The sequence below is a fragment of the Euwallacea similis genome, chromosome 14 (assembly GCF_039881205.1).
Source record: "Euwallacea similis isolate ESF13 chromosome 14, ESF131.1, whole genome shotgun sequence".
Taxonomy (NCBI): domain Eukaryota; kingdom Metazoa; phylum Arthropoda; class Insecta; order Coleoptera; family Curculionidae; genus Euwallacea; species Euwallacea similis.
This window is the reverse complement of record NC_089622.1, coordinates 13,808-257,600: the sequence shown is the minus strand read 5'-3', so window position 1 is coordinate 257,600 and position 243,793 is coordinate 13,808. Positions and strand designations below refer to the sequence as shown.

The 243,793-nt window shown below is 35.1% G+C and overlaps 12 protein-coding genes across 32 annotated transcripts; 6 read left to right on the top strand and 6 right to left on the bottom strand.

The window, feature by feature from the left end:
• Positions 1 to 554: 554 nt before the first annotated feature.
• LOC136413468 (5-hydroxytryptamine receptor 1-like) lies at positions 555 to 98,068 on the top strand. Of its 5 annotated transcripts, none has more exons than XM_066397044.1 (8): positions 555 to 956; positions 60,433 to 60,524; positions 70,936 to 71,219; positions 74,258 to 74,436; positions 77,511 to 78,032; positions 97,131 to 97,452; positions 97,504 to 97,826; positions 97,880 to 98,068. In XM_066397044.1, the coding sequence occupies exons 3-7, from the start codon at positions 71,075 to 71,077 to the stop codon at positions 97,794 to 97,796; spliced, it is 1,461 nt and encodes a 486-aa protein (XP_066253141.1). In that variant the 5' UTR covers positions 555 to 956; positions 60,433 to 60,524; positions 70,936 to 71,074; the 3' UTR covers positions 97,797 to 97,826; positions 97,880 to 98,068. The 5 variants fall into 5 exon arrangements, with proteins under 5 accessions (XP_066253141.1, XP_066253144.1, XP_066253142.1 ...); XM_066397045.1 differs by lacking the exon at positions 555 to 956 and adding an exon at positions 1,651 to 1,669; XM_066397047.1 differs by lacking the exon at positions 60,433 to 60,524.
• A 61-nt stretch (positions 98,069 to 98,129) lies between these two features.
• LOC136413473 (vesicular integral-membrane protein VIP36) lies at positions 98,130 to 100,571 on the bottom strand. The gene is made up of 6 exons (XM_066397054.1): positions 100,205 to 100,571; positions 99,721 to 99,836; positions 99,463 to 99,660; positions 99,248 to 99,410; positions 99,024 to 99,190; positions 98,130 to 98,514 (listed from the first exon to the last, which is right to left on the bottom strand). The coding sequence occupies exons 1-6, from the start codon at positions 100,326 to 100,328 to the stop codon at positions 98,302 to 98,304; spliced, it is 981 nt and encodes a 326-aa protein (XP_066253151.1). The 5' UTR covers positions 100,329 to 100,571; the 3' UTR covers positions 98,130 to 98,301.
• Positions 100,572 to 101,546: 975 nt separating this feature from the next.
• On the top strand, positions 101,547 to 106,166 carry Gprk2 (G protein-coupled receptor kinase 2). The gene is made up of 10 exons (XM_066397042.1): positions 101,547 to 101,945; positions 103,487 to 103,582; positions 103,644 to 103,819; positions 103,949 to 104,239; positions 104,589 to 104,894; positions 104,947 to 105,088; positions 105,215 to 105,377; positions 105,434 to 105,623; positions 105,679 to 105,942; positions 105,994 to 106,166. Exons 1-10 carry the CDS (start codon positions 101,894 to 101,896, stop codon positions 106,057 to 106,059), a joined length of 1,746 nt encoding a protein of 581 aa, XP_066253139.1. The 5' UTR covers positions 101,547 to 101,893; the 3' UTR covers positions 106,060 to 106,166.
• A 477-nt stretch (positions 106,167 to 106,643) lies between these two features.
• Mlc2 (myosin light chain 2) lies at positions 106,644 to 129,711 on the bottom strand. Its single transcript, XM_066396847.1, has 5 exons — positions 129,702 to 129,711; positions 108,945 to 109,053; positions 107,421 to 107,579; positions 107,076 to 107,359; positions 106,644 to 107,015 (listed from the first exon to the last, which is right to left on the bottom strand). Exons 2-5 carry the CDS (start codon positions 108,945 to 108,947, stop codon positions 106,850 to 106,852), a joined length of 612 nt encoding a protein of 203 aa, XP_066252944.1. The 5' UTR covers positions 108,948 to 109,053; positions 129,702 to 129,711; the 3' UTR covers positions 106,644 to 106,849.
• On the top strand, positions 110,306 to 112,805 carry Loxl2 (Lysyl oxidase-like 2). The gene is made up of 7 exons (XM_066396846.1): positions 110,306 to 110,550; positions 111,153 to 111,302; positions 111,363 to 111,537; positions 111,588 to 111,745; positions 111,797 to 111,991; positions 112,039 to 112,276; positions 112,342 to 112,805. Exons 1-7 carry the CDS (start codon positions 110,367 to 110,369, stop codon positions 112,715 to 112,717), a joined length of 1,476 nt encoding a protein of 491 aa, XP_066252943.1. The 5' UTR covers positions 110,306 to 110,366; the 3' UTR covers positions 112,718 to 112,805.
• On the bottom strand, positions 113,614 to 120,958 carry 5PtaseI (inositol polyphosphate-5-phosphatase A). Of its 5 annotated transcripts, none has more exons than XM_066396967.1 (9): positions 120,797 to 120,958; positions 120,530 to 120,669; positions 119,876 to 120,106; positions 119,647 to 119,814; positions 119,336 to 119,593; positions 118,900 to 119,061; positions 118,602 to 118,844; positions 117,829 to 118,171; positions 113,614 to 115,301 (listed from the first exon to the last, which is right to left on the bottom strand). In XM_066396967.1, exons 2-9 carry the CDS (start codon positions 120,584 to 120,586, stop codon positions 115,168 to 115,170), a joined length of 1,596 nt encoding a protein of 531 aa, XP_066253064.1. In that variant the 5' UTR covers positions 120,587 to 120,669; positions 120,797 to 120,958; the 3' UTR covers positions 113,614 to 115,167. The 5 variants fall into 5 exon arrangements, with proteins under 5 accessions (XP_066253064.1, XP_066253065.1, XP_066253066.1 ...); XM_066396968.1 differs by having other exon boundaries at positions 118,135 to 118,171; XM_066396969.1 differs by lacking the exon at positions 117,829 to 118,171.
• On the bottom strand, positions 121,425 to 125,765 carry LOC136413490 (TWiK family of potassium channels protein 18-like). Its single transcript, XM_066397075.1, has 4 exons — positions 124,896 to 125,765; positions 122,529 to 122,795; positions 122,272 to 122,474; positions 121,425 to 122,212 (listed from the first exon to the last, which is right to left on the bottom strand). The coding sequence occupies exons 1-4, from the start codon at positions 125,236 to 125,238 to the stop codon at positions 121,529 to 121,531; spliced, it is 1,497 nt and encodes a 498-aa protein (XP_066253172.1). The 5' UTR covers positions 125,239 to 125,765; the 3' UTR covers positions 121,425 to 121,528.
• Positions 129,712 to 164,324: 34,613 nt separating the features above from the next.
• On the bottom strand, positions 164,325 to 192,738 carry LOC136413515 (homeotic protein empty spiracles-like). Its single transcript, XM_066397108.1, has 3 exons — positions 191,971 to 192,738; positions 174,820 to 174,992; positions 164,325 to 165,188 (listed from the first exon to the last, which is right to left on the bottom strand). The coding sequence occupies exons 1-3, from the start codon at positions 192,509 to 192,511 to the stop codon at positions 164,973 to 164,975; spliced, it is 930 nt and encodes a 309-aa protein (XP_066253205.1). The 5' UTR covers positions 192,512 to 192,738; the 3' UTR covers positions 164,325 to 164,972.
• A 9,405-nt stretch (positions 192,739 to 202,143) lies between these two features.
• On the top strand, positions 202,144 to 202,776 carry EMC6 (ER membrane protein complex subunit 6). Its single transcript, XM_066397068.1, has 2 exons — positions 202,144 to 202,412; positions 202,545 to 202,776. Exons 1-2 carry the CDS (start codon positions 202,292 to 202,294, stop codon positions 202,754 to 202,756), a joined length of 333 nt encoding a protein of 110 aa, XP_066253165.1. The 5' UTR covers positions 202,144 to 202,291; the 3' UTR covers positions 202,757 to 202,776.
• Positions 202,777 to 203,013: 237 nt separating this feature from the next.
• On the bottom strand, positions 203,014 to 204,310 carry TBC1d7 (TBC1 domain family member 7). 2 transcript variants are annotated; one of them, XM_066397067.1, is made up of 5 exons: positions 203,980 to 204,310; positions 203,892 to 203,908; positions 203,434 to 203,822; positions 203,247 to 203,376; positions 203,014 to 203,187 (listed from the first exon to the last, which is right to left on the bottom strand). In XM_066397067.1, exons 1-5 carry the CDS (start codon positions 204,173 to 204,175, stop codon positions 203,086 to 203,088), a joined length of 834 nt encoding a protein of 277 aa, XP_066253164.1. In that variant the 5' UTR covers positions 204,176 to 204,310; the 3' UTR covers positions 203,014 to 203,085. The 2 variants fall into 2 exon arrangements, with proteins under 2 accessions (XP_066253164.1, XP_066253163.1); XM_066397066.1 differs by having other exon boundaries at positions 203,015 to 203,187; positions 203,434 to 203,908; positions 203,980 to 204,296.
• Positions 204,311 to 206,063: 1,753 nt separating this feature from the next.
• Positions 206,064 to 214,366, top strand: LOC136413494 (putative leucine-rich repeat-containing protein DDB_G0290503). Of its 2 annotated transcripts, none has more exons than XM_066397079.1 (17): positions 206,064 to 206,201; positions 206,256 to 206,376; positions 206,639 to 206,791; positions 206,843 to 206,997; positions 207,065 to 207,230; positions 207,560 to 207,728; positions 207,791 to 207,985; positions 208,042 to 208,123; positions 208,354 to 208,481; positions 208,597 to 208,776; positions 209,736 to 209,979; positions 210,372 to 211,989; positions 212,076 to 212,205; positions 212,327 to 212,409; positions 212,742 to 212,924; positions 213,090 to 213,299; positions 213,774 to 214,365. In XM_066397079.1, exons 1-17 carry the CDS (start codon positions 206,117 to 206,119, stop codon positions 213,943 to 213,945), a joined length of 4,074 nt encoding a protein of 1,357 aa, XP_066253176.1. In that variant the 5' UTR covers positions 206,064 to 206,116; the 3' UTR covers positions 213,946 to 214,365. The 2 variants fall into 2 exon arrangements, with proteins under 2 accessions (XP_066253176.1, XP_066253175.1); XM_066397078.1 differs by having other exon boundaries at positions 206,159 to 206,201; positions 208,042 to 208,252; positions 213,774 to 214,366.
• A 2,610-nt stretch (positions 214,367 to 216,976) lies between these two features.
• LOC136413475 (uncharacterized) lies at positions 216,977 to 240,961 on the top strand. Of its 11 annotated transcripts, XR_010752475.1 has the most exons (7): positions 216,977 to 217,110; positions 217,445 to 217,553; positions 219,143 to 219,269; positions 221,021 to 221,157; positions 227,429 to 227,563; positions 233,803 to 233,936; positions 240,095 to 240,961. XR_010752475.1 is itself a non-coding variant. In XM_066397057.1 (5 exons), exons 3-5 carry the CDS (start codon positions 230,342 to 230,344, stop codon positions 240,106 to 240,108), a joined length of 342 nt encoding a protein of 113 aa, XP_066253154.1. In that variant the 5' UTR covers positions 228,932 to 230,056; positions 230,109 to 230,279; positions 230,332 to 230,341; the 3' UTR covers positions 240,109 to 240,961. The 11 variants fall into 11 exon arrangements, 2 of the variants coding, with proteins under 2 accessions (XP_066253154.1, XP_066253155.1); XR_010752474.1 differs by lacking the exons at positions 216,977 to 217,110; positions 217,445 to 217,553 and adding an exon at positions 218,665 to 218,815; XR_010752480.1 differs by lacking the exons at positions 216,977 to 217,110; positions 217,445 to 217,553; positions 219,143 to 219,269; ... (1 more) ...; positions 233,803 to 233,936; positions 240,095 to 240,961 and adding exons at positions 220,513 to 220,702; positions 223,456 to 223,621; positions 223,675 to 223,845; positions 223,898 to 224,083.
• Positions 240,962 to 243,793: the final 2,832 nt, after the last annotated feature.

Here is a 243,793-nt window from a genome sequence, read left to right as displayed (position 1 = left end):
ATACTCGGTAATTCTCTTGACATGATCCTTCTCAAAGTTATGATGTAAACAAGGTTTGCACTATGCAAAGCCTCTTCAGCCTATCCGCCCACCCCATGACGAATTTCAACCCATTTCCCGGTTTCGAGCCCTTGCTATGGAATGCAAATGCCCTCCATCAACGTACTCGCCGTGTCTTCGGGTGCGGGAGCGCCCGGAACAGGAGCAAATCATTATATGGCCTGCTAAAAAATTCCGGGCAGGTGCCTGCCCCCACTTCTTGCGACCTAGAACAACTCTGTCCGCCCCTACAATATCTTTCGCCCTTATTCACACCGACTTCCTTAACAATTCACGGCAGAAAAATTCCGTTATCTCCACTAACTCGGTCTCTAACCTCCCCCGGTGCTCGAGTAGCGTGAAAAAAAGAATGAAATCGTTCCTCAATGCATATTTATATTTTCCAGACCCGAAAACCCGAAATTTTCATCCCTTAGCGCTTTATATCGAATAAGTATACACATACATTTTGATTCGGCAATAGAGTGCGCAAGGCGCGGAACCCGCTATCCGGTAGTCGAAACAGTTGACGGTCGGAGCTCGGATAGCGAAGGTTATTCTCGATTCGAGTAATATCTACACAGTTATCGAATTTTTCTGGTCTCATTTGGGTCTAGTGAATCGAACTCGGCCCAAAAAATCGCAAACCGCGGGCTCGCTCTAAATTAATCGCTGACAAAAAATTTGTTCAATAATTTTTCTTCTTTATTGTTGAGCGATTGTTGTGGTCGGAACATTGATTTTTATCGTCATCACATTAATTGCCACCCTTTCAAAAAAATACATAAATAAAAGTTTAAATAGACAATTTTCAGTTTTTTAAATTTTAACTCAGCTAAGAGCACAGACTTCTACGAGTTTTTGAGTGGCACGGATTAAACAGCCTTTTTGGAGTTACAACTGCTTAAGCTTTCAAAGTAAGTTTAGAAGACTTTTGTTTTATCCTGTGTCCTGTCAGCGAATATCTACAGTTATCGAATTTTTCTAGACTCATTTAGATACTGCGAATCGAACTCAACCTGAAAAATCGCAAACCGCGGGCTCGCTCTTAATTAACCCCGAACTAAAAATTTTATCAATAATTTTTCTCGTCCATTGTTGGGCGATTATTGTGGTCGGGGCATTCATTTCTATCGTCACCACACTAATTACCACCCTTTCAAAAAATAAAATGGACAATCATCAGTATTTTTAATTTTAATCCAGCGAGGAGTCCAGACTTTTACGAGCTTTTGAGCGGCACGGACTAAACAGCCCTTCTCGGGTTTCGACTTCTCGAGACTTCAGGGTAAATTTAAGAGAATTTTGTTTAATTTTTTTGCCCTGTCCACAAATTTCAATATCTACATAATTACCGAATTCGAGCCGAAAAATCGCAAACCGCGGGCTCGCTCTGAATTAACTCCGAACTGAAATTTTATCAATAATTTTTATCCTCCATTTTTGAGCTATTGTTGTGGTCGGGACATTGATTTTTATCGTCATCCCACTAATTGCCACCTTTTCGACAAAAAAAGTCGATCATTAGTATTTTTAATTTTAACCCAGAGAAGAGCGCAGACATCTACAAGTTTTTGAGTGGCACGGATTAAACAGCCCTTTTGGAGTTACAATTGCTCAAGCATTCAAAGTAAGTTTAGAAGACTTTTGTTTCGTCTTTTGTTCCGTTCGCGAGCAGTCTTTTGAAGTGCTTTAAGTGTTTATACTTTCCTTCCCTGACGCTTTTCCGTTCATGATAATTGTCTTTCAATAGGTGGATGTTTAGATACTTGATACACTGTGATTAGTGTTAGAAAATAAATATTTAATACGGGTGTTGCAACTGTTTATTCAAGGTTCAGTTGAACTTTCTGTTAAATAACAATTAGATTAAATTTAATGAAATGCTCCTGCTCCTAGTTATCATATCACCCTTTCATCTTCTATGTCTTAAGGGATTGTTCATTCACCTGAAAGTTTTGCCTGTAGGAGAAATTATTAAATCAGCGACTAGCTTTAAGCAACGTAAAATTACTTATTCAAGTCGAAAATTATTAGCTCATTCATTTAACTGTGTCAATTGATCTATAAGGGTGTAATTTAATTAATAGGAAGAATCGCCCTCCATCATCATAATATTATAATAAACGCCATTAATTGGAACCACCACTGCCAACGCACTGCTTCAAACCAACTTTTAGGTTAGTCTATCCAACGAAATTTTTACTAAACTGAGGCCCAATCCATGAAACTTATGAAAGTCTGGTAACTTTATCAAGCGGATATTTTCCATAGAAATGGCAGAATTGGCCATTGTCCTGCTTCAAAATAGCTAGTTCGTAAACTTACCAGAGTTTGATATATTGGCCCTGAAGAAGTTGTTAACTTCTAACTAAAGAAGTTCTTTATTTTCCAAAATAAAAATGTCAAGGAAGTATACTCCACTATATTGACGGGACATGAAGACGTGACTTCATTGGATTTCACGGCCATATTTTAATAATATGATAAAGGATGTGCTATAAATGCAAGAAGACTTCTGCCAAGCGTTTTGGGGACTTTCCAGGGGATAGGAGAGAAGTATTAAAAAACCACGGCATGTTCAGTTTTGAGATAGTGTAAAGATCGGAAACATCTCTGACGAACGAAAATGCATATTCAAAAAGGAGCGTTCATTATTCTTCTTATGATGCTACTGTTAATTCTTACCAGTCTGGTTTTACTTTTGGCCTGGTAAGTTATCTCAATGTTTCACATATTTATCCACACGTTACCTTGAACTGCCCATTGACGAATTGAGAATTTTTCTTACCTAGAGATTAACAATAACAGCCCTTTTGCCATTCAATTGAAAAATCAGGACTAAACAATATTTCGGAGCTGAGCATCGACTATGCATACATAAACAACTTTTTTGGATTCGAGTTTTGGTCAGTTATCGAGTTTTCACATTTTTCAGTCAATTTTTCCATCAATCTTTTAGCCATTTGTTCAAAAAAGGGAGTTTCTGAAAGTTTTGTTATGAAGGCAATCTGAAAAACCAACAACCCTAAATCACGATGCATGGACTGCTTTCGACATCCTTATCTTAGATACTCTGTATATGTTTTATTTACACATCAAAAATTTTATGGGTCGCTAAAAGTAATCTCAGAGTCAGATGGGACATGTATGAACGAGGTCCATATAAAAACAAAAACAAAGAAAAGCATCGCCATCCAAGAAAATTCACCTGGGAATATCACGTAATTTTATTCTTTTTCTCAAGACATTTCCTCTCTTCTGTTAGTTACTTAGGACCGGCTCTAAAAGTTGCAGCCAAGTAAAATATACATTTAAACTCGAATTTGAACCACACTGTTTGAACTGAAAACAACAATATATTCGATTACTACAGGAACAGATATAGATCTCTTGCTTCGAAAATGAGCAAAAATATCCCTCAATAACTTGAAACGTACCTGAAATATCCGAAAAAATGAAATTTCTTTCAGGAAAAAGGAAAATTTTGTTTGGGTGTTCATTCTAAGTAAACTTAATTATAAAGCTGGATACACAAATATTAGATTCAGAGAGTTTCGAATAGCGAAAATTCGGCATAAGGCACGTGCCAGCTAGTGTGGACGGATGAGTGAATCAACAAATATTCGTTATTCGTGGTATTACTCGACATTCTCGCTTGAAATAAAATATGCATATTGAATGAAAGAGTCTAAAATATGTAGACAGGGTGGGCCAACGAAAACGAAACGGTGTCCATGTTTAGGGTTCTTAATGAGGTTTTAAAAAAAATCGCTCGAACACGTCAATTGATTTGTCGAGGGGGAAACCTTTTAGACTTATTTTTAAACCCCTATCTTTAATCCCTCGAGCAGGGTGCTATTCACCCATAAAATCTTAAATGGAGAGTGGGGTTGAGTGACACCTTGTTTGAAAAGTCTTTCAATTCTCTTTTCAATAATGCCTACTTTTTGACATGAGATATCATTTTGACATTTTAAATTTGAAATTTTTCCATCTTATTTACAAAGACACTTGCAATTAAAATTAGTTTAATAAATGTTCAAACTGTTGTCCATACAGTGATACAAGTTCTCCTCAAATCGATTTCTCACATTATTGAGCATTTCTGGTGTTATAAGATTACACTCGTTAATAATCCACTGTCGTAAATCTTGTAGGGAAGTTGGTTGGGTAGCATAAATCTTAGATTTTAAGTATCCCCACAAAAAGAAATCTAACGGAGACAAATCTGGAGATCTTGGTGGCCATTTAATAGCACCCCTTCTGCCAATCCACCTTTCTGGAAATGCTTGGTCTAAGTACACTCGCACCTGCTGTGCATAATGCGGAGGAGCGCCGTCCTGTTGGAAGATTATTCGGTTTGGTAAATAACGCTCATCGTTTTCCATTATTTGAATAATGGTAGGTTCGATTGCATTTTGCAACAGATCCAAATACATTTCTCCATTTAGGGTGCCGGGTAGGAAAAAGGGTCCAACGAGATGGTCTCCGAAAATACCAGTCCACACGTTCAATTTTTGAGGATGTTGCGTGTATGTCTAGTGAAAAATTTTTAGGTTTACATCACTCCAGTAACGACAGTTGTGATGGTTTACAGTTCCATTGACAAAAAAATAGCACTCGTCGGAAAAGCAAATGTTAAATAGTAAATGTGGGTCTTGATTTGCTCAGTGGCTAATAACTTCACAGAATTGCAGTCGCCTGTCGAAGTCATCCTCGTTCAGCTCTTGCACCAATTGAATTTTATAAGGATGTCATTTATGTTTTTTTAATATTCTTCTTACGCTAGTTCGCGGAACACCTGATACTGACCTTCCTCGTACTTAAAGTTTGGTCTTGAGTCATGCGACCTATAACAGTTACTTCCACTGCTTCATTGACTACTGGATTTACAATATCGCGCTTTTTGTTAAGTACCGAACCAGTTTGGGTAAATTTTTGCACTAATTCGAGGACATACCTTCGATTGACATGTTTGTATGGATGCCATTGGTTAAAAATCTCAGCTGATCCGTACCCAGACTCATTATTTGAATAGAATATTGCAAGAATTTCAACTCTTTCAGCTGTAGTGTAAACCATTTTTGCACAATCACGAAAACACAGTACAAACCACTGCCTTACTATCCTCTAAAGTAGTACTGCCCAATTCTACCATTGTAAATTTTTTTCTTGTTTATGTACATTTTAAATTTAGAGATAAGACAAACATTCTACTTTTGATAAAAATGTATTGCTTTGCAAATGTTCCGCCAATTCAGTCTATTGCTTTAAGGTTACAATTTTCAGTTTGTCTTAATGTAATTTTAAAAGCGTTTAAGTTTCAACGGAGTAGACATTACGCAATTCATGGTTATCAGTTAGGTAGTTTGAACATTTAATTAAGTGATACTAAAGTCTAAGTATTAAATTATTTTTCTGATTTTGCAAGCGTCTTTGTAAATAAAACGGAAAAATTTCTAATTTAAAATGTCAAAATGATATCTCATGTCAAAAAGTAAGTATCATTGAAAAGAGAATTGAAAGACCTTTCAAACAAGGTGTCACTCAGCCCCACTTTCCATTTAAGATTTTAGGGGTGAATAGCACCCTCCTCGAGGGGTTAAAGATAGGGGTTTGAAAATAAGTCTAAAAGGTTTCCCCCTCGACAAATCAATTGACGTGTTCGAACGATTTTTTTTTAAACCACATTAAGAACCCTAAACATGGACCGTTTCGTTTTCGTTGGCCCACCCTGTATGTATATTGTTAAATGAGCACATGTGCGTTTTAAGAACTCACCGATTTGGCAATCATAATACAAATAGTTTGGCAAATAGTTCGCCAAATAGTGTTTATTTTAGATTCGCCGAATGCATGAATCCTCTTTAATAAAATAAGCTAGTGATCTTTCATACAGTCATGAACAATTGGCAGCTCCGAGTGTCTAATTATAAGAAATTCTCTACTCTACCCTTAATAATTTCAACTTAAAGAATCTATTTAAGATTCCAATACACGTGCCAATAACAGTTTATTGGGAATACAAATTAAATTTCATGGGTTCGCTATAGTAAACCCTTCAGTAAGCCCAGCTCTGAAAATAAAAGAAATCTCGGGTTGAAAGGTCCTGGAAATTGGATGGCCAATTTTCACGTCAAGTTATTGGACTCTTTGTTGGGTACTTGAGGAAATATTACTTTTATATTTCGGAAAAATGGGATAGCAAAATAACTGAAAGTGTTCAAATGCGGAAGGAAAAAAAACGGTCGGAGCGAAAGAAGGGTTAATAAAGAATTGATTTAGTTTCGCTACTAAAAGAAAATTTTTGAGCATTTAGAAACGTGTTTATATGTGAATTACATATTTTACAATCCTCGTAAGTGCAAAAAACTCATTTTCTTTATTCTCATTCCAATGGTAAATGAATCCTCCAAATTATACATGGGGCAAGTAAAATTCTGACATATATTCGACTGATTTTTAATATCGTTTCTTCTCTACCGTTCAATTAGACTTACTTTTTCAAACAAAAAGTAAACCCAGTTTACCGTACGCTGAAAAGAAAAAAAAACAAATTAAGTTGTGAATAGGATAATTACCGACGTTTATATTTTTCCTCCTTAATTGAGGTAATGTTCACAACCGTATTGTACTAATTACAGCATTACGTTGTAAAATTATGTATAAAGTAAAATCCTTCTTGGAACAAGTTAAAAAAAGTTTGACTGATGGCAGTAAAATTACAACCTCTAGTTCTACTTTTCTTGTCATGTTACGTACAAACAGGATAAAACCGAAAAACATTAGTCAAGCAATTATTAAAATTAGTCATAGCCAGACATGAAATGGTAAATTCGCATTTTTTCTACAGGAAGAAATGGATGATTATCCGGCCGAAAACGCATTTTTTACTTCAGGAATAATTCTAAATTTTTGATGAATCTCGCGTTAAATATTAAAAGAAAAAATGCGATGATTATTATCAGTAGCGAAAATACAAAGAGAATAAAAATCAATTGAATTCATAAAATTCGAAGACAAATTGGGTAAACCGTTTTCTTCGCTCAGCAGTAACCGAAATATGTATGTTTAAAATTAAAAAAATTAACACTCTGTATATTTTTAAGTATTAGACAATTGCAATAAAACTATGCTGGTCAATGAAGTTCGATGCAAACAACCTGGATTGTGGGTCGGAATTAATAATAAACATTATTACCTTTGTTGCCTTCCCATATTTAAATGTTATGCATTGAACATAGATAGTGTGCAGTTGCAGAAGGAGTGTGTTATATACAAAAAATATTTAGAATTCAACGCAGAAAAAAACCTGAATTAAAAAGTAGGTTACTTCGTGCTAAAAATAGACTTGATCTACATTTTTTTAAGTAACATCATCGGCCACCCTGTATAATCCAAAGAAGAAAAAATTACTTTGTCTATATAACTTTTATATATGAACCTTTTTTCTCGGTCGTTTGTTGAAAATTTGCTCGGGGTAGCCGCCTTAATGGATCGTATTTCGTCACTGCCAATTCGCTTAAAGAAAGTGATTTTTCTCCGTGTTTCCTGATCGATATTTCCAATTTCTAAAAATAAAATTTTCATTTGTCACGGCGTTAAAACCGCTTTCGTCCTTGAAGAACGAAAATGGCAAACATTCACATAAAGCGAATTCGAATTCATCTTCTTATTAAATTTGATTCCTTCAACCTTCTGACGATAAGAATATGTCGTCAGGATATAGGGGGAGCAAGAGCAAGAGTGGAATAATAAGTTGTAATCGGGGGTGGTTTTGCCTTCACCGTAAATTAGGGACGTTTCCTTTAATTTTCTCTCGGGTCTTTAGGTTTGAGGTTTTCTTCATGTTTAAGATAAATGTTAGTAACGAATCAGTCTTTCATTGCGTTGTTGAGCTTAGTTAGATACAAGCGGGTTTCGAAATTGACGGAATTAATCTCGAAATAATAGGCAAACTAATTTAAATTCGTATACAGAAATGTCAATCTCAAAGATATTATATTTTATTAATGCCGATTGTTCCAATCAGGTGAGATGCGAGCTGCATCTGACTTCATTGTACGGTATCCCTGACAAACTTGAATGAATCACCCTGAAGGCATGTGTATTTGCAAATAACTTATTTGCCTAAACGACAAGTAATGCCTGGCACACAAATCAAATTAATGTTAAGATTCCTAAACAAATATATATCTACCTACAAACTCTCAAGGTAAATAACTAATATTTGGACTGTTAAATTAGCGTGTCTTATAAATTCATATACGTATAGGCAAGGGTAAGAAGGGTCTTCAAACAAATAACCTTTTGCTTTAATTATTAATTATGATTCTATAATGAAGTATCCATTGCACGCTAGGAGGTGCACATGTATCTAGGGATAATGTAATATTTAAAAATATCCTTAGACTTTCATCTATTTAGGGAACTGTAATTTGATTTGCCGAACCTCTTTTGCGATGATAATTTAAATTCTTCGGTCATCGAAAATGTTTTCTATGTTATATTGAAAGTTTCTGATGAGTTCTCTCCGAGTGGTTTCCATGAATAATCCTTGATTTCAGTTTGTAATTTTTAGCGTTTACGTAAAAGTTGGTGCAATGAATTGCACTAAGTAAATGGAAATTTGCAAGCAAATCTGTTTTCTGGTTATTTCATTGACTGCAGCTGGTTGATCATTACAGATAGATAGAAAATGAAATTAGGCACAAATGGCCCCTAAAATAAAGCAGATAATTGAAGAAATTAAGTAAAATATGAAATTTAGGTTTTCAATGTGAGTCAATGCTCACATATGAATTAAATGGGTAATAAATTTACTAATTCTTAGCATAAGGGGTTGTAAAATCACTTTCTTCACGGGGGAGCGTAATTGCGCCCGCTTCATCAGCCCCTTTTCTCTCACTAAATTTACATAATAACATTTTAAGTCAACAATAATTTAGAATAATTCTTGATCTCGGCAAAGTTATATCAAGGATTTCAATGACATTTTGATTACCAACTTAATCAATATTTACTTGTTTATTTTATATGGTAGATTCTACGTCCAGGTAGAAACATAACATTTGAAAAATTGTAGGAGTTATAAGGAAAAAATAGTTGAAATTAAACTTTAAGGCCTTGAATATTTTTAATTTGTGAGAAATGGAAATCCAATCTGATACTCTTAGCCTTCTTTATGCTCAACGAATCCTTGATACGCGGGCTGGCTTTCTTTTCGCAACACCCTCTATATCATTTTGCGGATGTATAAAGCTAAGTAACCACAACGAACTTGATATATTAATAATTAATCAAGTTCTTACTTCAACAGTTTACTTAAAACATTTCCGAGCTCCCTTAAATGATTTATCGCTATTTAAACAGTGGCTTACGTAGATTATAAAATCCTACATTTTGCACTTACGAAATTTCCCATCTACTTAAAATACAAGGGTTTCGAGATTCTTCAAGTCTTCTCCTGCCGCTCAGCAAGTCGCCGCGGAGAGGGAAATAAGGAACTAATTTTAAATTAAACCGAAATAAGGGTTCCCTTATTCCTTATAAGAATGAACCTTCCCCTAAACCCTAAGGGCTTTAGATGATGACGAATTAGCTTGTTGATCAGTCATGTATGCTTGCCTTTAGCGGATCGTTGTTAAAATTCGGGATCAGACAAACACGATATAGCCCTTTATTGGGCATGTGGGTGGAATGGGGTCAATATTACTTCAAGTGCCAAGATTCCTCGCTTATAATGGGCTCTTTAGAGCAAATTGTCCATGAATTCTTAGAGCCAGGTAACCCAGCGTGAAATGGATTATAAAATCAGACGACGGGCTAATTTGCCTCTCTATTTAATTACCGTTTTAAATTAAATCTTTTATAGTCTCGCTTGTTCTTCAAATTTAATTAAAGGAAATCTGAGACCATGTTGGAATGTTTTCGGGAGTGGGCCATTAATTATTAAAGTAATTCGGGAAGGTGCAAATATACAGTGTTAGGGACATAACTTTTGTAAATTTAACCAATGGTTAAGAACATTTTAAACAAAAAAGTTCCTTACAACAGGGGTCGAAAACCTAAGTTTTAAAAAAAATGTCAAAGCTGGTAACCGAAAATCTATAATAAGATTTAAAATTTGAATAAAATGTGGAAAAACTTACTTGACAGATGTTGATTGTTTGACAAAACACCTTAAAATGATTCACCAATAACATTGCTGAAGGCAATTGAAAACTTAATAACTTAAGCAGTAAAAATAAACGTAAGCGGTAACGCCGTTCTGAACGTGACGAAGAAGAGGAATTTGTTTTTGTTATTATTGTTTTTTATAGCCCTTCATAGGATCGCTCGCCTACTTTGCGGATGAAGCGATAAGGCACACTTGCGGGTGAAGGAATGCGCAGTGAACAGGTAGACATAGTACCTCAATAGTACATAAATTATGTAGCCTGAGAGAAGAGTTTATTTTTGATATGATTATTTTTTTGCCATTCCTTAATAATTGATAGCTGATAAAACCTGACCCTGCCAAAGGTTGTATCAGGCCCAAAAAAACCGTGTAAACAAGCATACCTAGGGGTTTATATAGCTTCTCATCAGATAGGTATCGAAATGAAATAAACGTGATGTGACGTTTTCAATTTTCAAAATGGTTTTTTTTTCCAGGGAAATGGTTGTATTTACAACCCCTTTTGTAAGGAACATTTTTATTCCCGATATGATGTTCTTAATCAGATTAGTTAAATTTACGAAAGTTATTTCCCTATCTCTCTGTATATTTACACTTGCCTTTCACTAAAAATCTTTAGAAAGAAATCCAGTTGAAATGTCCAGAAAACGTTTTGCTTTAACCGAGAACTCTGCAGCAGTCCTTTCCTTTATTTCAGAAGGTAGTTACCAGCCAATTTCCGAAGTAGACTGTAAAAAAAATGATATAAAATCTGTCTAATTAAATCAAGGGAGAAACGAAGCAACTTAGCTCAGTTTTATAAGCAATTTCATGTCGAGGTTAGCTGATAAGTTACAGGCATTCTTGGACATTTTTCTTTGATGTTTTTTTTTTTGGCTTTGAGATGCGTGAATTAATTAAACTGCTTATAAATGAAAAATATAATTTTTGTTAAAGACTCAAAATGTTGAAATCGTCGGATCAAAGTGCCTGATTTGTAGTGCTAGTTCGAGGTTCAGTAGTTTTGTTCCTCCTCTAGCATGTTCTTGAGTGTTAGAATTCCTGTTCACTCTATACAAAATTTTCAGATGTTTCTATGTGCTTTCAAAGAAAACTTCTCTTTTCTTTGAACAAATAAAAAACAGGGCATTTTAAATAAAAACGGCAGAAGGATCATGTGGAAAAGGCCAGATAAATTAGAATTTGCGGAAAAAACATTAACATTAATCTGTTTTTGAGTGTACAGGGTCATTTTTTAAATGATGGAAGACATTTACTTGAACTCAGTTCAAAGTAGCAAAATATATTTATTTGCGGCTTAGGAGGGGGCTTATTTTTATGACTTTTATTCCGATTCCCTCACATATCGAGAGGTTAAAATCCCCTCAAAACATTTAAATAAAATGGGATACTTTTTTGTCGGTATTCTGATAATAAAACCATATCAGCATTTTCATTATATTCTTTTATTTTATTTGTTTAATAACAATTTTGCCAATATTAGCTGTCTGTATGCGACAAATTTGTGCCGAGTTTAGATATAACTATCTAAAATAATAAATTCCGAAATGAAGGCCACAAATCACGAGAAATCCGGGCGCTAGGCTAATTCGGTTTAAACCATTTTGAGTAAATTGAACCTAAATTAACCCGAACTAACCTAAAAAAAAAAAGCTTAAATGAGATTTGCTACTTTAAATCGAAAGCTTTCAAAGTTGCAAATCCCATTAAATCCTTAACAGCATCTGTTATAATTGATTTTTCTCGGATCTGCTGATGTAGACTTGGTGGCCAACTTGGAAGGAAAACCAATTCCGAATCATCAGAGTCAGAAATATTACGTGCAAGGAATCCCAACCGGCATATTACGTATATTTCTGACTAATCCGCCTGTTTCTGAAGGCCCAGAATCGGTTTAATTTTGTGTTGGAACAGACCTATTAACCTCCGGCCATGACATATGTATGTGCATACGCTCATTTAAAATCTGGATTATAGATTTACGAAACATCGTTAACGCATTGTTAAGAAGTTATGTTAACTTTTTGAGCTCAGTTTCTAGAAGTGCTGTCAAAATAGAAAAGACCTTTTGCCATTTTAGTAGTTCATTCATTGTTTCATTTTATTGTCGAGTTTTCAGTGAGTAGCTTTGTTGTTAGCTTTAAACGCTGTGAGAACCGGCTTTCTCAATTCACGATTTTCTTTCGCTCTACGTAGGCATGTTACGTGTGCTGCATGTAAAAATAAAAAACGCGCAATTTTCTTCACGATATAGTTTTTATGAACTGCATCATGAAAGTGTTCAACTTCTTAACGATGCGTTAACGATACGGTACGCGAATTTACACCTACTTTAAATCTTCATTTGATATAATTCAACTTCAAAGCTTATCCGTCAACGACTTTAAGAAAATGTAATAGCAGCAGGAATAATTGCGATAAATGTCGACAAAATTCGTTTAAATAGGTAAAGTTTATTTTTAAATCAAATCAAACTGTCATTTTGCGCCGCAAGCTGTAACTTTTTAAAATACGTGACCTGGAAAGTTAACGTTTTTAAATTGTACACATCGGTTTCCAGCGATTGAGTTTTCCATATTTTCCCTCGAAATAGATTTGTGTTTTATAGAAACGATTTTAATTCTCACCACCCCATGGCCTGTAACGACCAAAACGAACTTGTTTGAGTGTTTTTATATCGGCCATTGTAAAACCATTTGTAACGAGGTCAATTACCAAATGCGAATCCTCACAGACGCCATTGTTGGTTTATTAGTGATAATATATTATATGTAGTAAACGTACGGTTGTAAACAATATACAAATTTTTATTAGGCGCAAAGTGCATTTGCATGAATATAAAATTAGGAATTATCAGGCTTTGATCTCTATTTCGGATTAAGTTGAAAGTCTGAAAAATGAATTCTTCGAAGTACCAACAGTATTTCTAATTTCTAGTCTACCCCAGAAGCTGTTCTCTATGCCCTAGGGCAGCAGGAAATAAGGAATTCGCTCTGAATTAAACACCGATAAGAACTTCAATTTTATCCTTCAATGCGAATCTACCAGTTTGCTTAAAGGCTCTAGTCGAGGTTGATTTACATTCTTGAATATTGCAGTCACGTATGTTGCTTAGGGCCAAATTATTAATGTGCTATTAATAGTGATAGACTGTTTTGCTTGAAAACACTATAGAGACACATCAGAAGCTGCCTAGCAAATCTGACTTTGAGGCTGTGATTCTGCCGTTTGAAATATCGGAAAACATCCTGTTCCATAAAGATATGTTGGCTTTTCTCTTTTGGTTGTCTCATCACATTTTCTAGAAAATACCTAAAAATGGCCTTAAACTCCAGCTGAAAAAAAAACGGAAGTTTTTACGTTTCTTCAATCCGAAGAGCTTTCAGAAATCGGAGGATTTTTTTATTTATGTTTTTTTTTGTATTAACTCAACTTTGCCATGCGGTCTGACGAAAATACGACCTAGAAACGAAAAAAGCTTGAATGCATATGGATGTTGTGTTTTTAGCAAGAAATTTCAAATACTAAAGGCCCGATTTGTTGAAGAGCAGCGGCAAAACTTTCGCCTTTTGCCTACTTGAAAAAATGGGGAAAACTGAGAAGGTACCTGAGTCCTCTGTTGCCAGTTCGGTATGTTTGGAACGAATCTGAAGAAGGAATTGTCCAATCTAAAACCTTCAAAACTCAACACGTAAATTTAACAGGAATGCGTTTCAGAAAAGGATAATATTGGATGACTGCATGTTATTTAAGCGTATTATAATAGCCATCCAGTGTTTTGAACTATTTTGGTAGATTAAATTATGAGACTCAATTCTATGGTAAATTTTTCAGTCTAGTTCCAATTGCGAATTTTTCAAAAATTTTAAAAAGATTGAAGAGAATGCAGTGTCCCAAATTCGAGCTTTATTATTATGATCTTCGAAACTGTAAAAAATAAAATTTGGTTTAAATAGGGTCAAAGTTAAGTCTTTAGGCGTTCATCAATTTTCAGATAAGTACAAAAATTTCGATATTCCTAGTATATTCGGGGAAATATCCTAAAAAAGCAGGAAATTTATTTATGTATCTACTTTTTCCTGCTGCATTTTTAAAGCTAGCTGAGCATTGAGATAACCTTCTTGGGGCACCTTTGGGAGGGCCTTAACAGGCCAATACGATTTTTCAGATCCGACACTTCATTTCTATCGCATCTGGAATAATCTGACTCAGGGCCGGATTTAGAGCAATAAGGATACCTCCATCCTACCTACATTATCCGCTTTACAACATTGACGTCTTACGTCGCCCGTTAGTAAAATGTAATAATTTTTATTTTAAACATTGCTCTTTCTAGAAACACGGTATTGCAATATGGTGTAGCTGCATAATTTCTGTTTTGTCTGGTGCACTTGGCGGTGGCGGGTTTGCTCACTTTCTCACTTCCTAAATGCAGCTCTGATCCGACTCCAAAATGAAATCAATATGCTAAGCATGTCCAGAATATTTCAAGTTTCTTCGACATCAACGCTATGAAATTTACTATCTTCGAGCACTTAGATGAAACTTGGAATATTTTTATTAGAAGACATATACAGACTTTATTGATATGCATCTTTTTCGCCACCAAAAGAAATAAAACATATCATGCCTTTATGATCCTCATAAATTTATTATTGAACGGAAAACTTGGAACAACCCTAACGAGGAAGCATCCCGATTGCAAATATTTTTATTTTCATGTCGCTCATGACCTGGATCAAAATGGAAATGTTGCTGAAATCATTATAGTTCACGGTCAAGAAGACAGGCGGAAAACAGACAGACGATGAAGGTCAGATTTACGATTCACAATTTGTTATCTCCATTTTTATATCATAGAAGCGTCTAGTCTATTATCAATGGCATCGATAAAAGAATATGTACATTATTCAAGCATTTTATAAACACGTCTCTAAGTTGAGCATGCCACCACTTTTAACGTTATACCTAGGACCAAAGTACCTAGACGACACACGTAAGACCCATTTTCGTCGACAAGCATCGAATATAAAACTCAACTTTAAATTCTCGATCGTTGAAATTTCTGCTGTTAATTAAAGTTTTCCTTCCCATTCCACAAGAAATTCTTGCGTCCCTCGGTGCCACCTTGGCTCTTGACGAATGAAACCGTTAAATGTGACACTCATCGCCGAAAATACCACGTCCCATTTCAAACTTTCATCCAGTTCAAATATGAGGTTTTCACCTTATTCGTTGTAAAGGATTTTTTATGGCCGCTTTAATGTATTCTGTGCAATACGGAGGTGAAGGCGTAGTAAGAATTCTTAATAAATTAGAAAGTTGAGGACTCTTGTTTTGCTCAGTTGACGTTTTATATTACGCTTATATGTTTTACTAGTCATATTATAGGAGTTTTATTTCTAGGTTATTGGCCAGTAAGTCTGGAGCACCACGATAACACAATCAAAATACAACGAATTACATTCTCCCCTAACAAACAATATGTAAATACCAGTAGCCATGGCAATAAATCAGGGTTATAGGTTTGGAAAAATCATATCTGCTGATAATGGTATTTTCGCATGTTTGGCATAATGATATCTAATGAAATAGAGTATTTCTGGCTGCCTATTTTTCATAAAACTGATTATTGTAAATTATGGCTTCGATATTGGAAAGGTAAAGTTTAGGCATTAACAAACGGCTGGAAAAGTTCGAATACAATTTACGGAAACGATAGTTCTATTGACCATTAAAACAGCCTCCTCCATATTTAATAATACTCTTATTACTGAGAACCAATGATAAGACCTATTAATGCCTACTCTCTCCTCCAAAGCTATGAAAATTTGAAATAATTCAGTAGATAAACACAGTAACGACCACACTTGCCTGAAACAAGGTGTCTTAATTCACCTCTCCACATCGTAATCTCGAAAATCGTCAGAGATTTAGAGTCAGTTAAATAGAGGCAAAGTTGTCCCTTATAACAGAAATATTTTTACATGCTCACAGGGATAATCGAAAAAAAAAAACGAAAATTGCTATTTTCTTGTAATTATTCTGGCTTAAATTAACAAGACAAATAAAACTTGAAATCACTTTTTTAAGGATCATTTTCTCAGGCAACAACATGAAAACAGTTTTTCGGAGATAAGAGTTTCTGACAGTCAGATCACAAATCATGAAATATTACTCATACATTGGCAGTGGCAAAGGGAGCATTCAAACACTCGAGACGCTTCGAAGCGGCTATCCAATGTAAATCCGGAAAACTACTAAACCCAATACTGTCCATTATGTAACAGGTGGCTAGCAGTTGTCAGTAGGTTGTTGTTGACCTGCAATTACGTTTAGGATAGTCTAGGTTTCTATTATTTTATGGCATTTTTTTTGGAAAAGAGCATTCACAACAGGACCCGTGACTAATATACTTCAATGCTTCCAGGGTCAGTTTTCCTCATCTGCGGAACGATCGCTCATATATAAATAAATAAACCTCACACACACTTGAATAAGCAAGCTCTGAATTATTGCTTCATTTAGCTGGCAAAAATATATAAAAAAATTCCATTGCCTTAAATTATATTATACTTAGTCATCACGTCAACTGAATAGATATCAAGACGACCTTACACGTGGTGCATAATGCTATTTCATTCGTCACCGTCTCATCTGTAAAATGGAGATAATTCATCACAACGGTTGACAGGCTCACAGGAAGCAGCTAAGTCAAAAATTTTCCAGTAACATCCCAAAAGGCCGCCCACGGATGCATTCATCCAGACAAACATGACATTGTCGAAGTTGGATGGACCAATCCAGACATCAATATTTGTTTATGATTTTATGCCTTTTTTGTAACTTTGCAAATGGAATTTTTTACTTCTTTGAGCTGTGCCATACGCCAGGAAGCCTCTTATCATCGTCAAGCCGAAAAACTTTCCGATTTTTAACGCACGTTATCCCAAATGAATATTAACTTGACATTGAACGACTAATGAGATAAGCGGCTGGGTCACAGCCTGACTGAATGGTACCTACTGCTGTGTCATTAGTCATTAGGTGAGCATCCCAAAGGCCGACATTTTACCATTTCCGATGCGAACGCTTATGTTCGGTCCTTATTAAATTTATTAGCGATTTAAATTGGCTTTCATTGCTTTCAGAGCCATATTTTATGAGAAAATTTAAAATTTAATCTACCAGGTAAGTCTTATTGGAGTAAGAATGCTCCGGAATTCTTATTAGATTTTTCGTTCCAGACAAAATTCCGAAGCAGAGATTTGTTTGTAATCTTGGTTACGATCTCTGTGGTTGCCGCCAAATCGGGTTACAGTAATCGGTTGGGAAATCCTACGATTTGTCTCCGATAACCCTGGAAAACATATTTATCACTATTTAACCCCAAAATCTAAGATCAATACCTATTTAGGTTAAGAAATTATTTTGAAGAGCCGCTCATCAGAGATGGCGAAGTTAATGCCATATTAGATATGATAAAGCACATTTCCTGCAAGGTAAAATTGACCGAGATATATTGTGTAATTTGATTGCTATAGTTCACCGTTAGAATGGGTCTCACGGAATGAATAAAATTTCGCCATTAATTTAATTTTTATTTACTTTGAAAAAACCGTTGCGACAGTTTCCGACTTTTGCATAAGGAAATTTGGCAACATCGTTTTTGAATCTTGAACCTCCCTGTATCCTGTTCCAACTTATTAAAAATGGTTCTTAATTTTTATGCAAGGAAAAATATCTACATTCCCTAGGAATGCCGAGATTTTTAATAAGTTGTAACAGCATATAGTATGACAGAGGTACTGCATGGTATTGAACCAACCTTGTAGCTCAAATAGCCCTTAATTGCAATTGTTTAAGAATCATTCAAAGTCAGTTCAAAGGCTGTCTGATGATTCAAAGTTAAGATTTGTAATATGATTTTAATTTAGAAAAATGCCACATGTGGCTCAAAATTTTGACGGCGAGATAAGACATTAAACATTAACAAAAATTGGCTAATGATTATGAAATAGAAAAAAATGTTTGATCTTCGTAAAAAAATTTGACTAAATTTAATCGATGTTAAATAATTTTTCCCACATCCAATAGGTCAACTTTCAGAAAATATCACATTGTAGTGCTAATCAGTATATAGGTTTTGGTCAAAATGCTACAAAGGCGGTTCGACGATAATATAGAGTAAAAAATTACTCTTACCAACTTTGGACCTCCGCACCTCAAAAAGGGGGATATTTTTGCACATGGATAAATTGAGCTAAATCGGCCTATTTTTACCCTGAGAAAATTCAGGTATTCTTTTGTCCAGGTTTTTCTGGGATACCCTGTTTGACACAAATCCCTTTATCCTATCTCAAGGTACCGCCATACACACAACAACATTTAAAAAAATCACCTCACATCACAACCAATGTCAAGATGACCTGCATACTGAACTAATTAATTATTGCTTAACTACTTATTCTTGAATACAATTCCCCATTATCAGGTTATTTCCGTCTCAAATTTAGTTACCATGTACCGAAACTTTTAAATATTCGGATCTGGTGATTATTGTCTACAAAAATTGTTAATCCTATTGTCCTTATCAGTATATCGACTTGCTGTACAACTTGTTTCTGATAAAGAAACTATGTTTTGACGTTGCACAATAACGCTCCCGGCTCCACTTATTTATGTTTATAATGGGTAATTAGTCGGCCTGAATTTTTCTGCTCTGTGAACAACATGACAATTAACCAACAAAAATAGAATTATTAAAGTGGATCCAGATTGGAAAACTTTTAAATAGTGAAATGGAAATGGAAATTTTGAAGTGCGACATTGGTCTCAATTAGTGAATTTCATCAGTGCGACAATGTGTCATTGTAGCCCAGCGTCATTGGTTAGAGTATACGTCCAGTTTTACTTCCTTTTTCACTGGGAGGAAAATGGAAGTAATTCGATTGGTTTGCTTTACCTCAATTAATGGAATTCGCCACCAGTTTTTCTTTAGAAGTCTGCAGCTTATTGATTTTTAAACTGACGCACTTGTTCGAAATTGAAGGAGGTCCTGGACACTCAGGGAAGTTTGGTGTCTTTTGCTGATCTTGGGTTATTTTTTTGCATATAACAAGTTGAAACACTTGCCTACCCTAAATAGATCATCAGGACTTCAAAAAACTCCAGCATCTACAAATTTCTATAGGTGTTTCTTTCCCGAAACATAACAACCACTTTTTATCAATGCAAATTGTGTCCCATCACTGAAAACCCGGAAGCACTCAAATATCATTTGGGTCTGAAAACATCAAAAGTTTCTTACGAAGGACTCTTGTCACCGGCGTGTCGCTTAGAAATGAAAAACCTTTTAATCCATCACCCTCAGAAATTTCTCGCTAAGATACTCCGGACAATTTAAAATTGATAAAACTTCACAGAGTTCATCGGGGAAATAGAAACGAGTAACTTTCATCCCATTTTCCAATAACTCCTTTGCTCCCTCAGGAATCGTGGAACGACGAAAAATGCACGCGCACTCTCGTTTTGTAACGGTTTGTACATTAGAAATGTAAGTCTGGATGCGGGGGCTACGTTTACATTTCTTTGATTTGTACAGCTGGAAAAGTGAGCGAGATTGGATATGTACCGCTACACCGAGAAGTTGTGAAGTTGACTTCGACTTCAGTTATTTCGAAGTTGTTGAATAGGTGTCACACTTCCGAACCGGGAAGCTTTTACTTAAATTTCAGCCTGTATAGAGGCTAATGATCAAAATTTATGAAATGGAAAATACTGTAAGGACTCAAATTATGAAAGAAGAAGGTTAATTCCGTGTGATATACTCTCCTTCAAATTTGTTTCGAAACGATAACAATTTTAAAGAACGGAGGCAAGTTAAATGAGAATTTTCGTGCAGGCACCTTCATTTATATTTAAAAGGTTTCCGCACTATCCCCTTGGAATTTTTGATCATACCTTAGAGGTTCTTACTAGGGTCAAAATACACTACATATCTCAAAAAATGTAGAAGTTACTAAGACGAAGGTCTAGACCGTGTGATTCTGAGAAATGTACATTTCGCGATTGTAAATATTGGGCGAAATTGCACATGTGGGTCGCCCTGTATAAACCGGCCCAGTGACATTCATCTAATTAACAATCCCTTATATTCGCAATTGCTTTGCTGATGTGCACTAATCCAACAATTGTCGTTCGTCCTTTATTACCCAACATAACATATCTCCATCAGAGTATATCCGAAATTAAAAGCAAATTGGCATACGTTAAACTTCCATTGTGCTCCTTTAGATCAGCCAGGGCGTTCCTTTTATGACGCGCCCCATAGAACGTGCAAAGCTACCGTTTCCATCATGGTTTCCATTAAATGGAATATTGCACGGGAATTTGGAGCATATTCGGTGAATCATCGGGCAAATTTCATTACAGGTAATTTGTGACGAGAAACGTTGGCACTCTGGAAATGTCGACGATTAGTCATGGGTCAGATAATGAGAGAATAAGTTGTGATGGCGTGAGATGAATGAGCTTATATAGGATGTCCGGGTTTTCTTGCAGCAGAACTCGAACCACGTATTCTACATCCAAAAATAGTGCCAGTTTTTGAGAGTCTATGAAGCAGCTCTTTTCACATGTTGCTCACGTGAAGCACGTGAGTCCTTGACCCAAGCTTTACTCAAGACGCTTAATCAGCCAATCAATCTTTCAGGTTTGGCGTCGAGTAGCCTGCCGATATTACAGTTCCTCCAATAACACTCCCTCCATCATTGAAAACCTTTTTACTTTTGCTTGTTTTGTGCTCTTTCCATCATCCTCCATTAACGATTGCGGTAATTTGATAGAGTTCTGATTTTCTTATGTTTACCCTTTGGGATGACGAATCGATTTCACAAACTCCCTAAAATCGTTTTATCATTTTGTTGTTTTCTATTTCTTTCTCCGGCTGCGATTGCGTTTCGCCTTTTTCCACGGGGAGATGAGGAATATATGCTTTAAAAATTACTGCTTCGGAACTGTTCTATTTGACAAACGAGGCTAACTTCCGATTAGATGATGGATGATGTATTTTTTCCTTCCAGTCCATAGTTCATGGCAGATAATTAAACTTCCTTCTTCCCAGGATAATTTTGGGTTGACATAACTTCAATTGCTTTATAGTTTGCTTCGTGTCAAACTCAGCGGCATTAAGATTGACACTGCAATCAATCACCTAATTGGAAACCCTTGGATCGAAATCGAACGCCCACAATTCGAATCTCAAAGACTGCAACTTGCCAAATTAAAACCAGCCCCGGTTTGGGAACTAATGGAGACCAATAACAAGATTTATCTACGTCACTCCATAACTCTATTCGGAAATTAGAGAGCTCGGCTATTATTGATCCACACCGAATAGGTAAATATAACATGGGAGCCTGACAAATTATCCGAAACTCCTGTAATGGAAAATGATGGAAAACTTGGCAACAACAACGAAAAGCCAAAAGGCTTTCTGGAACCGAGACAAGAACTTGGGTGAAATGGGGTAATAATAGTAATAAGTTGTGAATTAGGTGTTTACAAGCATAGAGAGGAGGAAGCCTCGTGTGGCCGAGATAAATGGGGTATCATTAGGATACCCATTTAATTAATATGTGGGAAGGTCTCCGATTCTCTCCCTGATCAAAATTATCACACAACTGAAAATATGGTACAACTTTGATGCTAAATTATTTTTAACGATATCGTCCAATTTTAGTGACCTTTCATGTAATCGTAGGCCTGTGTTCTTTAGGAATCTTATCATATCCTTAGCTTGAATGTATGTACTTCAAAAAGACCTTCCATATGGTTTTCTCAGAGTAACCATCCTGCATGAAGTCTTGTCTTCTTTAGTCTTCATGGCATCGTTCTCTACGTGTGGTTGTGGCAAGCACATAAGTGCTAAATTCAATGCAACATACGACCGATATTCAACGTCGAAGATACATTAAAAAACATACTCTTCAAAATAAAACTGGCGAATCTCCAACCATCAAAAAATTGTATCGAGGGTGTATCGATAAATTCCACTCAAAAAGCCATGTTTGAAGTAGTGAGAGCATTGAGAGGTAATGAGAGAAGGAACGCCAATCAAACGCTCAACAATCGTTCACATTATCCTCAACATTCTCACTATTTCAAACATGGCCCTTCGAGCCTGAAATTGTAATCAGCAGTTAATTCGAGAAATTTTGAAAACATGTAATGCCTACAGTACGTATAAACTACCACACATAGTGTGTGTAAATTGTGAAGTGCGCGTTCCAGTAAAAGTGGAATGCATTCACTACTTATAGCATCATGGAGGGAATTAATCAGCTTGAAAAAAGGCCCTGGGAACTGGAAAAGAGCAAAATACTATGAGTAAGGAATAAAAAGTATAAAGGAACTGAATGAGAGATAGAAAAATTAACTTGAATAATTAGGGAATGCCAATGACTGGTAAATCTGAAGCCACCCGAAACTCAGTATACTACGCTTTTCGCCATCAAATATTTGGATCCCATTTAAGGACTTTATTATATCATGCAACAGTTGGTAAATCTGAAAGAAAAGAACAGAAGAAGAGAAAGTTCAGAGGCAAATAAACTTTGACCAAATATCATATAACTCAATAGAAACCGTAAAATCCGCAAAAGTTTCGTTCCTGAGGTGATAATCATTATTTTTTTGCCTGGGGTCGTGGGAAAAAACCCAAGGGAGATTTTTTCCAGAATTGTAGAAAAAAATTATAACATTTTCTTCCTCTTTGGAAATAAAACAGTGGCGTGTGGCTACTGACAGAAGTAAAAAAAAATCTTGTTTCTTGAAAAATCTCAATGATTTTGACCTACGAATATCATAGAACCACCGAGTATTTTGCCCTTCTTATGCCTTAACGTTTAAGTAGTAAAGATTATAGGGGTGAAGTCGAATCAATCAAAAGTAATTAACAAACTTCCTACTTTGTATTGGAGGGGAACTTTCTCCCATAATACATTTTGGTGTTTTACCAACTTAACTGGTGAAATAAACATCAACAGTTGAATTTCATATTTATTCAGGAATACAATTAAAGTTCTTTCATTGAATTTGATAAATGAAATATGGGACATTATACACTAATAAAATGATAATTAAATCTATGAACAAGGCTGGTAGGCAAACAATTTCGCAGGATGCGATGTATTAAAATTGCAACAGGAGCTTTCGGTATGTGAATGTGAAAATTTAAAATTGAAATTAATGAGCGTTTTGCATGGTTTCAAACTCTGCCCTAGATTTATTCCCCAACCCGGCTAAAAACCGAGAATTGTACCGACTTAATTATACTTTTATTTATTTAACGTTAAACGCATTTCAATGTCACGAAATTGTCAATTCGGCCACTGCAAGCTGGTACAAAAAAACAATCGTGATAAGTTTTTAATTGAGTTTAAAAGCTTTGACCAATGAATAAAAACAAGAAAAGTGCTATTGGAGTAGTTTAAAACCTAAAATCTAGTTAATTGGATCTATAGAATTTAGGATAAAATCCAGTTTATTCGCTTTTATTCCAGAGTATCGGCAAACAACCGGAACAATCGAGCCGGGTTTCTTGTGTTCGTTGTGAATAGAACAATGATAGAATTTCTGCACGGGATAATTGAAATCTTTAGTCTTGTTTTCGAATCCAGGCAACTGTAAACGTTGTTGTGTTTTCCTCCGGCCAATCGTTTATTCTATACATGCGGGTGGAATTTCATTAATCAACGACAAAATTGAATGTGTTTATCATTTTAGAAAAGAAAATGTTGTCCTAACAAGAAATATATGGATGAAATTATACATATATAAGCGAACCTACGAGTAAACATACTCTGCAACATAGAAAAGAGGACACCCCGTAAAATTAGTTTAATTTAAATAATTTTTGGTGTGCATGTTTGTTTATATGAATACTAAAAACGATCAGTTTTTCAATTAAATTCTTGCATTCGATATTGCGTTATCAGAAATTTTAGGTATTTTTTTGACCGTAAAAAGTGCAACAACAAATCAACCTTGAAATAGGTCGAATAGTGGGCTTACGAGAGGCTGATTTATTACTTAGGAAAATCGCCATTAGTTGCGCCAAAGTCTAAATACCGTAGTGTGTTATCGGGCATGGTTCCAAGGAGGCCATTCACAACATTTCAGACCAATTCACACACAGAAGAGGTTCAGAAAAGCGTCGAAAAATTACTGAACCCCAAGACCGCCGCCGTAGATTTTTAACGTTACGAAACAGATTCGTCTAGTTGAGAACGCTGAACGTGGATCGCGTATTATGGATGTGAACTATCTACCTTATTTTGTACTACCTCTTACCATTCTTCAGTGACAAAATCGATTGCAGTGGTGCAGAGAACGGGTGTAATGGGACCTGGAATGGGACTCTGTAGTCTTCAACGCCGAATCCAGATTTTATCGGGATATGTATGTATGTATGTAGGTTTTTTAAACGTTGTCTAGGGTTTGATATAATTTAATTAGTATTAACGGATACACTATTTAGATTTCTGCTCGCGGACACTAAGTTCGGATGAGCCACTTGAAAAAAAGAGGACCCTTTAGATTCGGGACGCTCTTAAATACTAAATCTAAGGGTAATAAAACAGTGTTGTACCCTGGCTAGAGAGCAATTATTGATTTATGACACCACCTGCGATGTTACAGTAATACTGGTAACACTTGGTCGGTACTTTCTCATAAATGCCGACAAAGCGCGGCCGCACTTTTCATCAGCGCCGACAAAGGGCGGCTATATTTTCCCACAAGTACCGACAAAGGGTGGTTAGACGTCAATCACCAAATATCAAATTCACATGAAAATAACGATTGCAAAACCCTCTTAATTGACGAGAATATTTCTAACTAGGTTGCGACTTACATAGGCGTCCTATAGGGACACATCAACTTCCCCACAGCTCTTTTCATCTTAGATCTAACAAGATTAACTTAATTAACAATATTAACACTATCACTATGTACAACTCAGCGATTTCTTGACTTTGTTATAAATTATATATATATATAATATAAATGTTATAAAAATAGAGAAGTTTCTACATATATACAAAAGGGTTAAAGCTATCTGACTTATGAATCTCACATGTATGATGGTTGTGGAAAAGTGAGAAGGCGATAAGGCACACCGACTGCTCAACAGTACATCCAAGTAATCCTACAGTAGCATCTTCTGTCCTATCTCAGAACACTCCGTAATCCAATTTTTCAACAAAATAATATACGACCACATACGTCTTGGGTTACTATGGATTTCTTCCTACAAAATGAAATCAATTTGTTACCTTAGCCACCTCGATCACCAAACCTATCACCGATCGAACGTGTCTGGGATATTGTGGGTAGAAGGTAACGAGATTTACCCCATCGACCACAAACCCTAACGGCGCTCTGTATTGCCTCTCTGTAATCGATGTTTGGACGCATCCAAGAGTGCATAAGACAACGGGGAGGATCGACATATTATTAAGTTTTTTTCAGGTTTTTTATGTCCAATTTGTTTAATTTTTTAACGATGTACTAATGTTCGTATAAGAAACATGCACACCAAAAAATTATTTAAATCAAACCATTTTTACGAGGTGTTCTCTCTTCTATGTCACGAAATATATTAATGTTTAGCGTCGAGGGAATCGGGGAATAAACGGGTTAGTAAGATTGTTATTTTCTCCCGTCTGCATTGCACACAATGAAAGAGGCAGTATTCATTGCATATACATATGTATCTATTATTCTATATATACATATAGAATAATAAATCAGTATGCTTACCTACTCTATAGAGATGGATTTTTGAATCTAAAAATACCTTGTGCAGGTCAAATTGCTCTCATTATTATACGGCAGTTGAAAGTACAAAAGGAATCGTTAATAATAAGAATTATTCGTGAAATGTTGCCGTATAGAGTAAGCTCATGAATATTTAGGCGACCATTTACCTATGTATCTATTTAACAATGAACAATCGTTTATAATTTGAAATTTACAAATTATTGTATTTGCGTTGTTATGGTGAGGTCCATTATTACTAGTGTTTATTTGAGGGCATGGTGGTCGCTTCGCAAATTCAAGGTATGTGATACGCACGACTCATCAGACCGAATAAACTATGAACTAATACGTATTCGGTACAGTTTTTGACTAAAATATAGATTCAGCGATAATGCCGGGAAAGATTTTCAAAGCCTTGAATAATAAATAATACATATATAATGTGAAATGTAAAATAGAAACAAATTAATCATTCAATAATAGTTTAATGATATGAGAACATTACTGAAATTATTGCATACAAGGTGGTGGCCGTGACGATAATAATTTTGTATTATTGATTACCCATAAATACCAAATGTAAACAAATATCTGAAACTAATGGGCTGCAGTCAGATCAAATGTTTTTATTTTTCTTTGTGCCCATATAAACATTTAAAGTGTATATTTGTGGTAATAATTAAACGTTCATATTTGAACAACTCAATTAATAGGAAGACAGCTGAAACGCCGCATTATCAGTTTATAAAATTAAAAAGTATTAATGCCATCCAATATTGAGAACAATTTATTAATTCTTAAAATTCTTAGAGCGAAGGGGTAGTAAGTGCAACGAAAATTATCGTCAATCTTTGGGAAGTTTGCACGAATGGAATTGCACTAGTTAAGTTTAATTTGCATAAATGTAAAGTTATTAACATTTTTTCAATGCTTGAATGGTATTTGAGAAGAGAATTTCATGAATCACATCCTCGAAGGATACCGCTGCCTCATATACTCCAGTTTATTACAACATTGCTAGGGAAATTATGGCGATAATTGCACTAGTGGAAATTACCACTGTAATTCCCCAGTGATTGGTTCAGCTTAACAATGAGAAACCAGAATTACAATGTGGAAATCTGAAATGTGACAGATGAATGAAGTTCTCAGTCGATTAAAATTATTGTATTAAATTGTTATCCTCGGCATTCGGCAATTTCCATTATACTTATTTTTACCATAATATAATTTAATGGATCAACCCCCAAACATGACAAAAATTATTCCAATTTTTTACTAATTTTTCGGTCAATGATTAATTTTTAACGGTTTTTGTTTTAACTAATTCAAAATCATTAAGGAACCCCGTTAATGTACGATTTTTCCATTAATGCATCGTTGTACAAATTTATGACACCAGACGCGCGTGTTTGAATTTAATTTAGGCTTAATTTAGCTAAATTTTCTGCAATTTCATTAAGTTTAGTAGTGGAAAAGATCCCATAAACACCGCGGTTGTAAAGTACGTATGTATATGTACGATCCTCGCGTTTTGGAACCCTCAGCGATTTGGGATTTAAGCTTGACCTGCGGGTCATAATGACATAGTTTATATTATAAATTTGATGTACAATACACTGCTAAGCCCAAAAACTGTAATAATTACAAAGAAATTTATTTGCCTAGTTTTTAATAACTGATTCATATCTACGTGGGGTTATTGAGGTATTAATATTTCAACTACGTTGATGCTCAAACTGACGTAATAACGCAACTGTTCAAGTTTTACCAAGTTTCACACCGTCTGCTCTTACCACGGAAATAAACAATAATCGATCAGGAAAGAAACTTTTGCGTTTTAGCAACAACACACGAGAGTCCATAGTGATTGATTAAAGCTATCGCTCCCTTAATCGATGACAATCTACATCATCTTTCTTTTTTTATAAACAACTATTAAAGCGCAATTTAAAAACCGGAAACTGGAAGCCTTCGTTTATTCTAACAAACATCAACCTCTATTCCCTTGAAAATATAAGCCATATTTCCATAAAGAAGTCATTATAAACTATGTTCAAACGAGACCAGCATGTTTATCCGGCAAAGATAATTTCGTCCCCTTTATAATTTGTTTATATTAATTTCGAATCGCCATTTATTCTGGATTTGAATCTAGCCCCCATGATTAAATTGATCAGAATAACATACTGGATAGAATAACACGATTTCGATCAATTTGCCGATATTGCTTTATCGGATCTGGCAAATTGCAGCAAACAGATAGTTCTGATAATCCAATGGCAATGTGAGCATTCGCAATTAGTACAAACTCGCCAAATGATCAAATTCTCTTTCACGGATACAGCGGTTAGAATTACTTGTGGATGGATACCTTCGAAATTAGCAACATACTGACCATTATTTACCTTACAAAGAACAAATAAATCATAATTGTTTCGCTATGGATCGAGTTGTTAGCACGTGCTAAATTGAAGACTTGGTTGGCGAAATATATGAAAAGCGTGAGAAATAAATGTAATATCATAAAGGGCGTAATTACATGAAAACAGGATTTTGTGTGCCTAGTAGGAAAAGTAACATGTATGCTCAGCTGACGATCTAAATTGATGGACGAGGCAGAGCCGAGGCTAGAAAGCAACACAGCTCCAGAAAACAGAAGAGGCAGAATATTCTAACCAAACAGATCAGTAAAAGTCATCATTCGGCATTATCAGCAATTTTTCCTCGTGAATGGAGGAAAAACATCATTGAAACGATGTAAATGGCAAACTAAGCCGGAGGCTATATTTAGTTTTGAAAAAAACCATTACGTGCCACGGAAATGGCAATTTTTCTGCTTTGTTTCGTCAATTAAGAGACTGACTGATACGAATTCGTAAATCATGTTACGAGCCCGTGTAAAGGGCCCACTAAACGCCGACGTTCATTTAAGCGCAGATATTTTCCCGGTCGCTTCGATTATTCATTGAAAATTATGCTGCCTGAAAAAAGTTAATTACTTTTTTCAAGGGAAAACCTTCGGAGGGACAATCGAATATCCGTGTTGAAAAATGGTTCATGGAATTGATATATTTATTGAGAAAGTGAATGCGGTTTCCAAAAGTTTTTGACACCTTTGAATTATGTTAATGGGTGGCCATTAGCGTATTTCAAAGAAAACAGTTCAAGAAAGTTATTGATCGAGAATGTTTCTGAGGCTAAAACAAATGAAATTAATTGTTAAGGATCAACAAGCGAAAAGTTCAAGCAAACGGTAATCCATCTATTGCCACAAAAACAATACAGAACATTATTTTTCCCTTACAATATTTGTCTTCACATATGATCGCCTAGATCGCTGCTCCGTGCATGGGGATTCATTTCATAATGGACACCAAAGTCAACAATTTTAATGTCGCAATTTGTCTTTAATCACACGTTAAGCGCACCCAAGAGAAGTGATCCTGTTTCAATAATGAAGCGAATCGTTCAGCTTACAATAATTATTATGGTACCTATTAAATTGATCGAAGAAAGTAAAACAACCATATCTAATGGCTATGTAAACAATCTTCTACATAAATCAGTTAACCGCTAGTTATTTACGTTGTATCTCATGAGGGTTCTAATTATTTTTGTAAGATATAAATTAGCAATGTTTATACATCGAATTCAAGTTAAAAAGCGGTACTTATATATGAGATTTGATCATAGTTCTTGGGATGGGCGCATATAACTATATCGCACACTAAAATCTAAAATTTCCATCGTTCCGTACCAATATTTACGAGCCCCGATTAAAATCTTAACAACCCTCTTAACGTTTTATGGGAAATGCAAGATTAGTATAGAATGTATGAAAGCAGTAATATATGATTTGGAGGCTCCGCTTCAAGATTTAAACAGGAAACGAAAGTCCCTGAGGGATTAGAGTTATAAAGATCTGAACCAGGCCTTACCTTCTTTACTTTTCTTTTATTATTTAGACTATATTTGAGGAGGGTTTTCACGGGCGAAAGGAAAAAATCCACGAAAGGGCAGCAAAAATATAGCATCATCTCGACAATCAGTTCTGATCAATGGTTTAAGTTGGTTATGGAATATGTGATCCCATAATGCGTTCCAAAACTTAAACAGTTTTGATAAAATAATTGAGAAAACAGAGAACGCAGGCAGTCTGCCACAGAACTCTGGCTGCACTGCTTCAATTTCCTCAGTATTTCCCACAATTTCAGAAAGGTCCCTAGATGTCTTAAGATTCGAGGAAAAGGCGGAATTTTGTATAAGTCTCGCAGGATATCCTGGAATGGAATTACTTTATTAACTCAATGTATGAAGGAGGTTCTACAGAATTCTGGAGCCTTTTAAATTCCTTAGGGTTTCTCAAAGTTTCAGGACTCTCCATAAATTTGTTAATTTCTAGAGAATACGATCAGCATTGAATTGCGAACATGTTGTATGAGCTGAGAACCTGAAGGACTTTCTCCGAGTGCCTTAGAAATTCTGGATTATTTCAAAATGTTTCACGCACTATAAGGCTCTTAAAATTACAGAATTTTCGACAAATTATCAGGATTTCCAAAAATAAAAGAATGTAATATTAAGTCTAACGTCTTCGAAGGTTTCTCTACCAGTTTCTATCTTATAATTTCCCAAGCTTTCAGCATATTCCATGGATTTTGTAAGTTTTTCAGAAATAGATCTCTATGAATTTTCCGGGACTGGATAATTAGGAAACTTTTTTGAATGTCTTAAAGATTTTCTAAGAGCTTTTAAGAAATTCTGCATTATCTCAAAATTGCAGAATTTGTTATGCATTTTTTGAAAAAAAAGAAAACGGACAAAGCCATTTATAAATTTTATAAGTGTGCAATTCTGGTCTGACTTAACCAGATAGCGAGTTACGAAAGATTAATTTCTTGACTGAGATAATACGAGTTCCAGTCGAATTCTATTAAACAAGAATAACATGACTAAGAGTATTAAGTACATTTGAATAACCTCATCCGTGTTAGCTCAGTCGCCAGAGCTAGGACGTATCCGAAGTATAAAGAAATACACACTCGTTGGAGACAAAGTAATCTGGAACAATCCAGAGGAGCTTTTCATTTAAACTGTCCTGACACACAATAAAAGCACGACGTCCGATATGAGAAAAGCGACTGGAAATTCGGGACAGGGAGAAATCCAGGGAGTCTGTTTAGAAATCCTTTGTAAATCCCCGACGAACGGTAAGAGGAGAATGTGAGGGCGGCGCCATATTGATGTCCGTGATAAATCACTCTTTCATTGAAAGGTATCGGCAATGCTTTCCTTTGGACAAAACAAATGTAAGAAAAACCCCTTTGTTTGCTTAAAGACTGACGAGAGTCCTTTTGTGCCACGTCTCTGATTTAGCAGTTCATCCGAATTCATATAAGATCGCTGCCAATGTCTTTTGTCTCGAAGGTACATCGTGTTATGTAATAGCAACCTTCATTTACCATTATTCGAACAGTTTTAGCCACATTTTTGCTGCCATTTTTTGTCTCTTTATTGCCAGATACAAATTAGTAGGTATTATTTAAACCACCAGTCACGCATTTTTAATGTTAATATATTTTATTTATTGAGCTATTAACTGATTTTATTCAAAAGTTGCACTTTTCTGGATCATGCAGTTGAATACTTTGCTCCAAGGACTCCACAGTAGCTACACCATTAATTATACTTTCAAACTTTTGAAGGCAATAGGTTGGGAGCCGTTTATTTAGGCCAACTTAAATTAGTGTAACAGATTTTACGGGGTAAAGCTAAAAGTATGGCAAAAAGTCTCGGTTAGTTAATGAAATACTATAGTTGTTTATGTAATAAGTACGTAACGTAAGTTTTATGATACGATTCAGTGCACGGTTCAGGGAGGTTGCGAGCGAGCCCATAAATGGCTGAGTGGCCGTTTGGACCACTGGCCGTTCATTTCGAGAAATGAACGACCAGCCGTAGAACAGTAAAGTGTGGGAAGGCGAAATAGAGCCGACCCTGTATAAAAAAGCATCCACCTGTAGAATAATGGAACCATTATACAAGTCCATCCCAGTATGTTATGATGTGTAATTAAGCTTCAGTGCAGGACTCCATACAATTTTTTTTTGGACAGAAATCGATGTTTATCACCCCGTGAGTACAAAAACTGACCATTTAGATTAACAAAGTAAAATACTAGAGTAACAATGCAGGTAATTAAAATATCTCAACGGCCAAACATGCAATGTGTTACCCTTTATTATCTGGTAATACATTGCGCTCAATGGTGAATAAAATTAAAATAGTTATGAATTTTGAGCAACAGCAATAATTGTCTAGATAAAGCGTTCATTGTTTCAAACTCAATTTTAAATGCAAATATAAATCAAATTTACTAGTTTGATACAGAGAGAATGCTTTGAGTTCGCTGTAGAGTCAGGTGCAGCTTTAAATCGATTACCTTAAAAATTGTCAAAGCGTATCGCTCCACCACCAACAAATAAAACTAAACAATTTGTTAAGCGCCTGAAATTTATTTTTTGCGAGCGCTCTCATTTTATAGGTTTCCAATCGAGTAACCCTCATGTATGTACACAGGTTTTTTTTGCATCAATCCTCAAATTCGATCGAAATTGGGAATTTTTTTATACACATTTACTTATCGCCGTAATGGCTACATGACAATTTTTTTTTTTATTTTATTGATTTTGAGTTACTTATCTACATTTAATCATTCCCATGAAGTCCGCCGGTTGAAGCTTTAAAGAAAGTCAATGTTGCGAAGAATGCAATAAACCCCCTAGGGGACGACAAGCTAGAATTCTGCGAGAACGGTCGACTGCTGAGCAAACAAACCACTCGAGGAGCTTGGGAATTATTCGGGAATCGAACTACTTTTGAGCATAGAGGCTAAAAGAATAGCTGCTGTTAACTAGGTATTTACGAAAGTTCTGAAATAAAACTGAGGCTATCAAGTTAAATAAAAATGGATTAGCGAAGCACCCGTATGATGAAACACTCACGTAGACTTAACGGTTCTTTCCAAAAATTTCAGCGTACATGTACAGCTCTGTTTGGGTAACATTTGTGCTCCATCATTAGGGGGATTAACTAAATTGTGGCGAATTGACATTAATTTAATTGAATTAATTAATTAACTAACTAAATTTAATGTAAACACTTTATGTATTAATAGATGATTGAAGCATTTCGAAGTCATTTTAATGTTGATTTAAAGTCAAATTATTAGGAAATTAACGTGAAATCGGACATGGAACGTTGTATGAAAACTCATACGTAATGAGGTCATATTCGATTCAATCATTTACGGACCCGCTCGCAAGCTCGCTCGATCGAAAACTGATTCGCCTCATAAATCTGACATTACGTTACATAAATAACTATTTTAGACCCTGTACAAGATAAAAATACAAGCCAGGTTGGTAGAAACAAATCGAAACGTAAATTTCCATTTCTATACTTTATTTACCAGGATTTTCCAGCTCCCTCAAATGTGTTTTAAATTTCCTTCTGTCTCCTCATACTTACGTCGCCTTCGAAGGTAGGTGTATTAAGCTCTGGAAAGTAATCATTGGAAATACGTTAATGGGAAGTATATTATTTTGTGTGCCCCAAACGTTAACAGATATTAAAAACTAACAACCCGCTCATTTACATTATTCCTAACGAAGCATCATCCGACCTCAAAAATGTTTACTCTGCTTTCATTCTCGTTTATTAATTACCGTCTTAAACGGCTGTTTAATTTATTTCTACTTCATTATCACATCATCAAAATTCTTGAAAATTATTCCGACGTCCAAGTTGAGATTTTAATATCGACCGCTTACAAATGCAGCTACATTAATAAGAAATTGTTCTGCCAGAAAATTCAATTTGAAACGTTTTGCTTCAGCTCTGGATGCTGGCTGGAAATGGGAAATTACTTGTTGCAGATCGTATCTGTAATAAGTATTTTGAGGCCGCAGAGAGTAACGAAGAAGGCTGAACTGCCAACTGGAGATACAGGGTGGGAATTTACTTTTTTTGTCCCATTGATTATATTATTGGAACCTTCGAATCGGCAATAGGGCATGCTTTAAAATACGACAATATTTAAAGCTAGAGATTGTGAAGGTTCTGGAAATTGAAATGTCAGGAAATGCATTTCTTCTCTTCGCGTGCAGGAAGGCACACTTTCCCGCACGCATTTAAGTGTTGAAAGACGTACTTATAAAGAGGATCAGGTGCTATTTTCCCGCAAAAGTGACATAAGCAATTACTTTCCCGCACTGATTATTAATTCACAGTGACTGTAACTTTTGTTAATCAACCAGAGCAGCTATGGCCACAATATGCGCGTAGAAATAATATCATATTACACAACAATATGTATTAATATGACGATATTTTTGGTTCACACTCTATATCCGATAGTAAATTAGAATGATTGGAAAACTAAAATTTGAAAGAATGGCGCATTTGCCAAGAAAATGGTCTGTTGAGGTGCAAAGTTTATAGCTAAATATTGAAATTAAAATTAGTTTTTATTATCTAATTCCAAATCGCTAGTTTGTGACTAATGCATACAAGTCACATTTCAATAATATAATTGTCGAATTGAACTGGTGGGCTCACAAAATTTGACAATTATGGTTGCATTTCAATGTTTGAGCTTAAACATGGAACATATATTCGAACACGATTATATTTTACTAATTATCCTAAAGCTCGCAATTAAAATTTTAGCCAATTTAAATTACCCAATATTAATTTAACAGGACTGTAGTGTGCTGAGGCCGTTAATAATTCCTGCGGTTAATTTAAATTATTCGTTAAAACGCAATAGAGAGAGACTACTTCCTGCCATGGTGGCATGTAAAGCTTTTACCATTACTATTGGCAGTTAATAAATGTTTTGTGAAATATTATACAAAAGGAAGGCATGTTCCTTCATTACATACGACGAAAATATCCTCCAAAAAAAGAAAAAAAAAGTCTAAAAAAATTTTGAACAAAAAGTAAAATAAATAGCATAAACTGATCCATTTACGACAGAATGCAAGTATCCTATTAAAAGCCCACAAAGAAAGTATTTATCCCTCTAGAGGAAAATAAATAAAAAGTAGGCTTTTATATCACTCCTTGGAGTATCAAAGCATCAGCAAAACATCCTTAACACGATCCTAATAACGAGTTACCTGATTTATAGAGACGTAGAACGTTTAATCTGCCACGATATCCTGCTGCTAACTTATAACGAAATCCTTTCACAGGGTTTGGAAAGCAATTGCTTCCTGAGCAAAGCAATCGTTTTCTGAGCCTAACCTGAGCGATGGGGGTCAGCATGAACACCGTTAATATAAAATATACAATGCATCCTACATAAATATGAACTGTATAGGACTCTTGAAAACGATAAGGCTTGCGAAGTTATAATGTTGTTTTAGAGTTTAAAAAAATCGACTGGGTGTTCAGAAATAATCGTAAAAAAACCGAACATTTTGAAAAATTTCATAATTTCTTGACCATTAAGGACACATTTCAAAACAATTGGCAATTGACTATTGCCTTCAAATTGAAAATCCGACGTTTCGTTTTCCTGCAACCACCATCATCACTTGACTTTTTGAATAAATGATATATAACTCTGCAGAATTTTGTTCATTTTTAGATTAAATTTTAATGTGTAATTTAGAATATAAATAGGAAGGAAATTTTAAAAATCCAGGATAGTATTTAGCACCCTATTAACCATCTTATTAAAGCAGTCGGCTTTTAATAGATTGGCAAAGTAATGAAGTAAAGAATGAGCTTTTACTCATTACTGATTATTAAAAGCATTAATTGGTATAATGATACTAGTTCAAAAGTTGTTTTCTTTCTTCTAACAATGCTACATAAATCCAGGGTTTAATAATGATCCATTATCCTTTCTAAAGAATTTCTTAAAATGTCTATTTATCCAAGAACGAGAGACATTATCGTTTATTACTACCTCAGGAAATATCTCGTACTCCAATACTGATTTGTAGACTAGCGAACCATAATATGGATTATGAAATCTGCCCAGTAACCGATCACCATCCTTTTCTCTAAATTGTTGGGATTATTCCAGCACAATAACGGAATGAAACGTAATATCAGAAAGCGCCTTAAAATTCACAGGAGCGAGCGGTGTTAAATCTCAGGTCTGTTTGGGGATCGTTTATAAATCCACGAAGAAAACGTGGGAGATAACTGAAGTCATATTGATTTCCTAGGTAAATTACACTTTCATCTCACAGACAAGGTTGGTATTCACGATATACTTCACATAAATCTTGATTTTTAGCTAGGATGGACACCCACGTGCAGAATTCCCTTCCCACTTTCTTAAGCCATATGTTCCTAGGAAATTCGTTAGAGTGCTGAAATAACACAGGTTTTTTGCTACCAAAAATATAATATAAATGGTAAGAGGTAAGAATTTGGTTGAATTTGAGGAAAGTTTCGAAAGAACTTTTCCTTAAGTAAAAGACAATTTTATGAGTCTGCGAGTTTGGGATATGGAAAAAAATATAAAATTGTTATAAAGAAGAAAGACCAGCTGGTTGATAGCCTTTTTCTCTAGAAATAAAGGTTTTAGATATCATTTTTTGAAGATCTTTTATTAATTTTTATTTCTAAAACAAGTTTAATAAAAAAATGTTCAATATCGGGCATTCTAAACTCGTTCCGTTCTACAAGAAGAATATACCCCTTTTTCAAAAAAGTGACTAACGCTCGAAATACCGGTACTGCCACACTTTTTTCAAATACGGACTTGGCATTTTTCCCTTTAAAATTGAGTCCATTTAATTTGCAATCCAATCATGTGTCACAGGTGTGTGATTTCCGACGTTTCAAGAGCGAAAAATCCATCAGGATTTTTCAACTCAATTTTCTACGGTCTTGTTGAGTGTGGTCTAGAGTCTACAAACATCGCTGAGATTACTCGATTTTTTGTTTCTGCTACATCCAATAAAAAAAAGATGTTTAATTTCTATTGTATAAGGGAAAGAATTGAAAATGTTTTGTATCAAGAGTTTTTTTTATTAAACTTATAAGGTTAGAAAAAATTAAATTAAATTTATAATAAAGGCTAATTATACATTTTCCTCAACATCTCAAAAACTAAATCTACTTGGCGACGCTGTGTATGGCAAATTAAAAGGCTCATAAAATGGCAACTTTTCTCCTTTCCACGTAGCATTTGAGACACTCTGTATGCAGTTTTACTCCCTCCGTATTTTTTTTTATTACGTAAATAGCTATTGCTATAATAATGCACTTGTTTTAACTAAAATGCATGCAACAATTGCCTATACTGATGTTCTCCCTTAATTATCAAACACAAAATACATTGATTCCCGAACAATGTCTAAACTTCTCGAGCTGTTCGTTGGGTCAGAGTCAGTGTGCAAACGGCCCCATACCGACTGACCGATATCTCCGTTTCTAGCATGTTCAAAATGCCTCTAGGGATTTACGGTTCCCAACAATAATAATATGGACAAAACCACAGAATTTTAAGGCATCAGGTGAAATTATTGAACAGATGGTTATAAGCAAGAAGATTTTTATAACGATATAAAACAGTTTCAAGCAGGGTTCGGGGAGTATAATGAGGACGACGTAAAAGACCACGTTTTGAATTTCAACTTTATTTCTTTAGCCCTATAAATATTTTATAGTTCAAAATCGTCAAACGCAGGTTGTACTTTATTAATACTAAAAGCATCTCTCAGGCACCGATTTCACGAGAATGAGAGTCATTCGCCAAGAGGGATCGATATGGGGGCAATCGTAAAACTTCCAACCAGATGTGTAGCATAGTTTTTTAATCTGTTAAAACCTCAATACCGAAAATGGAAGACGAGTTTTATACTGGGTCTTATCAACTACGGTTAAAATTTTAGGACAAATTGCATTCAAATGCAATCTAGACTAACCTCAACTAGTTTAAAAGTTTCAGATAAACCTAACTCAACTTCAGATCTCCGCGAAATGGCTCCATGTCAGACCGCATATGGAAGTCCTAAATTAAATTTATACCCCCACTTAAAAGGGAACTTTAAATAATTAACAAACTCATATGCCGAGAAACACAAGCTAAACACGTTGATAAAGTTGGCAACTGTTTCAGAGATGAACAAACAACCCAATGATTATGATTTATTGAAAATGCGAATAGATAGTGAGAGAATTATTATTTCATGAGCTTTATTATTTGCCTGGAATGGGAAATTTGATCTACATAGTTTAGTGCGGAAGATCTTGAATAATTTAGTTTCGGTTCCGACTTCTGTAATATTGCTTGAACGAGTGCATTTTCCAATTGTCTTCCTTTATTATACTAGAATATGTAATTACTATTAATAAAAAGCGTTTCTACTAGCAGATTCCTAATGGCAAGAAACTTTATAATTTACTTCTCATATTTCGATCAAACCTTCAATTTTCCTACTGGAAATTGCAAGTTTTCTAATGCATAACTACTGCTAGTGCAAAGTTGCACGGCGAACTCTTCGTTCTGGATGCAAATTTCGATAAATTGCACGGCCGTTAGTACCATTACGGAATGCTCGCGCATAGGTCAACCGCAGATCTATCTTTTCTTCATTAGAAATCTCCATTCGTTTCATGTAGGAATAAGTAAATCGACTTACACAGTGGTTGAAAAGTGGGAAAAATTCTGGGATAAATATTTTTATATGGCAAGTTTAGAAGTTAAGGATCCACACACATGATTTTTTAAGATATCCTGTAAGGGTGGTATTATTCATTCAAAGTTAAAGTAACTTCATTTTAAAAAATTTATCGAATCACGTAAATTAAACACCATTTTTTTTATCAGACTGCCACAAATCCTGCGGATCAACATAACAAGCCAACTTGCCAAAAAGTCTACAGATAAGATAGTAGAAAATTCATTATGCTTTAGTAATTATATTTCATATGTTCTGAAGAACGGTAACTCTCAAATACGAAATTGTTTCCTATAGCATTTTCTGTTGGTAAATTTAGTGTAAAACTATGGTGTTATCAAATTATACTGCTCTATTGACAGTCGTTGAACAGAGATATGAACTCATTACTTATGCATTAATTTTCCCAATAGAAAACGTTACTTGAATGAGAATGAAATAAACGTTTAAACGGTAAAAGAATGAATGAAATAGGACCAGTGTTCTCGGAGAAACTGTAGGATAAAAAAAAAACAAAAAAGTGTTAAATTGAAAAACTTACTGAACTCGAAAAAAACTAACTGCAGTACGACCTTATTGGATTTTTTTTACAAGCAGTTATTTTTATAAATTGCTCGTTAACTAATTTTATTTCTACGGCAATACTTATTATCGAACATGTGCGCTAAAGTTACACACACAGCTCGCAAATGCGTGTGGTAAAACTATCTTATCACACGCTTATAGGAAAAATAAAAAATCTTTTCTTTGGCCTTCAGCAATTATTTCTATCTAAAATTTAATTTTTTATTAATTTTTTATGCAAGTAGAGAATATCTACTACATTTCAAACTCTTTGCTTTGTTTTTTTCCGACACTGAATAAGCGAGACTCTCAGGACAAAGGATGATTTAAGCACTGGCTACTCAGCTTACTTTTAAGTAAACATGAAAATTACATTTCCGTAAGTACACCTAATAAGAGGCTAATCCTTGAAGTGCTAGAAAATTTATTGGGTGATAACTTCCCAGTAAGATGCATTCCCCTCTTCCCATCTTCCTATTAAAACCGGCATTTCAACATAAAAATAACTAAAACACATAAATATTTTTAGTTTTGACTAAATATATTATTTTAAACTAATTTTTTCTATTAAAACTTGGCTACTACCATCACTAGAGATATTCGTGCTCTGGACATTCACGTGAACTTAATAAATTGCGATCGTCGTATTTACTTGTAATTGCTACAAATACTCTCGCAATCGCGTTGGAGGCCTAAAAATTAATATGCGGTTTCATTTAGCTGTTATCTGCAAATTCTATCTACAAAATCCAAACAAAAACGTTATCACGCAACTAAATGGGAAATCTAGTACTTGAACCCACCCCAATACAACGCACTATTTTTCCATTGTTAAGGGCGCCTTCGACGGGCTAAAAATAGTTTGAACAGGCCATAAACATAACATCAATTTTAATAACCACCTTCATGGTTTCCACGTATTTCTCACAATTTTAAGACAATAAAGGACGTCTCATGTAGGCGTATGGTAATATGGTTAACCTCTGCCAAGCAAACTTTGCTTCCTGTCTAACCTATCCTAATGGGCAGTTTACAGCAACTGGTCATTACACACACATTGTTTGATGTAAAATCAACTTTCCATGTTGTAAAGGCAAATTACAGTTGAGTGTATTGTTTGATTAATTCGCCGTCTGATGGAAAATCTATGGAAATATTAAATTAGCGTGGCGTTAAAATATAGGCACCTACCAGCAAACATGCCCGTATTGTGTGAAAACCCCTGAAGGAATAGTCGTTGTTGTTTCGTTTTAACCCTTTTCAGCGGATCACAATGAATCACTGAAACCCCCTTAATCTCACCTACATTCCCTCTAAATTGCATTACCCATTCTCCTCTATAGAATAAGGAGACGAGCTTCCTCAGTATGCCACACCAGGCCCCGAGCTTAAAATCTGGGCTGTCTTTTGGGGATGGTTTTTGGGGGTAGAGCCGATCTGACTGACAAGACAACGCCGCCGAGGTGGTGGAATATCGATTTTCTCACGGAATTCGGGTCTAATGGGCTCTTGCTAAACTTATGGGTGAATTAATGGGTTGGGATGACTGGCAACGATATCGTTTGGAAACGTTGCTAAATGTTCATTAAAATTAAGTTGAGGCATTGTACTGGCTGACTGGCATATTCGGTGCCAGGCTAATTATTTTAGTATTCATAAATGTAGCGTGTTTCGCTAATTTTTAATTTTTTAGTGTGTGTAAATGTTAATGCCTCTTTAAAAAAGTATTTTTGGCTGCACCATTACATCAGAAGAAAATTAATTTTTCTATTATTCTACTTGGGATTAAGTTCCTGCACACAAGTAGGGGTTGTTGAAGCGGTGAAATTGCACATTATTCTCAGTTAACTCTAAGTGAGCATAAGGTTCACCCCTTAGTAAGGGCTCTGACAAAAACCCTTGTTAACGTTTCGGTGACAAATCTGCAAACGCGTTCAGAACCTAGGAGAAGCTGTTAGAAAAACGGGAATTAACCAGAATGCATAGAACGTCAACATCTATAATGTGCAAACATTTTGAAATTCCTTTTCAGAATTGATATTTTTTGTGTCTTCAATTCTCCTTCGTTTCGTTTTTCTGTTAAAAACTGTTTTCACATAAAAATGTTTTATAAACGTTTTCTCGACATGGAAATTTTCTTCATTATAGTATGCAAATTCGCTCTATTTATAATTTGTATTAAATTTAACTTTTTTATTGCTCGCTGAGGGTCTCTTTAGAATTGTCATTAAAACGAAATTTCCACGATTATTTTAACGCATTGAATGGAGATGTTGCTCGCGCTATTCATTCATGCAACATGCACTATGCATTGTCTAGAAATAGAAAGGAAAAGTTGAAATATTCATTCAGTGAGATTTATCGAATAATTCTGAAATCTGTACACAAACTGGCACGAAGCTTGGAGTTTTGATTATGCGAGAGACACGCTCTATTTCTTCACCATGCTGACAACTTTTGTCCGTTCCACATCTCATTATAGAATTGCACCCTCTGGAACATCGTGCCAAATGCAAAAGGAAGGAAAATAAAAATTATTGAGAAAGAATGTGCTACTGTTAGTACTGCTTGATAGATAAAGCTTCTATCAGTAGAGAATCTGCACAGATGCTTCACTTGTGGCAAAATATATTGTGTCCCCGGACAGCCGAAACGATCAATAAAATAGACAAACAAATCTTGTCTTAAACATACCTGTTTTGGGGCTCAGCCCTGCTTGGATGAGGACTAATTTGTATCGCAATTGTGAGTGTTTAAAAATTAAGTTCGTGTGGGAGACGTGGAAGAAAGCTGTTTTTCTGTAGACGAAGTGCGCTTTATGAGACAAATACGAGAAAAGTTATTAAGATAACTTGTTTAGAATCAACATCTAAGCTCGTATATCAAATTTCGAAATCCTCGACAAAAATATTATATAGTGTTGCAAAAATTATCACAGTTAGCATTATGAATGTAGGTTCACAAATGGTTCATTATCGAGATATATGGCGTTGAAATTTGAATTGGTTCGCAGATGTTTACTTCATATTTGGCGGGATTACTCGGCTCAGTTAGTGCTGAAAATCTGGGGGTAATAGGGGTATTGAGGGTTAGGCCTCCCTCTATTCTTCCGAACTGCTATGCCCTATGACATCTATGACCCTATAGATTTTCATCATTCAAGACTCGTAGTCACAACAAAAAACATGCCATTCCATATTCGAAAGATATATTAAACTATCTCCTTTGTTTATATTAGACTTTCCTCGGACTTACCACATTTTCAACGAATCTTTGTTTTTAAGCTTTCAGCGATGAGTCATCTAATTTTAATCATTGTTGAGTGTATTTGTTTAAAACAGAAATATGCTGGAAAGTTTTCTATGAAGGCAACTCAGAAAATTAAAAACCTTAAAAACGATGTAATGTGGACTAGTGTGATGTAACATTTTGTACTCAAATTAATGACGCAACGTGTTATTTTCCGGACAGTATGAAATGAACTTAGTAATTTCACTAGGTACTAAGTAGTAATCGATCAAGTTAGTAACAACTGATAATCAAATTGATAATGACCGTTTGGTAATTGGTGAATATCTGTTTTATCACCTCTCTGCGGTGTAATATCATATTTCAAAGTCTCACAACATAAACACCGTAGTTTATAATTCACTCGATTAAGCTCTTAAAACAAGGTCTGAAGCTGTTACCAAATTAATTCGACGTTGGTTATTGACTATTAAATTAATCCGGTCCGGTGCGACGTCTCTCGCATGGTGATGTGCCACTTTGATGATAAATAGACATCCTGATAGCCCATTATGTAAAAAAAATTACGAGTAAATTAATTTGTATGATAACAGGGATAACTCGCTTAAATTTGAGCTGGCGTTGTTTACTGGAAGAATTTCGAATTTCATTAAAGGCGGCTTTATGCAAATCGATCAGTCATATCAGGAATAGTTAAGAGTTTTTCTTACTCCTCGCGACGAGAGATTGGTAAGATTAACCGTTCTGCTGAACGGAGTGTTTATTTTCGAGCACTAGATCGAGCAATATAATAATAAACCCGCTGAAAAAAGTGTTAATTGTTTGTTAATTTTCTCAAGATACATAGTCAACAAGTTACGGTGCAGGTAAACAAACACCACTCCTGATTAATAAACAGGTGGAGAGTTATTGGCCTGTGGATGAGTGAAAAAATGTTTTTGAGCTGTATACTGCCTGGCTGTTAATAACTTTATGACAGTTTTGATATTATAAATCAATCGAGGAAACATCTTCAATCAAAAAGCAAACAATAACATTGCATTCTCTACTATCCTGTAATGTTATATAATAAGTGTGGTAAATATGTTATTACTGCACGCGCGTGAAATTTGCAAACCGAGTCGTTGAGGCGAGATTTGCGAGCACTCGACGACGATGGAAATGAATATCAAATTAAACGTCATCGTCGATGTTATGATTCCATACTCCTGTGTATTCCTGTGTATGTTTCGAATTTAATTTATGATTAATTTGGATAAGCTCATGCAATGTGAATTCCAGTACAATCTAGAAGTGGAAATAATCACCGCGAATATGAAGTTTTTATAGGCCGATGTCTGATGGTTTCGATTTAAATATGTTAAATATGTTGAATAATAATTTGACCATGGAGCCATAATAAAATTGTTCACAACCTTGGTGCCTAATCTGTTTACTAATATATGTATATATGTAATTGTAAACAATGAAGAAATCTGCGAAACTAAAAAATTTCTGGATACTTATAAACTTGGCAGCAGAGATTTAACGTTGCTTTTTAGTAGAAATAAGCGATGTTTCTTGTAAGTCTATAAAGTCTCTACTTTGATCCTAAACACCTCATTTTTTACTCTATCTTATAAATCCTATTTGGAAGGAACATCTTATTGCCTCGGGAACGAAAAATTATTATTATTATTTTTTAGTAGTATTGCTGCTGTACATTATTTTAGTCTCTTGGTGGTGTTTCCACCAAAGCGAATGAAGTTTCGGTTATTTTATATATTGTAATTTATTTACTATCTATTTGTGTTGTACCCGAACAAGGAGTTAAAACGTAAGTGAACAAGATTTTAACGAATATTCTACATCAAAAAATGGTGGTGAAAAATTAAAATTAAACTTCTATATATAAAATTAGATCTTTATAAACTTCGTTACTGAGATGTAAGATGTTAAAGGCCCCTTCTTTTAAAGTTTCTTCGTGGTAGCAACTGCATGCAGCTTCTCACGTATGTGATTCAAATGTACACATTACAGTATACATTTCACATTATGTTCGACATACGCAGATGATTCAGTAAATCTACGGGGCCTTTTACGTTGCTAAATTTGTCTTCGCTGCGACATTCACCATTCATTGCTCGAGATTCAAATTATCTTCTTTATTAATTTAACATTTGCATGCAAACTGAAAACATTTTGAAAACGATTCCAATATTGAAATTTATGGGGGTTTCCATGCTATGCTCCGTTCCTTACATTTCACATGCTTCCACATTTCGTCCCTCACATTTCACTAATGCTAATATTTTGTAATTTGCAAATAGAAAAAAAAACTTTTTTAGCTATTTAAAGCCCGGCAGGATCCCGAAAATTGGAGAATCGAGCTTAAAGCAAAACGAGATTGAAACCAAATTAAAAAACGTGGTTTACATGGCAAAATGAACTCGAATCGTTTCGGAACCTTTATAATTTGTATCGGAACGTAGTAATTGTCTGCTTAGGGGTTACTCCAGTAGTATTACAACCTATTGGATTCCACCGTGCCACATTGAGATCAAAAAGGCAGATAATATATCAGGGATGAGAAACTCAATTGGGAACGCTGGAAATATGGTGAAACAAAGGGCTGTTTTGCAGGTTTCGGAACGTTTCGACTGGAAAATGAAGTATGTCACTGTTAGAACCGTTATTGGCGATTAGTCTTTTGTGTACCTTGTTGATCGAGAGGGAGATGTTTGCTTTTGTGTGGTCATCGAGGATTAATTAAAGTTGATGTTGCTATGTAAACTGAATGTTTGTGTGTGTATTCAAGGTTGGGGATTTATTAGGGTTGAACATGGAAAAACAAATCGATTTGTCTGGAATTATTGAAAATCTCATGCGAACTGAACTGAACCATTTTTCTAAAGAATTCGGGATCGGGTAAAAACAGCAGACCTCCACCCAGAAATGAAAACCTCTTTAAAATATACCGTATAATGAATTGATTAACGTTTTCTATAGGCCAGATCTACCAAAATCAATTAAAACTCTGCTGTTACAACAAAAACAATTAAAGCATCGTGTTTTAATTTGGCCTACACGTGCGTATAATTTTTTTCTTCTAAAATGGTAAACAAGGCTGAAAGCGTAATTAAACCATAATGCGTGATTCATTGATTCATGGTTGAATTAATAAAAAAATCTGCATAAAGTTTAGGATCGCATTCAGAGAAATTGAATTGATAAAATTTCTTGAAATTACTTATGTAGGTCGAAAATAAGCTTTTCAAAAAGTAATTTATTCAGCAATTTGTATCTCTTTATTTCTTTATTACTTTTTTTATTCATTTTTAGGCAGTTTAGGGGACACATTTTGAGCTCTTAATGAAACAAAACTAAGGTCGATTATTTCACACCTACTTTCATTAATCAATCGGAAGTAGGAATTCCGTTTGGTTTCCATGATAATCTAAAAAAATTCCATCAAACATATTGCGGATAACACTTACCGAAAAATATTTGTAATCAATTCACATATTAAACATATACGTAACGCACAAAAACCGTATTTAATACGTTTATTATATGTATATACAAAAGGAGAACCAAAACCCTAATATTCCCTATCAAAAGATATCAAACTCTCTCAGCACCTCGATCTATAAAGTTTTTAAATCCCGAGATTCCTGCCAAATAAAATCATTACAAGAATGTTTGGATTTAATTAAAAGTTGAACTGAATTAAAACCGGTGTTTGAAACAATTAGCCGGCAACTAAACTACTTGTCCAATGAGTAATTTGCCGGGTACAATCTAATGTTATTTCGAGGATCGGATGGGGATTGCAGGCAAGTGGAAGTTTGTGACTCAATTATCCTTTTAATGTTTTCCTCTTTTTGAGAGCAATTTCGAATGCCATTTATCACAGAATATGTAATAGGTTTTCAATATCAACATGAGGATTTTTCATTCCTAGTAAAAATTTTCACATTGCACCTACTTTTTGCCAGTTTTCAAATTTTCACCGTGCGAATTTATGCATCAAATGAACTCAAGAAATACTTTAAATTAATCGCCTTAAGGAAACTTTATAAGTCTCCACAAAGGGAATCTGTAAGAGGCATAGCTCTTTTAGTTTCTGAGATACGGCGACACTTTGATACCTATTTTCACGCTATGCGGCAAAATTGGCACAAACTATATTTGAGGCGCCCTTAAATGTTCCTTATGAAAATGTTCAACTATATAAAATCCAAATCAGATCGAAAAATTCTTTCTTAGAAATTGGGAAATCTTCGTTTTCCACTCACTGCTCTCGGACAATTCGAGATCATTCGATGGGCGATTCGCATAGTTGTCTTTAAACGTGCAATCGCTAGTAATTTGAGTTGCGTTTTCAGCTTTCCGAAAACTGCTACTAAATCTATTGTCTAGCGCTCTCTGCTGATCGAAAAATTTTTACAAAGCGATGTGGTGGAAGTATTCTTCGTTCATGAATTTGCCACTATTGACAGCACCCAACGTTCGAGTTCTCGCTCGATTTTCGATCCAAAGTTGGTCAGTCGGATAAAGAACAGCGAGCAGCAAATCAACAACGCTAAAAATGTGAGCCTGATTTTCATGTAGCTTTTGCCCCGAAGCCTTTAACGCAATTCCACTTTTCTACCTAACTATGGAATAAATCCTAAAAGTTTCTTGAGTGTCACACCACGTGCATTTCGGAAGTTTCACTTGTTTAATTGATTTATCTGGTTTTAATATAACTATGGTAGCCGGCAATAGTTAAGCTTTTAGTTTTCTTTTTATTGGCTAGTCCTGTTCCCACGTACCTTTCAACTATCCAACTTGGAAGCTCGGATTTCAGGTCCCATGGCTAGGGACAAGCCATACTCTCATATGCTCCACTATTCAAATTACCAATTTAATATTTCTCATAAAGCAATCCATCAAAAATTCGACCTTCACAACTTGACGAAGATATAAAAGTGTTACACGTCCTATTATAGATTCGACTACTTTTTCGAGAATTAGCACTTCGTAAGTGATAATAATGATGACGGAGGTGTAAACACGAAATTATTCGGGGCCATAATTGACAAATAATAAGCCAAAAATTTACGTTAATTTTAAAAACAACATTTTCTTTTGAAGTTGTCCCGACTGAAATTATGATGTTTATATGGTTGTTAATCCAACCATGAATGGTCGCAAGCGGTACTTATGTATAAGAGTCTGTTGAAGTTTTGTTTTTAAGCACACGAAATAGATAATTCCCATGAAGACAATTAGAGCATTCAAATCACCCCTCGATCTAATATTCGAATACATCTCAGCAGTGTTAGAACACTTAAAAGCCGCACCGCTTCACAAACTGTTATTTGTCAAGTTGTTGGTCTTTGATTAATTAGATTTCCAGCCCAAATAGCCACTTGAAAAACATGTTTCTTAGCCACCTTACCCAGCTTGGGCGGGTTGAACTTCGATTGCACTCCCTAACAAGTTGAAAATTAGATTAGCAATTTACGAACATTTCCACACAGATTCGCCCAAATTATAAACGGCACAATAACTTTTCCAATCAATATTTGTCAGCTTTCATTACCCTACACGTAACGTGGATTATGGAGCTTTCTTTATCTTAGCGGTGGAATGACGAACGCCAATTTAATTTTATGAATGACGTGGGCCTATCCATTTCTCAGTTCGGAATGCCAAATAGCCGGAATCGTAGGAAATCAAGCAATGACCTAGAAGAACTGATAAACTGACGTATAATTTTTTTTCACTTTTGCACCTTCCTTTTTGGCAAATGACGCATTAATGGCCTCTCTGACGAATGATGACTTAAAGGCGAAACCGGAAGTGACATCACTATGACGTCTCAAACCCTTCGTCTGATGGGCCATATCTCGCCATATCTCTCTGTTACGCATTTTTACCGCTAAATGATGTCATAGGGACGCTAATACATGGCGGTCTTCCGACCGAAAAATGGTATTTAGTAGAATACCGGCAATTGTTTGCTAGCCAGTGCTTTCTGGATCATTGGGACCAACACCGTCTTTGTTACCTTAGTTAAACACGCCCTGCATGTTTAATTAAACAAATTTGAACAATCACCCCATCTGGCAATTCCAAAAGTTTAATTATGGAAAATGCCATTTTGAGTAAGAGAATTTATATAAATACGTAACTTATACGGCAGAAACGCTTCGTTACCGAGACATAGCACGAACGAAGTTTGGGATATTTCCAGACATGTGATATATTTTCACATGTTAGTTTGAAATAGTTTTTATAAATTTTTGTAAGAATTTACAGAGTGGTACTATTTCGGGGATCAAGCACCACTATCCTAAACATTTTTGTCGTATGCCACTGATGAATATTTGTATAACCTGAAAATCCAATTTAATCAATTAATAAAATTTGTCGTATCTTGCAGCTTTCTGTGTCCAATGCTGATTAAAAAAAAAATTAAGGAGTGTCAACCTATTTTATTAATTTACGTGCTATTCTATTTAAGTTGCCGGATAGTAGGGTATCAGGACTAAAATTGAGTGTGTTCTTAACTTTTGTCATAAATAACTCGGAAAACAATCCAGATACGAGAAGAGCACAAGAGACAAAAAGTTTGTAAATTGAACGGAGAACTTCATTTCCAGAATACGAGAGGTCAGTGGCGCGCAGCAAAAAGTTCGAGGTGGTAAAAGGGGGCCTGACTAGCGAAAACCCTAGAACTGATGTTTGCGTGTTTTACTCAAAATTACGTTTAAACCTGCATGTGGGGTGTCCTATTAAAATGCACCAGTTTGTGCATATACATATATAAATATGTATGTAATATTGCAAAGAGGCTGGGGAAGAGATAATAGTTAAAGTGGGGATTCTAATACTACTACCGTGTGTATATATTTTTGTATACTTATTTTGAATTTTAATGTTAACATTTATTACCCAGGTATCTAGATAGCCCATTTTATACAAAGTCTGAAGCACCTTTCCAATTTTAACGAAAAGCATACTACATATCTAAGCAGCATTTATTTTTGTAATTAACATTGAAGGCTCAAATTGGAAATCTAGCTCGCATGTCACAAAGAAATTCTAAATAAAAAAATTTGCATATGAGACGCACATGCTACTATTGAGCCTTATTTAGCACGTAGCTATTTCAGGAATTAGATCTAGATCTCTGTTCCATATTCTATGACACCTACCATGGGGAAAATAATTTATATCGAGACAATTGATCGTTAATGGAAGCACTTGTGACGTATACTTTTTCTACTCCTTGATCAGTAAATTACAAATAACATCAGAATGGTCTAGAGGAGAAAATCAAGAATTACAGGAAATGAACCTTCATACTGTTATGTAATATTATTATGCGCAGCTAGCAGTTGATTTGCGCTGATGTCGTAGCATCTCCACAACAACCTCGTGTGTTGTTTCCGGATTTCACAATATAAACAAAAAAAGTCATCTCTGGGGATTGGCAACATTTCAGTAAGTTTATGATGAAACAGCAGTAGGTCGTAGAAAAAGCTTTGTACACAACTCGAAGGTAAACCATGTTACTTCAATAACTGAAATTACTCATTTCGCCTGCGACCCGGTCGTAAAACTTCGTCTCGCGTGTAACATGCTTCTTACCATTCTCTTAATGCGATATACTATTTCATGTCAGCGTGAGTTTGCTTGTAAAAAAATACTAACTATATAATTTAAATATAGTTTCTAGTGACACCATTACAAGTAGATAAATATTCGAGCAATTACTTCCGACTAGTTCTCTTTACCAAGAGAATGGTTAACTACCTCCGTATAATGTTATACGGTAAATTTGGTGCTTTAGAAGTTTCGTAATTACATGCAAAAAGCATTGGTGAATAAGGGCCGATGCAAGAAGTTAATTGAAAAGCAAATGGGGCGATTCTGTAGACGGAGAGTCCCATAAATCTAGGTGTTAACCCATTTGCAAGCAAATGGGCGACAGATTGCATGCATACTATACGTATGCAAGGTGGAATTAGTCGAATTTCACAGGAATACGTAGTTGCTTACTCAATTTGCCGTGTTGACTGATAAAGGGCTTTCTAAGCTTTGATTCAATTAAATAAGTTTAGCTGTCTAAAATTTAAAAGAAACAGAATTTCCGAATATTTTTCGTTCATGAAAATCGACTAAAGCGAAAAGTGTGCTATTTGGCCATTTTTGTGAGTAGTTTATGTCCCCGCAGGGCAGTTTTCGGTTTCATCAAATCTCTATTTAGCTGTTTTCAGCACGTTTGCGAGCATAAATAGAGATTTTATTCCTATCGAGGCCTCTGCAATTAGAAAATTAGTCGCCCATCACATACACTCTGTAATCTCTCAAATTTGGGCTGTTACGCGGTTACGGTTTACTCTGGAATTACGGTACGAACGTCACATCCATACATAAAACGAACAGGTGACGCATATGCAAATGTGAAAAAAGTGTCCATTTGTACGTAAAGTGGGCCATCATTGAGCAACTGCGAACTTTTTAGGGTTTTTTAGTTTAGTTTGCCCTGAAATTACACGTGATGCACGTTATACTTGCAAAAATATATGTAGTAGGTATAGGGCAAACGCAAATTTCATTTTGAGAAACTCATTTAATTCTATTTTATTATTTTTGGTCTTTTAAAACAACAAAACTCGCTCGTGCCAACTTCGCAGTTTTCAAGACAATTTATCAACATATCTGAAAATGAACAATCGACAATAATTTCATACTTCCACATTTTACAAAGCCAAGAAAATCGTTAAATCTGCATTTTTTCTCAAAATAAAACATTCGCATCTCTTTAACAAACATGCAGCCCCATTTCTCCATAATATGAAAATGTGCATGTTTTCAGTCTGGATTTTATCTTTTGCATGACAAGCTGCACTGGGAACAAACTTCGCAACAAATCGTTCCGAAAACATTCAAATAAACAATCCTGGTAATATTTGCTTTTTGCGTTTATTTGCCCTTATTCCTATAGCAATATTCATATACCTGCGTATTTACCAACAATGCCTCTGAAATAAACTGATTCTGTATCATTTTGCACGAGAGTATCCCCGAGATTTATAGCCCTCGGAGATTCCAAACGTGTACCTATTCGAAGCCTGTAATAAACTACACAATTCTTCCTATTTATTGGACATGAGGATTTACAAGAAGAACGCAGAAAATATTTGAAAATGGGGGAGAATTCAAATCCCAGCCCCCCAGGTGCGAGAGATTTGAATTTGGCAATGGGGCTGTTAATCCAGCGTGGAAGCTCGGCATGGTAGTTTCAATCGCACATGCAACTTCTTCGAAAATTGGAGAGCTTTTAAATCGACCAAAATAATAAAACTCCCATAAAGTTCGGAAGCCACAAAAGTAAAAGATCGCGTAAGCCGTAATCGCGCGACTGTAATCCTCCGGCCCGAGGAAAAGTGAAAGAAAGCGACTGTTGGAGTCGAAATTGAAAAGTTGGGAAAGCAATCAAACAGCTGGAAAACAATGCCATTCTGGATATTGCCGTGTCTGTGATATTTGCTAAGAAAATCTATTCCGAGATGCAGAAGAGAAAAACCAAAGAAGTTCGCAATAACCTGTGTTTAAAGAGGGTGTTTAAATTTAGTATTAGAGTTGCAGCGGCAACTTCGCAGCAATTGTATTAAAATACGAGTGTATCGATTGCCCTTTCCTAGTTACTTGAACGTTGAACCCATCGACAATAGCTTAAACCACAATGGACTTTCCTTAAATTCTATAGCCAGTATAAGCACACTTCATCGTTACCGTCTCCTATTGGACGATTATTTACTTTAATGGAATCAGGATTTAGAATAGCACACAATTAGCTGACGTTACCATTTATTTCCATTGTAAATGAAGCCCAAAGCATAAAGTCTTTCCAGTTAGGGTGAGAGGGCAACTTTTCACGTCCATAATTGCGGTTTCTGCCCCGGAAAACAATTTTCTCCCCGGTAATGTTATAGAAAGAGCCAGACCTACAATGAAAATTGCAATCAATACTTGCCAGGTTTCATTAGCATACAGTATCACACCTAGAATAACTGAGATTAAGGGGTTTACGTCAGCGAAATTGGGTTTCAGATCGAATATTAATTTCGCGTTAAGGCCTGCCTCATGAGGTGTCTCACCTATTTTTCATGAACTAGTTTGCATTGAAACAGGAGTGATAAATAATACAAATTTTGTTGTTTGTTAATGTAAGAATACTGTTTAAAACGCTGATTAAACTCAGAAAGATCTTAGATTGTTGGTACAATTAGGAAACAGGTGCCATCTGTTGGCATATGGTGTTACGAAACGAAATCCATTATGTTGCATTATCCATTTGACATAAGGCTAATTTAAGCTTGGTAAGTTCTTTGAAGGAGTATTATCAAAGTATCGTCTATCCTGATATAACCTGGATTAATCTAGACCAAACGCTGAAATCTAAGCTGGAGGTTAATTAAATTTCCACATCTAATTGGACCAAACCCTTTGGCCCTTTGAATGTAAAAACGAAGCTCCTTTTCAGCTCAATTCTGATGTAAATTGAGACCATTCCTAACAAGAGTTTTTTGCATTTTTTTGTTCTCAATAAAAAATTCGTACATCCTTAACACTCATAAATATTTAAACTTGTTACTGCCCAATTTAAGTTGTAGAGGGACCCAACAAAACATTTTTTCCATCATGATTATCTTGTTACGGATTCTTATTTTTGTTACGCTCCGCCGTTAAAAGCAAAGTTTGTCGATTGTTAGCCCAAAATCATAATTACTTTTGCTCCCCCTTAACAACAGTTAAGTAAATCGTTTTACGTATTTACTTTGCTCCCGAATTGGGTTAAGGGCCACCATTTCCCTATTATTAAGATGTTTGCTTCAATGTTTTAGCGAGGTAAACAAGGAATAGGAACCAGGAACAGCCACTAATGGTCTCGAAAATTGCAGTGTCTTCCAAGTAGAAGTATTACCGGAAATATTGGTATAGCTGTGTAAGAACATGTCAGCAATAACTAACTCAAAAACAGCGAATTTGTAAGATTAGTGACAGTTCACGAAATGCATCCACGAGAAAGGAAGTAATTTACTAATTCTGGAAGTTCACTAATCTTCTCAGTGCAAGGCATTCTATTTATATCCAGAAAACCACAGGAAGTGAATTAAGTTCTTAATTTACGCAATTTTAGAACATTGGAACATGGTTATTTGGCACCGTAAACCGGTGTCTCTGGCAAATATTTTTTTGGCCTTTTTTGTTAATGATATAAATAATGATGCAACACGTGCGTGAAGTCAAGCTTCAGCTGCCTACACGTGTGCTTTGTAATTAGTGGGATCCATGCGGCTAATGGATAAGCCGAAATTTTAATTTTGCACTTTAATGATAAAAGCATAGATACAGGTATGGCATGGACCTCCTGGGCAGAACTAAAATATCACTTTTCCAGGCACGCTAATCTGTTACGCAACAGTATTTCGTAATTGCATTATCTGTAATTGCTGATTTTAAGCCGTAATTCATATTTAATTGTTCCTTTGTCAAGTGTTTTTTCTCGAAAACGGTTCCTTTTTGCGATAACGAGCAAGAATATTATTTTTTTAATCTAAGGTATAGGCTATCTAAAAAAGTCATTTTTATGCCTTTATTGATACAAGGTGTAGAGAAATTATGATTATTGTGTTAAACCTGGTCCGTTCCTGGCAAACTAAACAAGTCAAATGTATTTAAATGGTATAGTTTTAAGGAGCCTCATCTAACATCCATCGTACTAAAAAATTATTTAATTACATTAAGTACTTTAAAACTTACTTAAAAAAAACTGATTTCCAGAAGCGTTCTTTAGGAGCTTATGTCTCCGTAGAGAGCGCCTATAGAAAAACTTTTATAGAAACTTGTCATATTATTTTGATGTATTTTCTATGAATCCGAGAGATTGCCCACTTATGCAAGGACACCTTGTATAGTATATGAATTACGTATATGTATGTATATCAAAAATGGTGCGTTTTTGACTATGGGTCTATTAGCATTTTTTATTATTTTGCAGAGTACTATCGCCCTCTGAAATATCTTCATGATGATATGTTACATCTTGTATATCGGCACAAGCTCTAACCCCGTACGTTATTTGCTGATTATCGATGTTGTAGCACAAATCACCATTACCGCACGCGGGCAGTGAAGTGAGAGCTTTAGCTCGCAAATGCGTATTGTAAGGCGACTTAGAACAAAAATGCTTTTAAATATATAACAGAAGTCTATAGGCGGCTATAGAGAAATTTAGATACGAAATTCTCATTCTTGGAATAGGATTAGTGCTAAATGCCACTCCTCGTATGGAAAATATTGGAAAAAAATAAATTTCACCAAAATCACTTTGCGGTTATACTGAACAACATTCTATGTTTACGATTCACCTCCTGCAGCGATGTTTTTTTTAACTATCAAATTTAGGAAAAGTTCTAAGATTATTGGTTTATCTGGAAGCAACGAAATTTTGCAATTGATTCAACGTTAAACATCGCGTAAACTATTTACTGTAAAAGAAAATTAAAAGTGATTTGATGCATAGTTCTGCGTAAAACACGAGAGAACAAAAAAAAAATATATATAATTTTCCGTTTCGGAGATATAACATAAATTTAGATTTCTTTAATAGAAATTATTCTCGGCTGTGGACTACCTCGGAAAGAGAAAAATAAGCGCTTATTAGAATTCACAGTACTCAACTTTTAAACGAATATTGCTAAATTTCTTTGAAAGTCTCCAAAAGCCTTTACTTTGCAAAGCTTTAGAAATTAAAATAAATATCAGCCTAAGGTCAGGACAAACAGAAGAATGTCATTACTCAAATAATCTAAATGAAGAAATACCGGACATATAATTAATAAATGTCAACCGAAGCCTAATAACGAAATTAAACTTTTATATTAAAATAGCTTTTTAAGGAATAAACTTGATATACCCGCCGGGTTTTATGAGTCATCTTTTTGTTTACGGTGCGATATTAAAAATGTAGATAATGCTTATAGGCGCCATAACTCGCCATTGCGCTTATATTATGTTTGGGTTGTTATCGCAATGCTGATATAAAAAAAATGTTATAAACTCAAAGTGACTATTAATTTCCGTAAATTTGTACTCCAACTTAATTAAGTGACGAGGAATTACATATGTATATGAATGTAATTATCTAAGAATTACATGGTTTCTCTGTATACACTTCCGCATATCCACGCACTATAGACTATGAAATTGTACTACCTAATATTAACTGTTAAAAAAAAAACTTAACAAATTCTACAGAGTTCCAGGCCGTTTTAACATCAAAATAACGTAAATTAATGAAACTAAACGTCTGAGAAAAATTTACAAAGTTTTTAGGATGATTTTGTTCACCAGCACCCCGTAGAGTAACGGAAATATTAAGTAACACGTAATACATTAATTTGCGTAATTATTATACATTTACCTTTATCAACGAGTAAATCTTAAATATGAGCTATGAGTCGTTCTTCTGGTTCTTGATAGGTGAAAAAATTTAAATATCTCACAAATTGCAACAGTTAACCAGCAAGATCGCGAGTAGAGAAAAGTAAAATAATAAAGTTCGCCACATTTAATTCCAAATGAGAAAAAAAAGGCATGTTCTAGTTTCGCTGTCGTAAACATCAACAACAATTCGCTGAAATTGAACCGATTTTCCCCGAATATGATATGCATTAAATCCATAGTTCAGTAAACAGTAGGATTATTACAGGCTGAGAATTTCCTTCTTGAATTTCAGTTATTAATAAATCATACCTGGTTGAAGATATCGCTGATAACGAAACATTACCTCCCGCAACTAAAAATAGATTAATATGTAGTTCAATGTTTACAGAGTATTTCCGGGTTTAGTGCATCTATATTTCAAGGAGATTGAACGATTATTTTCGTATAATATGTAGTTCCGTATAATGATTTTTGGATATGTCGATATACGAATGTGACTTTTAAAATTATCCACCCTAAATTATTCAGACTTCTAGTAAAATGAATAATAATTTAGTTCTTGTGATGTATTGCTCTATGCAAAATATTTAACAAAAAAATAAAAAAGCCGGACAGATTTTTTTTTAGATCGTCGCCTAAATAAGAATTTAAAAACTATTTGTTTCAGTGATAAAGTAAATATACCGTGACTTCTAACAGCAGAAATGATGAACAGTGCCCAATGGGCGTTGCTTTTTGAAGGCGTATAAGGAACATTTTCAAGAAAAGCTCTAGAGATTTTCCTGTGAGAAAACACGAATAGTAGACATTTTCCAAGAGGTTTGTGGTTTAATTTTATTATTTCCGACCCACTAAACTCCGAGAATTTTCGCCTTTGTATACGTGGAGATGCAGTTTTCTTTTGATAATGGCAATCGCTTTTGGTAGAGGCAATTTATCAAAGATCTAGCAGGAAGCTGAATTTTTTGATAAATCGCCCAGATTGCGGTGGGCTTTATACTTATTGACGCCGATTTAGGTGTCACAATCCATGTTATTTTTGAATAATGAAGATCTATTTCGGGAAATAATGCTGTTAATCGGGAAGTAAGTAAAATACCGTCAACAAAACTAATAAGTCAATAATACTTGTTGAGAACGGTAATTGAAATTTTAACGATCATCCTAATAAATAATAATTAGCAATAATTTCCCTAATTATCGATAAAGATTAGTGAGATTTGGAGTTTCTAGCTGTAAGTGTAATGTAAGTAATGTTACACTATAAGTGTAGCGTAATTTGTGGAATTACATGGATATATTTGGAACTTTTTGTTCCTTTTCTTTAATTAAATAATTATTAATTGCAATAATGATAACAGTAACAAATTTAAATTTTTAAATACTTCATGTCTGCACGCAGACGCGCCAGTTCAAATAATCCTAGAAATCCATTTCGTGTTTGATCATTCATCATCTATTTACTGTATATTGAACAGACCGATTGAATTCCGAAAAATAGGCTCTTTCTCATTATCAAATAATATACGGTGTGTTCCATAAAAAACAATCACTTGTGCACCAACATTTTTTGGCGCACCTGACATTTACAAAATTTAATTCAAATATGAGTATCTTGTATTTGTGGCTTTTTGACATATTTTCAAATAAGTTCAATAGCCCAGGGGTCAATATACAATAGACGACCCTGTACATGCGTATCCCTATACATAACCCCACTTCATTATATTTCACATTGCATTCCAGTTCGGAAATTATCGCAATTATTGGTCATTTCATTCACCCATTAGGGTATATGATGATGTGATCTCTTTTACATAATTAATAACAAATCACATAATTAATCACAAGTGACATCAAATACGCCCAAAATAACCAGCTTTGCGGATTGTCCCTACTATTGCATATTCTGATATTTGAAGCGAGAGTTCTCTTGCTGACCAGTCAATAGAAATTAAACTGTCAGGATCCAGTATGAAATTGCCGGCATATTATATCAATTTCCTATACCATCCAATATTCTGCTATATTACCTTAGCTCATCATCACTGCATTGTTGTCAGTTCTCTTGTATCCTACGCACATTTTGTGCAAAACTTTATTCCCCCAATTTACAGCGTTAGTCTCATTCATCTTTTGCGAATTACTCAAAGTCCTCATCGAACGAGCTAATTTTAGCGTGTAAGGCAGATAATACTTCTCTATGCTAAAGAGAGATATCTAGGTCATCAGTGTTATGCTCTGCGAAGACCGAACTGAACACGCACAATGTCACCGCAACTTGATCTATTGAGTTTAAATAAGATAAATGGTGGATTAACAAATTGGAAGTGGAGGACTTGGAAGTTACGACATAATCCATCTTGCTTTAAAGCCGGCCAAAATTCGTCCAGAATTCCCATCATCGGAGCTGAAGTAAATAATAATATTTAAGCTATGCCCCAGTTTCCGTGAAAATGACTAGAAAGGCCATTAAGGTTGTTTGTCTGTAATTTAGTAAACGTAACACTAACGTTATGGAAATTTAAGTGTCATAAACACTCTGTAATGTTTTTATTAGACATCGTTTGCTCCAGAAAATCCTTCGGCTGAACGAAAAAGACCTATATCCAGGGTCAGATTCTTGAATATAGAGAGCAGAACTGTCTTGGCGAATGATGTCAGTACTACGTGAGCATGCCCGATTTTCAGAATCGGGCAGAATCAAGAGGCTGGCTCTTGATGTGAGTCCATTTAACTCTCTATCTATTTTATTTTTCATTATGGAGAAGTGGAAACGCTGTGCGCTAGCCGCCTCGTTCCCCAGATTTAAATCTACTTGATTATTTATTTAGTATAATTGAAGGCATTAGAATACGCCATTCTCGAAACTTCTCCTGAAATGACACAGCCAAGTAGGGTTAAAGTTGCTCGGAAGAGTGAGAATTTGTGTAGAACCTCTATTGAAATAAAAGGGAAACATTTCGAGCACTTCCAAAGTCCAGAGTGCATTGACTAACAAAGTCGCTTTTATCTCGGAAACGATGCATGCTACGTGTTTTCATCAAGAGGAAGTTTTTCACTTAAAAATCTCCGTTCCGTGGAATTTCAAGACGAAGAAAATGGTGTCTAAAAACTTGAAGAAGATTTTTAGTTTTTGGCTTGTTCAAATCTGCATCCTCCTGACATATCTCGAATACAGTGTGACATCGTGTATTTCTTCTAATTTGGTTCGACTACAATAAATGACTCAACAGTTTTTTGATGAAAATCAGAGCACCATTCTGAAACTACACGTATATAATCACATTTCCAGGAATACTAAAAACTAATGCTTTTAATAAGTTTATTTTAAAGCTCGCAGGTTAGTCCAGGTTCCTCGTTACAACACACGCGTAGTCCTCAGACAGCCGACTCCCATGCAAATAGCATTTATTTCAATTTTACCAAGTATTTTTAAACCTGATTGACAGGCACATAAATATTATTCATGGGATTTAGCCGAATTTCCAGGAAATTGCGAATGTCGATCCGGATTATACAAATACCGGTGGGATTCCAGAAATTCTTGCACTTAGATAAAAAGAAAGTGCGGTAAGACTGGAACGAGGTCCTTATATTGATTTCGAATATTGTTTGGGGGAAAAGTCCTACATTTTTCCTTAAAAAGTTTCACCGTTTTAAAGAAAAACCGGTTGGTTTTCACAATAGTTAAAACTCTCACCTCATAAATAAAAGTTAAGCACTATTACTGTCTGCTAAAGTGCAGTATTGTAATACTTCCTGCATATGTAGCTTTCGACAAAGTGGGTTATAACAATGTGATAAATGGCCCCAAAGTTCCATTTAATCTTCGAATTTCCATAATAATTAAAGTATAGCTTTGTAAAAGTTTTGCTCTCCGTTACGCCGCCTGTACTTCTGGGATAACGGTGTTTTCACATGTGAGTGGCCAAAATGCGGGTATCTGATTATTCTTAAAAGAAGTTGTGTAAAGCTTCTAAACTCAATCAACGACCTTAAATGTTCTATGTGTCCGAAAGTTGAGCCGAAAACTGTTTGAACAGTTGTAGAAACGACAAAAAAATCAGTTCCTTCACAGGTTTATAAACATAGTCTGACGAGTTTTTAAATATTCATCCTTTGAGGCCCGAGATCCGATTTTTTGGCTTTTAGTAATGAGCTATAAATATTAATTTATTTTTAGGCAACCCGCAAACGAAGGGGATTAACGCGTAAACGATCGATAATAGAAGTTTCCTTAATGTATTTTTCATTAATGTAAGAGAGAAGTGCTTGAAACTTAACGGTGCCAGATTTTGTTTTATGCTTCACTTTCGCCTGGATCAAAGGACTTGAAGGTAATTCATAAATTCTTTTTTGTTGCAGGTCGAAGAAGTTTTCCAGAAAAGAAGGAAAAATGGATTAGAATTAGAAGGGCCTTGGGATTTGCATGATGCAGCTTGATTTTTGGGACAAAGGTAAGGGGGAAGCGGTCAAGTGCAAACACGTTGCAACTAGAAGAAACTGTTTTTTATCAAAGGGAATGCGAGAAACTTTATTAGCTGACGGAAAAAGGAGAAAAGAGCATTCGATCAAAATGAAAAATTGCAGAGATTATCATTGAGAAGAAGAGCGAGATGAGGTCCCCCCGAAATGCGGCGAATTGGGCGACTCTTGAACTTTTTCAACTTCAACGCTGCCTGTGGGAACAATTCCGGTAATGGCTAGTATCGGGAGCCCCCGAAGAACCGGAAAATACCCTAGATGAAATAAAATCAGGGATTAAATATACAGGGTGTCCCACTAAAGGCGACTCGGTGCGGTATTATAGAATATATACAGGGTCCCACTAAATTCGACGACATCGATCGGATATGGGGAAATTTGGAGAATTTTAGCAGGCATATGGGAAAAGGATGGAGGCCGTATAATTGAAATCTTTTCAAGTGAATTTCTTATTTTCGTTATTCGATGAATAAGCTCACAATTTATATCAATTTAAGTCTTGAAAAACTTAGACGCATTATCCTGAACAGCAATACACGTCCATTATTATAATCCACTGAAAATTCGTGCCATACAACTTTTAATACCATTCCATCCTGATGGAACTTCTCAGAGGCATTAAAATCAATTTGTAGTTAAAACTTTAAATTAAAGCAAGTAGGTAGACTTCAGAGCGGCAGCCAGCAACTATTAAACTTCGGAATTCGCCATACGCTGTGTTGTAAAATTGACATTTTGTGTTATCTTTATTTTAAGCTCGAGACTTGAAATTAAATTCACATTAAACTGCTTTCTTACTAGTCTGAAATCTTTAAAGTTGATTTTAAGTTTCGCAAAGCCGGATGCTCTGCGGACTAAATCGAATACGTTATTATTTAGTTTCGAATGCAGAAAGTTCGGAAAACAAGTAACAATGTTTTATGGTAATGACTTGGGGAAAAGTTATTTCATAATGAGTTTGAAATTAAAGTTGAAGAAAGGAGAGGTGACATGAATTCGACCTCATTCAGTTTACGGATTAGGCCAATATTTGCCAAATAAGCTGTTGACTCACGGCAATGTGACTGCCTAAGATATCATACATTCACGAGTGCCTTGCTTGACGACTTTTTTCTTCAAACATTTCCTCTTTTGCTTTCTCATTAAATGTCGTTTCTCGCCACGAAAGCAGAATGTTATCTGAAATATTGAAGACAACCAAAAGACGAAAACAAATATAAATCGCGGGCTCTATCGAGATTGAAAGTGCAATTTCCTCCGGCTTTAGTGCCAAAATCCGGCTATCTGGCTATCGACTATTTACACAGACCACCTCAAAGGTCTCCACCGATTATGTTCCACACTGACTATTAATTAGAAACATTATTTGTTCCTGATGTTATCAGAGATATACCGCGGGAAATTATCTACAATTTCAGTTCAGTTACAGCAGTCTGTGAGAAAGAACATGTAACTCTGCACGACTTCCTCCATTATTCCTAAAGTTGGAATAACTTTTATATGAATGCAAAACAGCTACAACTGGAAACCGCTTATGTTTCACACGGGTGCACTAAAATACTAAAATAATTGCTTCAATAGAAATGTGCGGTATGGAAACAGAGGATTTTCCTCTCGATTATATTATATACAGGGAACGTGCCCTTCTGCAACTTTACTGGTTCAAACACCAAAATGGAATCGGTTAGGAGCCTTAGTTTATTATAGGATGAATTTTTTATTTCCTATTGTTTTCTTATTTGGAAACTGTCGAAAACTTCGGCACAACAAGAGTTTGAGTTTACATAATTAATGGGGAAATTTTGCCATTTTTTCCCTAGATAATCATAAAATAAAGCTAAAAATATACAGGATGTCCCACTCAAATTCTGCCTTAACGAGTCTGGCGCCCTGGGCAAGATTTTGAATCATCGCCTCCTTACCTCCAAGGAAAACCGTCGAGCAGGAAAGTCCGCCGCGCTGGGCTGTCGCCCCACCTCGTCTCGCTGTGAGGTCGGCGCTACTAAGTCCGACTAGGTACTCTATTATGTAAAATGTTAAATGCTCTAGATTATAGGGTAAAACATTAAATATTCGAATTAACTGAAACAAATCAGTTTGGAGGCACCGTTCTTCGTAACGTCATGAAAAGAGGCATGACTCGGTGGAATTGCCCATACTTTTTACTTAGCGCCGCAAATCGTTTCTAAGCCTTTGCGTTTTCAGACGATGCATACTGTGAGTTGTTGTATTAACCCTAACCGCTCTTTAACCACCTCTTTTTATTTTAATACCAACTTGGAAGTCGATATTGCAGCCTATTTTTAAACTTCCTATTATTAATCCTGACACATGCTTGAACATAACCTTAAATTAAAAAAAAAACACCTTTATATCTGCCCTTAAGCTTTCAAAGGTCAATCCGCACGACCAAACAACCCTCAATATTCAGGACCTTTTTTTACAATACATCCTTGCCTCTATTTCGGAAGCATGGTTTACATTCAACGACCCCCTTTTTATTGTAGGAAGGGCTTTTTCGGTGGGGAAATATTATAAACGTGTCTTTTCCGAGATTTAAAATAACGGATAAACCGTATGTTTACATATTTTATTTATCTACATTCGATTTTGCCAAAAATAGCTATGTAGGTCAAGAACAGTCTGGGGACTTTCACAAATGCTCTTTTCATTCGCAATGAAGTTTGGTCATTAGTCATTCTGCAGGCAAATGTGTCTTTTTGCCCTGCAAAGCCAACTTAATTTTCCCCTACGATTTAGTATGCAACTAGTCAAAGGTGAAAAGCCATTACGCCCTGTATAAACACGGTAAATATTCATTTTATGCCATGGAGCACGTCTTTTGACGTTTGCAAGCGGAACTTATAAAGTGGCATTCTAAGTTCATTATTAGAGTGGTTTATTTGGGATTATACGAAACATGGATGGGATAAATTACCGGATACGAGGAGTTTTATGAAACGTTCTTCGGAGATCATAATATGAAATACTGTTACCGCATGAATCACGTAGAGCCAACAAGATTAAAATTTCAGGGGAATTACCATAAATGTGATTTAAATATGAATTTTTTTCATTACTTATACAAAGAGTTCAAAAAGGTTGGAATAAATTATTCAAACAAAATTGAGGCTCAAAAAACACGCTTGGGCACAACGATTTTTATTTTTTGTTCAGTGGTTTTTTAACTGACTTTCATACGTACAAGGTGACTCAAAAACAAGCTATAACAACTTATGTCAGTTTTTTAAGTGGAAATACCTACTTATTTATATTTTAGTTTGTGTAGCCACACAGTCAAATGTTTCCCAAATAATGCTAAGCAAATTTGTCTGGAAGCTTTTTGCAACATTTGAAAAACATACCACTTATATGCACATACAGGATGTTTAACTTTTAATTAAGTATGTACACCAACTGTAGGGTATTATTCGTCAACTTATTCTAAGACACAAACAGACAGGCATAGAAACATAGCCCCGCAAAAAACAGTTTGGTGGGAAAAATAATCGCCCTCTAGCAGGTGGCTCTATCTTGAGCTAAATATCTCAAAAACTGAAAGAGCTCTTGAAAACAACGTGAATACTCTTCAAAAATCTAACACCCGGCATCTCACTAACGAAGCGTTTGTCTATAGAACATTTGATGTCGCCTTAAAATTGGCTGAAGATTTATGCCTTAGAAGTAGTCTACTTATTTAAGACTCTGTCATAATACATAGCATTTTCATAACATTCATCATTGAATTTGGAATAATGCTGCTGATTTTATTTTATACATTTTTTGGAGTTTAATCTTCTTTTAGGTAAGTGCATCCTGACAAACTTCCTCCCTCTTTTCCTCCTATTCTGTTCTAAAATCACTTCATGAAGTATTACATTTTTCATATTTTGATGGTATCCGTGATGACGACATGGCATATCTAAAACCACAAACTTCCCACTAATTTCCGATTATGCCCTTCTTCAAACATACACGAATGTGTCAAGAACATAATGTTAGTTATGTTTAAATTGCATAAAATCGCAGGTTTGCATGCATGACATTAACATTTTATGATTTTATTAATAAGTTATAACTTGCACATTAGATCCTTATCATGTTTCCTAAAACCCTTTCCTGCGAAGCTATAAATCAAACTAACTATGCCTTTAACCCGAACTGACCAATTCTTCTTAAACTGAACAATTTACCTTTAGAGCACGTAACAAAATTGACATTTTAAGTAATATTTATGCTAAACTCAGGTAGCGTGTTCTTAAAATTAAAAGCACACAAAAGAGCTGTTTTAGAAATTTTAGAGTCTCGAGTGCCCTGTTTCAACTGTAAAGTTCAACTCGGCTCAAGTGCTCGGAGAAAACGCCATAAACGATAATTCATTCCTGACCATTCCAATTAAATTTATTTTCAAACTCACTTTTCACGTTACATTAATGCGAGTAAACCATTAAAAAGTTCTAAATTATTATCAAATATCCCGCGTGCTGGCGATATGCTGAATAAAATAGTTTATTCCCCTGTTATTTTAATTGTCTAAACTTTTAACATAAATACGTTCAGGCAATTAAATAACAAAATAAATACATGACATACGGGAATTATTTATACAGGGTATAACATTTAACTTAGAGTATCGAAATATCTCGAATACTAGGCATCCTATAAAGAAATGTTTAGTATTAAACTTGAATCATTCTAAAAGGGAAATATATAAGTACTAAAGTTGATTCGCCTCCACCCTCTGTATGGGCTGGGTGGAGGTTCACTTTTTAATTTTAAATGACAACCCCTATTTTTTACATATTCGGATAATACAGTTAAAAATAAGACAAATTTGTTTGAAATATTTTTTTCGATTCATACTAGAAAACATTGTAATTAACGAAATTCAATTTCTCTTTCACTTGTGATTTACCGAAATGTTTGATGATATCTGCTTAAGAATTAAAGAAAACGTGAATTTTTGTATAGTTTTTATTTAGTGTAAATATTCAAAATGGTGTCCTCGAACTTCAATGCACTTATTTATCCGTGTTTTAAAGGACTTTTCGTATCCACGAAATATGTCTTCTGAAACATTGGCACAAGCGTTTATAATTCGCAGAATCATATCCTCATATGTCGTTGGTATTTCTTTATAAACCTGATCTTTAAGATATCCCCACAAAAAGAAATCCAGTGAAATAAGGTTTGGAAATCTAGCAGGCCAATTCACCGGACCAGATCTGCCGATCCATCGACTATTAAAATTACGATTAAGAACTTTCCCGAACTTCCCGCAGAATAATGAGCCGGACAACCGTTATGTTGAAACCACATCTTCTGACGCACTCCTAAGTTTAAGTTCTGGAGTAAAATGGGCAGTTCATTTTCCAAAATATTTCGATACATTTCACCATTCAAGTTTCTTTTAATTATATGGGGACCGATAAGTTTACTGCCAATGATTCCACACCATATTTTGACAATCTAAGAACGCTGGTGCTCAACTTGTCAAAGTCAATGCGGATTTTCAATACTCCAATAATGCATGTTATGCCTATTAACCGTATTATGATTTGTAAACGATGACTAGTCAGAGAATAATACAAAACGGAAAAAATGGGATTTCATTCTATCTGTCTAGATGTCCACTCACAAGAGTCCAAACGATTTTGAAAATCTTCTTCATGGAACTCTCGATGTAAAGAGATATAATAAAAATGAAACTTGTGCATCCTCAGCATTCTCCACACACTCGTAAGAGAAATTCCTTATAATTCTGATATTTCTCTTGTGTTAACTTGAGAATTAAAAGCCACAGCACCTAGGTGTGCAATTTGATTGTTTTCTCCACACAGTAGCTGGGGAATTTCTTTTTTTCCGATTTGTAGTCCCTACATTAATAAATGTTTTAATCGCACAATAGAAAGAAGTCCAGGATTGTGGTTTTTCAGGAAAACACTGAGCGTAGAGATTGACAGCATTATCTAAATGCCTATCAGCTTTTTCATTTAATCACCATTACCATTCTATATTCTCTTCTATGTTCAAATACTCTATGGTGAAGTAGTATTACAAACAGAATCTTTAAAAATAAGTGTTTTATTTATCACATTTTATTACCATAGAGTTTTTTTGTCCCATAGAAATTTTTTAAATATTGAGGTTGCCATTTAACATATGAATTAAATTTTGTTACAGTGTTTTCTAGCATGAATCGAAAAAAATATTTGCAATAAATTTTTCTTATTTCTAGCCGTATTATCCGAATCTGTAAAGAAAATGTTGGTTGCCATTTGAAATTAAAAAATTAACCCCTACCCCGCCCACACGGAGGGTGGACGGGAATCAACTTTAGCATCAATACATTTCCCCTCAGAATAATTAAACTTTGATACCAAATATTTCTTTATAAGATGTCTAGTATTCGAGATATTTCGATATTTCAGGTTAAATGTTGCACACTGTATGCATGTTGATTAAAAACAAATAAAAGTTTGCTTATTATTATTTGTTAAGTGATTTTACTGAAATCGTCAGCGAGATTTGTCCATGGTGTAAACAGCTGATACCTACAAATAAACAATATATTCGCTTGTAATCTCCTTAGTGATTGGATTTTATTAGGAAATTTTTCAAATGTACCATAAATTTCTTTTCAAAATTGATGGTACATGATAAGAAAATTGGCGAGGAATTTTCGTACATCTGTTATACAGGGTGTTTTTGAATACGAGCTACAATGGTTTAAATACGATATCGCGGGTATTTTGCCGGTTTTTTTTTTACCAACTGAGCCTTATTTAAAATTACCTGTACGGGATGTAACGTTAATCCTCTTATTTTCAATTTGATGCTATTTTTCTATTTCAGAAACATTTTACCTTCCCCTTTGAGGGTAGAAATTTCCCCCAACTTTCTCCCAAATTGAAAGATAACAGATATGATAGCCGAACCAAAATAACTTGTTGTGATTTGAAAAACAAAAATTGCTTTGAAATCCTTTTTGCTTACATAAGAAAAAAATGTTGAAAACTTTCTTACATTTAAAATCATTTCCAGTTAGACATTTTTTCAGTAGTTTCGGGGAAGGCAGGATAGCAGATACCAATTCCACTAGCGTCCATCAACTTCAGTATAAAAATGGTATCAGTATGATTGGATTTCTTCAAATGCGCGAATCATAATTCAGCGGGCTTTAGTTCTATTACCATAAGAAGGATCAAAGGCATGAAGTTTTTTGCCACAAAAGTGTGTGAAGAATAAAAATGTATCCGGACTGTTTCTAGGGTAACAAGTATTCCTGCACGATTTTCGGATATTTTGAAATGGGTACTATTCAAAAGTACAGACCTGTTATTCAGGGCCAGTACTCTAGCGCTAATTGGATAAAAAAAACATTCAGAACCTTAACATAAAGTCCAATTTGATTAATTAAAAATGATTGATGATTAATACCAATCAAGTGTTATTGAAATTTAGGTCTCAATAGGCATATCGTGGAGAAAATCAGTGAACATTTTTATCACCAATAATGTTTATCATGAGTTTCGTTTACCGGAAAGAGATATTATTTAAATCATATTAATTGCGATAGATAAACATTTACTGATAACACAATGGCGAGAGTATTTCATTTTTTTCATTCATTGCCAATTCCGTGACCATTCAGTAACAAAGATTTACCGGTAGTACGAGTCTGTTAAGTAGCAGTTGAGCAAGTCAGTAAAGTGCATTTAGTTCATTCTGTATGAATGTCTCAGGTACGTAAGAAGTTTAAGTCTGAGAGACTGAACATCTGCCCAATTTCCCGTGTGTAAACATTGTGATTGCCAAGCGATTCCTTATTGGTGAATCGATGATAAACTGTCTTAGAGGTTGGGCAAATAGATAGAAGCCAAATGAAATTAAGGCGAGCTTCAAACGTTAATCCACGTTGTTCTTCCAGGCACGTAGTCAGTTCTCTTAAAAGTTTCCGCGAACAAACTCAGAAAGTTGCCGTAAAGGTGGAAGCCAAATAAACATAAAGACTACTAAAAGACCACAATCCTGGATTACTATGACGGAGCTTAGCTTACTTTGATGCTAAAAATATGGGTTAAACAGATGTAAGCAAGTCTGAAAGTACTTTATAGTGACGACATTTTTCTGTAGTAATAATGTTTGATTGCGGAACTACGAGTACCTACTTCTCTGCGTGACAACGACAATATGGAGTGAATCTCGGTTTTCTGCTTCTTAAAAATTACTATCTAGGATAAGTTTCGATTATTAGGGGAATATTATTAGATAGTGTATTAGATATTTAATTATTTAATGATATTTGTCGTTCAGTACTTTACAATTCACTTTCAAGGTTGCTTCATTTCACTTATTATTATTTAAAACAAAACAAAACCACACAGTTCTTTTAAAAAGACCTGTCATTAGCAGTCTGTCACATTTTATGTCAAAATTTTATATTTTGACATGAAATATCACACATGTGACATTTTCACATAAAATATGACATTTTATGTCAATTAAAAAAACTAGTTTATTTCAATGAGTCTTAATTAAAATGGAAGACTTAACTTCTCTTTTGCTCTTGTCCTTAAAACAAACCTTGCATCAAGTCATTAATTACAGTCTTTGATGATGCTGATTTTAATGAACACAGAGAATAATAAATCAAACGTGTGGTTTCTCATCGTTTTCTAAAGGCTTAACAGGCTTTTGGTAGTAAATTCCCATTATACTTCTCTTATGAATTCTCATTGCAGTCGGCTTACATAATATACCTAATTATTCTGCAATAATTATTATAACTGTTAATATGTGTCGATTTGATTTGACATATGATTACGCATAATTTACTATGTTGCAATGTTTTGTGGGTAAAATAATGAAGGCCAGCTTTTTCAATTAATGTTCAATTCTGTTATTTAAAAAATGAGGAAAATTGTGCAGGGAAGTATCACATGGGAAAAAGGTATTAAGTGAAGGAAATAGTATCGAGTGACCCAAATCGAATGTGCATGGTATTTTATATTCGAGCCTTCTCCTTCAGGTCTCGAAAATGAAATCCAGAATTGGTAAAATAATACCAAACTTCCGCAATTTTGTGGTTCATAATGTCTCGCCACAAGATCTAAAGAACTCCGCATTATTACGAAAATATCCAAGAAAGACTGAAATGAAGGAAAACCGTTTTTCTGCAATCCCCCTTGAAGTAATATCTTTCTGGCGTATTTTGACCTCGCAAAAGTCAATGTCCCAGGTAGGTCCAGGTTCATATATGCGGCCGGAAATGTCCACAACTAGAGCAAACAACAGGCCGGGAAAATATTCTCGTCCAGTTGGCTGCTCCCGAATAGACGTTAAAAATTTGCACATTTTAATCTAATATTGCATTACAGAAAAAATAATATAATATGTGCCTGTCGTAGAAAAATCATATTTTCGGCCTCTGATGTTTGCTCGCTTCGGCTATTAATTTACACCGTCAGCCGAGAGTATGTTACTTTTTCTATTAGATACACAGTGGGTTATATGCATAAATGTAGTATTTGCTAATGCTTCAAATATCTACTACATAAGTGGAGTATGCACTACACCAATGAAGCACCACTGTAGTTTAGTATACTTAATTGTAGCAAATGCTTCGTTGCTGTAGTAGATACTGCACATGTAAAATGGACACAAAAAGCATTAGCAAATTATACTTTTCATGCATACGACCCAATATGAAAATTTACTTCTTATGCCGATTTTACTTATATTGCACTAGTGTACCAAAAATTTATTTCAAGGTATGAGGATGTTGAAAACACTAAAAGATACGAATTCAGTAAAATTGAGGCAAATGTGCGTGTTTGAATATTCTTTTTTTAATGACAGTCCGAATATGTGATATAAGATATAAACTGTGAAAATTAGAGTCGTGCCGTCGAAGTTTTAACTGTAATTTCCAAAAAGTATGTCGAATTAAATTTGAATTATTCGAATACAAAATAGATCAATATTCAATCAAATACCATCTCTGTTGATTTAAACGGGGGATTACGTACGACATGCCCATGGTTTGTGCAACCATCCGTTATTAGACCTGTCTTTTTCGTCCTTAAAGTAATCAATTTTCAACTTGTCCTTTACTAGGAATATGTTATTTTAATTTTCTTGCCAATACAACTCTGAATTTATTATAATTAAAAAAACTGCATTTTTATTAGCTTCACCAGTTCACCATTGATTTTTGCATTTTGTTTGTATTATTTATTTTTAAAAATACCGCAGAATGAAATTAATAATCGTTTTTGAGTAGGTGGTTCATAATTCGAAAGAAAATGTAGTATCTATGTTGAAATTAAAATTTTGTTTTGGTTTATGCAAAGTCACGTACATATGAACTGCTTTTTCCAGATACGCCATGGAATGAACTTGCACCAATAGAGTCCCTCCAATCAATGGACGGTCCCCAATCCTGTCAAACCTAGCTTGGAGAGCCCGGAATGACAAGCACCAGCACCTCGAGTACCACCTGAGAGCATTGTAGACGCGTATGGATACCAACGTTTCGCATATACTGCATACAAATGATTCTTCTTACAATGCTACTATAGTCACTACTACATCTGGTTATAATTTGGTTGAGAGTATTGCCATGTGTCTTATTTTGGGTGGGATCATTATTACAACGATCATTGGTAAGCCGTTTTTCAAATCTACACAAATTTGAGATGAAACATGCAGCGACGAGAATTTCACAAATAACTGAAAATTAGTCACGATTCGAATGTAATTGAAGATTGAGGAAACTAATCTTAATCAGTATTGATATTTCCTCATTTTACTGCTTCAATTATATTCAGCTTTATTGCTAATTAAACAATTCAATTGCCTTCGTGCATTCAGCTGTAATAGCTATTTACATTTACACCTCTGCGATGAGCGTTTAGCTGTATTATAAATAACTGAATACTTTAGAGGTAAACGTACAGTAAGTAATCTATTTAGCATGCCATTGATTTTCTGCTATTCCAGAAGTTGTCTTGCCAAACTTCAAAGTATGGTCATATACACTCACTTTCACATGAAATGCACCACCCAGTAATAATGATAATTAAGTCTTGTAATTTTGGCAAAATAATGCTTCATAATAGAGTATCAAATGATCAGACTTTCAGTAAAAAAGAAAGAATGCTAGTGGTTTTTTTGTCATCGACTTATTAGATTTTTTATTCAATTGCAAACAAATAAAATAATATTTTCATGGAAATATCAGTTTATTTTGTTGTTGAACTGTGAACAAGACATCTCAAAATGCCCCCAGTGAGACAGCGTCGAAATTTTTCCCACGTTTCGGATTTTGATAGAGGGCGAATTATCGGCATGAAGGAGGGTGGACTTTCTTTTCGTGAGATTACCCGACGAATGAATCGGAACCACACCACTATTGCGAGAATATAGTCTTCGTGGTCTGAAGAAAGGGTTTAGCGATATCGTCCAGCTGGACGTCCTCCCCGTAGCAGCAACGCACGTGAAGATCGACTTCTTAGACGGATGGCCATTGGTGATCGATTTCAAACAACAATGTCTGTTGCAGTAGATTGGATGGGAGCTCTAAATCGTCGGGTGTCGATGGCAACAGTTTACAGAAGAATTTCGTCTTTTGGCCTGCATTCATACCGCCCAAATCTACGACTGCCACTAACCGCCCAACACCAAGCTTCCAGATTGGCCTGGTGTCAAGAACGAATTGATTGGAATCATGAGTGGAACAATATCGTCTTCAGTGACGAGTCGCGATTTTGTTTATGGATCAATGATGGTCGTAGAAGAGTCAGACGATATCGAGGTGAAAGAAGAAATTTGCAATTTTCTGAAAGGCGCCACACAGCTTTAACACCTAGTGTTATGGTCTGGGGTGCGATATGTGTTGGCCGAAGATCTTCTCTTGTGTTCGTTCCACGCACGTCGCTACATTGACAATGTCCTGAGGCCAGTATTAGTACCTTTCATGCAAACTTTACCAAATGGCATTTTGCAACAGGATAATGCAAGACCACATAGTGCGAACATTACTCGACGATACCTGGAAGAAGCACAATTGGAAATACTGCCTTGGCCTGCACGGTCACCGGACCTATCGCCCATCGAACATCTTTGGGATATGATGAGTCGCCGTCTTCGAAATTTACCGAGGCCTCCAAACAATGTGGATGACCTACGACATCATCTTGAGGTAGCATGGAATGAAATACCCCAGGAAGATATTGATCATTTGTTGCAAAGCATACCGCGAAGAGGACGTGCTTGCATTGCCGTACGAGGCGATGTCACTTATTATTAATTTTTTCATTATCAAATGTTGTATCTTTTAACTGAAAGTCTGATCATTTGATACTCTATTATGAAGCATTATTTTCCCAAAATTACAAGACTTAATTATCATTATTACTGGGTGGTGCATTTCATGTGAAAGTGAGCGTACATCAAACCGCTAATCTTGTTTTTCAAGGTATTTCTAAACAAACGCTCATATGAACTTTTTACCTTGTAGGAAATTTTTCTTTGTCTGAGGGCAAAATCAAGCTGATTTGACACTCTGAAATCTGGCACAGTCATTTTCAAATACCCTGCATATACAAATAAACTCTTTCAGTTTGCTGCCATAAGATATTCACCCTTCAGCAAAAAATTTCACGTTCAAAGTTAAAAAGTGAGATGCTTATTTAAACAATAGAGAAAAGTTTTGACTTCTACTGGTATGAAAATGGGCTTTTTATCTCGATTTATCGAGGAACTTGTTGGAAAGGGATCTTTTAAAATGACTTGAATCCAACAGGGATGCATTTGAATGACCAACATGACAACAGGACACGAGGTTTAAACTATTCAGTTAACTTTCTAAATTACGTTAAAAATATCATGAAGGTTTCGTGATCATTTATGCATACGTTGAACGGCATTGGTGGTGTTCGTATATTAAAGTTATCATAAAAAGTGATCAGAATTTCCGTAGCAGATAATACTGAGTAAAAACGTATTATTGTTAAGTACAGTGGAATTCGGTATTATCTGGCGAGTCTAAAGTTCTCTAGTCATATGTGTGAAATCGTAAATGAGATACTGACGAAAAGTCTGGGCATAATTTTGATTTTAGTCAATTAGTTGTAAGGAGGAATTCAGACATACAAAGATTTAAAGCTCAGAATGCTGTCTATAAAAATTCAAAATTTCAAGAGTGTTTTCAGTCATTTTCTCTAGAAGAAGAATTTCACATTTTTTCAAAAACCCAAAATATCATTACGCCACTGATTTAACACATATTCAAAGGTCAAGTTGTCCACTCTGAAATCTAAATTTTTTGCCATTTACAGGTCTGTCCAGGGACACATCTCTACATATTTAAACCGTAGTGTGTTAAATTTCAAACAATTTCATTCGAGCCAGTGAGAGACTAGGAAATTTCTATGTATTTTTTGATTTCATAATTTTTTTAAACTTCTAAAACTGATATCTAAAGGTATTTTATGACTTTTTAATACAGCAATGTCCACAACTTTTTCCACGTTACAAACCAAAAAAAAATCCTCGTTCCTCATGAGTTCAGTCCACCAAAAATCAGTGGCAAGCATGTTTCATGCCAAATGGGCGTTAAATCAAAAACCCAAAACACCCTTTATTGCAATTTTTGTGACAGATCCCGATTGAGTTAAATTGATGTTTTTATGCATTTCAGGAAACATTTTAGTTTGCGTCTGTATATTCCTGGTGAGAAAGCTTCGAAGACCTTGCAACTATCTTTTAGTTAGCCTTGCTGTAAGCGATCTCTGCGTTGCCATTTTAGTTATGCCAATGGCCTTAATCTACGAAATTAAGGGGAAATGGATATTTGGAGAAATCGCCTGCAATCTTTGGGTAAGAAAATGTCTATAAATCGGTTTTCAATCACAAAAAACAATATAGTTCGGACTTCAATGTATATCAAGGCAAACATATAAGGCCCACGAAAGAAAGGGAAATTGGAATTGTCGATTTTTCTAGCGAAGCAATCAGAATGCTGTTCAAACAGCATCCCTAATAACTGTAAATAAGAGGCCTTACGTGCCTACTTATCTCTCTCTGGGGATGTACAAGAAAAATAAACCTGGAACGCTTACTGGAGAAAGTCTACAACGCCATGGCAAAAGACCGTTTCATATATTTAAATGGCCTCAAAAGCCAAGGGAATTATAAATAGAAATGCGAGTTCTCTAAGTGAAAAAAAAAAGAAACGCTGAAAGGATTTTCATAATTGATGTACACTTTTCAGGGCATTTATTAAACTTTGGTACAAAAGAATCTGGAAATGAATTAAAGCTCATAAAGCAGCCAAGAAATGTCGCTCTTTTCGAATAAATGGACGATCATATTTATCACATTCCCTTGCAAAAAGTTCTGTTTCCACCAAATTGCTGAGGCAGCAAATAATAAATTTCTCCCCTTTCTACAACCCACTACATTTATTTGATACCTTTTCCGAACGGGGTATTTTAGAGGTATTATGACTCGAACTGGAAAAGATCAAAGGAACGGTAATGCTGATTGATATTTTCCACGAAAGAAAAGCGTTACAAAAAGCTTTTCACGTAGGGATGTTCCGTATACTTCGCTTTTTGGTATAGGGAATACTGAGTCAAATACTATTCTTCAACTAGATAAAACGGAGATGATTAAGCCAGTCACCATTCACAATTTGACATTAACATCGTGATTAATGTTTAAGTCCTATGCCCAACTTCCTTTTTAATTCATTATCTGGATCTAAAATCCGGTATTCTTTAATAAATTACAAAAATGGCGTTATTGCGGACTTCTTTTGACACATATTTAATTAGATTGCGGATTTCCGAATTTGGCGACGCGAACTTCACAAAGCCCTGAGCCGATTTAATTAAAACGCAACATTTAAAAATAAGCATGATTTTCTTTGGAGTTAATACGGGGTTTATTTTTATTAATATTTGATGGTGGAATTTTTTATTTTAAGTCTAGGGGTCATATTGGTTTATCTTGCATTGACAATTAAATTTCTAATGTGGAATATTTGATATGAAACTGAAGGATAAAATTCCACTAAGCTGAAATAAAAATAAGATTCCTTTAATCTAGTCGAGCAGCAAATTAATCTCAAACATTTGGCAGAATTATAATTATTTTTCCATCAACTGACTCGTTTTATTTGCACAAAATCGATCATTAACGATCCGCTCTAACGCTCAACTTTCCAATTGTTTTACTGTAATGCATCATTTTATATAAGCGATCAAGTGCACAGAAATCAAACATGTCTATATCGCCGTTCTACTTGACACATACTAAAAAGAGGAAGATACCATCGGAAATACCAACGAATATATAGAACGCCCCCACTGAACTAGATAATTTTGGAACAGAATATACATTAAATAACTACAACCATGCTGTTCAATTTTTTATCACATTTTCGGTTTTTCTCACTGAACTTCCACATCTAAATGCGATGACTTGGTTGATGGGTCGTGGATTAGTATTCGTTATTATTAATTTCACTTCAATAGAGATATTACCAACACGACGTCTTTTCATTTTCGTAATTACACACTAACCTTGCTCTTTTGTCCAAGATAATTTGTTAATGGGTCACAATGTTCACGCAAAAGATTTTAGCTACTGATTTAGAAATATCATATTACATACCCTCTCGCCCTCATCTCCTCTCTTATTTGCTGCCTCCATTAATAACAGTTTAATCAGTGCCTGATGAACCACTAATCTCAGCGTTGCTTCTTTGGCTCCGCACTAACACCGGATACTCCCTTGATTTAACTCTACTATCCAGAGTTTCCAGCACCAACATCGACATCCCCTTTATCTGGAACATACTTCTTCTTACTAAAATATGACACCGTTTTGCGATGATCGATTACGGCATCAAACTTCGCAGATCATTTTTTAATATTTATCAATCCCTTCACAATAGTCTCCTTGAGTCTTGACTTCGTAACACCGTCAAAAAGCATCCTCACCGATTGATGGTGAGGCGATGAAAGGGCCTAATGTTTCGTAAAGAAACACACGCTGGCCCTGTCTAAAATCCATATTTCGGGCGCCGCGTCGAGCCGAAGTGGCTGAGAGTGTTTTTCTTTCATTTCCGAAACGATCTTATCTTTAGAGGAGTTAATGAAAAGGAAACAACTTTTCCGATTAATTAAGCTGATCAACTCCAATGAGAGGATATTGGTTTTTGAAGATTAATTCAAATTTTAAGGAAATAAAAAGTAGTTTACCGTGCCGACGCTATCTGGAAAAGTTTTTGCTCCTGTCGGGATGACTCGAAGAATTGGCGAATGGAAACGGGGAGGAATCTAACAGGGACATTATGAAAAGGGATCTTGATAGTCGTTGAATAATGTTCGTTTTTAGTTATGGGTTGACATTCTGTTTAGAATATTTTGATCACGCCTTGAGAACAAACGATTATTTTGTCGCTTACAGTGGGATATTTGTGCAGGGTTTTTTGCTGCTCCTTCGAAGATGGTCTGTTCCGATCTTCTTGCAAATTTAGAGGGCAATGTGGCATAACAAGATGTGCTGATTTCAGTCATATAAAAGTGAATTAGTCACTGCGATCTTTCATCATTTAAATCTTTATAGAGCGATTGCAATCTTTGAAAACCAAATTGACCCACATTGAATCGAAAATGTCGTCAATACATTCTTGGCAATTGCAACTGTGGAGGGTCCTAATGCAGGAGTTTCCCGCATATCATATATGACATTTGTAGCTTTCGTTTGAAAATAAGAAAGATATTTGAATGCAGGAAACATATTCAGATAGTGCATCCTAAGATTATTGTACGAGAATATTTTGGGGCTACAAATGTTGCGCAACAAAACTGCTACAGAGTCGGCAAACATATTTTTCTCTAGGATAATAAACTTATTTAAATAAAATTTTCTTCGGTTTTTAGGTAAGCTTGGACGTCCTGAGCTGTACCTCCTCAATCCTTAACTTGTGCATGATCTCCGTGGACCGATACTACGCAATAACCAAACCATTAGAGTATGGAGTGAAAAGGACTCCCCGCCGAATGATCGTGTGGATAGTTTTAGTGTGGTGTTTAGCGGCCATGATCTCCCTGCCTCCTCTCCTTATCATCGGGAACGAACATACACAGACAGAGGAGGGGGGTGAGATCGTCAATGACGTGTGTTTAGTGTCTCAAGACATCGGGTATCAAGTTTACGCGACCATATGTAGTTTCTACATACCCCTCACCGTGATGATCGTCGTGTATTACAAAATATTCCGGGCAGCTCGGCGAATAGTAAACGAAGAGAAAAGAGCTCAGAGCCATCTGGAGCCTCACTGTTACTTAGAGATAAGTGTTAAAAATGGGGAGGGCCCTCCGCAGAATAAGATCTCCAGTCAATCTCCTGCAAACTCCTCCAAAGTGAATCACAGATCAAGTTCGGCAAGCACCAACACTGTGGTAAGTTAAACTTTTGCGGGGTAATTTAATATCATAATATTCTCACATAAATACTCGATTCAGTCCTAGAGAACGAAGTCGATTTCCCTTGAATTTAAAATGTTTCTCATAAAACGAAACTGCACTAAATAAGACTCAATTTGAGGGCGTTGCCATTAATCTTCTGGAGTAATGAGGGTAATTATTTCGGATCGACGCGATATGGAGGGAGCCCGAATAGGGCAGTAACAAAATGAGAATAATTCGTTTCACTTTTTAAAAAATTACCTCGACTAATTAAAAATTAGATGACTTCATTAGAGCTTTTTCGTTTCGTTGACGTTTAGTCGAAGGATGGGTTTGAAGCAACGTTGAAATTAAAAGAAAACATAAAATTTGAAAAAAACCTTAAACGCTTCGATTTTAATTTGTTATTATCAGCAATAATGTTAGAAATATGTTATATAAAACACCTTTAAACTGCTTCAAACCGCTGGTGCTCTATATGTATTTACCGGTGTTTCTCACCGGGATCTTGATTAGATGTTCGGTACCCTGGAGCTGGTACACCTTTGATTGAGCACATCAACTCTTGCTTTGAGACTATTATAGAAATTTATGATATCAGGCTTCCCATTCTCTTTCAAACTTGGATTATGACGCATGAATGAAACAAGCAGAACGTCTTTTTTTGGCACACATTCCACTATGGACAAATTAATTTTTTAAATAACGCTTTTTCACATCACACAAACAGATTATTTTAAACCCATATTTTTTCTGCTTGCTGTTATATTACTTGAATAAATGTCGACCACGGAAACTGATTAGCGTCTCAGCCACTATAGCCACAGAAAAAAAACTTTTAGTGAAAATTTCTACTCAAAATATCCGTAATAAAACGTAGAATTCAACCATAAAAAATATACTGGATGTCCCATTTAAAACAATTTAGTTATGAGCCCTTGAACGCGACATCAACTTCAATATTAACTCAAAATGTATAAAGTTTCATAAATCCTGAGATTACTGACCTGCACTCTGTAATAAATATAACAAATTTCTACTCAAGATGTTCGTAACGAATCATAGAATTAAACCATCAAATAATATACTGGATGTCCCATATAAAAAATTTTAGCTATTAACACCCCTGAACGCCAAATAGACGTAAAATAACAAGTTTATACTCAAAATATTCACACCGAATAACATGAATGTAGGTTTTTCTAAAGTTGTCTAGGGTTTTAAATAATAGGGTTTATTGATATTAACGGATACACTTTGGATTCTGCTTGCGGATAATAGTTCTGGTGAGCCACTCGAAAGAAAAGAGGACTCTCTAGATTCGGGGCGCTCTTAAATACTAAACTAAGGGTAATTAGAACAGTGTCGTACCCTGGCTAGATAGCAATTACCGACTTATGACACCATCTGCGACGTTACCGTGGTACTGATAACACTTGATCGGTACATTTCCATAGATGCCGACAAAGCGCGGCCGCACTTCTCATCCGCGCCGACAAAGGGCGGCTATCCTTTCTCACAAGTACCGACAAAGAGTGGTTAGACGTTAATCATAAAATAGCAGATTCGTATGAAGATAACGATTGCGAAACCCTCTTAATTGACGAAAATACTTCTAACCAGGTTGCGACATACATAGACGTCCTATAGGGGCAACATCAGCCCCCTCACAATTCTTTCATCTTAAATTAACAGACCTAACCTAGTTAACAGTATTAGCACTATCACTATATACAACTCAAAAATTTCCTGATCGTACCTCGACTTTGTCGTAAAAATGGAGAAGTCTTTACATATGTACAAAAGAGTTAGATCTACTTGACCTAAGAATCCTACATGAATTTGATTGAAAAGTTGAAATTTTCTAACGTGATTAAAAATTCCAAGAATTTTGAATGTATCTCCATTTTGAATTCTCGTTGTTCTGAAACTTCAGTCATCGACTCGTAACGCTGAGTGTAAAAATCAAAACCTTAGAAGCAACAATCGCAAAAATGCTTTCAGTTCAGCTTTGTTCAAATGTCCTACATAACACGCAGTATCTCCATATGTCACGCTTAGCTTTGTATTTGTTGATTAGTACGCTCCAGTATTTCATCTAAAATATCCGTAAACAATAGCGACCATGTTTCTAAAGGCGATTTAGGTACAGCATTGAGTGCAGGCCCTTTTATTCCTGGAAGATGCGCCATTATATTAAAACGTCTTGTACGTGATGGAGTTGGCGATGTTATAGCCCATTTGTAATGATTTCCATAGAAATTGTTTCCTTTGTGTTTTGGCCCTTCTGTGTTCCCTGATGCTTCAAAGGTACTGATTTCTCCCCATCAACATCATTATTAGAAACTTTCTCCGTCAATTTCGAACTCAGAGTGTGAGTTCTGTTTCCGTCACTTAAGTCGCTTTGGAGTTCGAAATCGTTTTTGAAGAATTTTATAAATGTTTTCTAGCTAAACGGCTCTTCGTGGCCTTAGCTACTTATAAGTATTACTGACATTAACACTATCTTGGGACATCCCGGAACTCCAAAAATGATTCTTCATTGTTTTTTCAAATTCCCGAACCGCTCTGAATCTCAATAGGGGTGGGAAATAGAGTAATACAATGTTAACCAATCAAAATGAGCCTATAACACTTATAAGAGTTTTTCTCTTCCATGCCTTGATATAGGAGTTTCCCCTCGCAACAAACCACGTTTACCATCCTATGCTTTCTCCTCGTTTTCAAACTTGTAGTAATATGTAGCTAAAGCCGTTAATTCAGGCATTAGTTAAATACTAATACTAACCTGGAAGAGGTTTTACTACACTCATAGTTGCAAACTTCTTACTAACATTTCAAAGTTTGATGCGCAAACCATAAATCGTGGTGCATATGGCCGGTTTTGCCAGATAAGTGCAGCGATTAATCCGAGGGTTATTGAATGATTTAAACGGGGGTTTAAAATTGAACAGAAGGGCCCAGACGATTTTTCACGGTTTGGTATTAATGCTGATAAAGAGAGAAGGATTTTTTGTTAGAGAATGAAGGGATTTGGACTCGAGGATAGGACGTTGAGTTTCATAAATTTGAAAGGGTTTCGATGTGAACTATCGCTCGAACGTGTAATTTGAGTGGAACTTTTTATTCCAAAACCGAAGACCATTCTTAAAGCTAGTGATCTTGTGTATGTCGATTTCACATTTCTACCAATTAAAGATATTAATAAGAGTAAAGCATGTTGCAAATTTGGTTGCGTTGTGATGACGCACTACTGAAATATGTCGTTTTTTTTGAAGTTTACAAGCGAACTTCGTAGGTCAACATCTCCTCAACTATCAGCCGTAGAAAAGAAATAAGCAAATCGTCATATTTTGAGGTCTCCTACACGTAACTGCTCTGTGTCGGTTCCGTTACTACCGACCATTTGGCTGGGAGGTAATATTTTCGTCATTACAAAAAGATTAATAATCAGTACAAATAAAAGATGTGATGGTTGGGCGAAAATATGCCATATGCCACAACTTCTCCCTTCCGGGATTCCCCACAAATTTCGTTCTTCATAGCGCGAAGCAATAAATTCCCGCCGAACTTAATCGCGTTATAATATGCAAATATCGATATTAAATTCATACTTAACGGTGGATATTGGAAATTAATGTTTCCGCTTACCCATCCAAATCCTTCCAAAGAGCTCAGAGGCCACTCGAAAACAAATCTAAGGATTCCGTTCCGGTAGTTTCCATCAATGCAAATCCGATCGAGCATTATTCATATTAATAGTCTAGTACTACATGGAGCTGGCAATCGATAAATTTTCAGCACTCCAGATAAAAGTCCCTGATAGGATTTTAAATTAAATTTCCACTTCAGGTTAATATACGTTCCATAAAAGGAGACTTAGGAAGGATGCGGATGAAATTTTAATGTTTTGCACTGGTGCTTTTCACATTTGCTGAATATAAAATGGCCAACAATTTCGAGGATAATTGAATCCGTTTTAGCTGTAATGGACTTCTTTCGTAAGCGTTTATTTAGTGATAATGTGCTTTTTGTAGAAGCTTCAATAAAAAATGAGTTTGTCTAGTCTGTTCGACAATTTCGATAAATTTCTTACACTAAACCCAATAATTGGGGTACTTCTCCAGCAGAGTTCTAGTTTTTGGATTTTTTCAACCATGCCATGTGATAGGTGCAACAATTCGTCATTATAATTATATAAAAGAGCTATAAGGGAAAAGGAGCGGAGGAAAAATAAAAGACACCGTGGCCTAACGCGATGTACGTGGATTTCACCTCGGAGTTTATCCAACTTATAAAAACCTTGAAGGGATTTGGTCTAAATTAAAAAAATTTTAACAATCGAAAGCGTTTGAAAAATATAAAAAAATCGTTTGGAATCAGACTTTACATTTTCAAAAAAATTATTAAAAGTCTCCTAAAAATAATAAAAAGCTTGCAAGAACATTTTTTTAGCAAAACGCAAACCGGAACGCAAAACATAAGAATGCCCCTCGAAAATTCAGCTCCAAATCTATGAAAATCTATAAAAATACTCAAAAATTACCTGAACTAATAAACATTGGGTGAGGCTTTTAATAACCTGTAAAATCCATAGCTTTCGATATATCCAGGCTGCTACCGGGGCTACACCTGATCGAGTCATTAAAAAATAATCAAAGAGCCCCCAGAGATTTCATAATTCTTTCTAATCTCGCAGGAAATGCTTTTAAGATGCAAATTACTGCGGGGAGGATCCGACACTTCGGAAGCGCACAGTTTTTAATGGAATTGAATAATCAACCCTTCCTTTATTTATTCCTTCAAACCGGCTTTCGGGGGGATTATGACTCCGTTTGTAAGGGATCAAATTTGTGGGTGACACGTATAGCGTAGGTAGCAGGTATACAGACCTTCATTTAACTTATAGCCCCGATGCTTCCGGTCCTCTAAGTCAGATGCTTAACGAGATTGCCTAATTTTGAGAATGTAGAGTTGCGTCGACTTTAGGGGAAAGCAATAATTGAACAGGGTGCTCCTTAGGTAACTCAAATAAATAAATACATTTTTATTTATTTTGAGCGTTTTACTCATCACAGTTTCAATTGAGCTGAGGTGCAGGCGCAGATCCATATCAAATCTGAGCTATTTCGGAAGAGCAAAAAGTTCATTGTGAATCAGAAATGGCCTGATCATTCTTTTTAAACGTGTGGTTAATGCCGTTATCATTTTTACGAGGATTAAAATAGTTATTAACCATTTTCCAGGCAGTTTTAGTTTTATTGTTGGAGTAATCTATAATTTGATCTAACTTAGTTCGTTAGCATTTTCTAATATACCTTTCATATCCTTTTCTCCTCTCTAGGTAGAATTCTTAACACTGCGGACAGTTCTTTACCTCTCCTGGATATGTTTTATTGTATTTTTTATTGTAACGTTGCATAACTTTTAATGTTTTAAGCGTAAGTCCCTCATGGAAACAATACATAAAAAAGTCGTAAAAAGTTCCCAGGCATTGGTCATTCCCTCCATCATAAACATCACTTCCATATTCATTATTAAGGAAATTAGTACGTCATTTGCTATTATTGTTGCAAAAGTTTGATATAATTTTTGTTTGCGAAAACTGGGTCCAAACAGCCCGTAAAGTGTACAAATTAGTAGGTGTGGGCGGAAAGGGCGGGTTTCGACAAGACTTCCCTGAATTAGGATTAAAGTTAGTGAATACATTATCCAAGAGTGTAGACCTATTAGCGGTAATTGTTGTAGGAACATCAATAATTGGGGAAAGATTAAAGGAGGTAAACAAGGTGATAAATCAACCTTATTCTCTGTAGTCTGGAATTGATGCTGCGATGTCCCAAATGGTGACCCGAGTCGTGGAAAGCAATAGTTTGATAGTCTGACAATAGGATTTATTTAGGTTGTACCAATTTTGAAAGAACCGTTTCCGGTATGGTGTTTAGACACTATTTCAATGTTGATTTGTTGATCCTGAAAATGAGAAGCTCCGTAGTTCTCCTGGGGTAGTTCATTTTTTATATTTGTCAACAATCTAACAACACTCAACAACACCTTCCTTGCACCTTTTGAATACAGCAGTTCCCACATGCATCATCTTTTAAACGACTTAAGCAAAAACTACTAAATTTCCTATAGGAAGGTTAGTTCGCGTTGTGGCGGCCTTAAGAAAATTGCATTACCTGAAATATAATTTAATTTAATCTCATCCGAGTAGAACTTCAATGTAGTGTCTGAACTGACTAATTTTGGTATTTAAACGATAAAGAGCGGAGCTTTGAGATGAAATTCAATCCGGCAAATGAGGTTAAGGGTAATGGGGGTTTAGAGGAATTTGGTTTTCACTTAGTCGATAAGTGCAGCTTTGAAACAAAATTTTAAAATTCCTTCTGCAGAGATATCTATTTAACCACTCAAATCACAGCACTGAAACGGTTCTCATGCACGTTCTAGCGCCAAAAAATCCTTAAATTCCCCAAACAGTTTGCTTTGGAGCTTATAGCATTGTCCGATCTTTTTGCCAGTTTCTCGGGAAGAGCTTTTGTAGATTATAGAAACTCCCTTTCCCAGCTTTCACTAGCGTCTTATTTCGTCTTTAATGGTTATTTTTATCTCTTATACAAAAGGCATTTTCCAACAGGAGTGCTCGCTATTCGCTGTAACAAGCTTTTATACTTTGTCAGATCATGTTTAATTACCTATCCAGAAATTTTACACGAGAATGAGAAGGATTTATTAAAGTAGCTTAGACATGCAATCCTTATCAATGTTTCAAAGGTGAAGTTTTCACGAAAGCTACATTTTGAAGAAAAAAATATTAAATGAGGCTCTTTTCAAGCCTTAGCTGCACACTATTCCATTTTTAGCTCCATATGACGTTGTAAAATAGATACATTAATAACTTCGTAATCAGAGCTCATTAGTGATAGTTTTATTAGCTCATTATGTTGCATAAATAGCTGTAGGACAAGTCTTGGCGAAATCACTATTAACTTTAGCAGCAACATGCAAAAGGCTCTTGATAACAATCAGATATGATTTTTTGTGAACGATCATTTTTTTTTCCTATAACGACCTTTCGATATACCCAACCACTAGCCACTGTATCAAACCTCCCCCTCTCAAGATGTTTCAAACAAATAATATCTCCTTCACAATCTGTCAACACAGTTGCCAAACTTTTCTTTAAGCAACGGCCGGTACATTCTTTCTAACTAAGCAACCTGAACTGTAAGGAAAAACATACCTAGCCTAGTGTGGTGGCGGCCGAATAGTTTGGAGATTTCCCGAAGCGCCTACCCACTAAAATCCTAGGATTGAAGGAGCCTTCTATGCCTCCGAAACTGTCCCTGAGGGATGTAACATCAGGGTCAAGGATGTCTACATTTCCAAATGCTCACATAGGTTTTCAAAATTTTTCATTACTTGATTGTTTGTTGTCCCCCCATATGGAAAAATCCTCTTTGATTAAACCACGCAATCCGATCCAATTTATATTAACGGGAAAAATTCAACCCTATAGGCAATAAATGGGAAAAAGCAGTCACAATTATTAATGCGACACAAATGGGGGTAACATTGGGCTCAGAAAAGTGTTTACTCTTTCAGATTAATTGGTCGGTAATTTGGACCTGACCGAAATCGCCATTTTTTCGATTGGAATCAATCGTCTGTCCCCTCGTGATATATTATCCGTTATCCGAATCAGAGGGCGAAAAAAATTGGATCGCCGCGAATCAGTATCAACGGTCCAACTATTGAAAATTGCACGAGAGATAGGATTTGACTATTTAGAAAATTTAATTGTGAATGCTCGAAAAACTGGAAATTTTGTGCAAAAGCTCGTAACTTGCAGCGGGAATATGAGTGCTTGATAATTTTTAGGTAAAGCCTAATAATGCAAATGATTAACGGACGTTAACTCAAATAGGTTACTCCAGGTTGAGTATCATATACAGGGTGTTACAAAATATTGTTCGGAGAATTCCATATTATCGAGTATATCCTCAAGACTAATACTCATCCGAAATTTAAACTCAATATCTGATAAACTCTAGAAGTTGTGTAGGAAATAGGTTAAGATCCATTTTCAAGATTTAACCCCCTGTACCTTGATAACGAAACACTTGCAAACCTATATTTATAAGAATTTTTTCCATATTTTTTGATGTAGAGACTATCGTAATAGCTTGAACATTTTGCAAATGGAAAGCTATCCCAGATAACGTTTGGTACATCATACGCTTTTGAGTTATGAATTCGTCGAAATTTGATATATACATGGTGTCCTATTTTTATGTCCATACTACAGGGACACGAGGGCTATCTTTTATGTTTAGGACATAGATGGCAGCGCTACTCAAATGTGGAATCATTCTCCATCACAACAATACAAGTTCGCACATAGCTTACAAAACAATAGAATTTTTAGCACAACGAAACGTAGAATTATTAGATTTTTTTTGCCTTTCCGAAAATCAAGGTCGGGCTTCGTGGTCAAAGGATCCAATCATCAGACGAAGCAGTCGACGCCTACAAAAAACATCATTTTGACTGCACCAGTAAACGACTGGAATAACTGCTTTCAGGAATGGTTAGAACGCATACAAAGGTGCATTGACAGTCGTGGAGAATACTTCGTAAAACCATAAAGTCTGTAAAATTTATTCACTGTTTTATTCCAGCTCTCTGTGTAAAATTTAAAAGACAGTCCTCGTAGTATATTATTCCGTATGGTGCATCGCTATCGTGATTCGACCGATGAGCTTTACGCTTGCAAAAAAGGGTGTAAAGTTATTTGAAAGTTTGGAGGCCATCGCATCGTTGTTATCATTCATCTTATGACTCGTACCTTTATATGGTATATATATTTTCATACTAATATCGATTTTTAGATAATTAGCCCAATGGCAGCGCGGCGAGAAATAAGTTGTTTGTAATTCGGAACTAGTAGTCCATATAATGAGATGTTCTTTTATCTTTAGGGATTCTCTCTTATCTTCCTGGGAAATACTTCGAAAAACAATACAGGCTTTAAAAGCTATCTACTGTTTTGTTTCAGCGTTATATACAAAACTTAAAAGACAGCCCTCGTATTAGTTGCATCTTACCAACGGTAGAGCTATAGTGAAATCAGCCTTTAAAAGTGCCCAATAATTTTTTGGTTTTGCGCGATTTTCAAAATAACTAAAATCGGTCGAATTTTGACCTGGACATTTTGGCCATTCCTTCCGAAGGCATGTCTCTTCGTCCACTTTATTGGGATCCTCTAAAAGGAATCAAACGAGGTGTAGAAATCCGCACGAAGTCCCTACACGTACTAACTTTAACTAGATATTAACTTCAATGAATCTATGTAAAAAGTTGGAGAAACTTAAATAAAAACTCGCAAAATCTGAAGATTTCCAGATTGGAATATTTAACGAACTCATTTTGCGCAATACGTGCCGTTCGTCGGGTAAGTAATAACTTGAAACTGAAAACTTGGGAAAGTTTGAGGCGTTCCAATTCCAGAGGCTGTTTCCAGTTCGACAGGAGGCGATAGTCTCAACACCACTTATCTATTAATGCCGTTGCACGTTCTTCCAGTAAATTTTACGACGAGGGGAATTTTAAAAATTAGCACTTAGTTTGAAAAAGCTTATCAATTTAGTGCTCTTTCTTCTTCAGAGTAAGCAAGGCTCAGAGTGCTTCTAATGCGAATTAATTAGTGCGGAGGAGGCCGTTAGAAATAGTTTAATTAAACGCTCTATTTCACATAACGATGCATAATGCACAACAGTGCTTATGCAAAAGACGTCCTACGTACACTGAAAAATAGATTTAACTCATGTAACCAATTTTGAAACTCACCGTTCCGGAGATATCAATAGCAAATGCGCTTATGAAAGACTCCCGATATATGACACCCTGTCTCTTTTCTCTTTATCTTCGTAATTCCTATTAAATCGATACGACAAGTTACTATAAAAATAAAAACCAAGATGAATCTCGTTAATCTCTCTTGATCATAATAATTAAGGAACTCAAACCGATTTTCAGCCCAAGATAAAAACGTTTGCGTAGCGAGGTATGCCAATCACAGAATAAAATCCTGCCATAAAAATCTTTAATCTGCCGAACATTTGGCTACTCCTAGACATTCAATTTTATTTCGGAGAGGATTTTCACAGTATTTTATTAACGTTTCCACAGTAAAACTGCCTTGATAAACTCGATTAGTCGTTAAAAGGATTTATTTTCGGTTACGTGACAAACCAGCATTGGTTTATGCATATTTTTTGTGGATAAACCTAGCGCTAGGCTTTTCCCACAAATCACTATTTTCTTTCCAAGAAACCTTAAAGTGCCGCATTACTTATTTTTGAACACGCATGTTTTAAGGTCTAGGAAGTAAAAGTAGTTTCATGAATCCATCACCGGGGTCGTGGGGCGTTATAAAGACCTTCTAGAAGTTTCCATATTGCAAGTCATGAAGCAAACTAAGCGGCAACGCTGGATAGTAGCGACGTTAATCGCCTGAAAACAGGGGAGCCTTGATACTTTTTTATTTCATCTCGGCCCTTTTCAACAGTTTTACTGACGTGCAGAGGTTTTGGACCGACCGGTCGCGAAAGCCGTGCTGTTTAGGTAAAACCGTCGTGCTTACCTGTCGTTCAAAAATATTTTAAAAAATGATTTGGATCCGATTTTGTTCCGTCAGTCCGTTCGGGTAAACACGAAGGCTGCGGGCTAAAGCCTTTGCGTTTTTTCAGTATCGTACGTTGTCGATAAGGTTTTCAGTCAATTGTGCCTGCAGATCTTCGCCAATTTAATAAAGAATTCTTCACAGAATTCATGCAAATTTACAGCAGCTTGCCCTATGGTTGGAAAGCGAAATGAGATGAATACAGGACCGTGAAAAAAATTTTATCCTTGGAAAAAATTTGTATGGCCCAAAGTCCTCCGGTTCAATAGCGGTTTTGTCTGCTTTGAACGAACCTTTTTTTATTTCTGAAGTTTATTTTGGGGAATCGCTGAACATTGCAAAGAGGTGAGGCGGGCCCTTTACACATAAAAAAGTTCTTTGTTATGCTTCGCACTGTTGCTTGCAGTCGATTTCTCTCCTAAAGCCTAAAAAATCCCCGTTATTGCTACTAGTGTTATAATCTCCTATTACTGTCTCATATCAGTCAGTTAGGCCGTCATATGTTTTTTGATTTGAACGTTATTTTTCTTCATTGTTGGAGCAGAATCAGAAGGCACAGTCAAAATTTAGCTAAAAATTCATTAAAAAAAAACCATATGTTGCGGACTTTATATATAAAATTACATACAGGGTCATGTTCTCTCCACCAACTCCAACTAAATAACGGGTGATTATTTGAAAAAAACTCGCAGTAGGCGGTCAAGCGTAAACGTAGGGCGTTGATTAAGTCATCTAACAAGTAGATAACTGCTAATGAATTTATCCAAAACGTGACTCGGGTATTTTTGATCTTCTACTTGAGGTTTTTTTAATGATCACACTTTATAATGGAGCTTCCACTATTCGAGTTTATGAAAGTCCTTAATTTCTCATTATTTACCCTGTGGAACTTCACTGACCAGGCTCTATGAAGATAAGGGACAAAAGCGGTGGTTTTCACACGCCCACAAAGCCCTTCCTGGACGCCGTTTTCGCGAAACAAGGAAGCAAAGCCCCGGTTTCGTCTTTTGTGCCCTTTGAAGTTCGTTTTGTTCTCAACCCTGTTGTGGTCGGTGCCCCAATTGATTTCATATCGGCATGAGAACAGCGATAACGACGATAAACACGAATGCTCTTTAAAACATTGAAATGGGCAATTGCCAGGTTAATAAAAGATGCAAGTAGGTAAATTGACTCCCGTTTGTAAGGCGAACAACGATTTTTTCATTAAGCCAACTTTAGGCAATTCAGCTCCTCATTAGGAGAACTAATAGAGCAAATTAGAGTTGCTGACAAAGTCAATTTGGTTTTTAATTAACGGGCACAACGAAAGGAGCGCTGCAAAGTTGGGCCCCTACAGGATTTTTTATTTTCTTGCCTTTTCCTGCTTCGTGCTCGCTTAACTAAGATGTGGCGTAGGTCGGTGGACTGCACGTTTACGAACGTTTCAATTTTTAATTTAGTTCCTCAAACGCACAGGGAAAAAAGTTGGGCATAACGTGTTATTTTCGGCCTTTAGGTCGCAATCAATTAAATTCTGAATTTTAATACGTTTTTGCTGGGAATGATTAAGCGATATTTACTCAAAGGGCCAGAATTCATACTGGAAATGAAAATGGATCTAAATGGGAAACATCGGGCTGAGACTCCATTAGGACTCGTATTTTCTCGGTTTCTTTTTTCTTTCAAATGGCGACGCATGGCCGATTTCGATAATGCTCAAAATGTGGCGGTCAAGCTCCAGATTAAGAAAGATTGGTAGATAGATGGACTTTACTTCAAAATTTCATAAATTAAGATCCCAATTAAAAATACCGGACTTACATAATTTTTGAACGATTTTTGTTTAGAGTTAGCTTAAATTTTCAATTTGGCGCTTTTTTTCCGGAAAAATCTGAAGCAATTTCCAAGGAAACTCAGAATATGACCAATTAATCGCGCCCAATATGAACGAACTCAGCCGAGCTTACGAAATATGTCGAATTTTCACATTTTGAAAATTCGATTTTGGCGCTAACCAGACAGCATTATATACGCATAATAACCGATCAGTTTAGTCTTTTATACAGGTTTTTAATCGCAGCAATTTAAGTATTTTACGGTCATTGATGTCCAACGGTAGTAAAAGTGACTGATGATATTTTTAGCTAAAATTTAATTTATCATAATCAAATTTAAAGAAAAATATATTGCTCCCATCAAGACAAAAATGAGTGAAGGATCGAGATCCGGGCAGAAGCAATTATTTTTCATACAAAAATGACTGTCATGGATCTTGAGTGCTCACCCAGAAAAGACCTGATCTTTTATACGTTAGCGCTGTCATCCCTAATAGTGAAGTCATGTTTTTCGCCCCACTTTATATAGTTAATTACATTGAGCGTAATAAAATAATCCTGTAGTGCAAACTCGTAAAATTCAGTCCTACCAAATTCAATGACGAAATATATAAAACAACGGCAAACTGTGTTAGTTTATTCCATTATAAAATAATTTTGTGAAATATGGTTCGGTAAGTTCGTTACTAACACGCAGAGCTCTTCATTAAATGGTGTATATCTCCACTTTTAAAGCTGAAAATGCTTTTATCCATTTATTCTGTCTTGTTGTTTCTTTCTTAAGATGAGGTAGACGAGACGGCAAATAAAAAAAAAATCTCTTCTGTGGGGATTTTTAGGAAGTTAAATGAGAACAACTCTCTTATGCCTCTAACCGTTAAATTTAATGATATTACGTATTGAGTTGTAGTCAAATTGATTCCTGGGCTCAGATCATAGAGTTGAGAAACGTAATATGCATCTAAAAGAGCATGCAAACAGGCCTTCTCATCCATCATCTCGAAGGCGAGGGCAAAGCAAAACTCTTTCTATATGAAATGCGAATATCCAGTTTTAGCTGCTAACGAGTTTCGAAATTTAAATCCGGTTTTATTTTAAAATTCCTCTAGGCAAATGGAAAGTTTTATTATTGATTTCTACAAAAATCTACATATCTATCTGGATTTCCTTCATAACATACAACTTTAACTTATAGAACATAAGAGTCGTCAATTTGGCCGTTACCAACTTTTTTCGAATCCGTTTCTTCTTGCCGTTTTTCAGAATGACTGCACATTCGGCTTGCAAATCCGTGTAAACATTCATCAATACTTCATATATTGCAAATATAAATTATACACACACCGTCTTGGATCACCCGTATAAACAAGGTTTATAGTTTATTTATTTGGTTGTATTTTATAATGTACAAAAGTTTGTTATTTTGCAATCAAAAAGTAATAATAAACATAAAGATGTTGTTGGGCATTTGGATTTTTATTTGCAAATATGGTCAACACGTAGTTATATAATAATTAGGGGGTCCAAAACTTTTGACGATGTGTATAAATTACCGGTCACCACTAACATCTAGTTTTATAGGTTTCAACAATTTCACTCTATCGAGCTCGAAGTCCAAGGTCTAGAACTGGCAAAACTATGACTTCTTGGGTTTAATATAGGAAGTGTTAATTTTCCCGTGAATTAAACCCCCTTAATTATGTTTTTGTCTGGTGAAAAGTCTTTTAAACACATCCAGCCTGGTATTTTTGATGGGATTCGCCCAGGCGCCTACCCACAAAAAACCTTGGATTTCTTTTTGCTGTGACCTGCAACGCCCCGGAACCGTTCCTGGAGGATAAAACCTCCTTGTCGAGGTGCTTGGGGATTCGACTATCCATTGGTTTTAGACTGGAGATTATTGTCCCTCTTAAGTAGCACGCTCCACACGCTCCTTTTCCTGCACTATCGCAAAAATGACATTGCTATAACAGCCCCACTTTGTTTTGCCATCCAATATATTCCATCGATAAAGGATATTGGAGTCAGATTGTCCACGCATTCTTTTAGCACCCTTCACTGCTCTTCGAATAACGGACACTGGAAAATACATTGTTTCGCAGCATCAATAACTCCGCAGTTCCCGCAATCCGGGCCAGTTTTCCTTATCCTGTGGGCGTAGCTCCTGAAGCTACTGTGTTTGCTAAGCGCTTGAGTTAGATAGAAGTTCTATGTTGGCACAATGTCCATAGATCTACGTAGGGAATCAATCGCTTAGTCCACTGTTCCTTGTCCGCCAGTCGTATTCATCATGTTTGCCACTTCTAAATGGTTGTTCATTTGACCTCTTGCCTACCTGCTTCCATGACCCAAGGGAGAGCACTCAGAATGGTGTACTCCTCCAGGCGGGATTGGAGGAGTTCCTGCCAAGACCTGGGTTGCCTCTAGGGACATCGTGCGATGTGCACAGGTGACCCGCATCAGGGCGTTCCTTCCTGGACACTGGAGAGCATCTGTGCGTACTTTTTTTACTGTCACTATACCTCCTCAAATAGGGGCGATATAGAGAGTGGTTCATTGGATTACCCCACAGAGCGTGTGTCATTTCAAGGGAGTCAACAGTCTATCATCGGCAGTATCCTCTGAAGTTAGCTTAGTTTTTTTAAGCTATCTTAGGAAGAGTCCATGACGTGCTGCACAAAGTACATATTTTCTCCGAATTAAACTTGAAATATCGAATGGAATTTTTGGATTTTATCTGAAGACCGCTTACTCGGAAATACATAGTTCCTCTCTCTCTCTCTCTTTTCCCGCAGAAGACGAAGGTTTCTAACTTTTCCACAGATAGCTTCAAAGAGTGGCCGAGAGTCATCTCTCTCACAAGAGCTGTGTCGTTAGGATATCCAACAGGAGTGCCTTTTTGGGAGTTTCCTGCTTCCAGAATCCGGTCGTTTAGGATGCTCCACAGGACGAAGCCCAGAACCGAATCTGTGGAATTCCCTTCGCCATACTGAACTCGGCTTCTTTGTCAATTTTCACTACCCGATTACGGAAATACCCAAACTCCCTGAATTGAACCCAGAAAGTAAAGTTGGTTTCAACCAGAACTATAAAACTAATTCTAACTTCGTAAGAACTCGAATTTTCATTTCGCTACTTCAGTCTTGTTTTTATCGTTATATTTGTAATTTTGCATCAATCAGCTCTTTTTTAAATTCACTTCATGTATTTATACTATTCGGATTTATCGATAAAAATGATTTGATTAAACGTGCCGGTGGTGTGGTGTTGACCGAAAAACATACTTCCATTGCGCTGAATATGCGGGAATTTATTCGGGAAAATTCGAATATGCGAAGAGGTTATTCATGTAAAGCTGGATATATTTTCCGGTCGGGAAGATGCTTTAGTTGTGATTGCAACGAGAATATATTAAAAATGCATTTCCACTGGGTAAAAGTAGATATCCATTAGGGGCATTTAAATTCATTTTTAAGCGGAATGTCCGTTATGCTGCTACATATACAGGGTGCGTTACACGAACCGTTTACTTTATCTCCAATGTCAAAAGCGATATGAAACAATCCTACTCTGATGGGACGCCCTGTGCGCAACTACCTTTATATTACGTGTTTTTCTACGTTATTCAAATTAAAGTAAACAACACTCAAAAATGAATAAATATTCTGCTTTTCTAACTCCATGTCGTTTTAAAGGTCGAGAAAATGTCATCTCATAGTTATAGCACAATGAACGTCCAATTTGCCGCAGTGGTATATACCAAGGAAAGCCGCTATACAGTGAAATGTATGAGGGTGGTTTATTAAACCACATAAACTTGCATATCGAATTGAGTTTAAGTGCAATAAAAACTTAGGAAACTTGCACGTTCGCGGGCTCTACTAAAACTATTAATTCTTGAAACTCATAATTCGCTGTAAAAGTACATATTCTGAATGGAATTCTGGATAAACTCTACAACGCGAAAACGGAAGTGTCCCTGAAACTTATTCAACTAAAAGAAAAAAAATCAACTTAATTCGCTATGTTTCCGACGATAATCCCCGAATTGTAATGGGATATTGCCCTTTTATCTATCTGATGCGGAGGATTATCTAAATCCAGAATCCCTATACTGCTGAAATTGTTTTTGTTTAGAACTCGATTGGAAGTTCGAATTATTTGCTGTTTCGATGAAACTTTCAAAGTGGTGCTAGGATTAACTGACCAGAACCTTCTGAAACAGGATAAATAGTTTTTAACGGATGAAGTACAGACACGTGCACAGAGGCATTGCCTCCGACTAATTTAATAAAAAATCAGGTTGTTCTCAGAATGAAAGGCCCAAGAAAACTGGATATATTTCTTTCTTATTGGGAGTGCAGAAATGATCCTAAACCGGGTTCTGAATGAGCATTAAATTGCGCATATTTGCCCTAACTAAACTAATGACGTACCTTTTATGATTTAGATATTCCCGTGAATTTGCAACACCTTGTATACAATACTTCATCTACTTCTTGCACGATTGTAGTTAATAATTATTTAATTTACAAAGCGAAAAAGTAGCAAATTTACTGCAACAACGATATTCCGCTCGGCATGAAGGAATCTAAGATAGAAAATTCGCATTGTCGTTGAGTAAAACTCGTAAATTTTTCTCCGATTGGTGTCGATTGAAATCCTTTATATAGTATCGGGTTTGATACTACTGTAAATATAGGATGGTATTTATATCTTATAATAAAATCACAAGTCAAAAAAAGGATTATAAATGTGCGTTTATTAATACAAAGTGGACAAAGCGGAGGATAAAGTAAATTATAAATTTGCAAGCACAGACACGACTTTTGAGTTGCCAATCGAATCCGAAAGAAAAGAGAACTTGTACATGCCCTGCAAATCCTTAAATACTAAAATCCATGATAAACCATGAGTGTACCCTGACTAGAGTGCCATCTGTACTACTCGCCGCATTAAACCGTGGCGTCTTAACTGGAAATTGGAATTGCAACTATGGGGCCGATGAAGTCTATTACAGGCAGTTCCAATGCCGACCAAGTTTATTGCGGGGATTTCCAATGCCGACCAGGCATAACATGGGAAATTCCTATGCTCTAACTAGTGCCTACCAGGGTCGTATCTCAGGGGTATATCAATCTTTAAAATAATACCTACTATCTAACATCTATCAAACTTAAAAGTAACTCCTATCTATAAGAATACACAAGTCAACTGTGATCCTAAATTCATTATTTGATTTTTGTGTATTTCTTAAACGCATTTGGAACTTTTTATTTGACAGTAAGTAAATTTTACGACCGCTTATCTATCAAATTTGCAGTGATGGAAAACCTTTTAATGTCTATTAACTAGGTAAAAAGGTTACTCTACTGCCCAGGCAGTAAAAGTCTGTTAAATAACCACGACACACTTCACAACACTCAAGCTCCGATTACGCCATAGGATGAAATACATATTTGTTAGAAATTTCGGGAATTCAGTGGAGAACATTCGCAATACTTTAAATTTCCATATTTTAACAATCCAAACAGTTTTGCCGGTTCTGAAATTGTGATTTCATACAATAAACTTCCTACAAAGGCCGGCAGCACCCTGATGTAACAAAAACCATTTCAATGAAAACGTTTCTGATTAATTTTGTTGGAAACCCACTTTCCAGTACATTAAATATTACCCAACGTAAACTGATAAATCAAAACAGAAAAAACATTGTAAAACGTACTAAAACAACTTCAGACAAAATGCTTTGCTGGAATACGTCTTCCTTTGATTAACATCTTTTAATGTAAAACAAAAACATTTTACCCCTCAGAAACATTCCCTTAAGCTGCAACGTTTTTGTCAGTGTGTTTACGCCGACAAAACCTTTTTGACATGTTTCTTCTCGTCAGACTGCAACCACGGTCTCTTATTTTATGCAAAAGTATTCCAAAGCACTTCGTGTTTGCCCTTTGAACATAAAGTAGACAGTGGAATACTATTAATATTAACAGAAACAAGATCTGTTTCTTTTACCCTCTTTTCAGTATAGGATGCATCCAACGGCGTTTTTTTAATTAGCTTTCTGTTTATCAACTATAAAATCAACCAATCCCACCGGCACAAAATTTCTATATCTCCTGTAGACATGTTTCTGTCAATATGGTCATCATCAATATGATGCCGGCCTAAAATGGATTGTTAACAAAAAACATGTAAACAATAATAAAGTGGCTGAAAAAAATTGAATTCAGACCCTGCGTGAATCACATTTACGGCATCTCTTTCTTTCTACTTGGAATTTTCGATCAAAACACCCAATCAAGGGACTTTTTACAGAAAAAAAATATATTCACCATGTAGGCAAGAAAAATATTCTTGACAATAAATTTTTCTTGTCTATGTAATGGAAAAGTATGAAAAAATGTTCTTGTCTATATGGCGGACATAACCGAAGTTATACTTGTATGAAGTTTATAATAGAAGTTACAAACTAACTTCAAAGTAGGACTTTGAAAATTGAAATTTAAAAACTCGCCGCACACCAAATTTAACTAAATATGTTTTACATATTACCTAAAATAATTGAATGTTTACCTTTTACAGTGCAGTCTTGATCCCACAATGGGTCGTTGCTTCAAAACACGGCACAGCAACGAATCGCAGTGCCCCATGCTTTCATCCATATCAAAACAAACGTCGAAACTGAAGCATCCAAAGGCCAGCATCCTCTCGGCCGTCGTCAAATCCTCTCCATCGACCACGTCAAACCAGAAAAAGCTGAGATTTCAACTAGCCAAAGAGCGCAAAGCCAGTACTACTTTGGGGATCATCATGAGCGCCTTTATATTCTGTTGGCTTCCTTTCTTCGTACTGGCGCTCGTCCGACCGTTCCTCTCTGAGACCACTACCGTTCTCAATACTTTAGGTAAAAATATCCTTCTCAAGTTTGATGGAAATTAAAAGTGTTTTTTTGCAGGTAGCATATTCCTTTGGCTGGGTTATGCTAACAGTCTCTTTAACCCCGTAATCTATGCTACCCTGAACCGCGACTTCCGCAAGCCGTTCAAGGCAATATTGTACTTTCGGTGTGGTAGTTTAAATCATATGATGCGTGAAGACTTTTACCACAGCCAATACGGTGACCCTGAGCAACATCCCAATAGGTACCATTTAGAATACGAAGAAGGCGTTGAATACATTGAGGCTGAAGGGGAGGAAATTAAGGTGTCAGAGACTGAGACTACTGCTGCTCGTGAATCTTTTTTGTGATTATCGACTTTTAATGGAGCGTCAACACAGGTTTACATTATTGGCAATACCTAATAAGAGGTATAACTAATTGTTTGTTGCAGGTTGTTTCTCCAGCAAATCTACCTAGCGACAACTTGGACTAAAAACAGTTTCTTGAACTATTTTTTTTTTGTAAACTTGTGAATCCTAAATATTTAAAAGATTTTATACTTCTTAAGGATTAAGACAATCGACTTTTTTTAGAAGCTAAATGTACATATTAATCAAATACACACTTCTAGTCAGAGCCATTTTCAGCGTCTTTATGTGTTTATTTTTCCTTCGTCACAAAGAGAAAATAAAGATGGTAAATGATTTTATAGTACTTATAATTCATCCACAGTCTTGTAAAAAATATACACACCAAAAAACAATACACATATAAATAATAATAGTTTTTCACTGGCCTCATTAGGGCGGTGTGTTAAGATAACTTCGCATTAGCCTGGTGCGACCAGTGAAAAACGCTATGAAACAATATTGCTTAGTAAAATCTCTTTCTGTTTTTCTCACTTTGCTTTTGGTAGAACATAACACCTAGAACTGCACAAGCCACAATCACTATACTCCCTAGCAGCATCATGAGGAATATTTTCACTCCTGACAAAGATTCGTTTGGATCGTCGACGTGTTTTCTTGGAGGGTTGAAGTACATTGCTGAGGGCATAATCTGCGACCGATCTTCATTGGAACGAGGCTGAAATATAATAAAAATCCTTCTTTAAAATGCAACTGTAAATGTATCATGAGGTTTTATTTGTAGCATGTTTTCTCCTCAAATTCCCCATGGCTCTTGCCTCATATTATCAAAATTATATAATTATATTTCTGCTTCATGTCAGATTCATTAGTAAAGAAACAAGCAAAACAGCCGTAAAATTTAGCATTGTTGACATTGACATTTGGGTTTTGCTGTTGATATAAAGGATTTTAATGAATGAAAAAGTATCAATTTGGAGCACAAAGAACTCTATATGTGATGTTTGTGAATATGTGGAGAGGTGCAAAATTCTTAAATTTTGTGAACCATGCACCCTTAAGAAGAAGCTACTAATTTACAATTACAAGAGATACCAGTTAATTATCAATTTCATTAAGGATTTACTTTGCTGAAAAAATGCTTATGCAGCTTTTCAGATTTTTTTATGAAATAGAAAGATCAGACATTCAGCAAAAAACTACTGCTCCACATATATTCTAACTCACATCATCAGGTAAATCCAAGTCAAACAGCCTTATTGAAATTATATCATGGTTATCTGACAAATCTCCTGTAGTGGCAGATGCTCCTAGATAATACCCTGTAGGCAAATGGATTCCTTCAACCCTAAAGCACTCTTTCCACGCTTTTTTATTTTCTACGTCTGTGGACACTAAAATCAGGTTTATAAATCAAAGTTGAAATTCAACTTAGACCAAGGATCACTAACCTGTTAAAATATCATTCTCATATTTTATGGCAATATGTGTGTCATGATTAAGATTTCTAAATTTGGCATCACACGCTGCTAGTTGAGTATGAGTACCATCTCGATCATGGTCATAATGCATACTGCCATTATTAACCATGGCAGAAATAAATGGATGTTGATGCTATTGGAATATTTTTAGTATGTATATAATAATTTAATTTAAATTGTCTTACATTGTGTGGTCCATTGTGATTACTATATGTGTCTAAAATAATTGCCAACCCCTGGAAATAATCTGCACTACCAAATACTGGCCCATCAAGTAATTTATCTTTGGTGTACCAAATTGCCATTCCATCCCCAAATAACTCTTTGCCCTTACCATGGACTTTAAACTGAATTTGTAGATTCCAGTTTCTACTTACCACAGGCTATAAAACATGCATTATAAGGAGAAATTAGTCCTCTGTACGCATGAAATGCATACATACAACAGAATTCCATATGGCACCTTGCTTGCTTTGTAAATCTGGAGTTAGTCTTACATAATTAGGAGTTACTATGGTGCTGCCAGTGAATTGCCAATATGGGATATCTATTCCTGATCCTAAAAAAGCAATGTTTTTAATTTTAATAAGTAGAACAGCAATGGAAATGATTATTACATCATGGCTGAGTCAACAAGGAAAAACTTTAATACAGTAAGTCAATAGACAGACAAATTGACAATAGATGTGTTCAGAGAAGCCATTGGTACCAAAAGCTTTAGAAAATGTCTGAAAGACTGGAGTGGCATATACCAATAACTCCTAGACATTCCATTGCCTTGAAAACCTTCCTCCAGGCCAATAACTTACTGGTTTATTGGACTGTTCTGTCTACTGTTTAAGGTGATTAAAGTGACCTACAGATTTTGAGGTAAGTGCAAAAATTTAATTTCGATAAGACATACAAGTCATATAATATAATACTTACCATAATAAGGCCTGATAAGAGCATGTTCTCTTTTCATAAATTCTTTAGTGTTCCACACTGCTTTTACTACCTGAATTATACAAACAAGGCTAAGGAAACATTTTGACGAAACACTAAAAATCATTGTGCTTGAAGAGGTGCTCTGGATTATGATTATGAATTTATGTGAAATTATTTGACTTTTCGCTGGAGTTTAGACTCTTTTCAGGTAACAGTTAATCTCTATAATAAGGGAGAAAGCTCTAAACTATTTGGTCTTTTGTGAATGAGTATATTAAATGAAGTCCATTTATTTGCTTCAGAATTCGGCGATTTGGGTTGGAAGGTCGGAAGTTCTTAAACGTCCGCACAACGTGTGCTTAAAAAGCAAGGAAACAGCAACTAATGACAGGTGGACAGGTGTCATTGATGTCGATTATTTGAACAAACGTCAGTCACAGACGCAGTCATAAATTACATTGGCCACGCATCACGGAACGTAGCAACCTAAAAGAAATTATTATCACAAAGACCCTAGGTCGCAAAATAAAATGAAATGAAGACTCGTAAATACATCCACCTTCTGATTACACTTTTTCAATCAGATAAGGACGTTCCGACAATAATTCTGGATGATAATTGAGGAGTGAAGAGAATTTTGTCAGATTGTCAATGTTTTTTATTGTTTTTTAACAGTAGTCAAAACTGGACATAATATATATTTGAATTAAAAATCCTGTAGTTTAACAGAAAATGCAATGCCAGTTAAATATTTATTATTTTAATGCAAAATTTAACAAAACTTGAAGGTAAAAAAGTTTTGAACATTTTGATCAATGAAATTTAATAGTGAAAACTGAGAATAAAATGTTATATAGTTTCTTATTGCTCTTAAATAAACTGTACATTAGAGATATTTTTCCTCCGAGAAACGTATAAGTAACAAAGTATAAAAAAGAGCAACTCGTGACTAAACACTTCTAATTTAGTTATCAAACAATGTCAACGCATAATGTGAATGCTGTCAAGATAGCAAATTTTATACTCTTTCACACATGGTATATCTAAATTTTTGCTATCTAGGATTAAAAAGTAGCAGTTTTAGTATTTATATGACTTTATTTTGTTAAAAATGAGCTGTATAATAAGTATCTTCCTCACACCATAAAATAAACACCCTGTATTTTGTGGCTGTCGGTGCGAATCACTCACACCCGGTGAGTACTAATCGCTCTTATTGAGGAGCCAGAGCGAGCAACTCGAACATCTTAACATGACGACTCTGAATGTTCCGTAATTCTCCGTGACTGTAATGACTGTAGTCTAGTCTGACGTCCCGCGTGCGTACTAAAATTGCGATGTTTACAAATTAAGCATTCGCTTGTAACATAGGGCTCGTGTAATAGACACGCCCTTTATATAGAACTATTTACAAAAAAAATCTCAGTATTCTCAAGTTTTAGGCATTTTAGAGCCCTCTTCGGCTTCCAGCGAAGCATTTTTGTAGGACCTCGAGTAACGCATGTATATTGGCTTCGTAAACACAGTTTCTGCGTCACAAGTTTACTCACTTGAATGAACCCAACCAAAACAAACCGTTCTCGTTGTGTGGAGGATGTTCCAGACTGAAATCCCGATGCGATCCACCGAATTTGAGATTCAATTTTAGCTTAGCCATTGCTAGATCAATTTGTAACCACGCTGGAACTAATGGAACTGGAAAACATTGTCGCCAACACTGTCTATCTAAAGGCTAGGGAAGGTAGGTCATTCATTCTTTTACTAAGGGCTAAATTATTGATGTGCCGGTAAAATACCAGGCCCAGGTGTATAAATTCCAAGGAAACATAGAATTTTAAGTGCAAACCTTTGTAATTTTGTTTTTATTTAATTTCATGGATGGAACAAGGAAAAAACCTACCAATTTGAGGTACCAGAGTTGCTTTCTTTTATGTGGTCATTTTGGATCAAACTGTGTTATGATCCCTTTCTGTCAGGGTAATTGTGCAAAGTAACAAGATGTGTCAAAAGGAGAAAATTATTATGATCTCTTAATTAAGATTTTACAAATATCAAGAGAAATCAACTGTGATGCCTACCAATCCTCTGCTATTGCCTTGATTTAATGAGAACTTCATGTTTCTGCCAAACTTTTTAGAAATTTAATAATTTGGCTCCGAATCGACTATTTTTCTAGTCGATACTACTCAATTTTGTTGTTATATATTAAGTTGCCTAAAATAAGACAAAAGTTTCACAATTAGTACCAATGAAAGTCTAATCCCTAACAGCTGCTTGTCCTAAGCAATGTTTAAGTATATTTACACTTAAGGTTAGTTCAGGTTGCTTGACCTAATCCTTAAACTAAAAATTATATGGGACCTTGACTTTATGTGTACTTAAAATTGGTTATTGCACATAGTAGTACAATAAATTTGAGACCTCCCCACTATTTCTAGTTTATGGACAAGGACCATGTAATCTTTGTATTTTCATATGAAGAGTAGATATATTTATTGTGTCACTTCCACATACCGAGATATATTTAAAATATGTGTTCTATGAAAACAAATGCCTAGTTAGCCTTGAAAATGTAACTGCATGTCTGGGATTAATTTAAATATTTATTTATTATAATTTGTTGAAATGAGAAACTTGTGAGGAACATTTAAATTTGAATCTTTCATGACATTCCACTAGATTTCTGAGCTTAACTAGAGGTTGCTTGTTTTTTAATGCATGTTCCACCTTGATGTTTACATTACCTCCCTTAGGTATTAGGAATTGACTTGAAATATAGTGTTGAAAACTGTTCAGTTTAAAGAATAATTCAGATAAAAGTGAGACATTACTATAAGAGTTTAAAATTTGGACTATGCCCATCTTAGAGAGCATGTAATCCAGTGTTGAACTCAGATTTTTTGTAGAAAATGATTACTATAATTTAAATGTTTTATCCCTGAATAATTATGCAGTAGGCTTTCTGCCCTTTTATAAAAAATGTGACACTTTATCCTGCTTTTAATCATTTATGATCACAAATAAATGAACTTTTCCTATATATCATACATAACAAGTTCACACCACTTGGGTAAATATTACTTATTGGGGCATAGCCTGCTTAGTGTAACCAATAATTGCACTGGGTTATTTGATAAAAAGTTTTATAATTATTTCTTTGTATGAACATAAAAAAGATAACTTTCATCATATTTTACTCTAATTGAAACTATCTCTAGAGACAATATTCCATAATGTTAACTTTCGTTTGTAGAGATGAAAATTAATGAAAAAAAATTTTAGGTGGATCTGACAACAATAAAGGTAAAAGTAAAAAGTGGAAAAAAATCTTGCAATTTCCTCATATATCCCAATGTTTGGAATTAATAAATAAACTAGGTAAGATGCAGGATCACTTTTTTATAGTTTGATAATATGTTAACACTTTTCTACTGCCTAGACGTTCGGTATGAATATGTGATTGAACAACAACCAATTGGAAAAGCATTGTTTGGAGAATGGTGCGAATTAAAGGGTATTGACTATCATCGCTGCTTCCTGCTACTAAACTTGGCCGCACAGTATGAAGTCGAGACTGACGATCAGAGACACGAATTGGTTTCTGTTATCAAACAAGTAAGGAAAGCATGCAAAAGTTCTAATAACCAAGAGACAATTTTTTTATTCAAAATTTGTCTCTTGGTTGATGGGAACCTTTCACAACTCTTACTGACATGATTAAGTAAGACGAATCTTTTGTAACAGTTTTTAGAAAATCCTGAGCATCGAAAGGCAATGTTAATCTCAGATAGTGAACAGTTATTTATTGAAGGGGAACAACTAGACAATGGTCCCAACAAAGATCTGTTTTACAGCCTTGTTCAATCGGTTCGCACCTTTTTGGCCGGCGAACCTTTCAAAGAGTTTACGAAATCAATGTTTTTCCACCGCTATTTGCAGTGGAAATGGCTCGAATCTCAACCTGTAACTCATAAGACGTTTAGGATGTATAGAGTGTTAGGCAAAGGGGGTTTTGGAGAAGTCTGCGCTTGTCAGGTACTTGCTGTATTATCAAATTTTTCAAAATATATGTAGTTGATAACATGTGTTAATATTCACACTGTTTATGAAGAACCCTATATATTTACCAATAATTTCTTAGTCACTACAACTTTTGTATTAATTTTTTCCTATCTGCTATAGTAATTGACAAATCCTTCTTAAACACACTGTTGAACAATCTTCTATATGCTATCCAACATAAAAAATCTCGACTTGCCACGAAATTCAGCTTTTTTACAATATATTTCTAGGAGTTTTTTTACTTACTTTAAGCTAAGGAACGTCTCCTTAAAATTTTACCGCATGTTTAGGAAATACCTTGTATATTTCTTTGAAACTCCAGGTTCGTGCCACTGGTAAAATGTACGCATGCAAAAAGCTGGAAAAGAAACGTATCAAGAAACGCAAAGGGGAAGCAATGGTTCTGATCGAAAAACAAATACTCGAAAAAATAAATTCACGGTTCGTAGTTAATTTAACTTACGCTTACGAGACGAAGGACGCACTGTGTCTCGTATTGACGATAATGAGCGGGGGTGATTTGAAGTTCCACATTTACAATATGGGCAGTGAGCCTGGTTTGGACATTAACCGTACAAGGTTCTACGCGGCCGAAGTGGTATGTGGTCTCGAGCATTTACACAAACAGGTTAGTGGTTTTATTAAAATTATTACGATACCTCAAAATTCCGTTTTCTTAGGGTATAGTTTACCGGGATTGCAAACCTGAGAACATACTGTTAGATGACCATGGCCACGTGCGCATTTCTGATTTGGGATTGGCCATAGTCTTGCCTGAAGGAGAGTCGGTGCGCGGTAGAGTCGGGACTGTAGGCTATATGGGTAATACGCTCGAAGTAGAATACTTAGATGCCTTTAGTTTATCTTGAGCTTAATTAAATCATGCATAAAGCTAGCAAATTAATTAAAATTATCTAAATTTGTTAATGATGTCGTTTTTTTCTTTAGCACCCGAGGTGATCGACAATGAACGTTACAGTTTCAGTCCTGATTGGTTTAGTTTTGGTTGTTTGGTGTACGAGATGCTTGAGGGACAAGCACCGTTCAGAGCTCGCAGAGAAAAAGTAAAGCGGGAAGAGGTGGACAGAAGGGTCAAATTAGAACCTGAAAGGTAACACGAATAGACTTCATATTTTCCAGAAATAATTCATAACTTTTCCGCTTTAGATACTCAAATAAATTTAGTGAAGACTCAAAACTTTTTTGCCAACAATTACTTACTAAGATCGCAGCGGACCGGTTAGGTGGCAAATCGGATCGCCACGGAGCTCGTTTAGTTAAACAACACCCTTTCTTCCAGTCGATCAACTGGAGACGGTTGGAAGCTGGGGTCGTTGATCCCCCTTTTGTACCTGATGTAAGTTGACAACATTTACCTCATGTAATTCTTACAGTTTATCTTGGAATTCCAGCCTCATGCCGTCTATGCCAAAGACGTCCTGGATATCGAACAATTTTCGACTGTCAAGGGCGTTAATATAGATGAAAACGACTCTACATTTTACTCGAAATTCAACACGGGTTGTGTCTCGATCCCGTGGCAAACTGAGATTATTGAGACCGACAGTTACCGGCAATTGAACGTTTTTGGTCCGAACAATACAAGGTCTCCGGATCTCATACTGGAACCGGCTCCACAAGCTCAAAGTGGGGACTGTTTTCCATTCCGACGGAAGGCAAGTTGGTTACAAGTATAGGTTTTCAGTGTGATACGTTTATATTTGCAGAAAAAACAAATTCCACGTAATCAGCCAGTACCTATCAATGCGTCGTTACTCTCATCAGTGTCATAGAGGTTTTCATCATTGTTTATCTACCATAGTGCTTTTGATTTTGTGTAGTTCCTTTGTTCATCATTGTCTTTCTATCTAAACCACCATTAAATTTGTATATAAAGGAATGTTTTTGTATTTTTAATTACCTACAAAAAACTTTTTAAGTTTTTCATTCACTAACTCGACACCACTCATTCACCCTGTTCTCTCACCTCAAAGTAACATTTTATTTATTGTTAATATCCTATAACGCTTGCCTACCATCACGCACTTCCTACATTTAATGTACGGATTAAGTTAATCCCTTATACTAGGTCGAAAACGAAGGTCGTAAGTCGACTGTGAAAATCTTATAAAAGGTTGAAACAGTTGTTGCACATTTCCAATTCATAAGCAATAGTTAGTTTATGATGTAGATATCTATATTTGCTGCGTGTTCCATCGACGGTTTTTCTCAATTTTTCCTTTAGTTGGTTGATGGAGTGCCATTAAGGAGGTTGAAATAAATTTTTTATAAACAAATATGTTTTAAAATTAGCGTTATTTACTAAAACATTAAAATAGGGATTTAATACAACGTCAGTAAATCAAAAAGGCCAAAGAATAGGAAACGTAAATGTTTATTTGGAAATTAATCAATAACTTATTAAAATTAAGGCCAACAAGGTCTAAGCGTCAGCCCACAGCATGGAGTTGTGCACATCTCACTCCAATTGATAACATTGGTCTAATGGAGAGCTCCAATAGTGTCACGTGACACAGATGTTCGCGGATTTTAAGTGGTAGAGAATCAAAGAATTGAAAGAATTTAAGCTCCTTCGCCTTCTCCTTCATCTTCGGCGGCGGCAGTGAGGAGGGTGATGACGGATTGGGTGTCAATCTTGCCAGCGTCATCGATGTCGAGGGCATCAAAGGCGTCATCGACTTCCTTGGAGCTGAATTTATCACCCCAGGTCATCAGGGCATGCCTGAATCTGTGTACCGAGAGAAATACGTGTTAATTTTGAATTTTCTGATTGAAAACGAAAACGTACTTTTCGCTGTCGATGGATCCGTTCTCATCAAACGACCTGAAAGCTGCAGCAACGACTTCGTCATCGTCGCTACCTCCAGAGTCGGCCATACGAGCACCAAAAAGACCCAAAAGTTGGGTCAGATTGATTGGTCCAGGCGCTTCGCGGACCATCTCGTCCAACTCCTTCTCGCTGGCGATTTTACCGACAGCGTCGAAGGTGGCTCTCAAGTCTTCTTTGCTGATGATACCATCTTTGTCATGGTCCATCAACTGGAAGGCTTCTTTGAACTCGGCCACTTGAGCCTGTAAAATAAAAATGAACGTTTAACATTTATTTTTAGAAAAATGAAATAATTGGGTATACCTGGGAGAACATAGAGAACACATTGGAGCCGGAACGTTTGGCCCGCTTTGAGGAGCCTTTGGAGGATGTGCGAGTTTCAGCAGCTGGAGCTGGGGCGGCGGCAGGCGCCTCTGCGGCATCTTCCTTCTTCTTCTTCTTAACCTTCTTTTCTTTATCCGCCTAAAATGATAAAAAAGTGTATGTAGTGTAAGTGTACACTGTATTTACTGCATTAATGATTATATTTTTTACCTATGTGAGTGAGATGGGCTATGAGAGCTCGATTCTTCGTGAATTTTTATTTTTTATTATTTTATTATTTTAAAATTGTACGCTCAATTTGAATATGTTATAGAATTTGTTGGTTTTATGACAAAATTGGGAAAAATAATATATTAATATCATTTAGATACGCTATTTTGTGTAATGCGGATCACATTGTGGAAAATCGCTTGGCTTGTCTCCCAGAGTATCACTCAGTACTCCAAACTATGCATTGCCTAACAGGTTACATCAATAGCTATAATGAATATTTAATTATAGTCACTACCCACTTTGCACTGTATAAATGAATTACACAATTATTTACAATTTTTTCACAATGTCTCAGTGAGTCGTGCATTAAAATTAGATTCTAAGATTCTTTTCCGATGAATTCTAATCGATTGTTACCTTATAATTTACTAAATTTAGAAAATGGAGAAGTGCCAGATTTCAACCGCAAAACGTTTATTTTTAGACACCAGGTTAAATGATCGAGGTCCCAGTTCCAATGGAAAATATAGGAAGAAAGTACATTTACGAGCCTATTTTTAGAGATGTGGGAAATTAGATTCGGATAGTAAAATTTGGCGCATATTACATAACACTATATTGTTATAAGAAATTGCTATCTGTCAAGACCTACCCATATACAGAGTGGCGCATGTAAAAGTACCGGACGTTATGTAATTTTGAAATTATTTGGGATATGCAATACATCAAATTAAATGTTTTTTTTTTCACCCTGTAAAGAATCGCTAAAAAATGTAAAAATAAAAATAGTTAATTTTTGTAGGATAGTTTATTTGATTAAATTTTAAAATTGCACATCCATGGCAACACCGTATTTTACATTTTTCACATGGTTAGTTCATTTTTAGTTACATAAGTTATATAAGTGATAACTTTTACCTGTGCCACCCTTGTGTACTACCAATTTTGAAACAGAATTTTTTGTATAAATGATAAATAACGATTTTGTTGCCCGTAGATTGCAGATATTGTTGTAATACCTATACCCATTGTAAGCCCTTAATCATCAATCAATCCAAGAGGAAAATAATATTTAAAAGAAATGTCATCTAGTCAATTTAAACGAATTCGCATCCCAGAGCATGAACATCGATTTAAAATCGCATTTTTTACAATCAACACTACAAGTGCCTAACATCACTTTTAATCACAACCGTTGTCACAAACACTGATTTTCCACAGAAATAAGCACAGTATCCAGCAATAGTTTCAATCCAGATTTGCGAGTGGTACTGGATTAGGTCTACTTACCATGGTCGTAGATGTTTGTTCTCTCAGTAACACCCGCGACTGAAGAACTTTTGAGAACAGGACTGACTTAAATAACTTCGGACTGGATGAGTGTTGATTTCGCGCAAACCTTAAAAGTAAGTGCTCAAAATAGATGATCTCGATATTCTCGCGTTCCAGTGTTTACCGCTAAATTAGAGGTATGTGGTCTAGTTTTGCGAGAATGACTTGAAAATAATTAGTAAAGGGAATATGAAAATATATTATATAATCCATAATTCACAATTAATATACATATACAATAAGCGAGCAGCTAAATTAGAAAAAAAATAGATATAAAATCAGATACCTAACAGGTTCTCAGAAAATCGAAACGCCAGATTTTAGAATTAAAGTCGTGAAAGGCTAAAAATTCCTTTCATAAAATGTCAATTATTTTTATTTACCTCAACAAATAAATCCAGGAAAAATGTTTTGAGGAAAATCCTGATTTTTCCTAATATTTTCGGAAATAGTCGGAATTTACCAAACGTTGAACTGCATTTTATAGTTATTCGAATTACACAACTTTGACCTAATTTAACCGAGCTCGCAGTTCTTCGCATAGCCGAGGAAAATATGTATATGTGAAAGGATCGGTTAAAAAAAGGATAATTTTCCACACCTGATATATTTTTATACGAAAACTCCTGTACTCAAATTACAGATCTGTAAATTACTAATTTTATGAATGAAAAGCTCTTTCAAAATAAAATCTAAAAATTCCGGGTCCGTACCGATACAATTAGGGCATAACGATATGCGTTGTATAAAATTTTCTTGTCAAAAATGTTTTTTCCCACAAAAAAAAATTGAAGTTTTGGGCAATTTTCATACAATACAAATACTGAACATTTTTTCGACATACTAACAAATTTTGGAATTACTACCGCTTAGGCTATGTTTGAAACGGTGTCTCCAAATAATGGGAATATCTATAAAACCATAATGCTGAAACGATGGTACGCCTTGTAACACAGAGACGGCAGATAAGGTCTACATATTAATATTATTATAAAAAAAAGCAAAAATACTTTTCCACATAATTCACGACTTTATTTGCGCGGATCATCATAACTATGATCTTTGAAACCCAAAATCAGAAGCACTACGTTCGAATTTCTATCTACTTTCGGAAATCAAATGAATAAATTGAAAATTTTGAGTATTCATTTTCTATTAAAAAAAAAAAGTTATCGCGCTCAAATTCTGGCACATAGCGCATCATCAGGAACGATCCTCGATTAACTTAAGTATAACAATCCTCACTACCACTAACCTACATATGCAGATTTTGACATAGTTACCAATTATTAGAATATCTAATTAATCAATTCCGAGTCGAGGTATTGTGAGGAAATTTAGATCTATTTTTTAAATTTTAGTACAATTTGATCATCTGAAATGTTGAATGTCAGGTACCTAGACCTATTTTTATTTTTAATTTGCGTTTGCGCCACTACGTCGGCCCACTCCAACAAGGACTACTTGAGTAAGAATAAAACTATTTTGATTAGAAAACACCTGAAACGATTGAGGAAAGTCGACGGGGGAGTGAGGCTGGTTGGAGGAAGAGGCGAATATGAAGGTAAGATATGGGGACGTTTTGGATGTTGGAAATGGTTGCATTGGGCAAAATTTATGGAAGTTCCGAAATCGTGAAATGAGAGACACGTGACAAGTGAATAACTTTGATCGTTATGGTCATTAATTTTTCTAGTTAAATTAGCCATAAATTTAACCATTTTTTTGAAATTGTCTAAGGGCCGCTACGCCATTCTCAGATGTGGTGCAGAAAGATCTAAATTTAAATCGAACATCTCGAAAGATTGTAGATCCAGTTGTACTGGCCACTTAACTCGGAAGATAATTCCTATGGAAACCATGAAACTGAGCAAATCTCCGTCTTTATTTTAACATTTCCATGGATACTACCCTCTCGACAAAATAGTCAAGACTTTATTGGCCCTAAATTTCGTACGTAGTAAGTGGAAGTGAATATTCAGTAATAAAAATAATTTTTAATCCTGAACATTTTAACGGAATTACCAGCAGGCCATTGAGTAATTATTAAGAAAAAAATACAAACTAAGCCACTGTTTCTGTATTAAATTTATATCGTCGATTTTAAGAAACATCACGAACTGAATTGGGTAGTTTATGATTTTCCTAAATTTAAATTTTTACCAGGAAACGTAGAAATCCTTTATAAAGGCAAATGGGGCGCAGTTTGCGACGACGAATGGGATCTGGCCGAAGCTTCGGTGGTCTGCAAGCAACTGGGGTACCACAGCCAGAATATCACTCCTACGAGCAACAGCTACTTCGCAAAATCCAAAAGTATAAAGTTTACACTATACTCCATAATCAGCTTTAACATACATCAAAAATTGCTTTTAGGAAAATTCTTAATGGACAATGTATTCTGCGATGGAAGTGAAACGGAACTAGCCGAATGCAGATTTAATGGTTGGGGCAAAAGTGACTGCAAGGATTCTGAAGCTGCAGGAGTAATATGCATTGACGTCAAAGACGAACATTTAAAAAACATGAACATCGAAAGACAAACAAAACGGTATTTATCAATGAAAGTTATACCTAGTACATTTCATTTCTGGTAAATAGACTTCCTGTTAAAGCTGTTGGAGTTAGACTTCGAGGGGGCAGAACACCAACTGAAGGCAGAGTAGAAGTTTTGAACGACCAGGGCGATTGGAACGTTATTTGTGCTGAAGGGTGGTCCTTTAAAGAAGCCCTGGTGGTCTGTAAGACCTTACTTTTAGGTGGATTAGAAACAAAAGATCTTTGCAGCTTAATACAAAATCTCCATTTAGGTTACGCAGCTGACGCTATTCAAACCACATTCTTTGGCGGTAAACTGTCCAAAAGTAGCCTGATGGGAGTGCAATGCTTGGGCAATGAAACTTCATTTTCTTATTGTACTCATGATGCATCTTTTACAAGAACATGTGAAGAAAGAGAGGTGGCAGCAGTCTCATGTACTAAACACTTGGCTGATTTAGTAATAGGTAAATAATTTAAACCTGTTTCATGACACAATTTAAAATAATCGTAGACCAGGATGAGCTAATGAGATCGGCTTATCTGCAAGACCTACAAATGTTCTTCCTGCAATGTGCCATGGAAGAGAATTGTGCTGCTTCGTCTGCCTACCAAATCCAGAAGGAAAATGATGCCTGGCACCTAGAGACTCGTAGACTGCTAAGGTTTACTGCTCGAATATTAAACGCTGGAAATGCTGATTTCAGGCCGTTGATCCCGAAACATTTGTGGGAGTGGCATATGTGTCACATGTAAGTTCAAAATTTCCTGAAAAATATTTTGTTTCACATCAAAGAGTCTTTTCTCCCTTTTCTAGGCATTATCACAGCATGGAGATCTTCGCCACATTTGACATATTTGACTTAATAGGCAAAAGGGTGGCCGAAGGCCATAAGGCATCCTTTTGCTTAGAAGATAATCAATGCCTTCCAGGGGTGGAGCCAAAATATGCTTGCGCCAATTTCGGCGATCAAGGAATTACAGTTAACTGTTCAGATATATACAAACACACAGTGGATTGTCAATGGGTGGACATTTCGGACCTGGAACCAGGTGACTACAAGATTAAAGTGGCGGTCAATCCTGAATATAAAATCGGAGAGATGCAATATCACAACAATGCTGCTTTGTGCGATTTTGTGTATACATCTTCATTTGGATCTATTAGGAATTGCGTTTTGGAACTTCCATAATGGGGTTCCCTCTTCCAGTTACTTGTACTTGACGAAAACAGCTCGAATAGTTTTGGAATTTGATTAAACATCTAATAAATAATGATAATACCTAGTTCTCTATTGAAACAAATGGGCTGCTATTAGTATCTATGTTACTAGATACCGCAGAAAGTCCTGACGTTTTTTTAATCCCACATTTACACATTTCGAATTTCTGTACTATTATCATAAACAAACTGGGTTCATTTAGGATTAATAGACATTTATTTTGTAGCAAACAAGGTCATTCAAACTTAAATCAATTGATATTCTGAATCCCAAGGAAAATTATTACGATGATCACCCTAGGGGCGAAAATTCGTTCGGTTTTGCTTTACGAGCATAAACTAGGTCTAAAAGCCACAGAGGCAGCACGTAAACTGCGCCAGATGTTTGGGGAGAGTATGCTCTCAAATCTAAAGAAGCAATTTTGGTTCTCAAAATTTCGTAACGAAGCTGAATAGATAAACTTCGAAGTGGAAAACCAAAAATTGTCGATGGAGTACCCTGATCGAAATCATTAAGGCTGATTTACTCTAAGCTTGTGTAGAAATAGTCACACCGTTGGGTGTTTCAGAAACCACCTAACATCAAATGAATAACAAAAAAGCTAGATACGTGAGTTCCTCACACGCTGACCGACTGCAATTGGTTGAATCGCTTGTGATTCAACTGATTAGATGTATCTTCTTACCAATTTAAATTTTTACTAAACACACGGTGTTTCGCAAAAAAATAAACAGCATGGAGATCTTTGAAATGGTGACACGAAATAGGAAAAAAGTAGGGCACAATGTTCTAAAATTTAAGTGTGTGTTGAATCGGGAAAAATTAGAAACCCTCTTCAAGATATGGTGGGCCTAAACATAACACACTTTTCACATCAATTTATATATTTTCTCAAACATTACACAACAAAAATAGACTCTTGTAGGAAAAACAAACAGACATACATGCATACATATAAATAACTTAAGAAGTCTAAACAAACAGATAAACATACCGCAATAACCTTGGGTTCTGCCGAACAATACAATTAATTATTAATACAGTAGATAGTATGAATGTGCGATAAGGTCGCACTGAATCCAACAATAATAATATTTTAGCTTAAACTCTATTAAGATATAATGATATAATAATATATGTATAGCTAACAAATAGTGTAAGTACGCACATTTAATACTGATGCAGATAGATCACTAAGTAGATGTGATGTATGCAGGGTGGACCTTTTAAATGATGAATGTGTTGGTATATTTTAGAAACTACACAAGAAATTAAACGGAAAAAGCTTCAGGCAACGTCTTAACTGAACTTTTTGAGACATTTTGAAAAACTAAAATCCTTTATTTTCATATAAAAACACAACTAAGCTAAACCAGTAAAATGTTCTTCTATCTTTTACGTGTTCTGAAAGAAAATTGACCACCCTGTATATTGTGAAACGGATATAAAATGAGCTCAAAAAGTTGTCATAAATACGTTTAAGATCCAAGCATAGTAGATCTTTGGTTACGGAATTTATGGTAACATTTTTCAGTTCACTACATGAATATGCTCTTCAACTAGACCGCATTATTTCAAGTATAATATATAGGTGTACTGCTATTAAGGGGTTGCCGACTAAGGAAATCGAATTGCTTAATAGAGAGGAAAAGTTTTACCTAACTTAACTCTGATATGGTAAACTGTGAGGGGTATAGCTTAGGAAATAAGGATTGGCCAAGACGTGACATAGCACATCTCCCTTTATGTCCATAAACAGGAATAGAGAGATCAAAATCTATGACTTCATGATCAATAGATATTTCCTAGACCTTACGAGTTTTCCCATTTACGTCTCAAAAACACTGAATTTAATTGAGCATAGTAAATAAATTCTTACAGAAAATTTGGTAATTTTCACTTAAGCCGTTCCTGAAACATTTGCCCGTTCAGGAACTTTTAAACGATGCTGCACGTAATTCATAAGATTTGGAAAACTTTCTAGAGTTACTTACCTGGCTTTTTCAGATAACTTCAAAGTAACTTAATATTTGTTCAGCTATATGATTAACCAATATATTAGGATTATCGCTTGAACAAGCTAATCGATACAAGTTTCCGAGAACTGCTAAAGAGATTTGCTCAGAAATTATTATAATTTAAAAACCAATTAGTGTGTGCGTTTTCATCATCGCTAACGATTTGAACACAACTTGATCAATGCCAGACTTGCCTGTTTCTAGATTGATTGCTGAAATATATCAAAATACCCTGTTATATAGGCTACTTACATAATACAACACCAAAATTTCCAGATATTGATATTGGGAATAATAACTGAATGTCTTACAAATTCATCAAAAAACTTAAACGTATTTGTTATTAAGTATTATCTCTTTGGTCTCAAAATTAACAAACTATATAAGTGCCCCTTTTTCCGTTCAAACCGAGGATTCTTTCATTACTTTCATGGGGTGCATGATATTCTGGATATAAATATAGTCACTTAATGTGTTATTTTTGTCATCATCCTGCAAGTTTGGTGATTGGTCGACAGTATCGTCGCAAGCTTTTCCTGAAAATAGAACTAATGTTGGAGAATCTGATATTATAACATAGAGTACACTACTACATTAGTACTAGATACTAATAAAACTACATAGCTAAAGCAAATTTTCTACACTTACCTTTCAGTAACTAAACTATTGTCAAAAATTATAAACTTTTTCAATAATTTTGAACTCGTTTTATTAAAAACAAATTGAAAACTTCTTTGGAAACACGATTCCTATTTTCATCACCTTACAAAACACATCAAATATTTGATTTTAAATAAATTCTATTTTAAAACTGAATAGTAGGCATTAAAATGAACAGAATAGAATATCGTAGGTACGCTCAAATGGCCCTTAAGACGTTGAGTTTTCAGTTTAGTCTTAATGCTTGCTTTGGCATAACTAAAATTCATGCTAATTTGCTAAAAACTACAATAACACAATTGAAAATGAAAACAGCAAACCTAATAAGGTCTCAAAGGCTGTTACGTCTGCCAAAAATAAAAAGAAAACAAACCACTATGTAAATAATATATTAATCTCTATAATGAAAATTAATCATAAAATTAAGTTCAAACGAGGGCAACTCAAAAAGGCGCAAGCAATAAGTCTAATTGCAATAAGTCAGTCTTACCGTTTATACTTAAGTCTACATGCAATAAGTAGGATTTACTGAAGCTTAATCTACCTACGTTCTAACTACTAACAACAGCAAACTTTTACAACCAACAATTATGCGTCCATGGTGAGTATTATTGATGTACAGGGTACTTGCAAATATTTTGAACGGGGTCTACACTGTTAATTACTTGTGATAGATACAAACGCTTTAGAATTTTGTTATAGTTTCATGGGTTTTTCGTTAACTGTTTTTCCAAAATGAATTATATACTACGGACTATATTTAATAAAAAAATTGCATTTTCTTTGCATATTTTTACGAGATTTTGAGATAATTTCCGTCACATAAAATCTGAAACACCCTGTACTTCTTGAATCTTATCGTAATGAACCTTAAAGAGTATTTTTGCAAAGAAAAACATTATTTTTGTTACATTCATATAATATGTTGGGTAGGAATCCGCTTAAGTTAGATAACATTCTTTCTAACCGTTAAGACCATATTTAAAACATAACCAGACACCCATATTGATCAATATTCGAGTTTAAGTAGATATTACCTAATTGAATTTTTATCCATTTCATTTGTTTTTTCATATCTTCTATAATCATAATCCCTAGCTAAACACAGAAATAAAAATTAAAATATTTTTAAGTTTCTTGATTAAAATTGACAATGCATAAGAAATTTAGCTGTAATGTAGATACGAAGCAAATGATATAATCCCAGGAACAAATATTTTGCTTGTTCTAGATCCACACATTACTTGCTACAATTGGTTTATTACCGTGGACCTTTAATGTCCAATTTCTAGTAAAAAATGTAATACATATTTACATATACAAATAAGCTCTAACGTTCTTGAAATAAAAATAGCCTCTAAATTTAGCACCCTGTATTATCATAAAGTACGCCTTTTTGTGCACTGCCCAAGTTAATTACCACAGCTCTATCTACTAACGACAAATAAGTAGTTCAATATGGCTGGTCCTCTAAGGGCATATTCACACATTTATTCAATCGTAAAATACATGTTTGTGCTTTCAAAAGAGATATGAAGCTCAATAGCAACATTACGAGGAATTTGACGAACAATTGTCGAGTTTAGCATATATTTAACATTTTTTCAGTTATCTGAAATCAATTGATTCGATTCCATATTATTTTGAAATAAGTAGACTTACCTACTTAGTCGGAAAATCATTGAGTTTTTTGTCGTAAAAACTTTTGTTGATTCCCGTATTATTTTTTTTCACTACCTTATTATTATGCCTACCGCGCCCACCAATTAACAAGTGTTTAGGCAACAAATACATTTTATTGTTCATAAATATATGTTGTTATAGTCTTAGAAAAAATATCGTACATCAATTGCACAAAATGATAATTCCGTGCTTGTTATATATTCTATTTTCTGTATCTATGCAGTCAAAGAAGCGCAATTTTCTACAAACTTCAAGTCATGGAAATGGATAGTTAACTAAATCGTCTGCAAAAAAAATGTGACACCAATTTTTATTCACCTAATTTCGGAAGAAGTGATTCAATTTTATTAATTTTTTCGATGCTTACAAGCCCATTTCATTCTCATTCTAAAGAATAAAATAAATGCTTTTAACATTTAACACTATACTGAATGAGATACAAATTCTCTCTTCGAAATATTGTTAACCTTGTAGAACCAACCACATCACAATACAAGCTAAGTACAGGTCATGCCACTGAGCAACACATTAAATACCTCTTTCGAGTTTTGTTCTCACAACCCTTTGAGATTCTATCGTTAACCTCTGCACGAACATTCCCACTAATACTCAAACTACGATTACTACTTTCGTCTATCTCGCTATCTAAGTATTCGTCCTCTACGTAAGTCTGAGTAATCAACGGGTACTCTTTATAAGTAATAATGTTCTCTAATTTACTTTTAAGCTCCGTGGGAGACACGGAACTCCTTCTGCTTTCCTCCTGTGTGTCGATCTCTTCTGTCAAGGGAGTGCGCGAATTTGAGCTTTCGGGAGTGTAGGGGTCGTGCGGGAACATGCCTTTCGTCACTCGATCATGCAACAGTGACGAATCGAAGGAAACGTCATTTGAGGAGCGGTGCGTATTGCTGTTTATGTAGTCGCTCATGTCGACAACATTTATAGTGTAAGAAGCGAAATTGCGACAACATCGACACGTTTCGGGCAAGCAAACGAACAACGCGTGGTCACAACACTTAACTATACCTGCATTGGTCCTTAGCGATATCTTGAGAAATACTGGCTAAAAATAATATTTAAGTGTAAACAGTAAAGATTTTAAAAAATAGGGATTTCAAAGCAATGCTTTTTGCTCTTTTTTTTTAATAAGCCACGGTTAAAATGATCTAATTAACTATGGCTATTTAAAAGAAAAAAATAGTGGAACATGGCAATGGCTCTGTTCGGCGGAGTGATTTCTGCAACTGTTGAGATTTGATTGACACGTGTTTCTTCAAATACATTTAAATAGTAGCTGACGTCATTTTTGCTTCGAATTTCAAACAGTTGTAGGGCCTTGAAATCCCTATGGCTCATGTTAAAAACAACATGAATAATGATGATGAAAATGTAAAAAACGTCGTGATGATTTATTAAGCTCAGGGCCATATAAGAAAGTAAATATGAATACTGGACGTTACTTAACTCCTCTTAAATTAGAATGAAATTCTTACCTTATGGTCTCCCATACAAGTGTCCAAACCCAACAGACCATATTCATAACCATTTTCCTCTTCTATGATTTTCTCTGCTGAGTGACTGAACAGTACCCTGTCACACCATGCTGGGCAACGTGTCGGCATGTAGCTCGTTGCTTTGGATATAACCTCCTCAAATGGATATGAAGGGGCAAAATTAATGGGAAATTCCCTTAAAATACTTGAAAATGCCTCAGATTCTTTATCAAATTGTTTCAGCTAGAAAGGGAAATGTCTCAGCATAAGCAAAAATCAACTCCGCCAAAAACCTTACCCACTCAAAATTTAAAAACATCTTTTCATGGTCATTATAAGTGAATTCTTTTTTTCCAATACTGAGTATTACATTATTTTCCTCATTATTGAAGTGAAACTTAGTTTGATCATTATTTTTGGTATTCTGAACCCTAGTTTTTGTCAAACCGTCTGTGAGTTTCTGAAATCATTGATTACTGAATCGCTTATGACGACTTCTATGAACCCCGGTTTGAGCTGAGTGCAACAAAATGGCTTTGTTTTTGTTCCAATATCACTTTACATTCAGTGATTTATTACAAATAACTTTGAGGTGCTATTTTGATACACTAAACTCCAGCTGAATGACAAAAAAAAATTGGAAAAAATACTAAGCTAAAAAATATCTTTTAATAATAGACTCCTCTGTATACTAAAATAAAACATTTTTTTAGTTTAATCGTATTATCATTTACCTTGATCACACCTTCATTATCAGATCTAAAATTAAAATCCCCAAACACAAAATAAGGAACATTATCTAATGGGTCATTGTGAAACCTATAGAGGGTGTGTTCTAATGCCCTTTGCCTATTGCGACAATATACTGAGGGATAAGAAGACATTGACACTAGATTTGAAGCATCATGGAATAAATGAATGTTGACTAGATCGAACACTGTGCCAGAAAGCGACCATCGGGTACGCAGAAATCCCTTACGGGACCATTTACACTAAAAAACAAACATTTTACTGAAAAATTTTAGAATATTTTAGAAGCACACACCTCTGGGAAAAAGTGCTGTGGAAATTTCGCCTTCTCTTTGGTATCAATTGCTTCAATATTTCCAGAAAACGTTTTAGCATCCTGGACCGGGACAAATTCAGACAGTTTAAAGTCCCATATTGAAGCATCTTCAATTGAGTTGTGGATAAAATATAAATTGCCTAACGCCTGAAATGCAGTTTTACTTAAATAACCAGAGCCAAGATCAGTATGATTATTGAAATCTTACTGTAAAATGTTCAACTGAGGTATAATCTTCATCAAGAAAAATTCTGAATTTACTGAAATTTTGCAGCTGTGTACTACTAGAAAGAATTTCAATAAAGCGTTCAACATGTTTCATGGATTTTTCATAATTTTTGCCTCCGACTTCCTGGCAATGCAAGGCAATGAATTTGGCATCCAAGCTGGCAATTTTTGACAAGAATTCGTCGGCCCACAATTTCAGCAATTCATTTGGCTACAAGCGATAAGAATAAAAAGAAATTTTTATTTATAATAAAACATGTCAAAAGTTAATGGAGAAAATGGGCTTTTGACCCTAACTATATTTGAGGGATAGCCTGCTCAGTAATCTGTTCAGTGACATGCATTATTCAATATTTATAAGTACTGTTACTAGGATTTGTGGCAGCTATTGTGATTAAATGTTTGGGGCATATTTTCAAAAATAGTAACATTCTTTGTTGGGGGTGACTGTGCCTACTCCACTTAGTAGAGAGGGGTATGATCCAAAGATCAGTGACCATTTCTTTTAGTAGTGGAATTGACTTATGATGGTTTGATGTGCCTATGGTTTTTTAAATATTAAGTATATCAGTAGGAATTACAACTATCTGATTATGACTGAGTGTATTAAAATATCTGTGAATGTAACTCTCACCTCTTCAAAAATTGACCCTACATTAGCAGTGACAAGCAAAACGGGCACAGTAGTCATAATTCTCTAGCTCTAATATGACTGTCCTGGTTTGATGTAAATTTAGTTTAATGTGCCTCTTTCTTGAACTATCTAGCTGAAAGCTGAATTGTTGATATCATTTTATAGACTTCACTAAATACTAAAACAAATTGTACTTAGAATTGTATTATAATGTTTACCCAGAAAATTAGAAAACGAAAGGCTGACAGAAATCCAGGTAATGCTTACCAATTTTATAACCATTGTTGGCTGTCATTGCAATTCAAGGGGATCTAAAACTGCTTTTAAGTTGCGTCCGTGGGTTGTTATAGCTATTGTAAAAGATCAACGCAAAGGGGTGGTAATGGAACATTCGCCAACCCCCTTTTTCATTTTTCTACTGCTATGACTGACTATACTATCGATATTTGGGTGAAGGGAAGAGAAGAGAAAAGGAAAGAAAAATTATGGAAAAAACTGTCAAAGTTAAAAGTCTTGTCTAATACACATAATAAGTAGATATTTGGCAACATTGGATATAGAGCGGTAGACACACTGGTCACTTTCTACTACCAATATTATTATTATTTTTTTTGATAATTAAACAACACGTTTTTGCTTTACCAAACAGTGTGCGTTAAAAAAATTTTACCGTATGCAAATCAAACGTACATGTTCATTTTTCACACTTGTTAGAGAAACAATTACTTTACGTTTATAACTTTCTTGTAGTTTCCTCATCACCTGGCAAAAATCATATTTGAAACTCATTACGAAATGCTATTACGAGTAAATTGTCATTTTACGGGATTTGCTAGTCTCGTAAAATTTCACTCTTTACATAAAACTATGCATTTCTCAACTACTTGCATAAATGGTTATTATTTCAATAACGGTCAAATAATATTTATTATTATCAAAAATTATAATTTAGACAAAAGTCATTGATTACAATACAATAATTCAAATGAACAGCTTTGGTTACCTAACCATTTTAGCTGTGGCCCAAATAACTGGAGATTCTTCAATTTGAATCCTGTGTCCTTCTACGCCGCCATTGGCCAAAGCTACCTCATCACTATTTTCTTTCTGTTTTATCTCACTATCGCTATCTTCCTTATTTTCATTGTTTTCTTCCTCTTTTTCATCTTCTTTATCGTTATCACCATCGTCCCTGTCTTCACCATTCACAACTACGTCAATACCCATGGTTTCCCCGATTTTGGCTTGGGCGTGACTGAACGTGTCGCTCAATTTATCCTGAACTACTTGGATACACATCGTCATCAGAGCTAACCCAAAACAAAGGTACACAATGGACAGGATCATGTAGATCGGTTTTTCGGGAACGATGTCCCCAAAACCGATAGTAGACATGGACACAAATACAAAGTAGAAGGACGGGAAAAAGTCCCAGCTCTCCCAAACCATGAAAACAGCTGCCCCTATGAGCATGTATGCCACTAGCAAAATCAGAGCCAGCGAAACTGGAAGGTTGAATTCATCATCTATCTCGAAAGCTGAGGGGGCCGGAGTTTGCGGTTCAGAAATGACAGTCGACTTCGGAGTAGCGGGATCAGATTTATCTTCCGGCTGATCTCCCCAGACAGACATTCTACGAAAAGTGGCATATTCGTACATTACTTGGGCCCCTTTGATGATCTCCTGAAAAACTTATCATAGCAGATTTTTCAGTCATTAAACTCCATAGTATGCTAGAGTACCTGTACATGACTGGTTCTTCTGACTTTTCTGCAGCTTCTAGTGTATAAAAACCTCCTAATGTAAGACCAAACAAACTTGATAGCCCTCGTGAACAATTTACCAAAATCGGTAAGAGCGATCAAAAATAGTGGAATGCCAATTATGGAATAAACAATGGTCAGGACTCTACCTGTGAAAGTGGTAGGGTACAGATGCCCATATCCTATGGGGTATTTTCGTTATTCCAAAAAGACTAATTCCTGAGGTCTGCACTCACCTATAGTTGTGTAGAGCGTAGAACAGTAGACCACGGCATTCCAAATAGTCCACACCCTGCTGCTAATGTGGGAGACCACTAAGGGATGCTGCTGAAATGCCATAGTAATTTTTTTTTCGAATTTTACTAGTCTTCGAGCGGCTTCTCCAGACCATTCTTTTTCCGAAAATTGATCGGGCACGCTCAGCGATTTCTGTCTCAATTCGTCTAGGAGTTCTTTTACCTGAAGTTCGATGTCTCGTTCTATTAGTTTCGTTTCGTTTTGGCCTAATCAGAGCAAGAACAATTGGACATTAATTTGAAATGTTGCAAATATTGACGAGGAGATCAACAATATAACTCTAGATATAGTACCGATTTGAAGAATAAGATTGGGCGAAGGCCCAGAGCCGCAGATCAGGAAGGGTTGCAGACTTTCCTGGTCGGCGAGTTTTCTTGGGGGTAGAGAGACGGTGATTCAAAAAGGTCAGGACGTCAGAGTTGTTAAGGCCTAGGGTGCCTAGTATCATGCCTAGGGTCGGCCCTAGGCAGGATACTTTTTTTATAGACATTAATTTAGAACATTATACATATGAGTGTATAAGCACTAGTACTACTAGGTCTGTAATTATTACAAAATATGCGGTCTTTATGTCTTCATATATCACTTAGGTGGGTGTTTATCGATTCACACTTCATCAAGGTATCGGAGGAATATTTTTGATTTATGTTTCGATTACGCTACCGTCTTCAGAACTCAGAATCTAAGAAAAATTAGATAGAAGAAATGGAAATAGGTAATCACGATTATTAAAGTAACAATAAAGACTGGGGGCCAAAAATGAAGAAGTCACAAGAAAGGCTGACATAGGAGCAGGAAATTAGTACTAGTAGTCGTAGTAAAGAGGGAGGACTGAGGGGCGGAAGTCACAGGAAGGGTAAAAAGGGAAATAGTAATATAGGTCCACCAAGTGAACAACGGAGCCCCCATATAATAATTTCTTTCGAGTTAATCCAAATTTAAAAAAATATAATTTTTAGAATTCAAATATGATGAGTTCGAGTGGTGCATGATTTTCAACTTTTGGATTTGATTTTGACCTCTCCCACGTATCTTCATTTTAAGTCGTCCTATATAATTTAAAGCCCCAGCAAAAGTTAGCTCGTCTACAACCACCAAACTTTTATGTAAAATTTTTTCCTTATTTTTTTATGATCTAAAGTGGCGATTCCGTTTTGTTGACTCATCTTGTCGAAACAACTGCCAGTTATACAATTCTGAATTCTAAAAAATTCCAAAAATGTCACTTTATAAGTTCAGATTAAGCGAAAAAAAATACGATCATGTAGTATTTCTCGAGGTTAAAAAACCTTAAAACATGAAATTTAAGTTAAGCGAAAGTGAAAAGAAGTAAATTTATGTTTCTCCGTTTGCAAAAGTTTAAAAAAATGGTATTGCTAGCAACTTCGAGTTAAGCGAGGTCAAAAAATTTAATTCAAGTTTATGCGAATTCAAAAGTTGCTCTGTAAGTAAATCTGAGTTAAATGGAAAAAAACGAAGTTTATAATTCTCGAGATGTGAAAATTCAAAAAATGGAACTTCAGATCATAATTTTGAGACAAATGAAATGAAAAAAATCCGATTAAATCATAATTCGGTACTGCAAAATATTACCGGATATAGGTATATCCGGTAATTTACTAGTTATAGGTATACTCGATAATTAGCAATAAGTTCATGATTAGTTTCCTTGAAACACAGAAAATATTGAGAATCAAAACTTTATGCATGACATGTTAATTATGACGATAATCAAGGTAAAAAAGGAGACTGTGCGAATCGCATCAATTGAAATGCAACACCATTCTTTCTATAAAATCGAGGAAAAAAGTGAAACATAGCATATTTTTAGTAGTGACGTTAGCAATTTTGAAAAGAATGCGAATTTTTGGCTGTAACGCATAAACATAAAACTTTGGTGTTGTACATCAGACCCGAGATTTGACATTAAAAAAGCAATCAAGATTATCATTAGAAAACTACCTACGTACTTGTCCTCAACTGGGCCACAAATTGACAAAAACATTTATATTTAACCCATTCCACATCTAAAACTCATTCAAATTCCGTCTAAAATTAACTTGAAATTTAAATATAAACTTTTCTTTTATGTCCTTTTTATATATTAATAATTCGTCTTTAAAATCATCCTTATGGCAGGTTAGGTGACGCAAAATGACGTTACTAAGACCGCGTCATTCACAACAACATAAAAATAAAAATCGTTTTTACAATTTATTTGGGACGAATTTATGAAATCATTAAAAATTTTGCCTTAATGAAAGTTTCCGTTAGTTTTGCAGTAATGTATGATAGTAAATATTTACCTTCTACAGTTAAAAATATCACGGCGCCACCGACAGTGTAAAGGATCATCACAATAATAAGGAAGCAGTGCGTGAACCATTTCTTCTTCAGCAAACTTATTTTGCTGTATATCCACAAATTGAACTTTTCTCCAATCCCGAGTCCTGCATGTTTCATATCCGAAAGATGCTCAATGAAAAAAACCGACGCTTTCCTCCCATATCTCTTCTGGGAAGGAACGCTGGATTTTACCGAGGTATCTGGGGATTTCCCAGCCAAGCTGCTGTTGTGGTTAGCAAAGGCGACCCTCCTGCTGCCGCCCTCGCTGGGCAATGGCGTGTCCATCGCACTGCTTGTGCCCATTCGGGGCTAGCTAACACTCCGATTTCTTGAAAAATATTTTATTAAACACTTTTTATTTTTAGAACGCATCAAAACTATTTTGTCCGTCCAGACCTGCTGCGGAAACTACATAAACTGATCTACAAACCGACTGCGTTTCCAACATTTCAATTCAAACACATGGGCTTGGGAGTTTTCTTGGAAAGTCAACTGGAAATATACAAAGTTTTGCGAGAGACTTTGGGTGACTAAAGGCATCAGGGAGAATCATCAAAAAATCATGCAGTATTTTCTTGTTTGGCACGATTCCATGTGCCAGTTAAGTAATTGACCGTAATACACATTTATTTTTTTCCTTTTGGAACTTAAAATAATATACTAAGAATGCATAGGCGGTGCCATATGAGTATGTGGGGAGCAAAGCATTTCTATTTAGGTTTTGTTCAAATATCTGATATCCATCTGTTAAATATTGGATAAAATAATAATTCGGTGTGCCAAGTGAAACAATTTATAGGTATTTATAACAGAAACAACTCAGGAATTTGTTGGAATGCGTCTGTCTTGGGTGGGTTTATTGAGATCGACGTTGAACTGAAAGAAAGTGGCATTTTTTTCCACAGTTGCAAAATACGTTTTTTATATCAATTTGGACAGTTTAAGTGAAGAAAATACCCAAATGGACAAAGACACATAATGTTAAAAAAACGTTAGGTTTTCAACGAGTCCATCCAAGCCCAGTGATTTCAACTTAAAAAATGTTACTTCATCTTATATCTCCAAGACGAAAGGCGTTAACCAATTTTGTTATAAACTCATTACTTAACAGTTAAAAAAAGTTATTAACATTAGTAACTGGTTAAATAAACGTTGAAATAATTATAGAATTTCACATTTTTATATTACAAAAAACAGAAACCAAGCAATATTTTTTTATACTTGCATGTACTTAGAAGGAAAAAAATGTCTGCGATGTAGTGAAACCCATTTCCAAATAGATCTTAAAAAATAAATCCTCTTTGTCAGATTCGGATTTTCTATGTGTGTTCTGCTTTTTGGGGTGTTTATCGGATTTATGAAAGAGTTCTCTAAAGAGGATTTTTAAAGATTTTTAGAAACTTCCAAGGGATTTTAAGGAGACTTATTTCGACATTTTTGAAGATTTCACTTTTAGTTTTTCGAAAAACACTTTGTTTTTCATATCCAGGTTGTGAAAGGTTTGTTCCTGAGGGGGATCTTTAATTTATATTTTCGAAACGTGCAAGGATCAATTTACGAAATTTTGTATGTTACGCAATGCTTGTTTGTGCATAGTACAGGAAGGGCAGTACGAAAAAATACCCAAACTTTTTTTTTACTTATAATTTTATTAATAATTATAAGAATCTAAAGATTTTTCATAAAGAAATATTCTTATTGAAGTTCGTAGTAGCTAACGCTGCTACACTAAAAAAAATCTAACTACAGGTTTAAATGTGATCGGGAGGAGGCAGCAAGTGATTTAGCCAATCCGATCCATTACGCCCTCTGGGTTCTATTGCTAAATTTGAAACACCCTATATGTTTTGGTGCCTAAAATACAATAACTGAAGCGTTCGGATGAACTGCTTCTGCAGCTAGGTCACACCACTGTCCACATAACATATGATGTCCATTTCTTAAGTTGAATTTTTATTGTGATGGATGAAAGATTAAAACAGATAAATACCCCGTTTTTATCTGAAATTTAAAGATTTCTTGACATGATGGCGGATGAACTTTGCTTGAGAGCATAACGCCATCAGAATAGAATTCTATAATGCTCACAATTTAACCATACTTCGTTCAATCGACGATAGATGGCCATATCAGCTATAAAATATTGGTAGATTGAATAAATTTGAATTTTCCTGCAAAACACAGCCATCTCCGCTCTTTCCTGCATATTTTTTTTCATTTGAATTAATAATCTTAGAAGTATACAAAGTACAGGGTATTTCTTAATGTTGTAAATATTTTGGAGCATGATTTGCAAGGCAATTTATTAAGAAATGTTCATGTAGACATATAACTCCAACGGCTCCCAAAGTTTTGTCAACACGTGAACGTCTGCAGAACAGAATTTCATGGATCACATCATGTAGAATACGGGCGCAAACAGTTCAATTTGTTACGACATTGCTAGGGTGACAAGAAAAATTATACGCACTAGTGGGAATTCCCGCCGTACTTCGCCAGTGATTGGTTCAGCGTAACAATGAGAATCCAGTGGTGCATCATCGAAATGCCTAATTTGACATATAAATGAGATTATTAAAGTTATTGTTTTCTTGAAATTTGTCGTGAAACTTCCACCCTAAAAGCGGGTCATAACATTTAAATACTTTTCGAGTGAAAGTTTCTTGACAGAAAAGGAAACTACCAATTTCATTACAGAAGAGAAGTTTCTGCCACAGTCAAATGAGTATAAAAAAGAAACTTTATTTAGGTCACTTTATAATTTCAATATATAGCAATTCGTTTTTGAACTATTTTTATATGTGACTCGAAAATGTCCCCTAATCTTTTTCTCTTTCCTCATTATACGCCCTTCGATTATTACTAATTTCAAAAATATACGTCTTGTGAGCATTATTTTTGACCGGAAACGATGCACGCCCACACAACTCACATCTCTCCCCACATTTGATACGTTTGAAATGTTAATGCATACTCTACTTATTTTAGTAAGGGCCCGACATAAACCACTTACCGAAGCCGATGAAGGTTTTATTCATTTAGAAATTTACACCATTTTAAATGTGCTGTCTCCCCATTAGATGTATTTTTGGATTACTTAAACCCGATATTAATTCCAGTCTGAAAATAATGCGATAATAGCTGGGATAAAAGGTTTGATTCGTATGAATCTCAGTTGCTTACACAGCGAGTCTGTCATAGCTTCTAGAAATAGAGGCCTCTGAATGTTGTGCTAAGTGAGAAGTTGTTTGGAGGATTTGTATACATTATTTGATGATTTCGAGTAAATACACTGCTGGACAAATAAAGCGGGTCAAACACATTACTTCACAACCTTCTTACTTGCTAATCTCTTCCATCCTATGCAGGCTAGTTAAAGATATATGGTTATTTTTCTAACGAGTGAAGGTAAGATATTTTCTGCATGAGTTCGAAACAATGTTTTTCCTACCGACCATGATTAAATACACACTTTTTTAATTACTTTTATTACATCATGATCGGGATTTTATGCACATTGCTGCGTGAATAAAACGGTCCTTAGGATACGTGCATGGTTAGCTCTTGAGGCATAAAAGCTTCAATTAGTTACAATATTGATGCATTTATAATAAAAATTATCACATAATATTTGTGTGTAAAAGCCTCTAAAGCCTTTGCGCCTTACGAAACCCCTTCTCTGTTGCACACAGCTTTATAATATTTCGTGTTTCAAACGCCTTCTTATATACTTATCTTATAAATTACTATTTATTTCTGGGCTACTTTTCAAATAAAAATTAAAACTTTACCCATCTAGGTATGTATTTTAATTTATCTCATGGCTCATGATTCATTGTAGCCATAAGGTAACGACCTTACCGTTGCCGTAAGTGTTTGGGTCTGTGAGATTAACCTGCTAAATCTCCCGATCTTACCCCACTGGATTTTTACTTGTGTGCGATAAGATAAAAGAGCAAATTTACATCACACCAATAAATCGTAAAGAGGAATTGCGTCAGTATGTAATCAACCGCATTTGTGGGTTTGAGGCAAATGAGAGCTAGAGGGCCACAAATTAGTTCATAAATGTATGAATTTTCAAGCGCTTGGAATCCAGTGGCTGTCATCTTGAGTCTCCAAAGTAAATATTGAAAAATTGTATTATTTCATTGTTTGTGTAAGTTTTAATTAGAATTCAAGTTATTTGGGTTACTTTAGGTAGCTTGGTGGAATAACGTTAACTAAGAATTTTATGGTATTATATTATTTGATGATAACTTGATTAAAATAATTTTATTAGAAATAAAAACGATAATTGATATGTTGAATTGTTAGAGATAGGAATTTTTAAGTAAAAATAGTTCAAAAGAAATAGTGAGTATAAAAATCAAAGTATGTATGAGGTGTCCTATATAGCGGAGGTGCTAGTACTTTTCTATAGGTATATCCAGCAATGTCGGAGTTGATGAATATACTTTAGGTCGATAGAGCAAGGCCGATTACTGTGTAATATTTGCAAATTTTGTGTGTCCCGTTCGACGATCAAACGTAAAATCTACTATCAATTGTGATCAACCTCTATGTATAGCTCGATCCTATAATAAAAAATTATGTAAAAATGTGCCGACAGTTAATTATTAATAATAACTTTGTGTCCACACAATGGCGGACCCTCTATACCAAAACTATCTACTTTATCTAGAAATTTGCTAGAGTTATCTAGAAATGTTTCCATTAGGGAGCTAGGTGGAGACTAGATATGGAAAATGACATTCTTTAGAAACCAGTAATCTTCCACATGGAAATATAATTTAATCTTCAGATAAAGCCAGACGGTCATTAGATTCCGCTATCATCATAATCATCATTATTGCTATTATTGTATGCAAATATGGTTCAGAACCGGCCCCTTTCTGCATCTCACCCATCTGCAAAAAGCGGGCGAACCCACGTCAATTCCTCCATCGTGCACTTAATAGAGGTTCTTTGGAACGTCTTAAACCATCTAAAATACTGTAATTACGCATATCTAAATCAGATAGGTATCATTTAGTCTCGCTTATGGGGTGCAATTACTGGCTACAAAGTCAATTGGAGCCAAGTTTGGAGCGGCAGCGCATCGGGTAATAAGCAGATATCACGAACCACAAACCGCTTTTCCAACCAATCAGGGCTAACTGTACAAAGTATAAAACTTAACTGGAAAGTGTTGTTTTCAACACTCATACATCGAGAAAAAGAGCTAAAACGAGTTATAATTATCCTCGGTTTTGTCCAGTTCTTTTGCATATAACTAGCTCATCGCGCCATTTATCTTGAATTTAAGAGGTGCTACAGGATGGGATCATGTTACCATGCGATACTTTAAATGTATTTGTGATCCATAAATAACAGGATTGCGGAGATCCTTGACAACATGGGTTTGTTTGTAACTTAATAGCTGTAAATGGGCATGTAAATTGAGTTCTTTTGGGGATTCGAGCAAATAAGTGTCGCTAGAAATTAGTAGTTGATACTACGATAACTACCAAAAATTGAGCAAGGTTTTAATAGAAACTATACGTTGTTATTCCAACTTGTGAAAAATCATGGTTCCTTTCGATGTTGTTTTTCCCGTGAATAAAATATGCACAGTAACAGTATGAGTGTACAATGAGTAAATACAAGTGAATAATGAATGAAGAAGTGAGCTTATATTGCTGATAAAATTTGACATTTGCTAAATGTTTAACGTCACGCCTCTGACAAATTTAGCTACTGTTAATGTTAAGAAAGTTCAATCTTAATATGCAGAAAGACACACCTGTTTCGATCGTACTTAAAGTTCTAGCCCACTCCTGAACCACCTGTTTAATATTATCCTTCATAGACGTCCTATCTCCTCTACGTTTTTACTAATATTTTCTTTTTAATATTTTAAATATAGCATAGATTTTAAGTTATATGCTCCCAAAACTTAATCATTTAGAAAATCGTAATTTTCCTCAATCTGAACATGTGTAAGTCAGAAATCTACAGATTGTCTTGAAGGGGCGTTACAAGACTCAAATTTACAGGAAATAGAGAGAATAGTATGCAGTTTCTAATGTAAATTATGCCATAGAAGTATAGAAAATGGATCACAAGATATATGATTCTAAAAAGCAGCAATCATTTGGAAAATCTTGTTTTCGCTAGTTTGGCCATAGAGGGTTATGATTTATTATGAGATATATCAAATATATTCAGAATAAAACGATTTTAATAAAATCGCTCGGACACGTCGATTTAGTTTTCGTTTCATACGTATTTTAGACCTATTTTCAATTATACAGGGTGAGTTAAAACTATATAATTGTCAATTGTGATTTTTTTAAAAGCAACCACCTAGGTTTTTCTCTAATTAAACAATATGTACAATTCTAAACATATTTTATGAATCATTAACTACAGGTTAACATTATTACGTTATCAACTTGTTCTTAAGACAACGGCAAAGAACAAGATCGGAGGGGTTCAAGTCTGGCGACCTTGCCGGTGACTCGGTGGAACCACGTCCCCCGAGATCAAAAGTCGTAAGAAAATAAAAATTTAGGTTCTATAATATTTGATTCTCGAAATTATAATGGGTTTTACTACATACTGGCAGTTGAGCACGTGGATTTTTTTAATCACTAGTCAATAAAATGTTGTTTATAGCGTTACTACGGGTTGAACTAATTAACTGCTAATATGTTATAATTGAATAAAAAGTGTTTTTTTTTTCAGATGTTATACATGCTGATCTTTGACTTTACTAGTTATCGGTTGCTTTTGCTTTAAATATCACCTTTCCACTTTATGAAACAAAATGTTGGTCATAAAATTCTAGACTAGAGTGCCTTTTACTTTGTCGAAAATTATTTACCAGGGTAAATGCTTCATTTTCCATCTTTCTTGTGCAAATAACTATTCAGGTATGCCAATTCGACCAAAGAATTCGCAGGTTCTAGACCGGCACTGGTGACCATCTGTCTGGTCCCAGGCAGCGTGTTTAATGACTCACCAAAGGTCATAAGCGATCAAATAAATTTTCAGTGTTCTCATATGATAGCCGGCTGACCAGTGACCAGCAAGCTCTTTTCCTTGGAATCAGTTGGATGTCCAATTAATTAAGGAAAAACAAATTTGATGTCCCTCATTAAAACAATTCCTCGATCTTTAAGCCGCAATTAACATACACGCCTGAGCCTCTCCTTCTTCAATGACTCAATTATAAGCAATTAATTTAACAGGCCGAAATGCAGATAAAGCTTAAATTAACCAGAATAAAAAGAGAACGACAAAATTCCCTTTCTTGTGACCTGTTAATCACGTGAACGGTGTAGCTTAAATGGTGAGTTTTTCTTAGAGAACCACGTAATCTGATATCTTTTTGAGACAGGCTGTTGGGTTAAAATTAATGTTATGCCCGTACATCGCAGTCCATCTTTCCACGGAACTATGGCCTTTATCAAGATGTTAGCTTGTTTAATAGGCCTTGTTTGTTTGTCTCTTTCTTCTGACCACTAATTTATTAGTTATAATTTGCCACGATTATTTTATCCTTCTCGGTATTCATCATTTTCAAATCGCGATTAAATCTCTGTAATAACCTTGACTTAATTTAGGCAAAACGTATAAAAATCCGCTTCTTGTCGGATCTGTGGTGTGAGTAAACTGGAATTAATTAAGTGGGTATTACTTTATATGCACGAAGTGCCTTCCAGGAATCGAAAATTTCAACCTACATAAATCTCGTTCCCGTGGAGATAATTGTGTTGGAATAATTGGCGGCAAATAATACAAGCCACTGTCCCCTGTCCTGTACACAAAGCGCCTTAATAGCTTTTAAAAGCGGAATAACACTGAGCCATTTAAAATATAAACTGGAACCGTCACGAAGATGGGGATGCTGCACAAAAGCACAACAAAAGCGTTACGTGAACAATACCCCTGACGACCGACAACCCTAAAGTCATTATTTCGACAAAAGAGTGTCAATGGCTGCATAAAAACCTCATTAAATCGCTTGGTCCGTTATGGTAAAACAACACGCAATCCACTCAAGTGCCCCCAAAGGAAATACTAGCTCCAGATATGAAAAATATTTGTTAACTTGTGATAATTTACGTGCACAGTGTATGACATTTTGTTCGATGAAAGAAAAAAAAGATTTTTCCACTTATCCAGCCCTATTAGGGCGAAAGGGGGGATATCGTCATTGGACATCTATTCTTCGAATGAAATTCCATCACTTTTGAGTAATTTCAAAATAGCGTGTTATGAAGAATTATAAATATCTAGAATGAGGGCTAGAAAGTTAGCAATGGCCCTCGTTGTGTGTTAGAAAATCATAAAGTGCTAGGTTTCGACCAATCAAAAAAGAGCAGGACATGAAAAAACATGAAGTTGTACGATGGCACGGAGTTTGACTCCTAGTCCGGTAATTCTTTTTATTATTTTTATCTGCGTTTGTAGCTTTAGAATCGTGGAGAAAATAAGTTGCCCAACTCGTTAGAAAATCTTTTAGTCCTCATCCAATTGAGGCCCTCGCCTACGACTCGTGCGCAATATTTCATCCTCGCCCGTTAGGAGTGACTTCCCTCGCTTATTATCACTATTATTTCCCACAGCTCTCTATTGACATAAACATAAGAAACGCGGATAACAGTCGCGAAAAAGTGTTCCATCATCTCGTGTTAAGAATTCCTAACACACGTGTGTATCGCCGTATTTTCAAAAATAAACATGAAGACTGACAAATTTGCTTTTTTACGGTTAGGTGGAAATTGTCAAATGTTAAAATTGGATATTAACCACCACTGAAAAGCGCAACTTTAGCTTCATTTCACCCTCAATCTCTATAATTACCGAGGTTCCTTTGACGGGAGTCGAATTTAGGATATCCTGTGAATTTAACGAAAACTAGGAATTTTAATATAAACCAAATTTAGCACAATCGAGATATTTCTGCAGGAAGAAGCAGAGGGAAAATTGTGTTAGAAACATTCTAGTTTATGATTAAAACCTGATGTTTCCACAAATAAAAAAAATTTAGTGTATTTTCTTGTAGTAATTGGTGTAAGTGGATTAAATTGACGAATTCAGTAAGTTAGTGTTGATGCGTTGGTTTGAAGATATTGTTAAAAACTCGAGAAATACACAGAAACCGGCCTGAATTGATTGTTGTTGAATCATTGTAAGGGCTGATTGGAAGCTAAGCAAGAGTGCGTTGAGGCAAGTGCTGATCAAATCTGAAAATAGATATTCTGCATCAACTATTAGATATTTCGCTGGACTAAAATAATTGATTAACAAATCAACTTGTTATCAAAAGATGATAGATGAGTGTAGAAAGCTTCGAAACAACGCGGAAAGGCACGATATAAATATAAACATATTGAATGCTTAAAAAGTTGTCTACAAAAGCCCTCGTTCGTCATTATAACGGCATCGGATTCTAAGAAAATAAAAACATTACGTGTGTTGTTTCACCGTGGCACAACGGGTAAAGAATAAATACGTCGAGTCAATAAAGATTGACTTGATCCTTGACAAAAGCATAACCAGAATCACCAGGGGTCGACACATTTACCGACCCATCCAGCCCAAAAATAGAGATACCATCTAGATAGCCGAAGAATTTTGACGTTTTTTATTATGATACTAACATATACCGGGCGATAAAATCGGTGTAAAAATATGAGGCCTCTCTAGAATTATTACCCGTTTTAACGTCTTATTTGTTGCAAGGAATTTTCTTTTTATATTTCTCCTGGTTTAAAAGTCTTTGTTTTATTAGGTCATTACGAGAGTCGAAATGTTTATCCGGCCCTAAACCGATTTAATAAAATATAAAACGGCCTCTACCCTAATAAATTTTAATTAACTCTCGAAGACCAGGTAGAATTTGAAGATTTGGGAGCAGGTGTTTAAAGTGCTTATCTATGATGACTTCTGTTGCGCTTCTCAAAATAACTCAAACAAATATACTCCGATCATTATGTTAATACTTATATTTATGCCTAATGGTTTAATCGGGATCTCTATGAATATAATCTGCACCTAATACAGTAACAATTCGTTCATCACGTACTGGATCAGAGACGGCCTTAGCAAGTCTAGCCTTCTGGGAGAAATTTTTAATTACCACCCCCTTACCCTCAAGAAAAACCGTCGACCAGGAAACTCCGCCGTCTGGTGCGGTCGCCTAACTTCGCCTCCATAAAGCCGGTCCTGCACAGGGTATCAAATTTTCATGTACTACTGAGTTTCGATCACTTTCCGAAACGACCAAACCACGCACAATTCTCTCTTTTTGTACGCATCAATTCTTCCACATTACAGTCTATATTTTCAACGCTACGAGTGTGTTAAAAATCAGAACATTGATGATATCGGCAGGCATAATACGTGCAAGTTTTTGGAAACAAAAATCCAACAACCGAAAGTCGAATATCTATAGATTCATTCAGAAATAACGATGTAACAAGATTCTTTTTTTCCAACAAAATTAAATAAAACTCAAAGAAACGGCTTCAATAGACCTTTTGCACCAATTTATTTCATCATGAATAATAATTTTTAAAAAAATCTGAAATTTGAGATGCGGTTGGTTGAGATATAACGATGTGATAAAGTTCTTTTCGATGATGAAACGACACAAACCTCAAAGAACTTATAAGCGACAGAGATTTTGAAAAATTTAATCATCGTCAATAGACCTTCTACACCAATTAATTTTAGGTTGAATATGTTGTAAACAACTACTCAGAAAAGGACGCGAAAAAGCACAAAAGACGAAAATCTTCCCTATTGAATAATAGTGTAATGAATTGAATATGGGTAGAGTTAAAATAAGAAGGTCGACCCCACCCCGCAAATTCTGATTTGAAAACTTTTGTTAACTGGGAATACCTTCTGCACAGAGTTTCACCGGCCCACGAGACCTAGACCAAGACCAAAACTTTAATTTCTTTCTTGAGGCCGAGTCCGAAACTTCCTTAGTCTCGGTCCTGGAGCGCAAAACTGAGACTTATATCAAGAATATAAATCAAAATTCTCGGAAGTTCAGTGTCGACCAAAAAATTTCTTTTAGGCAAGTTGATTGATTCCATTTAATTTAAAACAGTTCGTTCCATTTCCAAAATCCAATTCAACGATTTAAATTAACTTCTTTCATAAGGAGTATTAAAATCCAAATAATATTGGACTTCTAAAATGAATTTAAATGTCAAACTCATTTTTGCGCAAATACAGCTGCGCAATGGGGTAGAGCGGCAGGCAACGCCGGCTGGGACCCTAATCTTATGTGCTGTAACGCGCAAGAAAATTGCCTAGGCAACATGTGTAACTTAAATGGCAGCGGGAATAAAGAGTTTATATCCTGCTGATCCCTCATTAATCCCTCTGACGCTATATGACCCCTATTTCACTTCAGTCAGCAAGCAGAATATCGGTTAATAATTAAGTGGTCGTGGGCAAACTATTTTATGGTGGTGCAATTTCAATTTAAAGGTTCTGTGTCATTATAATATGCAACTTTATTGTTTACACGCGAACATTATATTAACTAACGATTTTATGAAGATAAATTAATAACGCAGTAATTCCTACATAATCGACAAAATTAATTAGGCACTGTTCGAGAGTTTATATTATATAAACCCAATGCCTTTGTTTGCTTCGTGTTCGATTAGGTCGATTTTATTCTACCAAAAATCAAGCCCGCATTCATAAACAGGGCTGGATTAAATGCGGTTTCAGTTTAAATTGATACTTATTAAACCTTGCTGCATTCCATAGTTATCATAATGATTGGAAATTTGAAATAATTGTCCACTTAAAAACTATGTATACGCAAAATTTGAAAAATATAACTTAATTTTTGACACTCTGCATCTTGGCAATTAAGTATCTGCACATATAAATTTGTATTGAAATTTTAGTTTAAGATGCCTAGTGCTACGCTTTGAAAAAATCCTGCACACAAAAAACCGGACACCCTGTCTATTGGGTGACTTTATTACGTCATTTGGTAGGACTGCTTGATGTTCACCATATATAATTTTATTGCATTTTTTAAAAATATTCTTAAAAATCCATCAAGTTCGAAACGGGTCGGACCTGCAAAATTTCACATTACGGCCAGACCTTTTTTTCCCCAATTTTTATCAATTTTACAGCAAATGATCCGTAATTGGAGCTCTGAAATTTCTGGCAAATGGGATTTTTTAAATAAAATTAAAATTAAGAATTTACTATTTATTAAAGATTCTAATTAAAAATCTTCTTTCTTACCACGTGTTAGAGATATAATTAAATGGCAATTCCTTGAAATTCTTACGGGATTTTCATAAATTTCCAGCAATTTTGTAGAATTTCCATATTTCTGCGACCAGAGAAGATTATCGCGAGATGTCCAAGACTCTGTAATTTTAAGGAATTTTGTGGGACATTTTAAAACTTTATACTTCGTACAAATTTTCCGGGACCTCCTCGAACTTTTCTGCTGCATAAAAAATGTTTCTTCCCCGCACACATGTGGCAAAATGTTGCAGCCAGCTGGGCAAGGCGTGCGCAAGTCCAGTTTGCCGCACGGTCGCATAAACAAAATTATGAAATATTGTTCAATAAATTGCCCAAACCTTTTATCGGCTTGAGGCTCACCTCCATGCAATTAATTCCGAACCAAAGTGGCGAAAAGAATGTCAGGTGTAATTACTGTTGAATGTATATAGAGTCATTCCAAAATGCATTTTGGCCTTAATTTCCATAGAATTCGGGCTTGCATGCCGAACACGTCTCGGTGCATGTAAAAAGGGATGCCAACATAAACACCTGAAATACCCCAATATCGTTAACAAATGGCCGTACACGTTTAAAGGTGGGTATAATAGCGACGAGTCAACAATTATGCTGTGACGTAAGCCATTAATTATAACCTAACCTGTGGTTAGGACTTAACAAGCTGTCACTAGTAGATTGTTAGTGCGTTATTTATGAGAATTTAAACGCGGGCGATGTGGAGTGCAGGCCGAGAAGAGAACGGGAAACGCAGAGGTATATTATTGTTTTAATTAATTTCGCCCGTGAGGTAATGGTGATTTTTCGGACGTGTTCCATAAGTAATAATCATCACTCGATTAGATGTGATCATGGCTCGTTTTATTGCTTAATTCAACAATAAAAGATAAAACATATTTACTGCTTATTGACTGTCAAAACATTAGATTCATGCGTCTTGCGATATGTGCTCAAAATTAGAGCTCAGCCCTTTACTGCCCAAACGTTAAAATGAATAAAATGACATTTTTAAAATTTTTAATTTAGTGTATCTGTACTAGTGGCTTGAAGTACGTAAGCATTAATTTAAATATATGTTTCAATACAAAATAATAATAACAAGCACAAAAATGTCTCAAACCTACTTCCTTAAAATGCAGAAAACCATACTTTACTGCACGACGATTATATAGCGGCGTTCGTTCAACAATTAAGTGCGGCAAAGCAACTTCCTCATAAGTTAAGTATACTATTTTTTCTGCTCCTCTACGATAGTGTGTTGCATCCTGCATCCTTTACGGAATTGATATGTAGGCGATTCCCATTAGGTGAACGAACGTGGATTTCATCTCACATGATTAGTCGGTTCAAATCTAACCATGAGGTATGAAAACCGACCAATACCATGTGGCATTTTTATTGACCCACCGCTTCTCATATAAACCTATATTTGCGATGCATTACCAACAATACCAAATCGACCAATGACAACTCGTATTTTAATAGTTGTAGGCGGGTCAATAAAATAAATTTTATCGTGCTGTGTCGACAAATTTAGGATATTGATTTTTTTTGTTATATTAACTCAATATTGATCGAAAAAAAATAGACTTTGTCACCTGTATTGTATGTACTATACAGGGCGCACCATTCAAAACTTTGCACCCGGCTTATTTTAAGCTACGAATAATATTTTAGATAATGCCGCAACAGGTTGATTTTATTTTCGAGGGGGACATATTCTAGCGTCCAATGCAGATTCACCAAAACAACCCCTTTCACGGAGGTGTATTTAATTTTAGAGTCTCAAATGGCTCTCTAAGTAGAGTAACGCCTCTTTTGAAAGGGTTTTTAATTAGAAAGTTTTCAGTGGAATAATCTATATATTTCCCATTAGCGGATGTGTATTACTTTGCTGACTTCTGCAAGTTTAGTTACTAGGCACTAGGGTGCGGTAGCAGCTCTTAATGTTACAAGGCCGATAATAAATAAATAACGCACGGGCTCGAAGTTTGTAAATCGAGGCGAAGTTGAGAATTACATTCAATCCAAACGCGTTATGCACTTATCGACCGTGTACCGTTCAAGATTTTTCGTTACACTAGCGCAATCGTTTCATAAACCAAGATGGCGACTATTTTTTTGTGACTGTCAACTTTCGTTTCACAAACATCCTGAGCAATGTTGCGAAAACCTTAAATCTGCATAGAAAAATGAACGCCCTGTAGATGGATGAATGGTTTATTTTTTTGATGTAGATATAATTGCGGAAAAAATCAGTAAATTTGAATAACTGATTTTTGAGAGGATTTTTTTTTCTTTTTTTAAAGTCAATGGATCTATGGATCATAAGAACTTCCAAATCCAGGAAAAAATATTTGCCTAGATTTGAGATCCGTTATAAATAATTTGGAGATATAATTTCTATGCCGACTTCGGTTAACTCTAATTTAACACATTTTTAAAAGACAAAACTATAACAGTCCATAAGTCTTCTTTTCCTATCCCTCCCATAGTTTTCCCATTTATGTATCCAAATCCGATCCTGGCAATATAAATTTAATTGAGTACATTTTTTAAATAACATTTTAATCGATCTATAAGTTATGGTTTTGATTTATTAGACAGGCTAATAATTGCCTGGGCCATAAATTGATTTTATTAGTTCTTTTGTAGTGATATAATTAAACTTTTATATATCAATGGGCGACTGCATTGCCCATTGTTCGGCACGGTCAATCTAAATAAATATATTTTATTACAATACACTTGTCAAGCGTTAAACGGACGGGTAACCAACATGGGCATTGGAGAGAGACAAGCAATTTAACAAGGTTGAGATTAGATTACTAACGAAACCACGAGAGTTTGGGTTCCATTTATAAATATACCTGGGTGTCAATGAAATCTTTAAGGCTAAACGTTCGGTGGATTATTAATATGACACGGCTCGGATTCCTGGGTCATTAATAAAAGCTTAATTTCATTTTCGTTTTATTAGGAATTTATCAGGTTGTCTGTGAACGTGCCAAGGATAACACTTTAATGGCTAATTTTTTAGTAAATTTTTAAAGCTGTGTTATACAGGGCGTTCCAACCAAAACGAAGGCACCCTATGGATGTTCAGGAAATATTAAAGCATCGAAAACATCACAATAAAACGATTTTACTTAACGGTAGCTGTTTAAAAGATCTCTGGAAAATCTAGTAATTTTTTTAATAAAATTTGATGGATTTGATACCTATGAACAACCAAATAGTTGTGGCCAGTAAACTTCTTGTCATCATCGTCTAGAGAAAGAAAACAAATTAAAATTATATTCAAAATGGCGGTTTTGAGAAATAAATAAAAAGAAGCATAATTAACTGGAATTTTTCTATGAAAATGGGGTAATGGTTTAATCGGATTCAATCTGACAAAACTCTAGATCTGGCTATTCTGCGGACATGTGAAGTAAAGGGCGGTTTTAACGTAAAACTCAGAAGTTGTTTATGAAGGCGCTCTGCACATTATAACAATTTTTAATGAAATATAATAATTATTTCCTATAACAAATTTATTTATGCATGTTCTGAACCCTGCCCCTAAAACTTGCTCAAAACGATAATTAGAAGGAATTAAGGGTCCTTAAAATTCCACCGCAAGCATTGTGTATTTAATTAGGTCTATTAACCCGAACTGAAGAGACTAATATAATTTTAGGGAAGATATACGCAGCTTAAATGGCCTCAACTCAACGCAGCAAATTATATATTAACAAGGTATTCTTGCGTCTATTACCATTAAACCTGTCACGAAAGACATGGTATAATTGGTTAGTGGAAGTTAGAGGCAATAAACAAGCGCTCGTCTCGTTCTCGCCCGTTGTTTCCGTCTCGTTTTCGAGCTGGGCCGTCAATTTACATTTCCAAACAGTGTACGCCTTTCGCATTACCATAATAATTTTAAAAATATTCTCAGAATGTGTCTGGCTAATTTATTGCTGCAGCCAGAGCTTCACAGCCAAAAGAGTTTATATTTGCGGCCCGTGTAAATAAAAACACTCAGGTCGCTATATGCACAAAAAATAAATTGATCTGTCCGGTTATGTACGATTTCATTCACATGCAATTCTTTTCTTTCCTTAGTAATATAAATCGAGACTTTTTTCATTTCTTAAATAGTGGTGGAAAGGGAAATAAAAAATTTGGTCTTCACCAAGCGCTAAGGAGACGCAATACTTTAACGCTGATGGATATCGAGAGCAAAAATGTTGTCCTCGCTAATCATGGAAAAGGAGACAGCATCTGATGACTGATGGAAACCAAAATAAAAAATTTTGCTCTCATCAAAAAAACTTTGTATCCAATTGTTCAGATGGATAGCAAAGTCAAAAATCTTGTCCTCACCAAGCGCGGAAGAAGACACAGTATCTAATAACTCACACACATCATCAGTAAATAAACCATGGAGAATAAGCGATCCCTCAACCGAGACTGCGTTAATAAGAAAGCTTCCATTACCATCACTTTGTACCTCTGAGAATACGAGTACATCATAATCAAGGATAATAAATGCCGGACATTATGCGTTATTTTAATAATACGGCTAGCGGAGAGGTTTAAACGGCCGTTTATAATAACACAAAGATGGGTGAAAAGGATTTTTTAAATTAATTTTCAGGTGTGCACTGTGTGGGTGTACGGAGATAAATAATGTCGATAAGGCCCCGGTTACTTTAACATTTAAAATATTACACGCCTGGTCATGTTTATGCTGTGGAATTGAGATATCTACAGCGGTTCACCATGTATACCTTAATCTACGTGACTTTTTGACAAAATTCGGAATGGCAAGTAAAACTTCCATTTTACTACCGTATAACATACGGTAAACTTCCTCTACAGTGATATACAATCAGTTGTCACTGGGGATCTGAAATTTACTTTACTAAGTTGCTATTGGCTCCAAAGCTCTATTTTTGTAAAGTGAAGAGAAAATAAACGACATTGTGAGAGAATGTGCTATATACAGAGTACCCGAACAGAATAACAAGGTAAATACAACACTTAAATAAATACATAGGGCTACAAGAAATGAGAGCAATCCCAACATTTTTTTGTTTCTATGAAACATATGCGAGGTGTCTGTTTTTGGAGCTCAACCATGGCGATTTGGATAGCCATAGAACATCATCTAATTATCAAGAAAATTCACTGTAAAACATGAAAATTCTCACGATTGTCCGTTAGAGTCTCGCAGTTGAAAAGATTCTTAAAAAGATATGTGTGCCACGTAAAAATCGTTGATGTCAAAAGCTACTCTGGATATACATAGAATAAGTCGAAGGAATCATTCCAAATCCATGCGATTTTTTTGGGAAGCTCTAAAAAGTAGTAAAAACTAAAAAAGTCTTCCAGAAAGCCACTCTTTGTCAATTTAACTTTGAACCAATCTTCGGGATGTCCGAAAAATTACACATTTCGGAATTCAAAAAAAACAATAAACTTCGAATTTCTGGAGCGGTTCGTTTGCCTAGTCATAAATCACGCCCACGTCGTTCAGCGGCCAACCGGTCTCGTCATTTTTGCACAGCGTCGTCCTCTAGGGGGTTTACGTTCTTCGTTAGAAAAATATTGTTATTTGAAGATTCATTCAAATTTTCTAGTAATGATTGAGTACAGATTCTTTAAGGTATTTACTTATTATTTTATTCGGAAGTATTTCTGGGTCTGACAACTGCAATCGCGTACATTAAAATATGATGTTCAATTTCAAAAATTTGACGAAACTCCAGGGTGTTTATTAATCGACTATCGATGCAATATAAAACTAATGAAGTGCGACACTTTAAGAAGTCTCATCTAGAGCTATTAATTGAACCTCATCCGGCGTTGATGTCTCTCGTAATGCCTGTAACGGATGGTACATCAATTTAGTGGTTGCCATAATACCTGTTTAATAAAATACACCTAATTAACACTAAAATAAATTAACCGGTTATTACAGAACACATTGTATTTCAGCAATTAACCATCTGTTTGGTTCGCTAAGAGGAGCTATCGCATATAAATAATTCGACGTGTTGTTAAAACTTTAATTCTTGACAGTGATTTAGTGTTATAGGCCCGAAACTGGTTTCCTTTTAATATTTAACAGTTATTAATTTATTACGTATTTACGTTTAAGTTATTACGAACTGATGGGTCAACAATTTGGGCGAGCGGTAGAGAGTTAATGCGATTGTTAAACAAATAATAGGCCAGTTTCGGAGGTTAATTGATGCCTTTCAGTTTTAATTATGTTGCTAAACGAACTCTACCAGGGCAGATTAACATATGAAAGGCTTTAACAGATTTAAGACAGCTTCATAAATCAGCTTTAACTATGATACACTAACTACAACCTGGTAATCAAGACGTTTAGAGGGAAAATAGGAATGCATTACGAGACTTTATTAGTATTAGAAACCTGATTTTCAAAGGAAGACATTCTTTGTTTAAGATGGTTATGCACATCTACGAAATGAGACTTATTCTTATGTTATGGCATTAAACTATGCTTCTATAAACCAATATAAACTGCCTTGTAAATCAATAGAATAATGATAATTTTTGCTTCAAATTTAAAGGGACAGAGACATATTTATTTACTTCAAGAGACCAATTTAAAGTTACTATTGCAAGCTTTAACAACACTCTCTAATTTAAACTTAAATCTACAATGTTGCGCATCATTATCTGAGAAACATGCTTCATATAAAATACTTTGGATTGCCCGAAATATTTAAAAAATTCATTTATCTGAAAAATTAAGTATTATATGATGAACTACTTCATTAGCATTAGATCTGGCGTGATTAGATCCTAGAATGTGTTACATATGTATGTCATGAATCTGCATATGAAATTTTCTGAAGTAGCACCTAAATCGTCTCTAAACTTTTTGCTAACATATAAGGCACTAACGATAAATTTAAAAGTACCTAAAAAGGCTCAATTTTATAAAAAAATGTAAATATGTCATAAGTTTCTAGAAATGCAACCATCAGGGATCTCTAAATAAAGAGGCTTTAGAAGGGTTTGATACCATAAAGATATTAAAGATTTAACATCTCTTCATCCGTTATCGAAAATATCCATCTAGCTTTTCCTAATTTTTGATAAATAATGTGGCAGTCTTCCTATTTAAACTCAATGATATAACGTTGGAAAGGGAACCACCTAAGGACACAACTATGGTAAGGGAACAATTATCACCTTACCATCATTTGCTGCAATGAGAATGATTGAAAATTGAATATATTTCGGATATATATGCATTTTCAAAGTAAACTAGCGATTATTTTCAAAGAACTCAAGTTATTTCCCCAAATAAAAAACTATTATTCTACAAGCAGTAGTATTGATAACTTCGCGCGTTTCAGTTTATGATAACATGTACAAAGTTTTCTCAACACTCTCAATTAAAGAAATGTCACATGTTTAATGAGTTCCTACATTATTTTGATTCACTACGACGAGAAGATTTTTCTTCATTAATCATGAAGGACCCTCAAACCCATCACACTTTAGTCCTTAAATACTCAAGACGTGAATATTAAATTTATCCATTTTCCGGTATTACGAGGCGTGTTCGTGAGGTCAGGTGATACTTCATTACCATCATGGATATAAAAGAAAAAACATGTTTTTGAGTATGTGTTTCAGAAATTCAGAAAATTGTTGAGACCTGCTGCCAGACATCACTTATCGCTTTGCCTTCTTTTCCATCTTGGTGCAACTGCATGTCTGAGATTAGTTCAGATATGCATTCATTATCCTTTACAGCAATGGAAAATGTTGAAAATTGAACATATCTTAGACATATGAACAGATTCTCATGGCAAAGCAGCGACTGTTTTTTTTAAAGAAATCAAGCTATATGCGCGATTAAAAAACTATTATTCAAAATGCCATAGTTATGATAACTTCGAATGTTTCAGTTTCTGACGACAGGGCAAAGCTTTCTCAACACTCTCAATTAGAAAAATATCATGTCTTCAGTGGGTTCCTGCATTTTCGCTGTCTAATGCCATTCATGCCAGAAAATGTTCTTCGTTAACCATGAAAGGTCCTCAAACCCATCACGCTTCACTCCTTAATTACTCGAGATGTAAATATTACCTTTATCAGTTTTAAAAAGTAATATCTGGTACCTTAAACAGTGTATCAAGATGTCAAACACGAGAGATATACGATGCCAGACAGCGCAGCCCAGCACGCTGGCAACCCTAAAAATAAAAAATCGCCCGTCATGGCAGCCTCTAAAGAGAGATGTATTATGCGGCTCCCCGGCGGGGGGGCAACCCATGAATAAATAAGCGCGTGAATTTTACACAATTAACATGTAAAATAAACAAAAAACACTATTAATTTTCCAGCTAACAACCAATCAAGGTGGAATTTGACAGGCGCTATCTCTCCAACTTTTTTCTCTCTCCCGTTCAGCCTGATTGATATGCCATTTGATTGTTGAGTTTATTAACTTGTTGGGAGAGATAAAGTGATTTCTGTTTGCCCATATATGGCGGTAATCAATTTCATCAATGAGACCGATTGGAAGGTAAATTTAGGACCCTTTATACTGTTTTTCGATTAGGGTTACTAGATCCATCCCGGGAAGAGAGGAAATCTATTGAATCCGTTTTTCGTCACGGATGAGGAATCCCAATCAATAATTAGATATAATCCGAAAATAGGAAGGTTAATGACTAATTCGGGTACCGCTGCATATGTATTTTTTGATGAATATCCAAGAAACCCATCGTAAAACCTCAGAATGGGAGCATATTAAAGAGTGCGCAGTAAAGTCATTTAAAAGCACGAATTTTGGGGCTGAAATGATTTGTTTCTGCGCACATACGCACTAAATGACTTCGTTCCGTTCGTTCTGCCTTAGTGGTTGCGAGGCGCTTTGAGAATCTGGATACCCAATCCGTGTTTATTTTCTTAACTTCATAGAATAAATTTCTTTAGAAAAGAATGTTTAATAAGATTTCCCATCTATTTCGCCCTAATTTCCTAACAGCTTCCAATCATAAAAATAAATCACTTTTGGCAACATCAAGTTCTTGGGGCGGCTAAGGTTTGACATTCCACTAACCATTTGGGATTTGAAATTTCCGTACAACCGATTAGTTCTCGGAAATCGACTAAACGTAGCATTAAAATTTTAAAACACCCAAAGAGCAAGGCCATAAAACAAACGAACATCGGGAGTGCGAGAAGTGTAGCATTCATTTGTTCGTGTCGAAACAAAACACAACGCAACTAAACAAAAAACACTTTAAACAACCGAACATCGGCCTTTTTCGTCGATACATCATTGGCATTCTTTCAGATTTCTATCTCTGTTGCGTCCGTAACGAGGTCCTGCTCATATCTCTCTTTGAGGATTTATATATTATCTTCGTTGAATATAAGGCTTTAAAATACGCGATTTTTATGCCTGCCCATATATTAAGGCCCATGGGTCGATATTAATAAGACATAAAAGGTGAAAATCATCAATTAGCTCCTTTCCAATACGTGTAGATTCTGTTTGTTTTCTCACATATACAGGGTGAAATATTTCACTGGGATAATTTTTGAAATTTGCTGGATTTTAAAAAGAGGAGTTGCTTGCCAATGCTTTTAGGGTATGCTTGTCAATGGAGGCAAGGGCGTGTTGAAGACATTTTAAAGCTGAGATCTCTGTAAAATGAAAAGATGCCATTTTTATGTAAGGCCACTTTAATCGAATCGCTCTATTTTTTACGCTTTAGCGCCCAATACTTACCCGTACCCTTGCCTCTGGTACGTCCTGTAAAACCGGTTAAATTGTATCAAATCGAAAATTCCAGAAAATGTGTTGTGTCGACATACTTCAATTAAAAATTTTGCCCTGTATATTTTGAGGAATTTACCGAATTGAAGATTATTCTAACAAGACAAACTATTGGGGTGCATAAGAACTCAATTATCCTCACCCCACAGATCGTGGGGATTTATACACTTAGTCGCCAATTATCGACCCCATGCGACATTCCCGGAGTGGAGTGAGGTGGGGAGAAAAATTAAGATCCAATCGATTAGTGCCGTCATCCTTAACAATCGCTGCCGTTTTCGGAACCGACCACGACATGATGTCGAATTGCTCCCCCGGGAACTTTTGCGTTTAGGGCGTAATTTAAACGCCGGGGGTGGGTAAGCGATCTGTAACAATTGATGATGGCCTGCTTAAACGGAGCCAAATGGGGTGAGTTTGGATTGCGGTTTGATGAACTGTTACTGGAACTACTAGAAGTTCGTTATAGCTTAAATGATTCGGAAAATCAGCTGCAGGGTTCTGGGATTTGTCGATTTTATGAAGCCGTTCAATAGGTGCCGAGAGATATATGGGTTTCTTTTCTCAAAATCAAATGGCGAGCAGCCAGATCAACCGACGACATAGTTTATTTTTAATTTGCTACCTAAACTGTGCACAATGGAATCACCGTTTCGGGCAACTGGCTACTAACAGCGACAAAAGACCCATGTTCCATTGTTGGCGAGGTTGAATGGCGTTTAATGCGATACAAACGACTTTTGGCTTTGATGCGGCGTGAAAATTGTGTTTTGAAAGTAAATATTTATAAATTGATTTTCTTTAGTGCGTGAATTTTTTATGTCTAGTTCTACATATCTGATTGTAACTTTGCAGCAACTTCTGGGAAGGTAAATTCAGTCTTCATGTCTTCAGAACACGCGAGGATAGCATTGAACATGCTCTTACATCAAGATAACTGTTGAACATTTTTGCTCGCTCTATCAATTTAAAAAATAATTTAATAGAGTCCATAATTCTGAGCTAATGCATCGAGAGACATCGGGAAATCTACTGACTACCGTTTTTTGCGAAATCATACTTTCACTTATGAAACGTTAATTTTTCAGATACATTCTCAGAACATTTTTGATTCATGTACCTTTTAACGATGTCTGATTTTATTTCCAGTACAGAGAAGTGTAGGATTCCCATTTACCAAAATTTCCCTGTGTCGTTTACTCTCAGAAAAAATTTTGTAATACTACATCAAGGGGACTTCACTCCATTCATTTCTATGCCTCTTCCAAAGATTTCATCACAGAGTTTCCCTTTTCTTAGTACACTACCCATCTATTACATTTTTCTTTCAATATCCGATTTCTCCCATCGACCTTTTTCACCCTGTCACTATCTAACCAATAATCCGATAATCATACAGATCCCTCACTTGGTATCTTGATTTACATCTATTATTGTTTCAGAGTATTGTGTTCATCCAGTTGAGATGAGAGGTATCGGTATCAAGTCTATGTCCCAACGTTAAAATGTGTTCTATTTTATTTTTAAATTTATTTCATTTTTTTTTAAGTGACTAGAATTTTTAACGTAGAAATCTGGATTTCTTTATTTGTTGAAAATTGTGAAAAAAGTTCTCTCATGGATTTTTCATGTTCGATACTTTTTAGCATTCATTCTTTTGCATGTTGCGCCATATCGGCTTTATGCATCAAAATGCCACATCCGTGATGGAATGGAAAGGATAAAGCGATTTCGTATAAAGTGAAAACCGTAAATCTGTATAGACCTAAAGACGTAAACCCAAATAGTTTTTTGGACGTACCACTTTCGACGGAATTGATCCGGGGCGGCTCCAAAAATAAGGTTTAAAATTGTGGATTTATTTTAAAGACAGAAACCGAGCCCCGGGGCCCAGTTTCGTTGATCGGAAATGTGTTTTTTTCGAAAAAACGTCGCGTTCTATTGAAAATAATTGTCGCCGGCGTGTTTTCTGCTATTTCGAAAATAGGTAGATGGCTCCCGGGCCACTCGTTCCGGGGATGCTTTCAATTTATACCCTTCAATTTTGCGCCAGTATTGTTTTGGGAGAGATAAAACAAGATTTGTTGTTTGCCGATGCGTTTTATGTAAAATTTTACTGGATACGCTTTTCTTAGGCGTGAAATATGATACTCCCTTGGAACATTTTCCGCGATTCCAATATAGCATCAAACCCGATGATGAAAGGGTCTTTCTTCCTCTACAGTTTTATGTCAATAATCAGAGCGCACACACTCACTATTTTTTAACCAACTATTTTAGACATTTTGTTGCTAATGCGGTTATGCGAACAACACAAATTTGCCCTCTTACGAAACAATAATTTTCTAAAGATTCAGTGTATTTTTCGCTATGGCATGGCTATGGCAAAAACTCAAACTCAAAATTCTGTATCGTGTTAAAAAAACGCACTGCATTAGGTAGCCCTAAAGTGGTATTAACAGCACTTTTGCGGGAACTCAAGAGAAATGGTCAAGAAAAAACGAAGAGGTGCCGCTAACATTCGTTTTTGCTTAATGTGAGCATGTTTTAGAACTTGTTTCGCTCGCTTTTTGTTCTGGGATCATCAATAATTTATCCCGACCCGTCTTGATACGCATCAAATTTATAACGATGGCCGACGCGACGTTTGAAACTGTAACTCAGGTGTGTCATAACATCAAGCCGGAATTTTTGGGAAAAGATGCCTATCTGCAACTCTTTTGTCATAAAACCCGAAGATAATGAGACTACTAACTGGTATTACGGTGATTTAACAACGCTCATCATCGTATTATGGGTAGCAGTCGAGAATCTCCATTTTTAGCCTAAATTTTTAGTTGGACATAAAGCTTCTGCGTCATACCGTTAACCATGAGGGATAAGTCAAAGGTTTCATTTGAATGTTTAAGGTCTGTTATTTTATCATGTGGAACATCATCAACTTGATGACGACGTTAATGCAAATTTGATCCACGAACAATCTTCTAACGTGGAAAATTGCATTCATCAGGAAGTGGTGGATATCACATACCTGGCGATATATCACCAGAAACACAAACCAAAATCGATTTTAGAATAGTTGGTGGTGTTGTATCGTTTACAAATAAATATCTTCTTGTGTTGACCATTAATTCCTGTCCGATAAGATCTAAACGAGACAGCTACACCGGTAAATTAATTATTTAATTTATTAATTGTTCTGTGACGATAATAAATTTAGATAATATGTGTATTTGGCGTGATACTATCACTGGTTATACATGTACCAGAATTTTTCTCTTGAAAAATTAATTATCTTAAATGTATAAATAGAGCATTAGTAATACAATAAAATCATCAGGGGTAATATGTGCGACGCAAATATCGATCATTTTTAGGAAGTTTGCACATGAAACTTAAAACCAGTTTGCGTTTTCCAGCATCATAGAAGAGTCAGAGCTTCCTGAATCAACCGCGACGATCTATCTGACTTACTGAGGTGATCTTATCATGGGGAAATCATCGGGTAATTCCACTTGTGCAAATTATCTTTACCTTATATCTGCAAATGTCAAATTTGTCAGATGAATTTTCAGTGATAATGCACACATTGGACGAGTGTTCTTTTTCAGTTTTTTAAAATTGCACTCATGCACGAATGCATATGAAAAGAATCTGGTAATTGCACTTGTGTAAATTAGTGACATATTTCATCGGTGAGAGTTCAGAACGATAGTGAGACATTAATATTGAAGTTGTTGAAATATTTATTTTTACAAATGAATAAAGCATAGTCCAAAATAAATATGAAACTACTAGACTTAAGGCATAAATCACATCTTTCAAAGCACAATGCTGTTACTAATAGGTAAATATTACAATAGTCAACAAACCACAAAAGTTTCTACTTAGGCAAGCTTAATCCTTTCTTTATGGCTTTCCACAAAAGACTACTTCAAGCAATTCTAATTCGACACCCTCACTCCGTATTGGCACTTGACTTCTGCCTTAAGCCGAGAACAGTCTCTTTTAAAACGTATTTAAATTTTTTGCTCGAATTGATTCGGTTAATAGGTGAGCCCTTCAATATTGGGATGGGATTAAATTTCTGTGAAAATGTTTTGTGGGGACCACCCACGAAAAACGCATATCTGGACGAGTAGGTACGAATGTTTAGGAAACCGGCACTAATCTCATTTGTGGTCCATAAGATTTGTTTGGCATCTTTAAATTGGCTTAGTTAAATAATCTTAGGATTATGACATGAACAGCTTTAGTTGGTCTGGATTTATTTAGTTTATATACAATTTTAGGCATTTTCTTCAGATGCATTGTGAAAGGATATTTGTAACAATCAGAAGGTCTTTAACAACGTATATGTATAAAGGAGTAATGTGTTTACAGAGAAGATCCAAAAATATGATCAAACTCTAACCATCACACTCGAAAAAATTTAACTGATGATGGTTGTAAAATTCCGAAACGCCATATTAAAAATCTGATCCTCTCGGCAGAAAAAGGACCTATGATGAAGAGAAATTATTTTAAGAAATATCTTCAAATAAACTCAAGAATAAAAATGCCCAAATTTAATCAATTTCTTATCTCTTATAGTTTTCGAGATCCTAATGGTGAGCAGGGAACTTGAATAACGCTGTATGATTGTACTTCCACAGAATGTACTATTCATGAACTTATAAAGACTAAATAATAATATCGTCTGCATAGGTTCGTACAACTAGAGTAGCCAGAATCACAGAAGAGGGGACATAACACTCCCACCCCCTGCAGATAACCTGTCACCGATCTAAATTTGGTCGTGCGAGAAGCAAAGGGGATAACTTTGCAGTTGAAGAAGCTGGAAATAGAGGTGTACTAGGACAATTAACCTGAACTATCGGCCCAATAAAGTCAAACCACCTGAATTAAAAAAAAACTGAAAAACGAAAAATAAAATGCACGCTCCTGGCGTAACCCTTAAATAGTATCTTCATCTACAATAAAGTACATCAATTGCAATTTGGTCAACGACACGTGAATTTTTCCCGTCAACTTGAAATTAAAGTCAAAATGGTGCTTTCTGGATTGGAAATTGTTTGTCACCGCCTGAATACTCGACTGAATCAGCTAGAAACGATATCGGTATGAAAACATACAAAAAACTCTACAATCTGCTTTTTGTAAAAGTGCGAGTCATAGAATGAATGATAACAACGATGAGATGGCCTGTAAACCTTCAAATAACTTTATAGTCTTTTTTGCAAGCGTGCAGCTCACCGGTCAAATCACGGTGACGATAACAACACGAAATAACATTCCAATAAAGATATTTCTCTCCATTTAAAATATTTAAAGTTAAGTGATGTTTGGTACTGAGTTGGTAATTGATCATTTTATTCACATGCTGAACATCCTTATTTGACATATATTGTATTTGTTTTAATCAATTTTGGAGATATGAGAAGTTAATAAATTTTTATCAAACCTTGGGAAATTTTAAATCTCAAATGTAACTGATGACTTTATATTATCGGTAAGGGCCCATGTCAGTTGTTTGGAGCAATTGCGTTCAAAAATTACACAAAATCTAATTTTATAAATTATAAATCTTTTTTATATAATACATATCGGGTATATTAGACCAAATCGAAGGATTGAAAAATAAAATGTTAAAATTAATATCAAAAGCCAAATACCGCTTTAAAGTAAAAAAAAATAAAATTAAAAGGGAGATGGTCTTCGACAGGGTGCAACTCTTAAGTGTCTTCTTTAATTAAAAAAAGAAATAACTTGAGGAATTTGAAATTGGAGGAATACGAGATACCCGCTGAATAATTCCTGAAAGGAGGTCATAATATTGTACAGAGCGCAACCCCTAAGCGTTCTCTTTAATTTAGATGTATAGCAATTTCGGACATTTGCAACATTTCCTTGCATTTCCGGGTATTTTTCACGTATTTTCAAGTTTTCTTAATTTGTACACTGTAGTTCCAGATAAGTATCCCCCGCATAAATCACCCCAGAGAAACAGCTCCTATGGCGACTATAATGTTATATGAAGCGTGTGAATTACATTTTTAGGTATATTAAAAGTTACTTTTAAGGTAATATGTTACCTCGCCAGTTGACATGGGTTAGTTTTATACCAGGTAAACGACAAATTTGTTAGAAACCAATGATCCCCTGCTGATCCCCTGAAGAGGTTCATTATCTAGAAGTCCACTGACGCACATCTCAATTTCTATTATATTCTTAGAAAAAATTTACAGTGACATTTGAAAATATTGGAGAATAGCAACTGCTCTTTGGGACCAGAGCATAATGGAGTTTATATGACTGCTAATAGAAATTAGAAGGCGGCCCTTAGTAGCAAAATAAGGCCCTTTTGTAATTTTGGTGACCAAATAACACTTCGATCCCTTTTGACTTTGCCTACAGTCTTCCTTTGTCGAAATCGTGGTATGGTTTTATGCATTTTGGCGCTACAATAGACTTCAATAAGTGTGCCCTTTTACCTGAATTAATAGAAGTTTCTCGCTTGGAGACCCATTATTGAAATTTGTTAACACCTGGCTGTAATTGATCACTTCGTTGTTGGCTAATCGGGCCCCAAAACATCAAATTAGTATTAATTGGTCGTGAAATAGCTAAATGTCCACTTGAAGTTAAAATTCACGAGGAATAGCAGCTTGCTTTTTATTAGTTTTACCTTGTGAGGTCCCTTTTAGTATTCACTAGGTAAAAATGGTTAACAATGGTGCCAATAACTATATATTACCCACCTTCTTCTAGCTGACACATGTGATAATTAAGGAATCTTTACTCCTCACTTATGCCGTTTGGTATTCAACACTGGTCACTTGTTTCCCCTTAACTCTTGCGTTATTCATTACCGCGATGTCCTAGCTGTAATTTGTATCTGACGGTTTGAATAATATTTTTATGTAGACATTTCTATATATTTAAATTCAGATTCCCATCTTGAAAAATGAGAAGAGGAAATTAAACGCCAATAAGTAGGTACGTGGCGAGCAAATTTCAATGTTTATATAGGATATCTCGTGAACTATAGAAGAAAACCAAATCGAGCGTTCTGGATGTATTTTTTTGGAGGCAAATCTAGTGGAGTAATTAAAAATTTTTGATCAAATTTAATACGACATAAAAAAATATCTGAAGGAATTCCAAATCATATTACTCGATTTTTACGTCGACGATTTAGTAACTGGCTCTATTTTCATCGAAGAGGCTAAAAAATTTAAAAATTGTGATTTCGCATTTACTACGCCCTGCCGGTTACAGCCTAAGACAATGGTCTTCTAATAATAGTAAGGACACATTAAGGTCTAATAATCTGAATAAAGTATCATATTCTATTTTTTAAACCTTTAGAACGTTAGTATTTTGGAGGCCAACTAAGGACATTACAGAGTGCGTTTTGAGTGTCTGAGGCATCGTATCACGAAAAGATTCATTTGATCAGTTATTTCTTATATATTTGATCTGCCGATTTTAATTGGACCATTAATTTTTAGAACGAAATTAATTTTAGAGAGTTTATAAAAAGGGATGAAATTATTCGCATAAATATTTTTATAGTATTTATTCAGTTTTATAGTAAACTTTTTGAATTTAGCACATTTGAAATCCCTAGACATACAATTCTAGATAATTTTGTTCAATTTTGTGTGGTACAAAATTTGAGGTAATGCTTTAGCCCTTGGATTTAGTACTAATATGCTTTCATAGGTACGCGCAGCTCCGACTGCACATGTTGGCGTCATCGATTATGCTGCTAATTAATAGTAAATAAAGTGTCCTATTAAAAGCGCTAAGTATTAAACCAACATACCTTCACCTGAGATAATGAATTAAAAGCAGGAGAAAAGATTTTTCGGTCGATACGGTCGGGGCCACGAAAATTTTAGGCGAAACACTGCGCAGCAGGCGGTCGCATGCCTGCTGCGTCTTAAACAGCTGTCGGGACGGCACTTTCTCGGTAGAGCTCTTCATTCCGAATACAGAAGAATTATAAATAAGAGTTCCATAAAGGAATCTCGCTTGTTTAATAAAGACTTCATATTAAAACGATAAAACGCCTCTGCGTGGGCTAGAGTGTATTATGTCTGGTGTTTATGTTTGTCACCCACTACACGACTTCACAAATTATATTTTTATGAATATTATGCTGTTTTTATTCACACTAAAGACTTCAAGACATGAGTTCGTCATTCACTTTGGCTCTTATGATGAGATCGTTTATTTCGGGGCACTGCACGAGAATGTGCATAAGGGTTTGGATTGGGTACACAAGGTTTGTTTTGGTAGTTTAGTGCCACTTTATTCAAGTAATAAAATAAGACTTTCTTTCTAAATACAACGCTAGTCGGTTTTTTGGCGATTTTAAAAACTACTCTCTTGAATACGCAATTTTTTCCCATTTAGCCAAGTCTGTAGCTTTTCCCATTTACGAGATCCTCATGCTGGGTATCCTCATCTTGGATACTTTGTATGTCTTACCCACACTACAAGTCAGTTTAAAATTAATGGATGCACAGGAAAACCGAGAGTGACACTAATAAATTTAAGAGCAAGGTCCATTAAAAAAAATACTTTGTGAATTCATGGTAATAACAAAAATATCTTAAATCTCTACTCCGCACTGTTTTCTACTACCCTTCGTTTAATTTCTTGTTTTATCTCTAATACCAAAGAGCCATGAAACAATCCCGCTCATGAAACGCATCCTAATGGTATGTGAACTCCCAAAGGGGCTAAAACTAAAAATGATAGAAATATGCGGCAATAGGTTTTTCTAATAAAACCGGGCCAAGGAAGGGCATGTGTACGCATTGGCATTCGGTATCCCCTAGAAGTTGTGAATTCCATTCAATAAGAGAAGAGAAATGTTGGAAAATATTTCATTAAACGGAAACTAAATTCAAATCTTAACGAAATTTATTTTATTTATGGTGAGATCGACTGCTGAACACATGGCTGATTTTTTAGGCAAAACTAGGCTCGTGCTCACCGATAATAACGCTTGTTAAATTCGAGACATTCTGGAAACCACTTAAGGTGATAAATTATTTCCAAAATTGAGATAATCTGATATTTTTTTAAGAGGAGCACATTTTTTTAGGGGCATTACGTTATTTTTATACCACTTAAAACTCCAAGAAACAGATGTTCTTAAGTGCTTACGCGCGATTTTACAAATAGGCGTGATAATTGGAGTTGTCTTGAGGATCTAACAAAATCTCATTAAATTTAGAATTTTTGATTTGGGGGATTTTGCTATGGGATTGTTTCTAATAAATATTTGTACACCCCTGTAAACTCGAACGTTTATTGCTTATATGGATTTGGTGCCAGTACGCCTAGTTCTGAGGTGATGATGTAATGAGAACTTCGCGAATAATTGTAAATCTGGTTGTCATTTAAATAACCCCATATTATACGGAACAGGAGTGGATTTGTACTGTGCGAATGGTAAGTCTCGAATCTTGACAGCAGAAAGCACGTCAATTGGAGCATTATTTATGCAATTAGGCGATGTAACAGAACATTGGCTGTCTGTAAAACTCGTTGCCGAAAACGAAAGAAATCGTTAAAACAGCGACCATTAAGTCCGGCGAGATATTTCAAGATACAATTGCCAGATTGTGCGAAAGTGTCTTATTTACATTCCGAATATAAATTCTAAAGGTTTTGCTTTGTTGCCGCGCGATTTTGTCGGAATGTGTCCGCGCTTTTGAACTACAAAAGGCCCAGACGACTTTTCGACATCGGCGGATTTCTGTCAATCCGTGAGACGAGACATAAATTTTTGTCAAGCCGACCATCCGATAAAAACCAATTTATTTCTCAAAATTCGCCAAAACTGGAATAAAATGTTTCGCAAACGGTTTACGAGGGACTGATGAACTTTTTCGTTTTTAGTTAAGTTAATGGTTGTATGTAGCAAATGGTCTTGTTCTTCACTTTATATCACGCGATATTACCATACGTTTCGGCCATTCGCACAAGAGAAAGTCGCGCTGGTCAGTTAAACTTTTTGTCACAGTAGTAGGGTGATATGCCCATTTAGTATCCAGCATACTTATCTGTTACATTTGCAACCCATATTAAACCTTACTCTATTAAATTAAAATCGGGACTTGCTCCAGCAATAGATTCAGATCACGGTTTTGCGGGTATCGCCCGAACTTTGACAACAAATGTCATATTTATAGGGTGGGCAAGAAAAAACTAAAAAATATCAATTTTAACTTGAAGAGAACCAAATTTTATTTTGGTTTCGAAGTAATTTCTGCATCCCTCTAATGCTCAGAGCCACCTCTTCAAAAACTTTAAATGGCAAGAGGGACCTAGTAACACATAATTTTGAAATAGTTTCCATTCTCTATGTAATCATGTTTTTTTTTCATGTTTGAACAAATTATTTTGCAGAATACTGTCTAGATGACTGCGAAAAGAATCAAAAGTGGTTATGAAAAACAATTCATTTTAACGAATATATTGCTCAAAATGTTCACCACTGACTTCCATAGAATAGTACAAGCGACTTTGAAAAGCTTCTCTAATGTTTTGCGATATTTCTGGCGTGATCAAAATTCACTCGGTGACGATTCGTTCTCATGGCATTTGTAGAGATGTAGGTAGTGCATTTCTACAAATGCCTTGAGTATTTAAATGTCCCCAGAAAAAGAAATCTAGGAGGGTTAAAAATTTCAAATATTAATGCAGATAAGATAACATTTCTTAGTCCATTCCTACTAAAAAAAAATAAAATGTTTACAATTTAAACGAGAGTGTACCGGATTAACTATGTTGAAAATTTCAATGAGTCTACAATAATTTCATGAATCTGAAAAACCAATTGCTCAAAAAAAACATAATTGCATAAAGAATAGAAGCAGCTTTAAAATGATCTGTCACTTGGTCCCTTTTGCAATTTCAAATTTTCGAAGGGGTGGTTCCGGGCGCTGGAGGGATGTAAAAATTATTTCCTAACTAAGATAAAATTTGGTCCCCGGTCAAGTTAGAATTGAAGTATTTTAGCATTTTTCCCACATTTGGACGAAATCGGAGATTTCAAGCGATGAAAATTTTAGTTGGGACACCCTATAGAAAATCTCCGTAATTGCAGGAGATTCAGAAAAATGACTAGAGCACTCTGGATATCTTTTCTAAAGATATGTGCAGAGTTCAGTTCAGCAAGCTGTCGATGGTCACCCTCAAATACTTGATCGCAGCCTTCACTGGCAGGGGTTTAACGTACAGCATAGGGTGCCTCAATCATTCCATCGTGTGTCATGTATCATCACCGCCGCTTCGTCGCCACAAGCCTGGGCGCTAAATAACATAAGGACTATAAGTGGTTTCCTTCATAACTAAACTTGAGGTGTTTCACTTTTTTTTTTTTTAAAGATTAGTACGTTTTCGATCTGTCACCCCTTATATCATGCCAAACAAGTTCCGAACATGATCACTAATTTAAGCTAAGACAGGATAATAAAAAATCAACGTACCCTTGTCTCTGCCATGCAACATAAATCTTAAATTTGTCACCTTCGATAGCGGCAGTAAACTACAAAAAAATTAATGGGTAGGCCAGACGAGGTAACCAGAATGTGTGGCACACGTGTGGTCCCGTGAAACACTACCAAAATCAGGCGTTAAAAGTGGTTCCAACACGCCCATATATCTATAATGACATGTTTAATATCTTAAATTCTAAGACGATCCATTTTAAATCTAAAGTGCCTATTTATTTGGAGGAGAATGTTGAGTAAGCACAGAACATACATTGATGAACAGAAGTCTGGAATATTATAAATTTAATTAATAATTATCATTAACAATTAATTTAAAATCTAAGGTTTTTTTCAAAAGCCGTGAGTCAAGTTAGTTCTTAACGGAATGGTTTTCATGTGCAACTGAAATACACAGGATGTTTGATTTATTAGTAGATATAATTTTTGTTTCTAATTTTCTCGCACTGATTTACATTTGTGGATTATCAAACAAGTTCCGAATGCTTTTTGGATTAAGTCGTTTATTTCAACTTAGAGCATTTAGCGAGACCCTGTTTAAGCGGCTGTTCAGAATAGCCGCAAAGTCTGGACAAAACAGTTAGAGACCGCGTTTGCATACCTGAAGTAAAACGTTTTTTTAATTAGAATATCAATATGTTTTAAACTCTCCATGCGACTAACAAACATTTTCTTTATCTTTTTCTATCAACTTCTCAAATTAGGACCGAAAATTTTCAAATTTTGCCTCTAAAACTGAAACAACTTTATTATCTACTGATACATTTTCTCATTCATCACCCTTATTAATCGTCACCTCTTCCAGTCAAAAACCCTAATTTAAATACTTATAAGCTTTTCACAGATACAAGTCCCATTAACTAATTTTACATCATTTTTTACCTTTACAATTTACATAACTTAAAAATCTTCACCTTTATCTTCCAATTTTTTCCTAATGGCGTCTTTAAGCAGCACTTAATTTCATTATTTACCAATAAAATCGTCATAAATCGCCCTGATATATGTTAGTCCAGTTTAGTGGAGATATTCGATGCCTTTTTTATTATCATTATTAACATATTCAGAGTTTTATGGTCCATTTATGGCTGTTCGCTTATTAATAATAATACTCACGATTATCAGGAATTCCGAGAACCGTTCATAAATTATTGATATTATGCCTACGATAATGGAGATTTGTATCGGCGGACCAGTGCACCGGACATTTATGGTTCTCACATGAAAAGAGTGATAAAGAGATATCTTATTTGAATTTCTTCCTTTCTTTAGGTACCATTTGTACGAACCTGGTGGTTTCAAGTTACGCTTTATTATTAGTCGAATTAATTCCTATGAAATGCTTTCTAGCTGGGAACGAATCTTAGACCGACAGCTAATCCATCAAATGGCTTGCAAACCTGCAAATTCAGTTCACGAATAAAACCGGTAGAAGCAGGTTTACACACAAATTAGTCAAAATAAATCAAAGTACATGTCGATACATGGAGGTGAATTGGAAGATTCGATGCAACCTGCCTTTAATTTGAGATCAGTGAGAGAAATCTACAAATAGAAGAATAGACAAAATAATGAAGAACCTTTTATTAATGAAACCATTTCAATAAGGTTAATGACAAGTTCACTTCAATACATGTTTCTACACATTGGCCTCATCAGGCATGCATCGGTATAAAGTAAGTGTCATCATGTTGCGCCTGTATGAAGATATATGCAAATGCCGGTGTAGCCTGGAAAGAATGATAGAAAAAAAAGAGAAAACTTCAAGAAAACAGCCTATTGTGAAAGCACCAAAAGTTTTCCCAATTTCGGGGATATGTTGAGGGAGCTTCGCCATAGATACTTGCTGCGATTTGCCCAATGCTCCAAAATGGCAAAATTTGGTGCTGATGTCTATGTACTTTATACGTCACATGATGAAACCAATGCGTAAAAACTTGCGTTCTCAGGTTGCCCAACATCTTCTTCTTGAACGCTCTATTCCTTTTCCTTGTTGTATTATGACGGACGATCATAAAAAAAAACTTGCAGTAGGCGATGACGTAGACGCAACAGACGCAGAGTCGATAACGTAGGTTGATTAAGCAATATACTGTTTACCAGCAAACATCTGACCAACAAATGAATTGATCTCAGACATGCTTCTAATATCTCAACACCTACTTGCGGTTTTTTTCAATGATCTCCCTGTATATAACAAAAATCTTATGCTGGAGCATCGACGGTTTTGAATCAAATGCCCATTTTTTTGTAGGGGTTGAGTGACTCATTGCTGTGTGGCATAATTCCTTTGGCTGACATCCAGTTGTGTAAAAGGCCAAATCTTTCATTGGCAATCGCTCAGCACTGAAATATTGCTAATTGACATCGTCGCCTGTCAAAACGCGCCCCTAATTTATTTTTCCCGATACGGTGCTCCATCGTTACGGATCAGTAATTAAACAAATAAATTACTAAACGGCCGGTTATTAATGTTGCCCTAACAGTTGCAGGCTCTCCGAACGTAGTTATTATGTAATTATCAGTTAGTTTTAATCTTGGGTTAAGCAAACGTTTCAGAACCGCCAACAAATTACTCTGGCAAGACACACCTCTAGAATGGGCCGAGTCCGACTTATCTCTACCTGCTTTATAAATTACCCCACTAATTCTCCCGTGGCTGATTTAACTGCCTGTAATCGTTTTAAAAGATTTCAATTTTTATCGTCGAGCCGTGAATTGCTATTTCTTTTAACGCTATTGGTTGACGCCATATTGTAGGCCCCCTTCTTGAAACTGTGGTGCCCAACCAATTTGGCCGTTTGTCACTTACAATTCTTTTAGCTGTATCTTTTGCTATGAAAACTTCCAGAGGAAGCGTGGAAGTGGCACTTGAATAGGATCCTCAAAAAATCTCCGAATTATCTTATAAAACTGCAACAACTGTAAAAGGTTTATTAACAGACCAGGCAGGTTGTTTGTTTGTTCACACGGTTAAAGTACAATACACTTGTCAAGCATCGAATGGATGGATAACTAACAGGGGACAAGCGATTTAACAAGCTAGAGATTAGGTTACAAATAAAAGGTGCCCCAATCTCCTTAATTTATGCCCCGCCCGGACCTTTAAGGTGTCGCTGGGTAATCTGATCGATATTGCTCGTTCTTCGTCCGTTTAGGATACGGTTTATTGCAAATTGGCCTTGTTTTCGGTTGTGTTTCTTTGCCGGATTATTTACTAATTAAATCAGTTAGTTTAGGTTTGATTGCAAAACTAAATTTCTTAATTTGTTTAGTCTGAATGTCGGAGCCTCCTCTGTAACACTCTCCATAAGAGGGTTTACAGCTGATGTCCAAATGCTGCAAAGCATATTCTCATTCAATTTTTTTTATATAAATAATCATGTCTTCTTTTGAACATAAGATATCCTCCATTCGTCCTTAGCAATTTATAATCTTAAATTCGGCATTACAGTCCCGTGTTGACAAGCGTTCCACATTACATCAATGGACACAGAATCTCATCAGATCAGGCCATTACCCGTTTCGTGCTTGTTGGCACTCATCAGACGATCGAAGCCAATTAGCCTCTTGTAAGGCTTCGTTGCGATGGATAAACATAAAAAGAACTACTCTGAGGGCATTGACTTGCACTGTTTTTTCCATTACTTTTTTGGTTAAAATACTTGAGATCAAGAAAATTTCATCAACTCTAATAACCATCATAGGATATTATACTCCCATGTTAAGAAACTTTCCACATTGTACCCTCGGATGCAAAATTCCAAATCAGGCCTTTAGTTTTCCTCCCATGTAGTGTATGTTTCATATAAACGTGACACTGGATCTTTCTGGCTTATAGTGGGATTTTCAGAAAGTAAAATATTCCTCTAACAACAAAGATCTCATTGCGAAAAGTGATTGAGCATCAATTTTCAGAAAAACTGATTTTGGATCGACGTGTGTCAAACATTTTTTTATAAATACTAAAATCAATTCTTCCCCTAACATTTTTTTTAAAATTGATGTTCAAATTTTGTTGAAAAGGTATTTGGATGACTTGGAGAAAATGCTGTAAAATACATATTTTATTTTTTATAAAAATTCCACCATTAACCTAAAAAATGGTGGTTTACTTACATCTGACTCACTGTACGTAAACATACGCATGATATGTACTTCGAGAAGCTCTCGCACGCTTTGAAAGGAAAATCAAACGCAGAATTACTAAAAATCACTTTGTATTTTTGTACTCTTTACAAACGTTAACTACTACTTTTATTTATAATAGGTAGTTTGCCTATGTCTACTCGATAAAAACACCATAAAACTGGGCTTAAATTCACATACCATGAAACTATTCCAGACCATTTCTCATTTGACAACCATTTTTCAACGAATACATACACGTTTCTTGGATATTTCAAACAATATTTCATTCTAAGCTTTTGGATGAAAAATAAACAACATAATGATAATTTATATTGACACTCATTAAATCTGTAAAATATAAGCTGACTGAAGCTGATCGTAAAATAAAATTTATAGACTTTTTGACAAACATACATTTACGAATATACATATGATACAGGAGATATGTCTCATACATACAGCATACAGTATAAAATAAAATAACAAAAATATTTACAAACATCACAGAAATAAATAATTTAAGCTTCGTTAAATGTCCTACACTAATTTTGAAAACCAGAGTTCCCCATATTGACATGCACTCCTACATTCGGCGGGTACCTCTTTATTTACACTTTTTATTTACAAATAAATAAAATTTAATAGGAAAAATAAATATACAATCGTCTTTACACACAGAGAGAATTGCAAAAATTGGCACAGGGAAAACAGACACGTAGTTTGGCGATATTATTGGCACTACAGAAAACTGACCAAAGTATATTATCACTAAGAAGGAACAATCCTCCTCAGAGATGTTCTACTCGCTTTACATCAAGGTGTCTAAAATTACTATCTTATTGTTCGTCATTAGCTTGTATTTATTTGTTCTCGAACAAGGATAATTTGTAGTCACCCTATGTAGTAGGTATTTGCACCTAGAGATTGTGTAGGTTCCTGAACGTTATTATACGCCTTCGAGAAAATTCCGAAATTATCGGCGAATATTCGCGACGAATACTTTTTAAGCCTTTCGCCATCTCAAAAACTGTTGGAGACTCAAGATTGATTATTTTTACTTTTTACTTTTATTTTTATTTTTTACAAGATTGAATTAGGAAATTTCGCTTTTTGGGGAGCGCATACTTTAAATTAAACAGAAGATTCGTGTTCTGAACGAGAAGTAGTTTAAGTTTGAAATGTTTAATGTCTCTACAGTTAATGTTCAGAGAGCTTCTCCAATTGACTGAAAAATTGATTTTCTTCCAAATTTCCATTTTGCAATTTTTGCTTTCTTGATATTCATCTCCGTCTTCTCTTTTCTAACTTTTTTCTATGGCAACATTGATGATATTTTTGAAGGGGCAACCAAAATCAAACATAATTTAAAATTTTATTATTCAAATTTAGTTCAGGTTAGCCATAAGCCTTTGTGTCACGTTGATGTTACATTACATTTTTTTGGTCCGTTTTGTTTTTTTTTATATTAACTTATATGAAATTTGTTTGTTATTCATTGGGTTTGGGAATTTCTAAGGTTCGTGTTGAGAATTTAGTTTTCCGAACCTTAACAACATTGTGCGGAGGGTTGTTTTTCTATAATTTTTTAGTTGAATGTAGACTTGAAAATTTCCGATTAGATTAAGGAAAATGGGTAAACTCCAATCACAAATCTTAAACGAGCTCCATAAAATGCAACTTCCCTTTATTTCTAATCTTAATAAATCTTGTGGCTCTAACCATTTAGGAGATATTGGTCGCCAATTTCAAACTGTCGGATTTTTCCAAATATATCAAATCTTCGTTCGGAAATATTCGCGATTCACATCTCCTAGGTATCCCCCTGGAACGGCTTGTTTTCTAGAAATGTTCAACGGAAAACAAGTTGAATTTTCACAACAGAGAGAATTACATTATTTTATAGTTCCAAAAGTCGGTTCTCTAGAGAAAGTCCTAAAAGGCTAAGAACTTCCTGGCAAATAATTCCCGGGATCGATAAATCTGGCAGACTCGGCTATAAACGCTCAGCAAATGGAGCGATCCCGAGGGTAAAATAAAGTTTAACCGGCAACGTTGCCAGATTTGCTAATGCTTTGGGGAAACGAGCCCCGAATTTGGGGCTGATTAACTGTTGGCTGTTCACTATCCATCTTAAGTAGGCGATTGGGGTGGAGCCCTTGCCGTTTTCCGAGGATTAGAACACAAAGAAGCCATTCCAAGGACATTAATATTATTGCATTTGACATTGTTGGGGAAGTAATAAAAAATGTTATTTTCTACGATTCACTTTCCACGTCACTGACACAATCGTCCTCCATGTCCATGTCTATATATTCGCCATACTCATCTGGCGCTTCTTGTTTCCATTTGTTGAGTTGGGCGTTAGTCTGTGATTCTCCACTGGACTTAGTGCCACCTTGACTAGTTTTGGCCTCTTCCTCTTGCTGCATTCGTTTGTGTTTGGTCCGTCGATTTTGAAACCATACTTTCACCTGAAACAAGATATTTATCTGAGTATTGACAATGTTTTCTCTGAGATATGGCAAATTCTTTTAATCCATTAAATGATTTATTAGTGCAGCCCAATACGAAAGTTGTAGACAGACTTAAGACCCTTGAACTAACCTGAATTAACGTACAGTTGCCACCAACATTTTATTCCGCAAGACTTTTCAGTGGTAGGCCTGTCGTAACATATCAAACACTGTCATTTTTTGACAACTTATTACACAATTCGTTTAATAATGTGTGGGCTCCTTAAGGAAAATTGACCGTACAGCAACAGCAATTGGGTATGAAAAAATGAGACCATCAATGGAGAGACGAAGTTAGCTTCAACTGAGACAGTGGAACGGAAAAGTCAAAAATGTTTAGAGATTACGTGGAAGCACGACCAACCCTTATTAGCGAGGACGTAAAACGTGAGCGAAATAGATAGTTTCAATTCATTCTTTGGCTTTGTGTGATAATAAATTTTTTCTATTTTGAAAATTGACAGTATTTTTTCGAATAATTCAGGCTAGTTCTGGAACAACTCCACACCTTTACGCGGTGATCCCTGGATGCCTCTCCCTACGAATGTAGGGAACCCGTTCCGAAGGAGGGACAAAGAGATAACAGACGCAGAAGGCAGGAGGATGGATATGCAAAGGATAAAATTTCAATTTCAATTTCACTTTCATTTCAATTTCATCAATACGGAAATACTTGTTATCGCCTTATTATCGCTGTGGTTGTAGATTAATGGATGTGCTGCTCTGGCTTGTTAGAAACAATTAAAAATCCTGTCGATTTCTGAAAAAATGATTTTTCAGTAACAAAATTAATCAGACCATAAGGCCCTCAGGAACAACGCTATTTCTTGTTTGGTGTCGTATCTTCAATGTTCATATGATGGCTTCATTGTTTATAGAAATAGAGGTCTTCATATTGAGGAAAATTCTTATTCTTCTGCACACAAGTTCTTTCCATATATGTATACATTCAATAGCCGCGTATTGTACACTATAAATTATGTATTATTTCAACGAACACACTGTTAAAAATTTCAACCAATCAAGAACTATTCATGGCAATGGCGAGCTAATTAATAAACCACGCGCATCATTGTGCCAATAAAATAATGGTCCCTAGAAACTATACATTTATTATGTTATTTATATGCGCACGTATGCCACTTATTACGAAAAGACCACCCAACCACATTACTTTCCAACCATATATACAGGAAACTGCTTTTCAGGAGAGCTCATTGAAGATTCCCGCGCAATTTAATTCCACCACCCCATGTATGACGCTAATTAAGACAATTAGCACCTAAAAGATATCATGGAACATGGGGCAGGAAGTTTGTCGTTTTTCACGTATTGCATAGATGAAGAAGAGGTAAAGAAAACATAAAAGGATCACATACAAGTGATAAAGCGTCGGCTACACCCACCGAGTCGCTGCAAAAGCAGGAACGATTCACAAACCATTAAGCACTTGACAAATGATTTCGACCCCATACACTTTATTTTGCCTACACACAAATATTAAATCGACAACGTCGATTCCTTTGCTCCTTTTTATTCCCCCCATATCGTTCCAGAGACAATTTGCCTGTATCCGGTGCGCGAGTCATTTGTTATTTTTCCGGGACGCCCAGGGACTCGAATCATATTTCTACAGACAATATAAACATGACGCAGACTTTGCATCCAGTCGGGAAAAGAAATGGCGTCATCATGTTTGACTGAAATCGGTAGATTTTTGTTTCGAGACAAATTGAGCCAGAAATGGAAAAGGCGGGTGGTGGGACCCTAAATATTGGGATGAAGTTAAATGTCTTGTTAAGATTGACTCCTCGCTTTACAAAGTTGCTGACTTATGACATGTCGATCACTGTCTGATGACAGTTTTGCAATAGTTGCTTAACGAACAAATATTGTTCTACTTTTAAGCTGCATGATAAAAGAGACAGGAACGATCTTGTTTTATTAATGTTTCAAGGAAGTGGGAAGGAGAAGTGAGGCTGCGATTCAAGGGAAGTCAGGGAAGTTACGTAAAAATAAAAGTTTATATGAAAAACGTTAAAATAACTCATTTTTCATGTCTACTACTTCTCCATAATAATACTACAATAATACAAAATATTTCCCACATAAAAATCCACAAAATGGACTTTCGAACTACATTATTACATGGATACCAAGATTTAATTCAATCGCTTGAATAACTTTTGGTTCCAACAAGATAGTGCTCCGCCAAATAACAATGGAGACGTACATACATATGTACGTTGGCCGGCACGTTTACTAGACCTTTCCCTATTGGATTATTATTTATGGAGAACTATAAAAGACCTCATTTATCAATCTGTTCTCACTGATATTAATGAACTACGAGGGAGAATCATCAAAACTTTAAGGACCAAAATAAGAAGAAAGGACCTTTTAAGATCAATGTGGAATTTAAGAAGGCGCTGTACTTGAAGATGAAGGATGGACCCTCTTACAATTTTCTTTAATTATTTTTTCCTAATTTTGTTGTTTCCCATACAACACACACTCTGCCCACTACAAACAATTCTTGAACTTCAAATTTCGCCCCAAGTTAACCGACTTCGTACCTTCCATGGTTACCAAGATACCACGGCTGAGCTTCAGAAACGGACATCCTGTATATCATATCACCAGCATCCCTTTCATCCCCTTTCATGCTCATATTTCATCACTCCCTGCACCCCTGGCCCTATCGAAATTTGAAAATGAGATAATTCGACGACACACTCAATTAACCCAATCGATTCCCATTCCGGGACCCTTCGCCGAACGCCCTACTGCGTCCCTTACCATTTTCTTGTTCGAGGCGCATCAGGACCGGGATAACATTACGAGACTAATAAAATGATTAACTGATTAAGATCGGGCGTGGGGGACTCGATTATTTTAAGCCCTAGTTTCGTCGTTCATTTGTTTGTGATGATAATTGGAAACGTGTGGTTAAATGGTTTCCCCGTATATTTTAATGGAATGTAAACAGTTCATACGTGCGCCGGCTTCAGATTAATATTTGAATTTTTAATCCAGTCTCGGATAGCCAAATAAAAACCCAATAAAATTTCGACAGGTCGATTTGAATCCTGCAGGGGAATTGAACTGGGAAATGGGAATGATTGTTTTGTTCGGCATTGTCCTGTTTGGAACGCACGTTTTGATATTTCCTACTGGGACGAAAAGTGCAATGGGCAAAAAAGTATGGAGATTAACCAAGGAATTCACATGTGCGGAAGTCACCGGGTTATTGTAATTTTTAAAAAATGTTTAACGCATGAACATACACAATGCCATATTTGTTACACTGTGTGAGATTAAGGATACAAAGCCACCAAAATTTGGAGTTATTGAGAGAATTCTTTAACTTTAAACAAGAGAAAGCCTCTGATACAGCGTATATGTATACTTGAAATTTTTACTTTTCCACTAGAAGAATTAAATCACGTACATCCGATGAAATACCTATTTGAAAAATTATGCGAACTTTGCCGGATTCCCATGCCCACTGTGAGACCTTATAGGAATTGACACCATTAGCTGAAAAAACATAGATTTAAAAATGTTGAAAGTGACGAAAATATGGCATATCAAGCACAAAAAGCACTGAACCGGAAACTGCAGAGACAATATTGGCTATGGAAGTTTAAACAAATCACAAGGAATAAGCATGTGGTTTTCGAAAAGACAACAGGTCCGGACATAGGAAAAACAGAGAACAAAACCATAGGACAAGGCAGAGAAGCGCAACATTTTTGCTACATACAAAAGCTGATAACCAAGCGGAGTGATGATTCATTATTGATTCAGGTTTGATATTACCAGATATTTGAACAATGTCTTGTATGTTTCAAACCTCAGCAAAAATTTTATATCGGTCGTTATCATTACACCACACGGAGGTGAAGTTGGATTCTCGGGAAATAAAATTCATTTACTAAAAGACAATAAGGCCATTTTGACAAGGCAAAAACAGGAGAATAGTTTTATACATAGTAAACTGATAAAAAACCCTACACAACCCCTCTTTATGTAGGAAACCTCTGTAGTTATAGAAGATAAAGAAAATTGAATAGAATACTCTCTATGTCTGTTGTATCTGTCAAAACTCAAAATTTACAATATTGAATATCGTTAGCAGGAAAGAAAAAAATTGGAAATTCATATTGTAGCAGAATAGATGGTTTCAGTCAGTCGTGACTGGTTTTCGAAATAGATTTTTGTGGTCAAGAAACCAGACACTTTTTAACTAATATTATGTTAAAATTATCTGGCTATTTAAATAAACTAGACATGAGTAAGTGATTAGTTAGATTTGCTATAAAATAAAGCTTCCAGGTCCGTAGGGCCAGGTCGGATCTCTTGCCTCTCGGGTCGGCTCTGTCCATACAGACCTGTAATTATCACTACTGATTTAAGAGTGCACCAATGAGAAAAAAAGGTAATTTTAATCTGCATTTCCTCGCATAAGAATAATACTCGCATATTTTACCAATTTTTGAGTAGCACTAACACTCGAGACGACTACAATACCTCTCATATAGTATAGAGGACATTCACTCTAGGTCCGCCATTAATGAACCCGCTATATATAATAATTAGTCAATCATTAATTTGCATACCGGCCACCATTAATGGCTCGTTTTCAATCGTTCTAAACTATAAATTATTAATCACTAGTAAGTTTACCTTTTTGTTGTCTCGTATTTGTCAGCCATATTTTTCTTTGCAGCAGCATCGACACTCCTACAACCTCCTTTGAATAAAACAACACCTAATTGGACGGTTTTTTTTCTAATTTCTCAGAATGTCTATGGCAGCGGAATTAGTAAGTAGTCCAACTTCTTTGTCATGTTGAGAATTTTTAATGTGGCAAAATTATTGGTGAGCTATAAAAAGGAACAACTGTCTGGTTCCCATGATTATAAAAGAGGAATCTATTTATTAGCTTTAATAAGGTTCAATTGTTTTCCTTGTGTAAAATCGACCGACTTCAGTTGGATCTTCAATTCGGGCATACCGGTCCAAGTAAATAACCAATATTTGTCGTAATAATATACGAGTAATTTCCACTTTCTCAAAATTATTGTGGTTAATTTATTCCTCATTCCCGGAAATAAAGTATAGCGAGTATTGTTGAAACACCACCCTCACATTATACTTAACAAGATATTTCACAGTTCATGTCAATGCAAGCAATATGTAATGTATAATTACTAAGTATTTTTTCTGCATGTAACGTCACGACCACTTTGAAGCCTGTTATTAATACCTTTGCCGCCACCTTTCCTCACAATACTCTCTAATCATTTAAAAACAGTTACATCTCTATGGGTAACAGTTGTTATACCTTCTGAGGTAGTAATATAGTAGATGAATTTACCGGCAAAAATGGAGCCTGCCGGACTTTTACTGTACACTTATGTATTCTGAAAATTCTAAAAAATAACATAAAAAACTGATGAAAATATATGTAGATAGTGCCAATAAGTACACACAGAAAAATGCTGGAATTTGAACAACCGAACAGTGATTTATGATAAGAGATTTTTTACTAACCTGAAATAAGATGATAAGCATTATGGAAAAAATTATTTGACGTCATTAAACATAAGCACAAAATATTTTTGGCTATACCCAAAAATAAATATTTCACTTCTCCAAAGCGTCGCCAGAAACGTTGCCATGATTTTGAATTGGACCGAAAAACAACAATTTCTATCTTTTTGGGGTGTGTAGTAGCAGCAATGATGATTCCAATTACATACAGGGTGTCCATTTCCATAATTCATAAAAGATACGACGTCGGTTGACTTGGGGTTCAAAATTGAAAATCCTCAACGACTTTTTTTAAGTGAAGAAAACCAAGAGATATGTATGTTAGAAATATATTGTTTCGCATCAAAACGTGCAAATTACCACCGAAATATATCTACACAAGTATGCTCTTTCTGACTAACCCTGACCTGAAAAACAGCTGGCTTAAAATTAGGACCTATTCCTTCATAAAAATTTAGCTGAGTTTGAAGCATTTTCGAAGCCTAAAGACGTGTTCATAGATCAGGTTATACTCGGTCCCATAATGCTAGAAGAGCTTGATTATTTGTCAGAAATATTTCTCGGTAGAGTCAGTTCAGACGATAGAGTCATTCATTGGCCGGTATGTGTACGAGAGCTTTCCCTATTGGATTATTATTTATAGGAAACTATGAAAGAACTCATTTATAAATCTGCACCCACCGATAGTAGTAAACTGCGAAAGAAGATCCTCACAACTTTAATGACCAAAATGAGAAGAAGAGATGTTCAAACTCATAGACACATAGAGTTGTGTTTGGAATTGTTTTTTTAAAGCTGGATTACACATAATCTAAATTCAAAGAAATTAATAATGCAGTATTACAACTTGGTATTAGCGTTTTTTTGGATTTACTTCAAAAGAGACGAATGAAAAAATGATTTAGATGAAACGGATACAGTAAAAACCGACGCAACTTTACATGTGCTGTTTTAGTTTCTCATTGTCGCCAAGCCACACATTTTCCCATGCAACAAACCATTAAACAGCGTTTAAATAAACTTCGGCACTACCCCACGAAATAAAATAAAGCAAATCTCCATGGTCGTCATAAAATGAGGGGATGTTTAGGGAGACAATTGTTCAAATAATTCGCCCAATCATGCTCTATTATCCCGGCAAATCCCCCGGGTCTCGTTCGGTCGATAATAGAGGTGCGCGCGCGCATCGCAACCCCTAAGCGATCAACTTACGCCGGGTCTATTAGCGCAGCGAAAAAGGGAGCAACGGGCCCCCTTCAACCCTCTGCACACCTTTCGCTTCGGGAACAACAATGGAGCCGCGGATGATCCTCATTGGCGAATGTTCGACGCCATGTTGGAACGTAATGTAACGTAGTGTTTGGTTTACATTTAGCTGATGGCACATCTGCCGTTGATCTAAGCTAGCGGTCTGGATACGCCGAATTGAATTTCTAATTTATTGTGTGCTCTCACTATTATTGCCTTTAGGTAATGGTCCTTTTCGAACCATTATTATATGCGACGAAGAAATAAAATGTCATTGGGTTAATTAGATTCGGAGATGAATTGAGAAACTGCTCTTGAATTGTCGACATAAAAAAAGCAAAGAAATTCCCTTTTTCACGACATAACAGAGAATTGAAAACAGTTTTTATTATCCGAAGGATCAGTGGCGGACGATTTTTCTGGTGGAACTAAAACTACTGAAGAGCACCAAGGCAAGACGCTGGTTCAGAAAGTCGTGACCAATTGAATCAACAAATGGGCGATGGGTGAATTCAGTCATTCCATCGTAGAGATGTTCAGGGACTTGGGAGTATGTCTCTCAACCATAATTGACCCCAAGCGTGACTACGATAGTGGAGCCGAGTCGCCAAAGCATTTAGCCTAATAAATAGCACGTCTTTTCTAGTGAAAACATGGAAAAAAATGGGCAGGTCTTCTTTAGCATAAAAAGAACAGTTTATAAGGCAAAGACCGACAATATTTGCGATACCCTTATGGGCCAGGACTGCCCCACCCCAGGTGGTGGGATGGGTCGAATTGACGCTTCCGCTTACAAAGTCACGACATGTCTGGGAAGAAAGAAACCACCAGGAAAAAATATCTATGGTGTCTTCTGCCAGATGAACTTTTAGAGAATGAAGGATCCAGCGTACAGGAATACGGTGACAATGGACTAGTGATGATACAAGGCAAGATTATCGAAAATGCTGGTGGTCAAATGCAGGAGGGGGAGGGAACCCATATGGAATCAAAAGGGGTAGGTTGGGAAGCGACTTTAAGGATTCTAAGGAACTAATTGCAGCGCTTGAACATTCCGTTTTAGTACTATTACCAAATCGTTAATCAATGGTCAGTCAATTCAATGATCAGTTGCTTCAACAAGAGCAAAGATCTTTTCAACAGTCATTTTGTGTTTAAATTACAGTTACAGACACCATGAGCGTGTTCTGTACTTACATCCCTTTTATTTTAATGTCTTTTTACTCGTGAAAATGCCACAATTCATAACTGTTGAGCCTTCCGGAATAATTGTTCTTAAAAGGTTTTTTGTTGTATAAATTTCACTCTTAGCGGTCTTATGCAATATGCAAATATGTACGTACGAATTGAAAAATGATAGCTTCAACAAGGAAGTTAATATAACGCAGCAAGTAAACAAATTAGGTGGTTTAGCTTCAGTAAATACCGTGCCGCAGAGGCAAAAATTCCCGAGACGTATTAATTTTCCACTCGGCTAAACTGCATTGAAATAATTTGTTTAAGCATCTTGTGCATAATGGGTGAACTGCACTTGCATTATCTGTACCATCAACGTACTGGTTTGTATCCAAAGCCGGGGGCACAACCCACTCGACGATATCCATCGAGAGGGATACGCGTTTTTTCATAAGCTATTATTCTCAGCCTCTTAATTAATATTATTGATAACGTAAAGTGATCAAAATTAAAAATTTAATAACACGTTCTGCCTCTGGTTTAGACTAATAAATTGCCTCAAATTGCTTTGAGGCCTAGGGCGTGTTTCAATTCGAGCTACGGGTTAATTCTACCTTTGGCTCTCTCGGATCGGATGGTTTGCCTTTCGCATTCCGTTCTTCTGTTAAATTAATTTATAATGTCGTTGTCGGGACTAAATAACAGTAATATTAGACGGTTTATTGCTAAAAATCACCGAGATCGATGCAGATGTGAGCAAACAGGACAAATTTACGTCTTGAGGTGGTAGACGCGAGATACTTATCGAGGCTATTATCTGGAATGAAGTATCATATGATAATGAGCGGTTTGGTCTCATTTCTTTAGGGTAATTTTACTTTAGTTTTTTTCGGCCTTGATTTTTTGTTACTCCTTATAATTGGAATATATATCTCTCAGCAATACTAAGCATGAGACGCCAAGTGAACGTATTGTGCAGATATAAGCAACAGCTGCCTCTTCCGAAAACCGATCAGATCGATTCGATAAGTAAAACCCTTATTATGTTATTATGATATTAACGTATCGGTCCACTATCATCCTTAATAGATAGAAATGTAACAAATTTTGGTACGGTGTGGTACGTATGGACTCAATTGAACTCATTATTCTCCAATTGCAGTCAAAGAAAGTTGAATGCTTTTTCCTAGATTTATGTTATAGAGCAGTTATTTATGCAACTAAGGTGTGAAATGAACTTTTTTTACATCGAGACTAGAATTCGCTGATGGTGGAGAATCCGAGATATTTATTTCCTACGACTATTTGCAACATGAATTCTAATGATTCTGACTAATAAAATCTAGTATTAGCGCGTGAATTGAATGTGTGTGTGTGAAGTAATTTATTTCATGCATTCTATGGCCTAAAATTTATTCAAGAGCCAATGATTATTTACCTAACAAGTGCGGGAAGTAATACCTTCGTTGGAGATTGAAAAAATTTTACTTCCTTCACGCATCCCGTGCTATTTGAAAGATGTCTGAAGTTTTCTGTTATTGAATATTTGTGGATTTCTCATTTCCTCACTTCTACATGATACATTATCCATAGTGATGAGATTTACCTGAGTTTCCGTAAGGGAAAGTGATTGCGCCAGCTGCTTCCTTTCGGCGCCCACAACATAGTGATTCTTTTCGAACGCGTGTTCCAGCTTCAGCAACTGTGAAGGACTGAAGGCAGTTCGTATTCGTTTCGGTTTTCTAAAGGGTTGCAGCAAAAACCCAGGTATGTCAGGACCTGAAAAGATCAGATATATTGTACAACTCAAATCAATTTTGTGGCGCATTAAATTATAACTTCAATGCTCTATCATTACAACCCTATATCCAATCTGGACAGATGTCGGATTCCGGTCGTACTTTGATAATCTGCATGAATAATAAAAATTTTCATCAAAAAGTGAAACATTTTTAAAGAAAAAATCAACGCGAAAAGAAAAATACATTGAAATACATTCAACGTGATAAAAAAATCTATATTTTGCAGGAGTCCGACTCGACCGGCTTTCACCGGTGCCGACCGGTGAGAGTGAACGACCGGGAGACCCACGTGGGAACACGAGTTTGTTCATATCACTGTAATAGTGAGTCCTTGGTTTTCTTCGAAAACAAATAGATTTAAAGCTAAATGTTCGAAAAGTACACGTGGGAACACGGCCGTCCCTTGTTAACGAGAACGTAATCTGGGCACGAAATTTAACGTTCATTAACGACGGAAAATTGCCTGAAGTCTTCACTGCCGCTAAGTGTGTAGCGGAAAAAGCGGTAAGGTGGAACTTGTTTTCATCGCGAAAGCAGTACTCATTTTTAATACGAGGAAGTTGTGAGAAATCTGTCACTCTATTCTCTGATATAGTTTGACACTCTGGATCCAAACATTATTGTATAAATTTTCTATACATTGCTGCAAGTATCGAACTTCCTGGACTCATTGAAAATCTTAGCTCATCATCGAAAACAGACGTTTTTGACTAACCTGAATTAACCTGTATCATTAATTATTTTAAATTAATGGACATAGACAGTAGCCAAATGTGACGCATAAGTGAAATGAGAAATCTAGTACACGCTTAATAAAATTTCACATCTGATGCAAAATTTCTAACCTTATTCATGTGTCAAATTTGGCTACTGTCATTGTCATAATGTTGATCTTTAACACGTCGATTAGTTTGATATTATATGTACTATAAGGACAACATTTATGATTGTGGTAAGAGGTGCAATTACGGCCTATTAGCACCCAATATTGACCCAACCTTGCTCCTATAATGAATTGGAAATATCAATGATTACCTAAACCCATACAGGTTTTGCACAGCATGCAATTTTTGAGAAGTAAGTACCAAACCTCAATTTGCAGTTAATACAATAATAATAAGGTTCCGAGTCTCGGAAATAAGCTGCCAGGTCCGTTTTCCACATAATGAACACTTATCGAGCGGACGAGAGAGCACAGCTAACTTCACCTCGGTATATCGTAACGATCGCTGGCTAATGATGCGCAAGCACGCAACGCGCTAATTGACTTGTGAAATCGCAACACAGCTCTATTGTGTACGGGGCTTACGTGGGCCGAGCTGTTTTATTGGCCGTCGCGTCGGTCGTGCCATATGTGTTTGGTTAAGGCGCGTATATATTAAACGGCAAGACAAATTTGCCAGACCGCGGTGTTAAATTGTAGCACGTGTTTTAGTTATGTCGACGCCCGAGTCGTTTGTTGGCGTTGTCAGCCAGAGAAAAGGTCATTTTTCTCTGAAATGGGGTCACATTTTTTTGTTACATGAGAAGCAGCCATTTTTCGGTTCAATAAATTTTCTCCTAGTTATCTCCAACTCAAATTTGAGTGAACTTGAAATGTGAATACGCTGATCTCTCGAAAACAACCTTGCAAAACCTCATTAGAAGTTTCCAGGATCTACATTTACCCAGTGACGCAATAAACTTTCCATTAACAGTTTTTTTTCCAAAAATTTCCAAGTTGGCGGGACGCACCCATTGTAATCCATAAGTTTTTAATCCCAAGGAGAAGCTTCGCTAACTTAAACGCCAATGATTTTTTACTTTCGGAAAGTTCTCTAATTCCTAAACAACTTTCAGAAAACACATTGTGGAGAATCTGCCTTGCAGTACATTTTAGTACCTAGCTACGCGTACAGCCGTTTTGGGAATAACTTATAAAACACTGAGTTGAAAACCACACCCTGCATCTTATATGAAAAATTTCAGTGTCAATGAATTTGAGAAGATGAACTGCAGATAGGCATTGTATACCTGCATTTCGTTAAATACATCTTAATAGATAAATGTGTATCGTGCTCTCTAAAATTATGCAAATCAATTATATTTTAACCGTAAAGATCATGTCGTCATATAAATTTACGTTGGTGTAAACAAATTACGTCCATTTGCCTCAAACGACTTTGTTGATTATTAGTAATTAATCATATGAATTAATTGTTAATATGTGATGATTTATAATTAGTAACTAATTACGTTAATTACTTAATATTATTCAGCAGCTCAGTAATAAATAAATAATTAATGCAGCGTGGCTTTAATCATTAGCTTTACTATGGTGCACAAAAAGTAGAATAGAAGTACATGAAATAAGCTCCATTTTTTATCGGTGATTGATACTGATAACCTACGTATCTCCGTCTATGCAGCGTAACAGATTACAGCTACCTACTAAATAATATCACCATTATCCAATAAGCTCGTATAAGTAAATTAATTACATCAACCATAAGCTACCGTACGCCATTCCTTTAAAGATCAATTAAGAAAATATCAATGCATAAGAAAACGAATTAGGAAATCAACCCACGCTAGCTCACACAACACAATACAAAGTCAATAAGATACACAATAAAAATCAAATGGTGACGGCTGCTCGTTAGATTTTATCGTTAATCTATTCTTTAGCGTTGGCTCCGAGCCCTAACTGGCTTATGATTGACTCTCGAATTAATTTAATAATAGGCTCTAACAATGCCCTTAATCTAGTTTCACGCCCCTTAAAAAAGGGCCGTTTGTTACCGGCTCGCCAGACCGTGAATATGACATTCAAAAAGTAAGAGAGGTTTTGTGTGAGTGTGTGCGATCCGTTTTTTATCCACGTATTGTCTGCAAGTTTCAAGTTGGTGGGGTGTTACTGCGAAATTGTTACTACTGTTCGCTGACTCTTTTGAAATTACTCAGTCACGTTGTTGATGGTGTCAATCGTCTTTATGCCATGTCTTGGATTATAGCCCAGTTTATAAAAGAAAGTCAAATTTTAATAATGAAATTAATTAGTATTAAATTTAATTTTAACTTGAAGGATATAGTCCGTGTCAGTTTTAACATTTAAAATTCAATGGTGTTAATGGGTGCATTCAGGGAGTTTCACCGATCGAATGATGTAGCACTTGAATGTTGATTTCGAGGAATTCGTTTTGTTTCTTTGTTTAATTTGATAAGGAGCGGTTAGTTTGATCTTGCGAAAATTGAAAACTAAAATTTGCAGATTTCCAGTGTATTACTCTATCGTTCGAAGTCAGCGCTACGCTGTTCTGGAAATCTATCCAGTATGACGTGTGTCAAGATATCTTTCATGACATTCCATTTCAATCAATCAATCATTTAAACTGAAGGTTATGTGCCTTCAACCTTGAGTTTTGGAACTTTTGATCTATTATAAACATGTGAATTTTTAATCGAATTTTACTGAATAAGTTAATTGTTCTAAATATGAATTATTCTGACTTTTTGGCAGTGGGCAGTGAGACGTACAGACATCACCTCCTCCACGGGGGATTCTACAAGGACTTGTGAGAAACCCACTGAGAGATTCATATATCATGGATTCCGTTCTTTATTTTCTCTTTTCCTGTTTCACAAACTGTAAAACCACTCGGTTCAACCGGAGACTGCCCTGATTATGCCAAATACCCATATTTCATTTAATCTCCATTATCCAGTTATCCGTTAACCGAACGCTTCACAGCATTCGATCAACCGGAGTCGGCGTGCGGTATCAATTTCCGCCGTTGATGGCAAAGTGTCACTTTCCGTACTTGTTAGATAAATTTCTCTCTAATTTAGTCTAATTTAATCAATAATACTTTTCCTAAGCTTTCTGAGATACAGGGCCTAAAAAACTGAAATAGATATATTATAATAATAAATAAATAAATATATATAATACTAGAAATGTACATATGTACATTTCGGTAATATTCATTTTAGCTATTAAGCCTACTGAAAGAGCATATATTCACTTAAACTGCAAGCCAACATTTCCTCCTTTCGAACAACAGCAGTATAACCTAAGGATGATCAAGAAGCACCATACAACAAAAAAATACCATCAATATTGCAATTAACATTAATGAACTCAATAAATACATGTACAAACGATCAAATCTAACGAGTAATAGCCACTGGCATTCAGTTCTTATTGTAAATGTTTTATGGTATTGTGCGAGGCTGAGTGTGGGAAGTCCACTCGATTCTTAATTTGTTTTCTTAAAGCCAACTTTTTGTGCTTAATCGTCTAGGCGGGTCTTAAAAAAACACATTAACAACGCTGATTTTGAATAAATATTTACGAGATATTTGGAGGATGATTTATGCGTTGTTAAGCCACTGAAAAAAACTCGTATAAAAGCGGTCCTGCTGCAGGTGTTGAAATGGGTCTACAAAATAATAATAACGCCAGTTATTGAGGTTGTTTTTAAACTAAAGTAAGTTTGTTTATGTTAATAGAGGGCTTAATTGAACAATCGCAACAGCAGGTACTTAATTGAGCTAAAAAAATTCAGACATTTGTACATATAATCCCTGTTCTTGCATAAAAGCGAGTTACCTAACCGCATTCTTTGTATGTAAAGTGCCTTTTGTACACAAAGTGGTACAAATTGGAGACCAATTATGTTTCCAGCAGATTGGTGGGTATAAAACATTACTTGGTGTAGATATACACATTTAGAGTGGTTTTGTGGTCGTCATGCAAAAATGCTTAAAATTTTTTATATTTTTGAGTTAACAGCATTTGAGAATTTGCCGAGTTTTCTAGAGTATAATTTATAGGAATGCTTAGCATGTTGCAGTATCTCTAAAATTGGAACCAAAGCCCATGAGTACCGCTAAAAAATGCAACCTTTTGAAGGTATTAGCATAGTTATTCAAGGCAACTGTGGTAACATTTTCATCATGGTTATAAATAGTACATCAGACATCTGGAATGTGTCCAAAGAAGGTGTTGACTGTCGAATTTCATTATTTTAGCCGTTGGTTAACGCCTATGTGAAGAAAAAGCCGGCGGATTACCTTTTTTAGCCCATATTAAGGCCCGTGTTAAATCCCATTCATGGCGTTACTTTCAATTGTAAATGATTCGGTTAAGTCTAACGTGAGAAAAATTAAGATTTTATAGCCATAAGAGATTTTTTTGCCAATAACATATAAACTGCACTATAGATTATTGAAAAGGTACATTATTTGATTAGGGAGGAACTGGCGATTTAACCCATTACAGAAAGAAATGATTGTTATTAAGCTATCGGATTTAATTTTTTTCGTGCTCTCATATGGAAAGTACTAGAATAAATCTTCAAGTCAAGAGTTAAAAGAGCCTTTAAATTTCTAAAATATGTCAGAACCAAACATCTAATGAAAAAGGTCTTGATACTGCAAGATTTATAAGCCCTTTTCACCTCTTCATCTCCCGATCAAAAAAAAGACCAAAATCCTATGACTCTCTACAGGTCTCCATGCATGAAAACTGACGTATACTAAAACTTAAATCTGGTAGTAAACACGAATATTTTGCTACAACGATTTAAATCTATTTTTTATTTTAAATGGAAATAGCAAAGCTTATCCATGATCACTCATGAATTTATAGTTCAAATCACTATTTAATCCAAAAATAAGAACTTATTATCCGAATATCTCGAAGAACCATGCCCTTCAAAGAATGAATAAATATATCCCCATTACAGTCACGAGTGTACGCTGTTTAGCATAATTTTCCTCTAATTCCTAACGAATTGATACGATAACGTTAACGCGTTAATTAGCATACCAGAGCGGCTCACTTTAGGCCAACATTTTCGTCTTAATTATGCCATATAGTTAAAAAATATGTTAATTTAATTGCGAAGTAGCGAGATAGGGTTATCGTAACGCCTCTTAATTGAGGATGTTTATAGGCTTTCATTTCCTACGATCGCCCAATTTTCATATAGGAAATTTGGTTGCAACTGTTGTCCGTATATCATAACTCTCCGTCACTTGACCAGACGAAAGGTAAATTCACCACTGGAATTTTGGTTTTCCCAGAAATCATGATTTCATAACAGGAATTTTACATCTTCTTTCGGGCATCATGCAGAATTTGAGGATCGCGAGTACATAGTTGCAACATTTTGTGATCTGACTAAGGCTTTTGACCGCGTCTTACATGGAAATCTTTTGCTCAAGCTAAAATTCTGTATGTGGGACTGCTGGCTTCCTATTTGGCGACAAATGGTCCTTGTTGGTGACGGTTTCTGTTGGCACTCACTTGTGGCACCCCAAAGGAAGCTATGCTGGGCTCAATACTCCTCATGATTACTATCAATGATCTGTCTTTAAGATGTCCGGTTTGCTCTGTGCGTTAGTGACTCAACGATTTCTTCATATACTACTCAACTTGTCTTCTGCGTATGAAAGCGTGGTTTATTAGCTTATTGAACCGAATCTTAAGCCTTTAGGTAGGTAGGTATGTGTCGGACTCTCAGAGCAGGATTCGATAGGATTCTATAACGTCCATGATATTATTGCAGATATTGATTTGGAACAAAAATGGTGAGATGTTTAGTGGTTTGAGCAGCAGTTTAAAAATCAACATTATACAAAGTATTGCAAAAAATTAAGTCAATTCAAACATATGTTTTCTAAAAGAGAACTCGTTGCATTGAGAGTTGGCCACTGTGTATACTTCACAATCATTCTAGTCAATCTGATTTTTTTAATACTGCATCCTTTTTGGATTATGAAATTAACGGTTACAAACTTGTAATCCATTATTAGCCCATCACATTTTGCTTCCAATGAACCCACTTACCACCCGACCGTTTCCTAAATGCCACAGTTAACGATCTAATAGCAGTATAAACGTAGGATAAACGGACCTCTTTAATTAAATAATAATTAGTCGAATTGTGGCATTTTAAGAGTGGTTGTTGTCGGGAATATAATTACGGATAATTATCGGCAGTGTGTCGGTTCCGAGCTGACAACAACCGTACCATATACAATAGGAACTAAAAAATGGTGCAGGTGTATTAAACTGCCATTAAAGCACTCGAGTATGGCTAATGGGAGGTGATGGTGTGCAAAGCTCAAATTTTTTTGTTGTTGTTTCAACACGCCGGTAGGTGTCCCATTACAAATTAAATCCTAACTGTAACGAATTTAAAAACATATTAAAACTAAAGCGGACACCCAACAAGCGGTGTAAACGTACCCGTACGTTATTTCAATTTTATATGAATAACATAACAGTCACAGTTGCCAAATTTGACAAATGAGTGAGGTTAGAAATTTAGCAAATGTCAAATTTTACGCATTTGAACTGAGTTTGCAAATTGTGTCCCTTCAGAAATTATATTTTTGATTTATAAAAATTAAAAAAAATAAATAGAAGACTATTACATGAATATTCTTATACTAAAAAAAATCCGATTTTTAGTATCGTTTCGAAAACCGCTTTGCCTATCTTTAAAATAAATTTTAAAGTTTCTTTGCGAGTTCAATTTCATGTGCTGGCTTAAATTTCCATATTTCTAACAGGCGAAAATATTAAAATTCAAATGTGCTTATTATCTCGGGTATATCGATTAAGTAAAAGTAAAAAGTAAAGGTTCGCAAGCGATATGGTTTTTTGCATTCAGTGTAGCAAGGGCAAAAAACAATCAACTTGTTTGTTATGAGGAAAAAATTTTTTCAAACAAGTGTTTTTTTTAAGTGTGAATGTGATTTAGTGAGTTAAAGTAAATGTTGAATCCATTGGACTATACAATCTGTTGTTCACTCCAAGCAACTAACGAGTCGATAAGATGATGCAGTCTCTTACTAACTCCAAAGACCTTTGTTGAGTCTATTAGGCTTAATGAACCATTGCACAATTCAAGTAGCTGTAAAGTGATACAGTCTTTTACGCACTCCAAATACATTTACTGAGCCTATTCGACCGGATAAGCTATTTCGTACTCCAAGTAGTAGTTAAGTCCATGAAGTGATATAGTCACCTGCGCACTCCAAGTATACTATCTGTCGAATCCACTGGACCGTATAATCTATTATACTCTCGGTCAAGCTCGAAATAATTGTTGAGTCATAAGGCGATACAAAGTCTTTTGGTGCTGTCCAAGTGTGTAGTAGTTTTAGTTACTAATTGTTTAGTGCACAGTACCTATAGTACCATAACAGAAAAGATTCGATAGTGATTTCACTATACTTAAAGATGATACCTGAACGCTTCAGTTCTAGAATGGCGTGAGAATAGGTTTTCCGTGTTAGCGCGACTTTATGCAATATGATTAATCAAGAGCATTCGTGTATGTGTTCAATACAAAGGCAACAAAATCGTCGGTTCTGCATGGATTCGCAATTAGGATGGGTCGAATCACTTTAGAGCGCATTTAATTGAAAGCAAATTATGGGAAGACCTGCGGGCATAATTACCCAGTTTGTAGGTAACATTTTGCATGTTTTATCTCGACGAAGTTAGCAGTTAATGGCGCTGTTAGGAAACTGAAGAGCCAATTATGGCATTTTTAGTGCAGCGACCGATTACGTTGCTATTAAGGTATTAATTTCATAACTTAAACTTAATAACGGGCAGAAAACTCCTAAACGTAATTATAGCGGACTCCGCTAATGTGTAAATAATTACGGGCGTTCGAGCCTTTATTATGTATACGTGCGATGCTTATCTCGAGCCATAACCCATGATTTTGGGTCCTTAGCGCGTATTATATCTACCAAAAATTATCATAATTTTAAATTGCCACTTCACTGGTTTCTTGTGTATATTTTGATGCTGCTTCTTCCATCACCGCCATTCTCGATAAAACGCAATTTTCAAGTTAATAAGAAATTTACAGCTTAATAAATCTACTAAGACACCTTCGCAAAGACACCAGACGACATATTGACGATATTGCATTTACTACGACCTCTTCCGTGGAAGGGTATTTAAAAGAAACCATAAACGGATTACTCAGTGGACTACCTCTAACAAAAGTTAATATTTTATTCAAGACGAATTGTCTTAAATGTCCATGGGCTACCTAAATAGAATAGTAATCGTCTCTGAAAGTAATTTCATGAGGCATAATGCCCGTTTTTATATTATAAATTGTCGGTAGATAATGATAATTTTCATTTTTATTATCGAAAAATTTTTGAACGTGACGTCTACTGTCTGCTTAAGTGATAAATTAGGTTGTTGACGAACAACCTTTGGGGTAATGGAATGGAGAACGTGTCAATAGGCTTGTAATAAACCATTTTGAAAATATATCTTCCAGCTTATACGTTGCATACTAACTATGGTTGTCTACCTACCAATTTTTAATATGTATCTTAATTTACCTTACCGTTATTGGTAGAAATTGGGAATATTAATAATTGATTAGTCCACCGTGTATCCCTGAGAGATGCTTCTGTTTTATATTTTTTGTACCCGTGCCTAGTAAAATTAAATTTTCAATTATGCACGGGATGTTAAATTGAATTGAAGGAGTTATTGCATAATTTTGTTGTGCTTTAAACCAGAAATGATAGCAAAATTCGAATTTTAAATGAGACACCTAGTATAATTTTAGATAATGCTGGATTTCACAATATATAGTATAGCTACACTCATTTCCAATAGAATAGCGCACCTGATTTTTTTAATTAAAAGATCAAGATATTATTTTCATTTCTTTGAAACACCCAGTGTATTTAAAACCAGGCTCTTCTTTCTTATTTTTTCTTTCAAAACATCCAACAGGAATCAAGTTCTGAAAAAAGGTTATTTTGGAAATCTATTAGTTATGGTTGGATTCCTATATGTGTTTGGCGAATTACTTCTCAAAAAGGGTGATTCTTCATGTATTTCCTGGGAATTTTATTAACGCGCCTCTACAAATTTCTAATTTACACATTTTTCAAATTCTCAAACTAGTTTCTTTGGAAAGCCTATAACTTCTGATTCGACTTTCATACGTCTATGACGTGTCTCTTGTACAATGAGAGTAGTTTTTTATGCACTTCTTGGAAAGATCATTAATGCAGCTTTACAATTCACAAAGTTTTAACTAAAAAACGTTAGAATGAAATAAAGTTAAAGTTAAAAAAATTGTTTTTGGAAACCTAAAGCTTCTGGTACTGGTATTTATCCTTGGAATATTTTTGTTTGAAAGATTTCGTTTTCAAGACAGTTTTTTACGTATTTTCTGGGAACTTCGTCAAAGCGATACTGACATGCATTAATTTTTTTTTTATTAATGAACATCGAAAAAATCGAGTTCTGAATGGAGATACTTCAGAATGCCTACAACTTCTGATCCAACTTTGGTTGGATATATATGGAGTATTCTTTGAATGGCAGAGGGTAGTTTTTTTTATTATCTACAGAAAGAAAGAAAAGAGAAACAATTCCATACAGTTCTGTTGAAATTATTTCATTTCCAACAATGAACTACTGCTTTTTTATAACTGAATTTCTTCAAAAATTGACAAAATTGCGTAGATTATTCTAGTGTATATACTACTGCATTTTTCTAATTTGTCTCGAAATTATATGAATATTTTGCATAAAACACCTCAATCCCATCTTCGATACATTGACTTTCATATAAGCCATGTTAACATTTCAAAACGAATATAAGTTATTCGTACCTACAGGTAGTACAAGCCATAAATAACAACAACGTCAAAATTGTCAATTTACACCCAGTGCTAAGCTTATATCGATGCAAATGGCCATAACTGATGCATTTCAGCTTTTCATTAGTTCAAGTTAGCCGCAATAAATTTTTCAAATTTATATTTATAAACACTATGAACTAGGTAGCTGCACTTAGTGCACAGGAACTAATGACATGGGTTTTATACACGTTAAATTCAACTTAAGAATGAGAACTTCCTGCTTATATAATTTTTGATGCATTATTTATACGCCGCAGCTAATATTTTTGACTACCAATTACTTAATTGTTACAATCTATGTTGTTATTAAAAAAACTTTATTCATTCTCCTTTTGTAACTTACATAAAGTGCGTCCTTAGCACAAGTTTGATTTAATATCAGGGATGGTTAAAAAACGCACATATTTACACATCAATTACATTGAAAAATGGCTAAGTAAATCATTAAATATGTTAGTGGAATAGCAGATGAATAGAATGTTCCTGATATCGATTAAAAAACCGGCATTTTATACAACTGCATGTCTGAGGTAGGTAGTTAAAATTTCAATGTTCCTCGTTTGGAGTAATGGCGAAGTAAAGGTGGGGTTTTCTCTCGGTTTTCATTTAACTCACGTTACATACATATTTTCTAATTAATTATAAGTTAGAGAAGAGCATACCCACCTACTCAAGGTTATTGATTAAATTTTGATTCCTGGGCTATCTATATAGCGATATCTAGAGGTGCGCTCACTCCACCTCTCGCAAGCAAGTGTTCCAGAAAATACAATTTCACAACATCCACTGATACCATCATCAATTACATGTTAATAATATAACACCGATTAAAATTAACATTTTCGTTGGAAAGGAGCTAAAATGTGCTCACTCTACCTTCCATCAGTCGACGGCTTAACCACACGATCAAACCAATCTTATATGTGACGTGTCCCTAATTACACTAGCTGGCTTTATACAGTATAATATGCCAACTAACGTAAAACAAGATAATTATACCCGTACTACATGCTCGCCATACATCAGACAGAAAACTGATTTGACATTCAACGCATCCGTCATATCGTAACAAGTATATTATTTGTAACATAGTATACATTATCGGCTTAACAGTCCGTTAATTCTGATAATATCCATCTTCGGCCTATCTCTTCCTGTGTGTTTCCTTCTTTCTTTGTTGGAGACTTCATATAGCTTCATGGTTTTCGGATTTTGTCATACTATTACTATAAATATAATAGGCATTCTCAATTCCATCCGATGTATGCACGGCAAATATCGGCCAATCGGTAAAGTTGTAATTTGAATTTTTTTTACATTGATAAAAAAATTGGTATTCAGTGAGTGTAAGTTTACCCATAAGTGAATTTTCTCTGCAGGTTCAATCCTGCAGTGTAAAATTCAGATTTTGAAGATGATCGTGAAGAATGTAAGAGCTGCATAGATAACGGCCAAAGCTGTGAATTTGTTATTATCGACTCAATTTTTGCCCAAACGATTACAAATTCTTAATCATATATTTTTTAATTGAAAAAAATTGCAGATGGAGTGGCATCAGATTAGCCACAAGATCCATTGCCGTGTATCGGGTGTCCAAGTTCAGGTGATCCCCGAAAACCGTTAGAGATACCGAAATACAAAGAGTCCTTCCTTATTACATCTTTTGAAGCTCTACAATATAAAATTCATTATTTTTCCCCAGAAGTTCAATCAATAAAAAATACATTCAGTATTAGACCTTTATACAGCGAATTTCCTAATAGATAACATAATATGATGCATCGTGGTTGATGTCAGCAAAACATATTTTAACTAATAATGCGATTTTTTACCAGAAATTATTGAAAGAATGCACATGTCAATTCTAACATGTGTCAATAGATATTTTATGTTCAATTCGATAATGTAAAAAGTCTTTTATGATGCTGTTTTGCAGTCATAAACTGATTCATTATGATCCTAGTACAATAAAGCAGGAGACATAATATGTTTACTGCGGAACTAACAATGACTGATTAAATTTCTGTTAACAGATGATTGAGGTTTCGGAGGTATTTTAACGTTGACATAAAAGTTAAATTATTAGCAAATTAACATGAAATCCAACATAAAATGTTGTATGTAACGCTTACGTAATAAGGTTTTATTCAACTCGCTCCCAAGCTCTTCTCAATATATCCCTATACATGAACCTATCCATTTTCCAACGATTCAATTAGTGGGGTCCATACCATACCAAGAAAAGCATCTCTATACTAACACAATTTCTCCACTATGCTTAACGATAGGTTTAATATATTTTTTATTTAAATTATAATGATTTTTTTCTCTAAAAGAATGCAAACAACAAAATGTAAATATTATATTTTTGTCGAACGATAATAGGGCATGTTTGCTTTAATGGGTTTGTTTATATTAGAACAGGGTTGTCTAGATAAAGGCGCAATATTATAAGTTCCAAGTATTTTGGCCAACACCGTAAGTAGGAGCACTCCTGGAAAAAGTCACAATTTTCAATGGTTGCATAATGAACGAATTATGAACGTATGAGTGAAAGACTTCTCAATATATGAAGATAAAGCAATTAACATGGTTCTCCTCCTGTAAACCTTGCTCCCTCCACTCTTGAAAACTTTTATATATTAGTATTGCAATTATTGAATTACAACAGTAATATTTATCTTGTAATTACCATTCCAAACGAAAAAATTCTATATCGTTAATAATTACTAGCAGATTATCATTAAATATTCGATAAATACTGGTTCTTCCAGAAGATCATTGATCAAAGATAAACAAATCTAATTAGATAATGCTGAATAAATCAGATCCGTAATAACGATGGCGAAGACTGACATGCAAATAAGAATTGATGATGAGGCTCTACTGACACAAGATAAGCTTATTGCAAATTGGAATTAGTGAAGACGTACAAACATGATCATTCTCTTCATTCTCCAGCATATTGATAATTTCATTGTGAAATCCTGGTTTAGTGGTAATAGTTGTTTTTTTGTTGATAACAATACTGATAATAAAGTATAATGAAAATGTTAATGAAATTAAACATGCACATGTAACAATAACGAAACGACCATATTAAACTAGTAATTGTTATACTAATACTAAATAGTATTTCCTGCATGAACATATAAAATTCGTGTTTACATGATTGATGTAAAATTGATTATTATGTATATGTAAATTCTTCCTAAACGCTTGCATATAATTTAGGTACGTATACGTATTATTCACGTTGATAATTGCACTCACGCGTTGATGAGAATCTAATGATGATTTGGGTTAATGCAGAGGCAAACACTTGTTCTTCTCAGGCTGCGAAGTTAAAAATTGTTAGCGTTTAAAATCCTTTCATGCGATTGTAACAAAAGTTTAATCATCACTTACATCAAGCCTACTGATAGAGGTAGAAAGTTGGGGTTAAATGTTAATTGAGATTTAATTTTAGCGCTATTTGGTTTAAACTTTTAACAGTTTGACTGTTACGTGTGAATCTCTTTTGACGACTGCACAAAGCGTTCTTTATAGAATTTACAATAGTCTTTTAATTTAAATCTGTAGCATGTTTCGTGTCACGAGCTTTGCACAACAGAAAAACGGTGGGAAATCAAAACTTGCAAGTTTCAGGGTTTAAAAGGGGATTGAGAAATATATCGGAAACTCTAAGGTCAATTTTAGTAAAATAAAAATCATTGGTTTTTAGGAATGGAGAATGAAGTCGAGACAAAACTCCATCCCTAATGGACCAAATACAGAACGTTTCTCAATGTGGAACAAAATAAAATTTTTCGGTGGCTCCTTTAATTTATAGTTTCTTTCTTAGAAGCAGGATTGGCTTTAGCATGTCTGGAACCCTGGGCGAAATTTTTAATCACCGCCCCCGTATTCTCAAGAAAAACCGCCGACCAGAAAATTCCTTCGCCGTTACTGGTCTGCTGCCTTGAGCGGTCTTCCAACCTCGTCTTCCCCCATAAAGCCGACACTGCTTGGAACGACCCTTCTACCCTTACATCACTATAATTATAAAATTCGTGCTGTACTTTAAATTAAGCTGTATTTTAAGTAAATTTTAGCAAAAATGCCTAATCATTAAATATAAGGCATATAATATAACACGGACGCCCTGTACGATGTTTTTTTTTAGTTTATGCCTACTTTCGAATCTTCTTCATTCGTATATTCACAGATATCACCATGAGCAATAATAGATAAATCCATACTTATTATTAAATTATCTCTCACCTAGTTGAATTATATCCCAACTCGACCTATGGGTGCAAGCATATAAATAATATATCCATAAGTGAATGATATGGAAAATCTGGCAAATACATCTGGACTCTTTACATAATAGTCTCTTTAAAATATATCATTGTCCTGTGATGACCACTAAGTTTTTAAATTATTTAAGAAAAATGGATGTCTGATTATTTCTACATAATTTTCACGTTCTATTGACCTCAAAATTAAAATTTTTCGCAATTTCATTAAACTCGCATCTCGAGTCGCATCTCTTGGTGTTTTCAGAATTGCCACGAAACATTGTTCTTATCTTGAAGGTACCATATGTACAATGAGATAGGTACAAGGTAATAGGCAAATCAGCTCTTTTTTGCTTCGTGTAGAAAATCGTAGTTCGGAAATCACATGCTTACAGGATAAAGCGTTAAAAAGTTGGAAGCGCTTTTAATTTCCAAATAAATTGAAACTAAATCTGTCAAAAGTAATAAGTCTAGTAAAGAATACTTTGAGCGGAGGCTGACATTTTGATATCCCACAATGCATTTAGTTATTTTCAACCATGCAGTTTTGCGGCAAACTCTCATAACGAGACTTTTCTAGGTAAGAGAAAGGCAATGTAAACCTGTCAAATTGCTGTCAAATATTGTGTAAACTTGGCAAATTTCTACCATTAACTCTAATTTATTATGTGTCTCGCAGTCTGGTTAAAATCAAGCATACCGCTTTGTGACGTCATATCGCTGAGAAAAGCGTCACGCGCGTTTCTGACAACTTTTTTTTACATTCATCATAATTATATTATTTCTTAATATTTCTATAAAGATGTTAATTCTTACTTTTCACTATCACCCCGTGTAAATATAGTGTTAATAGACATAAGATAATAGAATAACTAGTTATGATAAAGGTACATCTACTTTGATGTTTTCGCTGAGGATCTCGTTTTTTTTACCGTATCGGTTAGACGTGTTGATCGATCAACTGTTTTTCAACAAAAGTTTTGATACTATATGAGGACTTACCGTCGGGAAATTTCCTTTTCCTACGAATATACGGTAAAGTTACTTTGCCGCATGTACGTATTTATCCTTTAATTTTATCCTTGCCAGACACAAGTTCCGATAAATTGTGATGTCTATTAGCATTACAGAATGCTCCCGCATAAGTAAACAGCACGTGCGCTTTTTCTTCATGATTTTTTTTTTTTAATCGTAAACTGATCGAAAAAGGAATTGACATTAAGTATTCGTTGCGCAACGATTAAGACATATATTAATAATTTATTCTATTCAGTTGGTTTCCAGAAATTGCTATATTAAAAATTCTAAAAGAATTACTGTGTAAATGGATTACCTTTTGTTTCACCTAAATTATCGAACTACCTGTTTTTTAATCGGCGTAGTAAAAAAATTAAAGTAGAAAAATACTAATAATGGATGTCTTCATACACGAAACGTCGGAACTCATATACTTGTGCCGCATGATTATAATGCAAATTAAGTGAACTCTCTTTAAAGGTCTAAAAAATCTAGAAATAACCTTTCTGCGTTCAATTTTTTTAATTGTAGTTTTAGAATTAACAATTAATAAAGTTTTTAACTAATTCTACACTTTCCCCAAAACCTGGAAAACTAAAAACTGTTTGGCAACATTGTATGCATATGGAAAATTAAAAGGCTTTCAAAATGACAACCTTTCTCTTATTTTTCCAATTTCGTATTTCTTACCGTTTTGAGTAGATAGCCCGTATAGATAAAGGCAAAACACTGTAGGCACTTATCTAATGCGTATGGAACTGCAAAAATAATTAACTTTACCGCACTCATTGTCATTTGGTCAACTGACAATCTGCGTGCAGTAAAACATTAGTTTTCACACTTAACTTTTCTCATGCAGTAAAGCATCATATTCCGCGATAATTAGCTATTTTGGTTTAACCGATTAGCTTATTTTGATGAAAGCTTCTTCAACTGAAGTCTTGTACTAAGGTAAGCACTTACCGCCGGGAAACCTATGAGGGAATATCCTGCCGTGTCGACTTAGCAGCCAAGGATACAACGGGTAGCTATCTCTCGGAGGGGTATGTGTGGAAAGGGGTGATGGTTGACCTGGGAACCCATGCTGCCCACCACTTAAGGCAGCAGCCAACGCTGCCCCCTGAAAATGGGCGGCCAAAGCAAACGGATGCTGCCCCGTATGATTATGAATCATCTCCGGTTGCAAGAACCCATTCTTCGCCACCAAATTGGGGTCATATGTAGGGTTCGGTCGTACCAAACTATGCGCCGGTATTCCTGGTACCATTATTGGTGGTTTCGGAGAACCCATTGGAGACCTTTGAGGTGAGTAGTTCTTTGGAGAGCCGTTGAGTCGCTGCTCAGCGTCGCTCGACGGTGATAACGGGGCCGAACTCTCGGAGTAATGCACTGGGGACGTTTGAGGGCTGGTTCCGATGGCACCCCCTACAATCGAATCGATTGAGAATCCGATTTTTGGCTTAGATGGCACAGGAAGAATTGGAGTCGGTGCCAAAGGCATCATGTTTAATTGGTCCGAACTTTGCGACGAAACTATGCACCACTGTCGCCCGCAAAACTTGGTCCTTTGTCGAATTAGCTACGTATCAACCACATATTCACCCGAATATACTACGCGCCGCACCGCTGTCTAATTGACCGCATAAATCGGATTTTTATAAACGTTTTAACTGTTAATATAGTGTTAACGTGCTACCGCTATCGAAACTCTCGAGTTAATAAGTCGAGTAACCCAGCAACATGGTTAATCGGCGTGGGGGAACGATGGAGGAATGGAAAAGAGTGGTGATGGGTGGCGCCCGGTTCTGATTGGACGGCTGCGGCAACACCTTACGCACCAATGCGCACACCCCATTGGGTGGCGCCCCTAACCGAAATGGCATTAGGTGACAAGTACGGCCCCTTATTTTCACCTCTCCATCCAAGAAGAAAAAAACTCGTTTAACTCCATAAACGATGGGATATTACTTTTACGATTTGTATAAGTGCAAGATAAACAGGTTGGCGAACAATTTGCCGGAGTCTTTAGAAAATAACATGCCCCGCAGTAACTATACGTTTGTTTTTGTACGCAATTAACGGCCGTCCCGCCTAGCGGTGCGCGCGCATTTGGGCGGGACCTACGGTAATTTAATTTATTTAATACCCCCTGTCAACTACAATATCTCCGGTTTTTATGGCGAACGTTTTATAGCTATAATGGACCAAGATCTGATTTAATTATAACAATGCTGTTTTTTCCGAGACGATTAAGTGCCTCTTTCGTGTCGCATTTGCTGTAATTATCATTTTAACTTATTTATGCATTTATTTTGTTTGAATTTATATTGCAAATTACACCAACGGATTAAGAATCTTAATGCTTACTGGAAACCTACTTGAGTTACAGTTTCCTATAGGATAGCATTCCCGGAATATAGCGGCCCTAATATGATGTTAACAAAAACTTTCCGACCGCTACATCAATGTAAAATATATGCAAATAATGTTTTATAGCGGCCGCTATATCACATCACCGCTTTCCTGCATGAAACCTTAGCTGTACTCACTCTATAAAAAGACCGACGAAGTCAACAGAAGAAGGTGCTAATTTGCAGACCCATGAAAAATGCACTACCTATGACTTTGTTTTTTCCGCTAGAAATTCTTTTTGACAGGAGTATCGGTTCGCAGGTCGGTATGCAGGAGAATCGGTCGGAAAATGCGTTAATTACGGCCCTGCGTAAAAGTTTTTCTGACCCGTTAGAAACTCTTGTCGGCCATTAGACCAGTATGTAGGGTGTTAGCCTGTACATGATATGCATAAATTTGATGAAAATCAGTAACGAAATGAGTTAGTTATGATCCTGTAAAACTGTCAATGTTTTACAGGGCCGTAATTAATTCATTTTCTGACCGAAGTTTTTGACATTTATGCCGCTGTCATCCTAACAAACCAATCAGGAAGATTTTCTAACGGGCCAGCAAAAATTTGTAATTTGAAAATTATTGGACCATAATTAGCCCATTTTCTCAGCAATATTCATAAAATTTATATAGAATATATAGATTAATCCCAACAGTGAGCCAGAATCTCTAACGGATCAGTAGAATTCTATATAGTGTCTGCTCATAGGCAGCAAATTATAACATAAAAAAGAACGCTTTCTCTTCATTCTACAGGGTGTTCATGTATTTAGCTGTAGATACCCAAAGATACATGTAAATTAAATATTATTTTCATTTACACCATTATTGGGTGTATCGAATAACTGTGAAGTGCGTTTTCTCGCATTTTTTTAACAGTTGAATAACAGACTATTATGACATAGTCAGCTGCTCAACCGCAATGTCGTCATCATTCCCATTGTTGTTATTTATGGTTTCCATGGAAATTAATAACAAATGAAATGTCGCTGTCAGTGTTATGATTCAAGACATATTGCCTTTGTGTGATTTGTATTTAATTTGTGGCTAATTCCGGTAATTTTATTATAATTTACGTGCTATAATTATGATAAACGTACGGTAATATTCGAATATCAATTATAGTATCACTATATTATCGTCCTACTGAGAATCACCGGACAAATATAACTATCAAACATTCAGTTTTTGTCATCTGTTACTCATCGCGTTTTTCCAGAAATATTCCCATGACCACTGCATTCATTCGTTTGTGCCAAATGAATTATTTAATTTACATTAAATCCAAAATAAAGTTATATCATTTTCAAGGACATCGAGGAATACCTGCAGTCGACAGAAAAATATTGTTACTAGCTCGTATACTAATAGTCGATTAATAACGTCTATTCAAACGCTCGTCTCGCTCACGCTTTAGGTCGTCTTGATTATTAATTGCGGTTATTAATACACTTATAGGCTAAATAGCTATAATTACTAAAGATTTAAATTTTTGGACAAAATACATATAAATTAAAATACTATACAGGTTGTCTCAAATTGAGAGGGTTAAGGTATTTCAATTTCATTTTTCTGTTCATCCTCATAGCTTCTTCACTTTTTGAGATGTTTAGACTATACTTTCAGGATATCTATGCATTAAATTATTCTTCGGTATATACATATGTATAGTTTTATAGTATGAAAACTGCCTATAATTAAAAAAAACTGTACAAAATACTGCAAGATGTTAAAGAAGGCATATTATTACAACTATGGCAGAGTCGAATGTTGCGAGTGACCCAAAATATCGTAACAGCCACAGCAAAACTTCCCTTATTTTAATGAGAAGTGATCATTATTTCACTTAGTACTTGCTATATATCAGTTATTGGTTCTAAATATTTCGACAAGTGTTCAGTTTAAGTATAGGAGATATCGTGCTATGAAGGATCATTTAAATTGGGCGTATAATCCAAACATTGAGATACCCTGTATATTCAGTAAAGCCGTAGATAATAAGACACCGTAATATTTTTATTTAATATTTTTGGTGCATCTCTTACAGTTTTCTCACATGCAAACGACCCTGTATGTACAGATGTATGCATCTTGAAAATTTTTACCACTCAGAACCATTTTCAGATACAATGTCTCACAAGTTGCTTTTTTTATCAAAATTCGATTTCCTATAAAGATGTCTGCTTTTAACTATTTTCAGATAAGCCGAAATTATTCATCTTCGCATCACTAATTCATAGTCGCAAACGTAGTTCTTGTCCATGACATCATATGCAAACAAATTACATTTACGACTATGACTTATAGTAATATGAAGCTGGATAATCCCAGCCTTACACTTGAGTTACATACTGAGTTGTAATTTATTATGGAATATAACAAAAATCGTGGGAAAAAAGTTATTTATAAGTAAAATAACCCAGACATGACGATTTATTTTCGTTTTCTGCACATTTTAGAACTATTTAGAATTATACAGGGTGAGACCAAAAATATACTGCTTTAGTGGTGTTGAATTTTAATGTATTCTTATTTTACCTGAAATCACACTGTACAGAAATTATGAATTTCTCCTCTGATGCAAATCTTTTTGTTAAAACAATTTTTATTTGTTAATAAGACAAACACATTCTTTACAATCATTATCATGATATGCGTGTCAGTTTCCATGTCTTATACACTTTACTAGTCATATTCTAGACTACGCCATAAAGTCATTTACTTCGCACTTTATTAGTATGAATATGATGTTAATTACATGAAACTGACAACGAAAGTGTTTATAATAACCATAAGCATTCCTTGTATAATTTATTATGCCTATTACCCACATTTTATTACAATTTTTTGTAAAACGGTCTTTAGGGAATGTAAACCGTGGGAAAAACGAATCCGCTAGATATGTTATGTATCTTGCTTAGCTTTGTTGATTAGTTTCGATATAACTCTTTTCTCCCTCTTATCCTTTATTAGATGCAATCGTTTTACATCAAAGAGGGTGCCTAATTACTCTAAAGGGCTGCTCGCTTTAATAAACAGAGCACTTCGTAAAATTTATATTTCGCTATGTTGAGGGTTGCTTCAGTGGGTGAGAAAAAGAAAAAGGGAGCACCTGATTACAACACGATATATTACAGACTGACTATTAAAAAGAGAAAAAGAACACACATTCAAAGGAACACTAAAAACGCTGACCCCGCATATACGTTTGGCGGACCGCCTTATTAATATTATTGCTTTTAGGCAACTTAAGGTTTTCTTTCTTCAATACGCTACAACCATTTCCGACATTGTAAGTAAATTAGTGCATGATCTGAAATTTTTTTCAAAATATTTTTAGTTCTAAATCTTTCCGAGCACAGGTAAGTCTTTCACGTATACATTAAAGGTTCCTTCACCTTTTTATCTATCTACCTACTGGTTTTGTCAGGCAAATGAATATATATAGGTTGACTCAAAATAACGTTTTCCCTCTATAAGTAATGTTAAATAGAATCTCCCTATAGACTCGTTTTTCATTTAACTGATCTCCGCTTTTAAAACTGTCCTTTTAATGGCTCAGGCATATCGCTTTCAACGCCTAAGCTGTAAAGAAACCTTTTTACTGCCTAGGTATGAAAAAATATTTGAATTTGACATGATACTACGTCTCGGCTGTGAAAGTCTCGAAGGCAAGAAATTGCCTCCTTTTTCGCCTTATGAAATAAATTATTGATATTGATGTTTACAGACGAGGAAATTCTCAATTAAAATCAAATAAATCAATCAAAATATCTAATTACTGTATTACATATTTTAAACTACGGACTTCTAGTACAACTACTAAACTATTTCATATTTACACCCCGTAGCAAGATTTCTAAGCCATGTTTTATGATAATGAACATTAAGAACTCTTCTTGAAATTAAATAAATCGTAAATTAAGAAACATAACATATTGGTACAACAAATAAAAGTGAAAACCATGAAATTTTGGTTTCAAGAATTAATAAAAACTTGTGCCGCACTTCGTAGGTCGTGCAAAATTGACAATTATACACCTTTTGTAATAGAAATAACAGAAACACCTTTGTGTCGACTTGTATTGAATTTAGTGGTCATAATTCACACCGGTGTTCTTTGTCGGCAATACTCACAATAGAAAAATTAACAGTGCCACTAATATAAAACACTGTCACTGATTTAAAGATTACTTTAGCTCATTTATTTGGCCAGATGTTTGTTGAAGCATTAAATGATATTTTTTGCATAAAGTTAAAGGTTGCTGAGTCTATTTCACATTGTTAGTAAAAGATTAACACTAAAGTTTATGTGCAAAATAACCCCCATTTTCTCTATAACACATAAATTCACCCTTCGCAGAAAGTCAAAGTCTGCTATATTCAATAACTGAATGTCATTTTTCATAATGGTGCATTTGGTGTTGATGCGATTTTATAAATTTTTCTCAGTTTCAACGAGCGTTGAATATACAAATTAATTTAAACTCTAAGAGAAAAAAGTCAGATGTACGAGTATTTAAATTTGGTGAACGTGGAGGTCCTACGTGGCTTTCTCATTTTGTTGCCAGAACAACGCTTCATTTACAAATCTGTCACCGTCTTCATTTTTGTCTTCTTTCATTACCCATTTTAAAACATTTTAAATCCGTTTCTTCATGTCTTTACTTTGTTATCATAACCTTTTCGAATCGAGCAATTATTCAAATGGTGTTCCTTTTTTTTCGGCTTTTTCACATTTTGCAGATCTTAACAGTGTATAGAATAAACAAAACTACTGAGCTACCACTGGACAAACACTAAAAATCGTAAGGTTCCATCAGAACAATAATTTCCCATGATTACAGACCATGAATGTTAAAAATGATAATTAATCACTCATAAGATATATTGCAAGTTAGTGTTGGTCATTGTTTTCCGTATTCCTTAATTATCGTGCACCACCGAAAACCCTTCTGTCCGTAACGTTTAGTAGCTCTGATTGGATGTCTTTAGGATTATTGATGATCAGACGGCAGATCACTTACGATGACATCAGCGCTCCTTTGTTTCCACTATCAATTATATCGTAGATGACTGCGGTATTTTAATTTAATTGAGTAGTTGTTTTGTCAATAAAATTACTTTTCGGGTCGTTACGACCGATCTGAGTTCACTGATAACAAGGATAGTAATGCTTTTTTACCTGAACCTGCTTTGCATAATGCATTCCGCTGTGTATTACATGTGTACTGCCTTGTAATAATACCCGATATACCGGATGTCCCAATAAAGTCTCCTCTTTAGCGTCAGTGAGTGCTAATGGTCTGTCGATGAATGTTTGAAATAATGGCGCATATTTGAATGAAGAATGCATCTTGTTGAAGCGGGCACTCGCTTATTTTCTTGTTTATTTTAAAGTGTTGTGGCGGGCTATTTCGCAAATTACCCCCCTGGGGGCCGCATTTGAACTTAAACTAAGTATTAGCAGCCGATCGAACGAACGCCTAATGACTATCATCGGTGATTCGTGATCTTTGAATATGCTGACGCTCACGAAGGTGCGAGAGAGAGATATGCCCAAGTGAAGGTGAACAAGGGGGCAGCAGGGGTTGTAATTGATTACCCGCAATTACTGTTAATCTACTGGAATTCAGAAATCAGCCATTTGTAGTAAAACTCACGAGGCCCCTTATAGTTCAGAATTAGTACCTACACTGCATAGCAAAAGAACAGTGAGTTCGTGAGAATAGTGAGGATGTAGCAGTTTGTCTTGTTCTTAACACTAATCAACGTTTTTAGTTTTAGTTAGTTTAGTTAGGAGTATCACGGCTGGCTGAAAGACCAATGAAAAGAATGTATTAATCATTAAAAAAAGGTCGATTATGTTTTTAATCTCGTGACATGTGCCAACAACCAATTACGAACAGAAAAGTGTTCCCAAATTTTATAATAAGGCAACTAAACGGCCAATTAATCCGTGACCACAAAAAACTCTCGGGACCTGTCACTCGTTAAGCCAAATAGATTCACGGAATATTATCTGTAATCTGTTATTAAATCATTTCTGTGCCTTTCATGGCTGCCATTTAGGCTAACAAATCTGCGATGCAGCGGCCAGATAGGGCCGAAGAACGAGAAACCGGTGTTGCCCAAATTATTTCGAGAACCCCCCGTTGGTTCCTACTTGGAATAAGGGTCCAAATGCGTCTCCCCAAGGGCGTAACATGTTTATTATAAATTTATTTCTAAGGAACTGCTAATTAACTCCTGAATCCGTGCCTGCTTTCTCAGCTCTCATGCGCATTATAGCATTTTACTATTTCCTACCTTTTCATATGATTTTCATCCTATAGTAGGTACAAAACTGCTTTCAGTCCCTCTTCTCCCTTTGATCGAAATTAATTAACGAGATATTTGTTATAGTTGTTTCAGTAAATATTCGTATGTCTACAAACCTTTTTCCACGAATAAAGCTCCTAATCGCTTATAATACCGATATCCATCAGATCACACATGTTCTCTACAGGAGAAAAGAAATAACTTTATTCAGTCAGTCGCAGTCTGATACACACATCATGATAATTACCTGAATCATAGTAATGACTTATAACACTGTTTAATCTCAGTGGAATTTCTGGCTTAACCTTTTGCGACCCGTAGGCATTCATTTCAGATGTATGTAGGTAGGTACTCCCATAAAGTATCTCGCTAGGCTTGAAATTGCTGCCGATGGATAATAATTATTAAAATGATATCCCTTCAAGAAAAATCAGAAAGACCTCATAACTTATTTTAAATTAATAAATGTAATTTAATTCTAAAGTATCGCATACGAACTGCAAAACAGTATATTGAGGAGTGCAAAAAGTAATGCTACTGCAATGTGATTTTTCCGAGGATTTTAGAGATATTGCATTATTGCCGACTCAGAAGTAATATCGAAAAACCCCTTATTTCCATATTTCTTCATTTTCTACGGGTTGCGTGCACAACGATTAGGAAATAAGCTCATTGTTCACGACTTCTTACTATCAGTAACCGAGCGGCAAGTTCGATGATAGCTGTATCGAATTTTCAGTTTTGAAATTGAAACGTATTTACTTAAATCTGGTAATCACGGAAATGTAATGCGGCTTTATACTGGTTTTGTTAATACTGTCACACAGAACTAAAGAAAACAATCTTTATTCAAATTGAGTTTGTTTTTGAGGTTTTACTTAGTTGCAACTAAGTCAAAGCCATCGCCTGTCAAACAAACGTTGCGGCTCCTCGCAATTTGAAAAGTAGCAGTCAACAGACGCACTGAAACCGAGTCTCTAAGTTGGGCTAAAGTTGTTTTGATCGGGACAGTCGGAGCAATAGGAATTAAAACTAAATATCGTCAGTAAGATTTTTTTGAAAACTAGGAATTCCTAAATTGCCCTTGAAAATGTTTGACTTATTTGCAAAATCTTTCCAGTCAGGTTTCACGCCATTTTCTTCCAAGTAATTACATATTGTTAAGCCTGGAATATATATTACAGAAACCAAAAACTAAACACATTTTTTACTCAGAAAATCGATGTTATCTAATTTGAGTATTAACCTTCACATATCAATGCGGCATGATACGTGTACTGCAAAGCCAAATGTCGCTAAAATCGGGAAATCTTCAGTTTTTACTTAAATTTTTATGCGAAATTGTCATCTGCGCTATTCATTTTTTGGTGACTAAATTTGCGAAGTTGTATTCTTGGAAAAGGTACTTGTGCCTTTAATATTAATAATGATCGTCTGGGACCAGGATTATGACTGCACCTGGTGCATTTGTTGAAACGCGCAAGTATCTCTTGCAAGGCAGGGTACAAATCACACTATAAGGATGGTGAGCGCATATTTTATTAACACCGGGTGGTCTTGTAGTTTTTACTCTTTGGTAAATGAAGACAATCAGTCTGGTTTAACCTATGGATTATCAAACTTAAAGAATATTGAAAACTGACGGCTTCACCACTAGAAATATTTATCCTTTGTAACAGATGGTCAGAATCAGAGTGAATCGCGCTCTAATACCATGATGTTTAAAGTTACATCCATATGTAATTAAATTTTTGAGAGTACGAGCCCTTATGCTCTCATTTTATCAAAAATATTTTGACGTGGCGCCATCTATACAACACCAAAGCAAGAAAGCGTTTACCACGAAAAGAAATGTCTCTGCTTAGCAGCTAAAGCCATGCATATCTTATAGATGGAGCAACCGATAAATAAAAAAAAGGTGACGTCACAAACGACGACATGGTGATGCACTTTTTTAAAATTTAATATGTTTCTTCTTCATAAGTTATTTGGAAATAATAAATAATAGAGTTCTTTTTCACTATTACATTTAATAAAATTTAGTGAACTTATTCAAATTAAAAATAAATGTGATAAAATATACACAAATACAACAAATCTTAGCTCCCTAGAGAAATAATACGGTGACATCATATGTGTGTCACGATTAACCTATACTAGAAACAAGAGAGGAAATATGTTTGAGAGTATTTGTGTTTTAATTATTTCTACGGAACAAGAACTTTTTGGGATCAATATCTGTAAAGAAAACTAGGCAAGTAGTAGGTAAACTTTATTGCAACTTATGGCAGAGAAACCTTGGGGAGTGCGGATTTTATTCAAAAGCAACTCAAACAGTGTGATGACGTGACGTGCCTACGCAGACTTCGACGCCGTCATAAGATTCTATTCTAACCTAACTTCTGAAACGTCATTCGTTCGTGAGTAATTCAAATTAAATGGATAAATAATTGAATTGATTTTGTAATTTTTTTTAATTACATTTGTGAGAACTGAGCGAGAAATTATCAAAATCTTGAAAGCATAATTTGTTATACATCACAATTGTATCGGTAAAATGTCTGGTAAAATAAAACAAGACCCTTCTGTAGCTTATAGTGAATCTGCTATTAGAAACAACTTAGCAGTAGTCGAATATTGTAGAACTTCAATGGCTGCTCTTTCAGGATGTACTGCAGGTATTTATTTTCAAGAAATAATTACTAGAGTTTCTGTGCAGTACTTTTAAATTGTGTGATTCATATTTATTACTGTGGCAAATAACTTATCACTACCTACTCAACCAAATCTAAAAGAACTTCCTATTTTAGGTGTATTGGGTCTGACTAACCTCCATGGAGCTCTATTTTACGTTTGTGCAGTCACCAGCTTGTGGCTCATGATTTTATATAAAGCTGGCTTTTCAACTTGGAAGAAATATTTCATATCTCGTAAATCACTCTTAACAAATGGCTTTTTTGGGCAATTATTCACCTATATTTTGTGTTGGACTTTTATTTATGGCATGGTACATGTTTATTAATACAATTATTAGTTCTTACATATGTGGATTTTCATTTTTCTTTTCCCACATTCTAAAAGCAAAGGAACTGGGAGTAAGGTTAAAGGTTGGACCTTGAAAAAATACTTAACCATCACAACTAAAGGTGTTTCAAAATAAGTTATCTTAAAATGCCCTTATCTATGATGGTTAAGTGTCTTCCTAATTCTGACATTTTTGAAATGATACAATAGAATCATTTACAAGACATTTGTTAATTTTTTTATTTAATTATATGAAATTTAGACTTTTCTGCTTTTTCATTATGTATTTTTACATGAAATAACACTTAAATCCGAAAAAAAATTACTCTAAGTCCCTTTAGGTTTATCATGCCCAGTCAAAGGGCCACAATGATGTAGCCACATATCAACAGTTTTATTCACAATCACATCAGAGGTTTCTTCTGGGAGCTGCAAAACAGTTTTTTCTTTAATATTTCTGTAAGAACTCAATATCCCTATAAAGTCACCTTCTTAATAGCCAGTGTTATAGCAACAGGATCATTGATCTTCACTTTTCTATGTTTTAAGGTCATCAAAGTAGCTGCTACTAAGTAAGCCAAAATCTTATAAGAGCCTCTACATACTTTGTCCCAAATCCTGAATTACAAGGATGTTTTCATTAAATTACATATGTTACTAATTTAAGAAACATACTTTATCAGACAATTATCATGAATTATCCCTGCAAAGCAACAATCAAACCATTGCAATAATGGCAGATTATCTAAGACGGAGGCACTTTGCAAAGCCCTGTACAATTCTGGGTCTTCTTTCTCTAAAATGGCATATGTAATCTCTACAAACTTCGGAACTTCACTTTTTATTTTTGCAATATTTTCATAAAATTTTTTTGCAATCCAGTAAATATCCACATCATCATCGAAGAAATGGATTAAACACTTAACAATTGCTGAAAAACTGATGACTCCTTCATCTTTTTCATATAGCAAACTTAGGTCAAATATTAGATTATTAGTTTGAATTAACCACATTAAAAGGAAGACCTGAGATTTTGCTGTTTTCTCATCAATGAGACGCATCACCTGCAGTGTGTGATGCAAGTCATTAAACTCTTGTTGTCGTTGGTTCATAACAAAAGTGTGTAACTCAACTTGTGCTGGTATAACTCCTTGAAATAAATCAAATTATCCATTAGTTATGTCATTTGCTGATAAAATGAAAACTCCTCCATATACCCACCTAACAGTAGTTTATATAAGAAACTCCTATAAACATGAGGCACAGTGAAACGCAAACAAAACTGCTTTAATTTCCCTAAATCTAGGTGTTTCTCTTTCAGCAAAATTTCTAAAGACTTTTTTTCCTCCACATTTTTGAAACCCACTTTCTCATAGTAGATAGAACGGAAATTTCTCTCATCTGTGCTCATAGTCATAATATTTGGAAAATAGTTTTCAGTTTTTCTTACATTTTCAAATATACTTCAATTTAGGTTGATATCGAGAAATTAATGAGTACAAGTGATTCGTGAAACCTAGATTTAAGGTTGAATAATTTAGGATAAATTCAAGATCAAATCTTGCCGTGGGGCAATAGGGGAGTCAATGAGTGAAAAACCGAGACGAAATTCGAAATGTATTTTTATCTTAACTTTGAGGTTAAGAAGTGTTGTCGAATTATTGTATTGGTAGTTGCCTAAATCAATTCTCATTTTTTACTTTTTGTGACCGTTAGAAAGTTATTTCAGATCTGTGAATTTGATAAATAAATGAAGCAGGATGAAAAAGTCGGTACTTAAAATTTTTGGTTATAGATTATTACTGGGATTCAGCTCATATTGAGATATTCGTCAAATAATAGAATATAAATTTCTGCCGTTGTAGGCAACTAACATCACAATTATTCCTTGAATTAAAAATGGCGCTTTTTTTACTGACGGTAATTTCAGATTTGGAAAATCTCCCGTTTCCGGTTGTCATTCCACCTCTTAATTTCAAGTTTTCTTTTCCATTTTCTATCTTTGTCCTTACCTATGCTTCCCAATTGCTGTTAGTACCGTTTCTGCTCCTGTTTTATCAATAGAATTTGAAATTTTGATATTAGGAGTGATTTGATTTTGATCATTTCTTTTTGAGCGGTGTCATGGTTGAAGATAACTTTGAAAATAGTGAAATATGGAAGTAAAATTGTGATGTTGTAATTTGTGAACTCAAGAGAAGACGCGAAGTTCTGTTTTTCGGCCTTTTTCAATTAATTTTCAAATATTAAGAATACTTACTTCCCTAAAATTGTTTATAAAAGGTCTCCCAATAGGTCCAGTCTAACCGTCCGGGTTTTCCTTGTACCAGTACCTAGTTAACTACAAATATATACAGGGTGAGTAAATCTTTTTTGATGGCATAGGTGTATTGGACAGAGGACAGAAATCTTCATTTTTGATGACCAGTTTTTCAAACTACTGTTAATTTTACCAGTAAAATAATTTCCATGGAAAAGTGGAATAAAGACTAAGCTATGCACCTGACATCCTATGATATAATTGACCATGAAATGAAAAAAATGAGTAAATTCCAAGTGCATCTGGTATCTTATATTGTGTGTCATATGTATCATGAAACAGAAACATGGAGCAAAGTCCTTTTCCAATGCATTTGATATTTTTTGATATTATAGTATGATGAGCCATCTCACTAAGTAACATGATGGGCCACCAGACCATACCATTTTTTTAATATTCAGTTTGATGGCGAACCATAAATCACCCTGTATAGGAAATTGCACTTTTTAGCTATTTTTGGGTAGCTATGTGGTAAAACGTTTTTCTACTTACGACTTTAGATCCTTTAACAAAAAAAGTAACAGCACTGAACATAATACACAAACCCATGAGAACTAGGTGTATATACTTCTCACTCTTCCATTCCTATATTTATTTTGCTACCATATAGCTTCATCATTATGTACCAATTTTATAACTTTAAATTAATGCATTTTTTACTTGGGTGTTTAACACATTTGCTTGTAGAAGCCTCAATTGTTAATTTTCCAATGGGAAATGCTTTAAGATCCCCTTTCAGAGTATTTGATGCACCTTTCTTTTGGTTGAATCCTTTGAAAGATAAAGAAACATGAATTTTAAGGTCAAGTACCTATTTTTTCTCTAAAGAAATTTATCTGATAAGAATTGGTAGGCAGGACACTGTACCGTCTATGTCTAATGGTATTTTTGAGTCTGCCTGGGTGTTTTTTAAATCTAGTAAGTTCTAAATAAATGTGCATGAAAGAGCATTAAATGTGTGTGTGTGTGTGTGTAGATATGTGTGTAAACTAAAGTGAGATTCTTTGCCTATTTAAAATTATATCCAAAAAGTTATTCATGTATGTACCTATAGCAATAAGTTTTTTTAAAGCTACCCAGGTGATTTTAAGAATGATGGACCCTGTTCACACATCACACGATGGTAAGCCCTTCAGAATAGGAAATGTGATATGCACATAATTCTTCTAAGTTGCAGGTGAGGAAAACACAGTTGATGTATTACAGCTAATATTCAGTGCATGTGATACTCAAAACACTGGCCTTGTACATGTTTCAAAGCTGGTTGAGTACATTCAACCATATCTCCCAGAAAACCTGTAAGTACCATTGTCTAAGAAATTCGATAATACAAGAAATATTGTGAAATACTTCATTCTTAAGCTCACAATAAATTATCTAGATTTTTATTTATTTTTCATTTTTATCTTTTCATTTATTTTCATCAGCTATCACCACTGAACTCACTTTATTTCGCACACCCTGCATTTCAACTGTTTTATTTTTATTGATATTTGGAAAAAAATTTGCCTAACAAGTAATAATTTATGAGTTTCTACATCCAGCGATTTTATTTTATAGGCGTGCTTTAGATGACCTGAAAAGCAGTTTGGATCCTGAATGCAAAGATGTATTTGTAACTAATGATCAATTCTTTAAAGTTATGAGTGGTTGGTGTCACAAACTTACCACCCAATCTTCTGAAGCTGGGCCTGAGATGGACAACATTCCCAGGTTAGATTAATTGGAATCACAAGGGTTCTTGATCAATATTTTATCTTTTAGCGCTTCAGTTCTTTTATCAGATGATAAACATTCGCCCGTGAAACATTCTACCCCTAGAGCCAGTTTAAGAGATGAGCTTTTAAAGTGCAAAGATTTACTAAATATTTCCAATATTTCTGGATATAGTTTGTCTTCAAGTCAATTGGAACATTCTGGTGGGTTGCTGTGAAGAGCATATAAACCGATTCATCTAGGTTTAATTGATTTTTTTCGCGTTACTAGTGGGACAGGATTCGACAGTATTAGAAGAAGAGATAAAGAAGTTGAAACATCAGGTTTCCAAATTATCAAGTGAATTAGTTTCGGTTAGGTATCAGCTTTCTCTATCAGAGGATCAGAACGAACAACTGCAGCAGGATTTGGAGAAGATTAATCGGCAGTTACATGCGTAGGTATTTCTAGATAATATTTTTGTTATTTCTTTCATTCCCTATTGATTGACCAAACTGTCATTTCTTTATTACATTGATTTGCTAGCATTGAATAAATATTAAAGATAATTCATATATATCCTGTATGCACAGTACCATGTATCGCAACCACGTATTGACATACATGTTGTTCCACTGACTATCGGGCCACGGTTGTATAACCCATAAAAATTTTTGATTGAATTGTAGTATGTATCCCGCAGAAAAGAATGTTTTTGAACTTTACCTGTGCATGTTGGGTATACACGAATCACACTTTAGTTGTAAAGCTTAGTGCCATTTATAGGGAACAATTAGTTAACGAGCATTTGCATAAAGATATAAAGCAAAATGAGGAGTTACAAGAGGAATTCAATAATATAAAAAAAGAATTTATTGATATGAAACAGAACTTGCGTCAGTCAGAGAAAAATAGTTTGTACTACAAGAAATTGGTAACTGAAATTGAGAATGAGGTGCGCATTTGCTTTTAAACAAAACTAAAGCTTCCAATGCTCTATTTTGTTATTTGGTTTAGAAATTGAAGCTTGAAAAGGAAGTTGGAGTATATTTCAAGCAAAATCAAGACTATTTGAAGGAAGTATTTGAGGTAAAGATTGAATGTGAGACGAAGGAACAAGAAATAAATGAGCTCACTAAGAAGCTTAAAGGGCTAAAATGTAAGATGAGTGACCTACAAGACATAGTTGATCAATTGGCGAATGAGAACGAAGTGAGTTAATGCTTTGCTGAATGTAAAAGTTTCTACAAAATATTTGATATTTTCAGCTGCTCAAATATCAAAAATTGACCTTAAAAAGCGCATTGAATACCAAATCCAAACCTTCCAGTTCTTCTGAAACCAATTTAGGTAATTTTTTTTGTAACATTCTTAAAAGCCACCAATATAAAGGTCAATCAGTACCATTATCGAAGCAGGGGTCATTTAACCTTGCAGATAATTTACCGCAAGTTATAAATCCCATTGAGGATTTCCTTGGTAAGTCTTCAATGGGGAATGGGTGTTTTTGATAGAGGCCAGGTGGTTTTGTCTAAGGACTTCAGCTCTACGTTCAGATTTTATTGATTTGACATTTTCAGCAAGTGAACGTCAAAGGGAAGGTGAGAAAGTCAATACCAGGAATATAAATCAGTCCTTTTCAGAGGCATTTGATTGGCGAAGTGAGGAAAATGTAAATCTGCACCCATTGCAAGAAGAAATGTTTGAGGTGCAATATCAAATATTATATTTGAGATATTGGTATTGTGGAATCCCTCGCAATCATTACATAAAACGGTGCATTTCCTAGCTGATTATATAAGTAGCAATTTTGACATTTTCAGGCTGACATGAAATATCTTGTTGAAGAAGCTGCTCAAAATATGACTTTGGAAGAACAAATGCAACAATTACAAATGGAAAAAATAGAGGCGGAATCGACGTTATTAGCCATAATGGAACGAATTAGTAGAGTTTTAGAACAACAGGATGAAGTTTCACAAGATCCGAAGAATGAGCATTTCGTACGTGAAGGTTTAAGACGCCTTTTTTCTTTTAGTACTAGAAGAAAGGGGGACAATACGTAGAAGATAGTAGCGAAAGTCTGGATGTGTTAAAAAAATCCTACTAAAGAAATCATTTCTCATCGGCGAACTATCGCAGTATTGCTTTTAGAAGTTCTTTTTATCTACCTTCACCACTCTGGAACTCGTGATGTCCTTAAATAGAATTAACTTCTTGGAGCTGTGTGTAACCAAAGTTTTCTATTGACAAAAATTAAGATAAATTAATTGTGTGAAAATTTAATGGATTGGACGATCCTCCAGTTCCTCTTGTGACGCTAAATTTAGTAGGTAGTAGTGACGAAAATAACCTGAAAATTATGTAAGATGTAAATGGGAATAAGGGAATCACAGGGCACCGCAGAGTGCCCATACGGTATTTAAATTATTACAAATTTTCAAATGTTCATTTTCAAGGAAACAGTAATTTCTATAAATTAAACTATAAACGAGTTATAGTTTCTTTAGTAGCATTTATTTTTTCATATTCGTGTTGCATTTTTCTAAAAATTATCCAGATCCTCTTCGGTTTCCCATAGTCATTGGAAAAACAATTAAATTGTACCTAAGACGGATATGCTTCTTCGCTGCAGTCCATTAATCTTTTTTAGCCGTTCCTAATTACTATCCAATTATCTTAAATAGTACCTAATTTTGAAGAAGAAAAACAGTCAATTAAGACATTGAATTTAAGTTGGGATTCAGAATCGTCTATTAGTGAAATTAATTTAATGATTGAATTGAGCGTTAACGTTAGAAAACGCAACCCCCTTTCTTCTAGAAAAGCGCTTGTCAAGAGGAAAATCAAAAAATCAATCATGTTGAAGTTAATCACTTAAAGTAAAACTAATTCGGTTTGAACAATCAATTTATCGCCATGATTTTAACCTCTTATAACTAAAATTACGTTTTTACAACAGGAAACCCAAAATATGGAAGTGGTGGGCCCTAAGCCTGAAACGAGTAATGTGTTAAGAATTATTTATAATGCAGAAAACGTAGCTGAGGTGATACATTTTCACCTTTCTAGTAAAAATGCTGTTATTCAAGAGCTGAAAAAGCTTAATGAGATATTAAGAGCTAAGTTGGTTAAAGCCGAGTCAGATCTGGGAGACAAAATTGACACTGTTTTAAGATTTAAAAATGAACTTTCCAATTGTATAGGTGGGTAAATCAGCACTCCTGGATCATCATAAAAAATATGCCACAGATCTGATGCTAAATAACTTCTAAATCTATTGCCCCGTTTAAGTGATTTTTTTTTCCTAATTTTGTAATGACTACACAGGCTTTCGATTTTCGAGGTCGGTTTATTCCAGCGTTTAAAAAATGTTACGTATGAGTTTCTATTTTTCCACTTTACTGTTCCTAAGTACGCTGATAAGAAGATAATTGAAATTCTCAAAGAACTAGGAAGTCGTTTTCCCTTCATTCGGACAATAGGTTAAGAAGAATTTACTATAAAATTTTTGACATACTTTTAATGGAGCAACAACTGTTCAGAAAATTATTTAAATTTAATTATCAATTCTATATCGTTTCTTTATGTGCTTCAGGTGTAAACAATACTTTGTGGAGGAATGTCAAGACCTTGAGACATGATTTACACAGCAAATTAATAAAATTGAATAAACTGATTCAATCCAACAATGAGTTAAATATAAACTACAGCAACCTGCTTCTCGTGCACGATGCCCAATTGAACAAAAATGGAATATTGTGCAAATTTTTAGAAATTTGTAAGCAAAAAAGAGAAGAAGTCGTGGAGACTTGTATTGCTTTGAGAGAGCAAGTTAATCAGCAAACAGAAGTAATCAAACAATATGAGAACGATATAGAACGGCTCAAAGCCGCTCTTGAAAAACATACGTTGACAAATCAAGATTCCACTTCGAAAACAGATGAAACCGGTTTAAAAATAAACGCAGGATTTATCAAAATAAAAGCTGAGAGTGATCGAATTTTAGAAGAACTAAATTGCAAACTTGACGATGAAATTATTAAAAACAAAGAACTCACTCAGGATCTAAAAGACTTGAGGGAGAAATATTTGGAGGTCGATAGCGAGTTGCTACAAATAAAGCAAACATTGGCTGATAGTGAGGTTAAAACGGATACGAAACTGCAAGAAAGTGTAGAGAAATATGATAGTTCATCTGCAGAAACAATGCGAATTGTAGATATTATAAAAGAAAAAGATTTTCTATTAAAGAAAGTTGAAGAAGAGTCGCTAAATCGGCTTTTAATGATGAAAGACTTTGAAGAAAAGTTGAACCAAGAACTTCAAAAAAACGGGTTTCTTACTCAAGATATAAAGGAGCGTAATCAGAGCTATCAGAAACTTACTGAGGAAATGTGGACTTTGCGAGAGGATCTGGAAAAAAAACAGGCAGAGATCATTCGGATGGAAAACGAATTTAAGACTCGTTTAGACGCTGAAAACGGACGGAATTCAACTCTATTCAACAAATTGGAAGAAGTAACTCAGAAATACTCTGCTCTCATCGAAAGTTCGAGTCACGCCCAGGAAGCAAATGCTAAATTAGCTTTAAAACTTGGAGAGACTGATCAGAAAATACAAGAATTACAAAAAGAGCTTGACGATCGAAAGACAGAATGTGCTTCGTTATTAGATCAACTGCCTCTCATCCAAGCCTCAAAATTTCAGCTAGAAGAGCAAAAACGTGCCTTAACTGAAATAGTGGAAACACTTACTAGTCAAAATAGCGAATTGGTATTACAAGTGGCGCTATCGAAAGTCGAAAAAGACACCTTAAATTGTGAGATTTCTCGTCTTCAATTGAGCTGTTCAAAGCATGCTCTGGAGAATGACAATTTCAAAACTGAACTATCAAAGATGCGAGCTTCCGTGTGTAGCCATCAGAAGAACACCAAGAAAAGTTCATTTTCCAAGCAACAGATCAAACTCGATAAGTTACAAAACAAAATTGATGATTTAGAAGAAAAGCTAAAACGGGTCACAGCAGAGAAAAGTCAATTAGCTATGCAGAGTAATCGCGAGCAAGATTCTAGATGTGAAGCGAACGCCGAATTTGCTTCGCTAATGAAGAACGTATCGACATCAGCAGATCAGTTGAATCTTGAATTGGAAGCTAAGAAAACCGTAGAAGTTAGTGTACAGGTTACTAGGGATGTGGATGTTGAAGTTAAGTGGTAAGTTGGTGTTTAATATTGAAATTAACTTTGTTGTGGGATATTATCACACAATGAAGCCGATTTTTTTATTTCTGTTCATATAGCGGGAACGAGGCAGTTGCATTAGTAAATGTTTCCGACTGTCGGGATTCTGCTCTAGATGCAGAGCTTTTGGATTCAACTACATTAAACCAGAATTTATCCACCAAACTGAGATTCACACTCAACAGTGAAGTAAATAATAATTATATCATTTGCAAATTCGTTCTAATTTGTGGCAGATGTAGAAAATTACATTCCTGTTATAAATTCCCCTTTCTCGCTTGAAAGTTTAAAAATAACTGTTTTTTTTTAGACTGTTTTGGAAGTGCCTGCCCTGGATGTAAGTAATTTTGCTGAGTGTATTGAAGAACTAGGTCTTAACTGCTCTAAAATGGGGTAAGCTTTATGAACATTTGCCTAAATCAACTTCTAAGCAAATCAAAAGGATATTATTAGAGGTGTGTGAACTACAAATTCAGTTTGCACATTGCAAATCGTTAGTTTTGTATTAAATGCTCACTGAAAATTACGAAAAAACAATTCAGGTTCGTATTGAAGATATCATCAAGGTGGACCCAAAAATTAGAAATTTCAGAGAACAAAAATTTTAATTGTCTTTTATCGATCATACTGGTCATTTTTGTCTTGGTCATTTCGAATACTTTTTACCACGTATTTAAGACCTATTAAATTTAATAAACTTCAAAACAATGCATTTTTGTCTGCAGTGAACAACTTAAAGGGAACGAAAGCGAAAAAGAAGAATTAGAGAGAATAGCTACAGCTTTAATGTTGTGGTTGAGCAACAATTCGAGTAATGTCTCTCGAAGTATCGATAACCAGACTGAAAAGTATAGAAACCAGTATAAGGCCCTCTTATACCTGCTTTCAGATATATCGTATCGTTTAAGGTATAGACTTAATTTGTTAGATTTAATTATATCAGTTCTAGGATAGTACATAAAAATTACTTAAACTTGCCAACTAAAGCATTCAAAAGCCAATGAAAATTGTATTAACAAATTCTGTTGGAAATCATTTCAGACCCCCCAAATCCTTTGGTTAATTTCTTTTAGAAATCATCTATATATTGAAACTCTCGAACCGATTGTTCCAGTGTATGAGCTACTAGAAGAAGTGAAGCTGGAACTAAAAGCAGTGGTTCAATGCGCTAGTCAAATAGGCGCCCTTATTTGCGAGAACAGGATGGAACGTTGCTGTAAATTCTTGATAAATTACTGCGCGTTGTTAAGCCATGAGAATGAACGTTTACGTAATAAATCCAGGTACAGAGCTTTTTAAGTTATGTGAAAAGAAGGAATGATAGTGATTATTTAAAAAATAATTTATATACGATATTACATCGAGGGCGAAAATAATTTGCGAGAGGAAAAGTAGTGTTCCTTTTGTGTATAGTAAATAACTATTGTATGTTTATGATGAGTAGAGAGGGAAATATTTTTTTTCCTTAAGGAGTAAAAGTGCAATTTTCTTTGCACAATTGCGGAAGGAAACCTCTATTTTGTATGCAGGCCAAAGAAAACTTGTTTTTTCTTTCAAACGTGCGGAAAGTAACTACCTTCTGAATGCATTTCAGTGCAGAAGGTTGTACTTTCTTGCACGCAAACACTCATCCGACATTATCAAGGGGAGAAAGAGCATCCATGAAACAACATCATAAAAAGCTCCCCCATAAACATTTGGAAACAAGGTAGGACATCAAATTAATGACTTTTTAGGAAAATCTGATTTTGTTTCAGACCCTTCATCAGCTGTGTAATGGGAGGGGCAGGCATTTTAGCGATCGCACTTTTCGCATTTGGCATAAGCATGGCAATCAACTTTACCTGTCGAATGATGACCGAAGATGATAAATATTGTCCCTTTGATAGTGGAGTTAAACGAATCAACATAGGAGAACCTCCAATGTAAATATAGCATTAAATAACTTATCTCACTATAAATTACAATATATTTTATCGCCAATGTTCAATGTTATTTTTAATGCTACCAGTGAGCTATAGCTGTACAATCGTAGAGATATTTTTTTAACTAGAAGCCCCAATATACAGGGCAAGTTTTTATGGATAGTGAAAGGATCTCGGAAAGAATAAAACTTATCAAAACAGGTTGATTGGGAGGGGTGGCCTTGTAGAATGACCACCGCGCTCTTATAATTTAAAACCGTTGGATTTTTTCATTTCGGGAGCGGTAAAGAATCAGGCTTATGCCACATCAATCAATACACGTGACGAATTATTGCTAAGAATTCAAAATGCAGCAAATTCGATTACATCGCAACAATTATTTATTGTGAGACAAGCGATTATTCGAAGATGTCTGTTGGGTATTCAACAAAACGTGGGATTCTTCGAACACTTTCTTTAAAAAAATAAGTTTGCAAATGTTATTTCTAAAAAATATTTAAATATTTAAAATAATTGAATATAAATGTATTATTTATTCTACATGTTTGTAATTGCTTTTTCACTAAAAAAAGAATAATACACAGAATTTATATTTTAAAGAATAAATTTAAAAGAAATCAAATGTTTTCAAAGGTAGTTCAATGTAGTGAAAAAACATTATTTTGATAGTTAAACTAATATGAAATGTCAAAATGATATAAGCTTCTTGACGTCTGTAGATTTGACTGAATTTATAAATTAATTAATTTATAAGAAGATGGAACTAAGAGAGTCAAAATTTAAGTAATAGGTAGGAAAAGTTAAAAAATATATAAAAATTTAGTAGTGGCGTATGAGTAAATTATTTTAAAAGATTTTATAAACCAAAACCTTGAAAAATGCAATACTCTGTATAGTAATTGGAAGACATTTATTTTCGTTTTAAGCAACATCTATTATCTAATATGCATATAAAATTTGAAGGGTCTATCTGTAGTAGGTCCAATAAAAAGAAATAAAAACTTTTTTTTTCTTGAATTTTAACACACTGTAATTCTGTTACCGATCGAAATCGGACCTATATTTATATGAACTTTTTTACTTAAAAGAATGAGGTCTATCTTTCATATCAATTTGTCTGAAACAAACCGGGACACCCTGCATGGAATTCCAAATTCCAAAAAAGGCTCTGACTCTTTTTTCGGCGAATTTCTCTTTGAAATTAGAAGTGTAATGTATTTATTTATCGTTAATATATTTTGTTGTTAAAGAATCAATGTAAAATTCCACAGAGTTATTGATTGTTTATTTATTGCGCCATTTGTAAACAAGCTTATCGAGCATCTATAGATTTCTTCTTACCGATTTTTAGTGTATGACAATAATGATATACGTCAGTAATAGGACTATTAGTTTTATATTTGTTTTCATTAATTATTATTGGAAAATTTACTTAAAATTTCATGTTGGAAATAGAAATATCATGTTACGTAAAACTAAGAAGTATAAAATAAAAATGATACCATCCCAGTGATACCACCATACCCCGATTAATAGAATATCTATATATCCAGAAATTAGTAGGTAACAAAAAAACTCATTCCTAAAGGGGTTTTCAAATTGTTCTTTACTTCCTATACCTACTCCAGTACTCACAAAGTATACAAACTATAGTAATAAATTTTCTTTCCTTCTGACCCAATCAAAACTGATCTTTGATATTATTGGAAAGCAGTCCTTTCACAAACGACAACGTTATTTTCGGTGAGTTTCTATTTACCACTCATTTGTACTTTGAAGTTATCCGATCTGATTTTCAAGATTGATGGGATATTAATACCCTCGTACATAATTAATGATACGTACCATAGCTGTCTTCCTTTTTATCAAAAAAACCAAAGCCAAAAGATGTGAAATTATCGTTTAAACCCGATGAGGTGAAAAACGTTCTACTACCCAATAGTGCAAGCTGTTAATATTCTTTAAAGTATCCGAAATACAGCATCATTTTGGGTTTTAATTTTTGAGATTTTTTGGTGCCGAAAATGACAGTTGGAAACAAATGCCTTTACACTGGTTACACTATCTCAATGGTGGTATTCAAGGTTAACATAAGTCCAAGATTTAAATTTTTTTTGCTTTTCAAGCATCAACTGTGTTCACCTCTGGTTTGAGCCGAAATCATTTGCCAATTTTAATTATTCTGGAGACAACTCTAGAAGTTTTAAGATTTTTTAAAAGTGTAAAGAATGTCGTGCGTTATTAATAGAAATTGCGAATTGTGGATATTTTAGTAGAGGCTTGTTCCTATATTGTTGTGACACGACATTTATGGCTATTGTTTATAAGAAAATTAAATTTGTTAGATCATATACAATATGTTAAAATTGATAGTGACTTTTATTTTGTTATACATATTAATTACCAACGTGAAGTAGGAAATTCTAAATGAATATTTTTTTTGAAAAAGTTCCGACTTTGTTTTCGATGGATTTATCTTTGAAACAAGAAATGTATTTGTTGGGTCCTTGTTAGTTTCTTTTTATCATTCTGTACACGTAACTGATATTAAAGAGTGTTATTTGGAAGTACTAAAATTTTATTTGTGGAAGGGCACAAACAAAATTGCAATTTAGTACATTATTCATTTTCTTTATTAATAATTATTACGATTACAAATTAATTCTTTAATAATCATGGTTTAGTAACGAGCAAGACGTTATTTTATTTAATTTATTCATCTATTAGGAACATAAGATATTCTCGTGGGCGTATTACCATTGGTAATTTTGAGGTTTTATTTTAGGGGGAGCATTGAGCATCGAGTTATGAAAATTTCGTACTTGCAATTGAATTTAATATATATACGCTTTATCATTGAATTAAATGATGGAAATTTCCATTGAATTATTTATTTTTCTTTTATATGTGGCGTCATCTGGGAATCTTGGTAGTAAGCACTTGCAGATTTCTTCTTTGTGGTAATTTTGCGTACATCATGAATGACAATAATGACATTTTGGACTATGAGAGTTCTTCGTTTGTTTATTTACATTAATTGAAGTGTGGAAATTAATTTAAAATTTTACGTTTGAAATGAAAATATTATGTTATTTAAAATTGAGAAGAAAACAACAAGGTCGTTATATCAGTAGATCGATAGAATATCTATACAACTAAGAACTAGAAGGTAAGAAAGAAAAGAAACCCATTGTTGAAGAAGTTTTCAATAATTCTCTATTTCCAATACCCATTCTAATGCTTACAGACCATACAAACTAGTAGTAAATTTCTCTTTTCTAACGCAATCAAAACTTATTTTTGGTACCGTCGTAAAGCAGATTTTCATAAATGATCACATTATTTTTAATCATCTTAGAGTCATCTTAGACTTGTAATTTGAAATTATCCAGTGTGAGTTGCAAGATTGATGAGATTCCAATACTCTTGTGTATAATTAATGATATCAAATATTACATTCTTCGTGGAATGGTACGTACTATAGCTGCCTGTCTTCTTTTTAGCACAAAAACTGCAGCCAAAAGATATGAAATTGTCGTTCCAATCAGAACGCGGCGAAAAAGATTCTACCAGCCTCGATAGTGGAGGCATTCCTGACGTTGATGTAAAAAGGTAAAAATTTGAATTTTTTCAGTGCTAGACTTCAGTTAAAGTTATGCAACTGAAAAAACTTGTTATCGAATAAACAATTTATATATAAAATGAATTGAACCACTATTACAATACAGTATATCAATTTGAAAACGAACCTTTAGCGATTACAGAAAATACGTAAATATACCAAAACACGTCGATTTTATTTTCAAGGGGAATATTCTTTTAGGGTTCTTTAATAAATTGCATGCATCCACTAATGGAGTTTGAATTATACCCCATCTGAAAGGTGTTTTATTTACCTTTCCAAAAATATCTTTTCTTTCATTGAGAGATTTTTAAAAAATCACGTCCAAAGTATAAACAAGCTTTATTATCAATTGTATTGGAAAAAAATTGTTTATTAAGATCTTAATTATTCTAAATAGCGTTTATTATTTGTTAAATAAGGATAAAGTTAATCGCTTTTAAACTTTAATATTTATAGAAGCCTTTACTTAAATTTCCTTACACGCAGCTGTAATTCTTCCAAGTACGTTCAGTTATGACTTAACGTGAATTATTACACAGATTTCACGTTCATTTGTTCTTTTAATTTTTTGTAGTAGAACTTTAACCTTGAATAGAATAATTATAAAATAATATAGGTCAGTAAATGCGTCGTTTTGAAGATACCTGTGATATATTATTTTTTAAGGGAAAAAACTAGATATATTTCTGTACGTATTGATATTTAAGTTTTTAGATGATTTTAATATGTATATAAGAATACATAATGTAAAGGTACTAACGATTTTTGTGACGATACAGGAGTTATGTGTATATCATAGAATTGTAAATTTGGAATTGTTGACGCATATGTTATGTGAAATAATTGTGTCAAGACATAAGGTATTCATAGCGGGATCAATTTGGATTAAATGGTGGATGCGAAAGAATTTTTTAGGCGTGGCGCCATCTGGGAGCATGGGTTATAAATTTTTTCTTTGTGTATACTTGTAGATTTCTTTTTTGTGTGCTTTTACAGATTTCTGTTTCGTGTGCATTTGTAGATTTCTTGTTTATAGGAATTTTCTGTTCATCGTGCATAACAATAATGACATTTTTCAGTAATTGTGCTGTGAGAGTTTTTCGTTTGTTCATATTAATTGAAATGTGAAAATTAACTTAAAAGTGTGCGTTTGAACGGAAAATGTGGAATTTAAACTTGAAAAGAAAAAAACAAAAGTGCTGTCATCTTAGTCGATCGATAGAATATCTGTGGAATTAGGAACTAGGAGGTAAGAAAGAAAAGAAACCCATTGCCGAAGGAGTTTTCAATAATTCTCCATTTCCAATACCTATTCTAATACTTACAGACCATACAAACTATTAATAAATATCCCTTTTTTCTAATGCAATCAAAACTTAATTTTGGTACCGTCCTAAAGAAGTTTTTTCATAAAGATAATTGTTTTGCCTCAAGTTGTACTTGTCATTGGAGGTTATCTCCTGTGAGTTGCAAGATTAGTGGGATTCCAATACTTTTGTGTTTAATTAATGATATTTTGAATATTACATTCTTCGTAGAAAGATACGTACTATAGCTGCCTGTCTCTTCTTTTCAGGACGAGGACTGCAGCCAAAGATATGAAATTGTGGTTCTACAATGAATGCAGCGAAAAAGATTGTACCATATCTAGGAAAGTGCAAGTTGCCTGCTAGTGGAAGTATTCTTGACAGCGACAGAAAAAGGTAGGAATTTAAAATTTTTATAGTGTTAGATGTGAATGAGAGTCACCATGCAATGGATGAAAATAATTGTTATCAAAGAAAAAATTTATATTCAAAATTAATCCAATGAATATTACAGCAGTGAGTTAATTTGAAAACGCCCCACTTTTGATATTTCTGGGATTATAGAAAATGTGTTAACATACAAAAATAAGTGGATTTTATTTTCAAGAGGGATGTTTTTCTTTGGGATTTTTTTATTAAATTGGAAGTACTTTTTAGTAGGGGTGAAAAAAACCACTAAGATTTAAAATGGGTAGCAAAGTTGAGTGATACCTAATTTGAAAGGTTTTTTTAGGAAAAATAATGTTTAAAGCGTAAAGAAGCTTCATTATTAATGGTATCGAAGAAAAATTAGTTATTAAGATGTTAATTATTCTAAAGGGCGTTTATTATTTGTCAAATAAGAATAAAGTGAATTGTTTTTACACTTTGATATTTCTAGAAGCTTACACTTGAATTTGCTTGCATGCAGTGGTAAGTTTACTTAAGCTTTGTTGTGAATTATCATATGGACGTCACTTTTAATTTGTTTTTTTCCTTTTTTATAGTAAGACCTTAAAAGTGAATAGAATAATTACTTTTAAGAACGTTTCATACCAATATAGGTTCATAAACCTTTTGTTTTAAAAATATCGGGTGTGGAAAATTTTAGAAGAAATTTTAATTATTTTTCATAACTTTCTTAAAATAAATTTACCTATGAAATATTAACGTTTTGTCGTAATTATTATTTGAGTGTTATGGATCAGGAATATGTAGTAATTTAAGATAGAAAATAAACTATATATTATTTTTAAGGAGATTCGGTAAGTATTCATATTTAATTTTTTAGATGATTTTAATATGTATATAAGATAAGAACACATAGTGATGTTAAGGTAATAATGATTTTTATCACGATACAGGAGTTATGTGTATAAAATAGAATTGTAAATTTGGAATTGCTTGATGCATACGTTATGTGAAATAATCGTGTTTAAACAATGGGTATTCATAGCAGGACCAATTAGGATTAAATGGTGGATGCGAAAGAAGAGAGATTTTTCTGTGTGGCGCCATCTGGGAGTCTGCGTTGCAAGTTTCTTCTTTGTGTGGTTTTGCAGATTTCTTTTTCGTGTGTTTTTGCAGATTTCTTCTTCGTGTAAACTTGTAGATTTCTTGTTTGTGGTAATTTTCTGTACATCGTGCATGACAATGATGACATTTTTTAAATAATTGTGTTGTAAGAGTTTTTCGTTTGTTTATTTATATCGAAATGTGGAAATTAACAAATTAACTTAAAAGCGTGCGTTTGAAAAGAAAATGTGGAATTTAAAATTGAAAAGCACAACAATAAAAGTGGTGTCATCTTAGTCGATCCATAGAATATCCGTGGAATTAGAAATTAAGAGGTAAGAAAGAGAAGAAACTCATTGTCAAAGGAGTTTTTAGTAATTGTCAACTTTCAATAACTATTGTAGTATTCGCAGATTAGATAAATTTGACTTTTTTCTAACGCAAGGAAAACTTATTTTGGGTACCGCCTTAAAGCAGCTTTTTGATAAAGATCATACTGTTATGATTCAACTTGTACTTGTAATTTGAGGTTGTCTAGTGTCGAGTTGCAAGATTGGTGAGATCCCAATATTCTTGTGTTTAACTAAAGCTATTGAATATTATATTCTTCGTGTAAAACGTATGTACTATAGTTGCCTCTCTTTTCTTTTCAGGACAAGAACCGCAGCAAAAGGATGTGAAATTGTGTGTGCGTGTGTGTGTCCACTCGGAATGCAGTGAAATGATTGTGTCATCTCAGAAAGTGGAAACTGTTTGCTGGTGGAAGTATTGCTGATGGCGACAGAAAAAGGTAGGAATTTAAAATTTTTATGGTGTTAGATTTGAAGGAGAGTTACTATGCAACGAAAGAAAATAATTGTTATCAAAGAAGTAATTTATATCGAAAAGAATTGAACGAGTATTACAACAGTGTATTAATTTGGAAACGAACCACTTGATATTTCTGGGATTATAGAAAAGGTGTTAATATACAAAAATAAGAGGATTTTATTTCCAAGAGGGACTTTCTTTTGGGGTTTGGTATTAAATTGCAAATACTTTCTTGTAGGGATGGGAACAATCACTAAGATTTTAAATAGGTTGAGTGATATCTAATTTTTTTATTTATTTTTTTTCGTTTTATTGAAAGGTTTTGGGAAAAAATTATGTTCAAGCCGTAAGGAAGTTTCATTATTAAATGTTTTGGGAAAAATGATGTTTAAACTGTAAAGAAACTTCATTACTAAATGTTTTGGGAAAATATGATGTTTTGTCATTAATGGTATGGAAGAAAAATTGTTTATTAAGATATCAATTATTCTAAAGGGCCTTTATTATTTGTTGAATAAGAATAAAGTGAATTGTTTTTAAACTTTGGTATTTATCGAAGCTTTTACTTGAATTTGCTTGCAAGTAGTTATAATTTTTGCAGGTAAGTTTGCTTAAGGTTTTTGTGATTTATCATACAGCTTTTACCTCGATTTGTTCTTTTGCTTTTTTGTAGCAGGACTTTAAGAGTGCATAGAATAATTACTTGGAAGAACATTTCATACCAACATAGGCTCGTAAACGTTTTGTTTTGAAGACATCGAGTGTGGAAAATTTTAGAACAATGAGGTTATTTTCATAACGTTTTTAAATTAAAATTACCTATGTACTATTAAAGTTTTGTTACAAAAAGGTGGGCCACCGTATTTAGTATTTCATGGTGTGTTTTATTATTGCAAGTTCTAAAATTGAAGGAGTTCTAACCTAGATGAAGATTCGCGGTTTTTTTTGCGACGTTGCCAGTTCCTCCCTTTTCTCCGAAAACGAAAATGGATGATATAATTTTCATTTGATCTTTGAATTTCACGGTGAAATAGCACATTTAACAAATTAATTGCTCAGGGAAATTATTTATCATCCTATTTTAAATAGGAAAAACCATCCCCGAGGTATTTCGGGCAGTAAACGTGTTAAAAAACACCTAAGAAACCGATGATGTATCAATTATTACTATTGGGTCATGAGTATTTGCATTTATTCGATTTAAATGGTTGTTTTAATAATTATTATGAAAATTTGGAAACAAAAACACGTGTAGTAAAGGATACCGATGAAGGAACGGTAATAATTGATACATGATTGATTTATTAGTGGTTTTTTAACACATTTACTGCCCGAAACACCTGGGGTGGTTTTGTCTATTTGAGATATGATGATGAATGAATTTCCGGAACAGGGAATTTGTTGAATGTGCTATTTCACCGTGAATTTGGGGAAGGTGTGAAAATGATAATTTTTGAGAGAAAGGGGGGAATGGGGGATATTTTTGCAGAGAACTGGGGATTTTGATCCGGGTTAGAATTTCTTAAAATTTTAGGATTTCTTGCACAAGCCGGCAACACTGTACGGCACCGGGCCCAAAGAGGGCCCGGACAAAGTGACGGACGCGACGCAAAGTTACGTGGAGGCGATTGGCCTCCAGGTAACTTGGCGAGGAGTCGGCCAGTTTGGCCGACCCCTCTTTGGGGGTCTTCAACCTCGTTTTTCGGATTCGGCAGAACGACAACGTCGACATATCGGAGTCATCCCCTTAGAGAGCGGGGGAACGCGGGAATTATTCATGGGGCCAGCATGAATAAGGCCTTTGTTCCCGGCGCTCTCCGAAAAGATGGCGGCGACATGCGCCGCTGCCGTTAACTGGTCTCGAATCCCGAGTAGATGAAGACGATGGGAATCGTCAAAAGCGCGAATGTCTATACACTTAATTTTCTGGAAGCGGTAGGGTTTTCGCGTGGCTCCATCTTTTAGTTGTCGGAAAAGGAAGTTAAAATTGTAAAAGACGAGAATGAGATAACCTCGTGGATTGTCAAGAGTGTCTGGAAAAAGTAAATGAAGATGTAAAATTTTGGAAGTTAATTATTAAAAAATAAAAGAATTGATTATCTACTGGATTCAAGATTAGAAGATTGCGATCCACAAATTTACAAAGTAAGAAGAAAGTAAAGAAATACTGGATTTTTCCATAAAATTTACTCTAACAGTGGAATTTGAAATGGTACCGTGGATGGAGAAATATTATAACAAAGAGGTAAATTAAGGATCTAAGAGCATACATTTCTAGGAAGCAAACGGAGGGACGTATTAAAAAAGGGAACACAGAAAGAGTGGGTCTGGAACAAGTACCTTTTTGGTTAGGTTTACAAGCACGAGATTAGTAGTGAGGATTTTAAAGAGAAAACCTAAAAGGATGGACCGAACGTTTAACCTACACATTAGGAAGAAAGAAGGTCGGTTGCTCCTCAGATTTGATATAAATAAGATTAAACCATTAAGATTATAGAGGATTTCCTCGACAGATCAACAATGACCAAGGAGCCAGAGGTAGACACACTTAACTTTATCCAAAATTTGTAAGGAAAGTTGGATTATTGCTCGTATTCATCGATAGGAAAGACACATTTTTGAGTGGAGGACCGAAAAGAATCTAGGTTAAGAGCAAAAAGATACCAAGGTAGTACATTGTAGCTTTATCGAAGAATAGTGCTTTATTTATTTCTTCTTAGCGAAAAGGATATGATTTATAAGGGAAGGAAAGAGGGTGGTTACTTGGATACATGGAATTTTGAAAGACAAAAATAGGAAATTACAAGAACAGCAAAAGTGAAAATGATCGAATAAGCTGACTGGGGCCGAGTAAAGGGAAAAAGAAAGGCAGCCAAAGTATTTTTTCATCAGGAAGGAGATATAGAGATTTGGAGGATTGCAAGTAAGTGGATTATTAGGAGAATGCTTTTTGTCTTAAGAGGAATAGGAATTTCTTAGTTATTTTGATGCATCAGAAGGACATTTGATTAATTTAAAAGGAATTGTGTGAAAAATTGTTCCATAACTTATGGATTATTTTGGAATTGAATATTTGAGAAAATAGAGTATTTAATTGGAGCACCGTACTACCGGAAAGGGTAATTTTATTTTGAATTTGTATGTGAGTATAGTAGGTAGGGTGTTTTATGGATATTTGGAAAATTCACCATTATAAGTATTATTTGTCTTATTGGAAATAATTTATTTAAAAGGTAAGAGACAACAGAAGTTATTACACATTGAAGATTAAAATTGATTTATGTAGAAATGGTGAAAATATATTGTTACATTAGTAGATATTGTAGGAAATTAAATTGTGATTATTATTTAAGTGTTATAGGTAAGGAGGATGTAGTAATTTAAGATAGAAAATTAACTGTGTATATTATTTTTTAAGGAGAAAAATTAGATAGATTTCTGTAAGTATTGATATTTAATTTTTTAGAAGATTTTAATATTTATATAAGGTAAGAAGAAATGGTGTAAAGGTACTAATGATTTTTGTCACAATATAGGAATTACGTGCATAAAATAGAATTGTAAATTTGAAATTGTAGATGTATATGCTATGTGAAGTAATTCTGTGAAAATATTAGGTATTCATAGTAAGTAAAGGTAGGGATATAGTACAGGATTTCTCAGGGTATTTTTCTTTTGAGGGAGTGGATAAAAGATACGGAGGAGAGGTAGATGGAAAAATGTACGAGAAACATGCATATAGAATGTAAAACTTTAAAGAAGAGGAGAGATTTAACTACTAAAATAGGACTTTATTTATTATATGGAGGGATAATATAGACATGTAAGAAGAACGGGAGGGAAGGCAAATAGCTGCATAAAAGAATGGAGAAATTTGTTAGTAGATTATTTGTTAACAGCAAAGATTATTCCTCCTGGATTTCGAGAATAAGACTAAGAAAGAACATTTATTTCAGAAGGAACAAATGAGCATGCATATTAAAATTAACGATATTAATGAAGGTATTAGGTAACTTATGGAAAACTTGTTTGGAAGGATAGAATAAGGAAAGTTACATTATTATATTTTATTAGTGTTAGTATGTAGTCATTGCCAACTAGGAGCTTCCTAAAATTGTAGAGGAACTTTAGGGCTTAGAAAAGCCATTCGGGCGATTTTTCTCGGAAGATCTTTGGAAAAACACCGTTTTTTCAGGATAACTTGGGGATTCTTGTACAAAATGGTGAACGAGATTTATTCACTGGAACCGTGAAGTTAGGAAAAGTAATTACAGGAAAAAACCGAAATTGTGAGGTCTAAGTGGAATTAGGGACGACGAATTTGGAAGGTTTAGCGATTTGGTGTTTTTGGAAATTTTTAAGCAGCTCAGGAAGGGCTGAAAAAAGACTTGGAAGAAAAAGCATTGGACAAGTCAAGTGAGAAGTAGAGATTGCACGGGGGTACAGTATTCATTGGAAAAGATATAAGAGAGAAGGTGGAAAACAAGATTGGTTTATTTTGAGGAGGGTTTGAACAAGTGGAATGGTGTGTAAAATAAAGGGATGAATTTGGACGATATGGCAAATGAGGTTTTCTTTAAAAAATATTAAAAGGAAGATGGATTATAGAACGTTATAGATTTGAAAGATTTTTAAAGAAATTATTTTAATTGTTTCTAAATTAACATTATGTATGATAATTTTTTATAGTGTTGTTTACGTATAAGTAGGATATTTATTAGTTTTTAACTTTTGTAATTGTAAACTAACGCAAAAGAGATAATAAGAGGGACAGAGGAGGGTAGGTTGACGTAGCCTTTTTAAGATAATAGGATGCTCCACATAATTTACACACAAGTGGGCCAAGTGTGCAAATTATTGGGATAACATTAAACTGGCACCAACAGGTACTATCACGGTTCTAAAGGATTTATTAGAACTGGGAATTTGCTAGTCTGCTTTTTCGTGTTTTTACTACATTTTATGATTGATTAATATTTTATACTTTGTTTCCTACAGTAGTAGATTCTTTATGTAGTCTACACACTGTGCTGGTGAGATATAATTTGTATTATTTCGGAATTTTATTAGTGTTTTAGCCTTTTGTGAGATAGAAAAGTAGGACGTATGTTCTATTTTAATTATACAGGGTATAGGGAAATAACTTTGTCAAATTTAACCGACGATCGAGAACATTATTTGAAACGTAAAGTTTTTTTGAACAGGAAAGAGAAACGTTTGTAAATTGACGAATTTTTATTTAGAATTAGAAAATTAGAAAGGCTAACCCGAACTAACCAGGATTAGAATGGGAAGTACGAAGGTAGCAAAGTTATTTCCCTAACACTGTATGTTATATTTACGGCGGGTGCGTGTAATCCCCGGCGAGTTGGGATTGACGAAGCTAGAAACGTAACGTTGCTTTTGTATTTAATGAGAAAGTAAAGCTAATAGGGAAATTACCGTGATATTTGAGGAGATTTAATTTTTGGACGTCGTCGTAAAGAAGGGAACTATTAAACTGAGTCATTTAAAATGGCCATTCGAAGTTGAATCATTAGTAGAGTCAGCTGTGGAATTTTACACGAGAGAAATAGAAGATGAAAAGTAGGTCGCAGCGGGATCGTACGAATTTGAACGACAGGGGAGAGTGAGGTTATATTGCTTTATTTATTACTACTTTTAACTTTGAAGATTTCGATTAAACATTTAAGCAATTTTTTAAGAAAAGAGGTCGAATTGTTTAAAGAATGAACAATAATTGTCGAAAATGTCGTCCATTCACTTGAACGTACAAGTTTACCAGAACTTTGATACTTTTGAAGACAGTGTCGAAATTTCTGTGGTGATAATTGGTCACTGCCCAAATTCGTGCTTTGAGACTTTGATTACGTGTACTTACGGTGTAAAAGTGTTATTTTATAAAACTGGGAACAAGAAGCAACCCAGAGGTGTGATGTGCGGGGGCCAAGGTGGGTAGATATGCTTAGTGCACGAACTTATTAAACGATCGATTGACTTCTCGAAGGTAAACTAAGGTTATAAGAGCTGTGGTTATATTATGTTGAACATAACCGTGTGGTAATTTGTCTAAAATGTAAAGCAACTTTTTGATAAAGATGTGATTGTTTTGAGTTAATCGGTACTTGTACTCTGGGGTTATTTAATGTGAGTTGCAAAGATTCCAACGTTCTGGTATTTAAGTAATGGTATTGAATATTATATTCTTCGTGGAAACCTATGTACTATAGCTGCCTCTCTTTTCTTTCCAGGACAAGAACTGCAGCCAAAGGATGTGAAATAGTGTGTGTGTCTGTGTTCGTCCTAAATGCAGTGAAATGATCGTGCCATCTCCGAAAGTGGAAGCTGTTTGCTGGTGGAAGTATAGCTGACGGCGACAGAAAAAGGTAGGAATTTAAAATTTTTATGCTGCTAGATTTGAGGGAGTGTTACTATGCAAAGGAAGAATATAATTGTTATCAAAGAAACAATTTATATTCAAAACGAATCGAAAGAGTATTAAAACAGTGAGTTAATTTGAGAACGAATCACATTTGATATTTCTGGGATTATAGAAAAAGTGTAAATATACAAAAATAAGGGGATTTTATTTTGAAGGGGGACATTCTTTTGGTGTTTTTTTATTAAATTGCAAGTACTTTCTAGTACGAAGGGAAAGAACCAGTAAGAATAAAATTGGAAATTGTAAATAGGTAGCAAGATTGAGTGATACCTTATTTGAAAGGTTTTTTTTTAATTTTTTTGGTTTTCTGGAAAGGTTTTGGGAAAATTGAAGTTTAAGCCATAAAGAAGTTTCGTTAAGAAAGGTTTTTGGGAAAAATGATGTTTAAACCTCAAAGAATCTTCGTTACTAAATGTTTTGGGAAAAAGGATGTTTCCTTATTAAAGGTATCAAAGAAAAATTGTTTATTAAGAGGTTAATTATTCCAAAGGGTCTTTATTATTTGTCGAATAAGAATAAAGTGAATTGTTTTTAAACTTTGATATTTATCGAAGCTTTCACTTGAATTTTCTTGCATGCAGTTATAATTTTTGCAGGTAAGTTTGCTTAAGGTTTTTGTGATTTATGATACAGCTTTTACCTCGATTTGTTCTTTTGCTTTTTTGTAGTAGGGCTTTAAGAGTACATAGAATAATTACTTGGAAGAACATTTCACACCAACATAGGCTCGTAAACGTTTGGTTTTGAAGATATCGAGTGTGTAAAATTTTAGAACAATGAGGTTATTTTCATAACGTTCATAAATTAAAATTACCTATGTACTATTAACGTTTTGTTACAAAAAAGTGGGCCACCGTATTTAGTATTTCATGGTGTGTTTTATTATTGCAAGTCCTAAAATTGAAGGAATTCTAACCTAGATAAAGATTCGCGGTTTTTTTTGCAACGTTGCCAGTTCCTCCCTTTTCTCCGAAAACGAAAATGGATTATTTAATTTTCATTTGATCTTTGAATTTCACGGTTAAATAACACATTTAACAAATTGATTGCTCAGGGAAATTAATTATCATCCTATTTTAAATAGGAAAAACCATCCCCGAGGTGTTTCGGGCAGTAAACGTGTTAAAAAACACCTAAGAAACCGAAGATGTATCAATTATTACTATTAGGTCATGAGTATTTGCATTTATTCGATTTAAATGGTTGTTTTTATAATTATTATGAAAATTTGGAAACAAAAACACGTGTAGTAAAGGATACCGATGAAGGAACGGTAATAATTGATACATGATTGATTTATTAGTGGTTTTTTAACACATTTACTGCCCGAAACACCTGGGGTGGTTTTGTCTATTTGAGATATGATGATGAATGAATTTCCGGAACAGGGAATTTGTTGAATGTGCTATTTCACCGTGAATTTGGGGAAGGTGTGAAAATGATAATTTTTGAGAGAAAGGGGGGAATGGGGGATATTTTTGCAGAGAACTGGGGATTTTGATCCGGGTTAGAATTTCTTAAAATTTTAGGATTTCTTGCACAAGCCGGCAACACTGTACGGCACCGGGCCCAAAGAGGGCCCGGACAAAGTGACGGACGCGACGCAAAGTTACGTGGAGGCGATTGGCCTCCAGGTAACTTGGCGAGGAGTCGGCCAGTTTGGCCGACCCCTCTTTGGGGGTCTTCAACCTCGTTTTTCGGATTCGGCAGAACGACAACGTCGACATATCGGAGTCATCCCCTTAGAGAGCGGGGGAACGCGGGAATTATTCATGGGGCCAGCATGAATAAGGCCTTTGTTCCCGGCGCTCTCCGAAAAGATGGCGGCGACATGCGCCGCTGCCGTTAACTGGTCTCGAATCCCGAGTAGAAGAAGACGAAGGGGGTCGTGAAAATCGCGAATGTCTATACGCTTGTTTCTTTGGAAGCGGTGGGTTTTTCGCGTGGCGCCATCTTTTAAGGGTTCGGAAAGGTAGTTAAAACGGTAAAAGACGAGAATGGGATAACCTCTCAGATCGTCACGAGTATTCCGAAAAAGTAAATAAAGATGTAAAATTTTGGACGTTAATTATTAAATAATAAGAAAATTGATTATCTGCGGGATTCAAGATCAGAAGATTGGGATTCAGAAATTTCCAGAGTGAGAAAAAGTAAAGAAATACTGGATTTTTGGATAATATTTACTCTAACAACGGAATTGGAAATGGTACCGTGGATGGGAAAATATTACAACAAAAAGGTAAATTAAGGACCTAAAAGCATACATTTCCAGAAAGCAAACAGAGGGAGTTATTAAAAACAGAACACAGAAAGAAATGGTCTGGAACAAGTACCTTTTTGGTTAGGTTTACGAGCAGGAGATTAGTAGTGAGGGTCCTCAAAGGAAAACCTAAGAGGTTAGATCGAAAGTTTATCCTAGATCTTAGGAAGAAAGAAGGTGGGTTGCTCCACAGATTTGATATAAATAAGATACACCATTAAGATTATAGAGGATTTCCTCGACAGATCAACAATGACCAAGGAGCCAGAGGTAGACACACTTAAGTTTATCCAAAATTTGTAAGGAAAGTTGGATTATTGTCCATATTCATCGATAGGAAAGGCACATTTTTGAGTGGAGGACCAAAAAGAATATAGATTAAGAGCAAAAAGATACCAAGGTAGTACTTTGTAGCTTTATCGAAGAATAGTGCTTTATTTATTTCTTCTTAGCGAAAAGGATATGATTTATAAGGGAAGGAAAGAGAGTCGTTACTTGGATACATGGAAATTTGAAAGACAAAAATTGGAAATTACAAGAAGAGCAAAAGTGAAAATGATCGAAAAAGCTGACTGGGGCCGAGTAAAGGGAAAAAGAAAGGCAGCCAAAGTATTTTTTCACAAGGAAGGAGAAATACGAGATTTGGAGGATTGCAAGTAAGTGGATTATTAGGAGATTGCTTTTTGTCTTAAGAGGAATAGGAATTTCCCAGTTATTTTGATGCATCAGAAGGAAATTTGATTAATTTAAAAGGAATTGTGTGAAAAATTGTCCCACAACTTATGGATTATTTTGGAATTGAATATTTGGAAAAATAGAGTGTTTAATTAGAGCACCGTACTACCGGAAAGGGTAATTTTATTTTGAATTTGTATGTCAGTACAGGAGGTAGGGTGCTTCATGGATATTTGGAAAATTCACCATTATAAGTATTATTTGACATAATTTGTTTAAAAGGTGAGATAACAGGTGTTATTATAAATTGAAAATTAGAATTTATTTGTATACACATAGTGAAAGTATATTATTTTTGAATTAGTAAATATTGTAGGAATTGTGAATTACATTATGATTATTATTTAAGTGTTAAGGATAGAAAGTAAACTGGATATATTATTTTTTATAGGAAAAAACTAGGTACATTTTTGTAAGTGTTGATATTTAATTTTTTAGATGATTTGAATATTTATACAAGATAGGAAATGATAGTGGTAAGGTACTAATAATTTTTGTGAGCATATAGAAATTATGTGTATAAACTCGAATTGTAAATTTGAAATTGTAGATGTATATGCTAAGTGAAGTAATTGTATTAAAATATTAGGTATTCATAGTAAGTAAAGGTAGGGATATAGTACTGGATTTCTTAGGGTATTTTTCTTTTGAGGGAGTGGAAAAATGTACGAGAAACATGCAAACAGAAAGTAAAACTTCAAAGAAACTGGATAGGATAGCAATTAGGTGTGAAGGGTGGATGCGAAAGAAGAGTAGGAATTTAAACATAAGAATAGGACTTTATTTATTATATGGAAGGATAATACGAGCATTTGTAAGAAAAATGGGAATGAATGAGAAAGAATGTATATTAGAAAAGTAGAATTTGCCAGTAGGTCATTTATGTATTTATAGTTCATAAGAAAGTAAAGATTATTACTTTTGAATTGTAACAGTAGAGGTGAGGAAGAACTTATGTATATTTTAGAGGTAAATAAGAGGAGCTTTTAGAAGGAACAAATGAACACGTACATTAAAATTAGAGATAATTTATGGAAAACCTATTTGGAATGATAGAATAAGGGAAGTTATTACTTTATTATATTTTATTAGTATTAGTAAGTAGTGATTGTGAACTGGGAGCTTCTTAAAATTCCAGAAGAGCTTTTGGAGGAGCTAGAAAAGCTATTTTGGCAATTTTTCCTGGAAGATCTTTGGAAAAACACTGTTTTTTCAGGATAACTTGGGGAGTCTTGGACAAAATGGTGAACAGGATGTATTGACTGAAATTGTGGAGTCAGGAAAATTGACTATGGGAAAAAACCGAGATTGTGGAGTCCTAAAAGGGGTCTAACTGGAACTTGGGATGATTAATTTAGAGGATTTAGGGATTCGGTGCTTTTAAAAATTTGTAAGAAGTTCAGGAAGGAAGGGAAATGGTCAGTGGAGATAAGATTTTTTCCTGAAAGAGGAGAACTGGAAAAAGACTTGGAGGAAAAAAGCATTAGGCAAGTGAAGCGAGAAGTAGAGATTGGAGTACGAAGGTGCAGTAGTCATTGTATAAGACAGGAGAGAAAAGACAACTAACAAGATTGGTTTATTTCGAGGAGAGTGGGGAAAGTGATAGGATGAATTTGAACGATAAGGGGAAAGAGGTCTTCTTAAGAAGACATTAAAAGGAAGATGGATTATAGAACATTAGAGATTTTAAGGATTTTTAAAGAAATGGTCTTAATTATTTCTAAATTAGAATACTATTTAGGGATAAGTAGGATATTTATTAGTTTTTACTTTTGTAATTGTAAACTAAGGTAAAAGAGATAATAGGATGCTCCACATAATTTGCACACAAGTGGGCCAAGTGTGCAAATTATTGGGGTAACATTAAACTGGCACTAGCAGGTATTTTCACGGTTCTAAAGGGTTTATTAGAACTGGGAAAGTTGCGACGGTAGAGACAAAAACAGGTGGCGAATTTGCTAGTTTGTGTTTCTATTCTTTTTTTATATATTTGCTTTTGAAGAAACACGGAAAAGTATTTTATATTTGTGCGTTTTACACATTATTTTTAAATTGAAGAATTTTTCACGAGTGCTGTAGTCTTTCGTTAGAGAGACTATCATTTTATTTTAATTATACATCGTGTCGGGGAAATAACTTCGGAATAGGAAAGAGAAAGAAGATTCGTAAACGTAACTATTCTCATTTCTTTGGAAAAAGAGAGACACATTTAAAGAATTGGCAATGTGTCTTTTAGTTTGTTTCATTTGGATGCTTCTTTAGAATAAGAGAAATTAAAGTAGGAAAGTTATTTCCCTAACACTCCGTACATTTAGGATAAGTGGGTGTCATCGTTAGTTACTTGTGAAGGACGACGAAATTAATATTAAATTGCAACATTGCTTTTATAAGCAAGGAGACGAGGAAGTAACGAAAAGAAAGAGGACGGGATGATTTCCGCGCATTTTCGGAAGTTATCGTACCGAGGGAACCATCAGAACCGACATCTGCACCGAAAATTGACGTTCGAAGTTTGCACGAGAGAAACGGAAGACGAAAAGTAGGTCGCGAGGAACGCATCGCGTAGCTCGACCATTTTCTGTCAAAAAGAACTTTTTGACAGAGCGGAGAGAGGTTACGTCGCCATATTTACTTTGTATTTCGAAGACGTTAAGGCGTATGACTAATTTTTAACAAAATTAGTCTAATCGTTCGACAAATGAACAATAATTGTAGAAAATGTCGTCCATTCACTTGAACGTACAAATTTACCAGAACTCCGATACTTTCGAAGACATCGCGGAGAACCGGTGGGGTGATAACTGCACACTGCTCAAATTCGTGCTTTGAGACTTTGATTAGGTGTGCTTACGGTGTAAAAGTGTTATTTTATAAAACTGGGAACAAGAAGCAACTCACCCAGGGGTGTCAGGTGGGTAAATATGCTCGGTACAGGAACTTATTAAAGGAATGACTACATTCTCGAAGACAAACTAAGGTTATTCGAGCTGTGGATGAAGGAATTTGTCTAACAAGTAAAGCAGCTTTTTGATAAAGATCAAATTGTTTTGAGTCTTATATTCTGAGGTCATGTAGTGTGATTTGCCAAGATGAAATGTAAAGATTTCAAAGTTCTCGTGTTTAAGGATATTGAATATTAAATTCTTCGAGGAAAGTATGTGCTATAGTAGCCTCTCTTTTCCTTCCAGGACAAGAACTGCAGCCAAAGGATGTGAAATTGTGTGTATGTGTGTCTACCTCGAATGCAGCGATAAAAATGGTGTGATCTGGGAAAGTGCAAGGTGTCCAGTAAAGGAAGTGTTCCCGAAGGCGACAGAAAAAGGTAGGAATTTAAAATTCTTATGGTGCCAGATTTGAGGGTTAAGCAGTTGACGAAAATAATATTGATAAGAATTGGAAAGAGTATTTTAACAGGGTGTTAATATGAAAACGAACCACCTCTGATATTTCTGGGGTTATAGGAAAAGTGTAAATATACAAAAATAAGTGGATTTTATTTTCAAGGGGGAGTTTGTTTTGGGATTTTGTATTAAATTGCAAGTACTTTTTAGCAGGGGTGGGAACAACCACTAAGATTTTAAATAGGTGAAGTGATACCTAATTTTTTAAAGAATTTTTTGTCTTTTTATTAAAAGTTTTGGGGAGAAATGATATTTAAACCGTAAAGAAGCTTCGTTACTAAATGTTTTAGGAAAATTAATGTTTAAACAGTAAAGAAGTTTCGTTAAGAAAGGTTTTTGGGAAAAATGATGTCTAAACAGTAAAGAAGCTTCGTTACTAAATGTTTTGGGAAAAAGATGTTTCCTTATTAAAGGTATCAAAGAAAAATTGTTTATTAAGATGTTAATTATTCCAAAGGGCCTTTATTATTTGTGGAATAAGAATAAAGTGAATTGTTTTTAAAGTTTGATATTTATCGAAGCTTTCACTCGAATTTGCTTGCATGCAGTTATAATTTTTGCAGGTAAGATTGCTTAAGGTTTTTGTGATTTATGATACAGCTTTTATCTGGATTTGTTCTTTTGCTTTTTTGTAGCAGGACTTTAAGAGTACATAGAATAATTACTCGTAAGAACATTTCAAACCAACATAGGCTGGTAAACGTTTTGTTTTGAAGATTTCGGGTGTGGAAAATTTTAGAACAATGAGGTTATTTTCATAACGTTCTTAAATTAAAATGACCTATGTACTATTAACGTTTTGTTACAAAAAGGTGGGCCAGTGTATTTAGTATTTCATGGTGTGTTTTATTATTGCAAGTTCTAAAATTGAAGGAATTCTAACCTAGATGACGATTCGCGGTTTTTTTTGCGACGTTGCCAGTTCCTCCCTTTTCTCCCAAAACGAAAATGAACGATTTAATTTTCATTTGATCTTTGAATTTCACGGTTAAATAGCACATTTAACAAATTAATTGCTCAGGGAAATTATTTATCATTCTATTTTAAATAGGAAAAACCATCCCCGATGTGTTTCGGGCAGTAAACGTGTTAAAAAACACCTAATAAACCGAAGATGTATCAATTGTTACTATTGGGTCATGAATATTTGTATTTACTCGATTTAAATAGATCTTTTGACAATTATTATGAAAATTTCGAAACAGAAACACGTGTAGTAAAGGATACCGATGAAGGAACGGTAATAATTGATACACGATCGATTTATTAGTGGTTTTTTAACACATTTACTGCCCGAAACACCTCTGGGGTGGTTTTGTCTATTTGAGATATGATGATAAATGAATTCCCGGAACAGGGAATTTGGGGAAGGTTTGAAAAACATTTTTTTATTTTGAGAGAAAAGGGGGGAATTGGGAACTGGGCAGAGGAAACTGGGGATTTTGATCCGGGTTAGAATTTCTTAAAATTTTAGGATTTCTTGCACAAGCCGGCAACACTGTACGACACCGGGCCCAAAGAGGGCCCGGCAAAGTGACAGACGCGACGCAAAGTTACGTGGAGGCGATTGGCCTCCAGGTAACCTGGCGAGGAGTCGGCCACTTTGGACCGACCCCTCTTTGGGGGTCTTCACCCTCGTTTTTCGGATTCGGCAGAACGACACCGTCGAGAACACATCGGAGCCATCCCCTAGAAAGCGGGGGAACGCGGGAATCTTTCATGGGGCCAGCATGAAAGATGCCTTAGTTCCCGGCACTTTCCGATAAGATGGCGGCGACATGCGTCGTTGCCGTTAACTGGTCTCGAATCCCGAGTAGATGAAGACGGTGGGAATCGGCAAAAACGCGAATGTCTATACACTTGTTTCTTTGGAAGCGGTGGGTTTTTCGCGTGGCTCCATCTTTTAAGGGTTCGGAAAGGAAGTTAAAACGGTAAAAGACGAGAACGGGATAACCTCTCGGATCGTCACGAGTATTCCGAAAAAGTAAATAAAGATTGAAAATTTTGGACGTTAATTTATTAAAAAATAAAAGAATCGATGATCTACGGGATTCAAGATGAGAAGATTGGGATCCAGAAATTTACAGAGTAAGAAAAAGTAAAGAAATACCGGAATTTTGGATAATATTTACTGGAACAGTGGAATTCGAAATGGGACCGTGGATCGGGAAATATTACAAAGAAAGAGGTAAATTAAAGACCTAAAAGCAAACATTTACAGGAAGCAAACGGAGGGGCTCATCGAAAAACAGAACACAGAAAGAAAGGGTCTGGAGGAAATACCTTTTAGGTTAGGTTTACGAGCACCAGATTAGTAGTGAGGTTCTTCAACAGAAAACCCAGCAGGAAGGATCGAACATTTAACCTACAAATTAGGAAGAAAGAAGGTGGGTTGCCCCACAGTTTTGACATAAAATGATGGAACCATTAAGATCATAGTGGATTTCCTCGACAGATCGCCAATGACGGAGGGGCCAGAGATATAGACAAGGAACTTTACCAAAAACTTGTATCGAAAGTTGGATTATTGCCCACATTCAAGGATAGGAAAGATAGATTTTTCACCGGAGTAGTCGGATTCAAAAGAACTTAAGTTAAGGGCAAAAAGATAGCAAGGTAGTACTTTGTAGTTTTATCGAAGGACAGTGGTTTATTTATTTCCTCTTAGCAAAAAGAATAAGATTTATAAGGGAAGGAAAGAGGAAGCTCACTAGATGGATACATGGAACTTTGGCAAGAGAGAAGTAGGAAATTACGAGAACAGCAAAAGTGAAAATGATCGAAGAAGCTGACTGGGGCCCAGGAAAGGGAAAAAGATAAGGGCCAAAGTATTTTTTCACAAGGAAGGAGATTGTGAGATTTGGAGGATTGCAAGTAAGTGGATTATTACGAGATTGCTTTCTTATGTTAAGAAGAATAGGAATTTGCTTGTAGTTAATAAGTAATTTGTGAGTTTAATTTTGAAAGTTAATTAAGAATTTTCTAGTGTCTAGTGATGTATCAGAAAGATATTTGATTAATTTAAAAGGAAATGTGTGAAAAATTGTACCATAACTTATGGATTATTGTGGAATTGTAATTTGAGAAAGTAGAGTATTTAATTGGGGCACCATATTACTGTAAAGGGTGATTTTATAAGTTAGTACAGTAGGTAGGGTGTTTGATTGGTATTTGGAAATGTAAGGTGAAATGTTCACCATTATAAGTATTATTAGAAATAATTGAGGATTAGATTTTATTTATATAAACATAGGAAAAGTATATTATTTTTAAATTAGTAGATATTGTAGGAATTGTGAATTACATTGTGATTATTATTTAAGTGTTAGGGATAAAGATGTAGTACTTTAGAATAGAAAGTAAATTGGATGTATTATTTTTTATAGGAAAAACTAGGTACATGATTTGTAATTGTTTAGAAGATTTGAATATTTATATCAGATAGGAAAGCATAGTGTAAAGGTACTGGTGATTTTTGTGAAGGTACAGGAATTATGTATTTGAAATTGTCGATGCATATGCTAGGTGAAGTAATTCGGTTAAGACATTAGGGGTATTCATAGTAAGTTTAAGTAGGTAGGGACATAGGAAAGGATTTTTTAGGCAATTTTTCTTTTGAGGGAGGAGATATAGGTGGAAAAATGTAACAGAAACATGCACATAGAATGTAAAACTGCCAAATTTGAGAGAAATTGGAAAAGATAGGAATTAGAAGTAAATGGTGGGTGCGAAAGAAGAGGAGGGATTTAAACATAAGAATAGGAATTTATTTATTATATGGAAGGATAACTTGAGCATATGTAAGAAAAATGGGAAGGAATGTATATTGGAAAAGTAGAATTTGCCACTAGGTTATTTATGTATTTATAGTTAATAAGAAAGTAAAGTTTATTTCTTGTGAATTTCAAGGATAAGAGTAAGAAAGTACATGTATTTCAGAGGGAAGTAATTAGAGCTTTTAGAAGGAACATGTAAATTAAAATTAGTGATATTTATAAGGGTATTAGGTAACTTGTGAGAAACAAGTTTGTAAGGATAGAATAAGGGAAGTTGCATTATTATATTTCATTAGTGTTAGTATGTAGTCATTAGATATGTGTCAGCTAGGAGCTTCCTAAAATTGTAGAGGAACTTTAGGGCCTAGAAAAGCCATTTGAGGAATTTTTCCCGGAGGATATTTGGAAAAAGTCTGTTTTTAAGGATAACTTGGGGATCCTTGGACAAAATGGTGAACGAAATTTATTCACCGAAATTGTGAGGTCTTAGAAAGGATGTAACCGGAATTAAGGAAGAAGAACTTGGGAGATTTAGCAAAGGGGAAGATTTGAAAGAGGCTTAGGAAGGGGCCGGAACTGGTGAAGGGAGATAAGATTTATTCTGAAAGATGAGGAAAACTGGAAAAAGACTTGGAAGAAAAAAGCATTTCCAGCAGTGGACAAGTCAAGTGAGAAGTAGAGATTGGAGCACTGTGGTGCAGTATTCATTGGAGAAGAGAAGAGATAAGAAAAAAGGTGGAAAATATGATTGGTTTATTTTGAGTATAGTGGGCAAAGTGATAAGATGAATTTAAACGATATAGCGAATAAGGTCTTCTTAAGAAAGCATTGAAAGGAAGATGAATTTGAACGATTTTTAAATTAAGATATTATGTATATAGGATAATTTTTGTGAATGTAACATTAATAGAGAATAAGAGGGACAGAGGAGGGTAGGCTGAAGGGGCCTTTTTAGGATGGCCCACATAATTTGCACACAAGTGGGCCACGTGTGCAAATTATTGGGGTATTATTAAACTGGCACTACTAGTAGGTACTTTTACGGTTCTAAAGGATTTATTAGAACTGGGAAAGTTAAGAAAAAGAGAGGTAGGGAATTGCTCGTTTGCTCGTTTACTTTTCCAAATTTGTACTACATTTTATGATTGATTAGTATTTTATACTGCGTTTCCTATAGTAGTAGATTCTTTGTGTAGTTCACGTACTGTGTGGGTGAGATATAACTTGTATTATTTTAGAAATTTATTAGTGCTTTAGTCTTGTGTGAAATAGACTATTAGGACGTAGGTTCTACTTGAATTGTACAGGGTATAGGGAAATAACTTTGTCAAATTTAACCGACGATCGAGAACATTATTTGGAACGAAGAGTTCTTTTGAACAGGAAAGAGAAACGTTTGTAAATTGAGGAATTATTATTTAGAATTAGAAAATTAGAACGGCTAACCGGAACTAACCACGATTAAAATAGGAAGTAGAAAAGTAGCAAAGTTATTTCCCCAACACTGTACATTTACTGTAGGTGTATAATTCTCGGCGGGTTTCGATTGACGAATTTTAGGTTAGCATTAGCAGTCAGCCGTGGTAATTTACACGAGAGAAATAGAAGATGAGAAGTAAGTCGCAATTCGATCATGCGATTTGGAATGACAGAGTAGAGTGAGGTTATATTAATTTATTTATTACTATTTTTAAGTTTGAAGATTTCGATTGAAAATTTAGGCAATTTTTTAAGAAAAGAAGTGTAATTGTTTAAAACATTGATAATAATTATGGAAAACGCGGTCCACTCATTTGAAAGTTGAAGTTTACCAGAACTTTGATACTTTTGAAGACATTGTCGAGAACTTGTGTGGGGTGATAATTGCACACTGTCCCAATTCGTTCCTTGGGGCTTTGATTACGTGTGTCGATTGTCTCGGAAGTAATTTTTGAAAACTGGGGACAAGAAGTAACCCAATGGTGTAAATTGGAATTGGTCGAAGGATTCCACATAACATTCTCGAAGATGAACTGAGGTTATACGAGCCATGGCTCCATCACCTCGGACATAATCCCATCGTACTTTGTCAGGGTGTGCGGATGAAGGTATTTGTGGAACAAGTAATGGTGCTTTTCAAAGTATTTGAGGATTATTTGTATTTTAGATTTGCATAGTTTGAGAATTTGCACATTCCGAGCTATGAAAGTAGGTATTATGACTGAGGAGTGTTGGGAATGATGGAAATGATGGATTCAGAAGATTATTATGTGTATTATGTGGTGTCTCATGGGACTAGGTGCAATGAATTGTCATTGTTTCAGATTCCGAAGGATGAAGTACTCGGAACACTTGCATTTTGTGATGGGTGCCACAAGAGAAGTCGAGGGGACAATGTCTTCAAGAAAGCATTGAAGGTTTGAAGCTGCTTAATTAATTTTGTGAGAAAACAGATGAAATGCATAGAGCAACTGAGAAAGGAAAAGGGAGAAATGGAAGGAACCAATGGTAGGTAAGTGATGAAAGTAAGAAGTAGTGATAGGTCGAGGGATTTGAGAAGAAGAGTATTTTGTGAGGAACGAAAAGTGAATTGTACTTTTTCCTAGAAATTTGAGAGTCGAGTAGATGTGTAATTGGTACTCGAGCAGTACAGTTTGTGATATTGTGTGGTTCTTTAGCATTGCTCATGACTCGTGTAACAAGAAATGGTGGATTCTTTTGAATTGTAAAAGGGGTTAAGGGATAAATAAATGGAAAGATTTGAAAGTACATTGAAGAGTACTAGTTTCTTAATGAATTTTTGAGAGAAACATATGAATTTAGTAAAAGTGCAAGGAAACTTTTCGTTCCTAGATAGGAAATGAGTGTGTTTTCGATTTAATGATTATGAAAAGTGTTATTTTTGATAAAAGATGAAATTTAAAATTGAGACAACTAATTTTCTATGGTTTATGTATTATTTAACTGATTTTTGATAACATTTCTGTTTGTATTCTACTAACTGGATATTATATTTATTAAATTTGTGACTCTTTTTGTATTACTTTTGATGACTCGAAAGAAGAGTACTTGTCGAGGTGATACATTGGAGTGGTGGTATATTTGGTAACTGTATATTATTTATTATTATTATTATTATTTAAGAAGCTTTTAGAACTAAAAGAAGGTTGTTTCTTCTGACTGCAACTAATAAAAGCAGAATTGAAGGATTTTGTGTGAGATTATTTCTAAACCTGTTACCCGATGAATAGGAAAGTGGTCTTTTGGGATTCGTGAGAGGATTGGGTTTACACTGTTTTTCTTACTTTAGGGAAAAGTAGTAACTTTTTATAGGTATTGTCTATATTTTTGGAAACATTCCCCGCAGTATTATGACTGATTTAGAGCTTGTAGTTTGTAAATTTAGTATATTTAGTATTTATTGATGAATATTATTGGTGTTTCTATGAATGAAGAAGAGATACATGGTCTGGATTATATTGAGAGATGGGTAAAGTGTGAATAAAGACATGTACTCTTATTTATTTATAATTAGAGGATAGTTTAGATATTTAAAAAAAAGTGACACATTAAAGGGTGGTATATATTGATTATTAAATTGTATTGTGAGGGTCAGGATGCACTGTGGAAGTTTGGGGATAGAGGGAAGATAGAGAAACTAAAGTAATTTGTATTTTTCTGATTTGACTGTTTATTGGGAAATTGAATAACTTTGAATTTTGATGTAAAGGGGAGATTATTGTTTGACTTAAAGTGTGTAGTAGATTTAGGGGGACATTTCCAGTGTGATTTTGAATTTTTTAGATTTTCACGGGTGTTACTATTGATTTGTAATTATTTAGATAGAACTATTGAGATAATGTTTGTATTTCTTTATTGCTGAGATGATGTATTACTTATTTGTCTGTCTGATACTGCGGGGAAAGAGATTAGATGATTTGGAAAGTATTTAAAAAAAAAGGGACATTCTTAGGGAAGATGAGATTTGGGAGGGGGAACTGCGGATTTTAGAAAAAAGGGAATAGAAGAAGATGGGGGATTAAGGGACATTATGGAGGGAAATTGAGGGTTTTACTTATAAAGGGGGATGAGGGATAAGGGACAGGAGTATTTGGATACTATAAAAAAAAGGATGAGGGACAGGAGTACGGGAACATTAAAAAAAAGGGATGAGGGAGAGGAGTATGGGAACATTATAAAAAGGAGATGAGGGACAGGAGTATGGGAACATTTTAGAAAAGGGATGAGGGATGGGAGTACACGGAATAAGGATGAAGGATAAGAGTGTACTAAAAGGGGATGGAAGGAATAGAGGATGAAAAGAAGGGATTAAGAAGGAGGATAAAGGGGGGACTAGAAAGGGATGAGAGATAAGGTGAGTATTAGAAAGGAGCAGAGAGGATTGGCAGGATAGGAGGAGAAGACGACGACGATGCTGCAGCAGAAAAGGGGGACTAGAGAGGATATAGATTTTAAGAAGGAGGGGGAATGGGGGCTTTTATGAGGGATGAAGGAAGGGGGGCTTTAAAGGAAAGGGAAGGAAGGCTAGAAGGTGAGTATTTTAGAAGGGATGAAGGATAAGAAGAGCTTGGGAAAAGGGAGGATAAGAGAGGGAGGGGGATTGAAGGCTTTTGGAAGGAAGGTGGGATTATGAAGGGGATGGAAAAGGATGGGGGAATGGGATGAGAAGAGAGGGGACTAGGAAGGGAGCTAAGGAGGTGCGAGAGGGGAAAGGGGATTATAGGGATGAGGGAAAGGAGTAGTTGAATTGGGAAGGGAAAGGGATGAGGGAAAGGAGTATTTGAATTGGGAAGGGAAAGGGATGAAGGATGGGAATTTGTGAACTCCGGAGAAGGGGGATGAAGGATAGGAATTTGTGAACATTAGGGAAAGGAGTATTGATATTACAGTGAGGGAAGAGAGTATTGATACAATGGGGGACGAACGATGAGGGAGCGGAGTATTCTAACGGGAGATGCTGAGGAAGAGGGATAGGAGTAAGCTAACTAGAGATTGAGAAAGGAAGGGATTAAGAAGTGAGCTGGGGGGAGTAGGGATGAGGGACAGGAGTGTGTAGATATTATTAGAAGGGATGAAAGAAGGGACAGCAGAGGGATGATGAATAGGGGACTAGTGAGAAGGGGATTATAGTGCTATAGCGGGGATAAGAGAAGGCACGGAAAGAGATGAGATGGAAAGGGTGAAGGGGAGAGATTGGAAAGAAGGGATGTGTCTTTTAGGGAAGGAAGTATTGATATTACTAGAGAACTGGGATGTAGTGGGAGGATATAGGGAAGGATTCGGAGATATTTCCAAGGGAACTCGCAAGCGGGGGATTGTAGGGATTAGAGAGAGTGAAGAGAACTAGGAAAGGGATGGATAGAGAGATATTAGAAGCTGTGAGAGAGAGAGAGACACTGAAGGAACTATTATTGTAGGGATAGGAGACGGAGATGATTGAAGGAAGTAACTGAACTTTGATAGTAAGAGAGCTATTTATGAAGGATTTAAAGGAGAGCTACTATGTTTAACTTTGTGAGAAGACTATTTGGATGGGACTAGATGATTTACTGAGCATAGAAAGGATAGCTGTGAGAGATATTTTAGGAAGCAGGGAACTAGAGTAGGGATTTATATGAACTGTAGAGAAGGGACATCGATGAGATATTATTATGAGATTATATTCCTGACGGATAGGGAACTACTGGAAGATGTGTGATTTAGGTATTAGGAGAGATAAGAAGCGGATGGATGGATTATTAACAGATCTGTGAGATTTATAGAGGAAGGTGAAGTATTAGATTAATGAGAGAGAGATATGAGTATGTATTGATTACTAGAAGATGGATTATTAAGAGAACTACGAGGACATTGATATTTTACTAGATTAGAAGGATATATTGATGATTATCGAGAAGGATTATAGGTCTGATGATTATTTTATAAGAAGACTGTAGATATTACAGCGTGGGGAATGAGGAGAATAGAGAGATACTAGTATTGAATTTGAGAGAGATATTAGG

What these genes read in the sequence shown, in the direction of transcription:
- LOC136413468 (XM_066397047.1), top strand. Translation starts at nt 71,075, where the DNA reads ATGGATACCAACGTTTCGCATATACTGCATACAAATGATTCTTCTTAC. An exon ending in AAATCGCCTGCAATCTTTGG is followed by an intron (nt 74,437 to 77,510) that starts GTAAGAAAATGT and finishes TTCGGTTTTTAG; the next exon opens with GTAAGCTTGGACGTCCTGAG. An exon ending in CGGCAAGCACCAACACTGTG is followed by an intron (nt 78,033 to 97,130) that starts GTAAGTTAAACT and finishes TACCTTTTACAG; the next exon opens with TGCAGTCTTGATCCCACAAT.
- LOC136413473 (XM_066397054.1), bottom strand. Translation starts at nt 100,328, where the DNA reads ATGATTTTTAGTGTTTCGTCAAAATGTTTCCTTAGCCTTGTTTGTATA. An exon ending in TCTTATCAGGCCTTATTATG is followed by an intron (nt 99,837 to 100,204) that starts GTAAGTATTATA and finishes TTGCTTTTTTAG; the next exon opens with GATCAGGAATAGATATCCCA. An exon ending in GTGCCATATGGAATTCTGTT is followed by an intron (nt 99,661 to 99,720) that starts GTATGTATGCAT and finishes CATGTTTTATAG; the next exon opens with CCTGTGGTAAGTAGAAACTG.
- Gprk2 (XM_066397042.1), top strand. Translation starts at nt 101,894, where the DNA reads ATGGAACTGGAAAACATTGTCGCCAACACTGTCTATCTAAAGGCTAGG. An exon ending in GAGAAGTCTGCGCTTGTCAG is followed by an intron (nt 104,240 to 104,588) that starts GTACTTGCTGTA and finishes TTGAAACTCCAG; the next exon opens with GTTCGTGCCACTGGTAAAAT. An exon ending in GTCAAATTAGAACCTGAAAG is followed by an intron (nt 105,378 to 105,433) that starts GTAACACGAATA and finishes TTTCCGCTTTAG; the next exon opens with ATACTCAAATAAATTTAGTG.
- Mlc2 (XM_066396847.1), bottom strand. An exon ending in TGTTCTCTATGTTCTCCCAG is followed by an intron (nt 107,360 to 107,420) that starts GTATACCCAATT and finishes TTTATTTTACAG; the next exon opens with GCTCAAGTGGCCGAGTTCAA. An exon ending in GGATCCATCGACAGCGAAAA is followed by an intron (nt 107,016 to 107,075) that starts GTACGTTTTCGT and finishes CTCGGTACACAG; the next exon opens with ATTCAGGCATGCCCTGATGA.
- Loxl2 (XM_066396846.1), top strand. Translation starts at nt 110,367, where the DNA reads ATGTTGAATGTCAGGTACCTAGACCTATTTTTATTTTTAATTTGCGTT. An exon ending in CTACTTCGCAAAATCCAAAA is followed by an intron (nt 111,303 to 111,362) that starts GTATAAAGTTTA and finishes AATTGCTTTTAG; the next exon opens with GAAAATTCTTAATGGACAAT. An exon ending in GAGTGGCATATGTGTCACAT is followed by an intron (nt 112,277 to 112,341) that starts GTAAGTTCAAAA and finishes TCCCTTTTCTAG; the next exon opens with GCATTATCACAGCATGGAGA.
- 5PtaseI (XM_066396965.1), bottom strand. Translation starts at nt 120,586, where the DNA reads ATGACTACTGTGCCCGTTTTGCTTGTCACTGCTAATGTAGGGTCAATT. An exon ending in TAGGGTCAATTTTTGAAGAG is followed by an intron (nt 120,107 to 120,529) that starts GTGAGAGTTACA and finishes TATCGCTTGTAG; the next exon opens with CCAAATGAATTGCTGAAATT. An exon ending in ATAATGAAGGTGTGATCAAG is followed by an intron (nt 119,062 to 119,335) that starts GTAAATGATAAT and finishes CAATGATTTCAG; the next exon opens with AAACTCACAGACGGTTTGAC.
- LOC136413490 (XM_066397075.1), bottom strand. Translation starts at nt 125,238, where the DNA reads ATGGGCACAAGCAGTGCGATGGACACGCCATTGCCCAGCGAGGGCGGC. An exon ending in GATATTTTTAACTGTAGAAG is followed by an intron (nt 122,796 to 124,895) that starts GTAAATATTTAC and finishes TGCTCTGATTAG; the next exon opens with GCCAAAACGAAACGAAACTA. An exon ending in GAAGAACCAGTCATGTACAG is followed by an intron (nt 122,213 to 122,271) that starts GTACTCTAGCAT and finishes TAAGTTTTTCAG; the next exon opens with GAGATCATCAAAGGGGCCCA.
- LOC136413515 (XM_066397108.1), bottom strand. Translation starts at nt 192,511, where the DNA reads ATGATGCCTTTGGCACCGACTCCAATTCTTCCTGTGCCATCTAAGCCA. An exon ending in CCCTCATAGGTTTCCCGGCG is followed by an intron (nt 174,993 to 191,970) that starts GTAAGTGCTTAC and finishes TGATCTTTTCAG; the next exon opens with GTCCTGACATACCTGGGTTT. An exon ending in TTTCCCTTACGGAAACTCAG is followed by an intron (nt 165,189 to 174,819) that starts GTAAATCTCATC and finishes ATCTTGTTTCAG; the next exon opens with GTGAAAGTATGGTTTCAAAA.
- EMC6 (XM_066397068.1), top strand. Translation starts at nt 202,292, where the DNA reads ATGTCTGGTAAAATAAAACAAGACCCTTCTGTAGCTTATAGTGAATCT. An exon ending in TCTTTCAGGATGTACTGCAG is followed by an intron (nt 202,413 to 202,544) that starts GTATTTATTTTC and finishes TTCCTATTTTAG; the next exon opens with GTGTATTGGGTCTGACTAAC.
- TBC1d7 (XM_066397066.1), bottom strand. Translation starts at nt 204,175, where the DNA reads ATGACTATGAGCACAGATGAGAGAAATTTCCGTTCTATCTACTATGAG. An exon ending in CATGATAATTGTCTGATAAA is followed by an intron (nt 203,377 to 203,433) that starts GTATGTTTCTTA and finishes CTTGTAATTCAG; the next exon opens with GATTTGGGACAAAGTATGTA. An exon ending in TAACACTGGCTATTAAGAAG is followed by an intron (nt 203,188 to 203,246) that starts GTGACTTTATAG and finishes ACTGTTTTGCAG; the next exon opens with CTCCCAGAAGAAACCTCTGA.
- LOC136413494 (XM_066397078.1), top strand. Translation starts at nt 206,171, where the DNA reads ATGATGGACCCTGTTCACACATCACACGATG. An exon ending in AAGTCAATTGGAACATTCTG is followed by an intron (nt 206,998 to 207,064) that starts GTGGGTTGCTGT and finishes TCGCGTTACTAG; the next exon opens with TGGGACAGGATTCGACAGTA. An exon ending in CGTTTACGTAATAAATCCAG is followed by an intron (nt 213,300 to 213,773) that starts GTACAGAGCTTT and finishes ATTTTGTTTCAG; the next exon opens with ACCCTTCATCAGCTGTGTAA.
- LOC136413475 (XM_066397057.1), top strand. Translation starts at nt 230,342, where the DNA reads ATGATTTATAAGGGAAGGAAAGAGAGTCGTTACTTGGATACATGGAAA. An exon ending in CGAGATTTGGAGGATTGCAA is followed by an intron (nt 230,536 to 233,802) that starts GTAAGTGGATTA and finishes TTTTCCTTCCAG; the next exon opens with GACAAGAACTGCAGCCAAAG.